The 264607-nt window shown below is 37.6% G+C and overlaps 35 protein-coding genes, 4 long non-coding RNA genes, 1 other non-coding gene and 3 pseudogenes across 66 annotated transcripts; 13 read left to right on the top strand and 30 right to left on the bottom strand.

Annotated features, from left to right (window-relative positions):
• Nucleotides 1-4414: 4414 nt before the first annotated feature.
• On the top strand, nucleotides 4415-7942 carry LOC137720398 (protein ABIL2). Of its 2 annotated transcripts, none has more exons than XM_068459466.2 (10): nucleotides 4415-4826; nucleotides 5523-5692; nucleotides 5922-6004; nucleotides 6106-6256; nucleotides 6624-6723; nucleotides 6859-6951; nucleotides 7048-7090; nucleotides 7174-7262; nucleotides 7349-7494; nucleotides 7624-7942. In XM_068459466.2, exons 2-10 carry the CDS (start codon nucleotides 5600-5602, stop codon nucleotides 7792-7794), a joined length of 969 nt encoding a protein of 322 aa, XP_068315567.2. In that variant the 5' UTR covers nucleotides 4415-4826; nucleotides 5523-5599; the 3' UTR covers nucleotides 7795-7942. The 2 variants fall into 2 exon arrangements, with proteins under 2 accessions (XP_068315567.2, XP_088547050.1); XM_088690924.1 differs by having other exon boundaries at nucleotides 4465-4826; nucleotides 5503-5692.
• A 1524-nt stretch (nucleotides 7943-9466) lies between these two features.
• On the bottom strand, nucleotides 9467-11290 carry LOC137720738 (uncharacterized). The gene is made up of 4 exons (XM_068459854.2): nucleotides 11131-11290; nucleotides 10070-10142; nucleotides 9926-9981; nucleotides 9467-9692 (listed from the first exon to the last, which is right to left on the bottom strand). Exons 1-4 carry the CDS (start codon nucleotides 11184-11186, stop codon nucleotides 9578-9580), a joined length of 300 nt encoding a protein of 99 aa, XP_068315955.1. The 5' UTR covers nucleotides 11187-11290; the 3' UTR covers nucleotides 9467-9577.
• A 1051-nt stretch (nucleotides 11291-12341) lies between these two features.
• On the bottom strand, nucleotides 12342-15541 carry LOC137720737 (uncharacterized). Its single transcript, XM_068459853.2, has 10 exons — nucleotides 15298-15541; nucleotides 14947-15148; nucleotides 14471-14553; nucleotides 14224-14324; nucleotides 14033-14128; nucleotides 13865-13918; nucleotides 13608-13756; nucleotides 13243-13360; nucleotides 13066-13153; nucleotides 12342-12932 (listed from the first exon to the last, which is right to left on the bottom strand). Exons 1-10 carry the CDS (start codon nucleotides 15419-15421, stop codon nucleotides 12745-12747), a joined length of 1203 nt encoding a protein of 400 aa, XP_068315954.2. The 5' UTR covers nucleotides 15422-15541; the 3' UTR covers nucleotides 12342-12744.
• A 3752-nt stretch (nucleotides 15542-19293) lies between these two features.
• Nucleotides 19294-22295, bottom strand: LOC137720645 (uncharacterized). Its single transcript, XM_068459734.2, has 3 exons — nucleotides 22015-22295; nucleotides 20301-21192; nucleotides 19294-19828 (listed from the first exon to the last, which is right to left on the bottom strand). The coding sequence occupies exons 1-3, from the start codon at nucleotides 22046-22048 to the stop codon at nucleotides 19402-19404; spliced, it is 1353 nt and encodes a 450-aa protein (XP_068315835.2). The 5' UTR covers nucleotides 22049-22295; the 3' UTR covers nucleotides 19294-19401.
• A 1538-nt stretch (nucleotides 22296-23833) lies between these two features.
• Nucleotides 23834-27891, bottom strand: LOC137720208 (Tetratricopeptide repeat (TPR)-like superfamily protein). 2 transcript variants are annotated; one of them, XM_068459247.2, is made up of 9 exons: nucleotides 27441-27891; nucleotides 26982-27194; nucleotides 26255-26528; nucleotides 25993-26143; nucleotides 25455-25677; nucleotides 25253-25344; nucleotides 25026-25161; nucleotides 24478-24809; nucleotides 23834-24386 (listed from the first exon to the last, which is right to left on the bottom strand). In XM_068459247.2, exons 1-9 carry the CDS (start codon nucleotides 27485-27487, stop codon nucleotides 24136-24138), a joined length of 1719 nt encoding a protein of 572 aa, XP_068315348.2. In that variant the 5' UTR covers nucleotides 27488-27891; the 3' UTR covers nucleotides 23834-24135. The 2 variants fall into 2 exon arrangements, with proteins under 2 accessions (XP_068315348.2, XP_068315347.2); XM_068459246.2 differs by having other exon boundaries at nucleotides 26934-27194; nucleotides 27441-27627.
• Nucleotides 27892-28127: 236 nt separating this feature from the next.
• LOC137720207 (RNA-binding KH domain-containing protein RCF3) lies at nucleotides 28128-32594 on the bottom strand. Its single transcript, XM_068459245.2, has 8 exons — nucleotides 31408-32594; nucleotides 30455-30931; nucleotides 29977-30225; nucleotides 29301-29555; nucleotides 29112-29191; nucleotides 28852-28960; nucleotides 28628-28754; nucleotides 28128-28518 (listed from the first exon to the last, which is right to left on the bottom strand). Exons 1-8 carry the CDS (start codon nucleotides 32095-32097, stop codon nucleotides 28499-28501), a joined length of 2007 nt encoding a protein of 668 aa, XP_068315346.2. The 5' UTR covers nucleotides 32098-32594; the 3' UTR covers nucleotides 28128-28498.
• A 3860-nt stretch (nucleotides 32595-36454) lies between these two features.
• On the top strand, nucleotides 36455-38409 carry LOC137720184 (protein PLASTID TRANSCRIPTIONALLY ACTIVE 7). 2 transcript variants are annotated; one of them, XM_088690868.1, is made up of 4 exons: nucleotides 36455-36649; nucleotides 36794-36841; nucleotides 37019-37078; nucleotides 37986-38409. In XM_088690868.1, exons 1-4 carry the CDS (start codon nucleotides 36602-36604, stop codon nucleotides 38319-38321), a joined length of 492 nt encoding a protein of 163 aa, XP_088546994.1. In that variant the 5' UTR covers nucleotides 36455-36601; the 3' UTR covers nucleotides 38322-38409. The 2 variants fall into 2 exon arrangements, with proteins under 2 accessions (XP_088546994.1, XP_068315302.2); XM_068459201.2 differs by having other exon boundaries at nucleotides 36479-36649; nucleotides 36785-36841.
• Nucleotides 38410-39068: 659 nt separating this feature from the next.
• On the top strand, nucleotides 39069-42317 carry LOC137720277 (protein phosphatase 2C 57). The gene is made up of 11 exons (XM_068459323.2): nucleotides 39069-39688; nucleotides 39957-40085; nucleotides 40356-40458; nucleotides 40634-40744; nucleotides 40875-40954; nucleotides 41083-41136; nucleotides 41400-41516; nucleotides 41612-41666; nucleotides 41773-41805; nucleotides 41894-41940; nucleotides 42030-42317. The coding sequence occupies exons 1-11, from the start codon at nucleotides 39378-39380 to the stop codon at nucleotides 42154-42156; spliced, it is 1167 nt and encodes a 388-aa protein (XP_068315424.1). The 5' UTR covers nucleotides 39069-39377; the 3' UTR covers nucleotides 42157-42317.
• Nucleotides 42318-42600: 283 nt separating this feature from the next.
• LOC148698925 (uncharacterized) lies at nucleotides 42601-43411 on the bottom strand. The gene is made up of 3 exons (XM_088690862.1): nucleotides 43233-43411; nucleotides 43019-43074; nucleotides 42601-42893 (listed from the first exon to the last, which is right to left on the bottom strand). The coding sequence occupies exons 1-3, from the start codon at nucleotides 43309-43311 to the stop codon at nucleotides 42768-42770; spliced, it is 261 nt and encodes an 86-aa protein (XP_088546988.1). The 5' UTR covers nucleotides 43312-43411; the 3' UTR covers nucleotides 42601-42767.
• A 7064-nt stretch (nucleotides 43412-50475) lies between these two features.
• LOC137720383 (importin subunit beta-1) lies at nucleotides 50476-55354 on the bottom strand. Its single transcript, XM_068459449.2, has 3 exons — nucleotides 55138-55354; nucleotides 51804-54224; nucleotides 50476-51713 (listed from the first exon to the last, which is right to left on the bottom strand). The coding sequence occupies exons 2-3, from the start codon at nucleotides 54209-54211 to the stop codon at nucleotides 51515-51517; spliced, it is 2607 nt and encodes an 868-aa protein (XP_068315550.1). The 5' UTR covers nucleotides 54212-54224; nucleotides 55138-55354; the 3' UTR covers nucleotides 50476-51514.
• A 773-nt stretch (nucleotides 55355-56127) lies between these two features.
• On the top strand, nucleotides 56128-56946 carry LOC148698924 (uncharacterized). Its single transcript, XR_015960597.1, has 4 exons — nucleotides 56128-56185; nucleotides 56303-56401; nucleotides 56505-56598; nucleotides 56826-56946. It is a non-coding gene; the product is annotated as an uncharacterized LOC148698924 (long non-coding RNA).
• A 275-nt stretch (nucleotides 56947-57221) lies between these two features.
• On the bottom strand, nucleotides 57222-59256 carry LOC137719433 (uncharacterized). The gene is made up of 6 exons (XM_068458471.2): nucleotides 58603-59256; nucleotides 58346-58448; nucleotides 58195-58260; nucleotides 57921-58076; nucleotides 57696-57792; nucleotides 57222-57608 (listed from the first exon to the last, which is right to left on the bottom strand). Exons 1-6 carry the CDS (start codon nucleotides 59144-59146, stop codon nucleotides 57480-57482), a joined length of 1095 nt encoding a protein of 364 aa, XP_068314572.2. The 5' UTR covers nucleotides 59147-59256; the 3' UTR covers nucleotides 57222-57479.
• Nucleotides 59257-59909: 653 nt separating this feature from the next.
• On the bottom strand, nucleotides 59910-62647 carry LOC137720368 (acyl-CoA-binding domain-containing protein 1). The gene is made up of 6 exons (XM_068459427.2): nucleotides 61898-62647; nucleotides 61524-61629; nucleotides 61303-61409; nucleotides 61074-61165; nucleotides 60478-60575; nucleotides 59910-60371 (listed from the first exon to the last, which is right to left on the bottom strand). Exons 1-6 carry the CDS (start codon nucleotides 62386-62388, stop codon nucleotides 60192-60194), a joined length of 1074 nt encoding a protein of 357 aa, XP_068315528.1. The 5' UTR covers nucleotides 62389-62647; the 3' UTR covers nucleotides 59910-60191.
• A 3345-nt stretch (nucleotides 62648-65992) lies between these two features.
• Nucleotides 65993-66678, bottom strand: LOC148698923 (uncharacterized). The gene is made up of 2 exons (XR_015960589.1): nucleotides 66336-66678; nucleotides 65993-66248 (listed from the first exon to the last, which is right to left on the bottom strand). It is a non-coding gene; the product is annotated as an uncharacterized LOC148698923 (long non-coding RNA).
• A 3424-nt stretch (nucleotides 66679-70102) lies between these two features.
• Nucleotides 70103-72389, bottom strand: LOC137720247 (thylakoid lumenal 17.4 kDa protein, chloroplastic). The gene is made up of 4 exons (XM_068459288.2): nucleotides 72232-72389; nucleotides 71782-71909; nucleotides 70675-70921; nucleotides 70103-70600 (listed from the first exon to the last, which is right to left on the bottom strand). Exons 1-4 carry the CDS (start codon nucleotides 72341-72343, stop codon nucleotides 70377-70379), a joined length of 711 nt encoding a protein of 236 aa, XP_068315389.2. The 5' UTR covers nucleotides 72344-72389; the 3' UTR covers nucleotides 70103-70376.
• Nucleotides 72390-73347: 958 nt separating this feature from the next.
• LOC148698922 (uncharacterized) lies at nucleotides 73348-74130 on the top strand. Its single transcript, XM_088690848.1, has one exon. The coding sequence runs from the start codon at nucleotides 73507-73509 to the stop codon at nucleotides 73813-73815; it is 309 nt and encodes a 102-aa protein (XP_088546974.1). The 5' UTR covers nucleotides 73348-73506; the 3' UTR covers nucleotides 73816-74130.
• A 1184-nt stretch (nucleotides 74131-75314) lies between these two features.
• LOC137720235 (uncharacterized) lies at nucleotides 75315-80043 on the bottom strand. Of its 4 annotated transcripts, none has more exons than XR_015960585.1 (10): nucleotides 79909-80008; nucleotides 79695-79817; nucleotides 78025-79307; nucleotides 77818-77908; nucleotides 77555-77712; nucleotides 77419-77470; nucleotides 77204-77286; nucleotides 77004-77097; nucleotides 75972-76801; nucleotides 75315-75844 (listed from the first exon to the last, which is right to left on the bottom strand). XR_015960585.1 is itself a non-coding variant. In XM_068459275.2 (9 exons), exons 3-9 carry the CDS (start codon nucleotides 79189-79191, stop codon nucleotides 76266-76268), a joined length of 2178 nt encoding a protein of 725 aa, XP_068315376.2. In that variant the 5' UTR covers nucleotides 79192-79307; nucleotides 79695-79817; nucleotides 79909-80043; the 3' UTR covers nucleotides 75315-76265. The 4 variants fall into 4 exon arrangements, 2 of the variants coding, with proteins under 2 accessions (XP_068315376.2, XP_088546959.1); XR_011066476.2 differs by having other exon boundaries at nucleotides 77204-77283; nucleotides 79909-80007; XM_068459275.2 differs by having other exon boundaries at nucleotides 75315-76801; nucleotides 77204-77283; nucleotides 79909-80043.
• A 9858-nt stretch (nucleotides 80044-89901) lies between these two features.
• Nucleotides 89902-89973, bottom strand: TRNAW-CCA (transfer RNA tryptophan (anticodon CCA)). Its single transcript has one exon. It is a non-coding gene; the product is annotated as a tRNA-Trp (tRNA).
• A 469-nt stretch (nucleotides 89974-90442) lies between these two features.
• Nucleotides 90443-95040, bottom strand: LOC137719423 (histone-lysine N-methyltransferase ATXR6). 4 transcript variants are annotated; one of them, XM_088690819.1, is made up of 8 exons: nucleotides 94550-95040; nucleotides 94286-94416; nucleotides 92434-94150; nucleotides 92214-92294; nucleotides 91896-92125; nucleotides 91132-91232; nucleotides 90835-91047; nucleotides 90443-90748 (listed from the first exon to the last, which is right to left on the bottom strand). In XM_088690819.1, the coding sequence occupies exons 3-8, from the start codon at nucleotides 92708-92710 to the stop codon at nucleotides 90589-90591; spliced, it is 1062 nt and encodes a 353-aa protein (XP_088546945.1). In that variant the 5' UTR covers nucleotides 92711-94150; nucleotides 94286-94416; nucleotides 94550-95040; the 3' UTR covers nucleotides 90443-90588. The 4 variants fall into 4 exon arrangements, with proteins under 4 accessions (XP_088546945.1, XP_088546948.1, XP_088546955.1 ...); XM_088690822.1 differs by having other exon boundaries at nucleotides 92434-94416; nucleotides 94550-94691; nucleotides 94821-95040; XM_088690829.1 differs by having other exon boundaries at nucleotides 92434-94416; nucleotides 94550-94688; nucleotides 94821-95040.
• Nucleotides 95041-102923: 7883 nt separating this feature from the next.
• Nucleotides 102924-104852, top strand: LOC137721100 (dof zinc finger protein 1-like). The gene is made up of 2 exons (XM_068460215.2): nucleotides 102924-103102; nucleotides 103585-104852. The coding sequence occupies exons 1-2, from the start codon at nucleotides 103079-103081 to the stop codon at nucleotides 104521-104523; spliced, it is 963 nt and encodes a 320-aa protein (XP_068316316.1). The 5' UTR covers nucleotides 102924-103078; the 3' UTR covers nucleotides 104524-104852.
• A 6421-nt stretch (nucleotides 104853-111273) lies between these two features.
• LOC148698921 (enoyl-[acyl-carrier-protein] reductase [NADH], chloroplastic pseudogene) lies at nucleotides 111274-112002 on the bottom strand (annotated as a pseudogene).
• Nucleotides 112003-118625: 6623 nt separating this feature from the next.
• On the bottom strand, nucleotides 118626-122161 carry LOC137721038 (cyclic nucleotide-gated ion channel 1). Of its 8 annotated transcripts, none has more exons than XM_088690777.1 (10): nucleotides 121709-122161; nucleotides 121438-121627; nucleotides 121247-121312; nucleotides 121050-121147; nucleotides 120550-120937; nucleotides 120182-120427; nucleotides 119815-120101; nucleotides 119603-119717; nucleotides 119233-119478; nucleotides 118626-119074 (listed from the first exon to the last, which is right to left on the bottom strand). In XM_088690777.1, exons 4-10 carry the CDS (start codon nucleotides 121085-121087, stop codon nucleotides 118688-118690), a joined length of 1707 nt encoding a protein of 568 aa, XP_088546903.1. In that variant the 5' UTR covers nucleotides 121088-121147; nucleotides 121247-121312; nucleotides 121438-121627; nucleotides 121709-122161; the 3' UTR covers nucleotides 118626-118687. The 8 variants fall into 8 exon arrangements, with proteins under 8 accessions (XP_088546903.1, XP_088546904.1, XP_088546902.1 ...); XM_088690778.1 differs by having other exon boundaries at nucleotides 121493-121627; XM_088690776.1 differs by having other exon boundaries at nucleotides 121438-121621; nucleotides 121709-121845.
• LOC137720963 (protein yippee-like At4g27745) lies at nucleotides 121866-123910 on the bottom strand. 3 transcript variants are annotated; one of them, XM_068460088.2, is made up of 4 exons: nucleotides 123781-123910; nucleotides 123263-123292; nucleotides 123010-123143; nucleotides 121866-122359 (listed from the first exon to the last, which is right to left on the bottom strand). In XM_068460088.2, exons 3-4 carry the CDS (start codon nucleotides 123100-123102, stop codon nucleotides 122132-122134), a joined length of 321 nt encoding a protein of 106 aa, XP_068316189.1. In that variant the 5' UTR covers nucleotides 123103-123143; nucleotides 123263-123292; nucleotides 123781-123910; the 3' UTR covers nucleotides 121866-122131. The 3 variants fall into 3 exon arrangements, with proteins under 3 accessions (XP_068316189.1, XP_068316190.1, XP_088546922.1); XM_068460089.2 differs by lacking the exon at nucleotides 123781-123910 and adding an exon at nucleotides 123589-123715; XM_088690796.1 differs by lacking the exon at nucleotides 123781-123910 and adding an exon at nucleotides 123445-123469.
• Nucleotides 123911-125676: 1766 nt separating this feature from the next.
• On the bottom strand, nucleotides 125677-153256 carry LOC137720964 (protein yippee-like At4g27740). 2 transcript variants are annotated; one of them, XM_088690803.1, is made up of 4 exons: nucleotides 153110-153256; nucleotides 152899-152995; nucleotides 152396-152633; nucleotides 125677-125929 (listed from the first exon to the last, which is right to left on the bottom strand). In XM_088690803.1, exons 2-3 carry the CDS (start codon nucleotides 152989-152991, stop codon nucleotides 152409-152411), a joined length of 318 nt encoding a protein of 105 aa, XP_088546929.1. In that variant the 5' UTR covers nucleotides 152992-152995; nucleotides 153110-153256; the 3' UTR covers nucleotides 125677-125929; nucleotides 152396-152408. The 2 variants fall into 2 exon arrangements, with proteins under 2 accessions (XP_088546929.1, XP_068316191.1); XM_068460090.2 differs by lacking the exon at nucleotides 125677-125929 and having other exon boundaries at nucleotides 152157-152633; nucleotides 153110-153255.
• On the bottom strand, nucleotides 128655-132062 carry LOC137719395 (cyclic nucleotide-gated ion channel 1-like). Of its 2 annotated transcripts, XM_068458435.2 has the most exons (8): nucleotides 131909-132062; nucleotides 131716-131823; nucleotides 131130-131568; nucleotides 130774-131004; nucleotides 130345-130640; nucleotides 130132-130246; nucleotides 129266-129520; nucleotides 128655-129163 (listed from the first exon to the last, which is right to left on the bottom strand). In XM_068458435.2, exons 2-8 carry the CDS (start codon nucleotides 131751-131753, stop codon nucleotides 128687-128689), a joined length of 1851 nt encoding a protein of 616 aa, XP_068314536.1. In that variant the 5' UTR covers nucleotides 131754-131823; nucleotides 131909-132062; the 3' UTR covers nucleotides 128655-128686. The 2 variants fall into 2 exon arrangements, with proteins under 2 accessions (XP_068314536.1, XP_088546877.1); XM_088690751.1 differs by having other exon boundaries at nucleotides 131716-132019.
• On the bottom strand, nucleotides 139753-142723 carry LOC137719448 (cyclic nucleotide-gated ion channel 1-like). The gene is made up of 6 exons (XM_068458484.2): nucleotides 141665-142723; nucleotides 141339-141560; nucleotides 140916-141205; nucleotides 140706-140820; nucleotides 140328-140576; nucleotides 139753-140241 (listed from the first exon to the last, which is right to left on the bottom strand). Exons 1-6 carry the CDS (start codon nucleotides 142091-142093, stop codon nucleotides 139861-139863), a joined length of 1686 nt encoding a protein of 561 aa, XP_068314585.2. The 5' UTR covers nucleotides 142094-142723; the 3' UTR covers nucleotides 139753-139860.
• A 1277-nt stretch (nucleotides 153257-154533) lies between the features above and the next one.
• On the top strand, nucleotides 154534-158502 carry LOC137720222 (RNA-binding protein 2). 2 transcript variants are annotated; one of them, XM_068459264.2, is made up of 7 exons: nucleotides 154534-154829; nucleotides 155933-156054; nucleotides 156142-156379; nucleotides 156478-156539; nucleotides 156614-156695; nucleotides 157817-157937; nucleotides 158048-158433. In XM_068459264.2, the coding sequence occupies exons 1-6, from the start codon at nucleotides 154736-154738 to the stop codon at nucleotides 157918-157920; spliced, it is 702 nt and encodes a 233-aa protein (XP_068315365.1). In that variant the 5' UTR covers nucleotides 154534-154735; the 3' UTR covers nucleotides 157921-157937; nucleotides 158048-158433. The 2 variants fall into 2 exon arrangements, with proteins under 2 accessions (XP_068315365.1, XP_088546874.1); XM_088690748.1 differs by lacking the exons at nucleotides 157817-157937; nucleotides 158048-158433 and adding an exon at nucleotides 158443-158502 and having other exon boundaries at nucleotides 154579-154829.
• A 10052-nt stretch (nucleotides 158503-168554) lies between these two features.
• On the top strand, nucleotides 168555-178356 carry LOC137720220 (MAG2-interacting protein 2). 2 transcript variants are annotated; one of them, XM_088690741.1, is made up of 12 exons: nucleotides 168555-168812; nucleotides 168923-168971; nucleotides 169103-169276; nucleotides 170013-170214; nucleotides 170326-170519; nucleotides 170934-171921; nucleotides 171999-172957; nucleotides 173055-173143; nucleotides 173231-173590; nucleotides 173726-174950; nucleotides 175111-175367; nucleotides 175462-178356. In XM_088690741.1, the coding sequence occupies exons 1-12, from the start codon at nucleotides 168729-168731 to the stop codon at nucleotides 178018-178020; spliced, it is 7140 nt and encodes a 2379-aa protein (XP_088546867.1). In that variant the 5' UTR covers nucleotides 168555-168728; the 3' UTR covers nucleotides 178021-178356. The 2 variants fall into 2 exon arrangements, with proteins under 2 accessions (XP_088546867.1, XP_068315360.1); XM_068459259.2 differs by having other exon boundaries at nucleotides 175102-175367.
• A 1381-nt stretch (nucleotides 178357-179737) lies between these two features.
• Nucleotides 179738-183148, bottom strand: LOC137720643 (uncharacterized). The gene is made up of 8 exons (XM_068459732.2): nucleotides 182681-183148; nucleotides 182094-182238; nucleotides 181847-182015; nucleotides 181239-181509; nucleotides 180783-181048; nucleotides 180486-180701; nucleotides 180264-180366; nucleotides 179738-180166 (listed from the first exon to the last, which is right to left on the bottom strand). The coding sequence occupies exons 1-8, from the start codon at nucleotides 182829-182831 to the stop codon at nucleotides 180105-180107; spliced, it is 1383 nt and encodes a 460-aa protein (XP_068315833.2). The 5' UTR covers nucleotides 182832-183148; the 3' UTR covers nucleotides 179738-180104.
• Nucleotides 183149-184868: 1720 nt separating this feature from the next.
• On the top strand, nucleotides 184869-186661 carry LOC137720745 (rhodanese-like domain-containing protein 14, chloroplastic). The gene is made up of 6 exons (XM_068459861.2): nucleotides 184869-185367; nucleotides 185516-185562; nucleotides 185702-185794; nucleotides 185918-186056; nucleotides 186154-186256; nucleotides 186342-186661. Exons 1-6 carry the CDS (start codon nucleotides 185163-185165, stop codon nucleotides 186466-186468), a joined length of 714 nt encoding a protein of 237 aa, XP_068315962.1. The 5' UTR covers nucleotides 184869-185162; the 3' UTR covers nucleotides 186469-186661.
• A 66-nt stretch (nucleotides 186662-186727) lies between these two features.
• LOC137720744 (vacuolar protein sorting-associated protein 26A) lies at nucleotides 186728-190494 on the bottom strand. Its single transcript, XM_068459860.2, has 12 exons — nucleotides 190272-190494; nucleotides 189687-189736; nucleotides 189505-189579; nucleotides 189226-189300; nucleotides 189013-189085; nucleotides 188810-188854; nucleotides 188440-188551; nucleotides 188230-188296; nucleotides 187972-188016; nucleotides 187763-187818; nucleotides 187319-187494; nucleotides 186728-187207 (listed from the first exon to the last, which is right to left on the bottom strand). Exons 2-12 carry the CDS (start codon nucleotides 189687-189689, stop codon nucleotides 187029-187031), a joined length of 906 nt encoding a protein of 301 aa, XP_068315961.1. The 5' UTR covers nucleotides 189690-189736; nucleotides 190272-190494; the 3' UTR covers nucleotides 186728-187028.
• Nucleotides 190495-193464: 2970 nt separating this feature from the next.
• On the bottom strand, nucleotides 193465-195570 carry LOC137721234 (AAA-ATPase At2g46620 pseudogene; annotated as a pseudogene). Its single transcript, XR_015960531.1, has one exon. The product of XR_015960531.1 is annotated as an AAA-ATPase At2g46620 pseudogene (transcript).
• Nucleotides 195571-199049: 3479 nt separating this feature from the next.
• LOC137720601 (uncharacterized) lies at nucleotides 199050-202609 on the bottom strand. The gene is made up of 5 exons (XM_068459692.2): nucleotides 201754-202609; nucleotides 201048-201348; nucleotides 200262-200420; nucleotides 199819-200114; nucleotides 199050-199709 (listed from the first exon to the last, which is right to left on the bottom strand). The coding sequence occupies exons 1-5, from the start codon at nucleotides 201955-201957 to the stop codon at nucleotides 199482-199484; spliced, it is 1188 nt and encodes a 395-aa protein (XP_068315793.2). The 5' UTR covers nucleotides 201958-202609; the 3' UTR covers nucleotides 199050-199481.
• Nucleotides 202610-204126: 1517 nt separating this feature from the next.
• LOC137720043 (metal-nicotianamine transporter YSL3) lies at nucleotides 204127-207880 on the top strand. 3 transcript variants are annotated; one of them, XM_068459046.2, is made up of 8 exons: nucleotides 204127-204693; nucleotides 204873-205267; nucleotides 205363-205535; nucleotides 205728-205825; nucleotides 205920-206054; nucleotides 206141-206330; nucleotides 206447-206561; nucleotides 206696-207880. In XM_068459046.2, the coding sequence occupies exons 2-8, from the start codon at nucleotides 204892-204894 to the stop codon at nucleotides 207622-207624; spliced, it is 2016 nt and encodes a 671-aa protein (XP_068315147.1). In that variant the 5' UTR covers nucleotides 204127-204693; nucleotides 204873-204891; the 3' UTR covers nucleotides 207625-207880. The 3 variants fall into 3 exon arrangements, with proteins under 3 accessions (XP_068315147.1, XP_088546836.1, XP_088546840.1); XM_088690710.1 differs by having other exon boundaries at nucleotides 204223-204693; nucleotides 204878-205267; XM_088690714.1 differs by having other exon boundaries at nucleotides 204223-204693; nucleotides 206159-206330.
• A 2722-nt stretch (nucleotides 207881-210602) lies between these two features.
• On the top strand, nucleotides 210603-212503 carry LOC137720044 (cytochrome b5). The gene is made up of 4 exons (XM_068459047.2): nucleotides 210603-211024; nucleotides 211352-211444; nucleotides 211887-211953; nucleotides 212041-212503. Exons 2-4 carry the CDS (start codon nucleotides 211358-211360, stop codon nucleotides 212289-212291), a joined length of 405 nt encoding a protein of 134 aa, XP_068315148.2. The 5' UTR covers nucleotides 210603-211024; nucleotides 211352-211357; the 3' UTR covers nucleotides 212292-212503.
• Nucleotides 212504-213759: 1256 nt separating this feature from the next.
• LOC137720149 (rab GTPase-activating protein 22) lies at nucleotides 213760-217861 on the bottom strand. 2 transcript variants are annotated; one of them, XM_068459158.2, is made up of 5 exons: nucleotides 217155-217861; nucleotides 216233-216368; nucleotides 216058-216107; nucleotides 215479-215532; nucleotides 213760-215335 (listed from the first exon to the last, which is right to left on the bottom strand). In XM_068459158.2, exons 1-5 carry the CDS (start codon nucleotides 217304-217306, stop codon nucleotides 214117-214119), a joined length of 1611 nt encoding a protein of 536 aa, XP_068315259.2. In that variant the 5' UTR covers nucleotides 217307-217861; the 3' UTR covers nucleotides 213760-214116. The 2 variants fall into 2 exon arrangements, with proteins under 2 accessions (XP_068315259.2, XP_068315260.2); XM_068459159.2 differs by having other exon boundaries at nucleotides 217402-217828.
• Nucleotides 217862-222825: 4964 nt separating this feature from the next.
• LOC137721258 (putative 6-phosphogluconolactonase 2) lies at nucleotides 222826-225390 on the bottom strand. Its single transcript, XM_068460359.2, has 3 exons — nucleotides 224904-225390; nucleotides 224147-224282; nucleotides 222826-223490 (listed from the first exon to the last, which is right to left on the bottom strand). Exons 1-3 carry the CDS (start codon nucleotides 225257-225259, stop codon nucleotides 223026-223028), a joined length of 957 nt encoding a protein of 318 aa, XP_068316460.2. The 5' UTR covers nucleotides 225260-225390; the 3' UTR covers nucleotides 222826-223025.
• Nucleotides 225391-226189: 799 nt separating this feature from the next.
• On the bottom strand, nucleotides 226190-228436 carry LOC137721259 (putative 6-phosphogluconolactonase 4, chloroplastic). Its single transcript, XM_068460360.2, has 3 exons — nucleotides 228068-228436; nucleotides 227329-227464; nucleotides 226190-226892 (listed from the first exon to the last, which is right to left on the bottom strand). Exons 1-3 carry the CDS (start codon nucleotides 228226-228228, stop codon nucleotides 226428-226430), a joined length of 762 nt encoding a protein of 253 aa, XP_068316461.2. The 5' UTR covers nucleotides 228229-228436; the 3' UTR covers nucleotides 226190-226427.
• Nucleotides 228437-229689: 1253 nt separating this feature from the next.
• On the bottom strand, nucleotides 229690-238992 carry LOC137721037 (putative 6-phosphogluconolactonase 2 pseudogene; annotated as a pseudogene).
• Nucleotides 238993-241576: 2584 nt separating this feature from the next.
• On the top strand, nucleotides 241577-243205 carry LOC137719596 (ubiquitin-ribosomal protein eL40 fusion protein). The gene is made up of 5 exons (XM_068458633.2): nucleotides 241577-241764; nucleotides 241889-241975; nucleotides 242522-242624; nucleotides 242857-242923; nucleotides 243021-243205. The coding sequence occupies exons 1-5, from the start codon at nucleotides 241662-241664 to the stop codon at nucleotides 243045-243047; spliced, it is 387 nt and encodes a 128-aa protein (XP_068314734.1). The 5' UTR covers nucleotides 241577-241661; the 3' UTR covers nucleotides 243048-243205.
• A 3144-nt stretch (nucleotides 243206-246349) lies between these two features.
• Nucleotides 246350-247538, bottom strand: LOC137720559 (homeobox-leucine zipper protein HOX21). Its single transcript, XM_068459641.2, has 2 exons — nucleotides 247041-247538; nucleotides 246350-246798 (listed from the first exon to the last, which is right to left on the bottom strand). The coding sequence occupies exons 1-2, from the start codon at nucleotides 247407-247409 to the stop codon at nucleotides 246457-246459; spliced, it is 711 nt and encodes a 236-aa protein (XP_068315742.1). The 5' UTR covers nucleotides 247410-247538; the 3' UTR covers nucleotides 246350-246456.
• Nucleotides 247539-250553: 3015 nt separating this feature from the next.
• On the top strand, nucleotides 250554-253211 carry LOC148698919 (uncharacterized). Its single transcript, XR_015960492.1, has 3 exons — nucleotides 250554-250707; nucleotides 251852-251942; nucleotides 252834-253211. It is a non-coding gene; the product is annotated as an uncharacterized LOC148698919 (long non-coding RNA).
• On the bottom strand, nucleotides 251273-252284 carry LOC148698920 (uncharacterized). Its single transcript, XR_015960500.1, has 2 exons — nucleotides 252108-252284; nucleotides 251273-251992 (listed from the first exon to the last, which is right to left on the bottom strand). It is a non-coding gene; the product is annotated as an uncharacterized LOC148698920 (long non-coding RNA).
• Nucleotides 253212-264607: the final 11396 nt, after the last annotated feature.

The raw sequence follows: 264607 nt of genomic DNA, 5'->3' as shown, positions 1-264607 counted from the left end.
ACATTGCTTCTGATTCGTTAAACAATTCTTCCTCTTCCTGATTGAATTCCCACATCATCATTGAGGAAGAAGAAGAAGACATTGAAAGAAAGAAACAGAAAGTATGAATAATGATACAGATTTTTGTGAATAAGGAAGCAGAAACTATGAATAATGATAGAGATCTTGAGAATTTTGGTGTGAGATTTGTGAGGATGGATGGTGGATTATATAGAGGATTCAGAAAGGATTAGGTTGTGCATAATGCCACATGGCATGCCGTCATTCGTTACAAATCTGATGAAAATCTATCCTCAAAGATTATGAACAGATCATGACACGTGGCATGCCGTCATTTGTTAAAAATCTGATGGAAATCTATCCTCAAAGATTTTGAACAGATTATGACACGTGGCGCGACGTGATTGGTTAATAATCTTATCAGAAATCCATCACCAATAATTGTATTATTTTGTATTATTTAATAATACTTCGGATAATGACACGTGACGCAACGAGAACGATTAAAAATCTTATCCGATATTACAATTAAAATTATTTTGTATTATTTTATAAATAAAAAAAATACTAATATTTTATTACCTATTGCCAGGGCTATTGAAGTGTAACGGTGGAGATGCAAATTCTATTGCCAGGGCTACTTACTGTTCATTAAGGGCAATTACTGTTCATTAGGTGGATTGAATAGTGCATTGCCAGGGGGGAGGGCTCCAACGCTGGAATTGCTCTAACAACCACCGTATACCCAGCAAGAACATATAGGACCACACCATCAATATATACATTGGATTTGGCTCGTGTTTGCTTACTATAGTCCAAGTTGTGAACATATGATAATTAATCACTAATTAGAACACGAAAACAACTAATTTATTGCTACAGTAAGAAAATGCAAGGATTAGTTTAAAGAAAAACTAATGAAAAGGGTTTGAAAACTTTGAGTTTTAACTATAATGATAAAATAAAAGATAAAGTGAATAGTACCAGGATTGACTTTTTAGTTTAAAAATATGATTTTTCGTTAAAATAAACAATACCGCAAGTTTTTCGTTAAAACTCTCTTAGTTTAATTAAGATTCCGCTCAAGAAGTATTAAAAGTCAAACCTCGTGTCAGTGTTCGGGTTTTCAGTGTTGCCGTTGGTCTCCTGGCTCCCTCGATTGCTGGCGAAAGCGACGGCGGACATAGTAGCTTCCCTGCATGCTCGAACAGGGATGCAACCGCCATATTTGTTGACTTTTGAGCTGCTGTTTGGACTGGACGACGATGAGACCTGTTTGCTTGCGTCTTCTCAAATCATCGCTTTAAGCTCTGCATGTGTTTTTTTTTGACCTTTTCTGAGATGGGCCTTAATATACAAAATCCTAAACATGTACTGTTCAGCCCGAGTTTAAAACGATCCAAAATGACTGACTATAAAAGGCCCCAAGTCTTGCTAAACCACTAGTTCTCACCCTCAAACCTCCCCCCTTCCTCCCCTTAAGAAAAAGTTACAATTATTGTCCATGAACTTTAACTAAATTAGAACAGTAGTTCATTAATTAAAAATTTATGACCATTTATCCCTTAACTCATCAAAACGTACAGTTATAGTCATTTTCGTCAACTTTGTTAGAACTTCCGTTAAAATGAGTCAGTGTCACACATCTGAGGCCAAATCTAGGAGCAAATATGGAAAACCAAATGAAAAAAATTGTAGCAATGATCCATCAACTTTAACCTAATTAGAGAAATGGTCTCTCAACTTAAATCCAATTGGAGCAATGATCCATCAACTTTAACGTAATGATCCTTCGAACATGAGTCATTTTTATTTAATTTTGATGAAGTTGACGAAAATGACTATAGCTGCACTCTTTGATGAGTTAAGGGGCCAATGTTCATGAATTTTTATTTTAGTGACCATTACTCTAATTAAGTTAAAGTTAAGGGACTTCCCTCCTCCCCATAAAGGTTAGAAGAATTGAGGGTCGGAAATTGAAGACAGAACTTCTGAGTATAAATATAAATATTCTTAATCGCTTGAGTCACAAACTTATTGAGCTAAGTGACTAGATCAAAACAGGCAATTTTGTGTTGTTTAACTTAAGTTGTATAGAGTCTACAGATAAATGAAATGCTAAACACACACAATTTTTGTCATTTTACAGACATTTGTTCAATCTTGTCCGTTGCTTCGTTTGATTTAATTTGATAGCTAAAAATAAAAATGAATGTGCATGTGAGGGGTTGGTAAGTGAAAATCAGATCCAATAGATAAATCATTATTATGGCAAGAAGATCCTCTTCGGATCAACTTCGTGAGACTCCTAAAGATCCTCACATCTTGACCGTTTATCATATATCGCGATCATTTTTCTTCAGATACTATTTATGTTTAATTTTAAATAATAAAAGTCAAATAATTTCTTACCGCACGATACACGATGAATGACTAAAATATGAAAATCCCTAGTATCCGTCAAAATGAATCCGGATAGTATCCAATTCCAGTACTTACGTTGTTTATTCGTCTTGCGATCCTGCATGACCCCACCCAACTCAATTGCCACCAATCACGCCGCTGATCTTATAAAACCTGCTGAAGCTAAAATCACGGATTCATTCAATCGAGAACAAAAGAAAAAAGCTGAAATTACAAGTCTACAACACCAAAAGGTCTTGGTTTATGGGTTGAAAAAGAAAAAGGAAAAAGAAAAAGGAAAAAGAAAAAAGTGGCAAGGAGGAACTCCGTAGGATCCACAGTAGATACTCCAAATCAATCATCACATTTGATTTCATTTTCAACAGTGGTGGGTAACCCTCAACCTCAAGCAACACAGAGATTTTTCAATGTGCTAGAAATATGAGTCATTACGCTATATGTTATTATACAAGTAGAGAAAATATGTTTTTCCTATTTTTCAAGTATCCCTCTATTTGTTTAAATTTTATTGACATATTGCATGATAAGATTTCAAACTCGTAAAAAGTAACAAGAAAGACATTATGCATTTGGAATGATTAACCTAACTCACGTCTACGTAGAGTCGGAAGTTGAAAATGATGTTGTGATGAGGTCTCCCCTTCTTCTACTTGTCTTCGGTGACTTTGTTTAATGAGGCATGATGAGTGCCTCCAAGGTCACGTATTTGGGGTTTTACCAACAGCATGCGTGCGTGGGTCATTGATATGTGCTTTTCAACGCCCACATTTTCCCCCATCCAATCCAATGTGTAATATTATATGTGTAGTGGTATAGCCACTAGCAACTAATAACAACTGGGGAGGAAATCTGACTGTATACCAACACCATTCCTTGCCTTACAAAATCCATTCCAAGGGCCTTCGGCGGGCCTAGCAGCCTACCATATCCCCTCCCAATTGAGAACAACTTCCCTAAAATCGGATTCTCTTGGAACGACATTCCAAGTTAATTATGTACGCTATGTGGAAAAAAAATGCCACAATTCATTTGAGATATTACTACAGTTACGTTTTCGTAATCTCGATAAGAGTACTAGAAAAAGATTAGGGGTTTTTTTTTTTTTTTTTTATGGGGAAATTTTTACAAAGACCAAAGTTTTCAAAGGACTCAAATTTTCAAACCATTTTACGAGAAGAGATGGAACCCATGAACCCCTTTTCCCACCACCACCACAAGTGGAAGTGGGAAACCCAACAAAAGAAGTTCATCTCCTCCATATCAAGAACAAGAAGTGGGTGAAAAAACAACAAAGCAATTTCCCATTTTTGGAGGTGGTCTACTGTTTGTGCTTATAAAAAGTGGACCCACACTATATCAAAGACCATCTTTTTAGCTCATATTTGTAGATTATAAGAAGTGACAGTTGCTAGTTGAGTTTTTTCTTTAAATCATTATAAAAAAATATATATAATTTTTAATTGTCACATCATTTTGTTTACAATGTATGGTCTACAAGATGATTTCCTAGCACCTTGCAAAGATGGAAAAAAAAAAAAGAAAAAAAAAAGGAAAATGTTAGAGAAAACAAATTCGTAGACTATATATGGTAGATCAAATAATTTCCTGATTGTGGTAAAAACTTCAATGATCAATTGTCACGTCATATGATATCTTGTGTACGAAAAATAATATAAAAATTTAGAATCACTGTCATCACCAAAAAAAAACCAACTAATAAGAAGGTAGGACCCACAAAGTGGCCAATGATGAGGGAGAGGAGTTAATTAGTCCAACAGTGTTCTTGACTCAGTAGGTTTCTCTCGCTTTCTATTCTCATCATCTTCCCTTCTATTCTCTCACATTCTACTTTTATCTTTATAAAAAATCAATATAAAATATTACCGTGGTTTAACCATAACCATTCAAGTAAAAAATAAAGAAAAATAGTTGAGATTAGAAGAGAAAGACTGAAAGAGAATCATCTCCCATTCTTGACACCAAAAGGAGAGACTTTTGCTCCCTTACAAATAAAAACTGCCTCAGATTCCCTGCCCACACAGACGTGCTAGCCTTGATGGATGTCCCTCCACTCTCTCTCTCTCCCCTCCCACTCTCTCTCTGCATTTTTTAAGTCCTCAACTATTTGAATCTCCAAGACTATAGAGAGAAAGGAAGCAAAGGAAGCAGAAGAGTTGTCGTTTTCTTTTGGATTAGTCAAATCTTGTACCGAACCAAATTAGCTGCTTTCAAACCAGCTGCCTATTCATGTCCTTCCTCCCCCTTCTTCTTCCTCACCATTTAGGTTTCATATACTCCACAAGTTTCAAACTTTGACTTCGACTCAGTCGGTTTCTGGGTTTTTGCCTTCTGGGTAGTTCCACTTTCAGCTCCGGAAGAACTTTCACTAGAAAAGCTACCAGGTTAGTGTTGCTTTGCCTTGAAAATTTTACCCAGTTGGATTCTTTTTGTTACTGTGTTCAAGAGAAAGAAGAAAGGTAAGAGCTTTCAGCATAGCTAATACAACTGCTCAAATGCACTGTAATTTTTCTTTCATTTCCAAAATTAGATTCTCCAACAGAGAAAAGGTTCATGAAATTTGACAAATTTGGATGCGTTTTAGGATTGGGATTCACTAACTATGTCTTCCGGAATTACCCATTTGAATTTTGAATTTAATTGAAAAAAAAAGACTGAAAACCCAGAATTGTTTAAGAAATTAAAGGGAGGGAGCTGAAATTTGACAGCTTTGAATGTTAGTGAGATTCAGACAAAATGAGCTTTAAAGTGTTGTGTTGATTTTCTTGTCTGAAATGGTTGCTGAGATGAGGCAAAGCACTAAGCTTTATGCTGTTGAATCTCTTATTCCCATTTTTTTTTCTCTGGCAGGATTATTCTCTAATTAAAATAGTAGATTGGGGTATTTCATTAATTAATTGTTTAAGGAGAGGCTCCTCTCTTTCTTGCAAGGGCAAAAACCTGGTGTTTTTATTTGAGTTTTATATTTTTAAAGTTCAATGGAGTTTTCATTGGTGCATAACCTAACTCTTCCCCCCCCCCCCTCCCCTCTCTCTCTCTCTCTCTCTCTCTCTCTCTAAGTTTCTTTTTCTCTTTGGAAGGATTTGATTTAGCTTAAATTTCGATATTTCGCTGGTTTTCGGGGGCTGAGTTGTGCATTTGCCACTCTTTAACCTCGATGGCAACATCTGCAATGCCGGTCCCTCGGGTAGCATCTAATTTTGATGAGGTTTCTATGCATCAGAGCTTGCTCTTCTCTGATAGTCTCAAGGTACTCCTCTTTCGCTTAAATATTACTGTTTTAGTTGGTTCTTAGTTTTGCAAGTTCAGTGAAATGAAATCTTATGAGCTTTCGTTATCTTCCCGAAAAATCAAGTCTTTGGTTTTTCGTATACCTCACTTAAAAATATCCGAATTCAGGAGACGTTAGCTTGTTATAGTGCAAAAATCCCTGCAACTGAAGTTGTGTGATTTTCGTTGTGCATTGCATTACTTTTCAGGATTTGAAGAATTTAAGAACGCAATTGTACTCAGCGGCAGAGTACTTTGAACTATCGTACACAAATGATGATCAGAAACATATGTGAGTTGTTCCGTTTCATGGTAATTGGGATTTTGTTATGCTAATTTTTTCTATCCATATTATTTTTTGCAAAATTAAACAAATATCCTCTTGTTGTGCAGAGTGGTGGAAACATTGAAAGATTATGCCATTAAAGCTCTCGTGAATACAGTGGATCATTTGGGATCTGTTACATATAAGGTTAACGATCTCTTCGATGAAAAGGTGGATGAAGTTTCTGGCACAGAATTTCGGGTATCTTGCATTGAACAGGTAAGTTAACGGTGAAATTAAAGAAATCATTTATGATCCAGGTCTAACTTTAGAAAAAAAATCTTGAACGAGCTTGTCCGATGTGTTTCTGTATAAAATGATCGGCGAAAATTGCCTTTTAGGCGCTGAGGTATAAGATAGTTAGTCTCGCATGTAAGTTCGTAGCTCATTGTTCAAAAGTTTTGCATGATAATTGTCAGTTAAGAAAACAGTTTTGCCACGTCACTGTTTACCCCCGTCTAATTCGGGATTGACTACCCTGGGTCATTGCACAACAGTGTGCGACTTATTGCACCGAATTCAATCCTATGATTTGTAGCTATGTATTCAATCACAAGAAACCAATGCTCTTTTATGTTTCTTTTAGAGGATAAGGACATGTCAAGAATACATCGATCATGAGGGTCTTTCTCAACAGTCATCGATTATAGATACTCCTAAATACCACAAGCGGTACATTTTGCCAGGCAAGTACACCACCGTTGTCTCAGTTTACTGTTTTCATACTATAAAACACTCCATTTTATGATTTTTGATCTCGTTTTTTGGAAATACGGAGATAGAAATGAATAAAAGTTCTTACAACTCAAAATCATGTTCAGTTGGTGAGACCATGCACGGAGGCAGCAGAACTAAATCCAAATACCAAGGATGCAACCTAGATGATGAAGATGATTGGCATCAATTTCGGAATGGTAAGATGCTTCATCTCCCATTTTGTTTCAGTGTGTATAATTAATCAAGAGTTTAACATATTCTGGTTTCTGTTGTAATTTGATTCGATCCTAAAGCTGTTCGCACTACAATTAGAGAAACCCCACCGTCTACAGTCAGGTAAATATTACTGCGGTATCTTGCTTGAATCAAGTTGGTGACCCAATTTCATATGTCATAAAGGATGGTCATGTTTTGTGCAGCAAAGGGCGTTCTCCGTCTCCTTCTCCACAACCTCCCCAGCGATCTGGAGTTTTTTCTTTTACTTCTACCATGCCCAAAAAGGAATTAGGTGAGTATGCATCTTGGACATTGCGATATTGACACCGTTATAGTGAATTGGATATTGATAATCTGATTTTTGATGTTTCGAATCAGACAAGCGAACAGTTTCGCCCCATCGATTTCCACTTTTACGGTCTGGATCTCTTGCAAGTAGGCCAACCACTCCAAACAAAAGTCGGTCAAGTACCCCGAATTCAAGTAGGCCGACAACTCCAAATCTTTCTAATCCAAGAAGACGGGTGGGTGTCAAACGCGGATTACTTATTCAATGTTTCTTTTGAAGTTCATTAGATTTTCAACATACTTGGTACGGTTCCCTTCTATTGTGATAGTTGTAAACTGAGAGTTCGGTGTTTATGTGTATACAGTACCCTTCAGAGCCTCGGAAGTCAGCTTCCATGCGATTACCTGCTGAAAGAGATAATGGCCGAGAGGTTGATCAATACCCCAGCAAAAGTAAACGGCTCCTCAAGGCCTTGCTTAGCCGGCGCAAGTCGAAGAAAGATGACATGTTATACACTTATTTGGATGAATACTGAGAAATTGAGGGAGGATGGACAATGGAAGCAGAAAACTACTGTTTCCGGCTTTCCCATTTTGTTTGATTACCTTTTCCTTTTACATAGCAGTGTAATGTTTTCAAGTTTTGTAAACAGTATATATCAATTATTACTTCCCATTTCAGAAGTTTGCTTGGTAAGAGAAATACTTTCGAAGCGATTGCGTTGGGATGAATACGTTGTCATCTGACTCTAAAAATGGCAGAAGCTGTCCGGAACTTCATAATCAATCATACAATGTAGGGTTTAGGAGCAATCTGGTCGTTTTGTAGGAGAATGCAATCAATCTGGCTGCTACTGTAAACTGAGGTCATCTCCAACCAACCCGGTCAAAGGGTTATAGGGTTAAAAATAGTTAAGAATGACACGAAAATCATCTCCAACTGAAGATTAAGCCAAAAGGTTTGTGGGCCTCATCAGGCCTAAACCCATTAGCGCCAGAATGTCAAGCTCGACGTTTTGCTAGTCCTCCAGCAATTCAACTAAATAAGTTGAGAACGAAGGCTTCAAAAGAAAGAAACACTTTGCATCGAGAGATTATTAAACCAGATAATAAACCACAGCCTATTACAAAGGTCAACCAATGACTAATGTAAATATACCAAAGCTCGAAAAGCTTAGATTCCTTAAAGACTAAATACTTCCAAGACTTGAATAAAAATATGTCCCACATTACACTCTTAAAATCAACAACAATTAAATCAAAGGAGCATACAATTCAAGAGAACTCATCTGAGATATTTACCTGTTGGTAAATAAAACTCCAGCACAAAAGCTGCAGTAGCAAAGCAAAAGAGCCCAGTTCCTTCAGACCTTCACCAATTTGCAAAAACCCAAGAACCTAAACCATTAGATCAATTAAATAGAATTTGATCTGTGAAACCAAACAAACCCTAATCTAGAATTCAAAAATTAAATTTCAAAAACCCTAAAATTACAAACCCTAATCTAGAATTCGTAAATTAAATTTCACAAACCCTAAATTAATTCCCATATTTATTTACTTGTGTCTGAATCTGAGAGAGAGAATCGCGTGAGAGAGTCAGAGGCTCTTGAGAGAGAAAGAATCATGAGAAAGAGTTGCGATAGAGAGAGACCGGTGGTGGCTATGGCTCTGTGTGAATGGGCCGGTGAATGGTTGGCAGGAGTTGGATTTGAGTGAGACTGAGCTGAGAGACTGAGTATGAGTGAGTGAGAACTGAGAAATAAAATAAAAGTTCGAAACTGGAGTGGAGTCCTCGACGGGGAGAAAGCTGAAAGCCTAACAAGGAATGGATGGACGACATAAATTAATTTGAAACAATCCAACCGTTCAAATTAACTCTTAACTATAATTAAAAAAATAATATATATTATTATATGTGTAAATATATATATATATATAATAATAATAATAATTAAAATTGTATATTTCAGTTGGGTATGGAAATACCAAAATATTGGGAAGACAATCTTGATTCCCATACCGAAATTTCGGTATTTTTTCGGTATGGGAATAACGAAATTTTGGAAAAATCGGTTTGGGACATTTTTGGTTTGGAATCAGTATTTTTTTTATTTGGTTTGGTTCGGGATTTTTGGGAATTTTTTCCATCCCTATAAAATAGCATTCATACGGTGTGTTGAATATATCACTGAATCTTATAGGTCATAAACAAAGTAATCAAGCTACCATTTCATGCTCCGAACAGTTCCACAAATACCAACTTGAATTGTTACAAATCATTTCATAGAAAAACTACCAAAGCAAGTAGCTAACTGGTCACAATTCTAATCCATTTCCAAATTCTTCGATTGTCTTTGTGGCGAGTGTCAATACATCTAACAAAGCGCTATATGATGCTCGAAGAAATCTCGCCTCAACAGCCTCAAAGTGCCTGTGCATAAGATTAAAATCAACCACAGGTTCGGCAGAATTTTTTTTTGTAGCACATTTACTGAATTTAGCCCACAACTTAGCTTTGAACCCACTTTTTTGTCAACAGTTTGGTCGTTAGGCGATAATATTGTTCCTCCCTCACCCCATATAGCATTTTCTTACATCAGAATCAATCCAATGATTCTTCAATAAAAGTTTGGAAAATTAATTTTATCAAACGGAAATGCTTACACTGAAAGCTTGCAGTTGGAAACTGACATCTGCCTCGTCACCTTGTCTGGTTGCAACTGCAGTAATAGATGGAATCAGATAAACAATTAAACCAAATGAAGTTATGAACTGATCAAAACATAGCTTTAACATATGAAGCATCACCTCCTTATCAACAGCTAATGTTGCATAGACGATTGAAGCACTTTCCTCGGACTCAAAATCTACCTCCAAGTCACTGCACACAGACCTCCATTTTCTTAATAACGATGCTCCTACTATGCGGGTTAAAGAATTCGCAGAGGCAGATAAATTATAAATGATGAAAGTTGAATCAATGATCTCCGCTTCCCAGAGAAACAACCCTTGTAAAACTTTTACCAGGCCACGCAACTGTATGTCCACCCGTAGTCCTTGATGCATAGTTTTCACATTCAAGTTTATAGAAAAAACTATCTAGAGTAATCTCAAAATCCATCCACAACATTTTTAAACAGGGTTCGCCTCAGTATATCTTGATCTACCTACCTCACCAAGAGGTCTAGAACTATTCCCTAACATAGATGAAAACCCCATCAGCTCCTATGAATCCACAAATTAGCTCAACCAAAATTCTGAAAATCTAACACTGAAGTGAAACGTCGAAATATAGCAGCAATTCAACTTTTCCAAGAAAGTTATGTTGTCCTTCACATTCTGAATGATGAACATCGGTTAATGTATGTAAAGAATATTTCAACGAACGAGATGAGTTTCCTTCAGTTTTAACACGAAAGAATAAGCTACAGGCTATACATACAAGATTATCACAACAACGATGGGAAGCACAGAGAGAAATTCCATGGAGTGGAAATACATAAAACTAATCATATAAGCTACGCATACATAAACCCAGAAGCAAAACTATCGAAAATAAACTAACTAGGAATTCAAAAAACAGATACTATAAACTGCAATTCGTTCAAACAGATACTCAAGAAAGCAAATTCACGAATAATATACATAAAGACAGAACCTTTTACAAATCGAAAACAAACCCATATCCAAAAATCAACTAAAGATCTTTAATTTTCGGTTCCTGACGGATTGGAAGAGGAAAATAATCAAAACCCAGAAAAAATACAGGTGAAACTGCTGACTTTAATTACAAAAGTAAAGAGATTTCAACAGAAAAACATAGAGAGAAAATAGATATTGGTATATAACAGAGGAAGGAGAGAGAGTACCAGCTAAACTCCCACTGGGTTTGGGCATCTGCCATGTCAGAAGCTGCTGCAGCCATGGTTCTCTGGAGCTGAGAAGTTGGAGACGCTGAGCAGAGCGTCTCAATGGGGTTTATCGGGTTCTAGTCTTCTAGACGAACAAAACGCTGCGTCTCAAGAAACCAAAACGACGTAGTAAAGGAAGGGGTTGTGTGGTATAAGAATATTTTTAAACTGACGGAAGTACCCTTATTTCTAGTGGTGGGAGTAAGGTACGGAAACTGGTTTTCGGGGTTTAATCCGTAAATCCGGATCCTCGCTGGATCCTCTTTGTGAGGATTCTGGAATTCGAGAATCGTATCCATTTATTATACATTATGTGGTCAGAAATTATTTTAAATATTTTTATTTAAAATTAAATACAAATGATACTTGACAAAAACTGATCGCACAATCTACGATGAATGTAAATAATTCACGGATCTCTAAAATTCTCACCAATCCGGAGAGGATCCTGTTGGTTAATACGCGTAGGCATTTGGGTATATTCCAGCGTATATCTGCCATCCTTCTCTATAAACTCCCGTTGCTTGAGAGATGGCACCTTATTCAGCATAACAATAGCATCTCTCTCTCTCTCCCCTCTCTCCTCTCTCCCTCTCTCTCTCTCTCTCTCTCTCTCTCTCTCTCTCTCAAAACCTACCTTCCTTTCATTCAATTTCGACACCTTCTTCTCATCCAATCAAACAGCACATATTTTTTCGCAGACACATGCAAAGGCCAGGTGCGTTATCTTTTCATACATAACATCATCATTTAGTTTACCGATATTCAGTCTTCAATTTGTTGTCGTCTTCAATTTTAAATTTATGCACCATAGTTGTTGATATAAAGGCATATGTGTCTTGGGTAAGATGATATGTTTGTTTGAGGTAAACCACCGCTTGATGCTGCCTGCACGTATTTTGTGTATCATACTAATATTTGTGCCTGCATGCAAATTGTATATCATACTAATATTTGTGCTGTCTTTAGTTAGTACTAGGGCTGGTTGTTCAAACTCCCGGTTTTTCCTGTATATTCATCCCTTCGTTTTCGTTCTTTGATTTTTCTTTGATTCATTTAGTCCCAAAGTCCCAAGGAGTTTTCGTTTGTTTACGGGTAAAATTAAAATTTATGAGAAAAATTGACCAATTATAAAATTTCAAGGATAATCGGTTAAAATTAAAAGTTCGGAGAAAAATCAACCAATACCTCGAAATTTTATACCAAAAATTTACTATGATAACACCAAATAAATAAAAATAGAAACACCCTATTTCTGGTTTGCTCTCATTCTGTAAAGCGTACAATCTGTAAAGACTTGTTTGTCTCCAGTATAAATGGATAAAATTATTATCTTGATATGTTGCAAGTGAATTGAGGATTGGGATCCGCCTAAATATTGGCCCTTGTGATCCTCTCTCCGTTCCTGCCTCCGGTTAAAACATATCTGTATAAAAGGCCTCATATCTTGTTAACAAATCCCGGTTTCCGGGAAGAACACTTGACGCCTCATTCACCAGTGCCGATGGAATGAAAAATCGATGAACCCCAGTTGAAAGAAATGCGGGGGGTTCTTTGACGATCAGCAGCAGCTTATGCAATGGCATGTCCGACTCTTGCCGGTTTTATGGTTCTGAGGGCTCTCCTTCCATTCTCCAATGCCAATGAAAAGAGGCCAAAGAGGAAAAGATGTAGCCTTTCGGATATGCTGGGCGTGAATGACACACTTCTCCGTTCTGCGCTGCTTTTTCTGATACGGGAAATTCTTGTAACCATCCACCCTGTAAAACACAGTGTATATTAGCACGTAATCACGGATTATATTGACATCAATACAGCAGGCATGCTGCCATTTGGTCCATGCTCTTATACAGAAAAGAGATGGAAGATTTTGTTTAGGTTAAATTTGCTTACCCGAACTTGTTTCAGGCAAATTTGTCCAATCATGTGGCTCGGTCTGTGCTTCCGTTGCCTTGATCAACTCCATAAGAGCTTTGTTTACCTGATATTCAAAACAAATTAACATGAGATTTCCTTTCCACGTCAAGCATCATTGAATTATACAACGGATGATACATATAACAGAATTACCTCCTCGGTCCTTTCATGACTCACTAGATGCCCTCCAGGAAGATCTACCATTCTAGCAACAGGATGCAGCTTCTCTGCCAGTCTCCTTGCATAATATATTTGAGCAATGACGTCGTGCCTATCAATTTAATGAATGTCAAGATGAATGCCAGAAGAATATGTAGTGAACTGTTAATCAAAATTGAAAAGTTTCACACAAACACTTGATTTTCAGAGATAATTTGTTTGAGAGTCGGAAATGTACATATGAAGCAGTGCCTTTATGCAGGCATACAAATTCCAGACCACTAACAGTCTTATCTTGACACACAACATGGAAAAAAAGGGGACATCTGAGATGCACTGTATAGTATGTATGAACGCACCTGCCGTGAATGACTGAAACGAGAAATCCTGCTGAGCGGATCAATTCAATCTCCTTTCGTGTCATTTTATGCGTCCAGCATGCATTGATTTGACCCTCGAAACCATGGTTGGACTGCATCCCGGTTGCTGATATGCCTTTGACATATTCCTGGAGATAGGTTCCAGTTCAGAACATGGATATTGTACTACAAATTGTATCTAAGCCTCAACCGAAATATCAAAATAATCAATAAGCAGTTCCTTTAGGATTTCTTACTTGGTATAACATCGCCCTTCTCGTGCTGGATCCAACATATTCTTCAAGATATCCCTGCACGTTAATACCGCGAATGTGTGAGAGTTTCGTTCTTTAAAGCATGAGTCATGTCCCTGTTGGTCCAGAGTTAACAGACGGAAACATGATAGAAGCAAGAGCACCGCAGACCTTCGAGTAGTGCGTGTCCAAGTCTACAGCCGCCCTTTGCTCGGGAGTCTTCGCCTTCAAAAACCGGACAGCAATGGATAATGTTTGTCGGTCAAGCTGCAACACATTGAACATATTAATGAGAAATCAACTTCAACTCCTGCAAGCAAACTTAAGTACTGTTTCTAGTTCATGGGTCAGAAGTCACGAACCCTTGGTAAACATTCGAAACCTCCTCCGGTCACATTAAGCAAAGCCAACGACAGAATTCTATCGGGCACCATTGCTGCTAATTTGCAAGCTATCATAGCTCCTGTTGTGGTGACAAAATTCACGTCAGACTAAAGAGCGAATCCAAATAAATTAACGAAACGAAAGAAACAAAGAAACCAAGTCCTGCTACGAAGTATATTCAGCTCACTGTTTGTAATTCGGACAGTGCGGAAAACATGAACTCACCCATCGAATGCCCGAAAACATGGGCTTCTGTCCACCCTAAGTGATCCATCAATGCAATTGCATCCTTTGCCATTGTTCTTGTTCTGCCACAAACAAAAAACAAAACATCATTAACTCAACTTCTGATCCCTATTATCACGTATTTTCGGAAAATTCACGTAACTTTTTACAAATCTTGAATAAAAAATCAAACTTTTCACTAAATTAACACTCTAACAGACGATAGATGAGCACTAACTGACCACTAAAACGCGTTTTATTGCCTGCGTTTTAGTGCTGTTTAGTGCCCGCATCGTAAAAAGGTTCTATTTTTTGTTAGAGTAGTACATATACTTCTTTATAAGGGCGAACAAGCTTCTCGCATTGCGAGGGTCGGAGAAACGTATATATCCTACAGTACATAATTATATAATTGAATACTATTTTTTTCCGAGCAAGAAAAATTTGACTTTTTCAAATGAGTAATGAAAACTCACGTGTATTCGGATTTTTTAGTGGGGATGGAGCTCCGACCCATGCCCCGGTTGTCGAAGGCACAGACCTTGATGTCACCGCCGCTAAATCCAGCCTCATTGCCGCAGCAGTCGGCGGCTGACGTCCTCTCGTCGTCATTGGGTGCAACGGACCCCGTCAGTCCCTGAATCTGTGGGCCCCACGAGTCGTGAGTCCCCGCCAAACCTGTCCATCCATTCCAAAATCCATCAACAACACAGAAAATTCCGAGCAAACCAAAACCCAGTTCGTATAAATCATTGAAACAGAAAGAAAAAAAATCCGATCAGAAAAAAATAAAAAGAAGAAAAAACTGAATCTTCGAGATAGGCGACCTATGATGAGGAGGACCTTGGTCGGTCCGCGGCCGTACGTCTGGTAGAAGATTTTGATTCCGTCGTTGAGGTTCGCGTCCGCCGAGGCGGCATTCTGCGGCGACGCAACCTCGCAAAACGGCATGGTATTCGGGATGAACGAGTGATATCAAATTCTAGAGAGAGAGAGAGAGGGAGGGAGGCAATCTGCGTTTTGTACAGATTTCGGAGAGAAACTGAGGACTTTAACCTGGTTGGATATGGCCGCGTCCTTATAGGAATATGAGAAGTTGTTGGCGAATAGGCCGCTGTACCGGATATGGTCAAAGTCAACAAACTCACCCAGTCTGAAGACAGTAGGAAGCATCTGCATGTAATGTAAAAGTTGACGGCTTTTTTAGATAAAATTGTTTTTGAGATTGCCATACCTTCTTTCGGTCCTCTTTTATTTTTGATTGTTAATAAGTTTTTGATCTTTTGAGTGCTTATTTTTATGATCTTAGTAGCTATTATATGTGTTTAATTGTTTAAGTTCCAAAGAGTGTCAAATTCATGTTCGTTTGATCCCAAAATCGATAGAGTTAGTCCTTGATTTTGTCCATTATCAATAATTTTGATATTTCGAGAAAAAATTCTATTATATAAGGATTAAATGAAAAAATACCCTTAATTTTTGTCAAATTGTTTTGGCCCATTGTTTATCAATAGAGTGTATTTTTGTCATTTTGGTCCTTAGTTAACAGAGATTTTTACGAAATTACTTAAATGATTGACAGTGAACAAACTCAACGACCGCTTTTATTCATTCAAATCTCAATAACTAAAGTGATGAGTTACACCAGTCTCAAAGACAATTTTAGCTAAAATAGCAAAATTTAATTAACTTAAGATTAATTACACGTATGCCCTCTAAAACTCAAATTGAGTCTTATTTAACTCTCCAATACTTGAACGGGAAGGAGTAGGTGAGAAGCAATTTGAGTCTTGGAAGTTAGGCGACACATTTTGAGTTTCAAGGACTTAAAATATAATTAATCCCATTAATTAATCTCGTCATTTAATTGATTAGAATAGCTAATTACATAATTAAATTGTTGCTTTATTTGTCAAATACAATTAATCGTTTAAGAACAATTAGTGGGTTCATTGCCACTGTCTTTTGACTAATTCTTTTTCACGGGGTCGTTTCATCCGCAGATCTTGTTAATTTGCCAAATTGTCAAATTAAACTCTCCTTTTGGTCCAATACACATATTCTAGAAGTCTAACTTTCCTCTAATTTTGGTTAGATTATGCTTTCGTCTCAACGTAAATTGGCTTAACATTGTATACTCTTCTTTGCACTCACGTTCGAATCTCACTGCTTGTTTGGGCCCAAAATATTATTGTTGGGCCGAGTAGCAGGATGTGCTCGGCCCAAGGTAATGACAAATACTATGGGCCGAATAATAAATCCCGGGCCAGTTGGCAGGGTCGGCCAAATCCTATCCTAAGTAGTCCGGATGAATAGAAAAGGTCGAGGAAGTCCTGGTGCAACCAGGATTCTTGACCGGCAAGGAATGGAGTCTCGAAAAGAAGGAAAAATTCAGAATCCCAGTGGGAGTAGGTTTGTTCGAGTTAGAGTCGAAATGGGACAAGGACTCCCAATCCAAATCGGAATTGGTTTCAAGGAATGGGGTACTATAAATACAAGAAATCATGCAACAGAAAAACCCCTTCAAATCAGCATACAATTGCCATGCGCAAAACCTCTCAAACACCTTGAGATTTTTTCTTTTCTTTTCTTGCCGACACACCTTCAGTTTGGATAAACAGCACTGTGGAAGCACCCGGCGAGCACCTTCAGTTTGGATAAACAGCACTGCTGCCGCAGAATCATCCGACCAAGAAGCACCTTCAATTTGGATAAACAGCACTGCGTCGAGGTCGACCGGTTATCTATCTAAGTCTCGGCCGAGAGGGGTTTTCGAACCTTTATTGGCAGAGGTCACCTTGCTAGCCTTCTCGGCATAGTCAGGTGTTACGAATTGCATTGCTTGGCGTACTGGACGCCGAGTGGTTTTATGATTGGATACTCACAAGTGAGTTTCAGGGTTCGGCATTCCGACGGCTGAACTACGTCTACCATCAAGACATACATCACGTTTGAGTACCTGTGCCCATATAGTTTGGTTTCGATTCGACGTGCTTATACTCTTACGAATATAATCACAGTGACCGAATCGGACTCGGACAATTTGTGAACTCCGCAGAATTAGCAGGCTTGTCTTCAGGCTGTAGAACCCAGAGACCGAGAGTGTTCCTTCCTCGGTCGCAATCGCAAGATAGAGAAGTCAACGACGCGCTCAAAGCTACATCAACAAATTTTACTCCTCGGCCAAGCTCGGCCGACGAGTTGGCACGCCCCGCATTCGACCGAAGGACATAGTTAGCTTATTAGTTACTCGGCCTGCGCGCCACGTAGGTTTTGTAATTTTTAGAGTCAACACTGCCCATCGGATCCGCCTTCCCGTCACGTTCAAATTCCTCTCCCGTAGAGCAAAGCAATTTTGTGTGTGTGTTTATTTTTTTTTATTTTTAATGGTAAACAGTTAGGAATTGTGTTTGGCTTGTGCTTTCGCCTTGAATGGGCGTCCCTTTTGGATAATAAGTGGTTGGATGGAAGGATTGAGATTCAATCTCTGTGTTCAGAGCTTGCCGATCGAGAGATTCAGCCTGTTTAAATTTTTAGATTTTTGTGAAATGACAACTGAAATGAACTAATAAAGATGTACTATTAAAATTAAATAGTCCGAATCTCTCGATCTGTGGTCCAAGACATAAAAATCTAGAGAGTGGATCTCAATATGAAAAATTATGGCAGCTAAAAAAAGTAGGTGCAGCTTTCGATGGCCAATTTGAGTGATGGATGGTGATAAGGTCGGCCTTCCACATTCCAACAAGATCTTCTCTTGCTCTTTTTGGTGAGGATATAGAGATCTATAAATCGTGTATGTTCATCGTACATCGTACGTTCATAAATTATTTTAATATTGTATTTAATTTTAAATAAAAATATTTAAAATAATTTCCAACCGTACGATGTACGATGAGCAGACACGATTCACGGATTCCCAAAATCCTCATAAAAAGAATCTGATGAGAATCTATATTCTTCCACATTTATCATGCGGAAATAAAGATCTAGCGTTTATTATATAACATGCTTAAATTCAAGAATTTATCACATGTAGTCAAAATTTACACTCTAATTTTATAAATGTTAGTTTTTATAAAAATTATCAAATATATCCCAAATTTCTAGACTTCAAATTTTCACTGGAATATACTTCAATACTCTCAAAGTTAATAACAAAACTAACTCTAAATCCAAACACTTAAAAAAATTTATTGCAATTACACCTGTTTATGAATGAACCTGAATTCAATTCCAAGAAATGTTCTTTTGTTTTGTTTATGATTTTGGTTTTGCAATAAAAATTGGAATTTGTTTGTTTACATGCAATTTTGATGGGCTTTTGACAAAAGGTAGAGCTCCTGGTGATCGAAGAACAGATGGCAACATGCCGTCGTCGCTCCCAATTAGCTAGACCCTCCTTATTTCCTTTTGATTTGTTAGGTTTCCAAGGCATACCAAAAGTATAAGAACAAAAATTAATTATTATATTAATTTTTTAATTATAATTTTAAAAACAATATGAAGGAGAAGGATAACCAGAGGCCAGAAGGGCAGAGGGTTGCCGCGGTGGGTGGTCCGGTGACGAGTAAGCAGTCTTGTTATGAGTTTGAATGAAAAAGAAACTCCAACAATTTTTTTTATGGCAGTTTGGTCCATTTAAGCGTATTTTTTGCTATAATTGATAATTTTTATAAAATTTGACATTTATAAAATTAAGGAGTACATATTGATTATATTAGAGAAATTCCCCTTAAATTCTGCATAATTACCTCTTATGTAAAGACAAAAACACTAATTATTGTACCTACAAGTTTTTTTTATACGAACCGAACCTCGGATGCAAAGATAGAACGCTCTTAATCAACTGAGTTGTATTTACAAGATTAACAAATCTACAAACAAGTTGATACGTACTTGGAGGTAAAGCTATAAGCATGAAGAACAGTTCAAACCGTTGGAAACAACCATCCCATCGTCCATCCGAGGAGCAAACCTGCCCCGGCAAGACCCAATCCCACCGCGAATGCAACAACGCCCGTGTTAATTTCGCACCTTGGTCTGCCGCCCCGTTTTCCGGCCCTGCGCTGACCCTTCTTCATGTGCCTGCCTTTGTGACGGGACCATGGTTGGTCCTTGTTATTGAGCTGCAGGCAGAAGTTCTCGAGCTGCAGCAATTGCAGCCACTGCTTGTACGCAAAGAGTTGCGAGGCCTGCTTCAAAAACAGAGTGATTATGTGTTCCTTCTCTGTATGGGCTTGCTTTGCTGCTTTTTCTGCGTTCCTAGCTCGTGTTTGAGAGTGGCACAAAGCTTCCAACAGCTCGGCTTTGGTTCGATTGTCTTCTGAATTCTTTTGGGTTTCCACCTCATCCTTGCTGAAACAAATTATACAATAAACGAAAGGCATCATGAATGAAATTGATCAAGTAATCTCCGACAAGTTTTCAAGCTCGACCAAGTAATCTCCGAGAAGTTTTCAAGCAACAAGGTATCTGCTTCATTTAGATACAGGCATCGCAAGCTCGTGCGGAAAAGTAAAGAAGCCTGGCATATTACTCTAATACTGGGGGAAATAGGCAGACATTTATAATGAGCCAATAATTTCACATACGCACAAAGGAAAATTACGAAAATTATGGTTTACATGATGATCCTCGAAACATACAAAAACTTCGGAAGAATTGTCCCTTTCATGTAAGAGGGAAGGTAACAGGTTGATCTTCGATTATCATGAAACATAGACCATACAGTTCTATAAATTTTTTAAATTTGTTCAAATGATCTAGGAATACCAGATGATAGTGGTCAACTGCGAAAACAATTGTAAAGCAAAAGATACAAAATTACCTTGAAGGACTGCAAAACTCATGTGTTGAGTGACCAGAAGTAAAGCTTCCCCATGTAAAGGTGTCCATATTGGAGAACCCCATTTCAGCCATCTGATCCATGGCTGAATTAGGGTCGAACGCAGAGGGACCCTTCCTACGATGCTTAACCTGAGGCCGCGGGAGATCACAATTCTCAATATGTTCAAGTGATTTCTGAGCAACCAAGGAAGCCAACTCATCTTTACCTGCAGAGCGCCACCACGGTTCAGTTTTCTCAGTTCCCACCCACTGGGATTCCAAACTGGAAGACATTTTCTTGGGTTCCTCAGAGCTCAAGCAGTTCAAAGAATCCAAGTTCATGAGATGATCATCTGAGTACCAAAACTCGCCCGAGTCCTTTTTCTTAGGAACTTGTGGATCATTCCCAATTCCAGCATTGAGCTCTTGCATTCCTTTATTCTGGTCACTTTTTGTACAAGTGACAGAAACCTGGCATGGCTTCTCAACAAAAGAATTAGCACTATTCTTCATATCAATTTGAGTACCCAAAACCCCGTTGGACTGGTAATAGTCACTTATGATCGGAGTTTTATGAACGAATCCAGAATTCAAAACTTCAAGTTCAGCCTCCAGTACTGCTAGCTGTTCATACGTAAACTCCTTCTGCGGCCCACAGTTGGGTTCCAGGTTCAACCACCACTTGGTGTTGGGCGCTAGTTCAGGATTTGGGTTATAAGGCATGCAATCTGGTTTGAGGTTCTCAGGTGCAATATCAGATTCTGCTTTTGAGGAAGATGACGACGGGCAGGAAGAAAATTTTGGAGCGCTCCACGCATCTTCTTGGACAAAACAACAGTTTGCTCTACGCTGCCATGTAGTGCGTGCTCCTGCTGCCGCCATATCTTGTCTATCTGTAACAGATTTTACAACGAAAAAATAATATTCAGTTGTACTACACTCGGTGAGGCATCTAATCTGAATACGTAATTAGGTATTTGAAAGCTTTCAACTTGTCTAACTCCGAAAGAGATTCAACTGGTAAATTATAAGTCTCAACAAAAAAAAAAAACAGACCCAAGAAAGGCAGGAACATCTAAAGACGAAACAAAGACGGAAATTCAGATGATATCACAAAATATAATCTTTAACTTTGGTTTGCAAAACTAGCAATACAACCTCGTAGCAACACTTAGGGAACAAAGGATTGATGTTTTCGCCATAATTTTTTTACTCAACCTAGTTGTAAAATATTCAGTGTTTTAACTTTTAACAGGAAATCAAAGCACTCGTGGGCGTAACAACATTGGCTAGAGCCTAGAGGCTATGCACCTAAATTTGAGTCCCCTACCGCAATTCAGATTAGTTTAAAGTAGAATATCGCTCGTAAAAAAAGGAATCTAAAACCAAACCAGATTCTATAATTGCGTAATCTACGATAATTTAGTGCAAACACTGAAGATCTAATCAAAATTGACAAATACCAAGTTAGTTCATGCTATATATATTCCGTAAGTGGAAATTGGTCGCCTATTCATACAGAAACGTCAAATTTTGATAAAAAAAGATGGAAAATTTACACAACTAGAGCAAAATCCAACTCAGATCACTCCAAAAAATTGGGGAAAATCAAAAGGAAACTACAAAATCCCATTCAAAAAGGTGAAAACACACAGATTGAGCAATAAAGCATTGAACTTTCATCTGAAAAATTTGAAAAGAAAGAGAAAAACTACCTTCAAAAGGAGATGGGAATTCTGGATTTCGCATACGTTTTCTGGGATCCGAAAAAGCAGATGCAGACGACAGAGAGACCTTCTCCTCCTTCTCCTCCTTCCTTCTTGTTTTCTACTTCACCGTCGCCTGCTTGCTTGCTTGCTAAAATAATGCAAGTCGGTAATATCCGTTTTCAATTCAGTGTAAAATAGCCAAAAATACCAAAGTCTGAAGCTTTGCGACACTTTCTTTTTGTGCTGAACGGAGTGGTACGTTGTGCTGAAGAGGGTTGTACCTCGATGTGGAAAATGTACTGGGTCCTAATTTTGGTGGGAAAATACACGTTCGTTGCCTCATTGGTGGGAAAAAAGACTTTTAGTTAGACTGTCATCGTCATCGTTAAGTTTTGTGTCAATTATTTGTTATGTGATAAAAAGTAACTCTTAATACTATAGGTTTGTTTAGTTAAAATAGTTTCTGAAATTAGCGTAACTCTTTACTTTGGTTCATGAGATTTGAAATTGATAGAACTGGTCCTTGAATTTGTACACCGTCAATCATTTTAGTCATTCGTAAAAAAATAATCGTTAAATAAAAACTTAAAATGATAAAAATACCCTCAATTTAACAAGAAATAGGGTCAAATGATTTGACAAAAATTAGAGGTATTTTGTCATTGTATTATTGTTTAATGGAAAATTTTTATGAAATGATCAAAATGATTAATGATGGACAAACTTAGGTACCCGTTTTATCAATTTTAAATCTCAGAGACCAAAGTAAGAAGCTATGTCAACCTCATACCCATTTTGGCTAAAAAACCTATATTTTATGATTAATACAAGATGTCATATAGTAGTGTTTACACCACCATAGTCATATTCTGTGTCAATCACAATTGCTATATAAAAAGAAATTAACACTAAACATTACATAATTAACACAAAATGATATGTAATGATGTACCAGTGACATGTAAGTTTCTCTTTGTCAGTCATATTGCTACAATTGGGGGTGCAATGTGCATTATGGCATCCATTCGTTTTGAAGTTCCTATTGGGATATTATTTCTCTTTCCATTTTGATAGGGACATTAACTTGTAGGCTTTAAATTTTGACAAGTGTTTTGCCAAATTGGTAATTTAAACATGGGCTCAAGGCCATGCCACCCATTTTCCGTTTCAGAAATTGACATGGTAGAAAAGATCTCACATCACTCACTTCCAAACCGTCCTTCGTACGTGTTATGGGACGCAAGTTGAACCCACCATTGACCGGACATGTCATATTTTTACATGTAAAGTTAGATCTGTTGATCAGAGTAGTATTTTTATTACCTATAACAGAGTTGTAGGTTTAAGTTCGCCTTCTCATGAATTACAACACAGTTAGACAAGTTAATTGTTTAATATAAGTGTGTTTTGTAGCCGAGTTTGAATTTGTCTTTTAGAGTATTGTTAAGTCAGCTGGTCAACAATAACATGTTTGCTCCTTGTAGTGAGTTTTACTCGCTTCACGCAACTAAGTTCGAATTCTCTTTTAAAATATCATGATTTTTTTAGCCAAAATATTCTATGAGTTTTGAAGTCGATAGAAGTGGTCATTGACATCATTTTAGTCATTTTGTAAAAAATCTCTGTTAAATAAGGACGAAAATGATAAAAATATCTCAATTAAATAAATAATGAGCCACAATAATTTGACAAAATTTGAAGTTATTTTTATCATTTTAATCTTATTTAATAGAGATTTTCACGGAAAAACTAAAATAATTGATAGTTGACAAACTCAAAGACCGATTATATTGATTTTAAATCTCAATGATCAGAGTCGTGTTAATTTCAGAAACAGAGAAGCCAAATATCATTATTGAAAATATAGATGAACACTGCACATGACAATACACCAGCTGTTGTTTACTCTACGTCTTATCTTTTTGCCTTGTAGTGGCGGTGTCTCCTCCAAACAACTATTCCAAGGTTCCTCGCTGTCGTTAAGTCGTAAATCACAATCAACACCCTAATTATTGTTGTGTGACTTCATCAGCGATGCCCGCCGGAATCATCGAAACCGGTGCCAAAATTTTAAAATTTAAAGTTTAGGACCGACTACAATACTTGCATGTATTTAATCACAAGTAATTAATGTTGCATCCGTTGCTTAAATTTCAATCGAAGTGCAGACAATCTTTTCTGCAAAGGGAAAATGTCGTTTTTCCTCCCTAGTTTCTCCAAGTAGAATACAATTTTTTTCAGGGTGATCATCACCTCCTCGCTCTCGGTACCGAACTCTTTCTCTTGGATGCTCAAAACCCTCTTCAGCTGCTCAAGTAACGATTCGTCATCCTTCGTTAATCTGGTTTGAATCGACACCAAACAGTCCAGAGCCTCCGCTGCCAAATACATCATCGTAACACATCAGATGAGGACCAAATGTGAAATGACCCCGTAATTTATTTGAGCTTAAGTAAAATAACAACATACCAACAGGAAGGGAATCGTTTCCAAATGCTATTTCACGAATGCGCAAAGCCTCCAGGGCAAGCTGTTCAGCTTCTTCATCCCGTTTCAGATGGTAGAGTGTAACGGCGAGGTGCAGCATTGGGAACGTGATGGATTGATCATCAGCTCCCACTGTCTTTTCCATGATCTGCAAACTTGTCCTCAGTAAGCGCTCAGCCTCCGCATAATTTTTTGACCGTGAATGCGAAGTTGCAAGATTAATAAGGTGTGTCGCTGAGCTGGGGTCCTCTTTACCTTTATATCTCTCTGTGATCATCAGACATTCCTCCAGCAGCTCTCGGCCTTCCTTTCCTCTGCAAGCATTCCATAAAATTAATATGCTTAAAGAGAAGGATCAATTGTAGGTTTTATGACGAAAATTTACAATATCTACCGACTCTACCTGTCAACATCTAGTCAAAGAATAATAACTAAATAACCGCCACTATCATGTAATAACTGTGGAACAATATGCTTTCCAGTTCTTCTGAAATTAGCATTAGATAATTGCAATGTAGAATTAACTCTACCTTCCAACAGCATGAAGTAACTCTGCCAAATCTATCCTCATCTTCTCCATTATGTTGTCATCTACGGCCATATAATTGGAAGACACGATCACTTCGAGCGCTTTTCTATATAAAGAGATGGCTTCATTTGCATTTCCTGTAAAGAATCAGAGTCGTGAAACTGAGAAGCTATTGAGAGAGAGACAAACACGCACGCAGAGAGAGAGAGTGAGAGATTGCACAATTACCCATGGCACACTTCACATGGGCCAGGGAGCACATAGCCACTCCAACTCGTCCATCATTTTCTCCATATAATTTTTTGTATATGTTCAAAACTCTGAAAACGACGAGAAACAATGAAAGTGATCAAATTAAACCTGCTAAGAATCAGTCGGTGCACAAGAAACAAAGTAATCCAATCTACAGAAAGGCGGAGAGCAATTAAACCTTAGAAAAGGAGTTTCTGCCTCGGTAGGCTTTCCTTCTTTGAGCAAAAGATTGCCAAGGCCAAATAAAGGTATGACCAAATCCTCACTTTCAGCACCTCTGCTTGATTCTAGAAGAGTAATTGCACGGTTGTAGAATTCTACTGCTTTTGAAGTTCTTCCGATGGAGGTGAGAACTTTTGCGATCCCCAAAATTGGTGTGATAAGAAAAACACTATTTTCCCCTGAAGAAAAGATGGCAATAACCACTCAAAACATACAGAAACGCTCCAATATTGCAGACAACAATCAGTGAAGCCACAATGGAATCATGTAAAATCACATACATCATGACTTCATTTTGTGTTAGGTTATGCTAACTAAAGGACTTAAATACAAAATATTATCATAACGTCTTTAAGTTGATCAAGTCACTTAGCCATCTAGTATCATTCTTAGCCATCTAGGATCATTCACCAAAGAAGTCATATAACGCCATTCGGCAATAGACAACTGAGTTACGAGTCGTGAAAAGGCTCCAAATTGACAAGAGAACTCACCATATATGTTCTCCATGTTACCAATAGCCCTCCTATATGCAGACATTGATTTCTCAAACTTTCCCAAAGTTGAATACATGCTCCCCATATGCACGAGAACTGAATCCAGAAGCAGTTCATCATCCTTTAGATTGCCAACAACTTCATTCAACTGGCCATCCATTAAAATGCACAAACAAAAAAGGAGAGCAATAATCTTACATAGGGCAATGGGGGAGAAAAATTATACATGCCTTTCCTACATAAGGAAAAATGAAATTACCATGTCCAGTAGGGAACCAACAAATTTCAAGTCGCCAATAGCCATGTATCCTAGAGCTATGATGTCAATGGTGGCAGCTTCTTCAATGCCTCTAATGCCGGCATCCATCCGTTCCTTCACATCTTCATAATTGGCCTGGAGTAGGTCTATGGCATCATTTTTGTTCCCCATCATAATCATCCTTTTGACTTCATCAAATAACTCTTGCAGCTCTCTCTCGAAACTTTTCATCCCGTCTAATTTATCGCTTGATTGCTTAAAAGAAGTTTTGAACCTGCTAATCGTTACAACTGGTTTAGGGTCGTTGATTCACCATTTTGAGATGAAACTAAGGACTCGTTTGGTGCTTAGGATTGAATTTGACTGGATACTTACTACATTCAAGGCATGTTAACGAAGAAATGAACAAATTTTGTCTAAGTTGAAGGTATAAAATGGATTACTCATGAAATGAAATTACCCCTTCCGATCCCCACCAATTGGTGGGATATCAACACCTTATAACGTATCCCCTCCAATCCCTACAAATGAAATACCCTTCATTTCTTACTTCAAGATAGTCTTACGAGTTACCTAATCCAATCCATTCCTAAGCACCAAACAGGCCTAATTATGTTCAAAACTGCACTCAGCAAAAATCAATAGAAAGCAAAACAAAACTAAAACAAAGGAACTGTACATGTTAAAGTGCTTTTCTAGGCAGCTTTGGGAAGGGAAAAAATTGCACCTGTGAAAGTGCTTTTGTTGGGCTGCCAGGTTTCCATCCAATGAGCCAACAGAAGCAAGGTTTCTGGTGACGCAACAGAGGTCAAAGTTTCGAAAAGGTACCATGAAAAGCTTGAAGCTGCAATTCGCTTTCGGGAGACAAACAGAGAAGAAATTGCTGCTTTTGTGCAAATGGCCAGAGTGCAACATGTGATGCAAGCACACTTGGCTCACCCTGAATTGTTCAAAGCAAAAGCATTAGAGTGTAAGAGCCCAATACTTGTATGAACAACTCAAAACCCAACAAATTCAACTATGTAAAAACCATTTGTTCAAATATTTTGGAAATTTTTTTGCTAAAAATCCAACCTTTGGTGAATCAAACCGGCATAATCATAATTAATACAAATTAAAACTGAAATTATATGGAAATTCTGGAGAGAGAGAGAGAGAGAGAAAGTGAGAGAGAGAGAGAGAGTACCCGTTGTTGTTGGGGAAGGGAGGAGAGAGAAGAAGGGAAGCTGCCATTGGTGGTGGTGGAGGAAGAGGAGGAGGAGGAGGAGTTGCAGAAGAGACTGAAGAGTGAGAGCGGAAAGCTGGCCGAGATGTCAAAAGCGGCAAAGGATAACGAGAATGGTGGACGCTAAAGTGAGTGGGTTAACTCAGCGAGTTCGGGTTGGGTTGGGTTTGGTGACTCGGCCCATCTAGTCAACGGGGCTTATGAGCATGAGTGCTTACGTTTCTTTTATGTTTTCTTCTAAAAGACTACTCTACTCTAGAGGGGGATATTCAGAACTTTCGTGCAAACAGACAAACACGTTACACTAACCAACTGACCTTACTCATTTCTACCATGAAAATGTTTCGTATTTATATCTCATTAGCATTATAGAAGGATTCGAACTTGAGAACGTGAACCCGACATAAGTCCAACAAGAACCGAAGCCAATGGGTACTATGATTCTGTAAACCAATAATGAACTAATAGGGTCACCAACTTCTTTGACCTTCTGAACAGGCACCAGGCCCCATATACGACTTTGCGGAGACCTGTGTTTTTGGTAGGACCAGTTCACAAGGTGTACTTGGTGTTTGAAGGGGAATAAGAATTGGCCAGTTCACACCACCAGTAGCAAAGATTCATCCCCAAAAGTGATACACAGCTTAATTTGATTTGCAACACTTGAACATGCAACCATCAATGATTTAATGTAAGATCACGGCATAAGTACAGCACCGGACGCGTGATCATCGATCATCAACGCAAAACATAATACACACAGACGAAAAAAAAATTGCTTTCCCACGTCCCAGATTCGTGCAGGAAAATCGAAATGTTGAAGAGAACTAGACCTAAAGCGCTCTTAGAGATTACATTTACAGTGGATACATTCATATAAACCGATGTGTGCCTAAACTATGGAGCAAAAACTCCCTACCTTGCAGGACAATACATCCAGAAATGATCCGAATAGCAAAATATGCAGCGAGAGTGCGAGACCAGCTCAAAATTTTAGCATCAATGTTGCTCTTGCTCGTCTAAGGGCCGTCTTCTTGTGCTGATGAAAAAGGAGGGTTTATGAGTCAAATTACAAGAAGACCATCAGAAATGCAAGAAAGAACGTAGGCGGACATACAACATACACTTGGAGAGAAAGAGAGACTCACTGCTTAAAATAAAGCCCTGAAGCAAGCTCTGAGCTCTCTCAGCCTGCTCTGGAGTTCCTGAAATTCGAATGATCTTTTGTGTTTCCTCCGGTCTATCCTCTACCAGGGTCACACTGGCTCCCGATAACTGTTTAGGTTGAAATACAAGTCGCAAAATACAATCAATCATAGCTAAAGTCGGAAAACAAAGAAGGCAAACGACTAAAAGAGTTCATCAGGCTGACCTCGCTGATCTGAGCAAGCTTGTTTCTCGATTTCGTTATGAGCTTTGAAACTGCCTGCTCTGGTATCACAACTTCAAGTATACTCCTAGTGACAAGTGTCACAGGCATTCTAACAGAAAATATTGAGAAAGCGTCAATAAGATGAATAATTCAACATTGATTGGTAGCAAATCCAGACACACAAACACACACACAAGGAATAAAATGAGCCTATGATTAATAAGAGGCCTTAATAGTTAAACGGAGAAGAAAGTTGCTACCTATTCAAAGAACTCAGAACATCTTCACGCCGTTCACCTTCGTTTAGCTTCACAGTTTCACTGGCAATCCTTCCAGCATCCTACGCAAAGAAATGAAAGAAGGATATACTCAAGTAAAACCATGTAGTGATTACTGAAAGGAGAAAAGAAACTGTAAGATGGACAGTAAATGAGCATTCTTAAAGCAACCTTTGATGGCTGTGCTATTCCCCCGGTTTGCACATTCTGATACATTTTCATAGGAGGATCATTTCCAGTATGAGCTTCACGAATTGGAAATGTGTTATTCAAAGACGGCTCCGTTGCGAAAGCACTGCCCACAGGGCCTGGTGCAAAAGCCGGTGGTGTCGTATCCTTTCGAAACAACTCTCTATACAAGTAACTCCGTATTCTTGACGTCACCTCAACAAGGGCATCTCGAGCTGCTTTTATTTCCCCTACAATCTGTAGATGGCAAGTAGGAGCCATTCAGAATTGTCTAAAGCGTAATTCATCTTGTCCACCAAATTGTAGACGCCATATTCAAAGACACAGACATGGGATAGAAGCAAGCGTTCACAAGAAATTCTAGTCAAACAGCATAATTGGACGAACAGACCTTTATCTCTTCCAGTGGATTTTCCACATAGCACAGTCCAAGATCATCCTATATCTAAATATACAAGCCCCACTTAAAAATGAACCAACCATGTGATGTTTCAAAAGTTTAGTATCGTTTTTAGTTTTCAAGTCCACTAAGAAGGTATTCAGCCAAACGAACAAAAAAAGGTCAGCCAAGAAAGCTTCTCAAAGAACGAGAAGAAAGGCATGTAACCACAATTCTGGCATTTCCATGAAATTAGCAGGTAGAAATAGAATGACAAACCTGTATAAGCACATCGTCCCCTGATACACACGCGGGAAGATCATCTATGGGAAGAATTTGTATATCTGCACCAGTAAGTCGCCTCATTTCCAATAACAACCCATCTCTTCCCTCTAACCAGCCAATATCACTTGTTGGGACAAGTAACCTAGTAGTTATAATGTTCTCTTTGTCTGGACTAAGATCGACAATGCGAGTTTGAATATGCAACAAAGCTTCCTGAGCTGGAAACAGCTCGTCATCAGGACCCTATGCACACACATTAAATGGTCAAAACCTTTCCACAAAAAGATAGAACAAAGAAGCGGGCGGGGGAGGATAAGCATGTACAAAAGCCAATCATTGCGAGTAACATGTCCAGATTAGTTAGCAGTGCCACTCGCAATGAGGGTGTATCATCACTTCACACAGACAGAAGAAAATGCACCCATACAAGTTTACTATATATCGAGATAAACAACAGATAATTATGAAGTACCTCCTCGGAAGAAATTATGATTATCTGTTCATCTTCACCAACCACAGGGTTTGTAGCCTTGACATCTACACCAATTTCATTTTGAAGCAATTCCATAATTCCGGCAGAATCTCCAACTATAAGATCAACTTTGTCAACTGGACAGAGTATTCGAAACACAAGGTCTTCAGCAAAGGGCTGCACATTATCAGTCATATGAGCAGACCCAGGTTCAATTGGATAACCAGATGAACGGGGGGCATAGTTGTTGTTTCTGATATTGGGGTTAGATAATCGCGGTACAAAGGGAGCCCCATCCATGGGTGCCTTCCGTCCTGCATTGTTCATATGAGGAATATAATCATCGTCAGGAGGAAAGAACCGTTCAGGTGAATGCACTCGCCCCTGGAAATGACTGCGATCCCGATGCTGACTCTCCCTCAAGCGTGATGAAATAATTGCCACAGCATTCTTTACATTATTCGGATCGCCTACTACCTGCAGCAGAAATGCAACACATGCTTAGTGGTATCTTAAAAGCGTAGCGTAAGCCATTCAAGCCAATCAATGGTTTACATAAAACAAACTTCAATGTATCTAAATATCGAAAGAGATGTTTAAATCCGCTTAACACTCTCCTGTCCAACAAGATGCAACTAAAATCTACAAATTTCTTCACAAAAAAACTACCAATTAGAACTACAAACACCTCAGCAAACTCCACGGACACGAAAACACTCCTTCAATCAGCATAATTCACTCGCAGTACGGGTCATTTACTAAATCATCGAGCTTCCAACAATCGGTTTTATGTCCGGTCTGATGGTTTTCGCAGTTTTTACTAAGCTTAACCGGAAACAAAAGTTTCCAAACATGGCACCTATTACTAAAAATGGAATGCAGCTGAAAAGTTCATCAATATGTGACATGCAACACATGAATCAGAATGCAGGTAAATCTGTAAGTTCCGAAACCTGAACAATCTCCTCCGACATCGAAACACAGCGGGGCAGATTTTGATCCCTAGGCAACACCCTAATCTGGGTCCTTGTCTCCATCCTCATTTGCTCAATTATCTTCCCACCCTTCCCAAGCAAACACCCCACATGCATTCTCGACACGACCAGCCGCGTCGCCACTCGATTCCCACCACCGCCGCCGCCACCTCCTCTAACCCCGCCACCATACTCATCCTCCTCCTCACCGCCAAACCCAGCACCATCACTCTCCAGAATCCTCTCATGGACCAAAAATAGCGCCTCCTGGGCCGGCGAGAACGACGGCATTCGCCCCTCCGGGTCCCGCCGCCGCGTATCGGAAATCTCAATAATCCGCTCCTCGTCTCCGGGAATCAGTTCATGCACGTTGATCCATGCGCCGGTGTGCTGCCGGATCGACTTAATGATGCTACCGGACTTCCCAATCACCCCTCCAGCCTTCATATCGTGACAGAGAATACGGTACGTCGTAGTTACCGTAACCGACGGGTCCTGCTGAGGCGGCTTATTGGGTCTTCCACCACCACCGCCGCCACCGCCGCCACTTCCGCGGTGGCGGTGGTTGTTGTTCGCATAGTGGTGGTTGTACCGAGGCCTCGTCCTACCCACAGTCTCCGTATCGTAGTCCTGTTCATAGTAGTACCGCTTAGATCTAGACCTGTCCATCTCCCAAAACCACCTCTCTCAAAAACCTAGGATTCTTAACGTTCTGGGAAAGCACACAACTTTCCGGGAAAAGTACACACCTTTCCGGGAATCGGAGGTCTAGGGGTTCAGATTGTCTTGGTCCAGGAGTCAAAGAAGCAAAGGGTAAGGGTTACTTCTGAGTTCTGAGCTCGGTCATTTTCCTAGTGTCCTTTGTCCTCCTCTGTTTTTTCTGTTTTCCATTTTCTTTCTTTCCTGTTTGGTTCGTCGGAAAGCGTGAGAAAATTGTTCAAGTTTGAAAACCCTAGAAGATTTGCAGAATCTATAGAGAGAGGGAGGAGAGAGGTAAAGAGAGGAGTCCAATTTGCAGAGTCAGTGGAGGCGAGCTGCCAGATTTACCAGTTCAGTCTGGTTTACTTTACTTTCCCCAACACCCAACTGTGAGGTAACAATAAATAATTACTTTTGTTAATAATTGTTTATTTATATAGTCTCTTTCACGAGAAATTTTTCATTATAAACACAGACGATAACATCATGTAGTTTTATGTAAGTGATAAAAAAAATTATTATTTAAGTTATTAACTTTTAACACATAAATCCTATCATTTGTATGTGATACATAATGTACTATTTCGTGTGTCGGTCACACGTTGAAAAATCCCTCCTCTTTCACATGAAGATGACGGTTTAACGCGGCTTAGGCATAAATTTGGGATAACGTACTACAAAAGTTGTGAGGTAATGGAGAGTACGCGGTCTGCATAGTACATATTGTCGGCTATGTACCCTAATTTAGGGAAATATAAATGGGACTCGTCGAGCGTAATAAGACAAACACATTATCTTAATAATTAAGAGATATTTTAAGTTTATAAGAACAGAATTCGAACTCGATTCAGACTCGTAAGCAAGTGAACAAACCAAAGGTGGAGCTTGGAAAGTTTACAGGGAGAGCTAATTTTCTTTTTATGTTCGAGGAAGGTTGCTATTACCAAAAAAGGTTCGGGCTAGTTATGAATTGGACGACTTCCGCTTATGAAACTACATGATGTTCTTTTGTAAATTCCAAAATTTGCCCTAGGCTACAGCCATATCAGCCTTAAGAAACAGACACACCGTCTTGATCAGTTGATCTAATTATTATGTGTCATATAATGAAATATAATTTTCTCCGGCTTCTATCTGAATCCTTCAATCGTGTTCGTTCAACTGAAAATCAAACAACTAGGAATTAGTTCCCTGCTCACCTTCACGTTCTCCTATTCATCGTCTTCCATCTTCACCTTATCCTACTCATCTTCTTTCATGTGTTACTTTCTTTTGTTCACCTTCTTCCCTCTCCTCCATCTCTTACTCTCTTCAACTCTCTAATTGAAGGATTTGAAGTATCCATATGGAAGGGATTCGAAGAGAATCCCAATCCTCATATAGTACATGTAGTCCAAGGACAAACTTGAAAAGATATTTTTTATATATAAATTTGTCTTTGCTTTTGCTAAAATGATTCTAAACACCTTGCTTGAAACTTTTGCATTAGATTTACAACTTGATTTCCCTTTAATGGCAAAGTGAGTTCGAACCATATCACAGGCATCTTGTTGCAGTTGTATCCAGATATCAATCAAAAGCTAATCGCCAATGTTTAGGAAATGTTCATTGAACCAAATTTATCACAACAAGAGAGATTTTGACCGTCCTTATATGTCAAATAAAAATTTTAAATTTCATTTCTATGGTTGATGTGGCAAAATTTTTTTTTGTAAACTATCATATTTTAACTGAGATGTCATATTAAAATACTTTTTAGTTATTTATAATATCAAGTGGCTCAGAATTTAATAATAAATTAAACAATAAATAAAGAAATATGTGAGCCCATCATCAAAACAAAAAAACAAAAAACAAAACAAAACAAAAACAAAGTGAAAATTTTGACATTGCCTTCAAATTTGACAGCAAAGTGGAGAATGTCAGTATGTATAAGATTTTGCCGTCTCTTTTGGAATAAAAAAAACGCCTTCTATTTTTTGTCAAAAAAGTTTATGTAGGATTTTTTTACATCTCCTAAGGATCTTATTTTGATTTGTTTTTGTTAGAGTGTTTCTATTAACACCCCCACAATCTTAGAAACACAATCCACCTTTAGAATTATTCTTTAAAATTTTAATTTTTGCCCTTTTTAAAGTAGTTAAGAAATGAAAAACTCACAAACACTCTCTCCCAGCCGCTCTCACCCATGGCACTTTCCGTGTCGATATCGTCGGCCCGTGACAGCCATCCCTTTTCTCGCTGTTGTCCCTCTCTCTAGACTTCTTGCTTTCGCCAATGTCCTGCAAGACATGGAATACCAAAAATTTGTACATAACCACCCCTTTCCTTGTTGATATCGTCGGCCCGTAATCAATGATGCCTACTTTGACGAGTCAAATCCAACAAAACTCTCTACTTTGTGAGGATCGGAAGAACGTTTATCGCACGTAATCTTACTTCTACTTTACAAAGAGGTTGTTTCCAGACTCAAACCTGCAACATTTCAATCATCAAAAGACAACTTTTCCTTTACAACAAAGTTTGCCCTTGCATTTTCCAAATTTGTGAGGGCATCAAAGGAATACCAACTTCGATGATCGTGAAAAATTTGGAAAAATACAACTTTCAAAGAAGCAATCCTTCCGTAGTCAACTAGGAATTGACTATTTATTAGAATAATAGCTAGGATAATTGTAAGTCGCCATATGTTTGTGTATATTCAACACTATTTTCTTGCATACTTGAGATCATTTGTTAATGGAGGTGCCATGATGGGTGGATGCCGAGAAGGAATAAGGCGATGATGGTGGTGCTGGTTTCCAAGAAAAACATGAGAGAAAATACTCCTTGTACGTACTACTTTCAAATAGCAACCAATATCTTCAAGAAAAAATAGTACTAAATTTAAAGGGAGTTTTAACAAAATACTTTTGATACTATTCATTTTTAATAAAAATGATATTTTTACTCTAAAAAGTCATTCATGATATTATTTACTTACAACACTATTTTATCCTTTTGATTAAAATTCAAAATTTTCAAATTATTTTTATTAGTTTTCCTAACTTTTTTCAAAGGATTTCAATACTTTATTTTTTATTTTTGGAAAATTAAGCTGTTGGCACCAATGTCCGCGATTTTTCCTTGTAATACCAATGAGCGTTCTTATTATTGATATAGTCACCATAAAGCAATTCAACATAGTAATAATGGCACATTTACGTAAAGGTAATAGGAATTAAAGAGCGGAATTGAATTCCGATTATGAGATACTCCAGTGTTTACTGAATATTAAGAATCATAAAGTTGATGGGATCCACGGGAATTTTGAAATCCAACTTCAAAATTAGAGGAATAAAGTTGGATTTCAAAATTCCTGTTGCCATCTAAAATCATTTGTTCGATGTTAACTTATGGAAAGATATTATCTCTATAATCTCACTTTTTGGTTTGTTCGATGTTACTTATGAGAAGATATTTTTCTGTATAATCTTACTTTTTGACATATCATACGTTATTAGCACAACAAATTAAAAGTTAAGTGGTTAACCAGTTAGGCGATCACTCAGCAGCTTATCTCATGCATGAATAATCAATTATCATTCTCATTCATGAATTTTTTTCATTTCAAGTAACTCAACATGTCTAGTGGCGGAGATAAAATTTTAGCTCACGAGGGACCTAAAGTCTCACTTGAAATCACTCTCTTGATATAAGAAAAATAAGGAATGCCATTTGAGTTTGGGGCCTAAATTCTCACCCTTAAAATAACGCTCTCTTAAGTTACCAACCACCGTCATTTGGTTTTGGTGTGAGGTTATTTTTGTCTTTTTCTCAACTCAACCCCCACGTCCATTATCATGACTCATTATCAAAATAAAAGTCCTTTCTAGATGCGAGCGGAAGAACCAAGGAAGGAAAAATGAGGGGAATAAAAAAAAAAGAAAAAAGCAAAAGAAAAAGTAATAATTTTTTTAAAGTGAAAAAACAAAAAAGTAAGAGTATTAGAGGACTTCAAAGAATAAAAACAAAAAAAAACAAAAAAACAAAAACAAAAGCAAAAGAAAAAGTAGTACTTTTATAAGACTTCATGGAATAAAATAAAAGGATAATAAAAAATAAAAATTAATTCTCGCTTACTTCTTCTCTTTTTTTTTATCACCTGAGTCCCTCAAAACAAAATCGACAGTAACATCAATTAACTGTATAAGAGTTAGTATCCTTAAATCGAACCTGAAAGAAATAAGAAAACAATTCTAGGTTTTTTATGTATAAAAAAATACCAGGCATGCTGGAATCATTCTGGTCCTTCCATGGTTCCGTCCTCAACATGTCATTCGTGGTTTGCTTACGTGGACGATAGTATCAAATGCGATGGCATACATGTAAATTCAGATTAGTGTGAGGACATTTTTGCCGCGAACAGCTAAAGCATAAACCTAAAGAAGGTGGAAGGCGGAGGAGGGGATAACGCAACGGCCAACGCACAGCGATGGCTTTCTCGACACTCCCCGTCTTCACTCTCTCACCTCCTTCCCATGTAATACTCTCTCTCTCTCTCTCTCTCTCTCTCTCTCTAAAATAATTTGGATAAAAATAAAATCCAGTATCCGCGAAATTCAAATTCTTAATTTCTTACTATTTTTTAAGTTGATTCTTATTTTTTTCACTGCAGAGGATGCAGCTGAGAGTGGAAAGTTCGACGCTTTCGAGCTGTTCCATGAGGCCGAAGGTTAGAAATCGTTGCCTTTTCTTACTGAATTTTGTTGGGTTTTCTGTGAAATTATTATTAATTTTTTAAAATTTTGGCGCAAAACCGATCGTAGTGGCGTTGTATGATTTATGCAGCCGATTTTGCGTAGTGAGATAAAGTTTTGTTGTTGTTGCTTTGACGTGAAACACTTTGCAGGTGATTTCCCGGATGCAGAAAGATGACAGAGGTCGCAGAGTGTGGCGGCGAAGAAAACTGGTACAAAAGAGAAAACCCAATTAAATTTTCCTTAATTTTCCTTGTTAATGCTTTTAAATAGTATAGAAATTGTTGATTTTGATGGTTGGGAATTGTATTTCATTGAGCACTAAAAGAAATGGTGGACAAAAGAAAGAAGAAGATTGTGGGACTCGTTGATATCGAGGATTGGAATTTGGGTCGGATAGTTACTAGATTCGATATATGTTGAATGAAGAATTGGATGTCAACTTTCAAATTTTGTTGCGTACGTTTTCTTCGTGACCGATCAATCTTCTAGCTTCGACGTAAGACAAAATTGGGAAGTTGACATTGATTTATTGCTTAAGCATACGTTGAATGTAGTGAGTTATCCAATCCAATCTTATACACCGAACGAGGCCCCATTAATGGTTTTTAAAACTTTTGGCAAGCTTTAAGCAATCCAATTTTGGAGGTAGAACTAATTCACGGCGAAGAATAACTATAAGTTCCGGTGTTATTACGAGGAGCAGGAATTTAGAGTTTTCACGTGTCTAAATTTAAATGTTCATGTAAGTGAATGCTTATCAAAAGGATATATGGCTTGAAATTTAGTATAAACTCATGTTCATGGTTCTGTAATTTGGTTTCGGCATGTATTTAATCCGATAATAAAATGTGTGACGATTCTGTGATATTGTAGAAACAACCCATTACTCATTATCTATTGACAATTTGAGCTAGCTCCCATGGCGAGTTCTAGTGTATGGAAATGGATCTGGTTGTTTATCTGCAATTTGGCATTTTCCAGCTGATTTTCTATGAGTCGTGTAACAAGATCCATCGTAGGCATGCAGTCTTTATGTTGCTTTCGATCCTTATCATTATCCTTTTTGTTGGTGTTGATCAGTGACGTGAAAGTGTTTGCAAATTTTTCCTTCTTTAGACAAAGAAAGATGACATGCTGGGATACAAGATGGAGAGAGTACCATTCCTCGAGGAGCAGGTTCGGAAGGTAAAAGACGGAGGACAGCTCTTGGGAATGGACATCGAGAGACTACTGCTATCGGAAGATAACCGGTTTGATTTTGTCAATGACGTAGCGGCCGAGGCTATTGAGTATGTGGAGAACAACAGAGACGAATATGGGGGCAAGAAGAAAGCCATCCTTCAAGTGATAAGCAACCGAGTGAACGATGCTGGGTTTTTTAGACCAGAGGCATATGAAGAATCCGACCCCTTCAAGCCAGGGCCTTCTTATTTGAAAGAAGAATTTACTTAAAAATGGATTAGTGGATTAGATACACCATTAGTTCATGTTTTATTGTAATCTGGAGGCTATTATCTATAATTAAGTTTTTGTTTCATAATCTATCTCTAAATCATTTTTGCTTCTCCTCCCTGCTATCTAGAAAAATTCTATTGACAGCACACTACGGTTTTTCTAGGGTACAAACATGTATCAAGTACGAACGCCTACAAATGACCCACTTGATGTGTACGTACGATTTTTTTAGGGAGGAGTATTCGATTCAACCAAGTCAACATTTTAAACGGTTACGATTAAATCACGTCAGCATCTCCCTCTCCTTCCCTTCCTCCTATTTAGGGTGCGAACATGCATCAAGTATGAATGCCTACAAATGACCCGATGGATGTGTGTAATAGACCAATCAAGATGGAGTAAGAGCCAGATATAGGCCAATTGTCAATGTGTTGCTCACTAGATCATGATGACCTAACGAGTGCGCTCTTTCGATGGTGTTTGTATTGAATACTTGATGCTTAAAGGTGTTCTTATTGGGTATGTGATGTTTAAAGGTTTATTGAGTAATATTTACAAAATCTAAAAAAGAGAATAACTTAGATGAATCGGGTATACATGACAGATCGTCCCTTGAAGTAGCTCTTCAAAAAAAGGTTCTTTCATGTCACTAAACTATCATGTGGCTATCGTCTATTGGACAGATAGTGGACTTTCCAAACACATAACAAGAGTTTATATTGAGGCTAAAACTTAGCTCTTAGAGCAGCTCTCTACCTATTGATAGTATTGAATCTTGGTCAGCATCTTTAGGACCCCACCTTAAAGTGGGCCACATATGACGTGGCCTGTGGTGAAAGGTCAAAGTGTCAAATGGTAATGTAAAGGGGTCCCACGTTCCTACCCAATCTGTTAATCCAGTTAGAGGTGCAGCTTCATTCTCTCTTATCCTTCACAACAACAATTCACCTCCACAACCACCACCACCACCATTCGTCCTAATTCTGAACTTGAACTCGTCCCAACTCACCGATTTAACTCAGTACCAGTAGTACTACTACTACTGGTGATAAAATGGCTTTGATAAGCCCACAGCTGCATAGGTTCCTCCTAACCAAATACCACGGCGGCTCATTCAAGAGCGCCGCCGAAAAAAGCAGCTTTAACATAAAAGCTAGAAGCAGAAGCTGCTCCGCCATTGCAATAGACGCGCCGGGTTCTGCCCTGACCGACGTGGGGGGAATCCGATGGGGTTTGACAAGTCTGCAGGGTGCCCGGGAGGAGATGGAAGACGCTGTCGTTGTCCGGTCTGATGGCCTTGACGGGTTCTCATTTGCCGCCGTTTTTGACGGCCATGCAGGGTTCAACTCGGTCAAGTTCCTCAGGTTTGACATCACTATTTCCAATTCGTTAAAATTTTAATGGTTGGAGTATGAACATACTAAAATTATACTAAAAAACCTAGCTGAGCCGATGTCTTTGATTTTGCTTCACTTTATTGAGATTAAAAGAGCGAGAGATAAAATGTTTAGACTCGAAGATCATATGTGACATGATATACTAGTCTAAGAAAATTACATACTCGCGCATTTGGCGTTTTGCTAGGTATTGCCAATTTTTGTAGTGACGGATTAAAACTGTTTTTTGTAACAGGGAAGAGCTCTACAAGGAGTGTTGTGCGGCTTTGCAGGGCGGGCTGCTACTGCGTGGAAACGACTTCAAGGCCATTAGAGAAGCATTGCAGGAGGCGTTTGAAAAAGTTGACTCCAAATTGTTAAACTGGTAAGTTCGTTTGGACTGTTTGGTCGGAAGAACTTTTGCTTGTAAGCACTTATGTTAGACGTTTTTATTATAAATATGTAGAACTTTTGAGAGAAGCGCTTTTGGTTATCAGAAAACACTTATAGTCATTCCAAAAGTCGTAGCAAAGAAGCTCGTAAATTCATTTTGGTTTACTTTGCATCAAATGTGTAAACCATGTAGCCTCAAATATGTTTTGTATACACGTATATAATTGGGTTGAAGGTTTAGATGGTGTTTGATTTTGTAAAGGCTCGAAAGCAATGGGGAGGAAGATGAATCTGGTTCGACAGCTACCCTGATGTTCGTTGGAAACGATACACTGGTCATTTCACATGTTGGTGATTCTTGTGTGGTATGTACCTTGTTTCGGTACTTGTATTTCGTGCAGAACTTCATTAAAAGCCAGAAAATGATACGAGTGTAGGAATGTTAAGGTTGAGTGTCATAGGAAAACGATGAAACAATAAATTTAAGGATTGCAACTTGTATGTAATTTGCTGCATTTATCAGCTGACTGGCTGATGCAGGTTCAATCTTGTTCTGGAAAGGCGGAGGTGCTTACGCATCCTCATAGACCGTACGGGAGCAACAAGGCCTCTCTTCAAGAAATCAAAAGAATCAGAGAAGCAGGTGGATGGGTGTGTTTTTCTATTCTTTGTTTACGATTCTCAATTTTCTTCTGTATAATTTGAGAGCTTAGAAACTGCTTTTTAATGACATCGATAATTTATAAGTTGAATCTGTTATGACAACTTATGGCGTCTATAGATCAGCAACGGAAGAATTTGTGGTGACATTGCTGTCTCTCGTGCTTTTGGTGACATGCGGTTCAAGACAAAGAAAAACGAGTTCAGTCTTTTAATTTTCTGTTCATCCTTCTAAAAATACGATCAATTATTATCAGCTTTTTTTCGTTGATATGTAGATGATCGGAATATGCATATACTGATAGTTTTGTGCATTTGGTAATGTAAAGGATGGTGAAGAAAGGAGTTGAAGTAGGGAGATGGACAGAAAAATTTGCTTCTCGGTGGGTAATCCTTGTGTTCTTGACGACTAGTTTCATCGATTTGTTTGCTTCTTGTAGTTTAGGACGCTTTTGATCAGTTCATTGCTAGCCAGTACGAAGTAGAACACTTTCATAAGCATTTAGTTTCTGCACTACACTAAACTTTCAAAATAGAGAGTAGCGGAGTAAGTAGCGTAAATTAGATTGTTCTTTCTCTGTATTTTAGAATGTCATTGTGTCTGTCTAAGAATACTTTGATTCAAACCCCTTTTATGTTATGACAGAGTACAATTCAGTGGAGACCTTGTTACTGCATCTCCAGATGTTTTTCAAGTAACTTTCGGGACAGATTCAGAATTTGTCCTGTTAGCATCGGATGGCTTATGGGACTACATAAACAGGTCCGTTGGATTTAACACACTTGGTAGAAAAGCAGATAATTGTCATGTTTTCTCATCAATTTAATCGCTCATGTAAAATTTGGTCACTCGTTCAGCTCAGATGCGGTGACTTTTGTGAGGAATCAGCTTCGAGAACATGGAGATGTGCAGGTTTAACTGCTGCCTTCATTTGAATGCATCAATCTGCTTTAACATTGTAATTCAAATGGTGATCCAATGCTTAAATGTACCGCCTTTTATTCCGTCTGTTTTGCAGCTAGCTTGTGATGCGCTTGCTGAAGCTGCTCTGGTAACAAATTACATAGAATATATGTTTCACTCTACACATATTAGTCAGATTTTTTATTTGGGTTCTTATATTTTCATACATCGAACAGGATCAACGCTCGCAAGATAACATCAGCATTGTCATAGCAGATTTAGGGTATGTATCTATCTGCTCTGCAATCTTGATTTTCACCTTCCTCTTTAATTTTCAAGATTTTCTGATCTAGTTTTTTTGTTCATCTGCAGGCGGACAGACTGGCAAGGTTTGCCATTTCAACAACAAAATGTTGTATATGAATTCGGCCAAGCTTTTGCTACGGTTGGGATTGTGTCGCTCGGAATTTGGATCTCAACATCTTTGCTTTCAACATGAATCTCCGGATTCCCAAGAATGTATATAACGGAATCATGGAAATCATCAACATAGATTTTCACACGTTTCGTTTGTATAATCTTAACTGTACATGCCTCGCACCTTGATACTTTTGGATGCCTTGAAAATTCAAAATACATGTACAACGCGCGATTTAGTCACTATTATTTTAGCATCAAACTAAGGAATTGCCTTTGCCTTATGCGTTGCCATAGGGAAATTTCTTACGTTTTTAACCCTCGAGATGAATACAATGTTCTTGTTTTGTTGGTACGGGAATGCAATCAAAACTCCGTCATTTGGAAGCGAATCGACAGAATCGTGAGATTTGCAAGACCTGTGTAGAGTTTTTAATTATTCATTCATTATCAAAGCAATGGATAAGTACATATTTTACACTGCTCATACACATATGTAGCCACACACACTCACACACAAACAAGATTTATACAACAATATATATATATATCGATGAAGAAACTCGTTCGGATTGCTATATTAGGTTTGCTTATACGTGATCGAAACCTCGTAGGCGCCTTCTGGGGAGAAAACGCTAGTGTTATTAATTCATTATTTACTTGACTAATAATTAAGCCGAAATTAAGGCAGTCTCATGGGTTCCTGCCACTGCCGGGTTTCCTTCTAGGATCGTGTTTAGGGTTGGGTCCTGCATCGTCGTAGTCGTGCACTTCTGCATCGAGCCTCCAAAGCTTCCTCGAATATATTCGGACGCCATTCTTCGTAATCATAATAAAGAATTTGTTAGCAAGAGAAATTAAGAATGATCAGGAAAATTAATCTTAATCGTAACTAATGATGTATTTATGATAAAAAACCCTAGAAGAAACAGTAGATATTCTACCTTGTGAAGCAAGTGAATGGGATCAATGCCGTCCTTGAAGTCTTCATTAACAATGCCTACAAAGGGTACTTATGTCAGCTTATTAGGCTAACCTAAAACAGTTACATGCAAACAGAAATGGGATTCAAGGTAAAGCGGACGAGCCCTATATGCACTCAAGTTCACATCTCCCTTGATGCATTATATCATGCAGAAGAAGAGTATATGTGCTCACCTGAAGATAAGGGAAGTATGAGAAGTGCTGAGAGGAAAAGCACTTGCAGAAGAAGAAAGTCATTGATTCTAACAGCCATGGCTTAATTTCTTCTTCTTCCTTGTATGATGAATAGTTCAAATGGTGAAGAATCCTGGATGGTTCTTGCAAGGGGAGGTGGGGGAAGAGAGGGTGGGTTTTATGCTAACTGGGAGTCAGAGTTAGGGAGTGAGTGGAAGCATATGCACAATGTGTGTGTGTGTGTGTGTGTGTGTGAGAGAGAGAGAGAGAGAGAGAGAGAGAGAGAGAGATGTTGGTGTTTCAATTGTGTGCACTTCTCCACCGTCCAATAGCAACGGAATGATCAAATGTTGCCCACAACACTTAGAGTCAACTGCACTGTTTCCATTTCCTTTCTTCGGTGCCAAGTAAAAGAACAATATATATTGACGCATGTGGAAACAAAAGCAACAATATTCCTTGCATGGCTCAAATTCTAAGAGGACGATTCTCTCTTCTCTTATTTTTGTCTTCTTTAATTTTATTTTTTTTATTTGGACAGTTTAAAAGAAATTTGACGATTTGAAATTATGTCACATATTTTGTAAATCTTATTTTATTTATTTTATTGAATAAAAGTAATAAAATAAAATTCATTAAATATATAGCATAAGTCTAACATCATATTTCTTTTAAACAGTTCAAATTAAAAGGAGTGGGAGGTGAAGAGACAGAAAGGGGCGGAGAGATAATCCAAGTCCAAAATTCTAGTTATTTTCTGCCTACTTTTTTGGGGTTTTAACTTTTTGTCACTTTTTAATATGTTAATTTGCTTCCTTTTTTGTTTTTTCCTGTCTTTCATGATTTTGTGTCGACATTGTTGCATAGTAAGATTAATCGAAGGGACAAGGATCCTCTCCGGGTTTTTTTGTGTGGGGATTTGGAAATCGATCATTCGTGTCCGTTTATCATACATCGTACGATCAGTTTTTGTTAGGTACTATTTATATTCAATTTTAAATTAAAATTTTAAAATAATTTATAACCACACGATGTACGATGAATGAACATGATTGATTGATTCTCTGGATCCCCATAAAGAGGATCTGGAGAGGATCCTATTCCTAGTCGAAGCTATTTTATTTAGGGAAAAGGATCCTCTCCGGATCCCTTCCACCAAATCCATCAATCTGGGTCCTTGAAATTTGATCCAACGGCTAAAGTTATTATAATTTTATAAGGGAGCTTTTGTTTTTAGCCATTGGATCAAATTTAAAGGACCTAAATTGATGGATTTGGTAGAAGAGATCCGGAAAGGATCTCTTTTCTTTATTTAGATATGCTCCTCCCATTGTTTCAATGGTTACATGGGTACCTTCCAAGTGACAGTGAAAGTTAATAAACTAAGTAGATTTGTTTGGCTCATGGTCTGCAAAGAAATTGTTCGAATCATGACAAGAGATGAATACTACAAAAACCCTAGACTTAAAGTGTCAAGATTGTAAACTTCAGTGTAGGGCATCATGATCACGTGTTTGGTCAACTTAGCTACTTTCATAATGATATGGGCTTTCTGTACGTGTGTATCATCTAACTCTAGTTAAATTTAACTCTCTAAATACATGAAATCTCACCATATAAAAGTGTCTAATTAGTTATGTAATCAGGTTGTCTTATTGAAATCTTTCTTCCTTTAAAATATAGAAAAGTATTGGCATCCTTTTCTTTGATAATGTCAATTACGTTTTCCTCATCTACAAGTAAATTTCGTAATGGAACTTTGCTTTTTAAATTCCACAATGACACACGACATCCATCATTTTCTATAGGAAATTCAAGCCATATTATGCTCTCTCTCCCTCTTTGTCTCCCTCTCTCCTCTCTCCTCTCTCCCTCGTGGACTTCATTTTCCATGGTACCAAACACCATGAGTGGAAAATGTGGTTTTGGTCCTCATATTTCTGCTTTCATCGATCACTTTCTGGCTGGTCAATGGATGAAGACAAGCAAACATAGAGCTAGAGTGGAAAAGCACTTGCAGAAGAAGAAAGCCATTGATTATAACAGCCATGGCTTATTTTCTTCTTCTTCCTTGTATGATGAATAGTTCAAATGGTGAAGAATCCTGGATGGTTCTTGCAAGGGGAGGTGGGGGAAGAGAGGGTGGGCTTTATGCTAACTGGGAGTCAGAGTTAGGGAGTGAGTGGAAGCGTATGCACAATGCGTGTGTGTGCGTGTGTGAGAGAGAGAGAGAGAGAGAGAGATGTTGGTGTTTCAATCGTGTGCACTTCTCCACTGTCCAACAGCAGCGGAATCAAATGTTGCCCACAACACTTAAAGTCAACTGCCCTGTTTCCATTTCCTTTCTTTGGTGTCAAGTAAAAGAAAAATATATATTGATGCATGTGGAAACAAAAGCAACAATATTCCTTGCACGGCTCAAATTCTAAGAGGACGAATATTCTTTGCATGGCTCAAATTCTAGGAGGACGATTCTCTCTCCTCTTATTTATATATTCTTTAATTTTATTTTTTGATTAGAACTGTTTAAAAGAAATCTGATGATTTGAAATTGTGGCACATATTTTATAAATCTTATTTTATTTATTAAAAATAAATAAAATAAAACTCGTTAAATATATAGCATAATTTAGCATCAGATTTCTTTTAAACAGTTCAAATTAAAAGGAGGGGGAGGGGGAGGGGAAGAGATTTTTATCACTTTTTAATATGTTAATTTGCTCCCCTATTTTGTTTTTTCCTGCCTTTCACGATTTTGTGTCGACATTGATGCATAGTAAGATTAGTCGAAGGGACAAGGATCCTCTCCGGTTTTTTTTTTTTTTTTTGTGTGGGGATTTGGAAATCGATTATTCGTGTTCGTTTATCGTACATCTTACGATCAGTTTTTGTTAGGTACTATTTATATTCAATTTTAAATTAAAATTTTAAAATAATTTATAACCACACGATGTACGATGAATGTATACGATTGATTGATTCTCTGGATCCCCACAAATAGGATCCTATTCCTAGTCGAAGCTATTTTATTTAGAGAAAGGGATTTTCTTCGGATCCCTTCCACCAAATCCACAAATCTGGGCATTTGAAATTTGATCCAACGGCTAAAGTTATTATAATTTTTAAAGGGACCCCTTGTTTTTAGCCATTAGATCAAATTTAAAGGATCCAGATTGATGGATTTGGTAGAAGAGATCCGGAAATGATCTCTTTCCTTTATTTATATATGCTCCTCCCATTGTTTCAATGGTTACATATGTACCTTCCAAGTGCCCATTGTTTCAATAAAAGTTAATAAACTAGGTAGATTTGTTTGGCTCATGGTCTGCAAAGAAATTGTTCGAATCATGACAAGAGATGAATACTACAAAAACCCTAGACTTAAAGTTTCAAGATTGTAAACTTCAGTGTAGGGCATCACGTGTCTGGTCAGCTTAGCTACTTTCATAATGATATGGGCTTTCTGTACATGTGTATCATCTGACTCTAGTTAAATTTAACTCTCTAAATGCATGGAATCTCACTATGTAAAAATGTCTAATCAGCTACGTAATTAGGTTGTCTTATTGAAATCTTTCTTCCTTTAAAATACAGAAAAGTATTGGCATCCTTTTCTTTGATAATGTCAATTACGTTTTCCTCATCTACAAGTAAATTTCGTAATGGAACTTTGCTTTTTAAATTCCACAATGACACAAGACATCCATCATTTTCTATAGGAAATTCAAGCCATATTATGCTCTCTCTCCCTCTTTGTCTCCCTCTCTCCTCTCTCCCTCATGGACTTCATTTTCCGTGGTACCAAACACCATGAGTGGAAAATGTGGTCTTGGTCCTCAAATTTCTGCTTTCATCGATCACTTTCTGGCTGGTCAATGGATGAAGACAAGCAAACATAAAGCTAGAGTGGACTACAGGAGAAAATCAAATGGGAAGAAGTGACCCACTAGTTGGAGAGGGAGAGCACTATGATCATGGTGTGAGGGGAGCAAGTCAACATTCTTGAATTCAGTATTTGTAATTTCTTCGATATTATTAATATTTTCATGAAAATATTTGAAAAATCATAGAAAAATATGGGAAGATGAAGTCTAAACTTCACTAAATATCATAAAAACTCTTAAATTTTAGCTAAAATCAACATATTTAAACGATATTTCCAACATCTCAGTTAAATATCGAAGAAACTCTTATATTTCGTCTAAACAAGTGTTTGACATTCTCTAAAGTTTCATTTTAAATTTTCATTATTTCCATCGAAAGCAGTTGATATCGAAATCCATATTGATATACCCATCGATATTTTCACAAATTTATATATCGATATTTTTACTGAGACCGATATTTTAAACATTGCTTGAAGTACTATATATATCAACACGAACATGGTCCAATACTAGTTGATAATCCAACATTAATTTAAGACTACAAAGAAAAGTTTCAATAATTAATCATCTCCCAATAGAGTTTTTGTCGGTAATGATGGTGTTTGCATGTTGATCCACAAATTAAACTCCGTTCTCGGCAAAGGTTCTAGGTTGTCGGGGGAACCATATTACAAGAAAGACTAACGGGAACTATCATGATTATATCACAAGCGTGGAAGTTATAACACATGTTAATTAATTAGCACACGATTGACTTTAAATATTTTCGCAGTAACATATTTCTAATGTAAGTAAATTTCTCTCGTTTACCAAAAAAAATTTGGGACATTTTGATATAGATGCCTCGTTTTTAAATGTCATAAACTAAACATTTATTCCTTTTGCAAATTTGATTAAACATTTTCCCTGCAATTTTGATACTTTAATTTTATTTCATTAGAAGTCTATTCACGTTAGCATTCTCTTTTTTCCTCCTATTTTTATGCATATCTTATTATGATGATTTAAGATTTTTTTATTTTTTATTAAAATATTTATTTTAGTAAATTAAATAGAATGTAACAAAACTCATTGTTAGGTACGTTTGGTTATATCAGTACATTTGATTATAATGGTACATTTGAATTTTTGATCCATTTGGCTTCTTGGTACATTTGAATTTTTAGTACATTTGAATTTTTGGTACATTTAGTTTTTGGTACATTTGAATTTTTGGTACGTTTGTTTTCAAAACATAAGTTTTATTACTTTTTGTCCTAATAATGAGGAATTACTTTAATCAATGTTTTTTTTTATAGAAAGAGTCGTTAACAATGTAAAAGTTTAAATTACCTTAATTAATTATTATATTTTTTTTTTTTTTATAAAAAGAGTCATTAATCAACGGACAATAGCCTTTTTTGTTAATTCAAAATTATATGATTTATCGTTATTATTTAGCATTATCTACAATAATAAGGATTTATATCCGATCAACTAAAAGTTGTTCTAGAGACTTATCTACCAAAAATGAAAAAACAAGACTGTCTAGAGTATTGTGTATGAATCAAACATATTTTTATACATTCCAAAAAGATGAATATTCATTTTAATATAGCTTATAATTGGGTATGTTTTAATTCGGGATTGGTACGTTTTCGTTTGACGTTGGTACATTTTCATTTAATATTGGTACGTTTTCATTTGGCGTGGTTTACATTTAGATTTGAAAAGTTTAAATTTTTAGACTTAAATATAGTTGAAATTATTTAAAATATATAGCAGATATTTAAATATAAATTAATTTCAATTAATGTGAAGTAGTTCAAGTCTGAGTATCTTAATCAAATGTTTCAAAAACTCAAAAAGCAAAAATATTTAGTCTACAAAAATGTAAAATGAGGCATATAATTCTAATTTTCTCAAAAAACTTCCTTGCAACATAAGATTTTAGTCCTTACTCCATAGCATGGATGGGAGAGAAGTATCTAGTGCTCTCTCTACAGGGATTTGGTGTCACCAGCTTAAACACAAAGTGGTACATTCTATTCATTTTGGATTGCTTACTGTCATGATGTCATCCTCTTTATGGGATTCATATTCTCTCTGGATTTTACAGTTTGAAGCCTGTGGACCAAACAATTCGGACCATTTAATTTAAATCGTGCGGTTTTCATTAGTCAATTTCAATACCCCACCTCACACACACAACCTCTCTCTCCAACGAGAAATTTTTAGGTGTACCGGGTACACCAAAATTTTTTGGTGTACCCTCACTCATAAAATTTTGATTTTATTTTTTTATTGAAAAATAAGTGAGGAATAGTGAGGATTTATGAGTGAGGGTACACCTAAAAATTTCTCCTCTCCAACGGCCAAATATATATCTCTCTCTTTCTCTTGAACAATCCGAATTGCCCAGTCCATGCCCTCCAAAGTGAGATCCGAAGATCCGAAGAAGATCTCAATCCCCCTCTATGCTTCTTTTTTCTTTGGACTAAGAAAACTCATGTCATCCACTCTACTATGAAGAGGATATTGGAATGCACAAGTTTTCTTCATATGTAATCCGTGTTCTACCCTCTAGTTGCACATTAGTTTTTTTCATTTTTCCCTACATACTTTGAAATCAGAGAGTTATTCATTCTAATCCAATCCTACGTATGAAACAAGACCTCTCCATTTAATAACATCAAATCCACTTCTTTTGGTTTTGGTTTCATAAGGACTCAGTCATGACTGACCTCAGATGGTGTGGCGGGGGGATTACCAATTCCACTACCAAAAACGATGTTGAATATGTAAAAGTGGTTGTATTGTATTGCTTTGTATTGGTGGCAGTCATATCACAAAAGCTCACACCACCTTCTTTGAACTGCCTTCAAAGTTGAAAGTTGGAAACCTACCATATTCTTGTCCCTTTAGAAATTTGGATGAATTCATGACACGTTTACTTACTGGGAACGAGGAAAAATGAATTCGGGAAAGTACAAGAATTGAGAATGGAATCAACGAACGAAGTAGCCCCTCTAGTCAATCTGATTCTCGAATTTTCAGATGCGTAAGGAAAACACAAGAAAACCAAAAAACGAAATAATTCTAATTCTCAATTAAGTAAATATTTGTCATGGTCAAAACTAGGCAATCCTATCTTCTCTTCTCAGACCAACTTTTTGATCACTTTCTATCCAACTCCTACATTTACCTTCCAATCAGAAAATCTTAGTTCCAAAATTACCGAACGATTATTAGCACTCCCAAAAAGTCAGTGCACTTCCAAAACGTCCGAGCTTAAATAATGCAAAATTCCGAGCGAGTCAACGTGTCCATGGTTTTCCAATGCCAAAATCTTAAAGCCTCAAACAACACGACAATAATTCAACCAAAGTGTATAGCTATGCATAAGATTCTGGAAGATATCCATTTAAAAACAACACATGAACTGAGGCAGATAAACAAATACAATGCCTCTCCCAAACTTCCCAACAAAATAATCCTAGCTATGCTATCACAATTCGTGACGTTTAATGATAACAAACTTCCATAAGGCGGACATGACCCGAAAAAAAATATGATTACATGTTCCCCAAGCAAAAGAAGAAGAAAAAAGTTCATCTGTCTTTCAAAACGCGACGTAACAATGATTTTATGAATGCATATGGTATGGGACATATAGCTAACTTGACCTTCTAACAATGATCAATGCTGAGAATGAACGATGATGCAACGTAGGATCTGCGTTTCCATGAGTTCATGGTGACGCACAGACGTTGAGCGAACTGGAGGTAGTCTGGGTTGCTAAGGAAATACTCTGGAATACGCACTAAGACAAGCAAAAATATGATGAGATGCAAACAAGATAACAGGAGTGGACAAAATTCAGGAATGAAGACCTGCTATGTAGATTTTCAGGAATACGGCACTTGGGTTAGTGATACGATGCCAGCACCCGAACAAAATTAGGCATTATTCATCCATTCTGACCCCAATCTTGTTGGAGGAAATCATCAGGGGTGGTGGTTTAGGTTAACAAGATCTTGTTTGGCGTTCGGAGTGCAATTCACCTCAGTGACACAGAAATGTGGACTTCATGAATGTCACTTACCTTCCCCTCAAATGCCACATAATCTGTGATCCACAGAATTTTGTTAGTTTTGATTGCAGGCCTTAACCCGCTTCTGGAACACTCACTACCCGCTCTTCCTCCTTGACAAAACCAGGACCCAAGCCCTTGGGGCTGATGCAATTGTTAGTCACAACTTTTGGAGATGATGCAAGTTAGTGACAACTTGAAGACTGACAGCTTCAGTTGTCTGAAAATGGCGATGCTTGACACATGCAATCCTATGACCCAACTCAACACCCAAATGCATGCAGGGACTCCAAACAAATAGAATATACCGAACGGCAGTAGCTTCAAACTGAAATGGCACGACTGATGGCCATCTTGGCCCATTCTGCAGATTCTTTAATCAAATTGTCTTCGGAAGACAAGCACTCATTTAAAAAGTCTCTGCACGATTGAGATTGCTGTATCAAAGAACCAGCATTATTTCCCAGTGTATCTGCTAGATCTCCAAGGACACCAATGGCTGTTTTCATCACCACTTCATCCCTACATGCAAGTAAATTAAAAATAAAATGTCAGAAAAACACAACAAAAAATTGTAATTTGTAATAACAACGGAACTGTAGATCAACTCACATGTCCTTCCTCTTGTATAAGCTATCCAAGAACTGCAGGATGTGAGGAGCATAAGTTATCAAAACCTGGGTTTTCGGGGAGTTCTTGAAACCTTGGAAAATCCCAGAATATGCCTCCAAGATTCCGTTTCTCAGAGAATTGGTGTACTCTGTCATTACATCATCAGCACTTGCTGTGTGGGCAGACATCTCTGCAGCACTCTGAATCATTGGCATGGCGTACATCAAGTACTTATCAAAGTTCTCTCCTATTGCAAGAGCTATATCACCAAAGCAGGAGAATATAGGAGGCTTTACGGAACGGTGCAACTGGTTGCTTGATAAATCCTTGAGAAGCTGGGTCATAATTCCATCACAATAAGGAAGAATCTTATCTTCCACTGCTCTACAAATATCTCCTACAACACCAACCGTGACAGCACAGATTTGGTACTCCTCAAAATTTTGAAGCCCCATTTCGAGATACTTGTAAAACTCAGGCAAGTATTTTGCAAAATCCGGGCCACTTGTATATGCAAGGGCCCCAATGGCAAGCATGGCTTCCTCATGGACAGTAGCACTTCTACAAGCAAATACCCTCAAGAAAAGTCCCATTATCTGATCTGCGTATGGCATGAACACATATTTTGTGGGCTCTGATGAACCTAGTTTCTGAATAATGACCTGTAAACAGCCACAAAGAAGTCCTTGTAGTTCACTCTGCCTCTCTTTCTCATCAGACGCAAGCTGCTGGGCCTCAAGAGTCTGATGCAGTTCAATCATGATAACGGGAACAAGTTGCAACACCATGGGGGCAGTTTCATCAGTCGAACATCTGACGACTTCATTCAACGCTTCATATGCAGCAGTCCTTAATCGTGATTCCCCCGCATCTGGTCTGTGAGTAACAGTGAGTAGAGCCTGTACAATTTCCTGGAAAAAAGGAGCAATGGAAGATGACGGGCCAAAATCCTCATAGCCCTGGGCCAGAAAATAGAGAGCACCGCATGCCTTCTCAGCAACGTTTGGAACATCTTTCATGCTCTGAAGAAGAACTGTGATGATCTGTTGGCAGTTTGCTGGGGTAATTATGGGTGTATCCATAGTTGAACCATGAAGGAATTCAAAAATTCTTCCCAATGTCCAGGCAGTAGTGTCCTTCACATGGTTGTTTGGGTCCTTTGTTAAGGCACTGAGCATGAACGTCATAGCAACATTGACAATAGATGTTAACTTGTTTGGCGAAGGACCCTCCAAGATGGAACCAAACGCATAAGTAGCTGCTTCTCTTTGCCTCCAATCTGGTTTTGTTATGTTCTCTTCGATGAAAGGCATAACAAGTGGAACAATATCATCTCCCACTGTCCGAGCAACCAACCCAAGGCAAGTCCCCCCAGCCATAGCAATATTCCAAGCCCCATCTTCCTCCTGATCATCTTCCTGCTTAAGAAGCGTCTCCAAAAGCATAGGAACAAGGGCAGGGATTGCCTGCTTGATAAAGTAGAAGCACGGAATATCAGAGTCCCCACTAAAATCACCCACATAATCATCCAATATATCGATCTCCTCATCACAAATCGAACTCCAGAATTCAATGGCTTGAAGAGCAACAGGTTCCTGGTCTTCCCTTACAGCTTTTGCTGTGATGCTAAATATGTCCTGAATGTAAGGGGCTAATTTCTCATAATAAGATGAAGAAATGGAAACTAAACACTCAAAAGCCGCCTGTCGAATCTTCACTTCAGGGGACAGAGTTGCCTCACAGACAACTCTCATAATATAATCACGCTCCATGTCATTGCTAAAATTGGCCTGAATAAAACTCAAAGCATTGTACAGTGCTCGGGTAGCAGCAAGCCTAACATCATTGTTCCCTTCAGTTGCGTTCATACCCTGAACTACAGCTGTCAGTATTTTATTCACTTGATCTTGATCTACGACATCAGAAGAGATTTCCTCACACAAATACCCAAGAGTCTCTAAAGTGGCTTGCTTTACATGAGCTGGTAACTGGTGAATATTTGACAATAGTGATCCAATCAATTCCGGCCACTGTTTCATGGGCAACTCAATGCCCGCAACCTTTGCAATAACTTGAGAGGTAGTTGAACGGGCATCAGCTACAGGGGAAGTGAGGATCTGTAACAAGAACATCTTAATCTGCGCTTTCACAGAAGTTTCCAACGCCAGCCATCTTTGAACAAGCTCCAACTTTCTAGGTTGTTCTTTAGCATCCAGGGCATTCTTAAGTATCAGACCTGCTAATTTTCGGCTTTCAACCGGTTTTTCTTCATTTGCTAGCTCTCTAGAAAGAGACAACAAAAACGATGAAAGATCTTGCTCCTGAAACTGTTTCAAACTCTCTTCAGCATGATTCCGTACCGCTCCATCTATAGATTGAGCATTCAGAAGCACCTGGGTAACTTCCATTGATGTATAGTATCTGGGAGTGTAAAATTTTAATTGCTTAGATATATTAGAGAAATACAAGAGGATAGGAGACAAATAAATCATAGCATTTTACAGAGAGCGAAAAACTGTCGAAAATCAGGTTTAGAAAAAATTAACATCATGCAAGAATAGAAGATTTATTAGGCTAGAAAATCTTTTCCGTTCCACCAATTTGGTTTCCAGAAAGAAGTCTAACTGAAACTGCAAACCCCTGAATTTGCCCGGAAAACCATTCATCAACGCACTGCAAAGTGTAACAATTGCATATATTTAACAATTGAAATCAATAGGAAATACACACACAAACTTGGCAGGAAAACAACATTTTACCGCAACTCAGCAAATTATCAGGAAACCTACCCATACAATAATATATAAATAAATATATATATATATCCTTAAATTTCTCAAATGCAAAGCATCGAAAAACCCTACACCATCCAATCACCAAAAACCATAGTTGTACGGATAACAACAACAGCAACAACAACAACAACCAAGTTTTATCCCACTACGTGTTATGTGGGGTCGGCTGTATAAATCCTAGAACGTTGAGTGCGCCAGGTCTTCGGTTTTGCGCCTAGTTGTACGGATGCACAAACAAATCCACAACCGAACAAATCCCCCACTAAGAAATCCAAACCACAGTAACAAACAATTTCATGGATCGGGTGAAATTTCATACAAAATTGCCTACATCTCCAACAAACACTAACAAAAACAACCTTAAAAATCACAAAACGCAACCCTAGGCCATCAAATTACTCGAAACCTTAACGCATCAAATTCCAATTCAGCGAATCGAACCGGAACAATCAGGATCAGACAAACACAGAAGCATGCAAAAATCCTAGTTACCACTGGAACAGCATCGACGTTTTCGAACAGGACAGCGATGGAATTACCTGAAAAATGAACCTTAAAGGGATCGTACGGATGTGGATCGGTAGCAGAAAGTCTTCCTCGGAGATAGCGACAGAGACAGACGCAGAGGACAGAGAAGCAAATTGCTGGGATGGACTCGGATTGCAGAAAGCAATCAACTTTTTCTTTCTTTTCTTTTTTTTATATTTTCAAAAAAATTGTTTGCAACAATTTTGTTTCGTGGGGCTTATTTATAGTAGGAAATTTAAAGAAAAGCTCTCATACAGTTCGTTTTAATAAAAAATTATATTTTTACATTAAAAGTCGATTTTTGTATTTTTTATTTTATGTTTATAGTTAAAATTCAAAATTTTTAAACTCCTTTCATTAATTTTCCTTTTATTAGCGCATATTTCCACACAATTAGTTTTCGTGCGAATTGACTCCGGGCCGAAAGTTATGGGCCCATCTTTTGGACCTGAGAGCTTGGGCTTCTTATTATTTTGAATTTTTCTTTTGGGCCAAGTAACTGATTTGTAAACTGTTGGTTTCTTAAACCGTATGTAAAATGAGTATAACTGGTATTTTATCATTCCGTTGATAAATGCTGGTTTTTAGGTCATAGTATAGATAGTAAGTTTTCGCTCTTGTTTTTGAAATTTGAAAAGAGTTAACAAAATCCTAACCCCAATCAGGGGCGAATGGAAATAGGGACCAAGGTGGTCTTAGGATGAGTTCGAAAAGTATACATATGAAAGTCTTCTGAGGATTCTTCGAATGTTTGGTACTGGTCAATTTTATGCCTACTGAATGTTTGATGTGATGCATGCTAGGCATATTGCGATATGTCGTGTCAACAGCACTCGACGAGTTCTCTCTATATCATAATTGCTTCGGCATATGCCGATGTATTTTTACATGTGCACAACAAGCCCACTAAGTGAATAAACTGATTTGGTTTTTAAGATTGGGACCCCCAAAGTTCAAATATCCGTCACTGCCTAACCCTAACCCTAACCCTAATGCTCTGTTGAGGGGCTATTCGATTCTGCGGATGATAACAGCATTGCCGTTGCCGGCCATGATACTGTAAGCACGTATATGTAACTGAACATTTTCAAAACAAATCGGTAATTTGAAGCTAGCTATAAATTGATTGTTTCTTTTCATACATAATTCTCTTCTGTCATCTCGTCTGCCATTCAGATTCAACCATCTAGCTTACGAAGAAAATGGAAGAAGATTTTGAACAGCACAAGAAAATGGAAGAAGCAGCTCCTCATGAACACAGCAGAATCCAAGCGAGTAAATATTGATACCATGCATGCTGCTTATGCTATTGCAATTTCTATGATTATTCCCTTCTTTCTTAATTTAAATGTTCTAACTCGTAACTGCCATTGTGCAGGCATGTCGTCCATCTGTGCAGGCATGTCGCCCATCTGTGCAGGCATGTCGCCCATCTCCGTACTCGGGAACTTAAGCCTGAGATTCTTGATGAGGTAATGAAAATGGTGGGCCGCATATCGGATAATTTGTGAGGTACTTTGCTCTGGAAACATAAAATCGAATTTGGTATATAGGGGTATTTTTCCAGGAGTCGAAGAATATGGTTATCTATGTATGTAAAATCAAGTGGATATATCTGTTAAGACGCTGCATTCATTCTATATCTTGTCTGTATTACATGCCGTAATCACTTTGGAATTTTGAGTATTTTTTGTTGTAGGCCGCCAGCGGTATAGATGCAGTTACATCCACAAATGAGCAGGCAGTTAAATTAATTCAAGTAATACAGTCGACGATGGACAAGAAGAGGTCGCCCTTTTGCAGGAGATGCCCAAGTGGGATGATGATGAAGATGAAGAGTCAACTGAGGTGAGGAAATGTTTTCCCTAGAGTAATTACAACTTACAAAAAATGTTGATTCTAATTGGATTGATGTATGGGTTGACTGATGATGATGAAGAGTCAACTGAGTGAGGAAATGTTTTCGCTATGTGCAGTCAACCCATACATCGATCATATTAGAATCAACATTCTTTCATACGCCCAAGTGGGAGAATATTGTTGAGAGATTTTACAAAAAATGCAGATCAATTCTAAGGGAATATGAAGAGGAAACGACTGAAATTTTCATGTGATTTCTTCTATTTTCTTCCAACAAAAACATTCCTAATTATTAAAACAGTTTCACACAACACTAAATGCCTATCCTAAGTATATACCAGTTACCACTACTTTTTGAGTCAATGCTCAACCTAATGAAAGCAAAATATTTTGTTTTGCTCTTCTATATGTTTCAAATGACAAAATAAATACACAATTAGGATAAGCTCCCGCTAAAAACAATCGTAAAGTGCATTTCCCTGGCCATCACGCTTCAGAATTCGTCATGCAAATCTTCATCAAGATTTTCGTTGATGCTGCCATCATAGACTGTGTTGTAGAAAACATAATCATGATCGAGCATCTCCTCGAGAGTTAATTTTCCATCTTTGTTACCATCCGCCTGAATTGAACAATGCCACGCATTTCATTTCAGATTCATTTCAGCATATCTCATTGATAGGAGTACACCGATTGAAACATTACTAACCTCCAACATCAGAAAGCTTGCATAATATTTAGCGTAGGACAATTCTCCTGGGTGAATGTAATGCAGGATTGGTTTCAATTCTTCCACTTCCAAGAGTCTGTCAAACATGTTTCGATTTCAAAAGAGATTAGTAAAGTCCTGTAAACTATAACCTTGGCAGCAAAGGAAGAAAAAAAATTAGGTCAAAAAATGTGTGAGCTTGAGGTTCAAGGCATGCATGCATACCTGTTCTTGTTCACATCAAGTTCTGTAAATTTCTGTTCTGGCGAGGGTACATTCTTCCCGCCCGTTTCAAATTCTACGTAACTCTTGTAATTATCATAAGCGTTGTGTAAAAACTCCATGAAATTCATTTTCCCATCCTTATCCTTGTCCATCCGCCTGTAAATTATAGGCAGACATTTCGTTAATCCGTTCCTTAATTTGCAACAAATTATTCAGATAAGGCATTAATATGGTTAGTGTGTGAAAGACAGAGAAGATATGTGAGAAAATGTACTTCATTTTTTCTCTCAACAGCCATTTGTGAATTTCTTCATTGTTGCTGTCTTCTGGGTGCAACAAACTGCAACAAAAATACAAATTAAACATATAAATATTTATGTTCAACCAAAATGCTCAAAAATTAAATTTTGGAGAATTATATTTACTCTTTTAATTCATTGAAGTTTAGTAATCCGTTCTTATCAGCATCTGCATTCTCAAATTGTTGCTTCCACCATCCAGCTTCTCCGTGCTCCATTCTGTTTTTCGCTGTTTCACCAAAGTTGGAGACCAAAGTTGAAGAAACTAGAAGTTTTTTTTTTTAACGCATCCCGTCTTTCTTACAGACAGTACGTCCTGCACAGAGAATTTCTGTGTATATATTCACAAACATATAAAGCAATAAGTATACGTAGTTAAATACCTAGATCCTTAGTGGAAAACTTGGGCAGATACTCCGCGAAAGAAATTATTCCATCACCATCTTTATCGTGCGATTCCATTTCTTTCTGTGTGCTATAATTCAACCTCTCCAAGGTTTGTTTCGTGACCCATTGCTCGAGCTCTTTAGAGCTAATGAACCCGTCTTTTGGCGCCTGGTCTATCAACGGGAACAAATTAATCAGCCTCAACGTGAGATTCAACTTTCCCTCATCGCCAATATATTCATGTACTTCTTCCACCTCACTTAAATGCATCATGGGATGATCGTTGTGTGCCGCCAACCCCATGAGATTATTCATTCCCCCTGGGAATCCATTTTCCTTGGCGTACCTCTCCATCTTGGCTACCAAAGGGTCAAAAATGGGAGCATGACCCGTGTAGCCAAGACGGCGGTTAAGGCCGAGGAGGGGGTGGGGGTGGTGGTGGCGGCGGCGGTGGTTGGGGCCACGTTGTTTGGAGGGAAGCATGACGAGAAGAAAGATAAAGGCGGTGGCAAGTAGCGCGTAGACCACTGCCTTCGCCATTGCTTGGCATCAAAGAAGAAGAAGAAGAAGAAGAAGAAGCCAAGGTGGTGATGATAAGCAGCCAAAGACCAACTGAATATTTTGGGTGGTGGCAGAAATGGTTAGTGACCGTTAGAAGTGAGAGGTACATAGAGGATATAATGTTGCCCCTTGCTTTTATTAATAGAGATGGATTGGGGGGACATCTTTAATTGTTCTAATTTAGCAAAGTCTCAGGCAGCTGTGTGTCCAGGTTTATTCAAGGTTTAGAATTTGGGGTGTGATATTCACACACCCTTTTTTACTTCTCCCACATCTTTTTAGTTTTCAACCGTCGGATCGGATGAATTGAAGAAGAGCAACAGACATAAATTAACAAGAAATGTATGAGAAGTAAGAAGAAGTGTGTGGATAACACACCCCTAGAATTCAAAATATATTTTTCGTGCTCGGACGTAGATGAGTCGAGACTAATGTTTGAAGCACTGCCATGGCCTAAACCAAATATGAAAAGCCCGTTTCGCTTCGCCCGAGCACGAAGTATGCTCTACTTTGTTGTTAAAGAGAGAACGAGACTTTCATAGATCAACAACCCAAAACTAATTAAAAAAAAAAAACTAAATTGGTAAATCTTATTTCGCTAAAAGATTTTTCGGTAACAAAAAGTTTTATAGAGAGGGGAAACTATCCCATCCGAGATCAGGTCATATCACAAACCTCTTTACGGACTTATAGAGAGGTCTTAGGGACAACAATTCATCAACAAATGAAAGCATTAGACCGGTGGCAAAAAGTAGGCCTTTGATATGCATTATACCGTACTAGTTACACCCAGTGATTTCAACCTTTCCCTTCCCTTCCACAATAGGGAAAACGAGTAACCCTGAAAAAGGAGGTTACCCAACGACGAGGTAGAAAACTACATACACATACTGCTTTATCCTTTGAAATCTTTTCAGAAGACAACAGATTTAGGAGAAGATTGGGTTATACATCGCCAATATACATCCCCCAGGAATATTTCAAATAACTACGGCCGTAGGAAACCAAAGTAAACCGTGGTCGGTCAGTGACTCTTCTCCTTTGCACCCTGCAACCAAGGCCAGTCTGACTCACAGATATCACATGGAGAGTTGCCATCGTTGTCCTTTGCACTCGTGTCGGCATTTTGCTTCACAAGGTATTCAGCAATGCCTTCTCTATCACACATAACAGCGTAATGCAACGCAGTTTGGCCCTCATTGTCCTTCCAAGACCAAAAGAATAGATATTTAAAATTGCATAACAGGGGGTGGGATCGGGAAAAACTTACAAATTTGCTACCGTAAATAAATGTTTGTCTTTTAATCTACCTTTTCATTGACATTGGCATTCTTGTTAACAAGAAGCTCTGTCATGTTCAGGTGCCCACGATCCACAGCCCAATGCAATGGGGTCCTTCCCTCACTATCTGCTACCAGTGCAAGTAAACTGTTTTAGGGCGATACCAGCATCATACAAGCACACAAAAAGTTGCACAAAGGAAATTTCCTATAACATCCTAACATAAAGGGTAGGATGATAGACCACCAATAAAAACAAATCAAACATTTTCTGGGTGAGGAGAGAATAAATGCCAGAGAAAATCAAGAAAATATTAAGCCATGTACATGTATTGAAAGAAAGAAAGAAAAATCTGGTGTGCTATTCATCTGAGAAACAAGCAATAAAAGCTAGGTTAAGAGAGATCTGCAGCTGGATCAGTATGAAGTCGAACTTGGGGTACCATAGCTTTTGGCCTTAGCCTTTTCAAGCTTTACAATTTATGTGCTGAATTTCCGAACAGTATACAACCATGTTAACGACCATACATGGCTTCGTAGTTATGGAAGTATAAATGGATTAATTACGATATGTCAGTTTGAAACTTAATGAAGCTATTTAAAGAATCAGATGGAAGAAAACAAACCCTTCTGATCCACTGAAACACCACTTTCAATGCATTTAAGCAAATTATCCACTTCTCCTTCTCTGGCAAAGGCATGAATAGCATCCATCTTTCTGAAAGGTAAAAACAAGCATAGCTTAGCAGTACTTTTTTTTTATATTTATTTCCAAGAAACAGTAACTAGTAATTGACGGGATGTGTAAATATTAACAGTTAACCCTCCCATGCTTAGTAGACCTAAAATACTTACAGATCCTGTTCAGATTCTTCCTCGTAAACAAAGGTGCTGAAAACCGGTCCCATTGGTCCTTTAGAATCATTACCAGGTGCACTACCATCTCCACCTCCTCTGCTTTTCTAGTAATCATATGTCAAGAGACGGAACAAAACCAGAAAAACCAACAGAAAGTAAGTATAAATGTACGGCAGTACTAAAAGTTTGCAGTCGAAAACGAAAGAATCAAGACTCACCACAGTCAAACCTGCTGCCCAATTAGGATAAAGCTCTGTGACAACATCAATGTACTTCTCCATAGCATCTTCGGGAGGCATAGCACCCAATTTCTGCCAAGCTTGCCTGTAAGAAATCACCGAGCAAAATGATTCAAAACCATGGCAAGTCGGTTTCTAAAGTAAGATACACAGTTTAACCACCCCTAATTCACCAATCACCCAGTAAAAACATTACAATTAGGGCAAAATTACATCTGGCTAATCTTGATATTAAGCAAAACCAATCCAAGAACACACTGCCCATCCTTATCAAGCTGAAAATAAGACCCATATAAATAAACCCTAAATCTTGGAAGTAAATTTGCAGTAAAAAGTAATGGTAGAGTAAATACCATTTGGCGCGAGCAGTCATTTTCAGAGCCAATGGCTGCGGCACGCTGCAGGGACCCTCAGTAGCAATCTTGTAAAGCCCATAAAGCTTCAACTGCGCATCACTCGACACCTTCTGCCGATCCGCCGCGGCCGTCGCAACAAACGCCGTCGCCGCGCTAAACAGCTTGTCCAATTCCGTACTCTCCACACCTTCCCAGTCATCATCACTGCCACCTTCGCTGCTCTCGTTCCTGACGCTGCCGTGCTCGGCGACGACCGATTCGGCCTCGATTGCCGCGGAGCTCAAATCGGCGGAGCGAGGCGGGTCGTCGCACGGCTCGGTTTTTGGCGGCGGCGGATTGGCATCGGCGGGGGCGGCAGTGCGAGCGCGAGCGATGCTGAGATTGTCTTCCTTGAAGGAGATGACTACGGCGATCAGCTTGGCGAGGAGGAAGGAGAAAATGAGGCCGAGGATTATCGATTGGAGGAGCTGCTGCCACTCTCCGCCCATTGTTTCTTCTCTGCGGAAAATCCTAAAACCCCAACCCTAGGAGAATCGAAATGGATTGAAACGACGAGCTAAACCCCTAGAAAATTGGGGAACTAGAGAGAGAAAGGGAGAGAAAAAGATTGGACTTTTAGAGAGAGAGAGAGAGAGAGAGAGAGCGTTTTGCTCCCCGGAGATCAGAGCGCACCGCATAGGAGACAACAAACGATCGGGCGCTCCGCGGTCAAAACCAGTTAAGTGCGAGGGAACTCAAATCTTCTACACCTGTTCTTACCTGTAGCCTCTCTGTGGCCTTTCAATATGAATGCCACCTGTCCTTTTACTGACTTACTAACTGGATCGACGGCAGTGGTGGCGCCAGTTTGTATAAACTCACAATCATAACCCTTTCTCTTCAAAGAATAAGTGGGGGTTTCTACTTAAAAAAATTTGTTGTTAGTATATAAAACTTCGTATTTATGATCGCTAACTGTTCGTAATATAAATCATTCTATAAATATCGTTTTTGTAAAAAATCAATCAAGATTAAAATTGTTTAGTCATATAATTATAAATACAGATGAACGGAATTGATAAAAGTTTTACGAACTGTTTATGTATTTGTTACAATAGATTAACCAAACAACCTTATTTTCAATTCATATTTTGTAGATATAATCTTTACAAAATGATTCATAATATTAATAATTCTGATCATAATCACAAAGTTTTTTTTTTATAAAAATACAAAGAATTTTGAATAGAAATCCCTACTTGTCTACGAGTAGCTAAACATTATTCTTGCTTGAAAGTAGACATTCATGGCAAACGTTGCATGGGCTCTAACTGTGTAGGCTACAAAGCACGGTCCACCTTGTGTGATTGGCCCACAATCCAACCCCCCATCCTGGACAATCATCACAATTTCCTGCCGCCCTGGACAATCATCACAATTTCCTGCCGCGTGATGGCGGCGGGCTCATCGGTGCCAACATTGGAATGGGGCTGGGTTTGAGTTCTTAGACCATTTCCGATTGAAGGAGGTCAAATGGCTCTTGTAACTCTATAGTTATGCAAGAGATTATATTTTAATGAACAATGTCAGGTCATATTTTTTATTATCTTCAATCGAGGAAGTCAAAGGATCATAGGCTAACCATAGCCTTTTGACAAAAAATCATCTTCAACCGAAGAGGCCAAAGGGTCATAGGCCAAACATAATTTATTATTTTAATTGAATTAATATGGTTATTTAAATTAAACTCCCATATTAAAATAAGGTTTTCAGATATATTTTGAGTGCTATTTGTCACCAAATGAATAAGCCTCCGGATTTCTTATCTTTATATAATCTCAATAATTTTTTGGATAGGATTTCAATTGACACGTGTCGCTAACGTAAGTAACTCTCCAGATTTCTTATCTTTCTGTAATCTCAATCATTTTTCGGATAGGATTTCAATTGACACGTGTTGCTAAAGTGAGTAACTCTCTAGATTTCTTATATTTATGTAATCGTAATAATTTTTAGGATTTCGAGTGTCATGTGTTGAGATGTAATTGGTTGAGCAAATTTTAGAGAGGATTCTTATCTACGTGTCACTTCTTACCTTCAGCTTCCAATGTTAATAAATTGGTTGGATATTGGGGTAGAATTCACACACGTCCAAACACCTTCACTCGTTTGAGAATTATCCTTGACACTATCTTCCGAGACCCATCTATAAGCCCTGCAAAGAGTTTCATCTTCTTTTCGGGTCCAAACTCTTCCTTTCATTGTAGATATGGCCATTTGAAAATTATTGAAAAAAATTAAAGGAAAGATTATTAGAAGAGGCAAGAGAATAGAATGTGAATAATTGAAATAAAATGGGGTAAGATAGTATGGAATGGTGAAAAGTATGTGAGAAATGATGTAGAAATAGCTTAGGTATTTATAGAAAAAAAATAAGATTTTTTTTTTTAAATTCGTCAAAAACAAAATATCAAATTCCAACAATAACTTGATGGCAGCACGATGTCAACCAGTCATTGCTAGCTGGCGTCATGCTGATGCTAAGTAGCCATTAGCATTCAAATGGGTTGAGTTGAAGGGCTGGCAGAATGTTGAGCTTGACATTCTGGTGCTAAAGGGTTGGGCTATAGGGCTTGCAATCTGGCTACTCTTGGCCAGCCCTTTGGTCGGTTCTCCCATTTCTGGCCAAGTGGGGACCACGAGCCTTTTGGCCTAGCCTTCGGTTGGAGACGGTTTTCGTGTCAAAACGAGCTATTTTAGCCTTATGACCTTTTGACCGTGTAAATTGGAGATGGCCTTAGGTGTAGTCAAACTAGCCTATCAATTCCAAGTCCACAAACCAATCAAGCGTATACACAATAGTGATATCAAGAAGGGGAATGTTTAAGGGTGATTATCTGCAGCAGTAGCTACTGTGTGCCGAAGGAGCCAAACGTTGTAGACCGGCGCCATATTCGGTCGAAAAAAACCCGAAATTCCTCTCGAATGTTGGACCTAGCTTGAGATTTTCATTGAACAAGACAAATATGTAGGTAGTTTCGGGCTATGACAATCTCAAGGTCCTCAAGCCCACAAGTTTTATAGCTGCAAAAACAGCACCTAGATGAAATAGTAGCTTAGCACGTCTGACTTAGAAACCTTGTTTGCACCTGTAAATTTGGGAGGGAATGGCCAGTGCGTACACGTCGTCAGATTGCCGAATGAGGAAAATGTAGTGCAGAAAATCAGATGGTACTTCACGTACAATCAGACGGGATCGGATAAAACCTTTTTGCCTCTTTTGTTTTTGCTGTTGGTATTCTCTAACCAATTACTAAATGTAGTGATTTTCACATTCTCGTCTTCTCCTTATGCAATCAACTCTTCTTTTCTTTTTGTTTCTTGATTATCTTTTGATTTATTCAATCCAAGTAGTTAGGAGAATTTTCTCAGTAGCTAGGCGTATTTGAGGCATATGTGGGCAAAATCATGTAAGTCTAGGTAGCCCAGCACAGATACTAAGATAGGGTGGGCTGGTATACAAGAGGGTTAAATTCTTCAATCAATACGTACGTACATACGTATACTTGCATTCATTCATTAGCTAGTAGATAGTACTGTGACATCCCACATCGTCCAGGAGCGTGATCCTTATATGTATATTTCCATCCCTACGTAACACGAAGCCTTTTGGGAGCTCACTGGCTTTGGGTTACGTAGGAACTCCGAAGTTAAGCGAGAAAGGGACTAGAGCAATCCCATGATGGGTGACCCACTGGGAAGTTGCTCATGAGTTCCCAAAAACAAAACCGTGAGGGAATGGTAAGTCCAAAGCGGACAATATCATGCTACGGCGGTGGAGCGGGCCCAATAGGATAGATATACATTTGATATTTAGGCCGCCACTGGCGCTGCACGTCGGTCATCTGTCCTTTTCAATCTCTTGATTTTAGCTTAAGTACAAAAACGAAGAAAAAGGATAATGTTGCGTACTATAGACGTTTTGGTAGCCTTTTTACAAAAAACGAAGAAATATTAACATTACAATTGTTAATATATAATTGAATAATATTTCGGTAAATTTAGAGTCAATTATAAAAAATGGGAAGTTAATTACAAATTAAGTCATTTAAATGAGATCTCTGGTATAATTTTTATGGTGATCTGAATTATAAAAGGAAACAACAGCCTTTGTTTACCACAATTTGAAAGCTAATATACGCAGGAAATACATATAATCAGTATAATATGCTAGCTGAATACAAAGTATTGATTCAAGTTCTATATTGGTAATTTGAATGATGAATAATACTATTTAAGAAATTAAGATCCGCCAGACAAGATAATTAAGATATAATTGATCATATATGTTCATGGTATCATCATCTTCCTACAAGAGAAAGTGGAAAATTAAGAGATCATATGCGTGTTAATTAATTAACCAGCAAGAGAGAGTGGAAAATTACCAATACTTAACTGTATATAAGATTGATGAACTAGCTAGCAATCAAGGCCGCTTTTTGGTGCCGAAACGGCAGTTTTGCTGATCATGCTGCAAAAATATTCCTCTTGTAACGTTGCTTGCCCAAATGAGCATCTCAGGATTGCAGAAGCACCAGTGCTATATATATAGACACACATGTTTATATATATATATATATATATATATATATATATATATAAGCAAGCTGCATGCAAACTGTGGCTGGAATACTCATTTGAGCAAGAAACATTACGAAGAGGAGTAATCCCATAAAACTCTCTCTCTCTCTCTCTCTCTCTCTCACACACACACACACATCTATCACTGAACAGAATAAGCAAGCACATGGTTCTTGTAATAACCCTTCAATATAGGGCAGTTCTATATATAGAAGGTCATAAGTCCTACACCAGTACTACCTATGGTACGTGATTGGTGGGGGTGAAAGCACAGTAATATTGTCCTGTGTGTAGTTTAATCAAGAGTCAGGACCCACCCCAATGCATGCGTACCGCTAAAACACAAATCGAGGAAAGAGACTTCTATGAATCACGTTAACCGTTACTAGTGACATTCCGAATCACTAATAAAAGATGATGTCCTCTTTACATAACCTTTTATGAGTGGTACTTGATCTCGATGGTATGGTACTATTAATCAATTTAGAGCCGTCGTTCATGACTAACTTAATTAATTAATTGTTGTTGTTAATTATATAAATAGTAAGGTTTTAGCTAGGGTAATGGAATCAGTTTGTTGGCAAGCGTATGATCAGGAAGAAGTATGTATGTGGTTTGTCATTTTTAATTCAGTTTTGACAGTCGGTTCAAAGGGGTGGTGCTGCTTCTGCTGCTGCATACGACATGCAGCTAGTTGGAGAGGAGGAATTGTAGATGGCAGATCTTTGGAATGGTTGGTACATACTTCTGACTAAATATCTACATCTCTGCAGGCAACATATTTGGAATGGTTGCTAAAACACCAACCACCAAAACTTAATTATTATGACGTTACAATTTTAATTTTCCAAAATACCGATGTTGTATGTGCGAACATAGTTCTATTAGTCAAAATAAATGTGCTTATTTTATACATCCGAGTGACTATATACTTGATCTTTCTATGCATATGAGTTCGTGGCTCCTCTCCACACTTTAAATGAATTTTCACATGAACGTGTTATAATAATATACTTACACAATGCAGCTACATATCTAGCTAACTAGACAGCTAGGACGAGTACTTCAAATTGGAGAATGGTCAAGAACAAGATACACTTTAAGGGCACCACTAGCTACCATTATGCATGTGATCCACTCCATATGCATGCATCTTCACTTGTACTACCAACTATATAGGGAATAGATATGCATCATTTTTTTTTTACATAATTTTTTACACATGTTTTTGTGGAACTCATTTTATAATGTATTTTAGCGATTAATTCGACCGTCTATCTTTTAGATTTTTCCTTAAAAATCATGTCTATCAAAAATCACCGAAATCTGAAGCCATATGACCATTGGATTAAGGGATTATGGTTTCTTTGTAGCACCGTATTCGTTCATTTTCTTCACTACAAATGAATGTCTTAAAGGTTTTAGATTTATCTAATTTTTTGCAAGGATGATCTATGAATGATGTTCTAAAATATAAACAGTTCGAATCATTAAAATATATTACGAAATAAACCCTATAAAAACTTGTGTCAAAAGTTATTAAAAATATGGTGTCACGGATCCGATCATCCGAGACACCACTTGAGAATTTTGAGAAAAGAAGAAACAGTACTCCTTTCCTATAAACTAAAAACAATTGAGTTGAGATGGCTTCCACAAAGGAGATGAATAAATGGGTACGGTTATAATGCCAAGAAAGTTGAGAAGTGACCATAAACTCAAGTGGTTTTAGCGTGGAATTCTAACTTTTATTTTTTTATTTTTTTATTTTTTTATTTTTTTATTTTTTTTATTTTTTATGGTATTAGAGTATATTGTTTTGTGTGTGAAGCCAAACAACCACACGCATTCCACGTCATTCATTTGTTTTGTTCACGTATTTGACTTGAAAATTTACCGCATATAAGGGAACGTGTTGAGAATGAATCTCACGCAAATGGGAGAATGGACTTTGCATGAACTTATGACTTGGGTTACTCCCTATATTGCCAATTAGTTTTATAATGGTACTTCAACTTTCTTTATAATAGTACGTATTCAGGAATATGTGTTTTGTGCAAAATCTAACCTGCGGGAAAAATCCATTAAATTACTATACGCACTCGTATGCAGAATCTAACTATTGCAAAAATCCATCAAACTTTTATATGCAAAATCTGACTATTGAATTTTCAAGTCACTGGTACGTATCATAAACTAACAGTGACACTCTAACTTGACCTAATTCTTGCTGGGTCACGTACTTTCACAGTTTATTAGTTACCAAAAGATATGGCCGAGCAGCGGGTAAATTCATTCAGCCTGATCTAAATCTTACAAACTCAACGAAGTCCGGCGGGCCTAGATTCAAAATTCTTAGGCAATGATCAAGAAAATCAGAGGAATAATTGAGTTTTGCACAAGTGGTGAGATAACAAGTCATGATTAGGAAAAGATTCCGAACACTCGATTTTTACTTCTGCACTTTTTACGTTTGTTTTCTTCGTTTTTTAATTTGTCATTAATTTATTCAACCTAACTATTAAAGAAAGATGTGTAGAATGGTTTTTTTTGGAGGAAGATTGTCTGCCCTCCCATTTCCATACTCTTCTCATACCTTTTTATTTATGTGGTCATGGTTAAGCCAAGTCAACATTTTATATTCCTATTACTTTTTGTTTTATTATTTTCATAAAAAATTAATATAAAATATTGACGTGACTTAACCATAGCCACACACCACAAAAGGGTATGGGAAGAGTATGAAAATGGAAGGGCAGACAATCCACCTCCTGATCTTTTTAGCACGTTTATTTCTTCGAAAGATGTGTCAATGGTTAAAGTACCTCCACCACGATCTTTTGAAATGACTGTCAAGCCTTCAAAGTTAGGAGGTGGATTGTCTGCCCTCCCATTTCCGTACTCTCTTCATGCCCTTCTGTTTGTGTGATCACGGTTAAACCACGTCAACATTTTATATTCCTATTATTTTTTGTTTTATTATTTCTATAAAAAAAATTAATATAAAATTTTAACGTAACTTAACCGTGACCACACATCACAGAAGAGCATGAAAAAAATATGAAAGCAGACAATCCACCTCCTCAAAGTTAAGGGAGAAGAAAAGTAAAAGTGCTGGTGGGGTGTAGGAAGCGAGGAGCACAACCCTCGGGTTTGATTAAAAATTATATAAAGTTGGTTGGTGAATTATGAATTTCAATTTCAAATGAAGTAATGAGTAAGTGAGTAGCATCTGATTTCTGGTATGCTGCATACGTGCATTGCGATCTAGCTACCCATATCATAATAGGCCCCTTCCTCACATTTTTCTTTTGAAAAATGATATCCGCACCATTTTTTTTCGTCTGCACCCATTTGTTTATGGAAAATTTAACAAAAAACTCTTAATATTGTTTACTTTAACGAAAAATCATATTTTTACACTAAAAAGTCAATCCTTATACTATTCATTTTACCCTTTATTTTGTCTTTATCATTAAAACTTAAAGTTTTCAAGTCTTTTTCATAAGTTTTCCTATTGTTTATTTCTGTCGCTTGATTTTTCTTTGATTTATGCAATCCAAAAGCCACGGAGTTTGTGCATGAGAAGAAAAAGGGCATGCGAATATCATTTATTTGACAGAGAAAAGATGAATATTTCGAACTGAAAGCCATAACAAAGAAGAAAACACGACAACAAAACTGTCTTCGGATGATCGGTACTCATACGCAGATGCAGCATAGTAGGATACTATATATAGGCCTATACAGTCAAAATGCCTAGAAATGAACTCGAAATACAGAACGAAAATGCATTAAGCACCGTGTGTGTGTTCGCGCGCGGCTGCTTCTTATATTCAAACAAACGAACCTTGAATTATCGACACCCTAGAGCAGCTCTTCCTTCGTCATTGATAGATGTATTTCTACAAATTTTCTGAAGATCAATGTACCCTATAATGGTATCCTCGAAAACTGCACCGTCAAGGTTTGCTTCGTTAAAGGTGGAACCTGATAAGACACTGTTAACAAACAAAGCTCCTTGCAGATTCGCTTTCTCAAAGTTAACCCGGTCTAGAACTGCATTCGTGAAGTCGGTACCTGCAAAAGAGAGAAAAATTGGTAATCACCATTGCTGTGTGCATTTGATATCAAGGGATGATATGCAAGCTTACCCTTGAAGCTAGCTCCTGCAGCATAAGCCTTCGACATCACAACTTCTGACATGTCTGCGCCATCAAATTTGGCTCCGGACATGAGTGCTGCTGCAAGACTCTTTCCCTTAAGATTGGACTTCTCGTTTGTGTAGTCACAGAAGCGGAGATCAATTGCCTTGTCGTAAACTCCATTTGCCTGACCTATCGTATTTCCAACAAATGCAACCTCACATCGCCTTGGATCAGTAGACAGTGGAGGCAACCTCTGTTGGATACAGAAGAAGTCAGTTTATCAACTTTTCATAATCACAGCTATAAGAAGTTAAAACTGGTAACTTATAATTTGGATAGTGACATTTTGGCTCCTGCTTATTTGATGCAACATGTGGCATTTCATAAGAGATGAAAGAAAACATAATAAGGGAAAACGGGCCATTCACAAAGGATTCGATAAAAAGAGAATACTAGAAGTGGCAATGTAACGAAAAAACTTACAAAGTATCTTGAATCTCTGCTCATGCCATAAATGGATTTTGTAAAGTGAACTGGTACAGACTTATCTGGTTCTCTACCGCGATTCCCAAACAGGGTTTATTTCTTGGTAGCTTATTCGTGACAGTCTTTCAACTAAGGCTAGACAAATTTCTGAGCCTAGACGGCCAACTCTCAACACAATCTTCGTCGTGATGAGTTTAATTGGATAAAATCGCGGCAAAGGAAAGAGTAAGATTTCGGATTATCACATTTGGTGTGAAGGAGTCTCCCGATTCATGAAAAAACTTTGCATCCTGAAGTTATTAATAGAGAAATTTGTGTGGAACTTTAGCGTGAATTTGTTATCGCTTAGATGGTTGTATGTCCTAGTTTTGCTTGGTTCTTGATTGTCCTACAGGCTGATGTTGTGTTCCTCACTTTGTATAGATGATCTTGTTTTACCATACAAAACGCTAAAAGACATTCGGAGATAAGAAAAGCGCGAGAACGGAATGAGATTCAGCTCAAACTGGGGAAATCAAATCTCTCATGAACAGATGATGAAGATAACAAAATCGTAACTTCGTAAGGCAACGGCACCAAAAGCAAGCCAAGTGCAAAATAAATATACGGAATTGGAGGGTTTCAAACCTGACCAGCAGCAATTACAGGTGAGGCAGCGGTAGTCACGGCCCAAACAGCAAGAATCCCACAAGCTACATTCTTAGCTTGCTTCCACTGACTCAGTTCTTCCTTTGTTTCATGACCATCCCTAGAAGCTGCACGCACCCACCCAATTAAACCAAAACATAAATCCAAATCTGCAAATTTTGCAGTACAATGCAGGATCCAAAACTATGCAGAAAAATGCTTATATATCTACTAAAATGATATATTATAAACGCGTTGAAATTTTTATCAAAAAGCTTTCTAAGAAGCATTTGGCATGAGTTTCTCCAACAAGTGCTTCTACGAAAGTACTTCTAAACGTAGTCATTGTATAAAACACCTATAGACAATCAAACCCAGAACTTGAAATTGTTTTTCATAACCCAAAAAAAAGAATCAATCTTTATAAACATTCACCAAAACAAGGCTTACCGGAGCAAAATACACGCGTGGGGGAGGGGAATTGCGGGCGTTTCGTGTGGGAGAATTGGAGAGAAACGCCGTTTCGAGACAGAGGAATCGCTAAAGAAAGTGAAGCAGCCATTTTTCGGAAGACAAAGGTGTTCTCTTCATCTTATCCGTTTCGTTCTTCTTTCCAGTCAGTTCCCGAAGATCAAGATGACGTGGTGTGACACGTGGGATCGTGTCTGACGCCAATGAAAGCTATTTCCCCTTAGCCTTATCCCCCGGGGGTTACTCTTATGTTACACCTTTCAACACGTTTTAACATGAGATAACTTTTTCGTAGTGGTCTAGTGGTAAATGACGGATTACAGGGCTTCATTCAAACTAAAAACTAGAAATCTTGGATTTGAAACCCGCTATTGATGTGGACGCCAGACTTATGGCTAAGAAAGGCTGAAATAGCTCTGTTAGTCTTCCCGACCCCTGAAAAAAATGAATAACCGAAGTTTGTCACTAGTTGTCCCTATTTAAAAATAAATAAATAAATAAAATAAAAAACATTAGACATTTGTATAAATACTCACTCACCCTTATTTGCCCTTGGATCACAAAGTCAATAAATATAAACATACAAGTAAATTTGGTTTTTTCTCAAATGACGTCGGCAAATAACCATTACGAGATAGTTCAGTGGTAGTTGATGATTTTAGACCCGTATTCTACATGACATATTTTAAGTTACTTTCTAACATTAATATACCACATGATGATGACCATGAAAAAAGCTACAATGCTTTTACGAGTCTTCCACTTAAAAAAAAATGATTCTCCTGACAGAACTGCTAACTATCTTTTATAAAAGAGACAAAAAGATGCCGGCACACACTAGTATATGCTTCAAAAATAATGCCTAGACATAAATAGTGGAAAGGAATCCCACCCAATCAATCAATTTAGATTTTTTTAATTTGATTCAACGGTTACAAACAAAGAACTCATTTAAAAGTTATAAAAACTTTAGTTATTCGATTAAATTTCAAAGGAGATGATTTGGTAAATTTGATGAAAGAGATCCGAAGATGATCATTTCCATAAATAGTAAAGAAACAAAGAAAGTAAGAATACAGTGGTAAAAGCGCGTTCCTAAGGACAAGGAACAACAAACAACGAAAGGAGAAGAGCGGAGAAACGGTCGGAGGAATCGGCCTTTGACTTTCTTGGTATATTTGAGGGATCGGGCCTCCTCCGTTTCTCTTTCTCTGACTTGCCACTGCCAAAAAAACCAAAGAGTTTGTTCCGACAATGGAGAGCCAGAGCCAGAGCTCGTGCCTGTCGTACGAGAAGATCAACGGCGTCGCCAGCTGGCTTGGGACCCACGTTGCCTCCGCCTTCTTCACCTCCCTCGAGCGCTGCTCCTGCATCAACCTCTCCACCTCCGACGACCAGGAAACCAACCCCGAGGAGGCACACGACCGCCCCCTCATGCTCTTCGCCTCCCGCTCCGTCAACCTCAGCGACCACCGCCCTCACTACATTTTTTCCTCTTCCTCCGCCTCCTCCTCCTCCTCCTCCACCCCCCCACCAAAAGACGTCGTCAACCTCCCCGTCTGAATGGGTGCATCGGATCAACTGGGGTCGTTTTTGCTTCTTCTCTCTCTCTCTAGGATTATATTTTCTTCATGAAGTTTTGTTTTTTTTTTTTTTTCGATTTATTGGGGTTGGTTTGTATGATTAAATTCAAAATGTTTTTCTTGCTGGTGAATTTGTTTGCCTGGATGTGATGTGTTGTTGTAAACATGTAACAGTTAACGTGGACTGGTAAAAAAGGAGGTCTCCTCTCGTTTCTGTTTGATGGGGAGGTCTCCTCTCGTTTCTGTTTGATGGGTTCTTTTTCGCCTTGATATATTGATTGCATGGTTGGCATGATCTGAAACTGTATCTCTATGCGTTGTTTGTTGCTTCTCTTCCAAGGGATGTGCAATTGGTGTCCATGGGAAGGAAGAAGACAAGTCCTTCTGGGAATTTTAAGGTTTTTCATAGACGTTTCCCGACCGTTGCAAAGCGGGGGCTTTGTTGGCTCGGGATCGTTCTTTATTTGGTTTCTATTGTGATTATTCTATAGAGAATAATGTGTGTTTTTGAATGTGAAATTGTGAATGGGTTAATCAAGAACGTTTAGTAAATGTGGGAATGGGTTAATCAAGAACGTTTAGTAAATGTGGGTTGGGTCAGTTAGTTATAACAGTATAATATGATTTTAAAATACACTGGAGTTTGAATATTCCATATCGAGGAATGGCAAAAGATGGTGAGTTGTGGTCGTGTCATAGTAGTTGGCTTGCCTCTTTACTATAGAGTTTGAATCCCTATCTTGTAGAATGACGAAAGATGACATGTGATAGAGTTTGAATCCCTATCTTGTAAAATGACGAAAGATGACATGTGATGGGTTAAACAAGTTGGTGATGGCATGAGTAGTGTGCTTGCCTCTTATGGTCTTACCACTTGAGTTTGAATTCCCCACCTCGTAAGATATCAAAAGACAACAAATATGGTGGTTAGTCCAATTAGTTAAAACAAGACGACATTCTAAACTCAAGTTCGAATTCTCCACCTCATAGAATGCCGATTGACGAGGCTGAGGGATGTATTAGATTGGACAATTGGATCACTCATTTTGGGCCTATGGATAGGCCTTGTTTCGGACTTAGGTTTCATAATGCAGTGGTTCGAGGAATGGGTTGGATATATGGGCTACGTATCACCCAATAATTGCAACAAGGCCAACAGATATCAATGAGCATGCTAATCCGACTTCCCCTTCTCTTGAAGGTGTTTTTTTGCTCACCATCCTCAAATAACGGCAATGCTCACCATGTTATTTATCCTCATTAAATAAATTTAAATTTTAAAATTTGTTGTCAGTAGCACGCACTGTCATGTCAAAAACTAAAACACGACATTACATTTTAGGTTTGGGAATTGAACTAGTAAAAAGTGGCGTCCACGGTGCAGGGAAGTAATTTTGGGTCCAACTTAGGAAGACACATCAATTGTGTAATTGTATACTTTTCTACCGTAGTATTACCATTCAGTTTCGAGTATGAACATGCAGGAAAAAACCACATGAATATTCCACTTACAAATGAGAAAGAAAATTTGCAGTTTACATTAACTAAATCTCAAAAGGTATTCCTGTTAAGTTAACAAAATCGCTACCGATTCGAGCCTAGACTAAGCTGGTGTTAGACTAAATTGACAGTGTAAGTATACAAGGGTCTACGTCGAAGAAAACCCAGTTAGGAGTGCTCATCCATGGACTCGAGCCACAAATCGTATTCCTGTTAGAGAAGTCTTCTCCGAAAGAGTGGATAGTCCGAGTTTTCCAGCCCCTGGCTGAGGCAACGAGCCACTTCGGACGAAATGGATTCCTGCACATTCCCACTGGCAGCCAAAGCTCATCGACCCTACCATGAAACGGACAAGATTTGGCAGACAAACAATTCAATCATTCTGACCGGCGATCACGATGGAATGGTGGAGTTCCCCACCATCTTTTTCCCAAACGAATTCCAGCCACCAGCGCTTGAATCCCTATCCATCTTAGAGAACAAAGATGTTCTACAAGGCCCACAGGCACCTGCATTATATAGATGTCATATCTCATTGGCTTTCTCCTAACAAATGACTTCACATCTAAAATTTGAGCACCGGCAGACCAAAAGCATCCCACATTGATTATAATTAAACTATCCGGACAAGCTAACCTTGGCCACTGGCTGATCCCGAATTGGATTACATTACAACCGTGGAATATCAGCCACCTGTCGGGACATAAAATGGCCCCATCGGAGAACCAAATCTGTCATCGATCGTGCACATGCCTGCTAGAAATGTCAACTTGACCCTGTTGTGGCCATTGATGCTGCCGAACGTGATGTCACTCATCAATCCGTTAGATTGGTGTCTTGTAATAGGACTAAGCAGGCACTACGCGATAAGAGTGCTGCAGAGGGGATAGCTACAATTCTCTGAAAACCATGCTGAAGACCACTATAGTATCAAGCGGGTACTGGTAAACCATAATTGTGGAACGATCTGATCCGTCCATCCCATCCTGCAGTAACAATAACCATACCCCATGCATGAGAACTGGATGTGTTCTGGCAAGAAGTTTTAAAAAACTTGTACTCGGATATGAGCATAGTAGATTGGTTTGCAAGTGGGCTCGAAGTTGGAAGCTTCTCCTCTGGCCAAGTTGCAGATCCCTTCGGGATAGAATCAAGGAAAGAATCTTGGCTGAGAGAAAAACATGCAGGTGAGGAAAAAGGTAGAGCCTCCTGTAAATTCTCATCAGCAGCCTGAAATTGCCTCTCATTTTCTATGGTCCCACATTTAAATCCAGACCAAGGTATCGCCACAGAAACATTTGTGGAAAAGCGCTCACAAGATCTGATCTTTTTTGCCTGAGAGAGAACTCGTTCTTCATGATTATTGCAGTTCCATACATATACACTAGAATCCTCACTAACCGAGACTATATGTTTCCCATCTGAAGTGAAGGTAGCAGATGTCTGGTTCCCTGCATTTCGTTGTCCTGAAAGAGACGAGAGACAAGGTTTAGAAAAGAGAAATGTATGAAATTCATCAGTCAGATGCTAAAACAGAGAACAAAACTCGTTTGCATGCTAACATTTGCATCAAATTTTCTTATGATATGCACAATGGAAAATCAGAGTGGTGGAAACCAATAAAAAAAAGAAACTATTACAAATAAAAACACCAAGTTATGCAACTACCGGCATACTTGCCGACCACAGTAAGACCATGAAGAATTCTGACTCGTGAATCAGCCGTAGTGACCATCACCTTGCTAGAATCTTGTGGGAAAAACTGTATAAAATAACAAAAATTACTGAACTTCAGATCCCAGATGGATAGGTAAAGTGATGTGTAAAAGAAAAAAAAACCGAAAACAAAGCAGGGAGGAAGTAACTACCTGGAAGCCTGTAATCTTTCTGCACGGAGACTTCTTTTTACTTTGCAAGCATAATTGAGCATCCAATTGCAAAAGATTATCTGCTTCAAGACACACATAACTACTTTATCAGTACAAGCTCAAAGTGAGCAGGGGCACCTACTCAGTTTCTAGGCAAAGGAGGTGAACAAAACGGAGGAGGGTGAGGAATGCAGGTGTAGAATGTCAAAGCATACCTGATATATTATAAAAGCGGCAACTGCCTGTCATTGAGCCAACAATTCCTCCCTGCCGTGTTTGAATAACCATTACTTAATATGTGAGCATACATATACATCTCTACATAACTGAAGGGCAAGAAAATCACCAAACCTGCCCATCAGGGTAATAGCACACCACAGTAACTATATCTCTTACGTCACTCCAATCAACAACTTGGCAGCAAGAAATTCCCCAAATACGTACTTTGCCATCTATTGAACCACTGATGAAGTAATTCTCATCCACTGGATTAAATTGAACACTGGTCACTGCACGATACCAACGAAAAATAGTAAGAGGTCAACTCCATACACTAAGATAAGAGACCAGGATCTTCCAGTTCTATATAATCATAGACAATACAAGAAGCTCACCATAATTACTATGGGAAAAGACTTTGAGGCAACTGCCGCATCCAACTTGCCAAAGACGAACAGTTTTGTCAATAGAAGATGACAGAAGATACTGCATTCAGAACAAATTAACACAAAACCAAATCAAACATTCTGCCATGTATCAGTAAAATGATAAATATTTTCCAGATTACTAGAAATTTAGCTGCAATAAAAATAATCACTTACATTACTACTTGACCAAGAGAGATCCAATATATCATCACCATGCCCATGAAACTCATGCAATGGTTTCTCCAATATCCGGAAGACTTTAGGAGGAAAAATAACACATGCTGAATCCGATGTTTTCCTAAGGCTACTTGATTTGCCTATTTTATCCTTCTCCGAAAATAGTGGATTTAGTTCAGAGAGATGATTCACTGTGAAGTAAATGCAGGATGGATCAATTTTCGGAATGTCATGTTCATTACATCTCTCATTCTCCACTACTTGCCAGACTCGCACAATCCCATCTTCGCCACCACTCGCTAAGTATTGTCCATCGGGACTGAATTTCATTGCCAAAATTGCGCCCTCATGTGCCTGGATATCTTGCCCCATGTGAAGAGCTGAAAGTTCCTTCAACCGCTTCCTGCACTGGTGAACCTTAACTCTTTGTGCCCTGAATCCCATGATTGCAGCATTGCCATTGTGTGCCAATTCATCATCCTCCCCATGCGTATCAACAAGGCATGTGATTGACCGCAACCTACTCAACCACCCCTTCTTAACTCTCTTCAGTATCCCAGCTCTAGCGTTCGCCTCCTCCATTCGATTCTCCATCAATTGTTGAGACAATGAAGATGAAGAACACGGAGTGCGCTTAGACTCTTCGGTCACTTCTTGACCTTCACGTACATTCGGATCCAGCCTCACTTCATCTGCATTACACTCCAAAGGCTTCCCTAAATTCCCATCTCTACATGCAGAATCATCCTTCCAATCCAACTCAATTGAGGTATTGGAATGGTCATTACACCGACATGACACAAATGACCGACTCAAACAAAACTCATCCTCAAAACATGAGGTGGTTCTCAACACAGCCCCACTACTCTCTCCAACTCTCTCAACCACCCCTGCTACATCACTCGTTATTTCCACAGAATTCTCCCCCAAACTTTGATCTACGCTCAGTCCCATCCACTCCAGAAACTTGGCCCGCCGGTCCTTAACACTTCCCGGGGTTCTATTCCACAAATCATAGGGAAAACCAGCCGGAACCCAATTGATGAAGGAAGAATTGGAATCGAATGTCTCAATGGTTTCAGACCCTGCATCGGATGTCGATGCAATTTCCTCTTCTGCATCAAAGAATCCACAATCTTCTTCCTCTCCGCTAAAGCTACCCATTATTCTTTGAGTTCAACCCATCAGATTCCACATCAAGAAACCAGCATTATATACCCCAGGCAACGTGCCAAAATGTAATCCCCCTCCACACAAGCAACCCTATGGAGTAAGAGAAACTACACAAAATTCAAATAAAAAAAAAACACCATTAACACAGAATTCAAGAGCAGTTCAACACAAAATACTTGCTAAATTAAACAAATATGGTAACTTTAGCAGTAAAACAAAAACCAAGGGATCCATCATGGATCCCAATCCACACCCATTGAACCTGGTCTTCCACCACGTATAAAAATCACAATAAAATATGCACAAAACCCCCAAACGAAAATTAAAAACAACCCAAATTCTCAAAAAGAAAAACACTTTCCAGCACACGGATGAAAACCCATTTGCAGAATTCGATGATCATGTGATTACAAATTTACAATCGAATTAACGAGCCAAAAAATTAATTAAGGAAATTAAATACTGGTTTAAGCAAAAGGGTGAAATTTGGTTACATGGGTTTGGTTTTCTATGAGATTCATATGCAACTGGGGAGGGTATAGATCGAAGCAGCCATGTGTAAATTTTGGAGCTTTTGGGGACTCTCGCTCGCTCGAGGAAGCAAAGGAGCACTCGCTCTACACAGAAATGAGAAAGAAATAAAATTTAGTAAATTAAAAAGAAAAAAAAAAGTAGAGAAATATTCAGGGGCAAAACAGGAAAACGGACGAGGGGTCTTGATATTCGTGAGCTGATGGCCCGAGAAACGAGATTTCGAGAGTAGAAGGATCAAGGATGTGCTTCTGCTTGTGTTTTGTGTTTGTGTTTTTTTTCTCTCTCTAGACTCTATCTGTTTCTCTGTCTACAAAATAAAATGGTAATTTTGTCTTTTAGATGAAATTTTTTTTTACCAAATTAGAGTGGAGCTTTTTGTGATGCTGCTAGCTAGCTAGGGAGAGTAAAACAAAATGAATGAAGTATAAACACTTCGTTTACAAACGTCGGTAAATCAATTGATCAAAGTAATATGTTCATCACGTTATAAATTTCATACGCTATAAATTTGAGTTCGAATATTCTTGTTGTAAGTAAAAATAATTTAGAAATTACAATATAATGTCCGTTTTGTTTAATTAAAAGAAAAAAATATGCTCTTGCTATTTATCACGCAAATCATGAACCATATTTAAAATAGTCCATCGAATCCGATTATGGCAATGAAAACATGCGCAACCTTTAACCATTTTTATTAATTGCACCCATATATTGACCTTTTATATGTTGAATTTCAAGCCAGCCTTTCATTTTCTTTTTAATGGATTAATCATATGAAATACGTCGTGGCAAAACCACTAGTTTATCTTTTTTTTTTTTTTTTTTTAAATCTTATAAAAAAAATTCCAAATAATCAATGGACTTTCGACCCTTTTTTATGATCATTGATATTGATACGATTTTATAGATCTTTGCCATATACAGTGGAGGAACCAAATATTGTTGCTTTCAACCCTTTTTTTCTGAAATACTTGGCTTTTGATTCTCTTTTTGGGATTGGTTGATCGGAAAGCTCGGGCAATAGTAGGACATTCCATAAAAAAATTTCTGATCCGCTATAAAATAAAAATCCCATTAGGTTGACTTCATTTTAATGGGTTTTTGTTTGGGAAGGGGAGGATGAGTGTTCATTTTTTTTAATAGTAAGTGTAGTGGTATGAATTTGGTACGTCAGTTTCGGAATGAAATTTACTTCGAATTTATGTGTTTGAAGTTCGCGGATCAAGAGATTCGGACCGATCCAGAGAGAAAGAATGAAATCTGAATTGTTCAAGTTTTTTAGTTTATGTGAAATAATGGTCAATGAGATGGACTAATGGGGGGCATTAGAATTGATAATCTTTCTCATAGAACCATAAATAATTCAGAACTTTAATGATAATCTCCTGATATCGTTCATTTTAACGAAAAATCATATTTTTACACTAAAAAGTCAATTCTATTACTATTCACTTTACCCTTTATTTTGTTTTTACCGTTAAAACTAAAAGTTTTTAAACTCTTTTTATTAGTTTTCTTAAATAATTTAGTGAAAGACAATATTGGTATTTGCTACCCAATTGACTAAGTGAAATTTATTTTAATTTTAGACTAACCTTTGGGCATGGGCAATTAAACCTACGCAGAGTCTCAGACAGAGGTCAAACTGGAATATCCTGGAGGATGTCACCTGTAAGATGAGGGCATGGGTTCTGCATGGGTTCCATGCAATGCGTCCATCGAATCAATGATTTTGTCTCTGCGGATTTTCATCCGTTTTTAAGACGATTTCCATGCGATTATCCATTAATTATGCAGATTTACTGCGTTAAAAAATTAATAAAAAATGCGTATTTAGGAAAATGATTTAGGTTTTATTGCATGCACTCTTAGAAATCACGTTAATTAGTTCCAGTTAATTACTGAGGATTTGCAGGTGGGTAATAATTATTTAATAATAAATATAGCGTGGTTGAAAAATGAAAAAGAAATAGGATTAGTACAAATCAAGTGGCTTTGCATTAGGTTATGTCGCTGTTAAGGCCATACAAACTCTTAAAAGTCAAAAAGTAAAAGTCGGCTTGTTTCCGTTAAACCAGGCAGTTTACTTAAAAAACTATTTCATGTGTTTCAGTTTGTAGCTAAACAAACCCTAGTAGTAGTCGGGAGGCAGCACAGCCTTTGTTTTATTTGCATTGATATCCTAAACTCTTTGACCATGTCTTAATTAACGTGCCAGAGGGTAAGTTTTTGGCCTTCTGGTTGCGGTCACTCTTCTTTCTGAGAATGAGAGTTTTTGCAACGGTTATGATTTACTATGGATTTTTGGATTTTCAAGTGACAACTGTTGTTTAAATTTGAGGTGGTGTTTTTATGATTTGTGCACTTAGTAATGATTATGTGCAGAAAATTTGATATTTGTTGGAGTTGACTTGTAATATAGTTTTTTGTGGAGGATTGCAAGATCATCAAAAGCGATGCGGTCTTTCCTTTGTGTGGTCGTTGCAATGGTTTGAGGGGTTCACAATCATGTTTTCTTGTCGTTGTAAGGTCTTCAGGTGATAATACGTGTTTACCTTGTGTGTCTTGGTGGTGCTAGGTCCGGCTTATAGGACTTAGGGCTTGTGAGCTTATATTTTCCGTTGGTTTGGTGTGAGTCTTCCATTATTAAAGAATTGTCCATTTGAAGAGTTTATTTTTGTTGCGTCATTTATTTTTTATTTTGTTTTGGTTGTGCTTTTGTGTTTGTTCGACTGATAATTAAAGGACTATAAGGACATCTTCATGATGTCTCATAATTGGGCTTCTTTTCCAAGGTTTTAAAAAAAGTTAGGCACTAGTCGAGCGGTGGGCTAACGCCTAGCGCCTAGCGCCTAGCGCCTAGGCGGATTTAGGTAAATTTCTTGTATATCTTGTAAATAAATACATATTGACACTTACAAAAAATTATACTTGTATGAAATTCATGGATAAGATAATAAAAGAATGATAAAATGCAAAAAGAGTATCCAACAAGTCCAAAATTTAAAAACACATTAAGCATATATGTCATATAACCATAGTGAGGAGTATTGTAGGATGACACATGTACAACAAGTTCACAATTTAAAACAACATAAAATGGAAAATAGGAGGAAAATAAGGAAATTTAGTAATGTAAGATACTTATTTTTAGCATCCCGGAATTTAAGTTGATACACAACACACCTATTCTATAAAATTAACAAAATTTCAAGGTATAATTAGAACTTAGACTTCAAACAAATTTCACAAAAAAATATATATATAAAAAAAATAAAAATAAAACACCACCCAACCGCCTAGCACTGCCTAGCCCGCCTGGGCAGTCGCCTAGAGCCACCCTGATTTTTCCAGCCGTTTTGCCCAAAATCGCCTCGGTTCCAAGGCGCCTAACGCCTAGGCGGCCGCCTATGGTGTTTTTTAGAACATTGTTCTTTTCCCAAAGAGCGTCGTTTTTTGCAAGTTCATCATAAAGTGACTCAAAAATTTATGCTCGTAACGTCATCTTTCTATTTGGTTAGGAGTACATTTTTGCTCACCACCATTTTGTGTAGTGTATGCTCACCACCCTATTTATCACCGTTAAATGAGTTTGAATTTTGAGATTTGTGCCTATCCACTACATGAAGCTCGAAATTCAAATTCATCTAACTGTGATGAATATGGTGGTGAGCATACACCACACTAAATGGTGGTGAGCAAAAATTATATGAAGTATGTTTTGTATTGTCTTTCTATTGTGTTTATAATCATATAAAATTATATTCTTGATAGAAGACATTGTTCATTTTATTTGACTAATGAAATATTTTTTTTCTTAAAAAAAAAATAACGTGCAAGAGGAGAGGCTTCTTTTATAAATTAACCTGCAAATTAAACGAGGAAAAAATGATAAGTTAACTAATTAAACTAATTATTTTTAAGGGAATTATTATTAGCATTTCAAAATTTTTATTCTACACTTCAAACTTTCTATATTATGAAAGAAAAATACACTTTGTGAAGAGTATAGAATGAAAATTTTGAAGTACGAATAACACTTTTCATTTTTAATCATATAATTTACTAAAATAAGGAAAATTTGAGTCCTGACTAGTTATGAACTAACAAAACTCGTGAGTAGGCGGCCTTTTTGTATTGTTTTCTTTGAATGTGATTTGTAAAAGTCACTAGACACACTTGCTTTTATGTATAATAAAGTGAAACATTTACACTTACGATTTACCTTTAGCTTCTACGACTTTAAGTAATTGGTGCCAATTGGCCAACATCATCATCATTCATCTTTTTGGATTAGGATTAAGCGTATAAAATTACCATTCTACCACACACACACACATATATAGGATCGAGGAGATCCAAGTTTTAACCGCTTATTTACGACTATGTCTTCGAAATTTAAAAGCATTATCACTTTACATAAAAAACTTGAATTGTGTCACTTAACACCTTGAAACTTAAATTGTCTAACTAGTTCCCAGAAACTCAAATTAGTCTTACTTTGTCCTATGTCGTCCAAGTTTGTTAACGAACCTGTTAAAATTTCTGACATGGCAAAAAAAGTTCTGATCAATCTATTAGAAATGAGTTTACCCTAATCCTAAACCTATATAGTTCTTATCAACATTGATCATGCAATTGGGAACTTGTTAATTGTATCTTTCTTGGTGCTAGGATCAAGAAAAGGGTACTTATATTATCAGGAATTAGAGTTGGTAACGAGTAACATGCATCATGCATGAGCAAATACTTGCCTCGACATGACGCTATATATAATATGTAAATTCAAAACTATGATTGCGAATAAGCATAAATCCATCAAATCGAGTGTTTAATTATATTCAAAACATTCATCCTCGCATATATGCAGGGCATACGCATGGAAGAAATTTGCGGTTCATGCTTCTTCGGTATCTGACAATATGTTCTGTCCACACATGCTTGGAACCAAACATAAAGTTCCACGTGGCATGTAATCCACGTATCAAAAGTTGGTGTACCAACAAATAATATAACGATCGAAATACTTTAGGGTTTCATTATTGAGGAGCCAACATTACAACTCCAAAATTGGTTAGCCTGCATTTTTATGAGTTGGAACTTGTAAAGTTGTAAATGCAACAGCCATAGAGGTACTTTACGTGTACGTAGCCGATGTTTGTGTGTGTATAGGTCCAGTTTCTTGGTAGAGATTACACTCTACTCTTTAGAGAGTGGAATACATATATAGCGTAGTACTATCGTATTGTTCGTATGGTGACCAAGTATAGCCTACATTACCAATAGTTATGTGTTTTTGCCCTTTTTTTTGGCTCTAGATGCTATAAGGGCTGTTATATAAACGATACATGATTATCACAAAATGAGCGTTCTGTCAATCTCTCGTATGTGGACAACGAAGCGAAATCCCTCATAAGAATGAACTTGTATATATATTCAATGTATATTTCAAATTTTGATTCATGCATGAGATTGGGGTCTGCCCTGTTTGCTTAGGCATGCAAATAAACATTAATTTCCATCGAGAAAGATCCCCGCGGCCACCAAGATATCTATCTTAATTTAATCATAGTTCTCGCATTTTAGTCCATGGTTTTGGAACTAGATCATTTCCAGACTTTACTGTTCAAAGCTTAAAGATCGTAAACTTGAGCTTTTAGTTTGTGTGAAAAAGAGATCATAACTCTTAATTTGTGTAAGGTGTAATAACAAAATAAGTTAATAAGGACAGTTAAATTCAACTTTAATGACCCAAATTACCTGATTCTTAGGTTCGGACAATGAAATTCGGAAAATACCGATTTCTATGGTTTTTCATGGCGGTTTGTCCTTGTAAGTTGTGATTCTCTTAACGGTTGACCCATACTTTGATTTTTATTTTTTAATTGTTTGGTGAACTGTTTAATTAGAACTTTGACATTGCATGCATGGATCAATATTTGGAGGGAACTTGTCAATCTCTCCCGGTTGGTGCGTGGCAACGTGGGTGTACATATTTATCATCGAAAAGGCCTCCCTTTCCCCTTGCTAGCTAACTTGGCACATGCATGGTGCCTTATATTAGTCCATAAATTGCCTGCCGACATCGATTAAATTATATATAAATATGTATTAGGTTTGTTGGTAGAGAAAATTATGTATGTGATAATCATCTGTACAAGTGTGCATGTATAGTTTTATGTTTATTTTCTCCTTCCATTGATGCGTCCGGGCCGACAATTGATGAACTAACCTTTAAGTAATTAATGGCTTCATACTATGTACAATCATCATTCAAATTATAGATGAGGGTTGGGCCTTTAAGTAATTAATGGCTTCATACTATGTACAATCATCATTCAAATTATAGATGAGGGTTGGATATGTTAGACATGACGACGTATTTTTTCAGCACTCATGTTCGAATCACTCTTTTTAGAAAATTTGAAGAATAATATACATATAAAATCGTATGATGAGGTGTAGATCTTGGTTTAGTCCAGTTTGTTATAGTAATATGCTTCATTCTTTGCACTCAAGTTTGAATATTCATTCCAATAATTTGAATAAAATTTATATAATTATAGTATTATTTGTTAAAATTTTGATATAATAAAGGTAAATTAAGATCAATTAAAAGTTTGATTTCGTATAAAGTAATAAAATAAAGAAGAGCTAAAATTATGTCTTATATAAATATCCACACCCGAAACTTCTAATTCATTTCATACAAAAATAATTAAGTTTCCATTGATTAATCTACCAAGATTTAGAGAGATATGTCAACGGTCCAGTCCTAAACCCGTTAATTTTGTTTTCGACGTAATTAACCACATGTGCAACTCAATAAGAGTGAGATTTTATCACTATCGACCTCATCACCATTAAAAATAAAACCATGCAATATAAGTTATGTATCAATTAGTCATGTTTCAAATGTGAAACTCATTATTCAACATAGCCCAACTAGCACTTGTATAATGGGGTTATGAATATGGGTTTTTCTTGGACTACCAAGGTTAATGCTTCTGCATCATATATGACCTACACACGCACTAACAAAGGTGGATGCATTGTATACAAGTGAAAGTGATGAAAACATGTTGGCATTGGTACAATGTTAGCCCAATCAGTTGACTTTTGATGTAAAGACACACAAAATCTATCAATATCCATATCGAGAGAAGTACATTTGTAAGGCGTAGGCGACGGACAACATGCGAATATTCCTCAAATAACCCTTGTTGGTCTCAAAGAATGGAAGAAGCTAGGTTAACCGAAAGATGGTTATCGTAACCCTAATAATCTAGCTTATTAAACTCTTTACCACAACAGCCAAATTGAAGATGCACGAACCAAATTATAAGCCTTTAATCTTACGACTCTTATCTGTCAAGAAATGAGAAAAAGCATGAAAAACGTGAAGTGAAAACTACAAGTCCTACAACAAATCACAAGTGGGACATTTTAAGATTGTGATGATATGATATTGATGTGTTTGGAATTCTGGGACTGACCATTCATATAGTTCCACGGCTATTGGTCCTTTCTCGGATATATTTTAGTAACTAAAACTTGAGTGATCGAGTCTTTGAGGTGTGGCAATGGGTTGTGATTAGCTTTACTCATTTAAACGCGTCTCGTTCGGGCTAAATTATAAATCAAATTTGATCAACCCGCAAAAGGAGAGAAAAGTTATCAGTGTTATATATGTTTTTTTTGTAAAATATTTTTTTTTTTAACAAATGATATTATCTACACTAAGAGGGTGAGAGAGTGAGTTAAGTCTCACAATGGGCTAGCCATAATAATTTGGTTCAAATTCGTCTGTGACGAGAATTAAACCTAAGACCTCGCTTACAAGTGAAGAGGAATATCACTAAACCATAGTACATAGTGGCTTGTAAAACAATATTTTAAACTACTCAAATTTACGACTATAACTCAAATTCGGATATAATAGAGAGAGCATTGCCCTAATTAACTTATCACATTTGTGTGTTTTTTTAATTTATTATTTTTAAGGAAGGGCGAAGAGTTCGAAGCTATCATAATAATTTAAGAGAATATGGAGTTTCGAAGCCCATAAGCATGGGTAGAAAATAAACAGTCAACACCTTATTCTCTAAGATATTGAACTACACACATACTAATCGTTTACACATCATAACACATATGTTATGTTCAAGAACTTTTTAAATCGTGTAGTGTCTGAAATTATAATCATCATCTTTCTAGCTTGTGGTGTAGATCAAGTGTTAGATAGTTTTCCACCAAACTGGCTGATTGGATTGTATGATTGGGTCCATTTTGTACTGTATTGTTAATTGGTTAGCAGAAAGGAAAATGATCGCTTCGGACAAGTCGCCATTTTACATGGTCCAAAAATCATCAAGCAACCACAACTACATATTGTCAGACGCACTGATGGTACTTATGCTCCATTGAAGGAAATTCTCAATGAAATTGATCTCCTACAGTTAAATCGATTGACACAACGGAAAGTAGCTTAATTTTTTATACATACGTTTAAGGTTTATTATTTTTCGATTTGAGATTTATAGTCTCAATATTCGTGTCATTAGTAAAGTAATTCAATTACAAGCTTACTTGAAAGTGCTTCTTTAAATGTTAAAACACCTTTGGAAACCTAAAACACTTACAATAATTTTGATACGAATAACTTAAAGTATTTATAAATTATAAAAACACTTTTTAGTGCATTATTATGAAAAAAGACACATGTGATAAAGTGCTTCCAAGGTCATTTTTCAAAAAAGCACAAATTTTAGAGAATGCCATTAGACTTTCATCTAAAATAAAAGGTTTAAGCTTTTTAGGTAAAACCATGTTAACTTCCATCCATTATAAAGGAGTAAATAAGGGATGCAAGTTCTATCATAATAAACAACATATTCTTCATACTGTGACAAGTTTATGAACTAATACTCACAAATTTTGATCCGAAAACCAAAGCTCCAATTCAACCAAAGTTCAAACTCAAATGCTTCAATTTTCCCATATGAATAAAATGGCGACCCTAAGCCAACAAAACTCCTTGTTTTGCAAGAGTCGCTAGGAAAAGTAAAGCAAAGAGCCATTTTAGCGTAAGGTCTCCCTTTTTATTCATACGAGAAGTTGAAACATTTGAATTTGAACTTTGATCGAATTGAAGCTTTGGTCTTTAAACAATCTTTGAACTTGAGATCGTCCCTTCAATTTTCTCATATGAATAATTATAAAAAGAAATTGAATGGAACACCCTAATAATTCAATAATCAACCCTTCATTGGGATTGGAGAAGATCTGATGAAAAAATTCTGGTAATAGATACTACCTGTTGGCTGGAGACTCTAAGCACCAAATGTAAGTACACAAAATCCAGTTCAAATTTTCTGAAATTGGACCACAATTAATTGGGGGGTACATGCAGTCACATTAATTATTTGTGTAGCAAGAAATTAGTGTTGTTGGTAGGACCACAATTGTAAGGGTGTGTCTGATCAAGATCTGACGGCAAAAGAAGCTTTTGCAAGCTGATCAGCTACCACTACTGCGGTTATGTTGGCTCCTGATTTTGGATCACTCTAAAAGCTTACAGCTACCAATGGTCCTAAATTGTGCTGCATATTTGAACTAGTTAGTATAATATTGGACATGGCTGCAAGCTGCCCTCATGAATTTCTTCACTCTCAACTCAACCATCGGCCACTTAATATTATGGTTTAATGGTATTCCTATTCATTTGTATTCTCACTAAAGACGAATTTAAACCACATTATTGTTAGCCCATTATGAGGCTAAACACACCTCATACCTTTTAGTGTTGATAATATCGTTTGTTTAAAGAAAAAAAAAATCAACCACCGAACAATTATACATAAGGGAAGAGAGAGGAAGGCTAACAGGAATGAGGATGGACGTACTTATTTCCGTATTTAACAAATATTGGATGAAAATTTCAATTTTTGGTTAAATTTCCTAACAATATTCAACAGAAGAGTTTAAATTTTAATTTTCTTTGAACAATAGTTATCTCCCCAATGACCTATCCGCTGTCACCTCAGTACTATTAATCCGATGTGACCTTTTATTTTGTCTTAGGAATCTTTTCAAAATAAAGAAAAGCAAAAAAAAAAAAAAAAATCGATTTTGAAAAGAAAAAAGAATTCAATTGTTGGTAAAAACTGAACCTGACGTGAATCGAACACGCAACCTTCTGATCTGGAGTCAGACGCGCTACCATTGCGCCACAGATCCCTTGATGTGATTGTCACGGTTGAATAGTACAAGGTGTGAGGAATAGATTTTTATGGTTTTTTGCTTTTATGGTTTTTAATAAAAATGGGCCTGCGTTCGAATTTTAGATATGGGCTGGAGTTATACATGAGGAGGGGCCTAGGCCGAAACTACCCAAACCTAAATTCCAGCTTTGCCCTTTCAAATGTTCATTTTCGTACAAGCAATATTTGAGAAGTTGTCCAAATTAAAAGCTCGAATACAAAAATAAATACTCTTAATCACATAAGCTACAAATCCATTATTTTGCATCAAGACGTTCAAATTTTCATTTGCAATTTCACAATTCTTAACTTTGAATTGAAACAATCAAATACCTGTAGTTAAATACAAACGTAGATTCAGCTAGCTAGCCAAGACAATGTTCCTACCCTTCTGTACCCGAGTTTGAGTCTTACTCCCGTAGAATAGTTTAGAGGACAATATCGTATTGTTAAAATAAAATAGTGGTCTAACAGAAACTGTCATGAGTATTCAGTTAGCCTGTTCCTGTTAGGGCACATTAGCTTCATTGATCATGTCAGGGTACACAAAGAAAAGCTTCATTTAGCTCTTTATCAGTAACATAAACAAAGGCTACACAAAATGCTCAGTTGGGTATTCATTCTCATATCCATTGTAATCATAATACAATCTCTCCCCCTTTGTTATATCTCGATTCGCAATCAGTAAAACCCTAGACTCGCCATTGACATCAAATCTTACACACTTCAAGTTCTGCTTCTTCCTCCCGTCCCTGCACCATACCACAGTAACTTCAGTTGTCACATAGTTATTTACACATGAGGGCAGAATATTAGTTTTGGAACGGGGATAGCTTACGGTGTATGATTATTGATTCCGTTGATGAAGCGCGCAATGTTACCATGCTTGTAGGGACAAATGACAAGGCTTTTTGAAGGTGCAGCTGCTGAAAGCAATGTCATTGTGCTATCTCCATCGTCATTTTCGCGGTTCTTCAGATAATCCACATCTCCAACATATTCTGTGATTATTGTCAAATCCCTTATGTGTTTATCAGCCTCAACTGTGAATCTGTGAATGAATCATTAATACTGAATCAAGGAGTCCAGTTACATCAACTACAAGAGAGAATGTTTTGTTGGTTTGTAAACTCACCCTTCTTTAGGATCGAAAACAACCTCGAGGGGAGGACATTCTCCTCTCTCCATCATGCTTTTGCACAAATTCAACGTTTCAACATCTTCTTTCGACATAACCTGGAAGGCAACAATATCAGAAATGTACCTTTTGGATCACACTCAACTTAATAAGAAATTCGAATACAACATGCTAGAATTTCTCTTCAAGAATAATCAGGACACATCTATGAATTTAACATCATCCTCTTTTCGAGTGCCATACATTTGCAGACTCTTATTGACAAATTCTGCTAATGTACATTGTGTCCAGTTCAGGAACTTGTTCTAAAAATTTTATCGTTCCCATGTTCGGTATGGTAAGATGGAAACCACAGGGAAAATACTGGACATTGTCTACATGCTTTGGAAACTTTTAAGGAACATAACATTTAAAAAGAAACTTAGAAGCAGAATTTCGCCTCAAATAGAGCACACCTTACTAAGAGTAGATTTGGCAGAAAAACGTAAAAGTGCTTATGGATGATAGAAACTCTTTCCAAAGAAGCACTTGCTAAATTTCAACCTGTTTCTAATAAAAACACTTCCATCAGAATAAGCTCACGAGCAGAAGTGCTTCCTACAGAAGCACTCACACTAGACAAGTCATCAAACTGAAAAATAATATGCATCAAATCAGCAGAATCCCAGCAACTAATACAGGTCAAATGCATCAAACAACCTGTCCTAATCAGTTAATTAAACATTTTATTTGTGTTGGAAAAACCACTGTTGAAAATTTACCTGCATTCCTCCTCTCTCAAGAGCTGCACAATTGGCCCACCTGGGCGCCATTCCAGGAATATAAGTGAGCTCATTGCTGAACTCAGTCCCCGTTGCCATCAACGCCGTCGCCAGCGACGCCATCTGCTCCATTCTCCTCGTACAATCCTTGGTCGGAATAAAGGGCAACAATTTCCTCTTCTTCTTCGAGACCACCAAGCCGCTCGCCCGCCTTCGCCTCTTTCGACAATCTACAAACAAAAGAACAAAACTTTCAGAGGAACCCAGAATTAAAACAAGAAAATAAATCCTAATAAACTGATTTTTCATAGAATTTACCTTGATTTATCTTCTGGGGCGATTCTGCAAACCTCTGAATCCGAAAAAAATCGCTGATTTTGGTTTGGTGGAGAGGGAAAGCTGTAAAATCAAGATAAAATGGAATCGAATCAATCAATCAATCACATCCGAGAAAATTCAACATTTAGCTTCCAAAAATCCCAAAATTCAATCTGGGTCAGAATAATTAACGAAAACTAGGGGGGAATTGGGAAATTACATTTGGGTTTTTCGTCGTTGGAGCAGCAAGGGCCGAACCACTTTCCTTTCGGGACTTGAGCAAGGATGGGTCTCAGGCAAAACATGTGGTACCCTCTGTTGCAGCTGCGACCGTCGCACAGGAGGAGCTTCGCCGGAGAGTCACCGGACCCACATTCCTCGCAGGACACGTCCTCGTCGGATTCAGAATCGGATGCGCTGACGTACTCATCGTCCTCGACGATTTGAGCACGAGAAGGAGGCTTCGGGGCTTGTGTTCTTCTCCTCAACGCCACCATTCCCTTCGTTTTTTCCGGGTTCGGGCGAGCGAGGGCGTCGCGTTGTGTTATTTAACCAATGGGGAGATTTCCCGCCCTAATTTGGGTTCGCGGGAAATGAGGTTTGGCGCGCGAGCATGGGGTTGGTTTCTTAATTATTTGGCGCCACTGTTTCCTATCAGGGGTGGGCTTGGGCTGTAATATTTAAGCCTATAAAGTTGTGTGTTTTGGACCTTATTCCACCTTATTTCGGGGACTTTTAATTTGCTTTTTAGCCTCGTTTGACTTTTAATTTGTGCTAATATCCTCCTGTTGTCAATTCTGTCACAATTCTGTTAATTCAATCACGAGCAAAGGCACATACACCTAAAGAGCATTGATCACGTTAAACTAAACAATATCTAAAGAGCATTTTCTATGGTTTGGTGGTATTCCTCTTCACTTATACGTGAGATGTCTTAGGTTAAAATCTCGTAGATGACAAATTCGATACCAAATTAGGTTACCAATTGTGTGGCTTAGTTGAACTCCCCTCCCTGTGTAAAAATATCAATGTACTCTAAAAAAAAAATAAAAAAATAAAAAAAAAAGAAAAGAACAACAGAATGTGTCCGTTTGATAGCCTGTCCCTTCACTCTCATTCCACTCCGCCCGATGGGATTTACCTTCTTTACTTGTTCCACGTGAAAAGATTGTGCGTGCACAATATGTACCTTCGTTATGTATACGTATGTATTTGAGACATAAAATCAATGGCTTACAAAAGAAAATGTGAAAGTTATCCCACTAAAAAGGTGCTAACTATTTGTCCCCTTCCATCACTAGTGTACATACTATTGTTCTAAAAATCTCTACCTAGGCGTTCGACGGTTGATCACTGCTCTAATTAATCCAACAGGCGTTTGAAAATTAAAAAATGACGCCTAAACCTGCTTATTACTTTATAATTTATATGTTATTCTATTTTGTATTAATTTATGTATCACAATACAGTTATGTATTTTTAGCATACGCATACACTTATTATATGATGCATAATAAATTTACTAAAATCCGTCTAGTCCGCCTAAGCTATGCCTAGGCGCTAGACCACAGCTTACCGCCCGATTAGCGTCTACTGTCTTTTAGAACTTTGTTACATACCCAACATAAGTTCATCTGGCGCCCATATTGCAGCATCATTCACCTGAGCTGTCTGAATCAGGAATGATTTTAAAGTAGAATCAGTTGCTGTTCTTGATCACGATACTTATTGCACCAAAGTTTAGTATGAAGGTGTCAACTACCCTGGTCTTGGTGAAAATATTGTAAGAATAAGACTTAAAATTATATATTCCTTGAACAATGGCTATGAGTTTTCTGATAGACCCAACCCCATCCTGCATGTAACCCATTACTGACTATATATAGACAACAGGAAAGCAAGTAACACAACTCCTACAAAGCCATAACGTACAGTACCTGCAACGTTGTTGATGCAGTTTGTATCAATAAACAAGTGATGGTCATTTTGGCTACAAACAAAATGACTGAGAACTTCAGATCGAAAAATGAACCAAAAAACAAGTGATGATCAGACTATCCCCAAGTACAAACCTAGAAGAATAGTTTGTTGTTGTGGGTGGAACTCCATGCGAGCTCCTCACATTAGATCCTTGACTAAGGGTACGGACAACAGCCTTTGGAAGATCATCTTGCGAATAGACATTGGAACCAGAAAGGGACACCTGAAAGACCATGGTGAGCATAGGTATTTTCGTCATTATTTGTACTAGAAGAAGGGTGAGTGAAATCTTACTGCTTATTACAAGTAACAAAACATGGTAATTGAGATTGCAAAAAAATTGTTTCTTGTCACACCTCATCAGCTTGGACAGTGCGAATACGCTTCATCAGGTGCTCTGAATCAGCTGATTGATAATCCATCCCTGTAACACCTGTACGGGTCCGTGGGTGCTTCCAGAAAGCAGCTGCACTAGAAGGCTGCATCCAGGAGGAGCTGCTGCAACAGTAGGGGTGGCGCAAAGAAGGATTAGTGCTTCACATTCACCCAGCAATGGCAGCAGGAGATGGGAAGACAGCAGGTTGAAATGACTGCACAACGATAAATAGTCAACCATATCCAAAGTACCGTTAGAAATTGTTGCACTCTTTTATGCAGATGATTAGGTGCAACTTCCACCAGGGGCACCAATAGGAGAAAATGCGCCAGCCTTTGGAATTGGTCCTATAAGGGGACTATTTCATCCACCTACTCGCCTGAGTTCACTCATTTAACTCGGTCTCTGACTCCTTCAACTCGCTTGTCAACTCGGTTCCCGACTACGACGAGTCGAACGACTTATTTTATGAGTAAATTGAAGGTGATTGATGTCTACAATTTAAATGAGTAAATTGAAGGTGACAGCCATTGTGCACTAGGGTTTCATTGGCCCCGTACGTTGCCATTTATACTATTTTGATGTCTTCTTTTAATTTTTGTTTTGTATGTCTGTAAAATATTCATGCTGAACTGTTTCAAGTAATGTATGTTGTCATCCACATCAATTATCAAAACCCTAACAGAACATGCCCCCACTCTATTTTAGTGATTGATGATGATGCGCACCCATAGGTTATACCTTTCATTTTGTGGCCAAAACCCTTTCTGCCGAAAATGGAGAATATCCTCGTGTCTACAGTAGTTATCACGTGCGGTGACGTTTTATCATTGGAGGATCGATATATCCTCTTGTGTCTATATCACTTATCACATGTCATTCACATTCAAATATGTTTAATCATTCGGATCATATTCAATTTGTTGTTTTTAGCCTTCTCTTCCCGCCCCATAGTTTATAGTTTTCACTTGCTGCAATATATTTCTTGATGTCCCACAATTCATAGAAGTCAGCTTGATCAAGAAATATAGCTATTAATTTATGGGTTTGTTGGATGCTTAAGTGAAATTAGGGGACAAATTATCCTGAGTTAACGGCTTTAACGCACGAAAATCTTTTTCAATTTTCAAGGAGGGAATGTTACAAGCTTAGCAAACTTATCAAATTTTTGTGATGTGTTATAAAATAATGTAATGTGAAACAAACACAGGCCATATAATTTGGGATGATGCTAGAGATACTATATACTTGAATCATATTTTATAGATCACATAATGTGGCGGCTGAAAGTTGAAATTTTTTAAATCACTAAAGAAAGAATTCAATTATCAACCGTCATATTATATTATATGGTTAACAAAATATGGTCCGGAAATATTGCTCCCTAACATTTTCCAATAACTTGGTAAGGTTTGCTTTGTTAATTAATTATATTGTTTGGGTCCTCAAGTAATCCTTTAAATAAAGATTAATGTAACTTTTGGGTTGGGTAAACCAAGGCACCAAGGGTTGATATAATTGGTTAAGTGATTATTTAAAGGGAGTTTTAACGAAAAGTCTACGGTACTGCTCACTTTAACGAAAAATCACATTTTTACACTAAAAAGTCAATCCTGGTACTATTCACTTTACCCCTTATTTTGTCCTTATCATTAAAACTTAAAGTTTTCAAGCCATTTTCATTAGTTTTCCTTTATTTAAATTAATTAACTCAAAAGTGGGAGGAATATTTTAGCCACCTAAACACTACTACGTTACATTTTTCTCTCATATTATAAAACACGTATTTGTTTTTTAAGTAATATATCTCAAAAATAAAATGTATAAATTATGTCGCTCACACGTGAAATAATACATCAAGTAACAAATATTCTGAAAACAAATAAAAATTGTCCAAAAGTAGGCGTCAGGAAGCAATCCAAAAGTAGGTGTTAGGAAGGAAAACATGATATAGATGAAGATATATGGAAAAATCTTACAAGAACAAAAATACTGACTTTGATTCTAACTTTGGTCAAGAATCCATTTGGCGTGGAGGAAGCTTTATTTGCTCTTCAAAGCTTAATGGATAGGAACGTGGTTGAATTTTTGAATGTTTATTTGGGCCCCACGCGTTTGTTTTTCTATTGTAAGTGGGTCCACCTAAGTTGGACCAACCTAGAGAGAGAGGTTATTCTCGTAAAGATGGTGAGGTCCAAAAATGGAATGCTATTTCTGGTATTTAGATTCCAAATTTTCGCTTTAATTAGGAATGCTTTCTCTTTGTTTGTTGCATGCGTATGCAACCCTTTGCCATTGTTGAAACTTGAAAGCTTTTAGTATTCTACTAGTGAAGTTATATACATTTTTACGTTTCGGTAATACTAGGGAGACAAATTATTTAAATTATATTTTGTAAATCATATAACGTGATTGTTGATAATTGAATTATCTTGATTAATATGTTTATTTCATATTTGTGACATGTCACATGGTTTGCAAATTTGATTTAAAAAGTTGGTCTACCTAACATTATTCTTTACGTTTTTTGTCAACCAAAATAAAGTTAAGCATGTGTTTTTCTAATCCAAAACCACATGGAGTCCAACCAGAAAAAGAACAATATAAAGTTCGAATTGGTGTTTTTGTTTCTTCAAAACAAGTTATAGTACGAGAGGCTGAAATCAAAAATAAGACTTCGAGCACAAAGCTTTTAATCACATAACTAGTTGGTTTAATGACTTCGGTCTTTATTTAGCTGGAGGAGATTCTAAGTTCGACTCACAATTATGCGAAAACAATATTAGTCATAATAACTAGTGTGTTCAATACTAATTTGTAGCACAATTTAACAAATTGATGTAAAAATATCTTCATACATATCATATTATTAAAAAAACCACTTAAATTATTACAAGTAATATTCTATATTAATCTACACTAAAAGGAGATCTGCACTAAATTCCTAGTAGTTGATTTAAGTCTTCAAGCATGCTTCACTTCATTTCTCATGTAAATTTCTTATTAAGATGAGAAATGGAATGCAAATAGATTCCATTTTAGCTTTTTATCCGAACTAGTATGAAACATGAGTCATGCATCCGAAGTAGAATGAACATCATGAGTCATGCATAGGGGATAGGTAATAGGCCTTCATGGGAGTGTAGTGTGTAATTCCTATCAAATTTTCAAATCAAATAGTTGATGACAGACCAAAGGATATGAACGAACGACATGCCGTATGAAGCAATGGGCAGGCTTGAATCGATTGCAAGAAATGGTAACCCTATATAAACATTATTTATTCTTTTACGCACTTTAATAGAATCCGACAACAACTAAATTAATTATTTTCATGCATAAGAATACTAGATTACAATCAACCAATATTTATCAAACTTGAAAAAGAGTCAAAAGAAATGACACGATTCTCTTATTTTTATTTCTTGAACTGATAGATCTATAAATCGGGATTGTAATGCATATATTAATCAAACAAAAATAATGTAAGATTATAATTAAAAAAATATGTAGTTATTATTTCTCTTAAATTAGTAAAGCAGCATTTTGTGACTAATGAGAAGAATTAACAAGGCAAGAGAATAAGAGCAATTAATGCTATACTTACCATCTAATTATATCATAATCTGTACTATCTTTCTAAAAATTATAATTCACAAACTAAACATATATTATGAAGAAATGATAGTCGTTTGATTAGATATCGCTACTGCAGAAATCCAAAAATTCTCTCGTGACGTACGGAAAGACACCGCCACATGCGCGCGCCCCTTCCCCAACTGCTTGCTTTTCAGTTGCATTGTTTTTTTTTTTTTTTTTTTTTCCAGTTATTCGTTATTTAATTGATTCGATGGGATGGAAGTATGGATTCAAATGGAAACACCAGCGCAAAACCCTAAATATTCTCTCTCCTTCTTCGTCATCGTCGACACGTTCGCCACCACATGAGGTCTCCTCTGGTGGAAACCTCTCGGCTCCTGTAACGTGTCCACTGCCTCCGTTCGCCTTCTGCAGTCGCTTGCCGCCGTCACCATTTTTGCAAAATCCCAGCGCCAGCTACCGCACCAGTTTTCTTGACATGTTTGGATTATATGCGTTATATAACTTATATTGACTAAGACCCTAAATCATGTCGTGTTCGGTATAGGGCAAATTCTGTAGGTGGCGCCATACGTATATTTATTTTATCTTTCACACGTTTATTAATTTTGAGTCTTCAAATTAAATGAATTTAAAAAAAAATTAATGAATAAAATTTAACAAAGATGTGTGAAAAGTAAAAAAAAAAAAAAAGTGTAAATAGGATAACCTATTCAATTACATGCGGTGTTCTAAACCTTTCGTAATGTTTTTTAACTTGCAATATTACATTTTAATGTAGCACTTTCTTCAAGTGTTAACTAAGTTGCTTATAAGTTCTTCTCGTATGTATTTTAGTTGGCATGCTTGTTTTAATTAATTCTCAACATTATAGAGACACTTACAAGCGTCCACTCTATATATTGTCGATAAAACATGTAACAATAGTTTACAAATATCTCCAATATTGTTGTCTGTGGTACTGTTTTCATTCCTTCGATATGCAGATGTAATACCCCGTAATTAAAAAAAAAAAAAAGGTTATATATATATATGTGTGTGTGTGTGTGGGGATAATTATTTTTATGTAATGATCTTATAAGATTTATTTTATGCAAGAACCTACTTTCGATATGTGAAATCATTTTTGCTACAAATTATTTCAAAAACTAACTAGTAGTATTTCATGTTCATATGTAATTAGAGATATTTTTAGTTTGAATTGGAGAACGGGATTATGATGAGTTTGGCTTGATAATTTTACCAAATAAGAGTGAGTTGGCAAGTTTGTAATCATTAGGAATCTAAGAGTTAAATGTTTGGTGATGATTCATCCCCTCCAAAATTGGAGAGGTGAGATTCATATTCCTTAGACTTTGAACGTGGCTTTTGAGTATTTATCCACATGCATGGGAATGATTGCTTCCAATTACAAGATGTCCAAGTGTTGCAAAACAAAGTGAAACGTGTCCTTAAGGCTTAATGGAGGATTCCATTTCTTCATCCATAAAAGCAGAGGGAGGAGAGAAACAGGGGAAGAACAACACACACCACCAACAACAACACACGGGGAAAAAGAAACAAAACCTCCTCTTCTTCATAGACCACTCTTCCCACCATTCTTTTCTTTTACCTTATGTAAAGGCTCTATGCCATCTTCATTGTATTTTTTTTTGTAAATCTCTCTTACATAGTGAAAACATAAATGCATATGCAACCCTAGTGGACATAGCCAAATTGGTGAACCACTTAAATCTCCATGTTCCTTTGTCCAATTGCAATAATTTGAGTTGAGCAAACCATTTAAACACTAAGTTATTAAATAGAAACATAATGGAAAAGGAGGATCGACAAAATGAAGAAATGGTACCATATTGCTTCTCATTTACATTAAAGATTATTATTTTGTTTATATTACTCTTGTTACTAATCAATTTAATTTATGTTGAAGCTTACAGGCTTGGTAAAGGAAATGTGAGTATTGATATCTATGTGAACATGACATATATATATATATATATATATATATATATATATATATATATATATATATGCATTGCAAAGCAAGAAAAAAAGTTGTGTTGAGTTTGTAAAGTGTTTGCGTTGCGAGGACATTCAAGGGCTGAAGTTTGCCTTGAATATAAAATAATAAACCTTGTATATGTCAGGCGTAGGGTGCAGGGCTTGAATATACAAATTGGTTGATTATAAAATAATGAAATCTTGTATATGTTAGGCATCAGGGGAAGGGCTTGAATATACAATTGGGCTTCGGGGGAAGTGCCTGTTTAATAAAGTGGAAACTGAGAGTTTAATTACAAAAATTGGTTTAAGGGATGAACATGAGTTAACTCGTATTCTAAGGTATTTGGAGCCAAATGGTATAAGCATGGTATGAGATGTGCAGACTTGGGTGCCTTAGAGCAACTCCAGCGTTGCAAATGCCCCATAGGGCAACTCATTATTGAATCCACCAAATGAACAGTAACGACTTTTAATGAACAGTAACTGCCTTTTGCATCTCCACCCCTAAACTGAATAATAGGCAATAAAATATTAGTATTTTTTCCTCACTCAATCCATCAGACATCCTCATCACCCTTTCCCTTTTTCCCCTTATTTGACCGATTCTTCCTTTCTCTCCCTCTCTCTATCTTTCTCTTTATTTCTTTCTTTCTTTTTTTCTTTCTATCACTCTCTTCCTTTTTCTTTCTTTATCTCCCTCTTTTCCAGCTCACTCTCATGAGCTCTCTTCCTCCTTCCTCTTCAAACCTTCAACAAATCAAGCTCAAAAATAATATTTTTGAAATACTTGGAACTTAAGGAACCCAACCATGGCCTTGCATGCGACACCGGTGCATGGTGCGAGGTCTTACCATTGAAGCCGAGAGCTTGAGCTCTCAATCTCGAACCCAGGTGACGTTTTTATCACTATCTTGTGTTCTTGATCTTTAAATCCTGTTGTGTTGCAATTCTTGTGGTTTAATTCGAGGGCTTAATTCCCTACATGCATCCCATTCTTTTTCCAGATTCCGACAAAGGAAAATGGACGAATTTGAGTCGGGTCACCCTGACGTCATCCACACGTCACATAGCCCTCAGGCTCTCGGGCCACCAATTCGAGCCGGGCCTCTCACTCGAGCTCCCCTCAGCCCACACGCCCGCATGGGCTGGAGATTGCAGCTGGGGCTATTAGGATGGGGAAGTCGTCGGTCCATCGGGCTAATTGTCCTTGTGGAGTTGCTCTTAGGTATGTGTTGACGGGATTAGAAGGGAGTGAGTACATTCATGCATCTCACTTGCATATATTTCATGCATTCGAAAGAATCGTTACAATTTAATTATTGTAGTTTTTGTTGTAAATTAATTTGTGCACTATAGTTATTCCATTGCGTATTCAACTTTCATCATGTAAGATTTTGTGATGTGATGTATTGTGTTTCAATTATTAATCAATTTTATTTCAATTTTTCCACCATATCTTTGTTGTAAAATTTATTTCCATAGCTAAAATATGGCTCACCTCACACCCTAGCTCATGAATAGTCTTTATTCGCGGGTCGGGGCATGATAGCAGTCTTGCAAAAAGTTGCAAGTAGCTAGCCAATACATATAGGTAAATAAAGAATTGAGATATTCTCCAGATTTTTGAGTCTAGGGAGCTTAAAAACTTGAAGATCTAGACCGTTAAAAAGAGAGATTAGGACTTTTGGTTTGTATAAGATGGACCAATGTCGTGAACTAATGAGAATCATAGAATTGAAATTAAGTGTCTGAATCTCTTAGTATGTGCTCTGATTCATCCTTCACGTTCAAGAAAGACAAACGGAAAAGTAAAAAGAAGAAATTTGGTAAACACAGAGAGGTAATTATGCAGTGCGGGAAAATTCATCCCTAGCTACCTTATTCTCTAGTGGTCAGAAAGAACCCACCAAAGTGTAAAGGGCATACGCACAGTAGATAGACTGAAATGGATTTAGATCATCACATCTTAGCCATTCTTTGTACATTGCGCGGTTAGAAATTATTTGATTTGTTTTATTTAAAATTAAACACAAATAGTACCTGACGAAAATTGATCGAACAATGTACAATGAACGGATAGGATGTGAGGATCCCTAGGATCCCCACAAAAAGAATCCGAAAAAGATCCTCATCCGATAGAAATAGATATAGATATATATATATATATATATATATATATATATATATATATATTTATTTATTTATAGACTCCCACACGAAGGATGAATAACGATAGGAAAAAGAATTTATATTCTACTAAACTAATTATGTGCATGTACACATTATTCTCAAATGTACGTACATGAACAGTAACTCAACGAAGGTTGTCTCAGTTGGTAAAGTCACTGTCTTGTGTGTCTCTGCCCAAGGTTTGAGTTTCCCTGTCAACAATCTCCGTTGGTGCGTGATATGTAAATTCCTACGTAAATGCATATAATGCTAATGGTAGTTGACAGTTAAGAGCATATGACGCTGGTGATGAGAATAACCAATCTCTCCCAAACTTTTTATTACAAAAAAAATGATTTATATACACACCTCTTCTCTTTCAGGCACGTTTGTTTTCCTTTGATTTTGATTTTTTTTATTTTATTCAATTCAAAAATAAAAATAAATATAAACGTGCATAAAAAATAGTGTGTGAATATTGTTCTCATGTATACACACCATGATAACGAAAGCAGTAAAAGACGAAACTACCCTACCGTCTCTCTCCTCTGTCTTCTCTCTCTCACACATATAGTTGGCCAACACATGGAACCGCACCACATGTACCATCATCTCTTTCAGCATAGTGCTTCATCTTTGCCTTTAAGACTATCTGGGCTTCAAAAGTGGGTGGTTTTTCCTCTCTCAAAAGACTCCACATAGCTTTTTTTCTCTTCCCTTTTCTCCTCGTTAATCCATGGACACAGCTCACTGGCCACAGGTAAAGCGAAAACCTTTTCTTTTTTTCCTCTATGAAATCATGAAATTATCATCTAGGGTTGAGTTTTTCAAAGTTAATATTTAGAAGAAATATCTTAGCTTAATAGCTTTGGGTTTGGAAAATTATCTTCCTTCATATATAAGTTCGTTTTATAGTTTTATTAATTTGCTTTTCTTCTTTCCACTAATAGTGGCTGAATTTATATTGTTGTATCTTCCAAAGGTCTTTCATTTTTTTGTCCTGAAAATTTAAAGTACTGCACTTTTTCTTTTCTTTTTCTTCTTCCCATCATCTGATAAAGTAGGTTGCTTTCTTTCCCTTTACTTTCTTCTCTCCATCTTTGTCTTAATTTTCTCGGAGTGAACATATATACTCTTTTTCTGTGGGTTTTCGATCACCAAAGTTATGGCCTTTTCTTGTCGCTCTTTTTTTTTTTCTTTTTTCTTTTTTTTTTTGGGTTTATTTTTATATATTTTTTTCAGGGTATTGGAGTGGTTAACTCCATGGAAGATTTTTCTTCTACAAGGTCAATCACAGAGAGAAGGGCAAGGCCTCAAAAGGATCAAGCTTTGAATTGTCCAAGGTGCAATTCCACCACCACAAAATTCTGTTATTACAACAATTACAGCCTCTCTCAGCCAAGATACTTTTGCAAGACTTGTAGAAGGTATTGGACTGAAGGTGGATCTCTGAGAAATGTTCCGGTGGGTGGAGGGTCACGGAAGAACAACAAGAGATCAAATAATTCCGATTCATCATCACCGTCCACGTCTTCAGCGAAGAAGGTTGCTCATGATCGTGATCACCATCTGACCCCACAAAGTAATTTTCCTTCTCAGTCTGCTTCTCAAAACCCTAATAAGATCCACTTCCAAGGTCAAGATCTCAACCTTGCATACCCACCAGCTGATCAGGAACATGACAACAATAATATTACCGAACTACCCTTTAGTATTGAGTCTATTGACAACAGAACCTACCACCACCAAAACCCTAGCTCCTCAGCCACTACTACTACATCTCATCATTTCTCATCGGCTATGGAACTGCTCAAAAGTACTGGGATTGCATCAAGGGGCCTGACTTCTTTCGTGCCGATGGCGGCGGTGGAGGTGCCGGATCATTCGAGTAATATCACAATGTTTTCATCTGGGTTTCCTATGCAAGAGTTTAAGCCAAGTCGGCTTAGTTTTTCTCTAGATGGGTTTGAGAGTGCTGGATTTGGTGGCTGTCTTCAAGGGGTGCAAGAGACTACTAATACAAATCATGCAAGGCTTTTGTTTCCTACTGCTCAGGATTTGAAGCAGCAGATTCCGAGCTCTACTACTACTGCTGCTGATTTTGATCAGCACAATAATAGAGGAGGAGGAGATTCCGGTGGTGGGTATTTGAATGGAATGTTAGGTGGAGGATCATGGTAATTCAATTCCCATAAAAGAAACCAAAAAAGTAGTGATCTAGAAGAAAGATTGGTATTTGGTTTTGTTTTTCTTCATTTGCTTGGATGGCTTGTTTGGAATTGGAGTTGATAACGAACAAAGTAATAGGGTACATGAGTTTTTCTTCCCCGTTTTCATCATCAGTGTTAATTATACTTGATCTTCCTTGTTCTTTCTCTCTCTCGGTTTTCTAGTATGCTTAGGACATCCTGTACACCGGAGCATAGTAGAATTTTCGCTCATTCTCACCCTCCTTATTATTTTTTTTCCCCTTATTTGGTCTTTAATCAATGTGCATGTTTGAAAATTTATTATTGGTTTTGCTTCAAAAGGGTGTCTCATGAATCATGAGGAATTCTTTACATATATTCATGAAAAGGTCAAGGAAGTCCCCTGTTAGGGTTTCATAACGCAGAGAAATTACAAGATTACTCTTATAGAGATTACTTCTTGATCATCTACCACGGCAGCGTACGATGCAGTTCTTTAGGATTTCCTGCTGAAATTCAATGATTTATTTTCATTATGTTTTCGGTTGGCTTAGCTAACAAGTATCGGTAATTAATTTGTCAATTAAGTTGTGTGCACAGAGATTAATGACTTATTTTATATGTTTACTTTAGTAGTTAACACTTGGATTTGTGGGTTGATTGTGTACGTATCTAGAGAGTGTATTAGCAGTTGAGGTTGGATTATTTATTGGTTAAGTAATATTAAAGGTGAGTTTTTAATGATGGCTGTCAATCCTTTATTAGCAAAAGTTTCTTCTTTTTGCTTGGCAACAGATGAGAAATGTCAGGTCTTTTCAGCAGCATCTGCGCCTTTGAGATTCTTCCACCCATTAACTCCACCACCCCCCACCTCCCTCCTGCCCTTCATGAAATCTTCATCATCACCCACACAAGGAGATGATTTTTCAAGAACAATGAGTAGGTATGCAAGACCCAAACATTATTTATTTTATTAAATACTATAAACCCTAAGCAAATCTGGGTCTGCCGTCAACAATATAAATTAGAGAACTCTGTGCTTTTAGGAACTTCATTTTTTACGGTAAAAAAAGTGAGACGACAGATCTAAGGCTCATGTATAATATAAGACTACCTTTGCATCTAAGAAAACATGAAAAAAAAGGGGTGAATATGTAAGAAGTCTGTTATATGATGAATGCATAGTTCGGTGGTCCTGCACCTATTTTCAAAGAGCTCTCGAACCCCTTGACTAACTTGCACTCCCTTCGTTATTGACCGAAAAAAAAAGGAATTTGCAGTACTCCCCTTATTGGCTAAGAAAAGTTTTTCAAATTGCGGATGCTTCATGTATCATAAAATAAGTAGAATAATACAAAAAACTATAGTGTTTTCTCCACTTATAGTATCACGTAGAGTACTGCTTAAATATCTGACACTTAAATCTCTCATTGGCTATGGAGGGCCACCACAAACATTCCCATCCGTCGGTCACCATGCTAGGGAATAATCTTGTCCACTCTACAAAATCCTCCCAGATGTAGACCCTCAGTCCTTCATTAATATAATATGTAATTAGATTCATGCATTGAGATAAGATAGATTGACTTTCTACTTTCCATATGGTTGTTCCATCTTTTTGTCTTGGTAAATCGATGAGAACTAGCTACGGTTATAGCTCCTGTTGCTAGTTACAGTGATATATGTAGGTGGAGGTGCACCACCCCTTGCCAAAACTTAGGCATCTACAATCTACTCCACCAATCTCTCATAGCTTTTCACTTTAACGTTATTTTTTTCTCGCAAAACTTGTTTAGATATATGGAAAGATTCTCTTAATTATGTCACTAATTCATCACATATCAATGTCTTTTTAAACACGACAAACATTTAGACATGGGCTAGCAAGCTATTTTACATTTTTACTATAGTGAATTGTAAACACGAAAAAAATTCCTGAAACAAGAGACAAGAATAACGCGTACAAAATATATTTTTGTGTTTAATGATTTTGGGGTTACAATCTCTTTGTAATTTGATCCTCTGATTCTATCTTCGTAGGGTGTAGGTTTGTGGATGAGCTGTTGATCCAAAGGGCCGTCGGGGCTTGATCTAGGGATGAACAGTTGATGAACGGATCTTCAAGGGCTTTTGGGCTTGATCTTGAAGGTTGATGGATGAGCGGATCTTCAAGGGCTTTTGGGCCTAATCTTGAAGACTGGGTGTCTGGATTTCTTCAAGGGGCCGTCGGGGCTTGATCTTGAAGGTTGATGGATGAACGGATCTTCAAGGGCTTTTGGGCCTAATCTTGAAGACTGAGTGTATGTGTGGATTTGTTGAGGTTGTTGATCCAAAGGGCCGTTGGGGCTTGATCTTAGGATGAATAGATGATGAACGATGAACACTTTCCTCAAGGGCCGTCGGGGCTTGATCTTGAGTTGGTGGAAGTTCTTCAAGGGCCGTTGGGGCTTGATCTTGAAGGAGGATTTGACGAAGAACGAAGAGTGTTTTCTTGATCCTTCGGGATTTTGCTTGAGAGCTTTAGAGTTTCAAGGCTTCAAGGTTTTGGTGTGATGTAAATTCCTTTCTTTCTTTCTTTCTTCCTTTCTTTCTCTTCTTCTTCTTTTCTTCCTCCCCCCTCGAAATGAATGCCTTGGCCTCCTATTTATAGAATTCCAAAACTTGATTTTTTGGATTTAAATAATCAGATGAAATAAATCATTTCTGCCAGATATTGACACGTGTCCTATTTGATGACCTTTCCAATTTATTTCGATTTTTCGTTGAGTCACACACTACATGTAAAATTTATGTGACACGTGAGCGTTGAAATTTTAATTATTGGTTAACATTCATTTCACCGAAATTTCGATGTCTACAAATGCCCCCACTTCAAGGCGCGTCGTTGACATGTGCTTGTCACGTGTAGAAGATGCGTTTTGAAGTCTCTTAATGTAGATGTCAACCCAAGGGCCGTCGAGGCTTGATCTTGAATTGAGCTGGAAATTTCTTCAAGGGCCATCGAGGCTTGATCTTGAGTTCGACTGGAAGATTTTCTGGTTTCCTCCAATCGTTGATTTTCCACAAGCTTAATCTTGAACTGGGCTGGAAGATTTTTTTGGTCTCCTCCGAAGGTCTGAACTTACTCCTTTTATCTGGAGTTGAATTTGATTCAAGGGTGGTGAACACTTGATTTTGAATCGGACTTGTGATTTCTTCAAGGGCCATTGAGGCTTGATCTTGAACTGGGCTGGAGGATTCTTCTGGTCTCCTCCGCTTGTTGATTTTCCTTTGTGCTACTCTTGAACTGGGCAGCAGGATTCTTTTGGTCTCCCCCCGAAGGTCTACGAGCGGTTTCAGGATATGGCAGGCAAGTACGAGGTGGAGGTGCTGACCTGTTTCTTTGTTCAATCTTTCCAATTCGTATTGAATACGAATCGGAAAGATTGAAGTTTCCTTGTCCCTTCTCTGGCAGTGTATCAACCGTTGAAGATGACTACTCGAGAGCAATACTAGGTAAGCAATCAGGAATAGATTCCAGGTAGTCGGTTCCAGATCGGAAGACTTAACTCCAAGTGCCGGCTGATTGCTTCTTTCACTTTGCCATGCGAGTAAGAACAAGGACAAAGGAAAAGACAGGGAAAAAGCATGATATGAGATACCTTTGCTTTCGAAGAAGCAGCGAATGAATCAACACATATATTTGTTGTGCTTGTCTCCACATGCTTCGATGTATCATTTTCACTTGCCTTACTTGCTCCCCTTTGCAGAAGTGGTATTTCCTTATGCAGGTTTAGCATCTTCTCTTGTAGTATTTGTCCTCCGATGCAGGAGTTGAATGCAACCTTTGCATTTAAATGGTGCTTCACTTCTTGGTGGCAACTAGTTTGAGTGGAGGTTCCGACATATTGCTTTCTCTGTCCTTGTCTTGGCAGATGAGAACAAGGGCAAAGGAAAAGATAGGGAAAAAGCATGATATGAGATACTTTTGCTTTCGCCCTTGATGATATGAGATACCTTTGCTTTTGAAGAAGCGGTGAATGAATCAGCACATGCTTCAATCTATCGTTTCCTCCTGGGTCATCTGTACTCCAGGCATCTGGTATCTTCAAAGGTTGAATAGGTTTTCTCAAAGGAAGAAGAAGAATTGTGTATTTCGAGAGGCTTTGCTGGGAGTGCGCTCTCAGAGGTGAGGAAGAGTTGGGCATTTTCTTCAGGTCTGCCTTGCCATAAGAGACGAAGGTCGACACATATAGGGATTTCTTAATAGCAAGTGGTGGTACCGTTCTTTTACCCTTGTTGACAAACGTCTCTTCGATATCTGAATGACGCCTCTTCGATTTCTGAACGACGCCTCTTCGATTTCTGAACGAGCGCCACTTTTGACAAAGTTGCACGCGTTTTCTGAAAAGCAGAGAAAGCGTCGCCGAACTTTGTGCTTGTCGGCTAAAGACGTGTAGTTGCGATGATGGCCTCCACGTGTTCTCGACTTTGTCAGATATCTTTTGACAAAGTTGAACGCGTTTTCTGAAAAGCCGCGAACGCGTCGCCGAACTTCACGCAGGAAAATCCGGATTTTTGAATCGGTGGTCGTGTCGCTTGGCTTTTTACAGAGGTATCGATCATTCCAACATACACACTCTGAAAATTGCCCATTCTTGAAAATCGTCTCCGGCCTTTTGAGAATTATCTTCATCCACCCATTCTCTCTGAACACTTTTGAAAAATGGCTAACCCATCGAACCTTAGCTTAGACTTGAGTCTCAGCAGTGATACGGGCGCGCCGCGTCAAGGTAACGTATGGCGCCCTTCTTTCTTATCTTCTAACGGTCCTCTTACAGGTGAAGACTCCGTGATGCAGGACGCCACAACAGCTACGATAGTAGCTAGGAACCTCCTCATTCCAAAAGATAGTAGGCTGCTGTCAGGACGGTCCGATGAGTTGGCCGTTCAAGAGTCCCTCGCTCTCAGCGTTCAGTGTGCAGGCTCTGTGTCCAACATGGGCCAACGCCTACTTGCTCGGTCCCGTCAGGTGGAATCATTGATGGCAGAGATGGAAAATCTTAAGCAGGAGATCAAACAGCTTAAGTACGAGAATAGAAGTTTGCACGTGCTTGCAAATAACTATTCGTCGGGCATGAAGAGGAAGCTTGATGAGCTGCAAGAATCTGAAGGTCGGATTCAAAGTGACCGTCAAAGGTTTTCGTCTTTCCTCCAGAGGCACATTTTTCCTGGGTCTTCCAGCGTTTGGCCAAGTATTGAGGCCTCGAATGCTCTATCTTCGATGCCTCCCGCTCCTGGAGTTTTGCCACGTAGTGGGGCTTCACGTGAACATCCTTTGTGAAAGCTCCATCTTTTTTTTTTTTTTTTTTTTTTTTTTTTTTTTTGTACACACTTGTAATTTCTTGGAGATTAATGGACATGTTTTATTTTATTCAGTGTATTGTGCTAAATACAAATAAAACATATACATCACTAAGATTTTTTTTATTTTTTTTTATTTTATTTTTTTTTATTTCCCGGTGGCGCTGATCCACCAAGATAGATCTTTTTTTTTTTATTATATATTTTTTTTTCTTTGCTTTCGGTGGTAATGATCCACCAAGATAGATCTTTTTTTTTTTTTATTATATTTTTTTTCTTTGCTTTCGGTGGTACTGATCCACCAAATAGATCTTTTTTTTTTTTAATAATATTTTATATATATATATATATTCCCCACATGGTGCAGGGAGGAAATGCAGAGGAGCTTGGAGTAGTAGGAGGTAAGAGACGGAGAAAGTCTTTGGGTGTGAGTTGCCAAACTTTGATTTTGTCAATCACATTCAAAGGCAGCAGCAGAGGCAAGCAGATGTGAGTTGACAAACTTTGTTTTTGTTAATCACATTCACAGGCAGCAGCAGAGGCAAGCAGATGTGAGTTGACAAACTTTGTTTTTGTTAATCACATTCACAGGCAGCAGCCATGGCGGAAGTGCAGAAGCAGCCAGAGCTTGAAGCAGAGTGTAAGGCGTCGAGTTTGAAGACCGGCTAGTCGTTTGACAGCGGTCAATGAAGCTCTTCGTTGATTTTGATCATGGTGGCCAGGGTGACGAGCTCGAGGTAGTTAGTGGATGCTGTCGCTGCGTTTTGGTGAGATCTCCGTTGTTTTTTTTTTTTTTTTTTTTTTTTGTAGTGCTGCAAATGCCTCCATCGGTGGAGATGAAGAAGGAGCACTCCGCGGGAGGAGTTGACAGCGGCAAAGACGGCAAGGATGGTTGCTGCTGCAATCGGTGAAGGCGTTGACGGGCAGCGAACAAGCTACTGTTGGAGTTTGAGCTCCACAGCTTCTGAACTGCCATTTCCTTCCATTGCACGAGCATCCATAACTGAGCTGGGGGAAGGCGCTTCTCTGGACTGATATTCGAATGCCATAGAAGCTGTATCCTTTACCATTTGGTCCATTCCCCAGTTGACCAAAACCATGACCTTTGCATTCGCCTGGATCTTCAAAAGCAGAAGAGCATGGTTCAAAATATGGTGATTTCAAAACAATCTCTGGCTGCTGGCTTAAGACACAAAGTCGTGTGTCACACTGGATAAGCTTTTCAAAATGTTTGTTTAATAATCCTTGCGGGCATTCCAGAAAATGTTCCCTATAACTGCTAGCTTGTCCACCAGTAAAATCTGCTGTTGCCTGCCACAAGGGACACCGCTCGCTGCGGAGGGAGTGCGCGGGAGCTTGTACCTGTGCAGCTTCCATGGTGTACATAATCTGAAGCAAGTTGCTGTCTTGTTGGTCAGAGACGAAGATTTTGACAGAGAAGTGAAGAGGCCGCCTTTGGTCCGTTTGCAAGCGAGTGCACAAGAATGTCAATGCTGCCAAAATCATTTTTCACACATTCAGCAGCTTCCTGGACAGTCCAATTACTGGATCCTGCGTAGCGCTTATTTGTTTTGATCTCCTCGGGGACATCCTCAGGGTTGTCAAACACAGCATCTAGGGGATATACTTTGGTAATCTCCATCAAAGAACCATCTGGTAATACGCGTGATTCATCAAACTTTCCACGTCGCAGGCTGGACTCAAAAATGTTCAAAGCAGGCACCCATGTTCCCACAAAAATTTCAGCACCTGCAGCAGCTAGAGATTTTGCGATTGCCTAACCATACCCATTATCATCAGCTACACCAGCAATAAATGCCCTCTTTCCTTTCAAATTGATTGGTAACCCCGAGACAGGTTTGTTGTCACTAACCCCAGCCATTGCCTTTGTAACAAACTTATCCAATTTCATAGATGATGAAGTAAAGCACCTCTGGAAAGATTGTACAGATGATATGTGGCATGCACTCGAGAGTTTAGTCCATGAAGCCACCTTAAAATTGCCATTAAGCATTGCAGTGCTCAACCCGAAAGCTCTATGCAGGGTCTGGCAGTTGCCATTTGCAGGCTGGAAGCAGCAGTTGTTGCCATCTCCGATAAATGCAATCTCACGAAAAAGAACAGAGATCTTTGTGCAATTGGGAGCGCCAATGTGGAGAGCGCAAACAGCAAAAGCTGTGTATTTTTTTAATTGGGAAAGAGAAGGCAATTGCAACCCAATCAGGTTGGAAAGAGGACCACTGCAGCTGCTCGATTTCAGCCCCAGCCGTGTAGGCCAGAATGGGATCGAGGCCACCCTCCACCGGCTGGCCCATGGAGGAGAGGTTACAGATGAGGGCCTGGGAGTCATCACCGGCGGTGCAGATGTGGCAAGAGCTGTGTGGGGCCCAGGCAATGGCGTTGACGCTGGACTGGTGCCTCTGCAACTCGACCACGGGGAGGGTCGGGAAGCGGATGTCGAGGACGACCACCTTAGCGCTATCCATGATGATGGTGGAAGAAAGCTGACGCCGGCGACGAGAAGCTTGAGCTCGTCGAAGAAGCGAAACCTGACGCCGACGACGAGATCCCGCCATTAGAAGCGGTGAAGAACCTTTCGGAAGGCGAGAGCGACCGGAGCACAGGGCCGCTTTTGTTGGCCCGGATTCTCGTCCTCGATGAGGAAGATGCGGTCGCCATTGGAGAGTGCAGAGAGAGAAAGTAAGAGTGCAGAGAGAGAAAGTAAGTAACCAGAGAAGAGAGAGGGGGCCTTTTTTTTTCCTTAAAGACCCCTAGGGCGTTGGATTTGTATATATATTGTATATATTTCCTCCCTTTTTTTTTTTTTTTTTTTTTTTTTTTTTTTTTTTTTTTTTTTGAAGTAGAGAATATATATATATATATATATATATTTTTTCTAATACATAGTAACATATGTATTTTTTTTTTCTTTTCTTTTGTAATAAAATTGACTTTCTTTAATGAAATATTTATTTATTTATTTTGATGTGACTGTACTTGAAGTTTTGAAGTTTCAAGTTGCCTACGTACTCTTCCAACGAAGAGATCAAGTCATAACGTAGTTCAAATGAGTGATGATTTTGGCGTACACAGTTTATGCTCTTGCGGGCCAGGAGCGTTTGGTGCCGTTTGCAGTTTCAACTCGTACAGGCATGGAGCGTTTGGTGCCGTTTGCAGTTTCAGCTCGTGCAGGCAAGGAGCGTTTGTTGTCACCTTTTAGGCTCGTGTGAACAAGGAGCTTTGGTTGTCGCCTTTTAGGCTCGTGCGAACGAGGAGCGTTGGTTGTCGCCTTTTAGGCTCGTGCGAACGAGGAGCGTTGGTTGTCGCCTTTTAGGCTCGTGCGAACGAGGAGCGTTTTTGAATTTGTCAAACGATCTTAGAGAGGCATTCCTTGCAATCTTCATAGCAAGGAGTCTTGACCGAGTGATTGAAGAAGTCTTCTGGGAAGAAATCGCGCATCGTGATGGCAACGGACGATCTTTGTGTCATAATTTCATCATCCTCAACATTTTCATGTAGCTTTGAAGGTTGACGGTAGCTGCTTTGCCCCCTTTCCGATTGGTGAACTTGTGGAGGAGACCTATGTTTCTTGTGCATTTTCTTTGGAGTGACATAAGTCCATCCTTCAACTTCACTTGACTTGACTGACATGGTTTTGGAGCATGCCCCCAACGGTTGAGGTGAAGATTTTGAGTTCAAAGAGCCAGAAGTGATGGTGGTATAGTCTGACTTCACCACATCATTAAGATCTAGCTCGATGATCCCTTTCTGAGCCAACTTCATGATGAGATCTTTTAGCACAAAGCACTTTTCCGTCGGATGACCAATGAAGCGGTGGAATTTACAGTACCTTGGACTGTCAGTACGGTTCATCTCTTCCGGCCGTTTACACTCAGGTAGGTTGATCACCTTTTTTTCCAGCAAGTCATCTAACATGGCAACCACGTCAGAGTCGGGGAATGGATAAGTCTTCTCCTCAAGCTCCTTCAAAGTGCGTCTACGTATCTCTTGATCACGAAAAGCTTCGGTTTGAATCGCCTTGCCTCGTGTATGGGTTTTGACTGGAGTTGTGTTGACCGTCATTGCTTCCTTGGTGGGTTTCCATGCAGCCTTATCCACCTTTGGCCCCAAAACTTTGTCATTCTTGTAGTCGGCGATCTGTTCTTTCTTCCCATGACGGGTGATGCTTAACTCCATATCATGGGCGCGGGTGGCTAACTCCTCAAATGTTCGTGGTTTGATGCCTTGAAGGATGTAGTGTAGTCCCCATTGCATGCCTTGAACGCACATCTCAATGGCAGAGGTTTCAGAAAGCCGATCTTTACAATCCAGACTTAAAGAGCGCCATCTATTTATGTAGTTGATGACAGGTTCATCTCTCCACTGTTTCGTACTGGTCAGCTCTAGCATGCTTACAGTACGACGAGTGCTGTAGAAACGGTTGAGGAATTCCCTTTCTAGCTGGTCCCAACTGTTGATAGACTCGGGTTCGAGGTCGGTGTACCAGTCAAAAGCGTTACTTTTCAGCGAACGCACGAACTGTTTGACGAGGTAGTCTCCCTCTGTCCCAGCATTGTTGCAAGTTTCAACGAAATGGGCGACATGTTGCTTCGGGTTGCCTTTTCCATCGAACTGCATGAATTTTGGGGGCTGATAACCCCTTGGCATCTTCAAAGCATCAATCTTCTTGGAGTAAGGCTTTGAGTACAGTGCGGAGTCATGCGAGCTTCCTTCGTACTGTGTCCTGACAGTGCTTGCGATCATCTCCTGTAGCTGCTGGATAGAGAGAGATCCCATGGATGCCGTTGCTTGGTCTAGCTTTGGCTTCTCTTCAACTTTCTCCGCTGGTGGCTCCTCTTCTTCGTCGTCTTCTTTCTTTAATAGGCCAATATTTGGGTCGACTTTCACGTCGGGCAGCGCATCTAGTTGGTTGACAAGTGCGGCAATCTGCAAGTCCTTCTCTTCCACAGTCCGTGTGAGCTTTGCGATTGCTTCATTCATCTGAGCTAGCTGCTCCTCGATTGAAGTTGCTCCAGTGGTCATGACTTGCATGGTTGTACTGCCGCTTGGATCAGGGTCGGAGAGTAGGGACTCTGAGTATTTCCTCGGGCTTTCGTCTTCTTTACCTTCTTGAACCGTGATGTAGAAAACATCTTGGATCTCCTTTTCAGTGCCGTTCTCTTGGGTTTGTTGGCATGAAGATTTGCCAGTGTGGACGATGATGCGCCTCCTTACCTTCAGTGGTCCTTTTGTGTCGACCTCTAGGATTGCTTGGCGCTCCATCCTTGAAGGAATCAAGCTTCGAGCGTCGTCTTTTTCTCCTAACCCATCGAGCTTTTCTTCCTTTGGTGTTGTCTTCCTCTTTCCAAAAGGCTTACCATTATCTTCAAATCTTTCTGAAGCTGATCGTCGCAGAGGAGAGATAGCTGTGTTGCTTTGTTTCTTAGGTTTTAACAACCTTTCAAAAACAGAGCTTCGGGATGTCGGCGCGTTAAGCCTCTTGAAGACAGGGGTTCGGTCTTGACCACCAATGCGATTAAGCACTGAAGTTCTGGAGCTTGAATGGCTCATCCTATCGAAGACCGACGTCCGAGGGGAGGGTTTAGGCTCTTCTTGGTCTTGTTCAATGCTCACGCTGATGTGTTGAGCGCTAGCTTTCTTCACTTTGCTTGAAATCTTCACGGGTGCATTTGGTGTGAAGCCAAGTCCAGCCTTATTGTTGTCAACTCCATAATCATGCTCCTTCAACTTCTTTTGAGTCTCGGTGAGGTCGCGATCTTTGTCGTTGACGGTGTTTGAAACCTTCTTTCCAAGATTTGAAGAGGAAGCAAAGTCATGCCTAGCTTTTGACATGAGTTCGTAGGCATTTGGGTTGAAGCCTTCTTCGATCCTCTTAGTTGGAAGAGAGCTTGGTTTCACTTTGACGCCATGCTGTGCCTCCAGACGGCTGATGAGTCCGGCGGTTTGCAAGTTTTTCTCCTCTGCAGTCTTTATCAGCCTTGCAATTGTTTCCTTCATCTGAACCAGCTGTTTTTCAATGGAGGTAGTGCCGATAGTCATGACTTGTTCTTTGTTTGAAGCCATAGACTGTGCTTGAATATCTTGAACGGAGACAGAGATGAGAGGTAGAGATAAGTCCCACTGGGCGTGCCAAATTTGTAAACACGAAAAAAATTCCTGAAACAAGAGACAAGAATAACGCGTACAAAATATATTTTTGTGTTTAATGATTTTGGGGTTACAATCTCTTTGTAATTTGATCCTCTGATTCTATCTTCGTAGGGTGTAGGTTTGTGGATGAGCTGTTGATCCAAAGGGCCGTCGGGGCTTGATCTAGGGATGAACAGTTGATGAACGGATCTTCAAGGGCTTTTGGGCTTGATCTTGAAGGTTGATGGATGAGCGGATCTTCAAGGGCTTTTGGGCCTAATCTTGAAGACTGGGTGTCTGGATTTCTTCAAGGGGCCGTCGGGGCTTGATCTTGAAGGTTGATGGATGAACGGATCTTCAAGGGCTTTTGGGCCTAATCTTGAAGACTGAGTGTATGTGTGGATTTGTTGAGGTTGTTGATCCAAAGGGCCGTTGGGGCTTGATCTTAGGATGAATAGATGATGAACGATGAACACTTTCCTCAAGGGCCGTCGGGGCTTGATCTTGAGTTGGTGGAAGTTCTTCAAGGGCCGTTGGGGCTTGATCTTGAAGGAGGATTTGACGAAGAACGAAGAGTGTTTTCTTGATCCTTCGGGATTTTGCTTGAGAGCTTTAGAGTTTCAAGGCTTCAAGGTTTTGGTGTGATGTAAATTCCTTTCTTTCTTTCTTTCTTCCTTTCTTTCTCTTCTTCTTCTTTTCTTCCTCCCCCCTCGAAATGAATGCCTTGGCCTCCTATTTATAGAATTCCAAAACTTGATTTTTTGGATTTAAATAATCAGATGAAATAAATCATTTCTGCCAGATATTGACACGTGTCCTATTTGATGACCTTTCCAATTTATTTCGATTTTTCGTTGAGTCACACACTACATGTAAAATTTATGTGACACGTGAGCGTTGAAATTTTAATTATTGGTTAACATTCATTTCACCGAAATTTCGATGTCTACATGAATATTTTCTTTCTTGTTTGTATGTATTAATGTCTATGATAAGCAGTCGAATTAAAGGGTACATTTTTTCTCACCACCCTCAAGTGTTGGTAATGTTCATCACTCTATTTATCGTTGTTAGATGTGTTTAAATTTTGAGATTTGTGTATGTTTATTACACCAATCTCGAAATTTAAACTCATATGGTAGTGATAAATATGATAGTAAGCATCACAATCACTTGAAGGTGGCGAGCAAAAATATTCCCCGAACTTGTTTGTGCATTGGGATCATATATAGTATTAGGTAGCAGAAGTTATAGAACGTAGGCCAGATACAGTACGTACTACCTACACAATTTACACAATGCATGTATAACCCATCAACTGCATACATTCCTACAGTTATACATTTGTTCATTACCTTATGATCATTTTCCTGCTTTTTGGGTGATACTTAACCATGTACCAATTATATATTTCTCAAATCATCATATCACCTTCATTAGGGTTCTAATCACCACGTCTCTTGTAAAGCGTACCGCTGCTCAAATATTACAACTAGCTAGTTACATGTTAAATAAATTTGATTTTATGGTAGAATCCTAACTTTTTTTTCAATATGTGAAAGTAAATTGGTCTTTTGACTGGTGTAAAAATACCACACACATGACTCTCAATTGCTAAAACCGTAAAAAAGTTTGATGGAATCAAGTTATCTTTGAACTGCGATAAATATCATCAAATTACAAGAACCTATATCACGGCAGTTAAAACTACAAGAACTAAACTGTAACTTCATGCAGCATGGTCCGGCAAGTATTTTATGGTTGTCAACAGATTTGAAATCTTAAGCCCACAATCCGACCTGGGTCTTCTTTTCTCTAGCCAAGCCAAAACAGCTCCTTATTCAGGATCTTCTTTTTGCTAGAATAAAAAATAACAATAGTAAAGGGACATGATATGACGCCTTGCGTATAAAAACCCTAAAAAACTTCGTCGCGTAGAAAAGCCCTATTACTCCTCAACTCGGTCCGCCCTCTTACGTTAAGGTACTGCTATTCGGATGGCTCAGGATGATGATCATGCTACTCCTAATCCATCTGCAAAATCGCTGGAGAGTACACCAACTGAGGAGTACTCAGTTCATGTTTTGATTACTACTTTTATTGTTAACTGTTGCAGAATTCGACTCTCTAGTTCAACTGTCCGTCGTGTAGGGAGGTTTTGATACGAAAAATGCCTCGGGAAGCAGTTCCGCTTGCATTGTGTTCGAGAACGTTCACTTGTAGAGTGATCATATTCAGGTTTGTAATTAATTAACCACTTTTAATTTACTTCATGACAAATGTTAGGTCAGGTATTGATCCCCTTCCTTTCTCTGTCAGTGAAACAAGGGGCTGTGCATAGGTTGAAGATTTTATTTGGATTTGCTGGCCTTAAAGTTGCCAAGCTTCATGAAAATTTCTCTCTAAAGCGTGATAAAAGGCTTTGGTAGCATGTAGTAACTATTTAAAGGCTCGTTACATACAGATGCATTACCGTAGTTTCTTTTTTAACGATTGTAGAAGAAAGGTGACTCAATTTGTTGACTCTGAGACATTGCAGAAATTCTACCTTATAAGTAATATTTTTGTGCATTGTAATTGCAAAAATGATTGCGAAATTGCTTAAGAAATGAAAATAATTATTTGTGCATTCTTATAACTCATGCGTCCTTCATTCATGTAGCTCAATTCTCTCCTCGTATTTTTTCTCTGCTTATTTCCATGTCCTTGATCGTGAGCGTAAATCCTTCAACTTTTGTGCAGCACCTAACATTTTTGGTCGAGCGATAGGTGGTCGTTTCAGTTGATGCCCAAGCTTGGAGAAGCTCGTCTCCATAAAAATCACCTTTCTGAAAGCACTCATCACCAACAGTATTACCAGTGCTTGAAGAACCGCATCCATCATCACTTGTAGTTGTGTAGGTCCTCACTGTTCCTTGCGTGATGAATAACATCTTATCAAATTGCTCCCCCTCTCGAATAATAAAGGTGTCCGCCTTATAAATCACGGGCTTAAGATACTCGCATAATACTTCAAACCATTTCTCACTCAGATTTCGAAGCATCAAAACCTAGAGAAAGACGCATATATATGAGAACTATAAAGAGCAAGTCAATCGAAAATGTATTGCGCAGAATTGAACTAGGCCTTCTACGGCCGTGAGCATTCAAGCATAAGTTAATTTTTTTAATGATACAAATGCTTACTTTTTTTAATACAAAAGCTTACATTGTACAGCGTATTTAGGCAGAGATGTCGCTTGATAACCACTAAATCCTTCCAGGGAAGAATATAGTGGATATTTTTTATATCGACATCTTCATCATCTTTCAATCCTCGTAATGCAAATGTCACGATCTTCTCTTTCAAATCCAAAGGGAGGTTATTCTCATCTAACCATGATGCTATCTGTGGACTTCTCTTCTTCTTCCTCTCCTTCTCCTTTGATAATGCAGTTGTCAACTGGAAATACATCTGTTCCACAACATGTAGGTTTTAGTATTTTCTATACAAAAATTAATAAATTAACTTTCTTTGCTAACTTGAAGTTTTTGTATAATTGGAATTTTTATACTGAGACTCGGTAGTCGGTACCAACCTGCAAAATTGCATTGAGATATATCAAAACCAATAGCATGCCAATAACAGACATAAAAACCGCAAAGAAGTTTTCCCATGCATAGCTGCTAGTGTGGAGATTTTGCCCAAAAGAACTGCAAAAAAGAAACAGAAAACCCTAAATTCAATGAGGTCAAGCAAATCTTATCACTTCTCTTTAGATAATAATAATAGCAATAATGCAGAAAGAACCTTATATTTTGTAAGCCCCACCAAAAACAGCGCAAGAATTTCTGCGGAAAGTCTGTTGAGCTCAAGATACCAGATTGAATGGCATCAACAAATATACCGAAATCAAAAAACGTTGCAGTTGGTGGATTTGCAGGGCATAGATTGTTTAGAAGCGTGACATTTCTAAATGTATCCTTGTCCTTACAATGAAAACCTCCAAGTTCACAACCGTTTTCACTTCGACAAGCAAATTTCCAGCAATCTATCTCTCGTTGAAACGAAAAAAAGTACCAAAGAGCTCCGAATACCTAAAGGGATGAAAATGATGTTACAAGTTGCACAAAAAATGATTAAAAAAACTAAATAAGGAGCAAGGCAAAAGACTTACATGACTAACAAGGATGAACTTAAAGAATATGAAAGCACTTCGAATCCAGAATTTGATAATCAAGAATTTGAAAACACCTTGAATCCATAATTCAGGAGTGTGTTTAGTTAATATCTTCTCGAGATTCTTACGATGATGATTAAAGCATAGAAACCGGGCCATGTATTGCAGCACAACAAGAAAGTTCAGAAACATCCTTGTCGACCTCGAGCCCCTTATTATTTTTGAGAAAGAGAGAATAACTACCTGCAAAAGCCATAATACATTCTTAAACCAACAATTAAATGACGATGTTGAATCAATTAGGAATATATGTCCTAGTTTGTAGTAATTAATATAGTTCGGGAAGGGAAAGGTCGATCTCTTACATGTGGAATAGGAGCAATATTAATTGGGAACAACCAAATTATCATAGCGGACGCATAACTCCTCCCCACCATAGCGATACCAACCTCAAGTGTCGCAGCCTCATGAGGCTCACGTATAGCTAGAAGCTGAAACAGAAAGTCATGTATGTAATACATGTCTGTGAGTGATCGCAAACTAAGAACCACTTTTGTCAACTTTTTGTCCAATCTGATACACTTGATGTCTTTGTTGAGTATAGGAACGTATAAGAATAAAGGATCCACTAACAAAGCTAACCCAAACGTTAGTACCAACACAGCATTCCAAACAAAGAATTTTCTATATTTTCCATAGTTGATATTGGCAGAACTCTCCCCAGTAGTTGCTGCAGGATTCCGATTTGGACTACTGAACAGAACACAAGAAACATGAAATGGTACCAATCAGGAACAAAAACACATTAAATTTCACAAACCTAAGCATATATAGTATATTTGTATATCTGGTTTACGAAACTAACCTCGAAATTTCAATTATCTCTTCCTCACGGGGATTCATGTATAACCCAAAGGAGCTTTCTCGAAGTATACCTCCAGGTTCTGCTGATACAGTTGATACCTGCAAAGATGGAACAAAATATTTTATGAAAAATTACTGACTAGTACGTTCTAGTCCATGCATGAATCCCGGCACCGAAGCGCACAACACCAGTAATACCTCAAATCAACGCCGCCTCAGATTGGGAAACGTTCTTAGAGTGGAAATTTGCAAACGAAGAGTCTCCTTTTATAAAAAAACAGATAGTTAAGTTCAATCAAAGTATTCAGTAAGTTTCGGCGAAATTTACGCTCTTAAATGTTTCCAGTTTAGTATTATTTCAACCTGGCAACTATTTCCTAGAACCTTACTAGCGGAAAAATTAAGGATTCCGAGATTAGCTCTTGTCAATGGGAATACGTGGACCTGCATAGAGATCCGGTGTCGCTTATTGACATTGACGTTGTATACAACATGCTATGTTGTATCGACAGTCTCAAAGTAACCATTTTGCTGCTGGTTTTCACCTTGTTTGATTGTGTTTGTTTTGATCCCCTGCAGCTAGAGCCAATAACTTGAACGATTTTACCAACAAACTTCAACAAAAACATAATCTTTAAACAACAAATGAAGCATTACGACCTTAAAAAATATGACGCCTTGAGTGAAAGATGTGAAGCAACCAGACTCATACGTTTTCCATGAGACAGTGAACGCATCTGCTTCACTTCTGCGGAGGATATGCGCATTTCGTAGTCTAATCTGGATATTGCTTTTCTCCACACACGTTAAAGCAGCATATAGAACTGATTAGTGATTATATTACAAGAAAAGAGCATACTTGAGAAATGCCATAGTTTATTTACACATAAATTTGATGATCGATGATTTCCATCTACAACGTTTGCACAACGCAGACGGTAAGAATCAAACCGCACAAAACAATGATAGATTGTCAAGGAATGCCAAGTTTCTGTACAAACACAAATACTACATATACAGGGACTGCATATTGGTACACTTAGCTTAATTACAGCAATCCGGAACAAATGGCAGGACCCTTTGCTACCAATCTTCCTTCACAATTTTTGACTTCTCAAATATGAACTTCCCTTCTTTGTACTTTTGCGATGCCTCATAAGCTCGTTCGTACTTCCATCCCAACACCTCACGGCAATCACCACAGTGGATATCAGCAACAGTATGCAGACCAGTTAAGAGATGTCTGTCTTCTTTTGCCCCAACAACGACATTCATCGCGTGGGAGAACAGAAAAGCTCGGCCATGTCTTCCCTATAAACATGTTGGAAACAACGTTGGACACAAGAAAATATGCCCACATCCTATTCTCACACTCAATAAATGAAACAAAACATTCGGATTTTTTAAGCAGACGCAGTACTTTCGTGTTACAACATTCAGCACAAAGAGCAAACTATGTGTCCTATTCATGTAAAAATGGAAAGTTATCTTCGTATGTTCATTGGTCCATTCGGTTCATATATTGATCACAGGCTTCACAGCCAAGAACCCTCATGATTAGTGACAAAGAAAAACGACGAACAAAAAGCAGATAACCTACAAAGACAGAGTCAACACCCCAATTTCAATTCTTCTGTGAAATTTACCCTCTTCGTTTAAAGGACAGCGATTTTCAGACTCTCGTTTTCTCCTCCTGCACTCTTGTTTCTATGCATTGGTTCTCCTTTACTCATTCAATCCAACGGCTTGAGTGAAAAAAAAAGGAAGGTGTGCAGGCGGAGGAAGAGGAGTGCGGAAATCACATGAAACCCTATGCAAATCAGTTTAAAGTTCTACAAAACTCAATGATCATTTGGGAAGAACTAGTAAAGCTCCAGAAAAACAAAAATTCAAATCTTATTTTCTCAACATATAAAAATCAAAGAAGAATGAGTGAACAATATATATTGTGAAAACCTCACCTGAAAAGCCTTGGAAATTATATCATCGTGAAGGGAAACATGGTTTCTGCAATTACAACAGCTGTACAATCTAGGCCCTACCAAATCCGCCATTAACAAATAAATCCACAGCTCCAACCTCTAAACACCTCTCACTGCTCGGCAGCCAGAGAAAAGCAAAAGAAACAGAGAAAACTTACACACAGGAGAGTAAAATCTGTTAAAATTAAAACAGGAAAATATGGATTAAGAGAAAGATTATGAATTTAATTACCTGCAACAACATCAACGGTTACCCAGAAGCCTGCAAGCAAAGATATATTACAACCGAATTAGCGTGCAAGATCCAAAAGTAAAATATTAAATTTTCAAAATTGAATAATTGGGTTTTGAAAGAGACAGGATTTGCAATTAAGGGTAAGCAAAAGAACATTTAGAAGATTAAGATTAACAAACCCAGATTAAAAAATGATTAAACAAGTGATTAGGAAAGGGAAAGTTGGAGTCTGCGAAGTGAAATTCATGGGGTACGACAAAATTTAAAAAACATTGACCCATTAATTAATTGGGAATTAAAATCGGAAGGGATGAGGATCTGACCTGTTTTGCCAGTCACTAATTGTGATTAAAAAATGATTAAAACTTTTTATGAGAGCAGAGAGAGTTGGGAAATTGCTTTGTTCTTTACTTTTAGAATTGAATCAATTGATTGCTAGCAGTTAGCAGTACAATCAAAGTCGGGAAATTGATAGAGAAATTGCATTAAATTAAAAGAACAAGAAAAGCACTAACCTTTTAACAGAGGAGTGAGACTTGAGGGTTGAGGCTCATGGTTGCGTACAAACTCTATGAGAGAGAGAGAGAGAGAGAGAGAGAGAGAGAGAGTTTTCTGCAATATTTTGAGTAGGATGGACTTGGTTGAGTCACAAAGAGCAGAGTTACGCGCGCTCCGACAGAGAGGCTTAACACGCGCAAGCTTAGCGGTGCTGTGCTACTGTTAACATAGTAGGACAAGGACGTCACAAGGTAGCCGCTAATTGGATTTGGATCCTCGTCGGATCCCTTTTCTGGGGATCATAAGTATCAATAAACACGGATCGTTGATAAAAAATCGTACGGTCATAATTTTTTTTTTTTATATTTTTCATGCAAAACGATGATGTTTTATTTTTTAAAAATATGAAAAATATTTAATTGGGACCGCACAATTTTTTATCAACGGTCCATAATCGTTGATCTCTAAGATCCCCAGGGAGGGATCCGGCGAGGATCCAAATGTCCCCTAGTTTATCCCAAGGGACAATGATTGTCTGCCCTCCATTTCCGATGCCCTCCTCGTGCCCTCCTGTTTGTGTGGTCACGGTTAAACCACATCAACATTTTATATTACTATTCATTTTTATCTTATTATCTCTATGAAAAAAACAATATAAAATGTTGACATGGCTTAACCGTGACCATACAAAATAGGAGGACACGGGGAGGGCACCGGAAGTGGAGGGCGGACAATCCTTGTACTATCCCAAGTGTGTCAACTGCTATTCCAGGGGCGGGAGAATTATATAAAATGAGGGGTGTTATCTACACTTTTTTTTTTATCTTCTACACATCCTGTTAACTTTTTTATTATCTTTAATTTATTTAATTAGATGGTCGATAATTAAAAGCAGTATAGAAAAGATAAAATAGCATGTGTGAATAGTATCACGCTGTGAAAGATGAACATTAAGACGACAATGTCTCAAATTACAAAAATTCTATTGTGTCTGGGAATTTATGTTTGATCGAGAACTTAATGGAAAAAAAAATAAAGGAGTTTTTTTATGTTTGGAGCATTACTATCCTGACATTTCCGTCTATATAATTCTTTTTGTGTGTCAATAATTTAACCTGTGTTTTAACTAGTCAACAATATTAACAAAGTACATTTTGCAGGAAAAGTTGAAAATACATTTTGATGGTAACAAGACAAATTGATGTAAAAAACTACCGTTTGTTACATAGTTGGACTACTTCAAAGATGTTTTTTTTTTTTCCCTTTTAGAGAGGATCCTTGCAGGAATCTGTTTGCTAGGATTCTGAAAATCTTTTAATTACATTCGTTCATCGTACATTGTGCAACTAGTTTTTGTTAAGTACTGTTTATATTCAATTTTAAATAAAAAAATTTTATAATAATTTATGCCTACATGATATACTATGAAAGTATTTAATTAGAGGATTTCCGAAATCCTCACAAAAAAACACCCAGCAATAATGCTCCTGGGTTAGCCTTGTATCTAGAGACGTTCGCGAAAAGCATAAAAATAAATTATTATCATCAAGTGGAGTTTTGAATTCGGTATGCACGTGTCAAAACTCAATTATCCACATGCGGGGGAGCAAATAAGAGAAGCAGGAAAGCAAGGAACTCTAATAACGAATAGGGGATTTCCTTAAAAAAAAACTAACGAAAAAATGTTTGAAAATTTTGAGTTTTAATTTAAAATGATAAAAAAGTGTTATAAGTAAATAGTACCATGAATGACTTTTTAGATTACTAAAAATATCATTTTCGTTAAAAATGAACAGTACCGTATTTCATTAAAACTCTCTTTCATTAACCGAAGTCCATATATTACCAGAAAATCTCCCCTTGCCAACTTTAAGATTTTCCTTTTCCTTTTGATGCAATCTTTATCATTGCTCTTATTTTACAGATATAAAACATCATCTTATTCTTATTGATAAATCATCCACTGCATAAAGCATATGAAATATAACACACATTAGTTTCTGCGCAACATATGCAGAGAACCAACAAGAAGAAGCACATATTATCCACAAATGATCGTAGACCTTCGAAAATCGAATTATTGTCGGTAGTAGGTAATGCGCTGTGATGGGGTGACACAGCGGAAGTTATAGAGCAAAGGGATCACGATCCCGATCTTGTCATGCAGCAAATTATATGAAATTGTGAAGATTGGTCAAGTGCTGTGATTTTTGTTTAGAACCCCGAACAGATTAAACCCGTCTAACACAACTCCCAATCTGATGTTCCGCGGCTCTCACACAAAATCAGGGTACATCCGATCAGACTCTTTCCATGCCTTTACATCACATATGCGTGTGGCAATAGGCTAGTATATATAAACTGAGAGCAAAAGAATGGTGTAACATTTTAAAATCCTTAAAATACCCTCACTTCATACACAAAAGTAATGAATAACTATCTAAAAAAATAGGTTAAAACATAATAATGTGAACAACTGCTGTGTCACATTCACTCCATCTATTGAATGTTCAGATGAATTAAAAAATAGTTATTTTGCCTCGTGCAATTGAACTTGAAGCAAGTGAATTTTCTCCTCTTTATATCAAGTGTTAGGTGTCATTAGGATTACATTCTAGTAGTATTCCTCTTCACTTGTAAGTGAGAGGTTATAAAACCACATTATTGCTAGCTCATTGTGAGGAGTTAGCCCACTTCCATAACCCTTAGTGTAGATAATATCATTTGTTAAAAAAATAAAAAAATCAAGTATTAAGCTCAATCGTGTCAAGTAAATCCACAATTAATAACGTCGAACAAGCTCTTTTGCCCTTGATTTGAGAGATTCCCAAGTATCAATCTCTCGTTCTTCCCATTTACCCTTGGTTCTCTACTCCTTTATCCTTCATCCTCCCTCTTCCGTTTTCCACAACCCAGTTGCCTGTTTACCCCTTTCCTCCTAACCCCTGTGCATATGCTTTCTTTGACAGAGGCAGATTGTCTGCCCTCCTGTTATGTGCCATCCCCATCCCCTTATATTTGTGCGGTCGCGGTTAAGCCACGTCAACATTTTATATTCTTATTGTTTTTTATCTTATTATCTCTATAAAAAAAAAATCAATATAAAATATTGACGTGACTTAACCGTGACCGCACAAAATAGAAGGGCACCATTTTAGGAGGGCAGACAATCTGCCTCCTTCTTTGACTGTAACCCCTTTTTCCCTTTCATCCATTTCCCCCCTTTTTCCACTTTTACCCTCATTTTCCACAAAATAGAAGGGCATAGGAAGGGCACCATTTCAATATTTCAATATAGTGTCAATGGGGATAATACTGCAGCAGAAGAGACAGAAACGCATACTCAATTTACAAATGCTGACATGATCTTGTAGAAAGGTTTACGAACTTGCTTAAGAAATGAAAACAATTATTTGTGCATTCTAACTTATAACTCACGCCTCCTCCCATTCAGAGCAAGTCCATCGTTGTGGACTGCTCGGGGGACAGTGGACCAAACAGGGCTCCATAGCCTCGCTGTAGGCCTCCAACGTTGAGAGCCCGAGGGACTGGGCAGGCTCGAGCAAGAGGCTCGTGAGGAATTGCCAGCCTGCGAGCCCGAGGTAGACCTGACGTAGGGCTGACGTCAGGCCGGCATCAGTCCCTTTTTTCAATTTTTTTCTATTAGGCGGGTACGCCTTACCCGCGCGTGGGGGCGCGTCAGCAGACAAGTTTCAGGCCACAGGGGCCCGCAGAGCAGTCGGCCTCAATTACCGTTGGGAAGTCACGTGGCTTCCCACGGTGCGTTCGATCTCAACGGTAAAAAAATATAAAAAAAAGCTTATTTAATATCAATCGTTCGATCTGAGATCAACGGTCGATATTAAATAGGCTTTATAAATAAATAAATCAAAGAAAAAATAGTTTTAAAATTAAGAAAAGTTACCTATGACACGTGGCACAATCTGGAGTGTTGGAATTCAAATTTTTTTTATATCCAACTGCAGAGATTAATTAGTTGAATAAAAATTAAAAAAAATTGTAAAAAATCCGAAAAAAAATCTGAATTTTCTTTTTTTAAAAAAAATTGTTTTTACTTTTCCATAAATACCTTTTCATTATCATCTACGTTATACCACAATTTCATATTTTCTCAACTACTTTCAATCACATTCCTATATTTCTCTCAAAGTTTCAATAAATTTTTTTTCAACAAAATGACTACTGATGCAGGTACGAATTGATCGCTTCTTGAAGATGTTGCGTTGTGTACTAGCTGGGTTGAAGTTACTCATAGTTCGCTTACGGTAATGAGATGCAGTTGCGAGAAATGTGGAGTCTTATTCATACTAATTATCTTGAGAAAATGGGTGGGAAAAGAACCAAAGAATCGATGTCCAATCGTTGAAAATTACTTAGCCAATCGTTTAGTACGTGAAGAGACGCCTTTGCACAAGCTAGTAATAATTTTCGGATAATGACACGTGGCATGCCGTCATTCGTTAAAAATCTGATGAAAATCTATCCTCTAAAATTGTAAACAGATAATGACACGTGACGCGACGTGATTGGTTAATAATCTTATCAGAAATCCATCACCAATAATTGTATTTTCGAATAATGACACGTGGTGCAACGAGTATGATTAAAAATCTTATCGGAAATCCATCCCCAATAATTGTCTTTTCGGATTTTCTGACAAGTGGCGCAATGAGAACGATTAAAAATCTTATCTGAAATTACAAATAAAATTATTTTGTATTATTTAATAATCTTTCGGATAATGACACGTGACGCAACGAGAACGATTAAAAATCTTATCCGAAATTACAATTAAAATTATTTTATAAATAAAAAAAATACTAATATTTTATCACCTATTGTCAGGGCTATTGAAGTGCAACGGTGGAGATGCAAAAGACGATTACTATTCATTAATGGCAGTTACTGTTCATTGGATGGATAACATAGTATATTACATGGGGGGAGGTTTCCCACGGTAAAGTTGCTCTCAAGTGGCTCAATTTTCTGCTTGTATTTTGCTTTGTCTGCTATGTTTCTGCTTCTTTCTATGTCCTTGATCGTAAGCGTAAATCCTTCAACTTTTGTGATGCACCTAACATTTTTGGTCGAGTAGGAGAAGAACCTTCTGATTGATACCCAATCTTGGAGAAGTTCTTCTCCATAAAAATCACCTTTCTGAAAGCACTCATCGCCAACAGTATTACCAGTGCTTGAAGAACCCCTTCCATCATCACTTGTAGTTGTGTAGGTCCTCACTGTCCCTTGCGTGATGAATAACATCTTATCAAATGGCTCCCCCTCTCGAACAATAAAGGTATCCGCCTTATAAATCACGGGCTTAAGATACTTGCAGAATACTTCAAACTCTTTCTCACTCACATTTTGAAGCATCGAAACCTAGAGGAAGACGCATATACATATGAGAAATATAAAGAGCAAGTCCAACAAAAATGTATTACCTAGATACAAATGCTTACTTTTTTTAATACAAAAGCTTACTTTGTTTAGTGTATTTAGGCAGAGATGGCGCTTGACATCAATTAAATCTTTCCAGGGAAGAATAGAGTGGATATTTATTATATCGATATCTTCATCCGCGTTCAATTTGTGTAATGCACATGTCATGATCTTCTCTTTCCAATCCAACGGGAGGTCATTCTCATCGAACCACGATGCTATCTGTGGACTTCTCTTCTTCATTTCCCTCAACTTTCTGTTCTCCTTTGATAATGCAGCTGTCAACTGGATATACATCTGTTCCACAGCATGTAGGCTTTAGTACACTAAAATTAATAAATTAACTATCTTTGCCAACTTCAAAGATTCTGTTCAATTTGAATGCTTATACAAAGTAGACCGGCAAACGGATCGGGTTTATTGGATTTAAATCGGGTTTGACCCGACCCATTAGGCTAACACATTTAAAAGTACCAAAATGCAGAGTTTATAAGTCTTGCAATTGGCCGTATATATATAATAAACCTTACCAGAGAGTAATCAATAGAAATTATCATTTCATGTGCATTGCATCTGATTCACCTGTATAACGCTTTCTGCATACTACTACGGTTAAGCCTAATCTTTCTAAACCTGTTTAAAACCTGTTATGGTTTCTCTTAATAAAAACATTAATAATTTTGCATACGGAAAAAAATATAGGGAGTCGCTAATGGGGAACAAATATTCAAGGGGGACTGGCATAATATAGGCTCAATTGTCGACCCAAAATGACCCGTTAATTAACAAGTGATTAACAGGTTCACCCGTTATTAAACATTCATCCAAATACTAATTTTAACGGGTGGGTCAGGTCAGGCTTAAAATGCCAGGTCTAATATTACAAAGACCCGGTAGTCAATACCAACCTGCAAAATCGCATTGAGATATATCAGAATTAATAGCAGGCCTGTAACAGAAACAAAAACCGCAAAGAGGTTTTCCCATATATAGTTGCTAGTCTGGAGATTTTGCCCAAAAGAACTGCAGAAAAAGAAACAGAAAACCCTAAATTCAATGAGCTCAAGCAAATCTTATCACTTCTCTTTAGATGATAATAATAGCAATAATGAAGAATGAACCTTATATTTCGTAAGCCCCACCAAAAACAGTGCAAGAATTTCTGTGGAAAATCTGTTGAGCTCAAGATACCAGATTGAATGGCATCAAGAAATATACCGAAATCAAACAACGTTGCAGTAGGTGGATTTGCAGTTGCAGGGCGGCATAGATTATTCAGAAGCGTGACATTTCTGAATGTATCCTTGTCCCTGCAATTAAAACCTTCAAGTTCACAACCATTTTCACTTCGACAAGCATATTGCCAGCAATCTATCTCTCGTTGAAGCGAAAAAAAGTACCAAAAAGCTCCGAAAACCTAAAGGGATATTGACGTTAGAAGTTACATGAAAAATTACAAACGTTCTACCATATTTTTGGCAGAAAATGACGTTAATAAACTTATGGAATGATTAAAATAAACAAATTAAGGAATAAGGAATAAGACTTACTTGACTAGCAAGGATGCAGGTAAAGAAGGTGAAAGAAGTTCTAATCCAGAAATTGAAAACACCTTCAATCCATATTTTGGGAGTGTGTTTGGTTATATTCTTCTCGAGAATCTTCCTAAAATCATTAAAGCGTACGACCTGGGTCATGTAATGCAGCACAAGAAGAAAGTTGAGAAACATCCTTGTAGACCTCGAGCCCCTTATTATTTCTGCGTAAAAGAGAATAACCACCTGCACTCAAGCCATAGCAGATTCTCAAACCAACAATTAAATGACGACGATGAAATCGATTAGGAACATTTGTCCTAGTTTGTAGTAATTGATATAGCTCGGAAGGGGAAAGGTTGATCTCTTACGTATGGAATAGGAGAAATAGCCAAAATACTAATTAAATTGCGTCGCCCCAGAGTTTCCTTAGCTGATCCCCTCCTCCCCACCGCGATACCAACCTCAAGTGTCCCAACCTTATGTACAGGTACAAGCCCACCGATAATGGCAGAAAGGTAACACATGTCAGTGAGCAATCGAAAAGTAAAAGCCACTGCTGCCAATTTTTTGTCCACTGTAATACACATCATGTCCTTATTCACTATAGGAGTGTATAAGAATAAAGGATCCACTAAGACAGCAAACGCCCACACTAGTACAATCGCAGAATTCCGAACTTGAAGAAATTCCGCATTCGGACCAAAGATTTCGCAAAATGACAGTGGGAGCTTTTTAGTCGCTCTATTTCTTCCATAATCGATATTGGCACAACTCTCCCCTGTAGTTGCTGCAGGATTCAGAATTGGACTACGGAACAGAACACAAGAAACAACAATTGCACCAATCAGGAACAAAAACACATTAAAACTTCACTAATCAACCTGAGCAGTAAGCATAATATATTTCAATATGCCGCAGTTCGATCTATTTGCGTCTCTGGTTTGCCAAACTAACCTCGGAATTCCAGTTCTCTCTTCCTCGCTGGGATTCATGATGTATAAGTTATAACCCAAAGGAGCTTTCTCGACCTATACCTCAAATTTCTGCTGATACAGTCAGTACCTGCAAGTATGGAACAGAACATTTCATGAAAAATTACCGACAACTTCCTGAAGCCCGGCATCGAAGCGTTCAACATCAGTAATACCTCAAATCTGCGCCGCCTCAGATTGGGAAGGGTGGAAATTTGCAAGGAAGAGTCCCGTTTTAGAGAACGCAAAGTAGAGAGAGAGTTTCGCCGAAATTTCCAGCGCCCAAAGTAAGGTTCGGCGAAAACTGATGCGTGTGGTGAATTCCCGTTTTGCCCCTTTCTCGTTTCTCTTGCGTTCGTGTTTGCTCCTAAAGTGCGGTTTGTGGAATTTACGCCTTTTAAGATCTGGTTTGTTATTATTCTGCTTTGAAAAAAAACTGTTTTTATTATGTTGTGACAGTAAGCATATGTGAACTAAAGTAACAAAGTGTTTGATAAAATTTTTTGTAAAAGTGCTTTTGAAAAAAAAAAAATAGTATTATAATGTTTGGTAAACTTTTATATAAAACTGATGTGAAAAGAAACCGGTTTTTCAAAGCTAGGTTTTGCAATTTCTTGTTTTTGGCTTTTTTTCACCCAAAACTGTGAAAAAAAATTAAAGCTGAATGTTTACCAAACACAAAAAAGCTCCCAGCTTTTTTTTTTTATGCCAGTTTTTTTTTTTTTTTTTCAGAATCACCTCAGTACCAAATAGGGATGGGCAAAATACCCGCAGTTATGGGTAACCGTTTAGATAAATAAACGGTTTTGGGTATAACGGTTTATTCATGAAATTTAAATGGATGGTTATGGGTATTAACTGCGGTTATAAACGGATAACCGTTTATCCATTTATTTTATGTATATAATGTTGAATATTTTAAAAATAAAATTATATATATATATATATATATATATATATATATATATATATATATATATATATGCGGCAGTTTGACAGGGGATGAGAAGTTGTGTTATTAACCCAATAATCACATCTCTTCAATTTGAATGTTGCATCTTTTGATTGTTGCTGAAAATACATGATTCACGGTCAACAAGTGTATTCCTTCTTCTAACCATATTCTCTATCGGACAAAACTTAAATCAATGATATTGATTATGGTGCATGGTTTACATAACTAATTATAATATAATGTAGCTCATTATATATATATATATATGTTAATACTTTATATTATGGGTAAAATAATCCAAGAATACCATATTCTAAATAGTTTTCTTAACCAAAGAATGCTTAGCAAATATTATATTACCTTCATTGGTAATAGTTAAAAATATCGTTCGTAAACTATTTTTCAATTATTGGAATAGTATAAGGACTTAAAAAATTAAAATACAGAAATGTATGATGAATGTTACTTATAACAGTGTTTAATTGTCAAAAAAGAAAGAAAATTATGACAAATTTTTTTTAATTTTTAAGTTGTTAAAAAACATGTAGACGGATGAAAAAGGGTTAATGGTAAAAAAAAATAATATAAACGGGTTAAAAAGGGTAAATGGGTAAACGGGTATTAAACGGTTACGGTTAAATGGGTATACGGTTACGGGTATGGTTAATCGTTTATAAACAGTTATGGGTATGGGTATAACCGTTTAGGCAATTACCCAACGGCTAAACGGTTATGCGGGTATGAGCATAAACGGTTATGGGTAAATAACCGCCGTTACCCGCCCACCATAACCATTACCCATCCCTAGTACCAAAACCAGGCATGCCCTTTCCAATTACATTAATCCAGTTTATTATTATTATTTCAACCTGGCAACTATTTCCTAGAAATCACGCAATTTCCCACTTTTGAATTAAAATTTAAAATTTAAAATCGAAAAAATTTAGGTTTTAATTCATAAACTGTTTTTTGCTCTAACATTCAATTTTTAGCTCGAAATTAATTGTACCAACATTTTAACATAAAAATATTTTGATTTCGATAAATATTGAAAAATCATTAAACCAACACAATGAAAATCGTTGAACACTATAAAAGAATATAAAACACATGAAATAATATTTTTTTTAATTATTTTAACCGTTGGATTTAAATTTTGACCGTTAGATCTGATCTGATTAGATTTTAGCCGTTGAATTCAATAAATTTATAAATATAAAACTAATAAATAATACACATATATGATGGACCAGCACATTAACGCATGATTAATTATGAGTTAAATTTGCCCCAAAAAATAAATTTTGAATTAAAACTCATATTTAGCTTGACATAGATCAAGTAGTATAAAAATAATAAAGCTTTTGATGCTGTCATGCACTAAATCACTGACTAAATTGTCTTTGAAATTCAAAATATTTTTTAATCATTTTTTTTCTTTCCCTGTTTTTTTTTTTCTTTATTTCTTTTTCTTTCTTTTTCTTTTTCTTTTTCTTTTTCTTTTTCTTTCCACACGTCATCCTCTTCTTTACCCCACCCCTTTTTTTTTTCTTTTCTTTTTTTCAGTAATGGATACCCACACCCTCAACTACCCCAGGCCTTACCCACACCCTAGCCACTTGGCTAGCCCCAGTGGCTTACCTTTCCACCTCACCTTCCATTTTCTTGTCTCTTTCTTTTTTTCTTTTCCTTTCATTTTCTTCGCTGTTGTGACTTCAAATTATTTCGATCGTTGAATCGAATGAATTGAAGAAGATCAATGGACAAAAATTAACAAAGATGTTCGAGAAGGATAACCACCGTGTAGCGCCTAGGTGCCACCTAAGCAGCCGCCTATGCCAATTTTTAAAACACTGTTTATAGTTCACATCACTGTTGCTCGCAAGATGAACATCTTTCTCGTAGATTTATCATACGTGAGAACACCGTTTTCCCATAATTCTTTCAGCTCATTGACCAACGGCTGCAAATAAACATCAATAAACGTATCCAGATCTTCGGTTATCAACGTAGTTATCATGATATATTTTTTTCTAAGTGAATTTAAGGCAGCAAATTATACGGAATTGTGAAGATTGGCCAAGTGCTGTGATTTTAGTTTAGAATCCTGAACAGATTAAACCTATCTGACACAACTCCCAATCTGATGTTCCGTGGCTCTCGCGCAAAATCAAGGTACATATGATCGGACTATTTTCTTGCCTTTACATCACATATGCGTGTGGCAATAGGCTAGTATATATAAATTGAGAGCAAAAAAAATGGGGGAACATTTGAAAATCCCTAAAATACCCTCACTTTATACACAAAAGCAATGAATAACTGTCTAAGAAAACAGGGTTAAAACATAATAATGTGAACAACTGCTGTATCACATTCACTCCATCTATCGAATATTTAGATGAATGAAAAAATAGTTATTTTGCCTCGTGCAATTAAACTTGACGCGAGTGAATTTTCTCCTCTTTATATCAAGTGTTAGGCGCCATTTAATATTACAATCTAATAGTATTCTTCTTCATTTGTAAGTGACAGGTTATAGAACCACATTATTGCTAGCCCATTGTGAGGGGTTAGCCCACTTTCATAACCCTTAATGTAGATAATATCATTTGTTCAAAAAAAAAAATAATCAAGTATTAAGCTCAGTCGGGCCAAGTAAATCCACAATTAGTAACGTCAAACAAGCTCTTTTGCCCTTGATTTGAGTGATTCCCAAGTATCCATCTCCCGTTGTTCCCATTTACCCTTGGTTCTTTACTCCTTTATCCTTCATCCTCCCTCTTTCGTTGTCCATAGCCCAGTGCCCTGTTTGCCCCTTTCCTCCTAACCCCTATGCGTATGCTTTCTTTGACAGAGGCAGATTGTTTGCCCACTTGTTATGTGCCTTCTCCATCCCCTCTTATTTGTGCGGTTACGGTTAAGCAACGTCAATATTTTATATTCTTATTACTTTTTGTCTTATTATCTCTCTAAAAAAATTTAATATAAAATGTTGACGTGACTTAACCGTGACCGCACAAAATAAAATGACATAGGAAGGGCATTATTTTAGGAGGGTAGATACTCTGCATCCTTCTTTGATTGCAACCCCTTTTTCCCTTTTATCCATTTCCCCCTTCTTCCACTTTTACCCCCTTTTTCCTTCCTTCCACATTTCCCCCTGTTTCCATCCTCCTCTTCCCCTTTTTTCCGCTTTCCCCTTTCTTACCAACAAACTTCAACAAAAACATAATCTTTATACAAAAAAAGGACGCCTTGCGTGAAGGATGAGAACCAACCGAGCTCTTACGTTTTCTAGGAGACAGCGAGGGCACTGCTTCACTTCTCCGAAGGATATGTGCGTTTCGTGGTCTAATCTGGATATTCTTTTTCTCCACACACAGTAAAGTAGCATCTACAACTGATTACAAGAAAATAGCATACTTGAGAAATGCCATGGTTTATTATTGCTACCTTAGACCAACTCCAACAATGACTTATAACCTAAAATTCCCCTTCCCCCCCCCCCCCCCCCAAAAAAAACCCACTCCAACCCATGTGCTAAACAAAACCTAAAACCCAAAACTCAAAAGAATGCCAGATACCGGCCTGTTTTTAGGCCAAAAGTCATTATGGGCCCTACCTGTTGTGAGTGAAACACGAGCTGTGAAGCCCAGATGCTTGAGCCACTCGCCCAACGCACATCAACGCGCCAGCCGAATTCCCACGGAGACCTCACCCACATGGGCGTGTCCCCTGCTGTCAGCAGCCTAATGGCTACTTTTTTTGATCGAACGACTATATTTAAATGGGCCGTTGGTTAATCCAACAGTCCAGGTTCAAATTATTATTTTTTTTAGTTTTATATTTATATATTTATGGAATCCAACGGCTTAGATCAAATACAATCAAATTTAACGGTAAAAAAAAAGATTTAACGGTCCAAATTTAAATCCAACGGCTAAAATAATTTTAAAAAATTATTTAACTTAAAATTCAACCAAAAACTCTATAAATACCTATGTATTTGTTCAAACATCCACACAAAACTCACTTTTCTCCTACAATTCTTTCAATTTTTCTTTCTACCATTTTTTCTCATTTTCAAAAATTTCAAGATGGCAAAAGAGCATGTTAGAGGTCGTAATTGGACCTTTGACGAAGATATTGCTTTATGTTTGGCATGAATTTCTGTTAGCGAAGATGGTGCCATCGGCACCAATCAAAATAGAAAGGTTTTGTGGGATAAAATCATTGATAAATTCCATGAAAACTCCAACGCCGGTCGAAGGGAAGTTGGTGGTGTTTATGATCGGTGGAAAATTATCAACAAAGCGTGCACTTTGTGGAAGTGAAGCTTGGAGAAAGCCATGGTTGACATGCCTAGTGGAAGGGGCGTCTAAAAAATTGTGAGTTTCTTTGTTGATATTTTAATTGTCATATACATAATAGTATTTTGCAACTAATTGTTTTTATGTATTTGTTGCATAGGATGACAAAGCAATGGTAATTTACAAGACAAGAACTACACCAAAAAATCAAGCTTTTTAGTTGCATCATGCTTGAAACATCCTCAAGGATTGTCCGAGGTGGGGAACCGATGCGAACCAACAATGTGGAAGATTATTTCATAGTGAAGCCTCACCCACAAATGATGTCAATGAAGGTGTGAATTTTGCCGACAATGAAGGTGTCGAACAAATAACCTCAACTTCTTTTTTTGCAAGGCTCTCGGGTAGAGATAAGCAAAAGGAAGCAAAGAGAAAAGGGAAGTCCCAAGATCCGACACGTGCACAATTTGCTAGCGAAATGGCAATAATGAACGAAAACTAGTGCCGTCGGTAAGAAGAATCGGTCCAAATGTTTTTGGCCATGAAGGAAGAAGGGGATAGGGAGCAAGAAAGGTACGAAACTAATTTGATAATGGAAGACCTCGACAAATACACTCCAGAGAGGAAGAGATACTTACGTGGTAAGCAAAAAGAAATTTTATGAAGGAATGCCACAAGGAGTATATTTCAAGATGATGATTCATCTCAAGACTATCACCCAAGTCCAACACCAAGTCAAGGTGGTAGATATCATTATTAAGTTTATGTAGTTTATGAGTTTTCGATTGTATTAAGTTTATGTGATTTATTAATTGTCTTTTTTTTTTTTTTTTTTTTTTTTTTAAGTTTATGTGGTTTATCATGATTTTCATGTATTGATTTAGTAATTTTTCAAAATTTATCGGAATTTAAATATTTTTAGGTTAAAATGTTCATAAAATTAATTTAGGATAGTCTACATAATATTTTTTTGGGTAAAGTACAAAAAACTACCTCAACTATTGGGGTTATGACAGTTTCATACCTCATCTTTTAAAATTGACAATGTCATACCGCATCTTACGAATTTGTGACAATGTCATACCTCCATCAATTTTTCTATTAGTTTTTCTGTTAAATGCTGACGTGGCAAGAGATGGGGACCACTTTCTATTAAAAAATTAATAAAATATTATTAAAAACTAAAAAAAATATTTAATATTTTTTAAATATTAAAATAATAAATAAAAGTAAAATTAAAAAAAAAAATGGTAAAGTACAAAAAACTACCTCAACTATTGGGGTCACGACAGTTTCATACCTCATCTTTTAAAATTGACAATGTCATACCACATCTTACGAATTTGTAACAATGTCATACCTCTATCAATTTTTCTGTTAGTTTTTCTGTTAAGTGCTGACGTGGCTTGATTCGGGACCTATTTTCTATTAAAAAATTATTAAAAACTAAAAAACAATTATTTAATATTTTTTTAAATATTAAAATAATAATAAAAAGCAGAAGAAAAAAACCCCCTCATTTCGTCCCTCCCCTCCCCCCTCCTCCCTCCTCTCTCCTCTCCCCATCTTCATCTTTTTCCCACGTGCAAATCCCAACAAAAAAAAAAAAGAAATCCAATTTGTCTTCCCCCCACACCCACACCCACACCCACCCACACTCTTCTCCCTCCTGCAACCCAAAAAAAAAAAAAACCCCAGATCCCGTCGGCGGGAAGATGGGTGAGCAGAGAAGGTGGATGATGGGTGCGGAAGAGGATGTGGAGAATGGATGAAAGTGATGGATTTGGGGTTTGATGGGTTTTCAAAATTTTTTTTTTCTTCTTTTTTTCCTCTTCTTCTTCTTCTTCTTCTTCCGCAGGGGAGTTGATGGTTTAAAAAAAAAAAAAAAAAAAAAAATTTCCTTCCTCCTTTTTTTCCTCTTCTCCTTCTTCTTCCTCCTTCTCATTCTTCTTCTTCCGCAGGGGGTGTTAATGGGTTTTCAATTTTTTTTTTATTTTTTCTTCCTCTCCTCCTTTTCTTCCTCTTCTTCTTCTTCCTTCTCCTTTTCCCTTCTTCTTCTTTCGCGCCGACAAGGGGGAATTTTTTTTTTTTTTTCCTTCCTCCTTTTTTTCCTCTTCTTCTTCTTCCTCCTCCTCCTCCTCCTCCTCCTCCTCCTTCTCCTTCTTGTTCTTCCGCAGGGTGTTGTTGGGTTTTCAAAATTTTTTTATTTTTTTGGGTTTGCAGGTGGGGGGAAGAAAATGAAGATGGGGAGAAGAGAGAGGAGGGGGAGGGGGAGGGGAGGGACGAACTGATGTTTTTTTTTTTGTTGCTCTGCTTTTTATTATTATTTTAATATTTAAAAAATATTAAATATTTGTTTTTTAGTTTTTAATAATTTTTTAATAGAAAGTATGTCTCGAATCAAGCCACGTCAGTACTTAACAGAAAAATTGACGGAGGTATGACATTGTCACAAATTAGTAAGATGCGGTATGACATTGTCAATTTCAAAAGATGAGGTATGAAACTGTCGTGACCCCAATAGTTGAGGTAGTTTTTTGTACTTTACCCTTTTTTAAAAAAAAAAAAGTTAGTTTAAAAAAAAATTAGCCTTAATTCATTATTTGATAATCTGAGGCTAAAATTTTAGGCCAGAAGGATTGGAGTAAAAAAACTGTTTCTGAGCTAAAACCTAAATTTTCTTGGCTAAATATTTTTATGTTTTAGGTCACCATTGGAGATGGTCTTACAAGTAATTTTCTGTGCATTGTGATTGCAGAAAGGTTTTACGAATTTGCTTAAGAATTGAAAACAATTTGTACAATTTTGATTGCAGAAAGGTTTTACGAATTTGCTTAAGAATTGAAAACAATCTGTACTTTCAATTCTCTCCTATTTCTCCTATGCTTTTTTTCATGTCCTCGATCGTAAGCGTAAATCCTTCAACTTTTGTGCGGCACCAAACATTTTTGGTCGAGTGAGAGATGGTCCTTCCAGTTGATTCACAAGCTTGGAGAAGTTCTTGTCCACAAAAATCACCTTTCTGAAAGTCATCACCAAGAGTATTGCCAGTGCTTGAAGAACCCCGTCCATCAGCAACTGGAGTTGTGTAGGTCCTCACTTCTCCTTGCGTGATGAATAACATCTTATCAAATTGTTCCCCCTCTCGAGTAATAAAGGTGTTCGCCTTATAAATCACCGGCTTAAGATACTCGCAGAATACTTCAAATTGTGCCTCACTCACATTTTGAAGCATCGGAACCTAGAGGAAGACGCATATATATGAGAAATATATAAAGAGCAAGACCATGAGTTAATTTTATTTTATTTTTTAATACGAAAGCTTACTTTGTTTAGTGTATTTAGGCAGAGATGGCGCTTGATATCCATTAAATCTTTCCGGGGAAGAATATTGTGGATATTTATGATATCGATAACTTCATCCGCTCTCAATTTGTTGCCTAATGCAGATGTCACGATCTTCTCTTTCAAATCCAAAGGGAGGTCGTTCTCCTTTAACCAATCTTCTATCAGTGGACTTATCTTCTTCTTCATTTCGGTCAACTTTCCATTCTTCCTTGATAATTCAATTATCCCCTGGATATACATCAGTTCCACAGCATGTAGGTTTTAGTATACTAAAATAATAAATTAGTTTTCTTTGCCAACTTGAAAGATTTTGTTTAGTTGGAATTTTTATTCGAAAACTTGGTAGTCAGTACCAACCTGCGCAACAGTAAAGATATATAGAGAAGCTAATACCCAGCCGAGAAGACAAACAGAAAGAGCAAAGAGGGTTTCCCATGCATTACTGCTAGTCTGGAGATTAGTCCCTTTAGAACTGCAAAAAAAGAAACAGAAAACCCTAAATTAAATGAGCTCAAGCAAATCTTATTTCTATTCAGATAATAACAATAGCAATAATGAAAAACGAACCTTAGATTTTGTAAGCCCCACAAAAAACAGTGCAAGAATTTCCGTGGAAAATCTGTTGAGCTCAAAATACCAGATTGAATGGCATCAAGAAATATACCGAAATTAAACGACGTTTCAGTTGGTGGATTTGCAGGGCGGCATATATTATTCAGAAGCGTGACATTTCCGAAAGTATCCTCGTCCTTACAATTAAAACCTCCAAGTTCACAACCATTTTCACTTCGACAAGCATATTGCCAGCAAACTGTTTCTAGTTGAATTGCAAAAAAGTACCAAAAAGCTCCGAATACCTAAAGGGATTTTGACGGTAGAAGTTACATGAAAAATTACAAACGTTCTACAATACTTTTGGCAAAAAATGACGTTAATAAACTTATGGAATGGGTAAAATAAACTAATTAAGGAATAAGGAATAAGACTTACCACACAAGCATGGAAGGACTTAAACAATATGAAAGCACTTCTAACCCCGAGTTTGAAAACAGCTTGAGTCCATATTTCAGGAGCGTCTTTGGTTATATCCTTCTCGAGTTTCTGACTAAACCAATTAAATTGTATAAACCGGACTATGTATTGCAGCACAACAAGAAAGTTCAGAAACATCTTTGAGTGCCTTAGCATTTTTGTGAAAAAGGGAATAACTACCTGCAAAAACGAACAATTAAATGACGATTTTGAATCAATTAGGAATATCTGTCCCAGTTTGTAGCAATTGATATAGTTCGGAAGGGGAAAGGTTGATCACTTACGTATGGAATAGGAGCAACGGCGAAAATAGTAACAATTAAATTGCATCGCCCCAGAGTTTCCTTAGCCGATCCCCTCCTCCCCACATTTGGACCGGCCTGAGGTGTCGCAACCTCACGTGTAGGTACCAGCTGAACGATAATGGCAGAAAGGAGATAGAAGTCTGTGAGGAATCGCAAACTAAGAGCCACTACCGCCAACTTGTCAATCTTGATACACTTCATGTCTTTGTCGACTGTAGGAGTGAATAAGAATAAGGGTTCCGCTGAGACAGCAAAACACAACAGTAGTACAAACACAGCATTCCTAACTCCATTCGGACCAAAGATTTCGCGATATGACAGTGGTCTATTTCTTCCATAATCGATATTGGCAGAACTCACCTGCAGACTACCGAACAGAACACAAGAAACATGAATTGTACCGATCATAAGAAACTTGAATTACGACACTTCGTTCACAATTGGCAGAACTATAGTAAGAACAAGAAATAACAAATAAATAAGGTTAAATTACATTTTTTCCGCCTAGGTTTGGGGTAATTACAATCTCATACAACATTTTTAAAACATTTTAATGTCATAATTCATATTTGACGACAATTTCATACATCTGTTAATCAAACTATTAATTTAACCGTTATGCGATGATGTGATAAAATTAAGACATTTATTTTATTGACATGACAGTCAAATTGCCCACATAAATTAAAAACAAATAAAAATTTTAATTAATAATTAAAAGTAATCTAAAACAAAATTCCAATACTCAGCTTCTTCTCCAGCTGCTTCTCACCGCCGATTGAGATTTCACCCGATTCTGCGAGCAGCAAGCTCGCGAGGCGGTGGAGAATTCGAAGTTGGATTGGCAGGTTCAGATTGGGAGGAAGCAGTGAAGGAGAGGGACGGTTTGGGCGCTGAGTTTGGGAATTCGTTCAACCCGATCTCTGATTTCAAACCAGTTGAAATCAAAAGACTTGGTGGCTGTTGGTGGTGGGTTGTTACCAAGCGAGTTAGGATTTCGCTGCGGATGGCGATGGCTGGGATCTGGAATGGGGATGATGGGGATTGGTGAAGGTGAAGAACGATGGAGCCCGCCTTTTTTTGGCTTTAAAAAAAAAAGGTGGGGCCCGCAATTGCAACGCCATAATTTGACAATTAGCTTAATAGAATTTCTAACAAATGTATGAAATTAAAAAAAAATGCAAATATTCGTATGAAATTGAAATGTTTTAAAGATATTGTAAGACATTGCAATATCCCTAAACCGGAGAGTGCAAAATGTAATTTATCAAATAAAAAAATAAAAAGATTAATTAAAAAGATAATTAAGAAGAAATTTGATTTTTATAATAAATTTTCCTATTAAAGAGATAGTTGTTGATAATAACTAATAAGATAAGAATGATGATATACCTACTTCTCAATCCTATTTTTTCGCCTGCAATCATGTATAAGTGACTAGATTTACGAAACAAACCTCGAATTTCCAACTCTCTCTACCTCAGGGCGATTCATGTGTAACCCGAAAGAGATTTCCCGAAGTATTTCATGAACAATTACCAACTACTGCGTTCGGGTCCATTAATAGAGAAAAGAGGCGGTTCGTAAAATCTCCCACGGGCCAGGAAGGTTCGTAGAAATACCAGAAAAATGGTTTGAAAGGTCCACGGATATTTGTTGAGACATTTCAAGTTTTCAATTAATATTCTTATTTACTTCTGCAATTAAATGGGTTTAAAAAATGTCAAGAATTCATCCTAAAACATACATAATTTTACGGAAATAGTATTACGTGACAATATTTTCTCTGTTAAGTTTTCATGCATGAAGAAGTGGCTTGTGATTTTGGGGAATAAGAAGTAACGACTTAATTCCTTAATTTTTTACTATTAAATGTTTTTCTTTCTCCTGATTAATTGATAAGTAATTATTAATTGTTAATCGTTAACCGTGATTCTCTTATGTAACACGTGTCAATCTTTAGAAAGGGTGGTAAGCATATCTTAGAGTTTACCGTGGTGAGCATACCTTAGAGTGTAGGATGGTGAGTAAAAATGTTCATGAATTATTTATGGATTAACTTCAAAGACTAAACTAAATTAGCTTGACATGAACTAAATAGTATAAGAATAATACAATATTTAATGCAGTGTTGAACTAATTCCACACGTCCCTTTCTTCTTCTCTCTACCAATCCCGTCTACCTGACCTTTTTCTTTCTTTTTAATAATAGATTCTTTTTTCTGTTTACCGTAAGGTTTAGTAGTCGATACTAAGACTTAAACGACCCCTTACCTTCCATTTTGCTTCCTTTCATTTTCTTTTCACTTTCTCCTCTCTAAAAAACAGTGTTTTTGATGATCTAATAGGAGTTCTTAAGACTCGAATTATCTGTAATAAATCTTTGAGCTAATTTTTTAGGTGATCCCACCCCTTATTTTGCCAAGAAAAAACTTTCATCACCCTTTTTATCCCTTTTTTTTCCTTTTTACTTTTCTTTGCTGCTGCAACTCCCCTAAATTATAAAAAAATTGACAAAAATGGTCCATTTTTGTCTTAATTGTACCAATATATGCCATTTTAAAATAGGAAAGTTTATGAAAAGTTTTAAAAAAAAATTATTTTAATGAAAAATGACAAATACAAGTGTAGTAATTAGTATTAGAAAAATATAAAAAATGATTTTTTGTTAAAAGTAAACAGTACATTCTTTTAAAATAGCATATATTTGATGTAAAGGTTGTTTTAAGAATTGGGAGTGTTGACGATCTTTGCATATGACTAGCGTCACTTTGACCATATTTCTGATGCAGGTTCTCAGCTAGACCTGTATCTTGAAGTAAATTTCTGCTGATAGAGTTGGTATCTGCAAGGATGGAACCAAATATTTCATGAAAAATTACCGACTCCATTCCTGAAGCCCGGCACCGAAGCGTTCAACAACAGTAATACCTCAAATCTGCAGCGTGGAAATTTACAAAGGAAGACCCTTTTTAGAGAACGCAAAGTAAGAGAAGCTTCGCCGAAATTTCCTCCGCCGAAAGTAAGCCTTGGCGAAATTATTTTAATCATATTTTTTTTCTTTTCCCGTTTTCATTTTTCTTTCTTTTTCTTTTTCTTTCCACACGTCATCCTCTCCTTTCCCCTACCCCCTTTTTTCTTTTTCTTTTCTTTTTTTGAGTAATGGATAGCCACACCCTCAACTACGAGAGATTTTTCGGTTGACGGAAAGACGAAACGGTACATCACGTGTTATTATACAAATTGTGAGATATATATGTTAAAAATTTAATAACTTCAAAAAATACAATTTTTCACCATTTGTATAAAAACACATGATGCACCTTTCGTGTTCCGATTACAAGGAAAGAAATTTCCTCAACTACCGTACGCCTTACCCACACAGCGGCCACTTGGCTAGCCCTCGTGGCTTATCTCTCCACCTTACCTTCCATTTTCTTGTGTCTTTAGTTTCCTTTCCACACTCTCCTCCCTCAAAACCGCGTCTTTCATAACCTTTCTTTTCTCTTTCTCTCTTTTTTTTTTTTTTTTTTTTTTTTTTCATTTATTTTGCTGTTGTGACTCCAAATTATTTCTATCGTTGAATCAGATGAATTGAAGAAGATCAACGGACAGAAATTAACAAAAAAGTTTGAGAAGGATAACCACCGTGTAGCGCCTAGGTGCCACATAAGTGGCTGCCTAGGCCGATTTTTAAAACACTGTTTATAGTCCATATCACTGTTGCTTGCAAGATGAACATCTTTCTAGTAGATTTATCGTACATGAGAACACCATTTTTCCTTAATTCTTTCAGCTCATCGACCAACGGCTGCAAATAAACATCAATAAACGTGTCCGGATCTTCGGTTATTAACATAATCATCATCATATATTTTTTTCTAAGTGAATTTAAGGCAGCAAATTATATGGAATTGTGAAGATTGGCCAAGTGCTGTTATTTTAGTTTAGAACCTCGAACAGATTAAACCCATCTGACACAACTACCAATCTAATGTTCCGCGGCTCTTGCGCAAAATCAGGGTACATTTGATCAGACTCTTTCCATGCCTTTACATCACATATACGTGTGGCAATAGGCTAGTATATATAAACTGAGAGCAAAAAAATGGTGGAACATTTGAAAATCCCTAAAATACCCTCACTTCATACGCAAAAGCAATGAATAAATGTTTAAAAAAACAAGGTTAAAACGTAATAATGTGAACAACTGCTGTATCACATTCACTCCATCTATCGAACGTTCAGATGAATTAAAAAATAGTTATTTTGCCTCGTGCAATTGAACTTGAAGCGAGTGAATTTTCTCCTCTTTTATATCAAGTGTTAGGTGTCATTTAGTATTACAGTCTAGTAGTATTCCTCTTCACTTGTAAGTGAGAGGTTATAAAATCACATTATTGCTAGCTCATTGTGAGAGGTTAGCCCACTTCCATAACCCTTAGTGTAGATAATATCATTCGTTCAAAAAAAAAAATCAAGTATTAAGCTTAGTTATGTCGAATAAATTCACAATTAGTATCGTGGAACAAGCTCTTTTGCCCTTGATTTGAGAGATTCCCAAGTATCAATCTCCCGTTCTTCCCAACAAAAATGTATTGCCTAGATACAAATGCTTACTTTTTTTAATGCAAAAGCTTACTTTGTTTAGTGTATTTAGGCAGAGATGGCGCTTGACATCAATTAAATCTTTCCAGGGAAGAATATAGTGGATATTTATTTTATCGATATCTTCATCCGCGTTCAATTTGTGTAATGCACATGTCATGATCTTCTCTTTCCAATCCAAAGGGAGGTCATTCTCATCGAACCACGATGCTATCTGTGGACTTCTCTTCTTCATTTCCCTCAACTTTCTGTTCTCCTTTGGTAAAGCAGCTGTCAACTGGATATACATCTGTTCCAGAGCATGTAGGCTTTAGTACACTAAAATTAATAAATTAACTATCTTTGCCAACTTCAAAGATTCTGTTCAATTTGAATGTTTATACAAAGCACACGGCAAACGGATCGGGTTTATTGGATTTAAATCGGATTTGACCTGACCCATTAGGCTAACACATTTAAAAGTACCCAAATGCAAAGTTTATAAGTCTTGCAATTGGCCGTATAAATATAATAAACCTTACCAGAGAGTGATCAATAGAAATTATCATTTCATGTGCATTGCATCTGATTCACCTGTATAACGCTTTCTACATACTACTACGGTTAAGCCTAATTTTTCTAAACCTGTTTAAAACCTGTTATGGTTTCTCTTAATAAAAACATTAATAATTTTGCATACGGAAAAAAAATATAGGGAGTCGCTAATGGGAACAAATATTCAAGGGGGACTGGCATAATATAGGCTCAATTGTCGACCCAAATGATCCGTTAATTAACGAGTGATTAACGGGTTCACCAATTACCACCCAAACCGTTAAACATTCATCAAAATACTAATTTTAACGGGTGGGTCGGGTCAGGCTTAAAATGCCAGGTTTAATATTACAAAGACCCGGTAGTCACTACCAACAACTGCAAATAAACATCAATAAACGTATCCGGATCTTCGGTTATCAACATAGTCATCATGATATATTTTTTTCTAAGTGAATTTAAGGCAACAATTTATACGGAATTGTGAAGATTGGCCAAGTGCTGTGATTTTAGTTTAGAACCCTGAACAGATTAAACCTGTCTGACACAACTCCCAATCTGATGTTCAGCGGCTCTCGTGCAAAATCAGAGTACATCCGATTAGACTATTTCCATGCATTTACATCACATATCCGTGTGGCAATAGGCTAGTATATATAAACTGAGAGCAAAAAAAAAAAATGGTGGAACATTTGAAAATCCCTAAAATACCCTCACTTCATACACAAAAGCAATGAATAACTGTCTAAGAAAACAGGGTTAAAACGTAATAATGTGAACAACTGCTGTATCACATTCACTCCATCTATCGAACGTTTAGATGAATTAAAAAATAGATATTTTGCCTCGTGCAATTGAACTTGAAGCGAGTGAATTTTCTCCTCTTTATATCAAGTGTTAGGCGTCATTTAATATTACAGTCTAATAGTATTCCTTTTCACTTGTAAGTGAGTGGTTATAGAATCATATTATTGCTAGCCCATTGTGAGGGGTTAGCCCACTTTCATAACCCTTAATGTAAATAATATCATTTGTTAAAAAAAAAAAAAATCAAGTATTAAGCTTAGTCGTGTCAAGTAAATCCACAATTAGTAACGTCAAACAAGCTCTTTTGCCCTTGATTTGAGTGATTCCCAAGTATCCATCTCCCGTTCTTCCCGTTTACCCTCGGTTCTTTACTCCTTTATCATTCATCCTCCCTCTTTCGTTTTCCACAGCCCAGTGGCCTGTTTGCCCCTTTCCTCCTAACCCCTTTGCATATGCTTTCTTTGACAGAGGCAGATTGTCTGCCCTCCTATTATGTGCCCTCCCCATCCTCTCATATTTGTACAGTTATGGTTAAACAACGTCAATATTTTATATTCTTATTACTTTTTGTCTTATTATCTCTATAAAAAAATTAATATAAAATGTTGACGTGACTTAACCGTGATCGCACAAAATAGAAGCGCATAGGAATGGCATAATTTTAGGAAGGCAGACAATCTGCCTCCTTTGACTGCAACCCCTTTTTCCTTTTTATCCATTTCCCCCTTCTTCCACTTCTACCCCCTCTTTCCTTCCTTTCACCTTTCCCCCTGTTTCCACTTTTACCCCCTCTTTCCTTCCTTTCACCTTTCCCCCTGTTTCCATCCTCCTCTTCCCCTTTTTCCGCTTTCCCCTTCCTTAGACCATCTTCAATGGTTGGGCCAAAAATCAAATTTTTTAACCCAGAAAATTTAACTTTTAGCCTAGAAACAGTTTTTCTGCTCCAACCGTTATAGTCTAAAATTTTAGCCGAGATTATTAAAGAATGAACTTAGGTTTTTTTTTTTGTTAAATTAATTTTTTTTAAATAAATACGTAAACTATCGTAAATTAATTTTATGAACATTTTAATCTAAAAAAATTTAAATTCCAATAAATATTGGATGAAATCCACTTCGATTTATGGGCTAAATTTTGGACGGAATTTGGCATTAATTTAGCATTTAACCCAAAATTTCCCCTTGGGTTGGAGTGGGTTTGGAAGGAAATTTTGAAGAGTAATTTAGCTTTTAGCCTACCATTGAAGTTGGTCTTACACCTTCACGTTCCTCAATCCGGACTGGCTTCATCCTTCATTGACTTTGCAATCAGCTCCCACTTATCTTCGCCTCGATTTATGTAATTATGTTGTGTTAGTAATTAATAAAGTACCCTTTGTCAAAAAAAAAAAAAAAATCAAACCATTTTGTTTCTGGTTTTCACATTGTTTGGTTGTGTTTATTTTGATTCCCTGGGGCAAGAGCCAATAACTTGAACGATTTTACCAACTTCAACAAAAACATAATCTTTATACAAAAAAAGGACGCCTTGCGTGAAAGATGAGACGCAGTACTTTCGTGTTACAACATCCAGCACAAAGAGCAAACTATGTGTCCTATTCGTGTAAAAAATGGAAAGTTATCTTCGTATGTTCATTGGTCCATTCGGTTCATATATTGATCACAGGCTTCACAGCCAAGAACCCTCATGATTAGTGACAAAGAAAAACGACGAATAAAAAGCAGATAACCTACAAAGACAAAGTCGACACCCCAATTTCAATTCTTCTGTGAAATTTACCCTCTTTGTGTAAAGGACAGCGATTTTCAGACTCTCGTTTTCTCCTCCTGCATTCTTGTTTCTATGCATTGGTTCTCCTTTACTCATTCAATCCAACGGCTTGAGTAAAAAAAAAAGGAAGGTGTGCAGGCGGAGGAAGAGGAGTGCGGAAATCAAATGAAACCCTATGCAAAACAGTTTAAAGTTCTACAAAACTCAATGATCATTTGGGAAGAACTAGTAAAGCTCCAGAAAAACAAAAATTCAAATCTTATTTTCTCAACAGATAAAAATCAAAGAAGAATAAGTGAACAATAAATATTGTGGAAACCTCACCTGAAAAGCCTTGGAAATTATATCATCGTGAAGGGAAACATGGTTTCTGCAATTACAACAGCTGTACAATCTAGGCCCTACCAAATCCGCCATTAACAAATAAATCCACAGCTCCAACCTCTAAACACCTCTCACTGCTCGGCACCCAGAGAAAAGCAAAAGAAACAGAGAAAACTTACACACAGGAGAGTAAAATCTGTTAAAATTAAAACACGAAAATATGGATTAAGAGAAAGATTATGAATTTAATTACCTGCAACAACATCAACAGTGACCCAGAAGCCTGCAAGCAAAGATATTACCAACCGAATTAGCGTGCAAGATCCAAAAGTAAAATATTAAATTTAAAAAATTGAATAATTGGGTTTTGAAAGAGACAGGATTTGCAATTAAGGGTAAGCAAAAAGAACATTTAGAAGATTAAGATTAACAAACCCAGATTAAAAAATGATTAAACAAGGGATTAGGAAAGGGAAAGTTGGAGTTTTTGAAGTGAAATTCATGGGGTACGACAAAATTTAAAAAACATAGACCCATTAATTAATTGGGAATTAAAATCGGAAGGGATGAGGATCTGACCTGTTTAGCCAGTCACTAGTTGTGATTAAAAAATGATTAAAATTTTTTATGAGAGCAGAGAGAGTTGGGAAATTGCTTTGTTCTTTGCCTTTAGAATTGAATCAATTGATTGCTAGCAGTTAGCAGTACAATCAAAGTCGGGAAATTGATAGAGAAATTGCATTAAATTAAAAGAAAAAGAAAAGCACTAACCTTTTAACAGAGGAGTGAGACTTGAGGGTTGAGGCTCATGGTTGCGTACAAACTCTATGAGAGAGAGAGAGCGATAAAGAGAGAGAGAGAGTAGGATGGACTTGGTTGAGTCACAAAGAGCAGAGTTACGCGCGCTCAGACAGAGAGGCTTAACACGCGCAGGCTTAGCGGTGCTGTGCTACTGTTACCATAGTAGGACAAGGACGTCACAAGGTAGCCCTTAGTTGGATTTGGATCCTCGCCGGATCCCTTCTCTGGGGATCTAAGATTCAACGAATACGGACCGTTGATCAAAAATTGCACTGTCATAATTTTTTTTCTTTTTTTATTTTTTTACGCAAAACGAAGATGTTTTATTTTCAAAAATATAAAAAACATTTAATTGAGACCGTACAATTTTTTATTAACGGTCCATATTCGTTGATCTCTAAGATTCCTAGAGAGGGGATCCAGTGAGGATCCAAATCTCCCCTAGTTTATCCCAAGTGTGTCAACTGCTATTCCAGGGGGAGAATTATGTAAAATGAGTGGTGTTATCTACGCATTTTTTTTTTATCTTCTACACATTCTGTTAATTTTGTTATTATCTTTAATTTATTTATTAGACGGCCAATAATTAAAAGCAGTATAGAAATGATAAATAGGATATGTGAATAGTATCATGCTGTGAAAGATGAACATTAAGACGACAATGTCTCAAATTACAAAAATTCTATTGTGTCTGGGAATTTATGTTTGATCGAGAACTTAATGGAAAAAAAAAATAAAGGAGTTTTTTTAATGTTTGGAGTATTACTATCCTGACATTTCCGTCTATATAATTCTTTTTGTGTGTCAATAATTTAACCAGTGTTTTAACTAGTCAACAATATTAACAAAGTACATTTTGCAGGAAATGTTGAAAATACATTTTGATGGTAACAAGACAAATTGATATAAAAAACTACCGTTTGTTACATAGTTGGACTACTTCAAAGATGTTTTGTTTTAAGAGAGGATCCTCGCAGGAATCTGTTTGCGAGGATTCCGAAATTTTTTTAATCACATTCGTTTTTCGTACATCGTGCAACTAGTTTTTTTTAAGTACTATTTATATTCAATTTTAAATAAAAAAATTTATAATAATTTATAACTGCATGATATACTGTAAAAGTATGTGATTAAAAGATTCCCGATATTCTCACACAAAAAATCCGACAATAATGCTCCTGGGTTTTTTTTAGCCTTGTATCAAGAGACGTTCGCGGAAAGCAAAGCATAAAAATAAATTATCATCATCAAGCAGAGTTTTGAATTCGGTATGCACGGGTCAAAACTCAATTACCCACATGCGGGGAGCAAATAAGAGAAGTTGGAAAGCAAGGAACTCTAATAACGAATGGGGGATTTCATTAAAAAAAAAACTAACGAAAAAATATTTGAAAATTTTGAGTTTTAAGTAAAATTACAAAAAAAATATTGTAAGTAAATAGTATCATGAATGATTTTTTAGAGTACCAAAAATGTCATTTTCATTAAAAATGAACAGTACCGTGTTTCGTTAAAGCTCTCTTTCATTAACCGAAGTCCATATATTACCAGAAAATCTCCCCTTTCCAACTTTAAGATTTTCCTTTTCCTTTTGATGCAATCTTTATCATTGTTCTTATTTTACAGATATAAAACATCACCTTATTCTTATTGATAAATCATCCACTGCATAAAGCATATGAAATATAACACACATTAGTTTCTGCGCAACATATGCAGAGAACCAACAAGAAGAAGCACATATTATCCGCAAATGATCGTAGACCTTCGAAAATCCAATTATTGTCGGTAGTAGGTAATGCGCTGTGATGGGGTGACAGCAGAAGTTATAGAGCAAAGGGATCACGACCTCGATCTTGTCATGCATCGTGGGGGATTATTAGTACTGCTTAGAAATCTTTGCTCTCTCGATTATGAACATCCCTTGCTTGTACATCTGTGTCGGCTCATAAGCTCGAAGGTACTTCCAACCTAAGACCTCACCGCAGTTGCTGCAATAGATGTCAGCAACTGAGAAAACACCAGATATGAGCTTCCTGTCCTCCTTTTGTCCCACAATGATGTTCATTGCATGAGAGAACAAATATGCCGGCCCAGTTTTCCCCTAAACAACGAAATCCGAAAATCGAATTGTAAGTTCTTCTAGCTCATAAAAGTGCTTCATGGAGAAGCACCATCACGAAGCACTCCCAACTGCTTATATCAAGAAGCGCTAGAATTATAGATAAATTAAGCAAAATCCTAATAAGCCCGGAGAGAAAACAACAGAGATCAAGCACCATTTCATAACATTGCTGATTTTAGTTGTCGAACCTAAATATTAATGAAAATAAGAGAATATAATATATTTTTCGCGTTTCAGTTTTCACCACAAATTTCTTGGAGATAAGGTCGTCACGAAGAGCAAGAGGATTACGGCAACTTCTGCAGCTGAAGAAGGGGTTGCCGCCCGATTCCGCCATTAAACTGAAAGATTTCAACACCAAGTAAATAACAATCAGATCCTGTTGAAGTGTATAGATATATACATATACAGATGGAGGATAAAAATGGAAAAAAGAAGAATTGAAATCTTCATACATGGAGGAGAGTCAAGAAACTATGCTCCCAAGATTGAAGAATCACAAGGAGAGAGGGAGGCATTTTTGTAGAGTTTGGAGAGTTGAGTGGGAATAGTATTGGAGACTTGGAGTTGGAAAATGCGGATGAGGTTGATGAAAAGTCAAAGGCTAGTAAGGATGAAAAGTACTATAAATAATATGATTCGGTGGAATAATGGAAATCATATCATCTACGTCGAGACGGAAAGTACTTGACAAGTTGGTAACAAAGAATTGTCAGACAAGTAGGTAAGAAATAATTGTTAGACAAGTGGTTAACCTAGTCAATAATATCAATATTATGCTGAAAATGTATAGATAACACGTTAAAACTTTTTGAGTATGATGGCAACAATAATACTAGTGAGAGACGTAATGACGCGTCATTATACATTACAAGCAATTACTTTGATGCATAACAAATGTTCTTCCAACCACCGATTGTTTTCATCACCATAAGAGTTCGTTTGATGGTCTGAACGAGAATGAGCTTAAAGAATAAGATTTGATTGTCAAAAACATGTAAGACATAACTTGTAACCCATGTATAATGATAGATTAGATAATCCACTATATTAGAGATTCATAATCTATCATGTTCAGTCTTCTCTATCTCATATTTTAACACAACAACGAAGAAATAAGCTCAAACTCATTTTAATTTGTCACAACCTATTCCAACTAGTCTACCACACAGCCGTAAAAGACACAACCAATTAATAACTTAGCAGGCACTACATGGACTCCTCTACTTTCCTTCATATAGTTAATAGCAACAATACTTACCTCTACCTTACTTCATGGCTAATAGCAACAATACTTGTGTTGGTATTAAGTCCTAATAATTGAGACAAAAGCAACACCAAAATATACAAGCAACTAGCATACAATAAGCAATGATAATTAGACAGAATTGTACTATATAGACTTATGTGATATGTTGCCTACTATTATTGAAGTAGACAATACCACCTACTTTGACAGAATATCACTTGCGTAAATCATTAGTGAATATTTCACTTACGCGACTGATCAAATAAGATTTGTCTAGTCATTTATTGTACCATTGGTTTTAACATTTTTAAGAATATATAAAATAAAATAAAAGGAACCAGACAAGGGGGAATCGAGGAGTAGAGGGGTTCGAAGATCCCCAATTAACTAAGAGTTCGTTTAGATGTAATTTTAAAATGATCGAAAATGTTTTTGTTAAAAATATTTTTAGAACTAATTATAAGTAGATTATGGAAATGCACTTAAAGTTGTTCGTGAAAGAAATATAAACGGGTACTTCTTGTAGAAAATACTTCAAATACTTTTAGAATTCAAAAACATTTTCATCTAGAAACGTTTTCATTTATTTTAATAAGACGTTTAAACAAGCTATAATTTATTATCTAATCTAACAAATCAATAATTTGAGGAAAAAATAAAAAAAACATTGCCCGCACTCCGGTCTCCTATCATCTCACCCTTGCTCTCATTCTCTACTGAGAAAAACCAGAAGCGTTCATCTTCCTCTGCTCTTCCTTTCTCTCCACTCTTCATATCTCTCGTCGTGGAGCCCACAAACCAAGCAGCTAGTGACGGTCGACAAGCCTCAAACATGGCGGACGCGTATTGGAGGTACAGCGATGGTCGACAACCGCCGGCCTCGGCGATGAATTCAGTCGTCGGAAAGCGTCCTCGCTCCGAATACGGTATGTTAAATTCCTCCAATTTCCGTTCTTTTTTGGGTTTCCTCTCTCCTTTTTGCGTTTGTTTTGGGCTTGATGAAATTAGGGTTCTTGGGATTTTAGTTTGACTACACCCCACCTCAGTCTCTTACTGGCTGCTCTGAAAGCAGAATTGTTCAAGTACAAATACAAAATGCAAAATCTACGATAAGAAATGTGAATAAAAAATGGGAATTTCAATTTTCAGCTGACTTCCAAGTAGTCGAACTAGGTTTTCACTGGGCCGAGGGATTGAAATTTGGAATCTTTTGCTCTATGATGTATGTGGTTTAATCATTATTTGATGTGTACGTGGTTAAGTTATTAAGGCATTTTTATGATTTTCGGATATGTATAATTGTTGCTTCTATGGTTATTTCTGAGATATAATTGCCTAGATTATATGATAAATTTGCATTCTTGTTAGATTTCTGTGCTCTATTTGGTGTTATTTACGCGATTTTTAGTGTAAACCTTGTCCAAAGCATTCATATGAGAGTTAAAATGAGTATTACTAATCTCGTTATGCACATTTTTTTGAAGATTTTTTGATCTTTTTTACTGCATTTATGAGGAGTGGTAGTCTATATATTTTGGACACCCGCTTGTTGGTAATATCAGCAAGCTACGTGCTGGCTGGTCCCGGCTCCTAGATCATATTCGTTAGCAGTTTATATTAAAGTGTCAACATCCCTGGAGGCTGTTAATAATTATTTCATCTCTAATAAATGCCCAGTTTGATTCAATGATCAGCCTTTTATGCCGAGTTCTGTAAGCCTTGATAGGTGTACAGATTGTATTATACATGAGTTTTTTAATTGAAATTATTTGAAGATATGCTACTATGTAGGATCACTACAGTTACTATATAAACTACTAAGGTGCTAGGATTAAATGCGAAAGGAAAATTCAAGTGGTCATGTTAGCATATGCAATATATTGAGATGTCGTTTGGTTGTCAGCAGTTTAACTTATTATTCTCTTGTTTATAGCTTTATGCCACCATCTGCGTTTATAATCATATGCCTTCAAATATTGTTTCTTTATTTTCTCTTTTGGTATCCTTAAGTACATCCTTAATCTTTTAGATGCCCAGGGTGGTCACGACCTCCCTAACTATTATCCCCAAGAAGACGATAGAGGTTCTATCCGAGGAATTAGAGATACTGACTCCATAAATGCGTCGTATGATCGTTACCTGCGCAGTGCGGTACCTACTTTTCTCTTTCCGGAACTCTCACAATTTTTTACCATATGTTTTAAGTTTTGTGGGCTAATGTTACAAGTAATGTTTCAGCAAATTTCATCATATAGCGGAGGCCAGTCTGCTAGAAACATGAGTGGGGGACCACCTGGTCGTGCTGTTGATGATCCACGCATGATGGGAATTGGGGGTGTTGACCCAGGGGAACCTGTTAAAGATAGGGTCTTAGGAATGGGAAGTGGACGGCCTGACGCTCCCCTTCCTCCTGGTGCTACCAGTACGCTATTTGTGGAGGGATTGCCTCCCAACTGTACTAGACGTGAAGTAGCTCGTATCCTTTAATTTTTTTAGGGGTTGCAGTTGTATTTCCCTTTTTATCATTATTTGCACTTTACCTTTTTAGAATTTTCCCTTCACTTGGTTTCATAGATATCTTTCGCCCTTTCGTTGGCTACAAGGAAGTGAGACTCGTGAGCAAGGAATCAAGACATGTAAGTTTATCTTTCGCAAGGGATAGATTTAATTGTTAGTGATTGATGGATTCACAAATAATTAACCTGTGCAGCCTGGAGGAGATCCGCTGATACTTTGTTTTGTTGATTTTTTGAGTCCGGCCCATGCAGCGACTGCTATGGATGCATTGCAAGGTAAGCTTAATTTTTTATTTAATTTGTTGAAACTATAGCACGATAGTTTTGTTGCTTGTTCTTATGCCATTGTTGGAGGAGATGCATTTCCTAAAAAAAAATTCTCCACTTCACAAGAAGATGGATTGGCAAATGATAAAAAGGATTTGCATCAATAGTTTGGATTGTTGTTTGGCAGTTCTATGTAATTAACCAAAAGAAATAAAGGAAAGGCCAATACGTTACCAAATTTTACAAATGTACAGTAGAATGGGCAGACATGATTGCTTTGCTTCAATTCATATGGAAACTTTGTACACAGGATTTGTGACTTTAAACCCCTTTTAACTTCCAAGGCTACTTTCAACCACTTCAAAGATTCCCAAACCCTTAGTTTTGTGGCATTTATTTCTGTTTAAAGTGAGATAATTCACTATTCAAGGTGTGGGACTTCGTTTTTTAAAGATGACGTGATTTTTGGGCCACTTCTATTGGATTTACGAGGTGAGCACAGATTACCGCTGCCCATAGGTCTTGGTTTCACCCGTGACTTTAAGTTAGAAGTTGCATGGTCAGCAAAGTCATCCAGTACCAGTATACCACAAACCAAACTTGTTAAATTGTTCCAAACACTGGACGGGATTACCTTCATGGTTCATTTCTTTTCTTCCAAGATTCTATGAATGCCTTGAATCTGGTTGGTTTCTCGGGACGTGATTTTTCCCTCAATTAGTCAAGTAGGACAGTGAGACTGGTGAGAATTTTTGTTTGGCCACACTTGTAATTCCAGTCTTTGAGTAGTGCTGGGGACAATGGTGCTCTCAGTATAGTTATCTCATGTTTTAGCCTACACTTTCGTCTTTTGTTCCTGTTAGATGAAATCTCATTATGAGGTTTCCCTAGCGGTATTGTATACTTTATGTCAAGAGAGGAAGCGCATGACCTTCATTTTTTATCATTCTGTCAATTTAGGGCGTGTGGCGAACCCAGGTTTGCAACTTAGGTGTGTTGAAAAGTGATGGGTGTTCAATATTTAAGATAACGGTTTAACGTCTTTATATCATCTATCTGCTGCTGCCCTCAATCGGCGTTGAGAACGTACCCAGTTGTTACAGCGTAAATGGTCAAGCTCGATTTTGCAGGTTATAAATTCGATGAGCATGACCGTGACTCAGTCAACTTAAGGTTGCAATTCGCTCGCTATCCTGGTGCGAGGTCAGGTGGTGGGCACCGAGGGAAGCGTTGAATTATGCGGTTTTTCAGGTGATTAACGCAATTTTCGATCGGTACAACCGTTTATTGTTCATGACCGTTAGGTGCTGAGTTAAAACTAAAAAAATCACGCTAAACCGTCGAACGACTCTTCTCTGTAGGACTTGCTTGATTTGGGAGGTTGTGATAATGAGGGGCGATACAACAAACTTGCAGTTTCGAGAATTAAAGGCGCATAGTTAGGACCAACTCGCTTGGGTGGTTCCCGCTAATTCTAGAGTGCTTTTCTGTTTAGACAACTGCAGACTTTATTTCTTTTATTTTGATTTGAACTGTTCCGTTCGGTTACCAGTATGATTACTTACGGATATTTTGCCATATGTGTTTGCTAGAAAATGTAAACTTAAATAAGTTAAACATGTTGAAGTCTCTTTGCGTTTGCATATGCTCTGGGATTAGGGTCTAGATTTGATATTTATTCGGCGACGAAGTGTGTTATCTGTTGTAGGTTTCGTTTTATATTGAAACTAACTGGCTTTCGTGGTAACTGTTGCAGGTCTCATTTTATATTGAAAATAACTGGCTTTTTCTGTGTTGTTGCTCATTTTTTCTCAAAGATGTCATGAATTTTGTTCGTCAGAGTAGTCGGTGAACACTATGTACCAAATTATTACCGTGTGGAAGCATTCTTGCTTTTGATCTTCGAGTCTTTTGACTGGGTTTGGGTTGAATTGTAGATGGATCTAATCGTAGCATGATTTGATTGTGATCTGCTAGAGTCTACCCTAGAATCGATGAATTAACATGATATCGGAAGATTTGGCGTGAGGGATGTCTTTGGATTTCACTTTCCTAGACTGTTGGGGAAATCTGGCAGCTACTGTTAAGGGGCTGGCTAAGGTTCTGCACTTATGCTGAATTAGGAGCATATTAGGGCTTGATTCTTTTACTAACTTCATACTCTCCTCTCATTTTTTCTTCCCCTTTTTCGCGGGGCGATATTCTAGTAATCTAAGGGGAAGGGGTGTCGAAGTTTGGTGCAAGTTGGGCACACTGCCCTGGGTTTCATACTCTTTAACTCTGTAGGGTGAGAGTCAATGACTCAATGGCATGGTAGAACGCTTCCATTTCAGACTAGACACTCACCAGTTGGAAATTCATGGTTTCATATTTGATGAGAGGTTGTATCATGTATGTTCTTGCTTCTGCTCATTCACGTAAACCATACATGTGTCGTTGCCCTGCCCCCGCAAGGTCCTATCTTGTCGTCGGCTATAAACGTCGAAGACAAAGAAAAGCACGACAATCGTGATCTCTTTCCACGGATTCATTCAGCTTTTGCTTTTGCTTCACCGCTGCGGGAAGTGGACTGCGGTGACTGTTCAAAAGGGACGGTTGTGGTAGTGGTGTCTTCATCAAGCTTATCAGGCGTGGATATTTTGATTTGCCCCCACCCAAATGTTACAAGTGAAGGATTTTGTCCCAAAATCTGTATAGACACATATACAATACATGCAATTTTTGTTGAGTACGCTGACAAATTCATTAGTCCTCGGTCACTTAGTTTAAGTTGTTCGATCAGATCTAACGGTTAAATGTGTTAAAACACTGAATGTCTGTGGATCCTCGAGAGAAATTGCAATACATGGGTGGGTCTCTATCATGGTAGGGTTTAGTCTCATTGCCGCACTCAAAACTTTTTGTTTCCAACTTTTGTTTCAATAAACCAACATTTATCAATTGAATTGGAAGCAAGATACAAACAAACATGGCGTAGCTCAATTGTTGGGAACAAATTCTAAATTTGTAAACGGTACATTTAGGGTTTAATTTCAGGAGCTGATCAATGACATTATATGGCTAGAATGATGTTGAAATGCTATGGTGGCCTGAAGAATATTGAAATGCTTTTATGAATCTTCCTGACTCCTGAAAAGGTGAATTGGTCGTGGTAAAATCACCGACTGGTCTTTTTTTTAAGAAAAAAAAATGGAAGCAAGATATGGTGACTTTTGGAAGCCACGTAAAAGGAATTTGTAAAATCAAATTTACAAAATTTTAAATGATTAATTAAAAGGGTGAATTAAAAAAAATTATCTTCCGAAGGCATATCTTCAAATATTGATCGATTGATGTTAAAAATAAAAAATACTGATCGAAAAGATTAGTGGACGTATGATATTTTGATGATTTCCAACTTCCTCCGAAAATGTGTGGGGTTGATTGGCTCATAAGTTGACCTGTCTTCCACAGCAAGGGTGTGCTGTTTTATGGAGAGATTCACACCGGATGTTTGTGTTCGAAGCTTGTAGATCAAAAGATTTGAACAACTCAATTTAATTTTACGGATCTCTTTAGTCAATCCTACTGATTCTCCTCATAAAAATTCAAAAACTTAAACCAATCCGATTCTCTCTCTTTGTGTTGATCGACCCAGATCTCTTTGTCCACAAGCTCTAAACAAAGAAATCCAGAATGGATCTCGTTCCCTGATTTATGGACCACGCCACTTTTACATAATCCGAGAAAGAACAAAAAATGACAACTCGACAAATATAAATAATAACAATAAATTAATTTTATTTTGTGAGATCGAATGTAACTTCATCAAATCGCAAGGTATTTTTGTGTCTTCAGTTGGTTAAGGATATTTTTCCTGTCATTCGACACTGGTATCCGAGGTTTTTTAATATTTGCTTGTATAGATACACGGAATGCTAGAAGATCCCTAGTCTTTGAAGCATTCACATTCAATTACTACAGCGTATCTACCCTTTATGGTATAATATACACATACACTTCTCCGTTAGGATTCTAAGTAGGGTAGTGTTATTCACATACCCCTTTTTACCTCTCAAATACTATTGTTAATTTTTATCTATTGATCTTCTTTAATTTATTTGATCCGATGGGCGGAATTGAGAGGGGTGTTTGAGTAGTAAAATGGGTGTGTGGATATATCCAAACAAACCCTAGCTACTCTACTAGTCCTACTCCTCACTCTCACTCTCACTCTTCCTTTTTAGTTTTTTCGTTTTATTTCGATATGATATCCATGTTGAAGAACATTCAGATAAATATTCCTCTAGCGTTTGCAGAGGATCTTTATTTTAGTTGCCCTTTATTTCTAACACAAGAATTGAAAACCGAAAACCGAAATGGTTATCAAACAAGCAAACAGGTCACGGATTATGGAAAAACATGAACGGACTTCTATATCTGATCTCAATCATCAGAATCCGACTTTTCGCAGGTATTCATAAACGAAAAATGAGTACTCAGTAATTTTATAATCGGAGCGATGGCCTTCACTTCATCGAGCACTTTGCCGCCATGCTGTATTCCTTGGTCATCAAGCAATGTCAAAAGCGCATCGAGAGAAGCTTCACAAGCTCCGAAATCTTCCTACCCAAGCAATCTCACAAGGGGTTCCACAGCATTGGCCTTTACTATGCAGAATGAAGATTCTACTGTACAGATGCCTTGGTGTGCAGGGCAGCCAAGTTCCAGTGCAGAGAAGCAGCCCTGGACAACCGCGCGCTTCTTGATCGGCTTGCTCAAGCTTTTGGAGCTTTCTGATAGCTGTTTAAGCGAAATGGCAGTGTACTGTTTTGTCAAAGAAGTTTCAGAAGTTAGTAGCTCCACCAGCACTGGTATAATACCGGCTTCAGCTACTTTTCTCTGCCATACCTGATTTGTCGGAACTGTGAAATTAATGGCGAAAAGCTCCAACAGCATTCTTGGTTACCAGCCTTCTGCACGAGGAATCTCTGTTCCCCATCAGTTAGACAATTGCACATGATTTCAACTGCCTCAGCATCTAGAAGCCACCGCCCCATCTGCTCGTCCTTTGGAAGATTAGCAATGATCCCCATTGCAGCAGCTATCTCCTCCACATCATTAGAACTTTTTACAATCCTTAGCAAGGTCTCGACGCACCTTTGACTCATGTGCTCCAAGAATGTGCTGTCTTGCCGCCTTCTGTCAAGGAAAAGTACAGATTCATGGCATTTGCCCTCACAGTAGGGTTATCAGTTTCGCATAATTGAAAATATTAGTGGGACAGTAGAGAGCTTTGAATCACATGAAACATCATAGTGGCTGTTAGTATGTTTAGAACCACATGCCGAAAGAACAACAACCTTGCGCGAGAAATAATTGTGTTAACTGTCTCAACTTTAATCTGATGTCGAACCCAGAAGAAGATTGGCACATTGCATGGAAGGTTTTGAGAATGCTTGTTTGTGTGTCATTTCCGGTTAAAGATAGAGACTTTTAGATTCTAGGGTTTCAATAAGATTGTTTTTAGATTTTAACTTGAATGGTTTTCAAAATCTAATACAAGTCCTTATTTTGAAAACTTATCATATTTAAGTGGGTAATGCTAGGGAGATTAAATTTGGAGACAAAATTTTGAAAACTAAAGGACATGTAAGTTGATGATTGATTTTATTACTTAAGTGTTGATAAATGTGCTTACTCTTATTTGTAACACATCATTTATATTTCAAATTTAGTTTTTAAGTAATTATAGCACATTTATTATTTATAAACTTATCATTCGAAATTCTTTACCCATCCACAATTATTATTATTATTATTATTATTATTTTGTGCTCCAATCATAATAATTAATAGATAAAAATTTATTCAAAATTCAAATTCTTATTATTAAAAAAATTCAACAACAAAACAAAAACAATTTATACATAACTTTCGGCATCATATTTTATTCATAAGTACGGAAATATCAGTACATAAGTTTCAGTACATAACTTTAGGTACCTTATTTTACTCAGGTACAGAAGTATCAATATGTAAATTTCGGTATGAATGTATCAGTACATAACTTTCAATACGAATGTATCAATACGTAACTATGCAGCTTCTGGAGTGGCGTTCGATGTGGCAAGGTGCATAATAGTCTCAGCTACCTGCTCGCGCAAGGTTGGCGATAATGAGCTGTGACAATACAAAAGTTCAAACAGCGGTCCAGCTGCACCTTCTCTAATCATCTGCAGGCCATTTTGTGGTAAGTTGGAGAGGTGAAGAAGAGCTTTGACTCCAACTTTCCTCTTTTCAATATCACCTTCTGAAAGGAGTTCAAGAAGCTGTCCTAGTGCCCCGTCTTTTACAATGGACAGTTCGTCGTGGTCTGTCAATTCAATTTCCGACAAAGTTCTAGCCATAAGAATTTTGACTCTTCCAGTCCTGCATCAAATTTGGTCTCGTCCTTGGTTTCGTTGGATTAAGCTTACCACACGATGGTATGGTTAAAAAAAAATCTTGGTCCTACTACTTGTGGAGGAGTTTCAGTAATTGTCATGGTCGACTTCTTGGTGATTTATGTCAAGGTATTGATTATCACATTTCTATTTTCTGGAGTTATTTGTTGTTATTATTCGTAAATTATTTGCACATATATTTATAACAAAATGTGTTCAATATATGTAATCATCATGCATAATAATAGATCACTTATTTGTCTAGAAATAAAAGCGGCAAGAGCCCGTCTCTAAAGATCTCAAAATGTTTTATTTGGATGTAAAATATATATGTATCCCCCTTGAGGTTTGGCTTTCCCTGGATTCTTGTGCTCTACATAGTACGTATAAGAATAATATTTGTATCTGAAAATGCTCCATAAACTTATACATTTTTTGGGTCAAATTGTAGAGATCGTTCATAAAACAAAGTCTAAAGTGGACAAATTACAAACTATGAAGCCCTAGAAAGGACCATTATACAAAAAGAAGACGCCACTTATATAAATAAAGCATGTATTATTAGGTCCTAGAATGGCCAAGATTATAATTTTAATTGGATGCATATATATTAATTATATATCAAAAAATCACCCAGTTTCATACACTTATATAATTTCTTGGTCTCATAAAAGCTTAACTATATTCTAAACAAGTTATTTAATCGAAGAAAATGATCGTTTGATAATCATTTCATTTCTAATTTTTTTTTCAAAACTTATTTAGAAACTGTTTTTGGTTTTTCAAAATTGAAAGCTATTTTGATGAATTTTCAAAATATGGCTTGATACTGCTGGTAATTAAATATCATACATATACATTTACCTAATTCTGCAAAATATTGCTGGTAATTAATTAAGATTGATCAGTATTAGCACCTCTGTGTGTTTACTGCAAATTGAGTTAGAAAGAAACTACTATAATGCATATCCAAAAACTCTTTACAATATGGTGAAATTAAACTGAGATAATCAGGAAAATTAAGCAGAGGTGTGTGTTTTTTGAAACCAATTAATGTAAAATTAAATGTGGTTATATTTAAAATAAAAACAATTATCATTAAGTAAAGCCAGTACTTTTGAAACCAATGGTATATGGAGCCAAACTCATTACCGTATGCCATACGCTGATATGCAGAACCTATTTGAAATTAATGAAGGTAGAAGGTTGGCCGTACTGGAGTAGCTACTTGAAGTTGATGAAGATCTGTAACTTATGGATGAAGGCTGTCGTATTTACACCACGAAGTGCTTTATGGAAGCCATTTTCTCTCATTTGAGAGATCTGCTCAATATCCACATTTCCAGAAAACCGGACGTGTAAGTACGTAGATAAAAGCATAATTAGAGAAAAAAAAACTGAAACGAAAAGAAATATTGCTAAAGTACTGGAAAATTAGATAGATAGAGATATATATATATATATATATAGAGAGAGAGAGAGAGAGAGAGAGAGAGTATGAAGCCCTAGTCATCGAACCTCAGTGATGGTGCGGCCTTTGCTTAATAAACTCAAACGACCACGCTAGGTATATGCAAAGAAGCATACAAGAGTGATATTGGTTCGGCTCGTCTCAAAGAGTGCGTAGTACTAGTCTTTGTTGTGAATCGTGACGATTTATGATCGAAGATAAGCTAGTTATCAGAGATATGAGCCAGAACCAATATCACACCATGTCTACTTTTGCAGAAACAAGTATTAAGGCTCGTACCAGTACACGCTTAAGCGCTTTTGATATACTGAATTGGAGCTTCCACCTCTATATATAAGAGGATGTAGGAGCTTAGCTTGCTGGTCGTCTTGATTAGTTAGGTAAGCTACAGATGGTTCCTGTAAGGGAGGACAAGATAGGATAAGGAAGGAACATTTTTAATAAACCTATCTTTAGGAATCCCACTAACACTATAATCCCTTTCATCCCCTCTCTCATCAGCTTTTTTATTTAATAAAACCCCATCAGCAGTAGCATAACATAATGGAGGCACGTGATTAATCAAGATCACCAATATTACATGCCAGGGCATCAATGTCGTTCGACTTGGACGTCATTGTGGTGGAGTAAGTATACGAAACACAGACACGTAACATTAATTATAAATTATAATATTTCACTCAAATTAATGTTGGTATATATGCCATGGGTCCAGCCCCTACTAAAGATGGTTTGAAATCTCTAGAAGTCTATAGAGAGCTAATGATGCATTGGAGAATACTACATTCAAATGAATGTAATGGTTGGTTCATATAATCAAACATGGGAACTCTATGTGGTGCATGAATTACGTATGGAGTTCCAAGACTACTGCATTGGATGGTGCATGAATGTTGATAATGGTGGAATTAATTCTTGGACTCACTAGGATGTTCCATCCATGCATGTAAAAGAGATGACATTCACCGTTGTGGATCATCCAAAAGCAAGCATACCACCCCAAGAGAGAGAGTGAGAGTTCCAAGAGTTGTTCCACTCCAAGGTTGAGAATGAGTGTTTCACCACAAATTGTGTGAGTAAGATTTAGATTATTACACTTTCTTGTATTCATCAAGCCTTGTCTTGGGCTTGGTAATATTGTTCTTATTGTACCCATTGTTTTGATATGGTGGAAGATTGATCGTTGCCTTGTGGACATAAGTAGAAAATGTTGCACCATATAAATCCTAGGGGTCTATCTTTTTACCTTACTTTGTGTTTTTCTATCCTATGGTACCGTGGATGCTAACAATTATAACACATAAATTTATTTATTTGTTGATATATACTTTAAAAATACAACATATTAATTATTTCCATCTACCTTTATTATGACAACTAAAATTATACATTGCCTGACTTGTATTTTCCTTATCCATAAAAATTCCTCAGTGCACACCCCACTCTTTCTTAATTCTATACGGGAATTACAAATCTAAGCCACGAAATCTAAAAGCTAAAAGAAGAGAGAAAATATATAGTTTTACTTCTTCAAGAAAGGGAACAACTTTGGAAATCTCTTGCCACTCTTTTTCTTTCGCTACTTTTGAATTCAAATCCCTTCATTTGGGGTCAAAAAGAGGACTTACTAGTTAATTAAACATGCATGATAGTCCTTGAAACACACAAGGAAAGTCTTCCAACAGAATAAAGCTGAGAGATAGTGAGCACTTATACTTTTGCCCTAACTAGCTAATTTAATAGGGTTTGTTTTTCTTACAAAATTAAGATGGAACCGGATCCTATCTGGATCCAAAGGAACTAAGTCATCAAATGATCCGAACCATTGAAGTTTGATCTAACGGCTACAATTATTATAATTTTTAGAGGAACCCTCTATTTAGAACCATTATATCAAATTTCAATGGTTCAGATCATTTGATTATTGAGCTCAATTCCTTTGGATCTAGAGCGAATCTGGTTCCAATTAAGATAGTATAAGCAGCTGCGCAACAGCTAGCCGCCGAGTCACTGTAGAGTTCTAGATTTATTCGTACGGTCCTAATATGTTTATGATTACTTTGAAACAGTGGTCCTTAATTTTCATGTCACATGTTTAATTGATAAACAATATGGTTTTCGTACATTCTTTTTTTTATTTTTTTTATTTTTTATTTTTAATTCAATGCTCTCTTTATTTTTGACATTGAGATTCAATAAAGCAAAGAAAAATTATGGGAAGAAATAGAAATAGGGATGTGCAAAAAGAAGAAAGTATGTGCATATAAAACATTTTCTTTGATTAATTATTTATTTTATAATGCATGCTATGATATGTATTTAGATTTTATGCATGATATTCATGTAGCTATTTGGTCATCTATTATATTATGCAACATCTAGTCCAAAAAAAGTCATTACAATTATATAAAGATAAAAGGAATGGTCACGATATTTTTTTCCACACAGAGTTCCCTAATATCTGTCATGGTAATTTTACGGTTAAGATCATTATATATAGCATGAGCTTGAACTGATATTAGGGTTGCAGTAGAGACACAGTAGAAGTTATGGTTTAGGGATCATGAACGGTCATCTTTGAAAATGACTTTTGGAATATCAGAAGTTGTGAGAAAAATTTCTCGTCTATCTGACTTTTGGAAATCGTAAAAGCTGGAACTTTGTTTTATCGTATGATATGATCCGATAATTAGTATCCAAACGACAGAATATATTATGTATTATAGACACAAAATATTCCACCAATTCATCCATTTGATTTGAAGCCAGTGCTGAAGAATATATATGCTAGTTGAGTTAACTACTTCATTGCGCGTATATGGCACTTCTTGTAAGAGAATAAAATCTTCCATTGCATTGCATGCATGAACTAGTTCTTTTGGTTCAAGAAATTGATAGTAGATAATTGACTTGCAACAACACTATCCCAGCAGAATAATTTGCACCAAACCGCTGTAATCTGTGTAGCAATCCGAATATTATTCCTCCACCATCATTATCATCCATAATGCGTTTGTTTTCAAACCCTCAGGAAGAGGAGAATCTCTTGGGTAGTAACTTTCATGCTACATTATTCGTACGTTAAAAAAACAAACGAATAGGAGAATGTCTTGGGTAGACAAAATTTTGTAAACTAAATAACATGGAAGTTGATGATTGAATTATTACTTAAACGTTGATAAATAAACTCATTTCTATTGGTGACACATAATTTGGTTTGCATATTTTGTCTACAAATTTAGTTTCCCAAGCATTACCCAAAAATCTCTAACAAGAATCTAAGAATGGGTCCATTCTAGAAGTGGCAAATTAACTCATTAGGTTGTTAATGGGTACCGCTAAGACCCGTTTAATTTGATATCACCATAATATCGATGTGAGATTTGCAGTGACAATAGTGTAAGGTGAAATCAAACTAAATGAGTCATAATGGATACCCATTAACAACCCACTAGTTGATTTGCCACCTTTAGTTGATCCCCACTTTATTACAGTCAGATGATGTTTTTTTTACTTATATATAAAATGTCTTAAATTTAATGTTTCTATGTGGCAAGTTCAATACTAAATTATGAATTGACAAATCCCAACCCTAATATCGTTTTATCAAGAAAAAAAGAAAAGGAAAAAGGCTCCCATTCAAAACGCATCGCAATAACGGCCCGATGGGTCTATGCCCGTCCAGGATACCCAACGGGTCCCCAAATCCAAGCCCAATTCTAGTGGTCCAGCTTAAATTCTTCGCTTTAAGCCCAATTTTTATTTCGGCCCAGGCCCGACATATTTGAACCGTTTTACAACAAAAAAAAAAATAAAAGAAAATTAATGAAAAAGGTTTGAAAACTTTAAGTTTTAAGGACAAAATAAAAGGTAAAGTGAATAGTAATAGAATTAACATTTTAATGTAAAAATATAATTTTTCATTAAAGTGAATAGTAATGTAAACTTTTCGTTAAAATCTCACAAAAAAATAAAAAATAAAAAAGAAAGAGAAAAAATGGTGGTGCGTCTGTCTTCTCTCTCTCCCTCCTCTCCTCTCCTCTCCTCTCTGTAAAAAAATGTGGAATTTGAGATGGCGGGCGTGGTTTTTGAGGTCAAGTGTTTGAGATCTTGGAGGGTGGAAAAACGACGCCGAATCATTACGCCATGGACGAAGCAACTCGCACAGTGTTTTACGAGGCACGGCTTCACATTACGAGGCCCTACACTCCCAATTACCCTCCTCAACAGGTTCTTAATGTTCTTGAATTTCAAGTTAATCAACCCCATGTTTTGCTTAATCACTCAATTAATCAAAGTTGTTAACTTTCTTTCGTTTCCGATTTATTCACGGAGTTTAGGCAAACAATGGCAGCAGAGGGAGCTTTCGATCACTGCTTTCCCTTCCAGGTTCACTTTTTTTCTCTCTCAATATTTATTTATTTTGTTTTTTTTTTTTGATGAATTATGGTGTTTGAGAGCGTGATCATGTCGCTGGAAGCCGAATTGATTGAATTTGTGTTCCCTGTTGATCCATGAAGGTGCGAGCCAGCTCAGGGATAAATGGAGCGAGTACAAACAGCCACGAAAATTGAGAAAGCTGGCATCTTTGTTTATCTCTCCGAGAGGCGAGCGTGTGGCTGTTGCTTCCGGAAATCAGATAACGATTTTGCAGAAGGAGGACGAATACTCAAAGCCGTGCGGCACTTTTACAAGTAAGATAAGTTGTATTTCATTGATTTTGTTGACCTTGCATTTGTGGAAGCATCAGCTAATGTTATCTTGCTGCATCACATTTTGAATGTTCCAAATTAAAGTTACAGCCTTGAAGTTATCGGCGTCCGGCGGGCATTCTTGTTGTTTTTGAATGAAATGTTTGGATTATAAACTTGTTTCCCTGCAAAGTTGAGGTCTTTACTAATAAACTTGATTACCTGCATTATATTTGGTTGCTGTGCCCTTTTTCCAATGTACCCCGTAATGGTCAGCTGATATATTTGAAATATTAATACCCAGTTAGTAGCGGTAGGCAAAAATGGTTTTTCTTTACTGAACACTTATATGTACGTTCATTGTGAACTAGCCATATCGGTCACATTGTAGTTTCGTTGTAGACCATGAGACCTCTAACCATAGTAGTCCACCGTATACAGTGAGTCCAAAATTGGCGCCAAAGAGAATTAATTAAGGAACATGTCTTTTCAGAAAATCATGACGAGGAATTTGTAGGATTACCATATTAATACTGGTCAATGAGGTTTGAAGTTGGTATACTTTTGTGGATACACGTATTGTGTTGATTCCTATTGTTTCTTCATTGTGACGTATGTGAGATATGTATGCTTTAGAAATTTGGATTTTCTTCGTTATATCCAAATTTGAATGTTACATTAGTTGTGTTTTTTCATTAAGATAGTTTCTAATGAATCTAATCTGTGCTCTGTCCATCAGGTGGAAGCCTTACTTCGTTTACAATAGGAACTTGGTCAGAAAGTCATGATGTTCTTGGAGTTGTTGATGACACTGATACACTACATTTTATCAAAGCAAACGGTGATGAAATAACAGGGATTGCAAGGAGGGATTTAAAAGTATCTTTACCAGTAATAAGCCTGATTGTGCAAGACGATTCTGACGTACAGAAATCTTGTCTGTAAGTTTTTTTTTTCCCTGTCCATAGCCCGTGAAAAAATGATGCTTACAAGAAAATGTCTTGATTATCTGGTTTGAGGTTCATGTGTTGAAGTTAATGAAATATTTTCAGGTGTAGCTTTATTGTGGTCACCTCTGATGGTTCCCTTCAGCATATTGAGATCAGTCAGGATCCAATTTCCACTATATATTCTGCACGCACCTCACATAATGGGTTAACTGCAAAGGGGCAGCTCTCTTGCAATGTTTTCTGCGTTGACTACCACCCAGAGCTTTCTTTGCTTGCTGGTGTCATACTAACCTCAGGTTGCAACTCTCTCATGATTCCTACTACTTTCCATTTAGCTTATACATGTTTATACATGAAGATATTCATTTATACGGGCCCTTATGTGGTTAATATCATTTCTTGAATATGGCAAGTTTTAGATTATTATCTTACACAAATCTACTGCATTAGTTTTGCATGAATCTGGATGATCAAGTAACTTTTGTTGATGGCCTTATTTTTAATGGGAGCTCTTATGTTTTTGGAAGAATGGAAGAACACTCTAGATCTTGTTGTTGGTTGAATATTTGCATATCATGTTTTTTTTTTTTTTTTTTTTTTTGTGCCGATTTTCAGAGTTCATTGCTAATTATTTCATATGCAAAAAAGATACTGACAGTTATCAATTAGTTTATCAATTACTTATTAATTAAGTATTCTTTTTCTTCCAGGATCTTGTTATCTTTCTCTCTGGCGTAGAAGTAGGATCGTTGATTTGGAACAGCTTGTTACCATTCAGTTTGAGGGTTTTTATTCGAAACCAAAAGGAATTCAGCTAGTATATCCAAAGGTGCTAATCTCTCCACAGGCCAAATTTGTTGGTACTTTAGATGTCACAGGATGTTTGCACGTATTTAAGCTGGATAAAGAATGCTCTTCACTTTCCAATTTTATATGCAGAGAGAGATGCGGGTCAGAAGTGACCAATAATTTATCAAGTGGAGAAGGGGAATATTTAAGTGACATTGTGGATTTTACTTGGTGGTCTGACCACATCCTTACTTTTGCAAAAAGGTGTGGCGTTGTTACCATGCTTGACATCCTTAGTGGCTTGAAAGTTCAGGAAAATGGAACTGTATATTCTAAGCCAGTTATAGACAGAATAAATCTGTTTCAAGGAAACCTGTTTCTTTTGGAGACTCTGTCATCTGAAGAGAGATCTGACTCAAAGAAAACTAATGCTTCACATAGTATGGAGCATATTGTGGTGGACAGCCTTGACCAAATTTACATTTCTTCGTTGAACTGGAGCCTTGTATCATTTTCTGAAAGATCCATCAGGGAGATGTATAATATTTTGATTAGAAATGAAAAGTATCAGGCTGCCTTGGATTTTGCTGATTGTCATGGGTTGGATAAGGATGAAGTTGTAAAGTCCCAGTGGTTGCAGTCAAGCCAAGGAACAAAGGAAATAAGTACCTTTCTATCAAAAATTAAGGACAAAACTTTTTTACTCTCCGAATGTGTTGACAAAGTTGGACCTACAGAAGATGCTGTGAGGACCTTACTTGCATATGGGCTGAACCTAACTAACCAGTATGGGTTTTCTGAATCAGAAAATGATGAATGTAGCCAAATTTGGGATTTCCGTATGGCTAGACTTCAGTTATTACAATTCAGAGACCAGTTGGAGACCTTTCTTGGGATAAACATGGGCAGGTATTGTAATCATCCGAAACTATTTTTTCATCATAGCGAAACATTAACCTACAGTTGAATGACATAGTTTTACGCAGGTTTTCTGTGCAGGAATATAGCAAATTTCGAGCCATGCCTATAAGTGAAGCTGCTGTTATGCTCGCTGAAAGTGGGAAGATTGGGGCCTTAAATCTCCTGTTCAAGCGTCATCCTTATTCACTGGGTTCTTGCGTTTTGAAGATTTTAGCTGCTATCCCCGAAACAGTTCCTGTACAAACATACGGGCAGCTTCTTCCAGGGAGGTCTCCCCCTACAAATGTAGCTGTGAGGGAAGAAGATTGGGTTGAATGTGAGAAAACGATAAGTTTTAAAAAGAGATCACCCAAGGACCATGAAATTGGTATCCAAATCCAGACCGAACCTCTACTGAAGCAGTGCTTAGCATCAGTTTGGCCATCAACTAGTGAACTTTCAATGTGGTACAAGAAGAGAGCTAGAGATATTGATAGTTGTAGTGGACAGCTAGATAATTGCATTTGCTTGCTTGATTTTGCTAATCGCAAAGGTCTACACAAGTTGCAGAGGTTTCATGAGGATGTCTCAATCTTGCACCAACTTATTTATTCTGATGACAGTAATCCGGAAATAAATTCCAGCTTGAGTCTTGTCATGTGGGAAAAGTTCTCTGACTATGAGAAGTTCAGATTGATGCTTAAAGGAGTTAAAAAAGAAAATATGATTGGAAGACTACATAATATGGCAATTCCATTTATGAAAGATAGGTCACAGGATCAGGCGGCAGATAACCATCCTACAACAGAGCATAACAAGGCTGAATCATTTCTGGTTAGATGGCTGAAGGAAACTGCTTCTGAGAACAAATTGGACATCTGCTTGCAGGTAATAGAGGAAGGGTGCAGCGATTTTCAGAGTAACAGCCTATTCAAGGATGAGGTTGAAGCAATAGACTCTGCTCTGCAGTGCATTTATTTGTGCACATCTACTGATAGGTGGAGTACAATGGCAACCATATTATCAAAGCTTCCACAAATGCAAGGTAATTGCTTCTTTGGCATTGTGGTTCGTGTGATAGTCAATGAGATATGTTTTTTGTTTTTGTTTAAGAATGTTTACCTATCTTTGTCACTGAACAGGTAGTGAAATATATATTGATGGACTTGAGAGAAGATTGAAATTGGCAGAAGGCCACATTGAAGTAGGGAGGCTCCTTTCATTTTATCAGGTCTGTATTCTTTCATGAAAGGGAAGTGTTTCTCGTGGTATTAGGGTATTGATGTTTTGCATTTAATCAATTTTTCCGTGGTTTCAGGTGCCAAAGCCCCTGAACTTTTTCCTAGAGTCTCATGAAGATGGAAAAGGTGTAAAGCAAATTCTTCGTCTTACCCTTTCAAAATTTATACGTCAACAGCCTGGTCGATCAGATACTGATTGGGCAAGCATGTGGCGTGATATGCAATGCATTAGGGAAAAGGCATTTCCTTTTCTGGACCTGGAGCATATGTTGATGGAATTTTGCCGAGGACTGCTGAAAGCGGGGGAGTTTTCTCTTGCGAGGAATTATCTGAAGGGTACAAGTTCAGTTGCTTTAGCATCAGCGAAGGCTGAAAATCTTGTCATACATTCTGCAAGGGAGTATTTATTTTCAGCTTCAAGTCTTTCTTCTCCTGAAGTAAGTATCAAGATGCCTGATGTTTGCTGATGATTAATGATATTCAAGCACGCAACGATACATTTAAACATTTTGATATGGTAGCACATCAATACTTACTATTGTATTACTTAATCAGTGTACAACTTTTTTCAGATCTGGAAGGCTAAGGAATGCCTCAATTTATTTCCAAGCAGTGGAAATGTCAGAATAGAGTCTGATATTATTGAGGCACTTACAGTTACACTTCCCAGCCTTGGAGTGACTCTCTTACCCATGCAATTCACGCAAATAAAAGATCCAATGGAGATAATCAAAATGGCAATCACACGCCAAAGTGGTGCATTTTTACATGGTGATGAACTCATTGAGATTGCGAAACTTCTTGGATTGAGCTCTCCAGACCACATATCTTCTGTTCAGGAAGCTATTGCCAGAGAAGCTGCAGTTGCTGGTGATCTCCAATTGGCTCTGGACCTATGTCTTGTTTTGGCTAAGAAGGGGCATGGTCACATTTGGGACTTATGTGCTGCAATAGCAAGGGGTCCTGCACTTGAAAACATGGATATGAATTCTCGAAAGCAGCTACTGGGTTTTGCTTTGAGCAATTGCGATGAGGAATCCGTGAGTGAGTTGCTCCGTGCATGGAAGGATCTTGATTTGCAAGGTCAATGTGAGACATTAATGATGTTGTCAGGGACAAAATGTCCAGATTTCTCAATTCAAGGCTCCTCGGTTATTACGGGTCCAGTCCATGCTATTCAAGATATAATCAACCTAAAAGGTTGCTTAGAAATGGTTGAAGGAGCTGGTTGCGACGATCAAGAAGTCTATCTTGATAACATAAAAACTGTACTTTCTGCTGTTGCTAAAAACTTGCCTGTTAATGGAACGAACTGGGAATCTGTTTTGAGAGAAAATGGAAATTTTTTGACATTTTCTGCCCTGCAACTTCCATGGCTGCTTGAGCTAAGTACGAATAGAGAACACAGTAAGAAGTCGAGTGGTAACTTGGTTCCTGGAAAGCAATATGTCAGTGTAAGAACACAGGCTCTAGTGACCATTCTGTCCTGGTTGGCGAGAAATGGTTTTGCTCCTACCGACAATGTGGTTGCGTCTCTGGCAAAATCAATAATTGAACCACCTGTTACCGAAGAGGAAGACATAGTGGGTTGCTCCTTTCTGTTGAATCTGTTGGATGCTGTGAGTGGGGTTGAAGTGATAGAGGAGCAGCTTAGAACAAGGAAGGATTACCAAGAAGTTTCTAGCATCATGAATGTGGGGATGACATATAGATTGTTGTATAGTTCAGCATTTGAGTGTGAAGATCCTACGCAAAGGAGGGAGCTGCTACTAAGGAAGTTTAAAGAAAAACGCACAGGTAATCTGCTACACATATTTACAATTTGCTATGCTATCATCTTAAAGCTCCAAGCAGTGGAAATGTGAAAATAGAGTAATATTATTGATGCATGTACATTTTTACAATGATAAGGAGTTCATGGTTTCTTATGTTGTTTTATTGGATTCAGGTGAAATAGGCAAATTTGACAAGGTGCAGTCTACCTTTTGGAGGGAATGGAAATTAAAATTAGAAGACCAAAAGCGTGTTGCAGATCGTTGTAGAGCATTAGAGAAAATAATCCCTGGTGTTGACACAGTACGCTTTTTGTCTCAGGACTTTAATTATATTAAGAGTGTTATGCTTCCCTTGATTGATTCAGTCAAGTTAGAGAAGAAGCACATTTTGAAGGATGTTTTAACATTAGCTGATGAATACAGCTTGAACCGTTCACAGGTAGGCAGCTTTGTAGGCTTACATCTCTGAATTCTATAACATAGAGATGACTTTTTCCCCCATTTAGTGATAGTGATCTATTGTTTCCTTGCAGGTCTTTTTGTGTTATTTGAGTTCTGTCCTTGTTTCTGAGGTTTGGACCAATTATGATATAACTTGTGAAATTTCGGAATTTAAAGGTGAAATAGTTGGCTATGCTGTGGAAACCATCAAAGCTGTTTCATTTATTGTATACCCTGCAATTGATGGATGCCATAAAGTGCGGCTTGCTTACGTCTTTGGTCTGCTTTCTGGCTGCTACTTGCAACTGGAAGAAAACAGAAAAAAATTACCAATTATACACCCTGATCAAGTGCATTTATCTGGTTTTGGATTATCTCGTTTTTACAAGTTAATGGAACAAGAGTGCAGAAGAGTCTCCTTTATTGCGAACCTTAACTTCAAAAATATTGCTGGATTAGGTGGTTTGAACTTTAAGTGCTTAAGGCATGAAGTGTACGTGCACGTATATGATGGTAGCTTGGAAGCCTTGGCAAAGATGGTAGAGACACTTGCCAGTATATATCCCAACCCAGTGTCGGAGGGTCTGATAACATGGCAGGATATCTACAAACATTATATTTTGAGTTTGTTGGCAACTTTGGAAACCAAAGCTGGAACTGATTCGGTTGCGAAAAGCACTGAAAACCTTCAAATCTTAATATGTCAACTTGAGCAGAGCTATGAATGTTGCAGAAAGTATATGAGACTCTTGGCACATTTAGATTCTTTGAACATTATGAAGCGGTATTTCACAATAATCATACCGTTTTTGGGTTCTTATGGGACTCTACCAGATAACTCAGCATGGCAAGAGTGTCTAATAATTGTCTTGAACTTTTGGATAAGATTGATTGAGGAGATGAAGGAAATTGCATCCCATGAGGATGTCGGAGAAAATCTCAGGCTCAATCTAGATTGCTTAGCATGTTATCTAAAGGTTTTCATGAGGCTGGTAATAGAAGACACTGTCTCACCGAGTCAAGGCTGGGCTACAATTGTCAGCTTTGTCAATCATGGTTTAATTGGTGACTCTCCTTCCGAACCTTGTATGTTCTGTAGAGCTGTGATTTTTTCTGGTTGTGGGTTTGGATTTGTGTCTGAAGTATTTTCCCAAGCGGTAGTAGGGGGTCCAACGGGTTCCACTTTGGCCGGAGACACTGAAATCCAGGAACTTCCCCTTCTCTACTTATATATTTTGGACAGCATTTTGCGGGATGTGGTTACCCATGGATCCCAGGAATATGAGAAATTATATCAGCTACTATCCTCCTTGAGTAAATTAGAAGGTGATTTACAAGATTTAGATAGGGTGAGGCATCTAGTTTGGAAAAGAATGGCTAAGTTCTCTGAAAACCTGCAGCTGCCGGGTTCAGTTCGAGTTTATACTTTAGAGCTTATGCAATACCTCACAGGTAAAAGTATCAAGGGTTTGTCTGCTAGGATTATCCCGTGGGAAGGATGGGACGAGGTGCACTTTGCAAGTCAAAATAGTGAGACTGCTAATCAGGGGTCGGCAGATCATAATGATACATCTAACAGGTTTACAAGTACATTAGTTGCCCTCAAATCGACACAGCTTGTGGCAACCATATCACCCACCATGGAAGTTACCCCCGATGATCTCTCAAATCAAGAGACTGCTGTTTCTTGCTTTCTGAAGCTGTGTGATGCTGCACAAACATATTCTCATGTTGATTCTTTGCTAGCCATGTTAGGGGAGTGGGAAGGATTTTTCTCGGTGAGGGAAGATAAGAAAGCCTCTTTAGAAGCTCCTGAGGCTGGAAATGATTGGGATGATAAGTGGGACGATTGCTGGGAGAGTTTTCAGGAGACAGAATCTCCTGTGAAGGAGAAGGAAACATCCTTTTCCGTTCACCCTTTGCATGCATGTTGGTTGGAGATTTTCAAAAAACTTGCAACGCTCTCCCAATTTAAAGATGTTGTCAGACTAATTGATCATTCCCTACCGAAATCAAATGGGATATTGCTTGATGAAGATGGGGCAAGGAGCTTGAGCCAGATTCTTCTTGAAAGAGATTGTTTCGTGGCTTTAAAGCTGGTGCTTTTACTGCCTTTTGAATCACTACAGTTGCGGTGTTTGGCTGCTGTTGAAGACAAGTTGAAGCAAGAAGGCATCTCTGACTCGATTGGCGGTGACCATGAGTTATTATTGCTGGTATTATCCTCCGGGGTTTTACCCACTATCATCTCCAATTCTTCGTACGGAAACACTCTCTCTTATATCTGCTATTTGGTCGGGAACATATCCCACAAGTTTCAAGCAGCTCAAGTGCAAAACGAGAGATGGCCGTTGCTTTTTAGAAGAATGCTCTTCCCCTGTTTTATATCAGAGCTTGTGAAGGCAGATCAGCAACTTCTAGCCGGACTCATGGTTACAAAATTTATGCACACAAATGCATCGCTTGGTCTTGTTAATGTTGCGGAGGCAAGTCTCAGTCGGTTTTTGGAGGTGCAGCTCCATGTACTACACGACCCGCTTGATGAGACACATTCACCGGAAACATTGAACAATACTGTTTCTTGTTTGAGAGGCGAGTTGGAAAACCTGATCCGGACCGCATTGTCATTGCTTCCAACTCAAGTCAGATGAACAGGTACGATGAACTTTTCATACTTTCTTGCGTTACCTGTTTTTTTTTTCGCAGTCAGAATCGTAATGGTTTAGCGTTAGGAGCAGGAGTTGTATGTTTAGATCCTTGTTAGGCAGTGTTTGAAAATGTAGCTCGGGATGTAGACTATACACCGTATGTATTGTTTTACGATAGGAATACAGATGATGTACAGGGTGAGTGTCCGTACTGATCCTGCCAGGATCGGAGATGTAATTTATGTGTCCGTATAAATCTTACAGATGATCTCCAAGACTCAAGGGTCGGAGTGTAATATTATCTCCATATAAAACTAAATTGAAGGCATGAGTTTTGTAGTTTTTTTTGTATAAATTCGAAAAATCGACAAAGACTGTGTGAAAGGTAGATCATTGAGTTTCTGTAAAATTTGTGTGTTTTCCATTCAAAAATAAAAATGTATACAAATTTCTCTGGTGAAATCCTGCTGCTTGGATTGAGCCTCCATCGTCACCGTATCTGAAGTTGAATTGAAAAAACCAATGATCCCAATCGCGATTTCAAAAATAGTGAAGGGATTCTCATTGTACAGGAATAAGGTTTTGATCATCTTAATTTCTTCAGGATTTAAGCATGGCTATATTATGGACCCGCTAAATTGTTATATTTCAGACGTTTTTGTGTTTTTTTACTTATAATCTAACGATTGTAATCAAATGAGATCAAATTTAATGATAAAAAAAAAAGATTTGACGGTTGAAAAATTACATCTAACGTCCAAAATTATTCGTATGATTTTAAAGTACTTATCGAAATTTTAATATTTTTTAGATTAAAATGTTCATAAAAATAAATTAGGATAATCTACATAAATTTTCTTTTCAAAAAAGTTACTGAAAAAATAAAAATTAAGCTAAAATCATTATTTAATGGCTTTTTAATCAAAATGGTCTCTGAGATTTCAAATCAATAGAATTGGTCATGAGATTGTTCATCATCAATCATTTTGATCCTTGGTGAAAAACCTCCATTAAATAAGAATAAAATAACTAGAATACCCTTAATTTTTATCAAATCATTTTGGCCTATTATTTAATAAAATGAGGGTATATTTGTTATTTTGATCCTTATTTAACATAATTTTGCACGGAAAAGCCAAAATGATTGATGGTGAACATTCTCAATGACCATTTCTATTGATTGCAAATTTCAGGGACCATTTTGGCTAAAAAGCCTTATTTAATAATCTCGGACTAAAATTTTAAGCTATAAGGACAGGAAGAACAAAATAGTTTATGGGGGGCTTAAAATTTTCTAACTTAAATTTTTAAGCTTTGTCTCCAAGGGCTAGAGATGGCCTAGATAAATTTCATGGTGCGGTGAAAATGGCAAGAGAATAGCGTTTTTTTTTTTTTTTTTTTAAAGAAGATTTTCGTAAATTTTGGATAATAGATCAAAAGTTGTGAAACTCACGATTTTTGGGAAAAATGTGACTTGAATTCTCGCAGGATCTTTTTTGTATTTGGAGACGGTCTTACCATTTATGGAGTCATACAAATATTTTATATTTAATTTTTAAACCGAAAAGCTGACTGTTGGGTTTACATAAATCAAAAGCTGCAGTCTAATTTTGTAGAAGACAAAAACTAAGATACAACAACAACAAAACCTTTTTCTACTAAGTGAGATTGATTGTATGAATCCTATAACGCTATTGCGGTCGGTTTTGAAGACAAAAACTAAAATGATAAAACAAAATTGCATTTAGCTAATCGTAATTCGTAGGTACACTTAACACTTCAATGTTAATGAAGAAAAATATGAGAGAGGCTATTTGGATGCTGTAAAAGAATAACAACAATGGCATTACAAGAAGAGATGATTTTCCTTCCCCGAAATTTCGCAATAAACTTTCAACCGGATCTTCTTCGTTACCCATCTTTGCTGGGTAGACCACTGTTTTCCTCACACATTCTGCATCCTTAACGTTTCGAAATTGAATATACCCTTAGTTAACGGGAACTTTACTAGTATGTTGAACGGATTTGAACGGATGAGGTCGTTCTCTTTAACCTCTCAAAAGTCCGGTCTGTCAGCTCAGCATCGATTATATGTTTAACGGCTCTGCCTCGCTGTCCCTCTCCTTCATTGATGCCCGATCTTCACTCTCTGTTGACAGAATCAAATAGTTCCGACCATAAGAACGAAAAATATAAGGGAAGCTTGTCTAGGATTAGGCTATGGATTGAGCGAAAAAATGACTTACTGGGCTTGTCTGAAATCGCCATGAGGCGCCTCTGCAAGAGACATGCTATGAAGAGGAAGATCGAGCACATACCAAACATAACAGTCATTGGAAATGCATCAACCTGCAAAATACAAACGAAACCAACTGGTTGGTTACAGAAGAGGTGGACTGAGCACACGTACATGACAACATCATGTTCCTAAGATATACTCTGATAAACGACCAAGAACTGTAACATACATTATACAGCACAACGCAGACAAAAATGTTGAGAGGAATGCGGAAGAAGTTCATGATCGTGCTCCTGGCCTCCTCGGGGATGTACTGCGATCTCATCTTCATAATGGATGGCCAGAACAGTCCTACGCAAGCCTCAAAGGCACAGAATCCGAGAAGCTGGATGCAACCAGCAAAAGAGATGCTCCCTCCTTTCACATTGGAAGGTGCTACCAAGATCTGTTGGAAATTAGCAAAGTTAGGGGACAGCACGACAACTTAGAATAAATAAGAAAACAATACACCAGAATCCCAACATACACCAGTCACAATGGGAAGCAGGAGAGAGGCAGCTGAGACGGCAAAGACAATCTGCATATAGCTCTCTACTCTAGGTGTTTGGTGAGCCATCAACCGGGATGCAAGGGAGCTTCCAAGCATTGAAGACAACATGAAAGTGGCAAAAATAAAACCATGTGGAATGTCCTCCTCATTGGGGCTCAGAGCAGGAGTCCATAGGAACACAAAGGTATACATCGAACCTTCAAATAGAGACTGTATGGCACCCAGTAATGCGATTTTCTCATCTGAACCACGTAAAAAAGATAATAATAAATGAGACGGAGAATATAACTTATAGAACACAGGTGAAAAGACCATGAGGTTGTAAACGGAATGACAAGAATGGTTGGAGTTATGCAGGGGCAAACACCACAGCCGACCATTAAACATACACAATTTATCATCCAAAAATATTAGCTTAAGTTTATAGTATACCAGAAGCAATGGCAACAGCAGCACCCCGGAACTGCGTAAACAAGTCCTTGCTCTCTGAAGGATCTCCATAATTCTCTGTCCATGTGCATAAAATTACAAACATTCCAATTGTCAGAAAGCACGAAGCAGCATCGAAGGGTGCCACAGGCCCAAGAGCCAGTGCATCGACCAGTGTATTTCCAAGCAACCCAGCCAAGATAGCAACAACACCATTGCCAAGAAATATTGCCTTAGAGAATGTAATTGACAGCCATTGTTGTTCAAAACCTCTCTGCACAGTCAAGAGGAAGATCAGATCTAAGATTTATTGATACAAGGGGTTAAAAGTTCGAAATCAATCAAATTTTCACAGTTCACGCCCCCAACCAAGGGAAACAGCGCCTAGTCAAACTCAATGCCTATGTGTAACAAATAATGAAGTCCAAACAAAATACAAAGGCAACAAATTTTGTGCCTCAAGCAACCATTTTTCTTTCTGATATAAGTTAATGAGCATAATAGTAGTACCCTTTTGGTGAAGTAATCATCCACTAAAACCACACATCTAGAGTGGATCTGTGAGCAAACGATTTTAAAAAACAACGAAGGGCAGAGCAATGACGCGTTACCTTGTTGTGTTCTGCAACAAGCCATGATTCAAATGCTGAAAATAGAAGTGATGTGGCAATGCCACCCAAAATACGCCCCAACATCAAAACTTTGTACTGAGGAGAATGCTTGGTGATGCAGCTCAGTATGTAAGTTATACAATAAGTGATGCACGCCCTCTTTCGGCCCCTGAATTCACGACAACATCAGCTAAAAATTATCGAACAATCATGGAACCATTTAACAGATATTAGAGCGAAAACTCACTGTTTGTCTGCCAGAGATCCAACAATTGTTCCAAACAACATGGAAGAGCCAAAACCAGCAATGAAAAGCTGTCCGATGTCGCCTTTTCCGTATCCATACGTAGTGTACAGGTAGTAGACATAAGGACCCTGCAACCAGTCCCCAGCTATTGCCATATAACCATTAATTTGTCAGTAATTTAAACCAATTGTTCATTCAATTAGAGAAGTTCCTATATAATTAACTAAATCCACTCAAATTACAACCAAGTGCAGCTCAGATCCAACTTCCTATTCACCAATTCAGAAGAAACCAAAAGAAAATAGTTAAAATCAAAGCAACGCCAGCATATTTTTCAATCAGAAAAACGATGAACAAATCCCAAGATTCTTCTAAAAACCATGAACAAGTCAATCAAAACTATCAGAAAACATATTGAACACGCAGATCTCGCAAATGGGTGCTTAAATTTCCACTTAGAAACTCAATACAACTCACTAATCGCATCAGATCGGATCAAAATTCACCAAACCAAGGCACATACATTTGAAAACGAACATACACGCATTGAGAGAAATGATAATTTGGGTGAGATCTAGTGGGCTTACCCATCATGAGAGAGTAAACGAAAAGGTAATTGTTCTTGAAGACGTTGAAAGTTGACGGGGTGTTGATTCGGTCTTTGTTGCTCTTGCTGAGCTCCGCCGCGGCCACCACCACCGCTAGTATCCCGAACACCATGTAGTAGAAAACCTCCATTGTTACTCACTGCACTCTAGAGATAGAAAGGGAGAGCAGAGAGAGAGAGAGGAGAGGAGTGAGAATTTAAGGTACGTGTAGAGAGATATGGTTAATATAGCAAAAGAGGAAGAAGACGATTGAGCTCTGATCCTCTGCATCCGTCTTCTGTTTCTACAATCTGTAACGATGCATCGCACGGCTGTACGTTTACTGAAGTGTTTTGACTTTGGAAACAGATGGGGAGAAGAGTGCGAGTGCAGGACAATCCTGAGGATGAGGCAGCAGGAGAAACGCACTGCACGTGGTATTGTAATTTAAGATGTTCCACTTGGAGTGAAGTGACACGTGGCGACATCAGATTCATGACGTAGAGTTTGTTGGTGTCGGTGGGTTTTTTTGAGGGAGGTGGATTGTATACCCTCCTATTTCCATATTCTTTTCATGTTTTTTTATTTGTATGGTCACAGTTAAGCAACGTTAATATTTTATATTCCTATTACTTTTTGTTTTATTATTTCTATAAAAAATTAATATAAAATGTTGACGTGACTTTACCTTAACCACACATTACAGGGTCATGAGGAGAGTATGAAAATGGGAGGGCAGACAATCCACCTCTTTTTTTAAGGGGGCAGATTCTTTGCCCTCCCACTTCCCCTGCCTCCTGTTTTGTGTGGTCACGGTTAAATCACGTCAACATTTTATATTGTTTTTTATAGAGATAATAAGATAAAAAGGAATAGTAATATAAAATGTTGACGTGACTTAACCGTGACCACACAAACAGGAGGGCATGGGAGGGCACGGGAAGTGGGAGGGCAGAGAATCTGCCTCCTTTTTTGAGCGAGAATTCTCGCCGGGTCCTTTTTACGAAGTTTTCGAAGATTTTCAAATCACATCCGTCCATCGTACATCGTGCAATCAGAAATCATTGTAATTTTTTATTATTTAAAATCGAATATAGACTGTACCCGACGAAAATTGGCCGCACGATGTACGATCAACGGATGTAATTGGAGGATCCCTGAGATATTTACAAAGAGCATTCGACGAGGTCTTAGGTTCGATTCTCACTAAAAGCGAATTTGAACCACGTTATTTGCCAATCTATTGTAAGGTTTAATCGACTCACTCTCCACCCTCTTAGTTTAGATAATATCATTTGTTATCACTAATTCATAAACTACATTATTGCTAGCCCATTGTGAGGTTTAATCGACTCACTTCTCATTCCCTTAGTCTAAATAATTTCGAAAGTGAAAATAAATAGAATGAGGTGTTATCACTAATCTTGTATAATACCTCATTTAGAATTAATAAGAAATGGGATTCCTCCAACTTAACAGCATATCTTCCGTTACTCTGCATCATGTACTCACATGCAAATCCATAATCCATCCCTTTCAATCAGTTTTCGGCTTTACTTTAAATAAGTAGACATGCCGTGTACGAGTAGTATGGATATTTACATGTGATCTAATATTCTAGTTGATAAAGTGTTGGATTTCTATCCATGCGTCTCAGATTTAAGATTCATTTTCCGTTGTAATAATTTCGAGCCCTCTCCGTCCACTTAATAATTATAAAATTTTATAAAATAGTATTGATATGACAAAGAACAAGAACAAAGGTAGATAGGAGGCAGGTTCAAAGGAGATCATCTGGTGCTAAGTCACGACAGTACACCTTTTTAGAGGCAGAAAATACTTAGAGGCATTTCAGTCTCCTACAACCACGATCATGCGATTTACACGCGAAATGAATCAAATTCAGAATGAACCGTGATGTGGATTTAGAATTTGCTCCTATTGAGTCAACGGATGGTGATTTAAGAGCATTGATTTTTAGGAAAACGAACGAAAAGTCCAAAAAAAAAAAAAAAAACTTTAGTTTTAATGAAAAATGACAAATAAAGGTATAATGAATAATATCAGGAAAAATTAAAAATATGATTTTTCGCTAAAAATAAACAGTATCGGGAGTGTTTCATTAAAACTTTCATTATTTTTTGGTGTGGGTTATATCATATAGGCACGGTCCTACAACATGACATAAGGGGAGGAGGTGAGGATGAAAGAAATTGAAACAGCAATAAACCCTCGGAAATATCAAATATCCACCACAAACTCAGATTTTGGGAAGAGAAAGAGATAAAATCCCATTATATCATTATCCATGCCCTACGTCACTCAACAAATAAGCACTCATAACATCCCAAAACACACCATTTCCATTTGTTTTGAATTATTGAATTATTGATCCAGATTATTTAGATTATATAGCTGCTGATTTCTCGGGGTTTTGGAGGATTTCTTGGGGCTTTTGGAGCCATAAATATATTTGGAATTAATGGCTTCTCTGACTTCGATCACGCTGAACCCATCTTATTCTTCCCCGTTGGGATCATTGGCTTCCAAGCATTGCCAGCATAACCAGAATTCCTGCTGGCTTACAGCCGTCGGATCAGTCAGATCATCATCATCCACAAGGCAACGGTTTTCGTCACAGGGCCTCAGAATCCGTAGTGCAGCAACAAAACAAGCTAAAACGCCAGGTACAACTATAAAACCTGTATTTACGTATAACAGACTAGTTCAGAATATCGCTTTGTCAAAAAAAAAAAAAAAAAAAGCGATTATAATTGAAGTCAAATTAATCCAGCCTCACTTGGTTTCTTGATTCTCATGTTTTGGAGAGGCTAGCTGAAGAGGACTGGAAGACTAAGAGGGAACTTCTCCTACAGAAAAAGGTACGTACACTTGTTCTCCTCTGAAACAGATAGAGTTCAATCAACGAACGCAACATGTGAATAATCTGCTCTGATACCATGTTAGAACGTTAGCATTGAACTATCACCGGTGCCGAAATTTTGACGAAAAAATGTGCAGGTGAGGAGTGTGGATGTGAAAGAAGCTCTGAGGCTCCAAAAAGAAAACAACTTCGTGATTCTTGACGTGCGGCCTGAAGCGGAATTCAAAGAGGTTCGGTTAAGTTTTCTTCGTCGTGATTGCATTTGTCACCCTTACCGGCGTCATGCCAATCTCTGCAGGAAGTTTGAGCTGGCTAACTAAGTACCGGAAAATGAATGTTTGCGGTGAATGCAGGCTCATCCGCCGGGCGCGATTAACGTGCAAATATACAGGCTTATAAAGGAGTGGACAGCGTGGGACATTGCCCGCCGTGCTGCTTTCGCGTTTTTCGGCATCTTTGCCGGCACAGAAGAGAACCCTGACTTCATATCGAGTATGTATTAAGTATAAGCTAGCTTGCTTTGTCAATAGACAACTTTTACAGGTGCAGAAACACCAAATAATAACAATGTTGTGGTATATGGTAACAGGTGTGGGATCGCAGCTTGATAAGAAGGCAAAGATAATAGTGGCTTGCGCCTCCGGCGGTACGATGAGACCTACCCAAAATCTCCCAGAAGGTCAACAGTCAAGGTGATTCAGTTTAGTTTCTTCTTCCTTGAGATTTCAATTCGTTGCAGAGTTGATCACGTTGATCACTTACGCCAGTCTCCTGCAGATCACTGATAGCAGCCTACTTGCTCGTCCTCAACGGTTATACGAATGTCTTCCACTTAGAAGGCGGACTTTACGAGTGGTTCAAAGAGGGGCTGCCATCGGTTGCAGAAGAAGAAGAAGAAGAGTGAAGTACCGGTGGCAGTATGAAAGAAAGATTGCTTCAAAGGAGCGTGTTTTGTTCATAAATGAGTGTGTGCGCGCGCGCGCTTGCCATTGATTTCTTAGCATAACTAACAACTTGTGAATTCGGATTCAAATTGAATGTTCTTGTAATGATGCTAAACATAACAACGACCGGATAATTTCCGCCCGTCTTCATCATTTCTCTTTTTCGATCAATTGAACTGCAGAATTCCATCAAAGATATAACAATAACAGAAAGCAGGCTTAAAGTTCAAACTTAATTTCTCCAATGGTAATTCACAAAGTAAATTGGAGAAACTTCACAAAGTTAAGATACAGGATGATTGTTACATGATGTATCATCACTGCAACCGGAGATCTTGTCCTTCCACCGCGCCCATGTACATGCGACAATCCTGTATCAAAGTTGCAACTCAGCCAGAATACCAAGTCATTGAAGCACAATAAGGTCGAAATTTTTTAAGCTTTACAAGGTGCCACGAGAAATTTTATCTTCTATTCCACGTCAAATGGATCAAATGGAGATAGCATGTGAAATGAGTGATCATGACGTCTCTTCAATCCTGTATATAGTGATTTCTTGCTGCTTGAAATACCGTCGGTCCTCTTCATCAACCAGAACAAGATTCAAATAATACTTCACGCTGAATTTGTTATTGATGTTGCGGTGTGTTGGTGTGAGTTCATAAGGGCTAAGAAACAATCTAATGGGAATTGATTCACCTGAAAAAGGTAAGCATATGCACGTAAACCATTCATATATGGACAGTTGAAGAATTGCAGCAAGCTTAGACGTTAATCATATTAAGAAAGCAAAAGAGTTAAAGAACATACCTCTTACTGGAGCACCATCCATCAACTCAAACTTAGCAAGTGTCTCTGTCTCAACATGAGTATTGGGCCCCGACCCTGTTGACTCTCGACGCCTGATCTCCAGATCCATATTCTTTATTTTGATTCTTACAAGAAGGAAATATATCTTGCCGATAATAACATCTTTCAGATGGTACCTGTATATCAAGTATCAACACACCAATAATTAACGCCAAATTGTTCTCTTTTGTTTTAACTTTCTCAACATAACATAGTTCCGATTTATTACATCCTAGGCACAAAGTTCTCTTTGTACAAACCCGCTCTACACCAGTGAGCTCAGGCAATGGTTGTGGAGCAATGAAACTTAGCATTTGAAAATAGCCAATGTTTCCAGATTTCATCTCATGCATGTAAACCACTAACAATACACATACAACCCTGGTCAGATATATTTCAACTTACTTGCTCTTGTTGTACTCAAACTCAATGTGCAGACAATCCTCAATTCCCACTTCCATCTGCAAAGGGAACAAAACTATAAGAAAGATCCATTGAGGGAGGACTAACAATGGGCTGGTTGTTGCATCACACTAGAGAGATGCAACATAAGATGGAATTAAGCTAATGGATGAACAGAAACTTTTTTGTTGCAGTACATATCTGGTACTCACTTTGATGCTATTGTTAATAGATGGAGGCGGGGAATAGTTGCGAACCTGAAGCACAGAACAACATCAATATAAATTGTGAGAATGCTACATGACTAATGATTGTGAATGGTAATGATAATCACTTATATGTGAAACCCTGTGAGTAGTAAATTGTGAGCAGGTTTTGAAAGCATAGACAATAGAAGGTGAGGAGCAGAATGAACAATATTGCTAAAAAATCCTGATTTCCAAGAAAACGAGAGAAAAGAGAGAGATTACCACAAAATCCTGGTATTCCACTATGCTACTACCATAACCACGACTAATTGTGACTTTCAGAACATACCTAGGAAGAGCAAATTTACAATATGTCAGCATGAATTATGAACATGATGTTCACGCAAAATCTAAAAGCTGCCAATAGATATTTACTTCAATTAACAAAAAAATAATGAAAATACAAGTAACGATGATCGTTTTAAGACTTACCTAAGTCTAACATTCACCCCGTTGTAAGTCTCATATGGCATCTCAACTGTAGAAAACTCAAAAGGATATGTTTTCCTTTCATATATATCTCCAGGAACATCAAGTTCACGAACTGTTAACAAGAGCAACAAGTTTAAAGACAATTACAAGGAAAACATCACCCTTTTTTCTTTCTTCAGTAAAATGATAAATAGACAGACTGATGATGGATAAAATATGAAAATTTGGAGCATCATAATGATTAATCCCTATCTTTCTTTATTTCTAATGTAAAGGGTTGGCAGTTATAAACAAGGAATCAAAATCAGTAGTTTGAAAAACTGAGTAGAAACTGTACAAAGCTAATGAAATGAAGCGAGAGCATACTCACCAAGGGAAGTAAAGTCATAAAAGTTGCCTCTGTCAAAGTACATCTCTGCAACATAAATAAAGTCTATAAGAGTGCTCGGGTAAGAAATAAAAATCCTAAGAAATGCTATTATTTTCACATTAAACCTCCATCTTTCCACATCATACAAATATAACACAGGAAACTAGCAAGTAGCAACAAAAAATAAAATAACAAAACAATACCGATTTGACCGAGGAGCTCAACTTTAACTCCATTGTGTTCGACCTTCTTCCCTTGAATTGGTTCTATATTAATCTGAAATTGACAACAAAGAAAGGAAATATCTCTAAGAGGTGATCTTTATAGTCTAAACTACTCGAAATCAATTTCCTAAAGATTTAACCTTTGTGTACTATAATGCTTATCATTCAAAACGATGCAATCAAACAATATACCTTCCCAGAAATGTTTTCTTGACTTTGAAAAAGTGGGACCAATACTGCTTGGCCACTTTCCTTCTTTAAGGGGACCTACAGAAACAGACCAGAGATGAGGGAAAAATGTTAAGCTGATTTTCCAATCTCGTATAGTTTTGATTTGAGATTTGCATTTAATAAAGCCATGGATAAATGATCTGTTGGAAGTAACAAGGAGCACGAGCTATCATCAATAATATGTTCTTTAACGATCCTGAAGGGAAAAATATCTCAATTTCTTCTTTAAACATGGATTACCTGCTTCCGAGTTTTGGCATCAGAAAACGTGATTGAAATGTTGCAGGATGGTTTGAATGCTCCAATTAAGTAATTCTGCGACAAATTGGAAGTGTGCCAAATTAATACCACAAAGAATTCCTCATGATTATAACGAGATTGAACAATGACCCCAGCAACCGTAGCTGTTCATGAAACCTTACCATGTTGATCAGGATAAAATGCCCAGTTCCTAATAGCTCACTCAAGAGACCTGAAAAATTCAATGTGGAAAATTCATGTCTCAATACACATTATAAAGCATTCCCTCTCGCTAATCATGTATAATTTACCAAACACCAAAATTTTTCCTCAATACCCTAAAAATTCACCTAGAATAAATGTCAAAACTAATAATAGTCAACTTCAGACACACATAGTTTGCAGTTACAAAGGTGCAAAATTTATCTGTTTATGCACAACGAACATTATTCTAAGCTCGCAAATCACAATTTACTCACTTAACCTACAATTTAAAATGCTAAAAACCCAATGCACGAATCGTAACCAAAAAACAGCTAAAATGCACAACCACCCACCATTTCCAAGCTCAAAATTTGTGCCCTAATTCTCACAGATAAAAAGGATTTCCCAATTCAACTGCATAGATACCTAATCGGCTCTAAATAGGCATAAAATGGGGAACAATTGAGCAAATTCAATCGATGATCAGCTTCAATCAGAGAAAAGTTGTAAATTTACAGGAAAGATTTTGAATATGGAGTTGGAGATTTATGAATTTCACGTACCTTATTGACGACGTAGTGAGAGATCGGCGAGCGCTGCGAATTGGGGATTTAGGGCTAACGGAGAAGAAGAGCGAAACTACTCCTCCTTGATCGACAGTTGGGAACAAGACTCGAAAGTGTATTGTTTTCCTTCTTCAAGCCGTCCTCGTTCTCACGTGCGAGCACGTGAACGAAGCTTCGATTTTCCTTCTTTGTTTTTTTCATTTATTTTTTGTTTGGAGGCAAGGCTTGAAATATTTTGATTTTCTTCATAAAGCTGAACCAAACTAATAGGATGTTACTCACTCTGGATCAAATAATTTTAAACTGTTTACGTAAATCACGCGACTCAAAGCAAATTTCTCACCCACACAATCGTGTTGTCCCTTACCCCTTCTATTAGGGGTGGGTTCAAAAAACTGAAAACCGAACATAATCAAAACCAAAATAATCGAATCGAACAAAAAAACCAAACAAAACCGAATTCTTTTGGTTTGGTTTCGATTTCAGTGGTCTAGAAACCGAACCAAACCAAATTAATTAAATTAATATTTTTTTAATTTAATTATCTGTTTTGAGTATTATTTTCTAACATATTTTAACGAAAAGTCTGCAATACTGTTCACTTTAACGAAAAATCACATTTTTACATTAAAAAGTTAAACCTGGTACTATTCACTTTACTTTTTATTTTGTTTTCATCGTTAAAACTCAAAGTTTTCAAATCATCTTCATTAGTTTTCCTTATTTTCTAAACCCAGTTTGTAAGCTCAAATGTGCTAAGCCTAATGTGTTGCCAAACTTTAAGCGCAAAATATTCAAAAAAAAGCCTTTAGAAACTCTAAACCCTAACCTATTATTTCTCCCCCTTCTTTTCTTTCACCCTAGTTGAAATGTTTATGTTATGATTATGTTGGAGATGTTAAAATTTCGGTTCAATTTCGATTTTGACAAAAAATCAAACCGATTTGAACCAAACGCAGCCCTAGTTCCCTTCTCTCTCGTCTTAGAAAGCCTCCATGAAATATTTGCTTTCCCAATATATTGAGAACTCTAATTTTGCTTAGAAGAAAAAAGATAGATGAGTAGAGGCCTGAAGCTTCATGTCCTGTCGATTATTTCAATATAATAACTTATAGATGTAACGGAAAAGAATTCAAGGGCTTCGTGATCTATTTTAACTTTCGGATAAGTTTTCATTTGATTAAAAAAATCTTACAGCGTGTGGAAACTTTCAAATTGCTTGGAAGATAGCCGATTGCAAATCAAAAATTCGTCTTATTATCAGTTACATACAATGTATGTTTATCTCTTTTGTCATATGATTAGTTCCGTAACAAAAATTCTAAACATACAACTACCAAACTTTAGCCTTCACCCTTAGAGCAATTCCAGCGTTGCAAAGGCCCCCTAGGGCAACTCACTATTGAATAGCCTCCAGTGAACAGTAACTGTCTTTTGTATCTTCATCCCTAATTGAATAGTCATGACAATAGATAATAAAATATTAGTATTTTTTATTTTATAAAATAATAAAAAATAATTTTATTTGTAATTTTGGATATGATTTTTAATCGGTCTAGTTGTACCACGTGTCATTTAGTTATGCGATTTTTTTAGACTATGATTTAGTTATGTAATTTTTTTTTATATAGCAAAATTTGAAAGATAGATTAATGGATGGTTATGAAATTCAATAAACAGAAACAATATAGGAGTTGAGATTGACTTTGTACCCAAAAGGTTGAGCTTATATCACCTATCATTTTCCTTGGGTGAACTCGTTGGAATGAAAACATATATATATATATATATATATATGTGTGTGTGTGTGTCATTAAATTTCCAAGTTCCACCTGTCATACATGCAAGACGGCTATACTTGTGAATAAGCCACCTAACATGCATTTGGTTCCAGGAAGTTCCCTCACTTCGCAAACTCTCTCTCTCTCTCTAGCACAGTGGCAAACTAGCCACCATCACCACCATTTCCTTGAGTAATTTAACCTCAAAACCTTATATGTTGAATCTATGGAGCATGTGGAACGTGAATGTGGTCTTGCATGCACCATCGGTGCACTGTGAGACATAGTGTCGTCAAAGCAGACAATCCAAGCTTCCAAACCCAATCTTGGGGACAAACTCCGATGAGAAACCATTGAATTCAAAGTCGGAGAGAAAGAAGAAGAAGGCGCACGGGAGGTGGAGTGGTTGAAGGTCAAGGATCAAGTGCAGCACGGTGGCAGTGGAGACGAAGCTGGGGAATGAAACGGCCGAATTGATTTTTTTTTTTTAATTTTATAAAATTTTTATTAGTTTTTTTTTTCAATTTTTTTTTCGGATTTTTTTACATTTTTATTAAATATTTTATATTTTTATTAATTTTATAACGTGACTGATGTCCCCAAGACGTGAGCCTTGCATCACTTGGCCCTCGGGCTCTCGGGGCACTGACTCATGTTGGGCCTCTCCCTCGGGCCCCCCCTAGGCAATCGCCAGCATGGGTTGGAGAAATTTTTAGTTGTGACGGGAACACGGATGCTACACCACGTGTTTTTATATAAATGGTGGAAATTTTTAATTTTTAAGTTATTAATCTTTTAACGCAGATATCTCACCATTTATATGGGTAGTGTACCACCTTATGTGACAATCACACTGAAAAATCTCTCCATAGGCTGGACTTGATTACTGAGGCGATTTGCTCCTGTTCTCGTGTTGGTCCATCGGGCTACTCTCCCTGCTGAACTTGCTCTTAAGGAAAACCTCACTTAACAAAAAGTCATAACTCTGATTTGTAAAAATAGTAAGGCGCATAAAAAAATAAGGGCCATTGTCCATAAAACGGGTCGACAACACGAGCTTAACCAAGTCAAATCGAAATTTTCACGTTTCCTCATTGTTTGAATTAAGAAAACAATATTACAGTAAAAAAATATATATATATTGTATTCATCGTCCTAATGTTATTTTACAAGAATTATATATGGCTACTTAAATAATGAGTACGAGTTCATACTCAAAGTTGTTCGTTGTCAATTTATAGAATTTCGTATTTATATTAAAACCATTCGTAGTATAAATCACTTTACAAATATCGTTTCTGCAAAAAATCAATTATAATTGAAGTCGTTTAGTCATCAAATTATATAAAAAATAGATCAACAAAATTAGTAAAAGCAATATAAACCGTCGATATACTGCTTAGAATAGATTGACTATAAACATACTTAGTTTTAATTCATTTTACAGACTTTTACAATGTGATTTATAATATAAACGACTCTTATCAGTAAGCACAAAATTCTGTGATTCGAACACGATGAATTTTGAGAGTTCTTACTTATTCTTGAGTAGCTAATCTTTGTTCATTTTACAACGGGACTAAATAATTGAATTTCAAAAAATATATAACACTATGAAATTACAAATTCAACCTTTCATGCCTTAAACCATCCAACTTCTCCGCGGAACTTGAATCCAACGGCGGCTCTTCCTTCCTCCGACTCCCCATTTTCAAAAGACCGTACAATTTCCTGAACTCCCTCACCGTGTGAACACTTTCATGGCAAAAAACGGCGCTGGGTTCGCCCGACTCGTCGACGGACCGACCCGACGAACTATTTGACAACGTTTGCCCGACTTTGTTCGCTCCCTTCATACTATCCACATTCGTCTGCAACGCCGAGATAACCGACTTCAAAGCCCGACTCGGCGAGCTCCGATTCGAAATCATAATCTCGCCGATCGCCGCCGGGCTCAGACTCGCTCCTCCGTGGAAAATCTCCTCCACCTGCGGGAACAGCTTGTGTTCCTTTAGCCCGAGGTAAGTGCTGGCCAAGCTCTTGAAAGCGGAAAAATCGCAGAGTGGAAAATGGATGTGGACATCGACCCGACCCGGCCTCAAAACCAACTGGTCCACCTGATCCTTACCGTTCATCGTGAAAACCAAGACGCGCTCCTCACCGCACGACGACACTATCCCGTCCATAAAATTCAACAGCCCGGACAAGCTCACAGCCGTGGATTTCTCCGCCAAGAAACGGTCCAGATCCTCCACCACGATCAGCGACTTCGGCGTCGTTTGGAGGAGAAGCATTTTCAAATCGGAGTCATCGGCGACTTTGGACATGTCGACGTCGTACACGTCGTAGCCTAAGAACCTCGCCATGGCGGCGACGAAGCTGGTTTTTCCGGTGCCGGAGGGGCCGTAGAGCAAAAAGCTCCGCTTCCAAACTCGGCCTAGTCGGTGATAATACTGCTTCGATTTCGAGAAATTCTCAAGATCGGACCGGACTTTATTCTTCAGCTCGGCGTCCATCACGACGGTGTCGAAGGTGGCAGGGTGCGTGAACGGAACCGATCGCCACCGTTCGTTTTCACGCGAGAGGTTCATGTACAGCTTGATATCTCTGTTCCGCTGCTCGATTTCATCGGCGACGGTAAGAATGTGTTGGAAGTACTGGCGGAACACGCGGCGCTTGTCGGACCGGTTGATTTTCAAAACGAAGGACCGGATTCCGTCGGACTGGGATTTCTGAATACTCCAAGAGAGCTTGGCGCTGAGGAAGGTGTCGTGGACGGCAGAGTTGTTGGCGTCGTGCCGGAAGACGATGTCGTTGGATTTGGCGCCGGTGAAGAGGTTGGTGAAGTCGGAATCCTCGATGGAAGGGAGGGAGTCGAGGTAGACGGAGATCTTGCCGTAGAGCTGGTTCTCTTGGAAGTGCTCGTTGAACTGCGGGATTTTGTAAAACTGGTAGACTCTGAACCGGTCCGCCAAGGATTGCCATAATTTTGTCAATTTGTGAACCAGAGATGTTTTGGACATGAACCGGAGAACCAGAACCAAAGAAACAGCAAACAGCAAGAAATAGAAAAATGCCATGAATCCGCCCATGATAAACGAACAATTAACCCGAAATCGAGCTAGCTAGCCCACCACGGTAAGGATTGTAGCACCCAACGTGCTAGCAGTAGTCGTTGAAGAGCCTCCGATGCTGAAGTTAGTTACGTATGGAGTAATTAAACAAATTGACGGAGATTCTAGCTTAGTTACTAACTAAAGAGCCTTCGATGCTCAAATCAGCTGAATGCGAGGCTAAAATTTGGTTTGATGAAATCAAAGAGAGAGAGGAGTGGAGGTGATGGGTGGAGATTGAGAATGATATTTGGAGGAGCAACTTAATGGGTTTGGGTTGGGGGAACAATGCATGGAGACGGCTTGAGCCGGCAAATTAAAGTTGGGTGAGTTGGGTCAATAAAAAGAGCAACAACGGGCGTGTACGTAGAGAAGGAGAAGAAATGTGGATTGTATTGTTTGTCTTTGGCTGTGAAACGATGACCAACGACTAAGGGCTCATTCTCTCTAATATTTTATTTAATTATTTTAGAGGACTATTCACATGTGCCCCCATTTTATTCAATTTCATTAAATTGACCAAACCCAACCAATTTATTGCCCCTTGATTTTTGACAAATCGCGCTGGATTTTAATGAAATCTTTTTCTTCGTTTTAAAATTGATTGGAAGCGTTTTTTTCGTAAGTTTCTTAAATAATATTTTATTTAATTATTTTGAAAGACTATTCACATGTTGAGAGATTTTTCAGTATGATCGTCACACAAGATGGTACATCATATGTTCCTATATAAATGGTGGGATATGTATGTTAAAAGATTAATAACTTAAAAATTAAAAATTTCCACCACTTACATAAAAACACGTGGTGTACCATCCGTGTTCCCTTCACAACTAAAAATTTCTCTCACATGTGCCCCCATTTTATTCAATTTCATTAAATTGACCAAACCCAACCAATTTATTGGCACTTGATTTTTGACCAACGGCGCTGAATTTTAATGGAATCTTTTTGTTTTTTTTTTATAAAATTGATTGAAAGCACTTTTCCACGAGTATGAAGTAATAAAATATTTGTTCATAATTCACTTGTGATTTTATTAAAGATTCGTTTCAAAATCATTTTTGACAAAGACGTTTTCAGTCATTTCAAAAATATTTCTAGACGAGCCCTTAGCTTTTTAGATTTATCGCTTTCATACTATGTCGGATTTTTTTTTTATTACACCCTTACACTGAGAAGTGAGAACGATTTTAAAATATGTGACCATTTTTAATTGGTTTGAAATAATGTTACAACGACGCAAATTAAGTATTATGGGCTTGGGTGGTGTTGCTAATGACCTTAGAAATGGTCAAGACTCCGAGACACATTTAAAACACATGACAATGCATTGTCATTCTGACAAATCTACAAGATTATGCTCGCGGGTCGTGCATTAGGTATAGATAGTGACAAAATATATTGAACTAATCCGCTCAATTAGTGCTGCTAACACTGCAAGTCATAATCAAGGCATAGTTAAAACACATAACATAAGTAATTAACTTGAAATACCGCAACAATATGTATTCTCTCCGTTCATGGATTAGAACTAGTGAAGAAGTCTAATCAATTAATGGTTTCGGGCCGTGGTGGGGTGCTGTGCTGCGTAGCTATTAAACGGGGGAATAGTCAGAGCGAGCAGGCACACGGTGGGATGCTGTGCAGCCTTTGATGAATCTGCTCGTTATAGTCGTGACTTTATATAAATGAAAAAGGAAACCATCGGAAAAGAAAACACACACATTATTGCAAGCTTGATTAGTATATATATGACTTTACTTGAACCAGCTGCTGCATGCTGATGTAAAACTGACCTTTCATGGCTTCCTTTTTCGTAGGGCGACTTGCGTGAAATGTGTATTCACCGTTACTATAATGTTTTAGTTTAATAATGCACTGTTATGTATAGAAAAACTTATATGTCATTTTTGAGCGGGACTCCGTAATGACAATGAAGTTGTTTAATATAAATACTTATTCCTCTCGCGTGTAAATAATACTTGACTACTTAAAGAATGAGACTATAAGTACGCGTTCCTACCTAAAGTTATTTGTTGCTGATTCATATAATTTTATGTTTATGATCAAAACCATTCATAATATAAATCACTTTACAAAGATCACCTCTACAAAAAAAATCGACTAAAACTAAGATCATTTAGTCATAAAATTGCATAAAAAAAGATGAATGAATTTGGCAACAACATTATGAACTGTCTATGTATTTGTTACAATAGATTAACTAGATAATCTTCATTTTTGCAGAGATATAAGTGATTCATAATATGAATGTTTCTATTCATAAATACAAAACTATGTGATTCAAACATAAAAAAAAATTTGAGTATAGAAATTCAAGCTCATTCTTGAGTTGTCAAGTATCGTTCCTCGTGTGTGAGCTATGTTTTCTATGTCCCACATTGAGCAGAGCACGTAGTCAAAGAGTGGTTTTGCTCACCAACTGCGACCTGTTAATTATTGTTTAATCTTCATTTATCTAGCTTCAAACAGGATATTCACTTTCAACATGTAATGTTAATTAATAAATTAGTTGTCAAACATACGGTGCTTACTTACGTGAGTGCAGGGAAATAACTAATGCAATTATGCAATAATGCAATGGGTTTATTTATTTAATTATCAGATTACCACTAATTATATCGAAACTGTCTCAACTTAACCACATGCACAACACACTAGATGCTTAGTTTCTATCAAAATGCATCAGTACAATTTAAGTGAAACCATTTAATACAAGTTGTTATATATTTTGTCAAATATCTGACGTGAGATTACATTCGTTGACAAATTGTATATAAGTAATATATTGTGTCAAACCTTTGACGCGAGATTGCATTCTTTAACAAATTGTGTTGTACAATAATTAGGAGAGCCAAAACCACGAGCTAATGTCATGTTTGTCATGTTTGTTTTGTGGACGCTAATGTACTTAAACGAGTATCACAAAATTATTGGAATCCAAAGGAGATTAACAAATAATTGATTCGGACGTCTCACTTTGCTGACATTTGTGGCTCGTTTCGTAGGGCGGTTTTCCTTAGATATCCTCAGTCAATTTCCTTAAAATAATTTTCCACCATTTATAACGGACGCAGGACTTATAAATTATTTCGCTAGATAGAATATAAATACCTTAAGGTGCTTCTAATAAAAATACGTTGTGTTTTTAAAAGACATTTTGACGAACCACAGTTACTTCTAAATTATTCCGTCACATATAATCAGAAACGCTTATGATTGTCAAAAACGACTAAAACCGCGTTCTTCCTTTATTATACCACCTTATCAAGCTGTTGCAGCTTTCTGGCGGAAAAATTGTGGGCCTTGGATTTAGAGTAAAAGCATGAGAGGGACTCTCAGGGACGCACACAAACTTGAAAGGGGTAATGATTCGCCCTTATATGAAACCAACTGCCCTACTTCCAGCTAGGTGATGGTCCTAATCATTCTGGTAGCTCATGCAACTTGCTCACCATGTGAGAAATACACTGTTAATCGCCACGCAGGGCCACTAACACGAGTTTAGTAGTATATCTCCTCATATATAAGTTAAATCCCTCCCCTTAGTATATCATTATTGTAAGTATAGTTGCCCTCCCGTTAATCCTGATAGTGGATAGGGCGCCCTACTAGTCCGAGTAACTTGAAGCTCAAGCGACCTCACATATCCAATGATGGTGCACAAAGTAGTATATCGTTGTTTTGTTTATGGATCCCATCAGCATGAATGGTCAGCATCCACCGAGCACACGACTAAAACTAGCATTTCCCTACAAGAGTTAGTTTAGGGTTGAAGGTACCCTTGCTGAACAGTTGAGCACGTATAGCTTGAGAGAAGTTGGAACAAGAGCAAACCAAAATTTGGAAGGCAAATGTTGAATGTCAAACAAAACCACCCACTCTCAACAACGTTTACAGAGTCAGAAAGGTTTATAACAAGACAATGGTCCGAACGTCGATACAAAACAGCTCCTTCATATCCAATAATCTACGTCGCTTGCTAAATCACAATATGATCTTAGGCACCATTCAAAAAGATGGAACTACGTGAATACTAAGAACATATGTATTGTAAACCTAATCGAAGATAATCGAGGAGGCTCCTACTGCCACGAGTCTGACGGCGTTGAATATAATATGTCACCGGCAGGAGAAACACCGGGGCGTTGCCGGGGGAATACCCTGTGTGAATATTAGCACTCATCCCGTTACGTACAAGAGTTGTATAGACACATGGGGATATACCCGTTGAAACCCAAGATTCCCCCCACCTGTGGAGACTTTTGGCTGGAGTGGAGGTAGGGATTTCAAGGGTCCTGTGCATCGGGTTGAATATTCAAGATTTTGGAAACCACGTTTTTTGTAAGCTCAGTAATTGCAGCTTGAACTGGATAATCACCAGTCTCGCTATCCCTCGACCACCCTGGTGATGATTGTGATGAGAACAACCCAGTATAGTCATTTGCAGCAACCTTTGTATGTTTGGAAGTTGCGAGAACAGTCTCCAAATCTAACTGGGTTAATGGCCTTGGTGCCTGAAGAAAGCAGCAGAGACCAACACTGTCAGTACAAACAAAACCTGCAAGCCTATTAACTAGAGCTGAAACTGCAAAGATAAACAATGAAAATGCCACATATACTCACAGAAGATTTCTTTCCGGTCTTTTCTTCATTTAGTAGGTCTCTGATAGGAACATATGCTGCTTTCTTGCAAAGCTCAAGTAGATCTGAACCTGTGTAACCCTCAGACAAGACGGCTAAACGATCATAATCAATATTGTCTTCAACCCTCTCACCCTTCAAAATCACCTTTAGTATCTGAGCCCTCTCCCTTTCATCGGGCATCCCAATCTCAAAGGCCTGAGAAAGACGCCGAAGTATTGCTTCATCAAGTTCTGACGGACGATTAGTAGCAGCAAGAACCATAACTCGAGCGTTCTCTGCATGAACAACATAAAATATCAAACCAAATGCCTTATCCAAGGAATAATTGTCTAGCATTTCACTGATGACTGACCACAAATGCTTTCTTTTCCTAAGGAAAAGAAGAAGAAAATTCCTATTTAGAGAGGAGAAAAAAAACTTACGATCTGTAGTAAAGCCATCCCATAAAGCCATGAACTCAGTTTTCATGTTTGTCAATGCCTCGTGATCTGTAGTTCGGCGCTGACCCAAGAAACTATCAACCTCATCAATAAAGATGATAGCAGGCTGGAGTTTATAAGCCAAGCTAAACACAGCAGCAACTGCAGAAGACAAATTAACATGCTAAGCACAGTTGATATGAAAACTACAAAAACTTCAAAATCCTTGTAGGACACTAGCATAATTGCAACTCTTGAGGTAAAAGCAACAAATATGCATGACCTTTTCCTTGAAAGAAAAATAAGAGTTCACCCTTCTCAATCAACTAGTAAGATCGCGAAATAATTGCTTTTATACACCAGGCCATTTTGATTCCCAGTGGCATAAGTATCGAATTAGTTTGCTTACTTGACTTATTAGGAACAAGACCTATAAAAGTCCTAACTCCTAAAGGCATGGATATAGTTGTTTCATGGGTAGTTGAGTAAGTCGTGAGACGCATAAAAGTATGAAAGCTATCACATCAAAGCTTACATGAACTTATCTCTCGTATAAAAAAGGGCCTATATTCATCTAGCACACTCCCTTCCCTTCCTATACTTCACAATCGTACAGTGCTGACAAATATATCGCCAAAATAGAGAAGTAAAAGATATTGTATGATCCAGAACCATAGAAAAAGAATCAGAGAGGAAAGATACTGGTTATAAAACATGCATAATCTACTTGAGAAGAGACAGTAGAAGATCCTATTTGAATATTTGCACATCAGATTTGATATCACTCACCGAGCTTTTGTGCATCACCAAACCATTTGCTCATCAGATTTGATATCCTGAGATTGATGAAAACAGCTCCAGACTCCTTTGCAATAGCTTTGGCAAGCATAGTCTTTCCAGTACCCGGCGGTCCATACAGCAAGACACCTTTTTGTGGACCAAGGAGCTTCCCGTGGGAAAATAAATCAGGCCTCCGTAGTGGAAGGATCACTAGTTCATACAAGGCTTCCTTTATAGCATCTAATCCTCCAATAGATCCAAATTCTACTTCAATGTGGTCGGGGTTTATAACATCGCCGGCTATAACATCCTGATTACGAATACTATATCAGCATTACTCTATCCAATTTTATTGGATAAGTCACGAAATCAAAAAGTATCATTCCAATTTTATTGGATGTCCCTGTAGTAATTCAAATAATTTCACTCACATACGAAGTATTAACAAAAAATAAAACCGATTGCACCATAATGCAGGAAGGAAAACAGCAAAAACGCCTATATTTCAAGGAAACTGCACCAAAAACCCTCTAAAACCCAACAAAATAAACATCAAAATTCATCATCTCTCAAAGTACCACCTCAAAATCCACATATTACAAAAACCCAGATCACTATTATCCAAAAAAAATATTGATTATTTCCAAAAATGAAATAAAATCCACGAAACAGCAAGTTAAGGACAACCCAGAAGCCGGAAATGGCGTCTCTTTACCTCGTAAGTGTTGGTGTTAATAAGCGGTCGGCCGAGTCGCTTGGCGATTTCCTTCTTGTTCTCCATCGCCTTCTTAGACGTTTCCCGGTTCGGATCAAGATACCGGAGTCCCACGAACAAAACCAAGCTACTCAACGCCGCGCTCGCCGCGTACAGTACCAGTTCCTGCAGGAACTTGGTCTCCCTCTCCCGTGAACCCCCCATTTGAAAGTGTACTGCAGAATTCACAAAGTCGAATTAATTCCCAATTTCCAGAGCCCCTTTGCAAATTATAGCAAATTAGGAATTGGATTTAAGGAACAGGGGTGTGGATTGGAAGAAAGGTTTCTACTTTTTATTTGGGTATTTCTTGCTCTGCTTGGCAAACAAGCTGGGAATATCGTTTGTGGCCGTTGGCTTTTCGTGGGAGTTTCAAGTACGGGCCGATGAGATTTGGGCTCCCGTTCTGGAGGTGTAAATGTCTTATGGGTTGGCCCATGACTCTTCGTATTTTTTGGACAAGACGATGTTTTAAACTATATTATGTTGGAGGAGGTGAGTGTGAATTTGGGTGCACTGACTTGATTAACTGATCTAACCAATATTTACGGACTCTCTTTGTTAAGTCAAATAAAATCGAGAGGTACTTTACGTATAATAAGTTGTGTAAAAGGCTTGTAAATTTGATCAAGAGATTTGGAGATGCAATTTGCAGCATGTTCATAAAGGGCGCAATTTTACAGCTAACGTGTTAGTCAAGTTGGATTTAAATAGCGAGATAGATGTTCAATAGCTTACGGAGCCTCATGTTAGTACAAACTCTTTATTATAACTGCTCTGAAGTCGCTAAAGCTAGACTAATTTGTTTCTTAGTTTCTTTTCTCTTTTTATAAATAGGAAGAACAAAATGGGAATGTGACACTGCTAGATTTTGCGAAAATGAACGTACATAAATAAATAACTTGAACATGAAGATTCCTGCTTTCCAAAATTCCAAGTAGAATTCAAGTAGCAGACGAAACAAAACGGAATTTCATTAAGTATTTGGTAAAAATTTGAATGGTTGCTAAAAAAATAGATCCAATTCCAAAGAATCCAAACTATCATCTATCAAGCATTTCCAAAGGAGACGTCAAAATAACCACAAGGTGCAGTGCGGTTGGCAAATGCCACCTTATGTTGGGAGATTCCCTGATGCCTTTCCAGCAGGGGTTCAAAACCAACTGAGAGCACTTACCAGAGGCAAGCCGAATCTCGAGCGGAGATTAGTCCCACCCTTCGAGTTTGGGGACACTTTGTGGTCTTTACCACAAAAAAAAAAAAAAAAAAAAAAAGAGATGTCAAATATAACATGTCAAAATTTATTTGATTGATGATATGACAAATTGAATATGGATGTTAAATTAAAGTAAGGTAGAGAATAAGGAGTCAAATGACTCAACTACCACGTCATGTATTACATCTCCATTGAAAAACAACGTCAAATTTCAGGATCATACAATTTAAAAAATTGTATTTTTATCAATCGTAGTTGATTGTCGATAGATGAGTGAAATAAATTTATAATCAAATTAGTAAGTTAAAAATCAAAGAAAAAGAAAGAATATGCCTCGTTAGCCATGCTCTTTGCGCCATTAACAATCATAATATTATATGGTGTTACCCCGTAGGTTTACAAGTTGTTTACCAATATTAGTTGAATCTCTAAGCAACTTTTCAATGGCTGAATTTTTTTGGTTACAAAAGGACTTAAAGTGATTTCTGCAATAAGCATCAATTATGTATTTCTTTCAAGAAACACTTTAAGTGCTTTTTCAGAATTTACTTATATTTTTACTAAGAATTAATTCAAAAAATATTTTTATTTTCAATCATTTTAAAAGTATATTCAAACGAGTTTTTAATCAATGCAGATAAATTGACTAGACTAATGGTTGTAAATTGATTGAAAATAATAAACTACTTTTGGTAAATGACAACCCACCCCGTCCAAGGAGCTGCACCCGCCCGCTATCGGGTTTTGTGGTCCTCTGCATCATGTAGTTGTTGACCTCACCTTTTAAGTCTTTTTGTTTTGTATTTTTTCATACTATGACATTTGATTTGAGTGCGAAGAATTGCGCTGAGACAAGAAATCAATATTCCCTTATCTCGAATTACGGCCTTTCGTTCTTCGGATCACTTTCATCAACGTCATCAGATTAAGTGATTCAGATTTTTGAAATTTCATCGAACGGTCCAAAATTATTATAGTTATTAAGAGATCAAAATAGGTATATCGTTGAATGAAATTTCAAAGATCCGAATCACTTAATCCAATGAGCTTAATGAAAAAGATATGAAGAGAATCTCCTTCCGTTCACATAAATGCTAAACGCACAAGACAGAAATCTTAGCAAACGAGCCGATATCGTTGGCATTTCATTTCTCTTTTTATTTATTAATTTGTGGGGAGTATAAGAAAAGCTCAGTCTTTTCCCAACCGAGTGTGCCGTGTTTGAGTCACACTCATAAAAGCAGTCGTTAAGGAAAAACAGCTTCTTCTTTGTTTTTCGGTTTGAGTGGGGTGGATCGAAAGTTGATGTCATGTACTACAAAAGCATGTTTAGTACTTCATTGCAGTACATGCAGAGACGACGACTTTTCCTCTGAGTTTCTGCTTCTGCTTTTTCCAATCGAATTATAAATATTTTTGGCGTGTGGTAGCCACTAGCCACTCCTCAAATTCTCGGCACAAACAACTGGCAGTGGATTCGTGGGGCTTTTTCTTTCTTTCCGTTTTCTCTGTAAAGTTTTGATCTTTTTGGTGGGTTCTTGCGAGTCAACCCTCTCTCTCAATGCAATAAGCAATCTGGACGATATCAGATTGCAGATTGAGAAAAGGGTTCGTCTGCGGATACGCCATTTGTAAATTTCTGAAATTTCCAGCTCTCGATCGAAGAACAAGAAGAGAAAGTTGAGGTAATATCGTTGATGGGCTTTTGTGTTCTTCTGTGTTTATTTCATTTCAGCTATCAGATTAGTTCTTTGATTTTTTGACTGAAATGGTCTTGAGAAAACATGTTCGTATCATCAAATTTTCTAAATTCTACTCTCTCTCTCTTTCTCTCTCTCTCTTTCATTTGACTCTATCTGATCAGCGAAGGGTTTTTAGACCAAATGGGGAACACAAATGGCGAAAACGGAGAGATTGAGACGTTTGAGACATTGAATGGACATGGGATTGAAGATAATGGATGTGAGCCACAGGAGGATTTGAACAGAATAGTCCCATGGAGAAGGCAGATTACAGTCCGGGGACTCGTAGCCAGCGTAGTTATTGGGGTAATTTACAGTGTTATAGTGATGAAGTTGAACCTCACCACTGGTTTGGTTCCCAATCTCAATGTTTCGGCTGCACTTCTCGCTTTCGTGTTCATCCGGTCATGGACTAAGCTGCTTCAAAAGGCTGGAGTTGTATCAACTCCCTTCACCAGGCAGGAGAATACAATAATTCAAACTTGTGCAGTTGCGTGTTATAGCATTGCTGTTGGAGGTCAGAAAAATTTCTGCTTTTGTTATTTTTTTCATGTTGATGATTCGGTTTCATAATATTCATATGGGGTTTTGCTGAAATATGTGGCATTGCAGGTGGTTTTGGTTCGTATCTGTTGGGTCTAAACCGAAAGACTTACGAGCAAGTTGGGGTTGATACTGAGGGGAACACTCCCGGGAGCACCAAGGAACCAGCGATTGGTTGGATGACTGGTTTTCTATTTGTTAGTAGTTTTGTTGGGCTGCTGGCTTTGGTTCCTCTCAGAAAGGTAAGTTCTTTCGTCCTGTCTAACTTTCGATAGCAGAAAAAGGTTTGTTTGAGGGAATGAAAAAGTAAATTGGGTTATGTTTCTGAACTGCTAAATTATTGAGAAAGAGGTTGAAATTGCTTGTGTGTTTGAAATTGACAAAGTTATTGATTCCGAAAGGGGTTTAGAAATGCAGTTTGGGTTGTTTTGCAGATCATGATAATAGACTATAAATTAGCATACCCGAGCGGAACTGCTACTGCTGTCCTTATTAACGGGTTCCATACTCCAAAGGGTGACAAGATGGCTAAGTAGGCATCCGTTTATATGACTTAATCTTCGGTTTAAGACTAAATAGGACTTGAGTTTGAAAGAACTCTTAACATGTTGAGGTTCTTCTCGCAGACAGCAGGTTCACGGGTTCATGAAATTCTTTTCAGTTAGTTTCTTGTGGGGTTTCTTTCAGTGGTTTTATTCTGGAGGGGAGCAATGCGGATTCGCTCAGTTTCCAACATTTGGATTGACCGCTTGGAGAAATTCGTGCGTGCTTTGTGTCTTTCATTTTCCTTCTGCTTGTCATGATTGATCCTTCTCTCGTCATTGATTGCATAAATTGAATTTTGCAGATTTTACTTTGATTTCAGTATGACTTATATAGGAGCAGGAATGATCTGTTCTCATCTCGTGAACTTATCTTTGCTTCTCGGCGCCATACTCTCTTGGGGAGTAATGTGGCCATTGATAAGGGGTCTTAAGGGAGAGTGGTTTCCTGCAACTTTATCAGAAAGTAGTATGAAGAGTCTAAACGGTTACAAGGTGTGGACTAGACATTCAATTCCATTTCTTAACCAGATTCTTACTGATTTTGTCATAGAGATTTTTGGATTCAAGTATTAGGCAATTGAGTTTCGTGTATCTTCGTTTTGCTACAGGTTTTCATTTCCATTTCCCTGATACTAGGAGACGGGCTGTACAATTTTCTCAAGATACTATATTTTACTGGCTCAAACATCCACATGAAAATGATGAACAAGAACCTTAAAACAGGTAGTGCACGACTTTGCATGGTTTATGCTTCGTACTCAAAATGAAACAATTTGAGTAACATCTTGCATGGTTTATGCTTCGTGTGTGAACTGAAACAATTTGAGTAACATCATTAAACTATCTCTCTCATGCAGCTTCAAATGACAAGAATGTGACTGTTGATGATCTTCGACGAAATGAAGTCTTCATAAGAGATAACATTCCCGTTTGGGTAGCTTGCGTAGGGTACACCTTGTTCTCTGTCATCTCCATCATTATTATCCCGCTTATGTTTCCTCAACTGAAATGGTATTATGTAGTCGTAGCCTACCTAATTGCACCCTCTCTAAGCTTCTGCAATGCTTATGGTGCGGGTCTAACTGACATGAACATGGCTTATAACTACGGGAAAGTGGCTCTCTTTGTGCTTGCTGCCGTAGCTGGGAAAAACGATGGTGTTGTTGCTGGACTTGTAGGCTGTGGTCTGATCAAATCAATAGTTTCTATCTCCTCCGATCTGATGCACGACTTAAAGACTGCTCATCTCACTCTCACGTCTCCTCGATCAATGATTTTAAGCCAGGCTATTGGAACGGCCATAGGCTGTGTGGTAGCTCCTCTTACATTTTTTCTCTTCTACAAGGCCTTTAACATTGGGGATCCAGACGGTGAATACAAAGCCCCTTACGCCATCATATACAGAAACATGGCAATTCTCGGCGTTGAAGGCTTCTCTGCCCTGCCCCAGCATTGCTTGCAGCTGTGTTATGGTTTTTTCTCATTTGCCATAGCAACTAATCTGCTGAGAGATCTTGCTCCTACGAAAATCGGGAAATACGTTCCGCTTCCAATGGCAATGGCTGTCCCATTCCTCGTTGGAGCGTACTTTGCAATTGATATGTGCATGGGGAGTTTGGTTGTGTTCGTCTGGCACAAGCTGAAAAACAACAAGGCAAGTTTAATGGTTCCGGCAGTCGCTTCCGGTTTGATATGTGGAGACGGGTTGTGGATTCTCCCTTCGTCGATTCTTGCATTGGCCAAGGTTCAACCTCCCATCTGCATGAACTTCTTGGCAAATAAGTAGAGCTGAGTTTGCACCGTAGACTCGTAGTTGTGTTTTTCAAGTACAGTAGCAGTAGGTAATTTCTGCAGGTGCAGGTTCAGCACAGTATAGGGGAATTAATGATAAGAGTTTAGTTCCCTGATATGTAATTTCAGGTAATACATAAAGTAATGTAGCATTAGCATAGTAGATGACGGAACACTATCTTGATCAGCTGGCTTAACCCGCATTTGCCATATTGTATCTGCATTTTCCCTTATGAGATTGCACCTTCTTCTTCATCCTTACGTCGTAGACTGCTACAGTATCTACCTAGATATATACGGGGTTATCTTCTTCATATTTATCTCTTTTATACCTTGGTCCGAATGATCCTATATATTGAGTCTTCGTCTTATAACTTTACCATGACTCGTCGAAAGCAAGGGTTGATAACACTGTATTGGTCAACTAGCTTAACCCACGTTTATTGTATCGCTTACGGTTTTCTTTTGTCTTTGTGCCGATTGTGACGATAAGGTTGGAGCCGGTGAAAGATGCATGGTTTAAGAAATTCACACATCAGATACAAGACATATCCATTCTTGGACCACCACCACCGATGTGTGTCAATGACTGATAGAGCTGATATTGTTTTCTGCTTGGTTTGCCAGCACCCCCAAAGGTGAAAACTTAAGTTCAACTTTTCGACTTTTTAGTGCTTTCTGTAAGCAATTATAAGGCTCGGTTTTGGCACGGTTGGCAGAAGCACTAAGCAAATTTTAGTGCTTTCTAGATAAGCATTATATGGCTGGTTTGGAAGTACTTTTAAAATGACCGAAAGCATTTTTAGAGAAAATATTTTTAGGTTCCAAAAACACTTGAAGTGTTTTTTATTCATACTTGTTTAACATAACTTTTTGAACAACCAGAGATCTTCTAAAAAAGCTGCTTCATACTTACTCAGTTCCAAGATTCATTTGTCTTTTTACTAAGAATTAATTCTAAAAACTTTTGCACCAAAAGCGATTTCAATCATTTTAAAGACACTTTTAACAGAAGCGCTTTCAACAAAAGTGAATAAGTAAAATTATATCCTACAAAACCATATCCAAACAGGCTGAAGACTAGGCCTTTGATGCATGGTGGCTGTGAGCCAACTCCAAGTCGGGAGCTAATTTCAACCTTCTTTGGCCACCATCGTGTGTTTTCTAGCATAAAAAATCGTGTATTTAAATAAGGAAAACTAATAAAAATTGTTTCATAACTTTAAGTTTTAACCAAAAGTCACATAATAACTTTTATTTAATGATAAGGATAAGAGATAAAAAAATAAAAAAAACAAAAACTTATTCAACCCAAAGCGCGTGTGCACGCGAGCAGTGCGAAAGCAAGCATCTACCAATTCAATAAAAAACCAACAACGCAAAAGCAACACACATTACTTTTTAAATATTTCATTGGGAAGGAAAAGGTTCAAAGAAAGAGAGATTGTGAGGGTAGAGAGAAGAGAATGCCAACCAAATCCATTCAAATTAACATCAACAAACCCCAAAAAAAATTTAGAGAGAGAGAGAGAGAGGCTGTGAGGGTAGAGAGAAGATAATGCCAACCAAATCCATTCAAACTGACATCAATAAACCCCAAAAATTTTTAGAGGAAGAGAGAAATTTGAGGAAAAAAAAAAAAATATTGCTGACATCAATACATGACTACCACTTAGCCCTACACGTGGTAGCATCTCATCATCACACCATGTTCAAATTATGGAATTCTTTATTAATTTTAACCCTAACCAGCTAAAACCTAAAAATAAAAAAAATATTAGATTATGATCCTCAATGAAAGCACATTACCTTTTCTAATCTTTCATTTATGTTTTTGTTGTTAATTTTGTATTGAATAAATTAAAGGAAAGTCAAATAAATTGTTCGAAGAAATGTTAAAGAACAAATAGGAATGTGAAATTCATTATTCTAACTCTGTCAGAATGTAAATATTATTGCCAGTGATCCATATGATAATGAGAAGAGAGCTTCAAATTTTGAACCTTTTAGTGTTCAGTTTATAAAATAGTCAATGTTCAGTTTAAAAAACAGTGATAGTGCTAGTGTTCGAATTTAAGAAATGGTCAGTGTTTAGTTTACGAAATAGTTAGTTTTTGGTTTAAGAAATAGTCAATGTTTAGTTTACGAAATAATGACAGTACTAGTTTACAAAATAGTGATAATTCTAGTGTTTGATTTAAGAAATAGTCAGTGCTTAATTTATGAAATAGTGATAGTACTATTACTTGGTGTTAATAAATAGTGATAATACTAGTGTTAGGTTTAAGAAATAATTAGTGTTTAGTTTACAAGGTGTTCGGTTTAAGAAATAGTTAGTGTTTAGTTTACGAAATAGTAATAGTACTAGCGTTCAGTTTAAGAAATAGTTAGTGTTCAGTTTACGAAATAGTCAATGTTCAGTTTAAGAAGTAGTGATAGTATTAGTGTCCCGTTTCAGAAATAGTCAATGGTTAGTTTAAGACATATTGTTTAGTTTAAGAAGTTGTCAATGTTTAATATAAGAAATAGTGTTCAGTTTAAGAAGTAGTCAATGTTCAGTTTAAGAAATAGTGTTCAAATTTAAGAAGTAATCAATGTTCTGTTTAAGAAATAGTGACAATATTAATGTTCAAAAAACTGAATACTGAAAATTTTCTTTATTTTTGATCTTATAATATTATTACTTAATTTGTTCTAAAAAAAATTGAAAGGATAGTCAAATAAAAAAATAAAAAAATTAAAAAAAAATTGTTTATGGAGTGAGGTGAAAAAAAAAAAAAAAGTTGATGTGGATGGATGAGGTGAAAGGATAGAAAAAATTTGATGGGAATATGCGAAAGAGGGAAAGAGATAAAGAGGTTCAACGGTTGAGTGAGAGAGTGTGTGTATGTGTGTAATGTGATGCATGATTTCGCACGTCAGTATTTGTTTTATTAAAGTTTAAACCCTTTGTATTAAATAAAGTTAGTTGATAACTTTTGATTAGTTTAAAGTTTCGAAAAACCCCTTTCATTAAACTTTTCATTTAATAATATCACACATTAATTAAAAGTTGTCACGTGGACATAAGTATTAGAAATGTTCATACCAAAAATTCAAAAATTAAAAACGTTTGGGAATTTGCTTCCGTGTGATTTTTAGTTTTCGTTGGTAGGCGGAAACCGGTGGGCGCGGGTTTTTCGGTGCCGTTCGCGACGAGACATGTTTACCCTTTTAAAAATTATATAAGTTCTTGATAACAAGTGCGTAATTGTCCTGAATTCGAAGGGCGTTTTGGGAATCCAGAAGATCTCGTCCGTATACGGCTCCGTAAATCAAATTGCTGACTTCCTACTCTGAGAAAACAAGGCAGCAATTCTTCATCTCGCAGTCGCAGAGCCTACTCTCTCTCGCAGGTGAGTCCCAATTCTTCATCAATCTTTGTTCTTCAATTCACGGTCTCTCTCTTGTTAATTTTTCGTATTTGTTTTTGAATTTGTGTTCAATCCTTCATGGGTTTTGATCGGTATTTCAGAATTTTGTTTTCTGTGATTGGTGGAAGCTGTTTTTGTTGAAATTTCGAGGCTTTGGTGCATAAATTTTTGTGGGTTTTAATTGGTTTTTCAAAATTTTAGTTTTTGGGATTGGTAGAAGCTGTTTTTTGATGAAATTTCGAGGATTTGGTGCACAATTTATGTGGGTTTTAACGTTTTTGGTGATTTGTGCATGGACCATGGTGGCAGTGAAAGATGGCTTCAGATCCAAAAGTTCACGTATTTGAAGAGGTAGCGAAGCACAACAAAACCAAAGATTGCTGGCTGATTGTTGCCGGGAAGGTCAGATCTTTATCTTGATTGGATATTTGCTTCTTGTACTGTAAAATTCGGTTCCTAGTTGATTGATTGATTGATTTATCCTTTGTTTGGTTGCTGAGAAAATCTAGGAATATGAGAAAATTGCCCCCTACCCAGAATTTGACTATTAGATTTTTGCATGTCAATGTGGTCGTGTTCGTCACGGTCCCACTCCTCAGTGGTCGCCTTGTTTCAGTTCCTTGATATGATTTTGGTTTATTCAATCCGATGACTAGAAAAAGGCAAATGCGTAGGGAAGAGCAAAATCGCTTCCCTGTGTTTCAATGCGTCATTTGTACAAAACATAAACCAAGATTGTATGGAGTTTAGATCTCATGCTTAAAACTAAATCTGCTAGCTGCGGCAAAAACTCTGATAGTTAGAATAGGCTGATTTACCGATGGTTTGGAATATCAATTTTCAGGTGTATGATGTGACACCATTCATGGATGATCATCCCGGAGGCGATGAAGTTCTTCTATCTGCAACTGGTAAGGCATTCGTTTAATACTAATATCCTTTTTCTCAACCTGCAAGGCAGTAGGGTTTATGAGACTAATTTTGTTTGAAAACTGTAGGGAAAGATGCAACAAATGATTTCGAAGATGTTGGTCACAGTGATTCAGCCAGGGAGATGATGGAGAAGTACTACATTGGTGAGGTTGATCAGTCAACTGTCCCATTGAAACGGACTTACATTCCACCACCACAAGGTCGATACAATCCTGACAAGACATCCGAATTTGTTATCAAGATTTTACAGTTTCTGGTTCCGCTTTTAATCTTGGGGTTGGCCTTCGTTGTCCGTCACTATACCAAGAAAGATTAGAGTCTTTCTATTTAAGTATATCCGCTTGTAAGGATTAGTTATTCATCAAGATTTTGCAATTGCTCGTTTCAGTTATGTTGTTCTTGGTTTCCGTCATTGTTCATCCGAGGGTCGGTCCGTCGGTTGGTTTCTAGCGTCTTTTTGGTTATAAGGTGATTGACAGATTGTACAATGGTTGATCTTAAATTAAAGGATTGTTCTTCTTGTTATTATTTCCATATGAATTCCTGTTCATTATTTGTTGCTGATTTCACAAAGGCAATTGTTGTGTGTTGCATTTGAGACCAGTGTGTGCTGGTGTCAATGTCGCAGGTTTTGTTTATGACGTTTTACCTTCTGTGGATTCGTTCTATCATGTGGTCCTGGATGCTGCGGGAAATTGTGGGAATATTAGCCATTTTAGAGACCGCGTGTTGATAAAACTCCAGGACCACATGATAAAACGAATCCACAGAAAAACTCCGGTTTTTCTCCTCTCTAAACCCCTCATCTCCATTTCAATTATTGAATTTTACGCTCGAGGTCTTGAATACCTCTTTCACACTTGCACACCGCTTAATGACTACTCTATTACGGTTCGGAGGGCAATCCGTAGGGCAATCGTGAAACTCGTGTGGTGAAGGGCGTTCCGTGCAGGGTTGTGGTAAGAAAAAAGTGGCGCTCGTTTGGCCAAGTGATTGGTGTGCTAATCCTTTGGTTTAATTGCTTTTGAGTAGAGATAACAGAGTAATGTGGCGGTGCTTGGACCCTAGTGGTTCAACAATGGAGATGAGGTTCATGGTAAAAAATTCACAACGTTGGGAGAAAGAGTTTTAGTCCAAGGGTAATTAAGTGAACATAAATTTTGGTTAGTTTTGTAAGAATTAAAAAAACTAGGTTATATTTAAATACAGGGTAAATTACATTTTACCCATCAGGTTTAAGGTCGATTGCAACCTCGTATATCTTTAAAACATTTCAATTTCATACATTTACTTATTATTTTATTTCAATTTCATACAATTGTTAAAAAAATTGTTAAGTTAACCATTAAATGATTACGTGGCTGCCAAATTTGTGCCACATGGCTAAACACTTAATAAAAATTTTAAAATATTAAAATAATTAATTAAAGAAAAGTTTAAAAAAAAAAAAAAAACACAGAAAACCCTCCCCACCCGAGCACCCCCTTCTCCCATCCCCCATCACCTACCCCTTGCCCACCCGAGGCACCCCTTCTCCCGTCACCAACCCCGTCCCCCAATTTTCCCCCCAAACCTTCACCTCCTCCTCAACTCGAACCTATACCTTGGTCTAGCGAAAAGACCAATTCTTACCAATTCAACCAACCCATGTTGGCAGGGTGGAATTATCTCCATCTTTCACCAAAAGACATAAATAAACAGGGATAAACTTTAGCAAGGCTCATAAACTTCGAAGGGCAGTTTAGGAGGAACAAGAAGGCCTATAACTCGTGGGCGTGGTTATATTTTTCCAAAAAGAAACAAAATTTTTTTTTTTTTTTTTGATAAGCAACAAACAGTGTTATTTCTAAATTGGACGATTTGGGAACACATGGAATACTCATACAGGAGTTTTACCTGCAAACCATGGAATCACGCGGTAAAACAGAGAAGAATACAACGCAGATAAATCTAAATAATTAATCTTTTCAACGTTTGACACCACCACTTTTACGCAAGCTTGAAGAAAGTGGTAAAATTCATCAGCACTGACTCCGATGGTCTGATTGGAGTGAGCTCCCGACGTGCTTATTTTGAATGCTCCGAATAACCGAATTCCGGGAAACAACCATGATAACGAACTATGCTACCGATACATGCAGTCATGAGAAAGATGTCTCTATCTTGTCATGGAGGTTTACCACCAAGTCATGTGCATCGTCGAGGAGCTTCCATATATCAAGTTGCCCGGACATGCTGTTGCACTCCCGGATAATCTCATCCATGCTGCTATACTTTTCGATTATCAGTTTCCTCTTCTGCAATACGGAAGCTGCGATTGCAAAAAGTAACAAATCATCTGTTGGTGGGGCTCGTTGCCTTATCCTGCTCCACGCAGATTTTCCGATCCCTGCCCTAATGGCTGCTTGATCCGCCCACATTACCTCCCATAGGCATACTGTCTGTTCGAATGTTAACTCTCTCCTAAATAGCACAACCACCATCCGATAAACAAAAAAGCAATCCTCCGCCTGGAGCTTCTCCAAATGCCTGTATAGGTGGGAGTCCTTACATTTGATAATCTTAGAAACGATACTCAACTGCTTTCGGATCCCTACCTCATCAAGCCTAAAATTATGTCGAGCCTTCTTCATGAAACCGACAAAACACCAGAAAGCCTCATGATCCTCTGTTATTACAGCAGCTATAGGAGAAAGCAGGTCACTCATACCCTGGCAGTAACCAATTTCGGGATCATAGAGTGCATATGCTTCAAGAATAGCAACTAGTCTAGCAGCATGGAAAATTCTGCAAGGCTCCAAGTGACTGTAATCTTTCAACCCAACAGCCTCAGCAGAACGTGATGCCCTATCGTGTGACACTTCAGCTTGAGATGGGGAGTGCGGAATCCAATCTGAATTAGTTCGTATTGCATCAAGGCGTATGATCCGCTGCCATGTGGCAAAATCCTCTCTGTTTAGTTTTGATTGGACTTCCGTCCTCAAGGGAGAAGATTCATCCTTGGAAGTCACATCAGGATCATTTTCTTCCCTCCCTTCACATGAGGGGAAAGCCTGAATCACCTCAGGTTCTTCAGAGGAGTCCGAGTCAAATGAGTCAGAGTCTTTGGCATCCGCATTTGTGTTTTCTCTTGAACCATCATCATCTCCATCCAACAACGTACTGGAAGGGTCATCTGAGTATTCAGCATCTGGTATCTTATCTTCACTAGAAAGGGATTCCCTGGCGCTAACCACATCCTCAGAGCTGGGAGAATCTGTATCATGGGTGAATCTACAACCGTCCCCATTCAACTTAGAGCTATCATTTTCGCGCTTTGTGAGTCGGCGGCACTGTCTGCGGAGTTTCTCATATTCCTTTCTGCAACAAAATATTCAAACAATATACCATAAATTTAGCAAGGCCAATGGATAAGAAACAGAGAATTACTAAACTGGATAGAATTTATTCAACTTATGCAACATAAAGCTACAAAAGAAACTATATGGACTTGGCATTAGTACCTTTTCTGAGATCTTACTACATCTCTTTCTTCTTTTGAACTGTTTAATTCATAGCTGTTGAGACAGAGAAATCCAGTCAACATATGTACGTATGGTTTCATCACTTCCCGAAAACAACATTTTAATGTATATGCAGAACAGGAATCAGTATAGTGGTCAGATTTTATTTCAAAAACTCATGCCATCAACTCAGAAGGAATCGCATTACACTTCTTATGCGGAGGGAAAAAAAAATACTTTCTTGAAACTTTGACTCCACATTGACTACACAACGAAGTGTTCGAAAGCACAAAATGTCAGGTCTAAGCCTAAAATGAGCTGCTCCTAACCCAGAACCAGACCTAAATAAAAGCTCATGTATCTAGCAGTCATTATGTTTGATTTGGAATGAGACATCTAGAAGCAATAATCTAGACAAATAGGAGGGAAAGAGCATACAATCCTCTGCTAGTAAAGATACACCAAAACACCTGATGGTGAAGCCAAAATATCACATAGCGAGGTCTATCTCAGAGATGCAAGGTATTAATGCAGCAATATTTTAGTTAAAAACTTAAAATAGGTGTTGGACATGCTTACACTCCAAGGAGGAATGGCCAAACTTCTGCCCTAATACTTGGATCAACACCCTGCATTCAAAAAAATTTAAGATGAATAACGTCAATGATGGAAGCATGAAATGAATACATAAAAAAATTAGACGTTAGACCATTCTGAACACAAAAAGTATAATACAAATGTGACGGCGACTCACCCCACTGCGAACTTTCTTCACCAACTTAACTCCACCATCTCGAAGCTTTCCATCAGGCGTAAAGAAAAGCCTCCATTGCTGAGGTGAAAGGGCATGTTTTCTTTTCCTGCGGGACCAAGGCGACTTAAGACGAACCCTGAAAATAAAACAATATGCGCAATTAGTAATGGTAAGATTAAGGAAGCATCAGCTGTATGAAAAATATTAATGCCTAAATGAACGAAAATGTTAGGCCAATAAAAACATCCTAAAAGTTGAACCTTTCATATAAAAGAAACAGTCTTGCCATAAGTGAGCAGAATAATGGATCATTTCAAAAGTCTGGATAATCTATGGACGCTGCCTCGAAGGGCCAAGTCTAAGCAAATCAACTTGCTAGCGAAAATTATCGACAGGGATTAAAATGCCGATCAATGCAATAGCTTGGCAGCTTAAACAATTGACTTTGAATATCCAAAACATTTCATTCCATCTATCTGTTGAGAAGATTAGTAAAACCTAACTCGATTCGGGTTTATGACTTATTAAACCACTGCATTGTTGCTCAGTTGCAGCTTAAAATACAAACTTCAAACACTTATCATATTAAAACATAAAAATCCTAATTTGACTGGACCCATGAGACAAAAACAACACAAATCTTCTAGAAGCAAATCGATACGCAAATGAAACCACCAATGTGGCTTGCCCAACACATCGAACCCACAATTTTTTAAGCAACTGAAAGAGTAACAATTTCCAAGGAGGACCAAAATGCGAATGAAGAAGGTGACCCGAAAGAACGAATTGACGAGAAAACGCCATTAAAGCAGTGGAACTGAGCTAAAATTGGTACTAAACATGAACTTGAAGCTCCCCGAGATCGGGATCTAAGAGCGGAAACTAAAAAGAAAAGCTTTGGAGAAAGAATAGAGAGACTCACCGATCAGAGGAAGAACAATGAGCTGGTGAAGAAGATGACACGACTAACAGAACCGAACGCAAATAAATCCACGAAGACGACGACGAAGACGAAGGAGATGAATTCGAACTCGAAGGCGACGACGAAGTGTGAGTTCGTCGTAGAGCTCTCATCTATCAGTGAATTTTTGTCCTAGGGTTTGCGTTTTTCAGAAATTCCAGAGCTTTTTTGAGAAATTTCAGAGCCTTTTTTTTTTTTATTTCTTTACCTAGTGGCAGTGCAGAACACGGCCACGACCACCGCGAGCCCAGCCAAGGCCGTGACGCCGACAGTCACGTACGACGGCGCCGCCGACCATAACCCGCCTCCGCCGGAGATTAAGGCGTTTCCGGAGCCGGAGGCGATCATGTGAGTAGGGTCGTAAATGACAGAAATGCCCTTGTGATCTGCCGCAGCTGCTGCTTCTTGTGGGAGAGCAAGGACAGGAGGAGGTTGGGATGAATTGGGGATTTTAAATTTAATAATTTTACCCCCAACTGAAAAACTGCAAGTGTGGATGAATGAATGAAATATTGAATTGGGAAAGGCAACTGCTTTGGTTTGGATTTTTGCTTTGTTTTACTTTGGAAGTCTTTTTCTCTCTCTCTCTCTCTCTCTCTCTCTCTAGAGTGTGAGTCTATCTCTCTCTAGAGTCTAGAGAGTAGGAGAGTAGACACCATTTTTATAAGAGTGAGAGAGGGTTAAGTGGAAGAGTTGAGAAAAAACAAAGTGTGTGAAAATCCTAACCACAATCCCTAATTTTTTTTGTGAGAAATGCCAATCGCCTCTTTCAAAAATATGATTTTTCGTAAATTCTCTCTGATGTATATTTTGATATAATATTTTATAATATTGACACGAAAAATAACTTTAAACTGTGAATTAATCGAGAGAGTGTGAAGAGTTTTACTTTAAATAAGTCTGTTAGCATTTCTCATTTTCGATTAGCTTACAAATTCTAGGTCAAGCATTTCCTTTTGTTTTTTTCTGAGGGTAGGTCAAGCGTTTCCTAATTTGTGTTCAACATTAGGTATTGTATACTAATCAAGCATTTCTATTTGTTAATTGTATTAGGTCTCTTGTCACTTTATTATATTTAGGGATTATATGACTAATTAACCTAATCATGTGAGATGGAGAATTAGGCAATTGGATGCATGATATGATATTACTCCTTTGTTAATTAAGAGGAAATGATATATGCGTCTCGGTTATCTTCTTTTACACTTGTCTATTTTCTCATTCTCATTTGACTTATTTAATTTAATAACTAAATGATATGAGTACATTAAGAATATCATTTCCTGTATTAATTGTTTGTTTGGACTACTTCTTTAATGATTATAAGTGTTTTCATGACCAGTAAAAACACTTGTAACTGCGTTATGTACAAATGTTTCTAATTTATAAAAGCATTTTTAGTAGAAGTGCTTTGATTTTTTTTTTTTATTTATGAATTTTAGCGTGTTTCTAATAAAAACACCTATAACAAAAATGCTTATGAGAGAATTATCAAGAAGAAAATATTCTTTGTAAGTACACTGCCATAACCTCCACCGTATCAGCACGACCACCACAACTTGTACCTCCGACGCCATCATATTATGCATCGCCATAACCCTGCCACCATGGTCATCACCACCTCCACCGTCCCACCATTGCGGCCATCACCATTGCCACCATTACCATCATCTCACACAACTATTGCCGCCACCACCATCACAACCACATTCTCCATTCCATTACCCTCACCATAGCCACCACCACCACCTCCATCATCCCTACCTCTCAACCACCATTTTCAAAACCATCCCTCATAACCATTGTTCACACAATCATCCTCTACCACCATCATAGCCGTTGTCGTCAGCACCACCACCATTGCCCTCTACCCCACTACTGCCACCACCTATATCCCACCACTACTAACACCTTTATTCTCACCACTACTACCACTACTTCAACTACCATTTCTACCAATACCACTCTTGTCTCAACCACACTATCCTTACCACCAATGCCACCATTACTACCAAACATAAAATTTATATACGTATATACTTTTTTTTTACATTTAGTACCATACGCATTTTCAATGTTTTAATTCTCTAAAAACATTCTCAAATCACAAAAAATATAAAATCCTATTTGTCCTTTTCATTTTACGAAACAATTTTTTAAAATCGTTTTATGAAACGTTACCAGACCGACCTTAAAAATCTTTCCCTCTTCGGATGAAAGAAAATTGAAAACCAGAGCTTTTATGTAGAGTCACAATCAAGAGAAGCAAAATATTTTTTTTGGGTCAAATTTTAGGGATCGGTGAAGTTTGGTAGGTTTATAACCACAGCCGCATGCCTGATTTTAGTTGGGGAAAATAGCCTCCCCACATCTCTTTCTTCAATGTCACCAGATCAAGTAATTTAAGTATTTGAAATTTCATCAAACGGTCAAAAATTATTATAGTTTTTAAAAGATCAAAACAAGTATGTCGTTAGATAAAATTTCAAAAGTTCGAATCAATTGATCCAATGATTTTGATGGAAGATATCCAGAGATGATCTATTTCCCTCTTCGGATGAAAGAAAATTGAAAACCAGAGCTTTTATGTAGAGTCACAATCAAGAGAAGCAAAAAAAAAATTTTGGTCAAATTTTAGGGATCTGTGAAGTTTGGTAGGTTTATAACCACAGCCGCATGCTTGATTTTAGTTAGGGGAAGATATTCTTTCCCGATCTTTTTCATCAAGATCACCGAATTAAGTAATTTGAGTATTTAAAATTTTATCTAACAATAAAAAAATATTATAATTTTTAAGGAATTAAAACAAACGGGCCGTTAGATAAAATTTCAAAGATCTGATCACTTGATTCGGTAACTTTGATGAAAGAAATATGGAGATGATCTCTTTCCCTTAGATGGCAAGTTCACCAACTCCCCTGTTATTTCTCATTGAGTGCTTGCTTCTTACCTTCTCCTCCTCCATAATTATACTAATACAACTACTCCCTTTAATTACTTGACCTCCTCAGCAATCAGCATGCTTAACTTATTATTACCACTCCCATGCTAAAACAAATAAATAATTAATTAACTAACTTCGTGAGATGTTAATAAGGTTATCATATTTCAGAGTATTGAAAATTCTGTCATTTAAAGTTTTTATATCCAATCAAATGATTGTCGAAGAAAATTAAATATTCGTTGAATTGGATCCACAGACTGTAATCGGCAACATATCCTATTCAAGAGCATCGTAGAATTTTCACTAACTTCAGCACAATTGCTTTTTCAATGAACTGTTTTAGTTAAACATATTAAAAAAAGGATCAAACCCAGTTTGACTAGGTCGATTACGCATGATTAATTTGCTTAAATTAACGATAAAGATATAGTGGTGTGACACTTTACTTAATGAGCCATCATGTCATGCACACTTAGATAGAGAGTGCTCAAAATCTGCCCTATTAATTTTGTTGTTTGTGCAAACTTTGACAAATTGTTAAACCAACAAGAAAAGTGCTTATAGTCAACAAAATCGGGCGAAGTGCTTTTGACATGGTAATGAAAATAAAATCTCTCCTTTTTCTTTTTCTACCCTTTATATTATTATTGCTATTTTTCTTTTTCTTTTACTTTTTTTACCACAGTTGTTCTTTTTCTTTTTACTTTTCTGTTGTGATCATATACAAGTTACATAAGAAGTAAAGAGAAATGTTAACCGGATATTTTTTTTCAGAAATGTGACTCTCTATCACTTTATGTAATTAATTTAATGTTTTATAATATTCACACAAAAATTAATATTAAACTGTGAGATATAAGGAATTTATAGAGAATCTCACAAGTTTTGTAACATTTCTCGAAAAACATATGCAAAATGATGATCTTATGCAGGGGGACAGGGCCCCTTGTATGTTTACACTTCTATCACCTATCATTATTATGAAAGAGATTGTAGACAATGATGTCGAGCCGCGAAGCGATGAAGTTTTTTTAGCTGCAATCGACGTGTCGTTTGATGAGAAAGATAATAATATAAAGAGATATCCGAATCACAGTACACCCTTCAAAGTGAGGCCATGGGACAACCAATTCATGCCTGCTGATGTAGAATATGCAGGTTTCATCAATCTGCTGTTCTTAAAGCATGCATCCTCCTTTAACACATTTAATTAAAGAGCGTGAGATGAACTATGATGACCCATTCTCAAAAGTTGTTTTGGCATAAACTTAATAAGCAAACCTAATGAGGTCATTACCCAATTCATTAAGCACAATGGTTCCGCTATCATTCATTTTCCTCTCCACTATCACTGACCTTTTCCCCTTTTTCTTTTTGCTTAATGAAGTTTGTCCATGAGATTTGAACTCATAAACTAAATCATCTCAAATTTTATTATCAATAACATCTTAGCACTATCATTGGTAGTCGGTATTACGTATCATTTTCAAAGAGAAAAACTTCGATAGGATAGCGTCACCAGTTAGTTGATCATGCCGTTTTCATAGGCGATGTACAGAATTTCATTAAAAGTCGTACCTACATAGAATTACATGATATCCAAATATAGTGACTCGTTTTTTCTTATAAAAGTGACTGACTATCCAGCTGGTCAGACTTTGTGTCTGAAGATTTTTTTCTCCTCCTTTACAACCCCTTCAACAACTAATATACATAATCACAATGGTTTATATTTGAAATTGTGGTCTTCTTGGTTTGGGGGTCAATGAACTTGTTTTGTGTTAGTAGATCCCAATCCCAAAGCCATACGAAGTGAGGTTCATTTCATTTGGCCACATTAACATGAACATGAGCAGATGATGTGCTTCTTGTTTAATAAAATATAATTATCTTCTTGGGCCAAATACATCTCTCCGTTGCTTGAGAGATTGATTGGGAATTTGGGAGTAGATAAAGACGAAATCTTTGAGGACTTGAATGCAAAGTTTAGAAACCCAAGTCACTTTTTGGTTGGATGGAAGTGGAAAGATATAAAAGTTTACAACTTCATCGATGTTATTAATTATGTCACTTATCTAAATGAACACCATACAATGTATGTAATCGATTAAACTAATTAAGCAAGTGGATGATTGTCTGCAAGAACAAGGTCACGTGCTCAAAGTTAGTCATTGGTTTCATAATTTTTACAGATTTGCTCAAAGATAATGAAATATTTGACGTAAATCTCAACTCAGTGACATTTTATCATTCATACAGTCGACTTCAAATGTTATTAAGCAAGTAAATAACCCGCTAATACTTTCATTGATAAAAGATTCTTTCTTTCATAAGGGTGTGGTTCTTGTTAATAGTCTTCATTCTTGAGATTCAGAGAAACTTTCATTTAAGCGCAACGAGAATAAAATTTTTATTAGCTCAAAAATAAAAACGTTATAGCTCATTTTCATGAGAGGAATTTTAATAAGATTGTTTGATTACAGGAGCTTTCACAACGAGTGAGATTAAAACAAAACGAGAGACCAAACTTATTCGACCATGCAGTCGCTTGGCGGAAGCCAAGAACACAAACCAAATGGTGTCTGAGGCAAGTTGCTTTACCGATGCCGTCGGTAAAACAATCGCAGAGCAGAATATATAGTTGCACATTGTGATAAGCTGCTTGGACACAGATTGCATGACAAAAGGTTGGTAAGAAAATTGTATCCGTTACTGAAAAATGCATCAAAGAGGACCTAAAAGGTCACCAGTTCTTGCTAAGCAGCGAATCCGAGTGATTTCTGTCTAAATTATTGAACACAAAACACGTTAACATCGACAACAACATGTAAATAGCAAATACATCAGATGCAAGTGCAACGAATTGCAAAGCCAACGACATTCTGCTCCTACAGCTTGGAAGCCGCACCCTGGTCTAAGAACCAAGTTAACTCGTCTTCAGCCGCAAGCAACTGAACAGGCAAAGTATCAGGATGCTCACTGTTTCCCAGTGCTCTCTGCACGGCATCAGCTTTATTATCGCCTGCCACCACCATTGCATTATATGCAGCAGAGTTGATCACTGGGAAGGTAAATGTAATCCTCTCTGGAGGTGGTTTTGGTGAGTCCTCAATGTGAGTCACCCATTTTGTCTTCTCGTTGCAACGCGGATGACCAGGGAATAGAGAAGCAAGATGTCCATCTGGACCCATACCCAGAAGTATGAGATCAAACTTCGGAAATCCAGTCACTTTTGAAGTGGCAATCACATTGCGCTGAACCAAATGTTTAAGACAGGTTTCGTAATCTTCTGCTGCTCCCTCAGCCGAAAGTGCATCATTAATGGCATAAACCTGGCCAGGGGGAATCGGTACCTGCCAAAATCCAAATTTTAGCAAGATTAAGTTGACAAATTAACGATTTTGTGCCATTGGAGGGCTTAGATTGCTTAGATCATAATCACACATCAAATATTTACTCTAGACACCGTTAAAAGAGTACATTTCTTTCTTCATCCCATGACCAACTAGTTATTAGTTTCAATTTCCTGATGTACTAACTAAAACCGAATCATGTTTTCCACAGAACATGCACAATATCATCTCCTTAAATCCAACCACTATTTGGTAACATCAACGCTTTTTTTTCCCAACCAGAACCATCATCTCATGATCGAACCCTTACAGACAAAAGCGAGACCAATTTCCAACTTTCATATCTTGATTTGTTAATTGATACATACTGTGACAAAGAAGCCATACCACTCACCAATATCTCAATCATATATAAACTGAATTACAAACATCAGTCTTCTGATCTTTCGTTCACATACATTCTTTCTTTGTTTGGTTGACAAATTTATTTCTTCTTCCCATAACCAGCAACTTATTCGCTTCAATTAACTGACGTACTCACTCATTAACTCATATCATTTTTGATACAAACTATGCACAATATCGTGCCCTCAAATCCAACTACGATTCGGTAAAACATCAAGAGAAAGCATAAAAAATATTCATAAAAATTGTACCTTAGAGAGTAAAACATCAAGGGCAAGTTTATAGTTACTGTCGGGGTGATCCTTTTTCACCACTCTCTCATCCACCCAGAACACATGCCATCTCCCCCACTCCACTGTATCCTTATATGGAGCTTCCGTTAATTTCCTGTAAGTCCAAACATACAAAATACTCATAAAAATACAATACAATAAAAAAGCAGTAAAGAAAACAATCAAACTTGCTATTGAACAACCAAAAATGCTTCTAAAACAGGCAAAAAAATTAATAGCGCTTATGGGGCGTGGCAGAAATGCTTACAATATAAGCAGACCCAAAGCACAAACTTCTCGAGTAAGCACTTGAATTAACAAAAAATTCTGCATATTTATGATAGAATCACGTCTAGCAGAAGTGCTTAGAACATAAGCAGGCCCAAAAGCATACTTTTCGAGTAAGCACGTGAATTTATAACCATTTCTACATGAATCACTCCTAGCAGAGGTGCTTACAGCCAAAGCAGACCCAAAAGCACGTACTTTTTCCAGTAAGCACTTGAAATAACAAAAAATTGCGCATGTTTATGATAAAATCACTTCCAGCATAAGTACTTCTAGCAGAAGCAGATCCAACAGCACATACTTTTCGAGTAAACACTTGAATTATTAAACATTTCTACATGTTCATGATAAAAGCACTTCTAGCAGAAGTGATTGATTATACCTAAGCAGACCCAAACCAATCCGAAATTATTCAAAAACAAAATGCTTGAGGGGGATTGTTTCTGACCTGAGCGCGTAAATGAGAGAGCCGCCGGACAAAGCGACGGTGAAAGCTCCCCTCTCCTTCACAAACTTGGCCGACAGGTCGGCGGTGTACTTCGCCAGACGCACCGCCACTTCCTCCGCCGTCTGGAACTTCTCCACCTTCTTCTGACACTGACCCGCCATCTCTGCTGCCGCCGATGATGCCGATGATGCGGAAATTGGGTTCTTGAAATTCGAGCGAACGGGTTTAACCGAGAGGGATAGAGATCTTGGTGCCGATCGGAGTGAGATTATCGCCGGCGCGCGAGATGTACGCGATGAGGAGAGAGTCGTGCCGAGTGAGAGGGAAAGACGGGTCGGGGAGCGTACGGAGGCCATGCGCAGTGCGCACCCGGGCTTACTTTAGGTATTGGCTGCGGAAAAAACCGACCGGGCCACAAAAGTCAAACGGTCAGTGAAGTTCGGTTACGGTGGACCGCAGTTGGAGGGAGTTGGTCAGTGACTGTTAACTGACTTGGGCGGAGAACCCAATGGACTTGTAGATATGAACTAGGCCCGTTTGATAACTATTTTTTTTTTAAATTACGTCGATATTTTTGTAATATTAACCAACTCGTGCGGTGCAGGACATTTGTAATTCAGTTGGTTATGTGTTGATTCCTTCATTTAAAACTTGATAAAAATTTTAGTTTAAAAAACACACAATTTACTATTTACGTGGATATGAGTTAACGTCTACTTAAAATTTTAAAATTGCATTGGTAGAAAGCTCTTCAATTTTCATACAATTTAGAAGCACTTATAAGCATGTCGAGTATGACACAACTTCATCTAAGAAGCGTTTTTTAGTTTGAAAAACAATGTCTATTAAACAGTGTCAAATACAAATACTTAAACTGTGTCAACAATACTTTCTTTAACAAATAAACACATTTTGATAAACTCAGAAGCGCTTTTGGTAGCAAAAATACTTTATCCTGAATTGTGAGGTAAACACATTTTTGAGCTCATGATCACTTTTCGCCAAATTGAAAGAAAAGCTTTTTTTGGTCGATTAAAAGTTATGTTTGAGACAACTTTTGGACAGCGAAGAGTGCTTTATGACAAAAAAATATCACTCCTAATTACATTTGGTAGAAAAAACTTAAAAGCATTTTTGAGTCGTAAAAGCATAAGCGTTTTTTAGTCTCAGCAATATCAAACAAGTTTCGTAAACATGCTAAACCAGACAACCAGACTGTCTGCGGCAAGTTGCTTTTCCGACGCCGACGGTTAAACAACCGCAGTGGTACGAGGGAACGGAGAGCATTAGAATATATAGTTGCTTTACCACTACTGAAAAATACATCACTTAGGACCTAAAGGGTCACCAGTTCTTATTGCCACCACAGAGGACCAAAAAGGTCACGAGTTCTTACTACTAGCAAGAAAAGCAAGCAGCAAATCACAGTGATTTCTGCCTACATTATTAAACACAAACACATTAACATCGACATGTAAATAGGAAATACATTGGATGCAAGTGCAACGTATCGACATTCTGCTCCTAGAGCTTGGAAGCTGCATCCTGATCTAAAAACCAAGTTACCTCGTCTTCAGCTGCAAGCAACTGAGCAGGCAAAGTATCAGGATGCTGAATATTTCCAAGTGCTTTCTGCACGGCATCGGCTGTGTCATTGCCTGTCACCACCATTGCATTGTATGCAGCAGAGTTGATCACCGGAAAAGTAAAAGTAATTCTCTGTGGAGGTGGCTTTGGGGAGTCCATAATGTGAGTCACCCATTTCGTCTTCTCGTTGCAAAGCGCATGACCAGGGAATAGAGAAGCAAGATGTCCATCTGGACCCATACCCAGAAGTATGAGATCAAACTTTGGAAATCCAGTAGCTTTTGAAGTGGCAATCACATTGCGCTGAACCAAATGTTTAAGACAGGTTTCATAATCTTCTGCTGCTGCCTCAGCCGAAAGTGCATCATTAATGGCATAAACCTGATCAGGGGGAATCGGTACCTGCCAAAATCCAAAATTTAGTAAGATTAAGCTGATGAATTAACGACCTTGTGCCATTAGGCCCTTGGAGGGCTTAGAATGCTTTAGATCATAGTCACGCATCAAATGTTTACTCTACACAGAGTTAAAAGAGTACATTTCTTTCTTCATCTCATAACCATCATCATTGCCATATTGAACCCTAAAAATAGAAGCACGGCCCGAAATTCCCAAATTTCAGATTGTCCATTAATTACAGTGATACAAAGAGCCATATCACTCACCAACCTCATTCACATATAAATCAAATTACTATGAATCTTCACAAGGAGCAAGCAAAACAATAAGAGCAACTAAAATTAAAAATCGATCACATAAAAATCACAGCTTTGACACACAACATTGCAAAATTTAGTGCTTTGACACAGCGTTCAGAAGAAAGTATAAAAAATTGTACCTTACAGAGTAAACCATCATAAGCAAGTTTATAGTTACTGTCGGGGTGATCCTTCTTCACCACTCTCTCGTCCAGCCAGAACACATGCCATTTCCCCCACTCCACCGTATCCTTATACGGCTCTTCCGCTAATTTCCTGTAAATCCAAACATACAAAATACCCACAACAATACAAGAAAAGAAAAAAGCAGTAAACAAACAATCAAACTTGCTATCGGACAACCAAAAAACGCTTCTAAACAGGCAAAAAAATGAATGGCGCTTATGGGTCGTGGCAGGAATGCTTACAATATAAGCATACGCAACTTCTCGAGTAAGTACTTGAATTAATAGCATGTTTATGATAAAAAATTTCTTCTAGCAGAAGTGCTTAGAACATAAGCAGACCCAAAAGCACATACTTTTCGAGTAAGCACGTGAATTAATAAACATTTCTACATGTATACGATAAAATCACTCCTAGCAGAAGTGTTTACAGCAGAAGCAGACCCAAAAGCACGTACTTTTCCAGTAAGCACTTGAATTAACAAAATTGTTTATGATAAAATCACTTCTAGCAGAAGTGCTTACAACATAAGCAGACCCACCAGCACATACTTTCGAGTAAAAATTTGAATTACTAAGCATTTCTACATGCTCATGATACATTTCTAACAGAAGTGACTATACCTAACCTAAGAAGACCCAAACCAAACCGAAATTATTAAAAAGAAAATGCTTGAGGGGGTATGTTTCTGACCTGAGCGAGTAAATGAGAGAGCCGCCGGACAAGACGACGGTGAAAACTCCCCTCTCCTTCACAAACTTGGCCGACAGGTCGGCGGTGTACTTCGCCAGACGCACCGCCACTTCCTCCTCCGTCTGAAACTTCTCCACCTTCTTCTCACACTGGTCCGCCATCTCTGCTTACGCCGATGATGCGGAAATTGGGTTCTTGAAATTCGAGCGAACGGGTTTGATCGAGGGGATAGAGATCTTGGTGCCGATCGGATTGAGATTATTCCCGGCGCTCGAGATGTCTGCGATGAAGACAGAGTTGTGCGGAGTGAGAGTGAGAGGGAAAGCCGGGTCTGCGGGAATATATGGAGGCCATAATAAGTGCGCAGCCAGGCTTACTTTAGGTAGTGGCTTAGAAAATGGCCCACAGGTGTTGAAATTATGAGAGACAACAACATCGATATTATTCTCAATTTGTTAATTATTACCTGCTGATAAGTTTGGGATTTTATCATAAAATATCTTAGTATTGGTTGGAGTGTGGTTAGAATATTTAAACTTTTTTTTCATAGATACGTACGGTAGCTGTGAGATATTTCAACGCGTCTGTCATGGGGCTATAGATTGAGATATGTGACCCACTAATTAGGTTCCAGGCGTGATGAGATATTTCAACATATCCCTCATGGGCTATAGATTGGGATATTTCAACACATCCCTCACGAGTTATAGATTGGGATATGTGACCCACTAATTGGGTTCCAGGCGTAATGAGATATTTCAACACATCCCTCATGAGCTAAAGATTGGGATATCTCATCACGCTTGAGACCCAATTAGTAGGTTACATGTGGAAGGTCCACACATTGAAAGCCATGTAGAGCCAATGAGACACCCTACATGCAGGGCCAAAGACCCATCCATCACGTGGTAGTACGGCACCCGCTCTATGACTTTGATACCATGTCGAAATCATCAGAGAGACAGGTCAAAAGTCCACTTCCAACAATATATTGTACCGAACTTGTTAATTACCACTTGCACAATCCAACAGGTGTGGGGGCTTCACCACAAAAATCCTCAATATTAGTTGGAGTAGTGTTGAATATTTAAACTCTTCTTTTATCACAAACATGGTGGATATAGGATATTTCAACAACAGGAACCCAAACAACAAAAGGAGAGTGAAGGATGTGTAGTCGGTTGGAATTGATCAGTACTGTGTGTTGGAGTTTTTGATAGAAATCTCATTTTAACTCATTGTCGCACGTTGATAACTATCAAAAATTTCTCGCACTTTATAACATTATGTCCAAGTGTTAGAGATGGACGGGAACAAACTCCTAGTATAAGCAACAGTAGAGCAAACCAGTTTTGCTGCTGCCAGGAGCGAGACACACACGGAGACGGGGGAGAGAAGAAAGAGAGCCGGAGAATATGCAGATCTTTGTGAACCCTAACAGGGAAGACTATCACCCTCGAGGTGGAGTCTAGCGACACCATCGACAACGTCAAAGGCCAAGATCCAGGATTTAGGGTACGAAAATCGTACCCATTACTGAAAAATACATCGACCAAAAAGGTCACCACTTCTTATTTACTAGCAAGAAATACTGAAAAATACATGACAGAGGACCAAAATGGTCACTTCTTCTTAATTACTAGCATAGCAAGAAAAGCAAGCAGTGAATCACATTGATTTCTGCCTAAATTATTGAACACAAACACGTTAACATCGACATGTACATAGTAAATACATTGGACGCAAGTGCAACTAGTTGCAAAGCCATCGACATTCTGCTCCTGCAGCTTCGAAGCTGCTGCTTGGTCCAGGAACCAAGTTACCTCCTCTTCAGCTGCAAGCAACCGAGCTGGCAAAGTGTAAGGAGGCAAACTATTTCCAAGCGCTATTTGCACGGCATCCGCTAGATCATCATCCGTCACCACCATTGCATTATTTGCAGCAGAGTTGATCACTGGGAAGGTAAAAGTAATCCTCTGTGGAGGTGGCCTTGGCGAGTCCTTAATGTAAGTCACCCATTTCGTCTTCTCCTTGCAAAGCGGGTGAGCAGGGAACAGAGAAGCAAGATGTCCACATGGACCCATGCCGAGAAGCATGAGATCAAACCTTGGAAATCCAGTAGTTTTTGAGGTGGCAATCACATTGCGCTGAACCAAATGTTTAAGACGGGCTTCGTAATCTTCTGCGGCTCCCTCAGCTGGAAGTGCATCGTTAATATCATAAACCTGGCCAGGGGGAATCGGTACCTGCTAGGGATGGGTAAATACTCATTGGTTATAGGTAACCGGGGTTATTCGTCCATTTAAATTTGAAGGTTATGATTATGGAAGGTTATGATTATGGGTAACCGTTTAGATAAATAAACGGTTATGGGTATAACCATTTAACCGTGAAATTTAAATGGGTGGTTATGGGTAATACCTGCAGTTATAAACGGGTACCCATTTAATCGTTTATTTTAATATATGTAAAACTAAAAATAAAAATAAAAGTTTCTAACTAGGTTTAGTATCCCGAGATATATTTGGTTACAAAGGGCCATAATATATATTATGCCTCATTTGAGAGAAAAATATAGTTGATAGAACGGGTTTATATTTAATATATATGATTGAATGTGCTAAAACATTAGAGTGTTCGACAGTTTTGTTTTAGAGTCTTTTGGAGCTTTGACCAATTCAAGATAATGATTACCTTGAGTATTTAGAAACATGTTATTATTAAATGATACGTACCTATATATATTATTAGAGTTGTTAGCGATTGAAATGAAACGGGAGCCATGTATTATTTTGTTTAGTTTCTTCATTAGTATCAGATAAGAGAAATGAAGTAGAAATGGACAAATGAGGAAAACATGATTATTACTTTTTACTTTTCATCTTTTTGTACTACGTATACAATATAAACAAACATCTCTTATAATTATGGTGAATTGAATATGCGTGAATAAGAGAAGAAAAAAAAAAAGAGATTTTTCAAACCCTACACGCTTGGGAGTCGCAGCCTAAAGTCGCGCAACCTGAGCCACCAAGTCGTTCCTGCTCCAAAACTCTAAGGTCCAAAACAAAGCTGTTTTGTATCACCTTTCTTACGGACTTGGGCTGTCTGCAGTCAACCCGCAACCCAATTGGGCATATGCAACAAACCGTCCCACTTGTTTTTTTTTTTTTTCTTTTTGGGCCTTTTTTTTTTTTTTTTTGACTCGCATGAAATAACAAGCCCATGGGTTAGGCCTTGTTTTTCATTTTTCACTCTTAGCCCAATAATTGGGTATATAATCTGTTAACCCATTTACTTCTCATTTGTTACCCAGCAACCCAACAACCACTATTTTTGGCCTGCAAGCCACAACAAGCCCATATTTTGGGTCGTCACTCATTCTTTTCACACACAGGTCCCGAAGCTATTCCCGTTCACTACATATGTATATTGTGTTTGTTTGCAGGTATCATGAACCTAGAGTTTGTACTTAAATTCGAACTTAAAGTTTTGAAAATAAGTGCTATAGAAATTTGAAGTTTCATAAAACAATACACCCATAAAAATCCGGAGTTCTTGTAGGTGATTTGTTAGGATTACATGTAGATGATGTTTTAAAAAACAACTGTAAAATTTAGTTTGTGCAAATTACTTTATTGTCCATAATTTTATTTTGTGATAGAAGACAAAAATGTTTTTTCACCCTCTTATAGTTGATAAAAAGAGTTTCATTAATATGTGGTTTAAATTAACTTCTTCCTTACAAATATGTTATGCGTAAATAAACTAGCTTGAAATAGATCCAATTTTATGGAAAGAGATCCTCTCCGGATCCCTTCCACCAAATTCACTCAATCAATCAATCCAGGCCCTTGAAATTTAATCCAACGGTTACAAATAGGGGGCCATTTTAAAAATTATAATAACTTTAGCCGTTGGACTAGAAAAGATCCAGAAATGATCCATTTCCCAATTTTATGGCCTAACAATTAGATTAGTCCAATTTTTAGTTATTTTTTTATTTAGGTCCATAAATAGGACTCCATGTGTCAGCACTTTTTGTTGTTAGGTTGATACTTTGCATTGTGATTACTATTTTACTCTACTATAGCTATTCAATGGAAAAAGAAAAAAAAAGAAAAAAAAAAGAAAATGATACGATCGGTACTTTGATAACTATTCTTCTTAAGGATAATCGCTAAAAAATAGCGACTAATATCCCAAAAAGTTGCTATCTTCATACCGATCCCTCCCTTTTCAATTTTTTTTAATTTAATTTTGTTAATGTTTCTTTTATTTCTCTTACCATAACAGCAAACTATTCAAAATATATTTTTTTTGTGCAAAATATATTATAATTCATTTATAAAAATTTGTAATCAATGATTTAAGACCTAAATTGAAAAAGAAAAAAAAAAGAAAATGATACGATCGGTACTTTGATAACTATTCTCCACAAGGATAATCGCTATAAAGGAAGCGACTGATTTCCCAAAGACTCGCTATCTCCATACCGATCCTCCCTTTTCAATTTTTTTATTTTTTTATTTTGTTAATGTTTCTTTTATTTCTCTTACCATAACAACAAACTATCATATTCGTGTTTTTCAAAATATATTTTTTTTGTCCAAAATATATTATAATTCATTTTTAAAAATTTGTAATCAATGATTTAAGACCTAAATTGAAAAAGAAAAAAAAAAGAAAATGATACGATCGGTATTTTGATAGCTATTCTCCTTAAACATAATCGCTAAAAATGAAGCGACTGATATCCCAAACAGTCGCCACCTTCATACCGATCCCTCCCTTTTCAATTTTTTTATTTTTTTATTTTGTTAATGTTTCTTTTATTTCTCTTACCAGAACAATAAACTATCATATTCGTGTTTTTCAAAATATATTTTTTTTGTGCAAAATATATTATAATTCATTTTTAAAATTTTGTAATCAATGATTTAAGATCTAAATTGAAAAAGAAAAAAAAAGAAAGAAAATGATACGATCGGTACTTTGATAACTATTCTCCTCAGAGAGAATCGCTAAGAATGTAGCGAATGATATCCCAAACAGTCGCTATCTTCATACCGATCCCTTCCTTTTCAATTTTTTTATTTTGTTAATGTTTCTTTTATTTCTCTTACCATACCAACAAACTATCATATTCGTGTTTTTCAAAATATTTTTTTTTTTGTGCAAAATATATTATAATTCATTTTTAAAAATTTGTAATCAATGATTTAAGATCTAAATTGAAAAAGAAAAAAAAAGAAAGAAAATGATACGATCGGTACTTTGATAACTATTCTCCTTAGAGAGAATCGCTAAGAATGTAGCGACTGGAATCCCAAACAGTCGCTTTCGGCATACCGATCCCTTCCTTTTCAATTTTTTTATTTTGTTAATGTTTCTTTTATTTCTCTTACCATAACAACAAACTATCATATTCGTGTTTTTCAAAATATATTTTTTTTGTGCAAAATATATTATAATTCATTTTTAAAAATTTGTAATCAATGATTTAAGACCTAAATTAAAAAAGACAAAAAAAGAAAATGATACGATCGGTACTTTGATAACTATTCTCCTTAAGGATAATTGCTAAAAATGTAGCGACTGATATCCCAAACAGTCGCTATCTTCATACCGATCCCTCCCTTTTCAATTTTTTTATTTTGTTAATGTTTCTTTTATTTCTCTTACCATAACAATAAACTATCATATTCGTGTTTTTCAAAATATATTTTTTTTGTGCAAAATATATTATAATTCATTTTTAAAAATTTGTAATCAATGATTTAAGATCTAAATTGAAAAAGAAAAAAAAAGAAAGAAAATGATATGATCGGTACTTTGATAACTATTCTCTTTAAAGATAATTGCTAAAAGTGTAGCGACTGATATCCCAAACAGTCGCTATTTTCATACCGATCCCTTCCTTTTCAATTTTTTTATTTTGTTAATGTTTCTTTTATTTCTCTTACCATAACAACAAACTATCATATTCGTGTTTTTCAAAATATATTTTTTTTTGTGCAAAATATATTATAATTCATTTTTAAAAATTTGTAATCAATGATTTAAGACCTAAATTGAAAAAGAAAAAAAAAAGAAAATGATACGATCGGTAGTTTGATAACTATTCTCCTTAAGGATAATCGCTAAAGAGACTGATATCGCAAAAAGTCGCTATCTTCATACCGATCCCTCCCTTTTCAATTTTTTTATTTTTTTATTTTGTTAATGTTTCTTTTATTTCTCTTACCATAACAACAAACTATCATATTCGTGTTTTTCAAAATATATTTTTTTTGTGCAAAATATATTATAATTCATTTTTAAAAATTTGTAATCAATGATTTAAGACCTAAATTGAAAAAGAAAAAAAAAAAATTTATACGATCGGTACTTTGATAACTATTCTCCTTAAGGATAATCGCTAAAAAATAGCGACTGATCGCTATCTTCATACCGATCCATCCCTTTTCAATTTTTTATTTTATTTTATTTTGTTAATGTTTCTTTTATTTCTCTTACCATAACAACAAACTATCATATTCGTGTTTTTCAAAATATATTTTTTTTGTGCAAAATATATTATAATTCATTTTTAAACATTTGTAATCAATGAGTTAAGACCTAAATTTAAAGATATTTTTCTATTTTATCACTTTAAGAATCAATAACAAATAGTTTCAAGATCTAATAATCCGGAGGATCACATCCAAAGGTTTTACAATATTTTCCTTAACTCCAGCGCAAAATATTTCTTAAACCTAAAAATTTCAATTTTTTTTTTCACAAAAAAATTGTGTGCTATAATCCAAAATTAGAGTCATTCTATTCGCACCACATATTTCCTAAAATTAATTTAGAACATTTCCAAAATTTCGGACACCTATAAATCTCTTGGGGGGCCTCGCTATTAGTTATATTATTTTTCTATTTTTTTTTCAACTCAGGTACCCTATTAGTCGGCATAACCCATATTTCAGCTGATTTTTTACAATCTAAACTACCTATCATATAAGTACTTTTAGAGTCTAAACTACATGTCATATGAGTACTTGTATAAGCTAAACTACCTATCATATTATAATATTAGTTGGCATAAACTTAAATTTCAACTGATCTTTTATAATCTAAACTACCTATTATATAAGTACTTATACAGTCTGAACTACTTGCCATATAAGTACTTGTACAAGCTAAACTACATATCGTATTGAACTACCTATCATAGTGGAATAAGTAATTTTACATGATTCTAACGGTAAGATGTAGTCTTCCATCTTGGTAAAGTTAAAAGCCCCCGAAGCTAACACAATCAATGTCAAAAGCCTCTTGAGCAATTACTTACTTAAGACAATCAATGTATAATGCTCGCGAATCATGTAGACTAAAATCATGTAACAAATACCAGTAAAAATGAAGCTTATTGTTGTAAACAACTCAACGAAAACTTGTAAAATTACTTGTAGTTCTCATAGCTTCATGCGAATTCAAATTCAAATTTGGATACTAATTTGCAGGAATCGCGAGGAAAATTCAAAACAGGAGTCAAATAGAGTTTTTGATGAAACGACGAGATTTGATGAGTAATTTTTTTTTTTTTTAATACAATGATATATTTTACACTAAAAAATATGAGAGTTTTTTTATGAAATGATGAGATTTGATGTGTAACTTAAAGTTCCATGCTAATTCTGGAAGAGTCATGATAAAACATTGGGTAACGTACAAAAAACTACCTCAAATATTGGTGTCACGACACTTTCATACCTCATCTTTTAAAATTGACAATGTCATACCTCATTTTACGAATTTGTGCCAATGTTATACCTTCCGTTAGCTTGGCGTGAATTTCTCAGTTAATTGCTGACGTGACTTGATTCAGGGCCCACTTTCTATTAAAAAAATTAATAAAATATTATTAAAAACTAAAAAAAATCATTTAATATTTTTTAAATATTAAAATAATAAAGAAAAGTAAAAAATAAAATAAAAAACAAAGCCTTTCGTTCCTTCCCCCCCCCCCCCCCAATCTACCTGCTGCAACCTAGAAAAATAAACAAGAAAATAAAAAAAAAAACAAAACTTCATCCCTTCCCCCTCCCCCCTCCCCCCTGCGTCTTTCTCTCTTCTCCCTATTCCCCTCCTCACCCCCTAATCTCCCCCACCCGAGCCCCGACCTGTAACCCAAAAAAAAAATAAAAATATTCCAGTTCGTCTTCCCCTTGCATCTACCCTTCGCACCCACCCCCCGCGGAATTGGCCTGGCGAACGGGATCTGGGTTTTTTGTTTTTTTTTGTTTTCTTCTTTTTCTTCTTCCTCCTCCTTCTTTTTCTTTTTGGGTTGCAGGGGGTTGGATTTGTTTTTTTTTTTTGGGGGGGGGGGGGGACAAATTGGGTTGGGTTTTTTTTTTTCTTCTTCTTTGAAGGGTTGGGGGTTGATGGGTTTTCAAATTTTTTTTTTTTTGTTTTGTTTTGTTTTGGTTGAAGATTAAGCAGGGAAGAAGATTAAGATGGGGAGAGAGAGAAGGGAGGAGGGGGGTGGAAGGGACGAAAGGTTTTGTTTTTTGTTTTTTTTTTATGTTTTTTTTGTTTTTTAACTTTTTTTTATTATTTTAATATTTAAAAATATTAAATGATTTTTTATTAGTTTTTCTAATATTTTTTAATAGAAAGTGGGGTCTAGATCAAGCCACGTCAACATTTAACTGACAAATTAACGGCAGGCTAACGGAAGGTATAACATTGGCACAAATTCGTAAGATGAGGCATGACATTGTCAATTTTAAAAGATGAGGTATGAAAGTGTTGTAACACCAATAGTTGAGGTAGTTTTTTGTACTTTACCCTAAAACATTCAACGGCAGTCAGTGCAATTTTGTTTTCAAATTATGGGCACTTTAATTGCTCTATTTATTAGACCCTACCTATGACTGTGCAATACATTAGACACATATCAAAACATACGGATCAGGATCCTCTCCTGAGCAAAGGGTGAGGATCCTCCTAACCAAGCTCATCGGGCCGTTGAAATTTTATCCAACGACTACAAACAAGGGGTCATTCTAAAAGTTATAATGATTGTAGCCGTTGGATAAAATTTCAAATGCCCGATTGACTTGGTCAGGAGGATCCTGTCACATCCCCGCCCGGGGCGAATCACTTCCCGGGCCCGCTCCACCACCGTAGCACGATATTGTTCGCTTTGGGCCCCGACCACACCCTCACGGTTTTGTTTCTGGGAACTCACACGAGAACTTCCCAGTGGGTCACCCATCATGGGAGTGCTCTCGTGCGCTACTCGCTTAACTTCGGAGTTCCTACGGAACTCGAAGCCAGTGAGCTCCCAAAAGGCCTCGTGCTAGGTAGGGATGAGAATATACATTTAAGGATCACTCCCCTGGGCGATGTGGGATGTTACAATCCACCTCCCTTAGGGGCCCGACGTCATCGTCGGCACACACGCGACCAGGGTTAGGCTCTGATACCAAATTGTCGCATCCCGGCCCGGGGCGGATCACTTCCCGGGCCCGCTCCACCACCGTAGCACGATATTGTCCGCTTTGGGTCTCGAACACACCCTCACGGTTTTGTTTCTGGGAACTCACACGAAAACTTCCCAGTGGGTCACCCATCATGGGAGTGCTCTCGTGCGCTACTCGCTTAACTTCGGAGTTCCTACGGAACCCGAAGCCAGTGAGCTCCTAAAAGGCCTCGTGCTAGGTAGGGATGAGAATATACATTTAATGATCACTCCCCTTGGCGATGTGGGATGTTACAATCCTCACTACCTGCCAAAGTCCAAAATTTAGCAAGAGTAAGTTGACACACAACGTAGCAAAATTTAGTGCTTTGACACAACATTCAGAAGAAAGCATAAAACTTGTACCTTAGAGAGGAAACCATCAAAAGCAAGTTTATAGTTACTGATGGGGTGAGTCTTTTTCATCACTCTTTCATCCACCCAGAACACATGCCATTTCCCCCATTCCACCGTATTCTTATACGACGATTCCGCTAATTTCCTGTAAATCTAAACATACAAATTGATTAAAAGCACATATTTCTCTAGTAAGCACTTGAATTAATAATTTTTTTGCATGTTAATGATAAAATCTCTTTTAGAGAAGTGCTTAGAAGATAAAAAATGTTACTCTAGTAGAGATGAAATCTATATGCATTGGTAGATCTTATATTTAGTAAAAAAATTATATAAATGAAAATACAAATATATCATAAGTGACAAATACTTACTTTTCGAGTAACCACGTGAATTAATGAACATTTCTGCATGTATACGATAAAATCACTCATAGCAGAAGTTCTTATAGGTAAGCAGACACAAACCCATCCGAAATTATTAAATAAAATAAAATAAAAAAATGCTCGGCACCCTCCAGGGGTTTTGTTTCTGACATGAGCCCTTCGCGGGGTTTGTTTCTGACATGAGCGTGTCAATGAGAATGCAGCCGGACAAAACGACTGTGAAAGCTCCCCTCTCCTTCACAAACTTGGCCAACAGGTCGGCGGTGTACTGCACCAGACGCACCGCCACTTCCTCATCCGTCTCAAAAATCTCCACCTTCTTCTGAAATTGAACCGCCTGACTCCGATGATGCGGAAATCGGGTTCTTGAAACTCAAGCGAATGGGTTTAATCGAAAGGGATGAAGATCTTGGTGCTTATCGGAGTGAAATTATTCCCAGCGCGCGAGATGTATGCGATGAGAATAGAGTTGTGCGGAGTGAGAGGGAAATACAGTCGGGTGATATATGGAGGCCATGACCGACAGGAACCCAAGAGTCGAACAGTGAGTGAAGACAGTGCAATCTGTGGGAATTGATCAGTACTGTGCAGTCGGTTACGGTAGACTGTGCAGTCGCCCGGTGGGAACTGATCAGTAGTGTTAACTGACTTGGGCAGTAAACCATGGACTTGTAGCAATTCAAAACCCTAATTTCTTGATCGATCTACTTACGTGGGTTTGTACTTGTAGCAACTACATATACTGGAAATGTACATAAATTGTAAGAGTATGAGTATGATTCTTACAAGTCTTGGGATAATTGATATTATAAAGAAGTCTAAATCATGTTGACAAGAGTTAATCCAATCATATTGGTATATTGAGGACTCTTGTGTTTGCTCGTTTATAAGACTCATACTGATATAAGGAATGCAGCATTGTATTCCTTGTGGGATTGTTATAGGGCGATACAAGAGATCCAGGTCCTGTAGTATAAAACCACAAGCCTCTGCTCTCACAAAGCACACTCTTATTGTTCCAATTACCTATAACTTTGAGAGCATTGAGTTTTGCAGAAGGTTGTGTGCAAGTTTTCATGGCTTATTGTTATATGAACATGTCTGCAGGTATGTGTTGGTATAATTGCTGCAATTCTTACACTTATATTACATACATAATTTAAGGATTGTGATTTAGTTAATTAATCTTTGTGTTCTTGGCTAGTGTATTAATCTTTTAAGTCTAGTTTATTCTTACATAAATTACTTGCATGCATGGATTGTATGTCACGGATGAAAAGTGGAAGTGACTGAGAGTTTGAAGAAGAATAATCTTCAGATATATGATGAAACCCTGGAATTTTTAAGTGTTTCGCAAGTAAACAGTTCAATTTTAGAGATTGAGAGCTCGTTTGGACGTGCTTTTAAAATGACTGAAAGCACTTTAAAAAAAATATTTTTGATTTTCAAAAGCACTTTAAGTGCTTTCTACAAGAAGCACTAATTATGTGCTTCTTTCAGGAAGTACTTTAAGTGTTTTTCTAGAATTTACTAGAATTTTTATTAAGGATTGTTTCCAAAAATATTTTCATCAAAAGTGCTTTCAGTTATTTTAAAAGCACATCCAAACAAGTGCTGAATCATTAGTCTGAATGCCATCTACTAGCACTGCTTACTTTGAGTTAAGTTGGAGTTAGAAATAGGTGTCCTAATATTAAGATGGAGGTGGCTTTTTATTTGGTGTGTGGCAGGTATCTAGAGAGTTAGGCTAGTTATTTTTGGTTTGTAACTATATCAAAATAGGCTCAAGTGATATCAGTTCACATGTCTCCTCTTGTCGCCATTGAGCTTAATATAAAGAGGTATTCATCGATTCGTCTCTGAATTTGCAAGACACTGTCAAATCACTCTCTGAACTTTAATTTTGGTTAATTTCCCCTATGAACTCTAATAATTAGCCACATTCCACCTTATCGTTTAAATTTTCATAATTCCATCCAATCTGCCATTTAATGTCACACTTGATATCTACGTGATCACCGGTGAAAGGCAAACTATACGATGACAACACATTTACATCACTACGGGAGCTTACCGCAATGAAATGACCACTTGATATCTACTCTTGTCCGACCTCAAATACGAATGCTAATGGGTCTCGAACCTCGACCTGACTCATCTCTGAAACCGGGTACAAATCCTTCTCAAATAAGGACAACCACTTCTACAGTCGTTTTTGGTCGTCAACTGAACATTTACCACTTCGTAGCGCAGCTCTCTAGCGGTGGAGAAAGTCATAGTTTCCAGCCTGCATTGCGCCCCACAAAGCTCATCACAATAACCACCCACCTAGCTCCCTACACCGCAACATCGATGTCGACGTCGATGATGTGTTCAAGTGGCAACAGGGACTGTACGACATGTTGTCGGGGGTGGTGTTCACTGCCGATAAGGAGATATGGAAAAAGATCCTGCGATGATCCTTTTTCTGGGGAATCCTGTGATCGTGATCATTTATCGTACATCGTGCAGTCAGTTTTCGTTAGGTACTATTTGTATTTAATTTTAATTTTTAAATTTTAAAATGATTTCTGACCAAATGATGTACGATGAATGATCACGATCACGAAATCCGTAGGATTCTTAGGACTGGATCCTTTTCCTAAAAGGAACAACCGCTGGCAGCAAGCTTGTGCTTCTCTCAATGTCGCATTCAGGGTGACTGGAGCTTCAAACCTGTTAATGCTCAAGATTTGCAAGTTAACAAATTAAAATACTAAACTTTTAGTGGGTTAAGATATAGATTGAAAGGAAATTGACTCAAAGATTTAAGTGATTCACTTCTCAAAGTTAGGCTAAATTGTTGCTTAGATTATATTGATTTTAAGACTAAAAACAGCACTTGACTAATATATGAACTCTCTCATAAAAGCATATGCGGCTTTCAGTCTAAGCAATGAGAGATTTTTCAGTGTGACCGGTATACAGGATGGTACATCACGTGTCACTATACAAATGGTGGGATATGTGTGTTAAAAAGTTAATAATTAAAAAAAAAATTTCACCACTTATATAAAAACATGTGATGTACCACTCATATTCTAGTCATAATGAAAAATTTCTCCTAAGCAGTATCAAACAGGTTTTACAAACATGCTTTTACTCTGTTTGGGCTTAGGCCCACTCATTTTGCATTAAAAAACACAAGCCCATTTCTATCTTCATTTTTTGGTGGGAAGCCCATCAACGAGCAAAACCCTAGATAAACAACCGTAGAGCCAAACAGCTTTGCTGCCGCCGAGAGCGAGACACACACAGAGAGACAGAGGGAGAGGAAGAAAGAGAGCCGGAGAAGATGCAGATCTTCGTGAAAACCCTAACAGGGAAGACTATCACCCTCGAGGTGGAGTCTAGCGACACCATCGACAACGTCAAGGCCAAGATTCAGGACAAGGAAGGTAACATCATCCACCCGTTATCTAATCTCTCGCATTTTTCTGACGATCAAGTTTCGTGCTCGAATTCAAGGTAGTACGATTCAACGGTGATGATTTTTCCGGTAATTGTTTTGTTTTTGTTTAGGTATTCCGCCGGACCAGCAGAGGCTCATTTTTGCAGGGAAGCAGCTCGAGGATGGCCGTACTCTCGCCGACTACAACATCCAGAAAGGTTAGCATTGCCTTATCCCTTGTTTGGTTGCTCAGAAAATTTTAGGATATGTTTGGTTATGAAGAATTGAATTTAATCTTAGAATGTAAATTTATTGATATATACACTATAAATTTGGAAAATGAGTTTTCAATATATGTTTCCGGTTCCTATGTGATTATGTTTGGATCATTTTACCTTGAGAAGTTTAGTATCCAATTTGTATTAGCTTTAGTCGAAGCGAAATGAGCTAACGGAAGACTTGACGCAAAGCGTTTTAGGATTTTACAGCCGATCCCACTTAGTGGGATAAGGCTTGGTTGTTGTTGTTGTTGTTTATATTTTCCTCTTTCTTTGTGATTATGTTTGGAGATATTTCACCGTCAGAAGTTTGTTACCCAATTTATAGTAGCTTTAGTTGAAGGGCTCGGGGCTGGGTTTGGACCTGCTGATGGCCTGGTTTACTCATGTTGCTGGCGATTTGTTGTGTCTTTATACTTGTGTATAGGTGCCTTCTGTTTGTTTATGTTTCGCTGATTGAAAGTTTATTTTGATTATTTTTCTCAGAATCAACTCTGCATTTGGTTCTGAGGCTTCGTGGTGGGATTATTGAGCCGTCTCTCATGGCATTAGCTAGGAAGTACAACCAGGAAAAGATGATCTGCCGCAAGTAAGTTCCAACTGATTAAGCTTTTCTTATTTCTTTCGAGACATAATCGATGTGTTCATTTGGATAAGGGTTTGTATTCTAAAAAAGAGAATGCGGATGAGTATTTAATTTATTCTTAAGCCCAAGCCATTCAATCCGACTATGATTGGCGTCTAACATTCTTTAGTTTGAGAGCTATTTTACTTTTCTTTGACTCTCATTGTATCTCAAGTATATAAATGCTTGTGAGCAGGTGTTATGCACGCCTGCACCCCCGTGCCGTTAACTGCAGGAAGAAGAAGTGTGGACACAGCAACCAGGTATTTCATGTAGCTGAGTGATGTCTGTTTGATCCTACTACCAACCGTTACTTTTTAAGGTTTTGTTCTTTATTCGTGTCATCTTTTATTAATGCAGCTGAGGCCAAAGAAGAAGATCAAGTAAACTGGGAATCGAGACAGCGGAATGTGGCATCTTTTTGGATCATTTAGGTCTTGGACATTTTATTTTAAAACTTTGTTAGCGTCAAGCAGGGTATTGTTATAAAGTTTGGCATCAACATTTTTCAACTTGCTTTGGAATTTTTCTGTGATGTTGCGTAATCTTGGCGTCGTTTAAGCTTCTTACTATGAGAAATGGCATTCAAAGGCAATCGCTTTTCTTCCATTTCTTCATTACCACATTCTGAAACGGATAAACCAAATTTACAAGTCGTGCGATGATTTGATGGGTTCGTTTCTTCTGTTCAATCAGAATTTGCATCACCTTGTCTGGAAAATGTTTTGGATCATCTTCCGACGCAGCATCTTCTAACTGAAGTAACTCCGGTCATCAACTCAGGCGCCAACCGAGAGCACTCAGATTTTCTTCCGATCATTTAGGTCTCGTAAATTCATATTTGAACGCACGCCCAAAACGCTACGTTTTAAAAACATTGTAATTTGCCGTTGCCCAATGTAACTGTCCTATTCCAGTTTGTTCAATCTGCATCCGATCGATCGAGGCACTGAAAGCACAATAGGGGAAGGCCAAAATTAAAATTATGAGCCTGAATTGATAGCTGTGGGATTTGAACCCACGCCCTTTGGACCAAAGCCTAATTCTGGCGTCTTAGAGCAAGTCCATCCTTAAAAAAATGTGTCAACACTCAACCTATTTAATTTACTCAGTGAACAGTGATAGACCTCAATGAATAGTAATAGGCCAAATGCATCTCCATCCTTAACAAAAAATAGCCTAGTCAATTTTATTTTATAAAATGAGAAGAGAGCTTAGTTTCCTTCGCTGAGATAAACACCCCCCCCTCACCCCCATCTCTCTCTAATTTCTTCCATCAAAACCTATAAAAGAACATCTGTCCCAATTTCAATTTCTCAACTTCTTTTTTTCTTTCTTGATTATTGTCGAAACCCTAGATTATTGAAAGCTCAGAAATTGTGGGCAAAGGAGGTTGTGCAGATCTAAATGAGGACGATCATAGACCAATTGCGTTGAAGGTTGTGGGAAGAGCTGGCGTCAGCATTGACAACGTGGGTCTGGTTGCGGCGACTGAGTTCGGGTGCTTGGTGGTGAATGCCCTCACGACCAACACCGTTACGGTCGCCGAGCATAGGATTGCTCATGTCAAATGGCTCGGCTTTTGGGTCTGTCGATTCTAGGCTGGTCTCTTGCCTGGCTTGGGCTGGGTGTAAGCTTATTAGGTTGGGGTGGAGTGATTTGGCTAGGGGCCGGCCTATTTTGGGTGTTGGGTGTCGAGCAATTGACTCCCAGTGGAACTGCTCTTAGACCACTCAGCCAAACTGTCATGTTTTCTCATTGTCACATCAAACTAATGTTAACAAAAACCAATTCTAATTCATCGATTTCTTTTCTTTTATTCTTTAATACTGAGAGCAGTTCCATCCGTTAAGAAGGACATAGGGCAAGGTAGTTAAGTTGGCCTTACCATTCACTATAAATAGTACTTGCCTTTGTGCGCTTCAATCCGTTAGGCAAGGGCAAGTCAATTACTATTCACCAATATAATTTTTTGTTCTTTAGGTTGTTTTGTTGGCCTTATCCTCCACATGTTATATTCGTTTTAGATTTCCGATAGTTCCCTTCATAACTTTCTACGCATTCACTTGCATGTGATCCGTAAGGCTAAATAGTCAAAATGGTCATTGAGATTTGCATAGCACATCACTTTGGTCCCTGAGATTGAAAATCAATATAAATGGTCTCTAAGATTGTCCACCATCCATTATTCTGGTTATTCCGTTAAAAACTCCGTTAAGTGTTATCTTGGACGAAAGTTTGGGCAATTTTCAAAGCTTGATAACTCAATCGTTTCTTAACCAAATTGAACCCATAATATATCAAAATGAAGATAGGAAAGTGTAGAACAAGATTATACCTATTTGGAAGCTGAATGGTTGCCGGAGATGGCCCGAAAATAGCCTGAAAGGTAACTGGTCCGAGGGAAAATTGGAAAACTTGCTGGAAACTGGGTAAAATTTAAATGTTCATAACTACTTCAATACTCAACGAAATCGGGTGATTCAAGAATAAAAATCATACTTCTCGATGAGAAGAAGAGAATGGTAACTTTATTGATGGCTAATTCGTTGTGGTTTGGCTGAAATACGGCTTGAAAGTGGCTAACTCGAGACCAAGACATCCATTTTCGAGCCATTTTCCGGCAAAACCACGATGATTTAACCGTTGAGAAAGGTACCATTATCTTCGTTTCGTCAAGAAGTATGATTTTCATTTTTTAAATCACTCGATTTTGGTGAGCATTAAAGAAGTTATGAACGTTTAAAGTTTACCCAATTTCCGGCGAGTTTTCCAGTTTTCCCATGGACCAGTCACCTTTCATGTTATTTTCCGGCCATCTACGGCAACCATTGGGCTTCCAAATATGTATAATCTTGTTCTATACTTTTCCTATCTTCATTTTGATATATTATATGTCAAATTTGGTTAAGAAACGATTGAGTTACGAAACTTTGAAAATTGCCCAAACTTTCGGCTAAGAGCTTCAGGACGCTTAACGGAGTTTTTAACGGAAGAATCAAAATAATGGATGGGGGACAATCGCAGGGACCATTTCTATTGATTTTTAATCTCATGGACCAAAATGATGTGTTATGCAAATCTCAATGACCATTTTGGCTAAAAAGCCTGATCCGTAATGGAATAACCCAGTTTTAGGAATTTGATTAACTAGGGGAGGTGTTAATCCAATTCCCTTTCCTTACTTTTTTCCATTCCGAAGTTCTTCGATTCCTCATTATTATTACTGAGAAGTAAACGAAGCATGGTGATAATGGATAAGTAACTGATTAGTTTTGGTGCAACCTGAATCATACAAACAATGAATTAGATTCTCACTGATTTGTTACTTTTTTCATGCAATCTCTCATGAGTCATGACCCTGCAACGCACACAAACACACATACACTAATGCATGGAGGGCACAAAGACATCCATCGATCGCTTAAATTTTGCTTCTTCCCAGTTATGCTCTCCAAACAACTGCCTGCTGTCATATTCTTTGCTCTCAAGGAATGCGAGAGCAAACAATACTAGTCTCAGCAGAACAATTAGTGGATCGGATTATGCAATAGCTCTACAGATGTAAGCTCAAGAACGATGTTAACTGGCTGACGCTTATCAAGCTGCTGAATAATCCGGTCTGCTTACTGTTCTACATCAAACTCAGCAGAAGATGTAAGTTGAAGCTGTCCACACCTCACTTATGCTTTAGTTTAGAAGGATCAATACATTGATTATAGTAAAAATCTTCACACTAAATATCACACCAAACTTTTATCTGCAGGGTGTTGGGGGAAGGGGGGTGTTGAAAATTTCAAGCCCAGAAATTTAACCAGTGTAAATTACAACGTGATGGATCAAACAGAATGCTGCCTGAATCCAGCCTATGCAATTCTTGAGGTGTCGCAGAGGCATCCAATGGACCTATCTTCGGAAGCTCATCATGTCTTTCATCTCCATACTCCCCACCAAAATCATTGCTTGTATGTGAATCTATGACTCCTCTCTGCTCCAATTCCTCTTCTAGTCTTACTTGAGCAGTCGTCTCACAATTCCCATCTTTGTAACTCGATCCATCCACCGTCTGATTCACGAGAGAATCTTCGGTAGGGGCGCCATCTCGAGATGTTCCCACAAGATCATTCAACTTCTGCAACTGCTCAAAATAACCAAAAAAAATGTTTAACGTTGACGACCAAGATAGAAATTTAGAATGCAATTTCATGAACAACGTCTGGCTCTTTACACATAAATGCAAATCACAATCTGACAGAACAACTTATGCATGCATGTCAAACCGTGATTTTATGTATAAACATGATCGTTCTCACATGAGAGGAGCCAAGTATTTTCCTGATTTTCGAATTATGAGAAACTGAATAAGTTTATTTACTTTACCTGCATAAGCAAGGACTGCTTCTCCTCCTTCAAAGATTCAAACCGAGATGCTAACATGTCATAATCTTCTCTGAGACTTCTCAAGTCCCGCTCCATCTGTTTCGACTTCCATCTAGCTCTTCTGTTCTGAAACCATATGGCAACCTGGCGAGGCTGCAGCCCAAGCTCTCTTGCCAATTGCACCTTCCTCCTCGGCTCGAGCTTCGAGTCTGCTTCGAATATAGACTCCAATAAACTGATTTGTTCGTCGCTAAACCGCCTCGTGTTTGTGCCCTTGTTCTTCTTCCTTTTCGTCGCGAACTGCGGCTCTAGGCCGCTCACATAATCCAAGTTTTCTTCTTCATAGCACTCCTCTTTCCTCCTTTCCATGACACTGGTTCTCGTTTTTCAGTCCGATCTTGGACTTGATTGATATCGACTTGAAATGTTCTCGACAATTGTTGAAGTATTAAGTAACGTTAAATTTATGTGGATGTGGCTTAGGAATCTTGGTAACGATGTGAGCTTCTAGCATATATAGTAAGGGTTGAAGAGTCTATCTGCTCACTCACGCGGTTGCTTTCTGATAATTGGAAGCTGTTGATTGATAGGTTATCGTAGGCTAAACCAATGGTGTTAGCTAGCGTAAGCCACCCTTCATTTCATAATTTCTTGCCTTGTGGACCTCTCTAATTCGAGAAATTTTTCAGTATGCCGAGAACATAGTTTGATATACAAAGTATCATAATACAAGTGATTAGATTTTTTTTTTTTTAAGTATCCAATCACTTGGTGTATCAGACTGTGTTTTCGGAAAATTGAAAATTTTCTCCTGTTCACTCTTATCTTTCTTTCTTTCCCGTCTCTAGAAATACCGGTGTATGTATGTTTCTTGCAAAGCACACAATCTTGGCTTGTGTTTTGTGCTTTTTTTGGGTGGAAATAATGAGAAAAAGTAGATGCATTACACAATCTACAGGGTTTGAAAAGAAGAAACTTGAACTTGGGTTGCTTGTTTAGGTGTCGATTTGTAGTCCGTTGATGCATGTCCCAATTACCATTCACGTACCACATATACTTTTTGCTTTTTGACAATGAACACCCAATAATACAAACACTAGTGTTCGATTAATTTTTCAATTCAATTATGATAAAATCTTGTCCGTCATTTGGGATACTATTTACAACGGATGAAACTGCATATTCTTTCGACTGCGATATTATTTAATTTATCTAAATCTTAGGAATAAAAAAGTTGACACTCAGCAAAAACATACATCAAAAGACTAATATATAGAAGATTTGTAATTTAACGGTGCATATTTCATCTTTCATTATTTTTTTATATACTTTTTGACAATGAGAAACACCCAACAATTCAAATACTCATGCCTTTTTTCTTGACTCTTGAGTGCAACATATATTTACAACTTGGTAAAATCTTATCGTCATGTGTACAACTAATGACATGGCAAAACCTCTCGACCATAAAAATTTATTAACTCGCATATTATTCATATTAAAAAACTAAAAGTAATGTGACTAACTATGACTTGCATGATGAAACATACTATACAAATACTTCACTTTCAAAAATATCTAACATGTCTCTAGAAAATTGATGGTCGCACATATGGCAAGTTTTGGTTAATATTCAATTGTGTCATGAGTTGTATATGGTCGTGTAAGATAGGTTGATGGCAACTTTAGATGAAGATAAAATTGCGTCGCCTAGTACCGACAAACGAAACGATCGATTTCAATTCACTTGTCAAGTTAAATCAAAAGGAGAAAGCAAAGGCCAATGCTTTTTCAATAAAAGCCAATCATATCAGTGGGGCTTTCTGCACTGATGTCTCTCACTCCTCCATTTTGTTTGGTTTCTAGTGCTTAGTTTTATCCTACTCAATCGATGCGTCCATTTTCTATATGGCTAGGTCCAGTGTCTTTCAGGCTTCCATGGTTGGTGTGGTGTCCTCTTAGACTCCCATGAGGTGAGACGTGCTCACTCCTCTCAAATTCATGCATGCCTTTTGGGATTAGGTCACACTTGCACGCCACGGGAGCACTTTATCGTTTACAATGTGGCAAGAAATAAAAGAGTCATGTTAGAATGGTTAAGCATTTTCGGAATGATTTGGGAAGTGTACTGGCAAAGTTTTTATGGACATGATGTTCAACAATACTTTTACGCCATGTTTGAGACTACTTTTTAAAGGATTAAAAGTTTTATCTGATAATTGAAATTTCTTTTGACTTAGCTTGGCGGAAAATATTTAAAATACTTTTGAAATATAGAAGCACAACTGGAGAATCACCTATTAGATCCTATTTCATAAAGCATTTGAATTTAATAAAATTTCAACATGTTTCTAATAAAAACACTTCTAGCAAAGTGTTTTAAATATAAGCAATCTCATATCAGCTCTTAGAAGGGTCTCATTTAATAAAAAGCGTTATGATTCAAGAAAGTTACTCATAAAAGCGGTTACAAGCAAGTGTTTTCTAGTAACTTCATAAACGGCCTAAAGTGAACTTCCGTTTTCACTAGGTTTCCAGTTTGGAACCAAAGTAAAAATGGATTAGCTCGATCATGATAGAACTTATTTATTGATTCTTAAGCAAAATTCTGGTTTCGATGAAAAGAACCCATTGATCAATAACTAATCAAAAACTCAGCAGAAACCAAAACTGTCCTCCATCTTGGCCTGACTGGTGGCTTCATTTATGTCGTCTGAGTATTGAGCAAGCTGGGACAAAAACATTGTTGTCCAAGTCCAGGATACTTGGCTGCATTTCATGCCAGGACTGGAGAACTCAGGATAAGCATAACATGGATTAGCATTTCTTGTCGTCCAGGTAAGTCTGGTGTACATGTCATGTGGGTAACCTGACCAAATTCATACTGTTTTTCAAATATCGTTAATTGGTCTTTGGTGTTTAGGTGCTTTATGAGGACACGTTTCAGCAAGTGATTCGCGCCAAATGTCAGTCTCTCTGCCGTCGACAACAAGCAGGCAAAACTTTGGGGGCCAAAAAATCTGTAAGTGATGACTTGTGTGGTTCTCGAACCATTAAGAAGAAGGGATTGGATTGCTGTCGTTGTTGCATGATTTCAACATCAATAGTTCACCTTTCCTTAATTAAATGTAGATTGTGTAAGAATGTGAAGGTAAAAGACCACCACATTGGTGAAATGAGAGATTTTGCACAGACTTATAAGAGGTTGGGTTACTCCCTATATTACCAATTAGTTGTATAGTGGAGTCTCAACTTTTTTCCGATTGACGATTAACTAATTTGATCCATTACCTTGTCCCTCAAGTTAAAAATAGCCTTAGGGTTTGTAAACCATTTGTTCTATTTCACCAAATGAATGAAGAAGAAAAAACAATTACTTTAATTACCTTAACAAGAAACATGGAGGCACGTGTATATCATCTTGATCCAACGGTAGGCGAAGTTCCTAATTGATCACCATAAGAAAATAAACTTATTAGACATCTTTGTTAATATTTCTCTAACCTAAATATTATAAGCATGTTATCTCAAATATAGTACATATACAAAGCATTAGCATCTATAAACCGGATGGATTTTCAGAACTTGAAGATGATGACAATTTTCTAGTACTTCCAGCAATCCATCATACTGGAGGATCCCCCATGAGCAACCTATTTCCAAACAGGTTAGGCATTTCGACACTGGCATAACAGCTGCAACTCCAACATATGGATTCTGCACAGGTTATTTGTTCGAATAATTAATATTTTTTAGGAGTAATTTGCTTAAGGTCACATAATATTTTCAATAATTAAGATTGGGTCATCTGACACCACTCAGTATTATGGTCTAGTAGTATTCCTCTTTACTTGTAAGTGAAAGATCTTAAATTCAAATCTCGTGGATGATGAATTCGATACCAATTTAGGTTGTCCATAGTAGGGCTTAACCGAACCCCCCTTCTCCTATTTGTAAATATATCGTTGTACTAAAAAATATATATATATATATATATATATAAAATAAAAAATTAGGTAATCTCTGACACTTTAGCGACAAAGATATAGGATACTAGAACAAAAACAAAAATGTAATGACATATAATTACCCCGGAAAATATAAGATTTTGAAGACAGGAGGAGAGTTTTGTAGTACTTTCTTCATTTTGTTAGGAAAGAAACCCAGATTTTCAAAAATCGTATCGAACTTGATTAGGTTCTTGAACACAGGAATCGAATCAAAGAGTTTTCTTCACCATATGGAACCTCCAAAATTTAGTAGAACAACGTAGGGTAATTTCAACTTTACTGTCCTCATGTTTCGTAAAACAAATAACTTCGACCATCTTTAGATGCGATAAAATACGTCTATCTTAACAACATGCTCAACATTCCCTATTGATAGATCAAATTCCTGATTGATAGATCAACATTCCCGATTGATAGATCAGATATTTTTAGGTTCCCGTAACAACATGCGATAAGAGGTCGTCATGGAAAGAGATTCAAATATTTTAATCGATATTTTGAATAATAAAGCTCAAGTTCCATGGCGTGTTCCATCAGTCGGTTCTACAAGACATTTTAAACCATAGAGACAAACGAACATGATTGCAAATGGTTTTGCTATATTACGACGTTATTACTACCATTCATGTGTGTATGGTTCACTAATTTTCCTCTTATTTCCATAATACAATTTGCTATATATGGTTAAAGATTTGTAGATGATGTTGATTGTAATTTGTCTGTTTCTAAAAGAAAACCTAGCTATTGCACAACGTGAGAATAACCAAAGTGTGTGTGTGTATGTACCCCCTGAATTTTCAGAACTTGAAGACGAGGAGAGCTTTGTAGTGCTTTCAGCACTTCGTTACAATTTCGTCTTCCTCTTCCCCACATGTATCCCACTTTCAAACAGGTCAGCTTCTCAAACATTGGCATATCATCAACATTTCGATCTATTGCTTCCTGCAAAGGTTTATTAATCAAGAATAAAATCAACGAAGGAATCTTAATTAGCAACAGTATAAGGACTAAATAATAGTAGTAGAACGAAAAATGCAATTATATTGCATGTAATTACCGAGCTCAATTGAAGATATTTAAGACAAGGAGAGTTTTATAGTATTTTCCGGACTCCATTAGAATTGATAAAACTCTGAAGGCACATATGGTTTAGGAATTGGAACACGGGAATCGCATCCAAAAGGTTTTCTTCAATATCTCCTGGGACCTTAAAATGTAAATTTGACATAAAACATCGGTGATACATATTAATATTGAGAAACAGAATATTTCAAACATGCATCTTCGATCGACAACATATGAAGCAACGAATTTCAAAAGAAACTACTGTAGAAGATTGCATACCTTAAGATCGAGTTTTTTTTTACATTAGAGAGACATCCAAGAAGCATATAAATTCGATAGGTAGCAACTTTATCACCTATTACATAACACTCAATGCATGCCTCCTCAAGTGATGATTGATTGTACAAGTAATGCTCATTTTTGAATCTACCAGAGCATGTATAATATTTGAACCATGACCCGACAACCATGATTGGAGTTTCCAAAAGGGATGTGCTATCCACACACCCATTTTTACTTCTCACACACCCCTTATTAATTTCTGTCCTTTGATCATCTTCAATTCCTCTAATCCGACGGCCGAAAATAAGAAGGGTGTGTGAGAAGTAAAAAGAATGTGTGGATATCACACCTCTTTCCAAAATAATCTTAGTGTATGGTCGATCTCAAAAAGTTTTGGTGCACGAATATTGACAATCCTGATGTTCGGCAAGAACAGGCATTTTGACAAGCATAAATCTTCAAGGACTGGACAGCTAGAAAATAATTGATTGGTCGAGTGTTCATCCGAGAATTTAACAAGCTTGAGCACCAAGGTTGAGGCTGGAAAAACATATTGTAGGGGACGTTGGAAGACACTAGGCATGCATAGATCTAAATGCACAAGTGATTCGCAAGAAAACAAGCAGCAAAGCAACGCAAGCAATTCTGCATCCAGTATTTTGTTTCCTTTCCGTAAATGTTTTCATCAATGTAGATAGATAAATCCTGCACATTCCGCATCACTACACCTTTGATCCAACGCATAATGACAGAGGCCATAGCTTCTTAATCGTAGTGTTGATATATAATTATAACATGGAAGCTTTTTACGAAATATCGAAGAAAAATTGCCCCATCCACATAATCTGAAAACTGTTCTATCTTCCGATCCCGGTTGAAGGGTGACACGCCCCAATCCCGATATCCCCGAATATCAGGGTAGACACGTGCTGGCCGACACCCGAGGATGACGAAGCCATTAGAAACATGCTAATTACCATTAAGAATACGTAATTAAAACGGATTAAACCAAAGCAGAATCATGTGCAGAGCATACAACTACTCAAGAATAATAGGAAAGAATTATTATGAAAAGGTAAGAACAAAGAAATGATACCTATACTGAGAAGACTTGAGAATACCTATGTTGTAGAGTCCTGACACCGAGATCATGTACCTTGATCCTAACTCTTGAGGGGGCGCAAAAACAGAAAAGGTGTGTAGACCAAAGTTTATAATAATAATACTAATAATAGGAAAACATTTTATTTCTGAACATAGTAACCCCTTGTTTTGAAAACACATGTATAATACTACGTATAAGTTTTATAAAAACTCTAGCATGCAATGTAAAACATTCATAAAACATCTATAAATCATGACCGTGATGTACTCAACTAGGGTTATCATAGTTGCCCAAAGGCAATACCTATCCATCACCTGAAGGTGAAACTTATAAGGTGGTTGCTTGAGGACCTAGAATGATGGTTGCTTGAGGGTGTGCTCGCCGGAGTTATAAGGTGGTTGTGGTGGTGGTTAATGGTTGCACGGGGAGAGAGAAATGAGAGCTGAGAGGGTGGTTTTATGTGTTTGTTTTGGCTGCACAGAGAAGGAGGAATGAGAGCTGGGTTGAGGGAATGAGAGGTCTGCCACGTGGTAACCCGTGAGTGGTCCAAGGGTGGGATAAAAATCTCCACTTGTGAAATTACCACAACGCTCTTACATTCAAAAATTCATAAAAGCTTTGTAATAACTCTGAATTCGATTCAAATCATGCCTACACGTCCGTATCGACGAATGCTATGGGAATAAAATATAAGAAAATTTCTAACATGTCCACAAGCGAAGGTCAACCTTTCCATCATTATGAGTATTTTAGTAATTTCAATTAATTAAAACGAAATTTTCGAAATGGATCGTTACAAAGGGGAATTTACGCAAGTCCATGATGGGGTTGACGTATCTCCACCTTTTAGATAATATGCTCGTTCTAACTGCTTCTTTAGGGTTGAAGTAGGATATGATGAGTTGAAGAATGTCGTCAGGTAAATCACTCAAGCTTCTGTTGCTGCTGCTAAGCTTTCCTGTTTCCAGATTATTCATCTTCGGTTATTCAACAATATTAGCTCACCTAATTTTTTTCAAAAAAAAAAAAAAAAAAAAAAAAAAGAACAAAATTGAGTCACTTACGATATAGAAATTAACCCAGAAAGTGAAACCCTAGCAGGAGAGAGGAACTTACAATTTAGAATTTAACCCAGAAAGAGCTTACAGTTTAGAAATTTCAAGTCGAAGACGCAGCTGAAGAATTCCAAATTATTAATTTAGAAATAGTGAACAAGCAGCCAGCAGGACACTCCACTCTCCTGTGGCTCCAATGTCTCCAGTCTCTCCGGTCTCCAGGAAACAGAAATGAGAGCAGAGAGGGAGGTGGTTCTACAATTATATATGCGCCTTTTTTGTTAGACAAATAAGGAATATGGTTGGAGTCCTTGTGTAATTGTATATAATATTATTATTGGAAGAATAAGCCGTCCTACAGCCGTCCTACCTTGTCCTACCTACACACTAGCCGTCTTACAGCCGTTAAGCCGTCCTACAGCCGTCCTACCTTATCCTACCTACACACTAGGACGGCTACCTTGTCCTCTACAGCCGTTCTACCTTGTCCTACCTACACACTAGGACGGCTACCTTGTCCTACCTACACATTTGTATCATGTATATATATCCTTGTAATCTTGTAGAGAAATATAATGAAAAAATTAAGCATTCTTTTCCATTTGCATTCTCTTCCATAAGCATTCTCTTTCATTTTTCCACATTCACGTATCAATAACAAATATATTTTTTAGCCTACATACATTTTTCTATATGGTATCAGAGCAGGTTTATAACTCTAACCCTAATTTTTTTTTTTCGACAGCTTTCTCTGCCGTTCCCATGGCTGTTCGTGGCCCGTCCCGTCCCTCCTCTGCTCGTCCTCCCCTCCACTGCACCTACTGCAATTTTGATTATCATACCCGAAACACCTGCCATAAACTTCATGGCTATCCCGTTGGCCATCCCCTCCATGGCCAACCGTGGCGACCACCGCGTCGTGCCACTGCTTCCAGTTCTTCCCGCAGCCATGCACCTTCCAGTCCTCCCCGGCAGCCACGGTTTTCTGCTTCCCGGCCCCATAATTTCACCCAGGCCCATCACGTGCAAGGCACCCAGGCCCCCGCCTCCTCTTCTACTCCAGCGACCCACCAAGTGCACGGGACCCAGCCCACTTTGCATGACTTGCAGCTTGCCATGCCTGACCTCTCTGCCGAGCAGCACTCCCGTGTTCTAGCTGCTCTACGTGACACCACCACCCCTCCTCAGGCCAATGCCGTGCTCACTACTGATTTTGCCCAAGGTTTGTTACCTGTCACCTCTCGTCATGGTCAATGGATTCTTGACAGTGGTGCTACAGATCATATTACTTCTTCCGCTTCATGTTTGGTTAATCGTTCTCCTTCACATTTGCCGCCTGTTTCTTTGCCTAGTGGTGCTTCCGCTCCCATTACTTTTACCGGCACTCTTCCTTTAAATTCCTCAGTTACTTTGAAGGATGTTTTATATGTCCCTAATTTCCAAGTGGACCTTTTATCGGTTGGTAAACTTACAGATGGATTATCGTGTTCCATAACCTTCTTTCCTTCTTGGTGTGTTTTGCAGGACTTGGTTTCGAATGCGATGATTGGTGTGGGTAAGCGACGTGGCGATCTGTATTACCTTGTGGCCCTTACCTCTTCTCTCCCCACCCGTCAACCTCTCTGCAACATCATTACCATCCCCTCCTCCCTCTGGCATAGGCGTCTTGGTCACCCCTCCTCCACTCGTTTGCAAGCTTTAGCATCTAGCTCTCTTAATTGCACTTTTGATTCTAGTCATATTTGTGATGTTTGTCCGTTGGCAAAACAAACTCGTCAACCTTTTCTTTTGAGTTCAATTTCATCAACTTTCCCTTTTGCTTTAATTCATTGTGATATTTGGGGCCCGAATCGTCAATCTTCTCTTTCTGGTGCTCATTATTTCTTAACCATTGTGGATGATTTTTCTCGCTTTACGTGGGTCTTCCTCATGAAACATAAATCCGACACTCAACAATTAATTAAGGATTTTTTTGCTTATGTCACTACCCAATTCCGCACTACCATCCAATGCATTCGTACTGACAATGGTGGTGAATTTTTATCTCTTCGTAGTTTTTTCTCTGATCATGGGGTGCTTTTACAAACTTCTTGTGTTTATACCCCCCAACAAAATGGCGTTGTTGAACGAAAACATCGTCATCTTCTTGAAACCGCCCGCGCCCTTCGTTTTCAATCCCATCTTCCTATCAAGTTTTGGGGGGAATGTGTTCTTACCGCTACTTATCTCATCAATCGTCTCCCTACCCGTCTTCTCCATCATAAATCCCCATTTGAGGTTCTCTTTTCGAAAACCCCATCCTATGACCACTTCCGCGTCTTTGGTTGTCTGGCATATGCCACCTCTGTCACTCCCACCACCAAATTTTCCCCTCGGGCTCATCGTTGCATTTTTCTCGGTTATCCTCATGGACAAAAGGCCTATACCCTTTACGATCTCGACAATCACCGCATTTTCACTAGTCGAGACGTCATCTTTCACGAAAGTACTTTCCCTTATGTCGTTTCTCACCCTCCTATCCCATCCTCTTCGCCTACCCTACCCAACCCACCCCCTCTGGACTTTACATATAACCCACCCCTTCCTGCCCCAACGCCTCACCCTCCTCCACCTTCCTCCCCTTCCACGCCTCCCACAGATTCCCTTGCTGCCCCATTACCCGTTCCTCCCCATGCCCCTGCCCTCTCGGCATCCCCTCCTTCCCCCCCCCCCCCCCCCGCGCTACTTCCTTACCTTTCACCCTTTTACCCACAGACATCCCTACCCCCCCCACTACCTACCAATCCTCCCCTTCCCCGCACCTCTTCCCGTGCCCATAAACCTCCATCCTATTTAAAAGACTACGTTTGCTCGCAGGTGATTCTGCCATCCCACCCATCTTCGACTTCGCAACCCGGTTCTACACAAGGTACGCGATATCCACTTTGTAATTTTCTCTCTTATCACCGTTACTCTCCCAGGCATTTTTCTTACATTAACTCTGTCAGTCGGACTGTGGAGCCTTCCTCCTTTGCCGAGGCTGCCACTGACCCCAATTGGCAACGTGCTATGACTGAGGAGCTTCAAGCTTTACATGCTAATGGTACTTGGACTTTAACTTCCTTGCCCCCTGGCAAAATTCCCATTGGTTGTAAGTGGGTGTACAAACTCAAGCACAATTCCGACGGCTCTATTGACCGCTACAAAGCTCGTTTGGTTGCTAAAGGCTTCACTCAGGCTGAAGGTATTGATTATCATGACACTTTTTCTCCTACTGCTAAGATGATTACGGTGCGTTGTCTTCTTGCTCTTGCTGCTAGTCAGTCTTGGTCTCTTCATCAGCTTGATGTTAATAATGCTTTCTTACATGGTGACTTACATGAAGAAATCTATATGTCTCCTCCTCCTGGTCTTCGGCGACAGGGGGAGAATCTTGTGTGTCGCCTTCACAAGTCACTTTATGGTCTTAAGCAGGCTTCTCGCCAATGGTTTGCCAAATTCACTAGTGCCATCATTTCTGCCGGTTTTCAACAATCCAAAGCTGACTATTCATTGTTCACTAAAAAGTCTGGTATTTCTTTCACAGCTTTGCTCATTTATGTGGATGATATTGTGATTACAGGCAATGATGCTAGTGCCATTAATTCTCTGAAGTCTTTTCTCCGTGATCATTTTCGAATAAAAGACCTTGGTGATTTAAAATATTTTTTGGGTATTGAGGTTTCTCGTTCCAAACAAGGGATTTATATTTCTCAACGCAAGTATGCATTAGAGATTCTCAAGGACTATGGTTTTTTGGGAGCACGACCCATTGTTTTTCCTATGGATGACACAAAATTATCTGATAAAGGAGAACTTCTCAAGGATCCTGAAAAGTATCGACGATTAGTAGGTCGGTTAAGATATCTCACTATCACTCGGTCGGATATCACCTATTCTGTGCATGTTCTAAGCCGTTTTATGCACGAGCCAAGGATATCTCATATGGATGCTGCGCTTCGTATTGTTCGTTATTTGAAGGCTACTCTAGGTCAAGGTTTATTATTTCGTTCTGATAACCAGACCAAGTTAACTGCGTTTTGTGATTCTGATTGGGCAGGTTGCCCTATCACTCGCCGTTCGACTACTGGGTATTGTGTATTCTTGGGCGGTTCTTTGATTTCTTGGCGGACGAAACGACAGAAAACCGTTTCGCTCTCTTCAGCAGAGGCGGAATATAGGGCCATGGCAGGTGCTTGTTGCGAGATAGTTTGGCTTCGTTTTTTGTTGAAGGATTTGAACATTCCTTTGGATGGTCCTTCCATTTTATTTTGTGATAATCAAGCAGCGTTACATATAGCTGCCAATCCTGTTTTTCATGAACGAACTCGTCACATTGAGATGGATTGTCACTTTATACGAGATAAGATTGTAGATGACACAATAGAGACCAAGCATGTGGGTACGACACAACAGTTGGCAGACTTGTTTACCAAACCTCTTGGGAAAGAAAAGTTTTCGGGTATGTTACGCAAGTTGGGAGTTCTTGACATCCACTCTCCAACTTGAGGGGGAGTGTTAGACAAATAAGGAATATGGTTAGAGTCCTTGTGTAATTGTATATAATATTATTATTGGAAGAATAAGCCGTCCTACAGCCGTCAAGCCGTCCTACAGCCGTCCTACCTTGTCCTACCTACACACTAGCCGTCCTACAGCCGTCAAGCTGTCCTACAGCCGTCCTACCTTGTCCTACCTACACACTAGGACGGCTACCTTGTCCTACCTACACATTTGTATCATGTATATATATCCTTGTAATCTTGTAGAGAAATATAATGAAAAAATTAAGCATTCTCTTCCATTTGCATTCTCTTCCATAAGCATTCTCTTCCATTTTTCCACATTCACGTATCAATAACAAATATATTTTTTAGCCTACATACCTTTTTCTACATTTTTCACGGGCTTTCCATATGGGCATTTTAAATCTGGCATTTTTGTTAGATTTCTCGGTCCTTTTTTGTTCTATTTTCCCAATTAATATTACGATTTAATGAGATTCTCTTATTTGTAAATCTGCATTTCTATCTAAGTCAAAATTTTTATTTAATTCGACTTCTATGAATGACGAGTTGGATATACGACTCAATAATCAATTTTAGAATCCGTTCAAAAATTATTTTTTAAGTTGCTTTTTCGTTCATAAGTGTCTCTAATAAAAACGCTTCTCTTAGAAGCAGAAGCAAACCCATTTTACCTTTAATCAAGACGCAAATTGGAGTCTGGCATTCACTTTTTCACACCGTTTGGACAAGTTGAAGAACTTTCAACTTCTAAAAAACTATTTAATTTGTTCGATCACCAATGATACCATAATCACAAGAAAACTGAGTACAAACTTTTGAGCTTCAAGCATCTCATATGCACAGTTATGGATATGACGAAATCCATCCCATAATCTCCATAAAAATTAACTTCGACCACCTTTAATTGTGACAAGAAACAGGGAGATACACGGGCCTTATCATCGTTTATACTAAAATTCCTTGATGGTGAATTCCATATTTACCATATATTGGAGTTGTGGTAGACGATAAACACATCTGTTAAGACGGTTGAGGTTTTCTTAATGGTGAATTATGTTTGTACCATACTTGACCAATCCCGAAACTACCAAGCACCAGCCAACGTCATACCTTCAAGGACCCACTGAGGGGTTCATACTGAGGCACCCCTACTGAAGCACAAGAGTTTCCCTCCAACCAGGAGGCCAATCATAGCACGACACATGTCAACGTCAAAATAAAGTTCACAGAGTCCCACATCAACCGCGGACAAAAGCTAGAGACTCTCCTCAACTATAAAAGAAGATCATTCTCCTACAATTAATCCCTAATGTCATTATTGTACTTAAACTAATCATTAGAACCCACTGATGATGATTATACTTAAACTTATGAATTTGTGTAAACCCTCTACTATTAATGAGAACTCATCTACCCAGTGGATGTAGCCAGACTTAGGGTGAACCACGTACATCTTGTGTTTGCTTCTGTATCTCTATCTCTTTACATATTTATCCTCACTAGTGACTCGAAGAAACCGAACGAAGGTCACAAACTTGACACTTTACGTTGTTCCAAAGTCTTCACTGATTTTGTGCATCAACAAATTCCATATTACTATTGGAGTTGGCTTCAAGTATTTTGGTTAGTTTTCCTGTGTAATTCATCACTCTAGGTAAAAAAATATAATAACTAAAGAATTTAAAGATGATATAGTCGTAATAAGATGAAGATTTAATTTTAATGGTTGACTCAATTTTTTTAATACAAATAATATATTTATATTAAAAAGAAGAAATTTAGAATAAACTATGATAATTTAGTTCAAATCCGCTTGACGAAGAATAACATTTAATATCTCTCACTTATAAAATAAACAGAAGTGTGCCCACCCAATTCATATACATGTATTACAGTATTCGTTACATGTGAGTGTGTGCCTAGCTATGAACACATGGTGTTACCCCAATTGCCCAACCTTACAGCTGGTTCCAGAAACCAACACAGTTGACTAGTATCGGGCCCATGCACCTACTCTCTCGATGTGCAGCCCTTCGTTTCTTTTTCTTTTCCTTCTCGTAAAGTAAACCAAATGATTATACTTGTTAATAATCATGTATTTATTATGATTTCATTTCATTCAAGAAGTAAAAGTACTCTCTCCCCTCTTGTTTCATTTGGAAAAACGCGATCCGAATGAAAGAAGAACACCGGCCGTATAAGAGATGATGATGATCGGTCGAAGTTTATATATTACAAAGGAAGCTTGTCTTTTTGAGGGGAATGTTGTCTGGTACGAGGTTAATTAAGTCGGCAATTCCTCGGACCAGGCTTCATTCCCCTCAACTAATGCTTCCATCTAATTTGCCAAGCATCTCTCTTCGTAAATTATTAGTTCTCGAATATCGTCAAGATCTCGATCCCCTGCAGAGATGATCGATGGATCTTCAGGTAGGTTAATTTTAACTACTCCCAAGATTTTTTCTGGTTATTTTATATTGATCATCTAACAGATTGATTTAATGATGATGCGGGCTTAGTTTGATCGTACTTCACGACTACAGGTATGAAAGAAGAGAAAATATCTATCATTTGCGTTTGACTCATGATTCAAATTTTTCAACATTAATACTGTGTGTGTGAATTTCTGTCAGCCTTCCTTTTTGTTCATCATTGGATAGATCTTTTCTCATGATGGGCACAACCCTAAATAGTGTTTCCAATCTGTGTGCTTTTCTTTGGCCTTAGCTAGGGTTAAACCTCCCTAGGTTTTTTCTTTTCTTTTTTAAGACCAATCAAAATTAGGGTTTTCATTTATTTGATAATCTGGATCCGTTATCTAATTACAAAATTAATAACGGTTATATCTGAATAATTGCTTTCGTTGTATAGTGGTAGTGGACGGCGGGTGGAATTGCAGAGCTGTCTGTATTCACGGTATCAGTATATGATAATATTGATCTTCACCCTTCTCAGCAGCTTTACTTACTGATCTCATTATATTATTTATTCCACTGAATAATGTATTGATATATACTCTTAGTGGAAGACTTAGGGATTCCAATTTCGAATCCTCTGCGTAGATATGGCATTTCCGTGAAGATATATCGGCACCGATCAGAGTGCGGACATATATTCTGTAGTATTGATTCCTCTTTATTGTGATCAGTTTGCTTTTGTAAAAGAGGTATTTCTTTCATCTTTTGAACAAATATTTCTTTACAATGCGTGTCATCTATCTTCCTGATATAGTTGTGTGTGCGCGCGCGTGCGCGCATGTATCTGTGTATGGAAATCTGGGAGAGGTTGTGTTAGATCAACTAAAAATAATTTCAGTTAGAAAGAAGGCAAGAGAAAACACATTTCTTTACCAGAAAATATAGCTTCGTTACGTTATTTTTATTTCAGTTTCTTCAACTTATTTACAGCATGATCTCCTCATTGCACAATTATATTGGTGATCGCCAATCAACCATTTATAGTCTTCCGCAGTTCAAATTGTAGCAAGTTTTTTTCCTTATGATCTGTTTGACTGATATTCCAATATCCCATCCTGTTTAATTCGAACCTTCATTGTTAGGTTGGCAAGACTATATATTGTGCACTAATCACAACAAAAAGCTAACAATATGTGGCCATTGATCTTAGTTTTAAGCTCGGCAAAAGGCTTATCAATGAATGATCGGGGTGGTAAAAAGTCTATCAGTGGCCATTGATAGACCTTTTCACCATCTCATTTTATGAAACTAATGTCAGTTGCTATGGTATAGTTTCTTGTAGTGAAGGTTAGTTATTGTAACAACTAGCAAGTAGCCACTAAAATCTATTTCATTCCCTTCAATTTTTCAGAATATACCAAGTCGGTTTACGTGTTTTTATTCCTAGGATTGTGACTATTTAAAACAAGGTGATGTTATTTGGACACACATGAAACTGACACACTTCTTAGAGCAAGTAGTACTTATAATAATAAAGTTCACCTCTATCGGAAACTGAAGAAAGTGTTGTCAAATGTATCAATTATTTGTATTTCAATAGTTTTATGTTTTGTTTGACAAAAAATATATGGTTTTATTGTTTCCAATAACGTGTGCATGAGCATGCATTGAGCACTAACACTCGCCTCTTCTCTTCTAATAAACTACCTCTTCCCTTCTAATAAACTACTTCATGCACATTTCTCAGTTTCTCATATATAGAAGGTTGGTAAGCTCGTTAGCTAGTAGAACTGTCTAAGGTCTGGGCCAGGCCACAACCGCGCACCTAGTAAATATATATTTGACAATTGTGAGTAGTGGGGTGCAGGTGTGTGCAATGTGCGAGACAAAGTTAAAAAGAAAAAGACTTTATATCTTCTGGGTGGAAAGGAAGGTACTGATGATCACTGGAAGTGTAGGTTTTTTATAGTGCCGCCTGCAGTCAAGTCGATGAGGCATCATGCCTTAATGCACTTTTTATTTAGTTTTTGGGATCGCCAAAAGCAACTTTTTCTGGTTTTAGTTGTGCAAAGATATATAAATCTCAATAGCGATTCTTTAAGAATGCCTGCACTAGCTGTGGGTTGTATGCACCAACCGACCAAATTCTGCAGTGCAGTAGTTGCTCTCTCTTTTATTGGGAGCTGGGATTAGTTTTTGCATTGATCAAGCATGTACTGCATGTGAAACACAAAATGTATACATACTGAGAATGTATATGTAACGTCTGGGCCACAACCGCATGATTATAGTAAAATGTACATATGAATCTAATTCACTTCCTGAACCACCAGCGGTTGACTCTAGGCATTTAGTCCTTACTAAGACAACAGCACTTACGTCTATGACACCACCACTGGTACCGGTTAGTAAAGTAGCTTTTCCCAACATGCCATAGTGCCTCCCAGTGGGTAGGAGCAGATCGAGTCCGTATCGCCACGGAGCAACTGACTTTCTTTCCTCCCAGATTGGCTTTCTTGCCTGAAATGACTTTCGGATGGAAAGAGGACTTAGCGCTTGAAACTCCTAGCTCAACTAGCGTTTCGTGCTGGTAGAAGGACTAATTCAGTCTATTGGGGCCTAGAGGAGCTATAGACTCTAGTTAGTCAGTTTCCTGGTGACTCCTTTGTCTTCGAGGAAGGGAAGATAATGACATAGAAACAACATCGTATTCTTGGATAGGAAATTGCCCATATACATAATAGGGTGAGTAGTGGGTGGCACTTGCAGGTGCGCAATGTGCGAAACAAAGCAATTAAAAAAAAAGACTTCATATTGTCATATTGTCATAAGTTACAGAAAGCGATTGCTGGAAATGTAGGTTTTATATATATTGCCACACCTACAGACTGCAGTCAAGTGATGAGTCGATGAAGCATCATGCCTTAATGCACTTTTTATTTCCATTATTCGGCCAAATGTAATCGATGAACATAACTCAATTAATATATTGCACTAATTTTGGATCGCCAAAAGAAAATTTTTGGGTTTTATTTCTGCAGTGCACTAGTTGCTTTACTCTCAGGACTTGCTACATTACAAGTACT

Source organism: Pyrus communis, chromosome 1, assembly GCF_041283825.1.
Source record: "Pyrus communis isolate YQ-2024b chromosome 1, ASM4128382v1, whole genome shotgun sequence".
Classification (NCBI taxonomy): Eukaryota; Viridiplantae; Streptophyta; class Magnoliopsida; order Rosales; family Rosaceae; genus Pyrus; species Pyrus communis.
This window is presented reverse-complemented; position numbering and strand designations above follow the sequence as displayed.

Coding starts and splice junctions, on each gene's coding strand:
- LOC137720398 (XM_068459466.2), top strand. CDS start 5,600: ATGGCAACATCTGCAATGCCGGTCCCTCGGGTAGCATCTAATTTTGAT. Junction 5,693..5,921: donor TCTTCTCTGATAGTCTCAAG/GTACTCCTCTTT, acceptor ATTACTTTTCAG/GATTTGAAGAATTTAAGAAC. Junction 6,005..6,105: donor AATGATGATCAGAAACATAT/GTGAGTTGTTCC, acceptor CTTGTTGTGCAG/AGTGGTGGAAACATTGAAAG.
- LOC137719596 (XM_068458633.2), top strand. CDS start 241,662: ATGCAGATCTTCGTGAAAACCCTAACAGGGAAGACTATCACCCTCGAG. Junction 241,976..242,521: donor CGACTACAACATCCAGAAAG/GTTAGCATTGCC, acceptor TATTTTTCTCAG/AATCAACTCTGCATTTGGTT. Junction 242,625..242,856: donor GAAAAGATGATCTGCCGCAA/GTAAGTTCCAAC, acceptor GCTTGTGAGCAG/GTGTTATGCACGCCTGCACC.
- LOC137719433 (XM_068458471.2), bottom strand. CDS start 59,146: ATGGCGAAGGCAGTGGTCTACGCGCTACTTGCCACCGCCTTTATCTTT. Junction 57,793..57,920: donor CTTGATGTGAACAAGAACAG/GTATGCATGCAT, acceptor CATGTTTGACAG/ACTCTTGGAAGTGGAAGAAT. Junction 57,609..57,695: donor CAAGCTTTCTGATGTTGGAG/GTTAGTAATGTT, acceptor TGTTCAATTCAG/GCGGATGGTAACAAAGATGG.
- LOC137720383 (XM_068459449.2), bottom strand. CDS start 54,211: ATGGAAGTTACCCAGGTGCTTCTGAATGCTCAATCTATAGATGGAGCG. Junction 51,714..51,803: donor TTATACAAGAGGAAGGACAT/GTGAGTTGATCT, acceptor ACTTGCATGTAG/GGATGAAGTGGTGATGAAAA.
- LOC137720643 (XM_068459732.2), bottom strand. CDS start 182,831: ATGGAGGTTTTCTACTACATGGTGTTCGGGATACTAGCGGTGGTGGTG. Junction 182,016..182,093: donor GGATCTCTGGCAGACAAACA/GTGAGTTTTCGC, acceptor TCGTGAATTCAG/GGGCCGAAAGAGGGCGTGCA. Junction 180,167..180,263: donor GGCGATTTCAGACAAGCCCA/GTAAGTCATTTT, acceptor TTCTGTCAACAG/AGAGTGAAGATCGGGCATCA.
- LOC137720207 (XM_068459245.2), bottom strand. CDS start 32,097: ATGGACAGGTCTAGATCTAAGCGGTACTACTATGAACAGGACTACGAT. Junction 30,226..30,454: donor TCATAATTTCTTCCGAGGAG/GTACTTCATAAT, acceptor GTGTGTGCATAG/GGTCCTGATGACGAGCTGTT. Junction 28,961..29,111: donor GTTCTGAGTTCTTTGAATAG/GTAGCAACTTTC, acceptor ATTTTCTGTTAG/AATGCCTGTGACACTTGTCA.
- LOC137720220 (XM_068459259.2), top strand. CDS start 168,729: ATGGACGAAGCAACTCGCACAGTGTTTTACGAGGCACGGCTTCACATT. Junction 168,813..168,922: donor CCAATTACCCTCCTCAACAG/GTTCTTAATGTT, acceptor CACGGAGTTTAG/GCAAACAATGGCAGCAGAGG. Junction 172,958..173,054: donor AAAGCTTCCACAAATGCAAG/GTAATTGCTTCT, acceptor GTCACTGAACAG/GTAGTGAAATATATATTGAT.
- LOC137720277 (XM_068459323.2), top strand. CDS start 39,378: ATGGCTTTGATAAGCCCACAGCTGCATAGGTTCCTCCTAACCAAATAC. Junction 40,745..40,874: donor TCAGAGAAGCAGGTGGATGG/GTGTGTTTTTCT, acceptor TGGCGTCTATAG/ATCAGCAACGGAAGAATTTG. Junction 41,667..41,772: donor GAGAACATGGAGATGTGCAG/GTTTAACTGCTG, acceptor TCTGTTTTGCAG/CTAGCTTGTGATGCGCTTGC.
- LOC137720235 (XM_088690833.1), bottom strand. CDS start 79,191: ATGGGTAGCTTTAGCGGAGAGGAAGAAGATTGTGGATTCTTTGATGCA. Junction 77,287..77,418: donor CCGCTTTTATAATATATCAG/GTATGCTTTGAC, acceptor TGTGTCTTGAAG/CAGATAATCTTTTGCAATTG. Junction 77,098..77,203: donor GAAAGATTACAGGCTTCCAG/GTAGTTACTTCC, acceptor TATTTTATACAG/TTTTTCCCACAAGATTCTAG.
- LOC137720645 (XM_068459734.2), bottom strand. CDS start 22,048: ATGCGAAATCCAGAATTCCCATCTCCTTTTGAAG. Junction 21,193..22,014: donor ATTCCCATCTCCTTTTGAAG/GTAGTTTTTCTC, acceptor AATCTGTTACAG/ATAGACAAGATATGGCGGCA. Junction 19,829..20,300: donor GAGTTTTGCAGTCCTTCAAG/GTAATTTTGTAT, acceptor AATTTGTTTCAG/CAAGGATGAGGTGGAAACCC.
- LOC137720745 (XM_068459861.2), top strand. CDS start 185,163: ATGGCTTCTCTGACTTCGATCACGCTGAACCCATCTTATTCTTCCCCG. Junction 185,368..185,515: donor AAAACAAGCTAAAACGCCAG/GTACAACTATAA, acceptor TGGAGAGGCTAG/CTGAAGAGGACTGGAAGACT. Junction 185,795..185,917: donor CTGAAGCGGAATTCAAAGAG/GTTCGGTTAAGT, acceptor CGGTGAATGCAG/GCTCATCCGCCGGGCGCGAT.
- LOC137720738 (XM_068459854.2), bottom strand. CDS start 11,186: ATGGCTGCAGCAGCTTCTGACATGGCAGATGCCCAAACCCAGTGGGAG. Junction 9,982..10,069: donor CATTAGCTGTTGATAAGGAG/GTGATGCTTCAT, acceptor CTATTACTGCAG/TTGCAACCAGACAAGGTGAC. Junction 9,693..9,925: donor TCCAACTGCAAGCTTTCAGT/GTAAGCATTTCC, acceptor TCTTATGCACAG/GCACTTTGAGGCTGTTGAGG.
- LOC137720368 (XM_068459427.2), bottom strand. CDS start 62,388: ATGGGCGGAGAGTGGCAGCAGCTCCTCCAATCGATAATCCTCGGCCTC. Junction 61,630..61,897: donor ATGACTGCTCGCGCCAAATG/GTATTTACTCTA, acceptor GATTTCTTACAG/GCAAGCTTGGCAGAAATTGG. Junction 61,410..61,523: donor GGGCAGCAGGTTTGACTGTG/GTGAGTCTTGAT, acceptor TATGATTACTAG/AAAAGCAGAGGAGGTGGAGA.
- LOC137720222 (XM_068459264.2), top strand. CDS start 154,736: ATGGCGGACGCGTATTGGAGGTACAGCGATGGTCGACAACCGCCGGCC. Junction 156,380..156,477: donor TACTAGACGTGAAGTAGCTC/GTATCCTTTAAT, acceptor TTGGTTTCATAG/ATATCTTTCGCCCTTTCGTT. Junction 156,540..156,613: donor TGAGCAAGGAATCAAGACAT/GTAAGTTTATCT, acceptor TAACCTGTGCAG/CCTGGAGGAGATCCGCTGAT.
- LOC137720737 (XM_068459853.2), bottom strand. CDS start 15,421: ATGCCGTTTTGCGAGGTTGCGTCGCCGCAGAATGCCGCCTCGGCGGAC. Junction 15,149..15,297: donor CAAGGTCCTCCTCATCATAG/GTCGCCTATCTC, acceptor ATGGATGGACAG/GTTTGGCGGGGACTCACGAC. Junction 13,919..14,032: donor TGGACACGCACTACTCGAAG/GTCTGCGGTGCT, acceptor ATTAACGTGCAG/GGATATCTTGAAGAATATGT.
- LOC148698922 (XM_088690848.1), top strand. CDS start 73,507: ATGGAGAGCCAGAGCCAGAGCTCGTGCCTGTCGTACGAGAAGATCAAC.
- LOC137721259 (XM_068460360.2), bottom strand. CDS start 228,228: ATGGCGGACCAGTGTGAGAAGAAGGTGGAGAAGTTTCAGACGGAGGAG. Junction 227,465..228,067: donor TCTCTCATTTACTCGCTCAG/GTCAGAAACATA, acceptor TTGGATTTACAG/GAAATTAGCGGAAGAGCCGT. Junction 226,893..227,328: donor ATGATGGTTTACTCTGTAAG/GTACAATTTTTT, acceptor GGATTTTGGCAG/GTACCGATTCCCCCTGATCA.
- LOC137720964 (XM_088690803.1), bottom strand. CDS start 152,991: ATGGCGGAATCGGGCGGCAACCCCTTCTTCAGCTGCAGAAGTTGCCGT. Junction 152,634..152,898: donor TTATCTCCAAGAAATTTGTG/GTGAAAACTGAA, acceptor TTCGTTGTTTAG/GGGAAAACTGGGCCGGCATA.
- LOC137719423 (XM_068458462.2), bottom strand. CDS start 92,710: ATGGTGGCGTTGAGGAGAAGAACACAAGCCCCGAAGCCTCCTTCTCGT. Junction 92,295..92,433: donor CAACGACGAAAAACCCAAAT/GTAATTTCCCAA, acceptor TTGATTTTACAG/CTTTCCCTCTCCACCAAACC. Junction 91,233..91,895: donor TTGAGAGAGGAGGAATGCAG/GTAAATTTTCAA, acceptor GTTGCCTTCCAG/GTTATGTCGAAAGAAGATGT.
- LOC137720043 (XM_068459046.2), top strand. CDS start 204,892: ATGGGGAACACAAATGGCGAAAACGGAGAGATTGAGACGTTTGAGACA. Junction 205,826..205,919: donor AAGGGTGACAAGATGGCTAA/GTAGGCATCCGT, acceptor TTCTTCTCGCAG/ACAGCAGGTTCACGGGTTCA. Junction 206,055..206,140: donor TTGACCGCTTGGAGAAATTC/GTGCGTGCTTTG, acceptor TGAATTTTGCAG/ATTTTACTTTGATTTCAGTA.
- LOC137720208 (XM_068459246.2), bottom strand. CDS start 27,487: ATGGCAGCTTCCCTTCTTCTCTCTCCTCCCTTCCCCAACAACAACGG. Junction 26,144..26,254: donor TTGGTTCCCTACTGGACATG/GTAATTTCATTT, acceptor ATGGATGGCCAG/TTGAATGAAGTTGTTGGCAA. Junction 24,810..25,025: donor TTACTTCATGCTGTTGGAAG/GTAGAGTTAATT, acceptor GAATGCTTGCAG/AGGAAAGGAAGGCCGAGAGC.
- LOC137720601 (XM_068459692.2), bottom strand. CDS start 201,957: ATGGGGGGTTCACGGGAGAGGGAGACCAAGTTCCTGCAGGAACTGGTA. Junction 200,421..201,047: donor TGGTGATGCACAAAAGCTCG/GTGAGTGATATC, acceptor TGTCTTCTGCAG/TTGCTGCTGTGTTTAGCTTG. Junction 200,115..200,261: donor GGATGGCTTTACTACAGATC/GTAAGTTTTTTT, acceptor TTGTTCATGCAG/AGAACGCTCGAGTTATGGTT.
- LOC137720744 (XM_068459860.2), bottom strand. Junction 189,086..189,225: donor AAGAAAACATTTCTGGGAAG/GTATATTGTTTG, acceptor TGTCAATTTCAG/ATTAATATAGAACCAATTCA. Junction 188,297..188,439: donor GGGGTGAATGTTAGACTTAG/GTAAGTCTTAAA, acceptor TGCTCTTCCTAG/GTATGTTCTGAAAGTCACAA.
- LOC137719395 (XM_068458435.2), bottom strand. CDS start 131,753: ATGAATCCCAGCGAGGAAGAGAGAACTGGAATTCCGAG. Junction 131,569..131,715: donor GAGAGAACTGGAATTCCGAG/GTTAGTTTGGCA, acceptor TCTGTTCCGTAG/TCCAATTCTGAATCCTGCAG. Junction 130,247..130,344: donor TGGGGCTTACGAAATATAAG/GTTCATTCTTCA, acceptor CTTTTTCTGCAG/TTCTTTTGGGCAAAATCTCC.
- LOC137720963 (XM_068460088.2), bottom strand. CDS start 123,102: ATGGCGGATTTGGTAGGGCCTAGATTGTACAGCTGTTGTAATTGCAGA. Junction 122,360..123,009: donor TAATTTCCAAGGCTTTTCAG/GTGAGGTTTTCA, acceptor ACATGTTTATAG/GGAAGACATGGCCGAGCTTT.
- LOC148698925 (XM_088690862.1), bottom strand. CDS start 43,311: ATGGCTGTTAGAATCAATGACTTTCTTCTTCTGCAAGTGCTTTTCCTC. Junction 43,075..43,232: donor CATACTTCCCTTATCTTCAG/GTGAGCACATAT, acceptor TACCCTTTGTAG/GCATTGTTAATGAAGACTTC. Junction 42,894..43,018: donor CCATTCACTTGCTTCACAAG/GTAGAATATCTA, acceptor ATGATTACGAAG/AATGGCGTCCGAATATATTC.
- LOC137721100 (XM_068460215.2), top strand. CDS start 103,079: ATGGACACAGCTCACTGGCCACAG. Junction 103,103..103,584: donor ACACAGCTCACTGGCCACAG/GTAAAGCGAAAA, acceptor TATTTTTTTCAG/GGTATTGGAGTGGTTAACTC.
- LOC137720559 (XM_068459641.2), bottom strand. CDS start 247,409: ATGGAAAGGAGGAAAGAGGAGTGCTATGAAGAAGAAAACTTGGATTAT. Junction 246,799..247,040: donor AGCAGTCCTTGCTTATGCAG/GTAAAGTAAATA, acceptor TATTTTGAGCAG/TTGCAGAAGTTGAATGATCT.
- LOC137720247 (XM_068459288.2), bottom strand. CDS start 72,343: ATGGCTGCTTCACTTTCTTTAGCGATTCCTCTGTCTCGAAACGGCGTT. Junction 71,910..72,231: donor CACGCGTGTATTTTGCTCCG/GTAAGCCTTGTT, acceptor GGGTGCGTGCAG/CTTCTAGGGATGGTCATGAA. Junction 70,922..71,781: donor CTGTAATTGCTGCTGGTCAG/GTTTGAAACCCT, acceptor TGTATCCAACAG/AGGTTGCCTCCACTGTCTAC.
- LOC137719448 (XM_068458484.2), bottom strand. CDS start 142,093: ATGATCGGTACAATTCATGTTTCTTGTGTTCTGTTCGGTAGTCTGCAG. Junction 141,561..141,664: donor CCGTTGCTCCTATTCCATAC/GTAAGTGATCAA, acceptor TCGTTTTTGCAG/GTAGTTATTCCCTTTTTCAC. Junction 140,242..140,327: donor GCCTAAATACACTAAACAAA/GTAAGCTTTCGT, acceptor GTCTTCCTCTAG/GTTCCGATGCTTCAAAATGT.
- LOC137720184 (XM_068459201.2), top strand. CDS start 36,602: ATGGCTTTCTCGACACTCCCCGTCTTCACTCTCTCACCTCCTTCCCAT. Junction 36,650..36,784: donor CTCTCTCACCTCCTTCCCAT/GTAATACTCTCT, acceptor TTTTCACTGCAG/AGGATGCAGCTGAGAGTGGA. Junction 36,842..37,018: donor GCTGTTCCATGAGGCCGAAG/GTTAGAAATCGT, acceptor AACACTTTGCAG/GTGATTTCCCGGATGCAGAA.
- LOC137721038 (XM_088690777.1), bottom strand. CDS start 121,087: ATGAATCCCCGTGAGGAAGAGATAATTGAAATTTCGAG. Junction 120,938..121,049: donor GAGATAATTGAAATTTCGAG/GTTAGTTTCGTA, acceptor TGTTCTGTTCAG/TAGTCCAAATCGGAATCCTG. Junction 119,479..119,602: donor ATCTCAATGCAATTTTGCAG/GTTGGTACCGAC, acceptor GTTGTGGAACAG/ATGTATTTCCAGTTGACAAC.
- LOC137720149 (XM_068459158.2), bottom strand. CDS start 217,306: ATGAGAGCTCTACGACGAACTCACACTTCGTCGTCGCCTTCGAGTTCG. Junction 216,108..216,232: donor TGAAGAAAGTTCGCAGTGGG/GTGAGTCGCCGT, acceptor TTTTGAATGCAG/GGTGTTGATCCAAGTATTAG. Junction 215,533..216,057: donor TGGCCATTCCTCCTTGGAGT/GTAAGCATGTCC, acceptor CTGTCTCAACAG/CTATGAATTAAACAGTTCAA.
- LOC137721258 (XM_068460359.2), bottom strand. CDS start 225,259: ATGGCCTCCGTACGCTCCCCGACCCGTCTTTCCCTCTCACTCGGCACG. Junction 224,283..224,903: donor TCTCTCATTTACGCGCTCAG/GTCAGAAACAAT, acceptor TTGGACTTACAG/GAAATTAACGGAAGCTCCAT. Junction 223,491..224,146: donor TTGATGTTTTACTCTCTAAG/GTACAATTTTTA, acceptor GGATTTTGGCAG/GTACCGATTCCCCCTGGCCA.
- LOC137720044 (XM_068459047.2), top strand. CDS start 211,358: ATGGCTTCAGATCCAAAAGTTCACGTATTTGAAGAGGTAGCGAAGCAC. Junction 211,445..211,886: donor GGCTGATTGTTGCCGGGAAG/GTCAGATCTTTA, acceptor ATCAATTTTCAG/GTGTATGATGTGACACCATT. Junction 211,954..212,040: donor AGTTCTTCTATCTGCAACTG/GTAAGGCATTCG, acceptor TGAAAACTGTAG/GGAAAGATGCAACAAATGAT.